Consider the following 288,358-nt stretch of genomic DNA (forward strand, 5'->3'; position numbering starts at 1 on the left):
GCAGACTTGGAAGTCTGGTGTAGAAAAGGGATGGTAGCACTTTGCTGGGTGTAGCACATTTGATGATGCCAATTTAATTTCTTGCTTTGCTTTCAGTCTGGCATTTACTCCAGGACTCCAGGACACAGCTTCATCTCAAGGATTGTTGGCTAAAATCCCTTGTTCTCAAAAAGGGGGATGACTGGGAGATTGTCCTGTTAAATACCCGTATGGACAATAATTCAGGGTCTCAACATGATGGCTTACTACTTTAGCAGCCACAGCATTTAGGAGAAAAGTTGGGTTAGTTGGGTTTTCAGTCCAGTTTAGCAACTGGATATGAAGGCACTGACTAGTTTACTAAAATAAACCAGAATATTTACATCTTTCTCGGACAAATTTCCAAGCTTTGTTGCAAAGGTGTTTGCAGGTGGTAGTCTTAGAGACCCTCCTTCTCTTTTCCTGTCATGAAGCAAAATTGGAGAAACAGTAAGGACAGTTTGAGTAAAAGTGAATTCTAAATGAATTGACCTTTGATGCTTTTAATGGTTAATGAAGATTTCTTAATATCCTGTTGGGCATTAGCTTTCAGTGATGCTTTGTGAGTATTATCAAAGACATGAGCAGTAGATACTGTTTCCTATAAAGCAGAATTTGTAGCATATGTGTATTAACTGCATACTCTATCATAAGGGGTCTTTTGCATTTGAAAATTACTTCAGTCTTCAATATAATGTAAGTTTAAAATAAAATCCTGAGTAAGTCGATGTGGGTCTGGTCAGACTGAAGTACATTTTTTCAGCTTATTCAACTTTCGTACTGGAATTTATTGCCTGTGTTTTGGAGCATTGTTATTTGAAACACAGACACATGTGAAACCTGAAAGACTAATGAAGTTCTGTCTTGGTAGTGGCTCCAAATTGAAGTTCACATGACTAGACAGGTCTTCAGAAAATGCTTAGTGACAGTTTCTATTGATGAGCTTTCATGGTGAATTTCATTTAATCTGAGTTATAGTTAATATTGGTACTGGACGTAGGAAGTGCCTGATTTATCTTCAGCCATGTATTTGCAGGTTACTGTCCTAAGAGAGCAGTTTGCAGGCAGAATTGCTGTATCTGTGAAAGGCAGTGGTAAGGTACTTCTGATTACTCTTGATAAAGATGTTATAAGAAAGAACTTGGAGAAAAACACAAATTTATAAATATTTTTCAAGAAATGATTGATTTTATTTCTTTGGAAAGAAAACCTTTATCCTATTTTTGCTGACACTAAATATTCTCTGTTTGTATTTTAAAACTATGGTCTGTATAATGTATATCTCATCCACAAGAACAAGAATGATTTAAAAAATTGCTGTTTGATTTATAAAGAAAAAAAAATGCAGTGTCATCTTAGAGCTGCTCAGGTAATTACGTTAGGTATCCTGTTTAAAGGACCAAGGCAGGGAAATATAAAACACTAAATACACGTCTCCTGTGTTCACAAACAAGAAATGTTACTGATCTGAATGTTTTTTTTTTCTGTAAATGTGCTCCCTATAGCTTCATTCCTCATGCTCAACTTCTAATTTTCTTCTTTTTTGTTTTGAGGTTAACTTTTATTTTAGAATATCAGATGGTCCATTTCTAACTCAAAGATTTCCCTGACTTTTTCTGAATTGCTTTCACTGCAAGACTAAACCTTGCAGGGCTTTCCTGTGTGCTGGATGGTGGAGTACAACCACTGTTTCAGAATATGACCTTGTATTACCAATTCACATTCTTGGTACTAGAGCCTGAAGCTGATTTCATGGAAAGGGAAATCACCACCACGTTTGTCTCTTGGGGCATGCATGCAACTGAATCTGGGCTCTCAGAGTAATAAATTACCCTTTGGCTACTTCCGCAGTAAACTCAAGAATGCATAAATTAATTAGATTATGGAAAATGAGTTCTCAGGCCTGTTACTTTGTGACAGTTCTTGCATGGCCTCGAAGACAACTTTGACATAAAGTAGGTCCTTTCGTCAGCAGCAGAACTTAAAAACACTTGAATAGAGAACAATTTGTTTTTCAAGTATATTTTCATAGGTCTTATGCTACAGCCTAGGTATGTTTTGTACTGTGATCTCAACAAACATAACTCAGTCACATATGTTCCCATTTGATAGAAAGGCGGGAGGTTTCTTTGGGTGAAGCTTGTGAAACTAGTTCAGTTTAGTAATTTGGTGGTGTAAAATGCATATTATAGCCCATTTATACTGATGATTTCTTTGAGAAGGAAATAGTAAATTTCCACGTGTAGTGGTTTTTGCAAAGCTGTTTTGTTGTTTTACTTCATGCCTTCAGAACAGTACTTCCTCTTTGGGCAGAAATTGCTGGCACAAGATCTACTTCTTTCCCTCGCTGGCCCTTTCTGAAACGGATCATGCTTGAGATGAAATGCAGAGTTTCATCTTCCTTATGATAATACCACAAAAAGAAAGGTCAGACTTTGTTGTTTGGTTTTGTGGGGTTTTTTGTTTGTTTGTTTGTTTTTCTTCGCATGTTTGCTTTTTTAGAATAGTAAGGACTGAAGATCCACATCAGCTGAGCCTTTACTGCCGTCCCTTGGATGCGGGTGCTGTAGCCAACACAATTATATTTAAGCACTCTCCTTATGTGTTAGTTGTCTGATGCAGATCACTGGCACTTGGTATATTGATGTGATGGAGGAGCTGCTGCCAGGACAGCCCTTTGCCTCACTTCTCTCCCACAGCCTGCAGGAGAACCTGTAAAACCAGACCCAGGCTCTCTAGCTGCTTACACTGTCCCACCTTCCTTGATCTGGTGATACAGTGCCTCAGGCAACCCTTAAAGAGGGAAGTGGGTGGATGAAATCTGATATCATGCCTAAAGGAAGAGATTTTTGTTATTGTTTTTAAACTACTTCTGGCTACATGTTTTTTCCCTCTTGGGAGGACAGCAGCACTTGTCCTTTGTACATATGTTATTTTGAGATAAAAATACTCTGTTAGCTTGATTAGGTATTATTCTTTCTCACGGCTCCAGTACTTAACCTTATTTGTGGAGAAATTTAATTAAAGAGTGCAAAAACATAAAAAACAAAACAAAACAAAAACAAACAAAAAAACCCCACAAAAAACCCCCCAAAAACCCCCAAACAAACAACAACAAAAAACCAAAACAAAAAACCCTACTGCCTCAAAGCCAAAACTTTTTAAATGCTTCTGGTGATGCCGTAGAGTAACAGGCAGATGTAGTTTCATCTTCAAGCAGAGTGAATCTATGAACAGGTTTGTGGTGACATGACAAAGTAGACTCTCTGTGAATATGAAATTCTGCCTACGGAGAAGTAAAAGTGTTTTGTTGCACCTGTAAGTGCTTAGAGTGGACAGGGAAGCAGCTTAAAAGAGACTGTAAGTCCAGCCCTGTTTACTCTGAGGTTTTACAGTATGAGAAGCTGGATATCCTCTGTAATTACATAAGAGAGGCTTTAGAGACCTGATGTGGTAAACAGAGTATTCCTGGCAGGGCCAAGTTTTTGGTTTGGTTTTCTTGCTGCATACAAACATATTTATACTATAAAATCAAGGACTTGAAAGGCAATGAGGAGAATGTGTTTGACCATGTAGCCTTGTTTCTGCTTTTATAAGCTTCTGCCTTCCCTGAGTGCAGAAGAAAGTGCTCAGAGAAAGTCACTGTGTCAGTGTTCAGGGTTGAGCAGGCTGCTTCACATCTGGCAGCTTTTCTGAATGCTTTAATTACAGGGTAAGTGGCAGTCTAGTGGGAAATTCCAGATAAAAGCATGTTAGGGACTTTTGACAGGAGAGATTGTGTATATATTAACCTTCAGGTGGGCAAACCAACCCAGCTGGTCACTGCACTAAAACCAGCTCATGTTTCTACTGCTCTCCATACCCAAAGTACTTGGGATACTATACCAAGATTTTGCATGTGCCCTGCTCACAGAGAAAAGCAGTGAGTGAATGTTCTTGTGACCATGGGTAAAACGGCAGCAACATCTTGATGTCTGCCCCCATCATTCCCCCCCCCATCTGTGGATAATGCCTAGAAGGTTCATCATATCCCCTCTCTCTCACACCCCCCCACACCCCCTGTATGTTTTGTTATGTTTCACTTTCCTTTGTATAGGATAGGATCAGTAAAGAAGGAAACTAGTTTGAGTGTTGAAAAGATTGCTGGCTTTGTGTGCTTGGAGATGAAAATGAACAAATTTAAAAGATGATTAAGAGAAGAGGACAGAGCATTTGCCTCTTGGAACTTAAGAGTCACTGGGGGTGGGCAGAGAGGTTTGAAACAGGAACCAGCAGGATGCCAACATTGAGCAGATGGGAGAGGCAAGAGTTGGGGTGAAAGGAGTGGAAATAGTGGGTGAGTTTTGTGGCATGAAACTCTTGAACAGCGACTCTGTGTGTGACAGTGAAGCAACTGAGATGTTGGAAAGGATGTTTGGGCCCATTCGCCAGGTGGGCCCAAAGAAATAGTTATAAGAGCAGTATGTGAAACTCCTAGATGAGGCTGAGGGTTGACTCAGGTAGTGAGACTGCAGCTATTAAAAATTGAGGGATGTTATGGATGGATGCTTGGGGATGTGACTGAAGGTAAGAAGTAGTATGTCTCTGGAAACTTGTCCTGAGAATTTGGAATTAAAAGAAAAAAATTCTCTGTCTAGTTTGGAAGACATTCAGCCTGGGATTACTTATTTATGCTAGGTAATTGCGTGGGGTTTTGATTTTAGGAATTGATTACTTCCATTTCGTTTTAAACTGCAGGGTTAAAAGGGTATATACATACACTCTTCCCAAATGGCAGCTGGAAATTAGTTCAAATACCTGAGATGTCATGCTGATTAACTTGCAACAGCAGACATCTGGGACTCGTGGTACCGGGGCAGAGCTGTTCCTTCTTGGTTGCCTTGCTGCTTCTCTTGTTGGCCCATGACAGAGAATTTGAAAGCTGCTCCAATGCAGCTAGTGCCGTTTGACTCTCCTTTTGTAATTCCCCCTGAGCAAGTGAAGGCATTGCTTGGGTCACAGAGAATGACAGAAAAAACTGGGATGCCAGCTAGCCCTGTAGCTTCACTTCTGTGTGTAGAAGGGAGCCTAGGAGCGAGTAGCTGAGCATCACAGGGCACAGCTGAAGCAGCAGAGATGTGGCAGAGAAGGAAAGGTGTTCCTGCTGACCGCGGGAGCATGCTGGGCAGAGGGATGATGGTTCCTGGGCAGGGGGCTGCCATAGGGAGAGCTGTGTTAGGCAATGCTGACTGTGTAAATACCAGAGAAAAACTGGAGGAGGCTAGGATGTGGTGGCTGGGAGATAGCCAGCGTGGCAATATGGAGTTCATCTCTTGTCAAGCACAACAGCTGCTGTCTTGGACCTCTGGGGCTCTCTGGACTAGTAAAGTTGACCACATGTGGTGTTTTTCTGTTGGTGTGTTAAAATCTCTCTAAACTTTGCATGTCTTCTGTTCTCCCTCTTGCCTGATGATTCAGTGCAGGGGTTATGCCCATGCCTCTAACAACTCTTGAGTCCATGCAGAGGACTGCAGAGTTCACATACCACAGGTTTACTGGGCTTTATTTATGGTTTTGGTGGGTGTTGCTTCACATGGTTAGCCTGCAGGTCTGATCAAGAGTTATGGCAAGAGCAGGTGCATGGAAGGCAAGGGTTAAAAATCATAACTTGAGCCAGCAGCTGCTGGAGAAACAGGCAAAATAATTACATAAGCTGGTTGAAGCATGTGGCAACATAAAATGCAATAAGCATCCGTAGTTCCATATGGTAAGTGTGTGCAATTTAACATTTGGGTTTTTTTCTTTACCTGTAAATAAGAGCATTCAAGGAAGGGTCTTTACGCAAGAGTTTGTGATGCTCATGTTCTTTATCTGTGGAGGTTTTTTAGTTTGGCATAATTTTTAGCATTTAAGTTACACGACTTTGCAGCAACAAGTTAAAAAACCTCAAACAACAAAACCAAACCAAGAGAAAAAGAAACCCACAGAAAAACCCAACAAACAACCAGATGAAAATTTCCTGCTTCTTGAGTCCCAGTTCTGAGTTTAACTTAGTCAGTGAAGATTCAATGTTACCTTACACCAAGACCCACTGTAGTAATATAGAAAAGTTGTTGTAAAAACCAGTAATAAACTATTTTTACATTGAGACTTATAATACTTTTATTTTGCATATAGCTGTCTGTTCTCCAGACACAGACTGCAGGGCTGAGAACAGGGCATTTCATTCAGGGTTGATGGTGCTTGTGTCACTGCTGCTCATGTGACACCACTCCTGGGACTCTGCAGTGTCGCTGCTTCCGAAGGCACAGAGTGGAAAGGTTGCAGAGACACAGAAATCATTGTCATATCCTTCCTCTGCATGGACATGCCAAACATGTGGAAATGAGTGCAGCAGGTCTGCTTGTTACTGCTCTTCAGTAACACATCAGTGCAAAATACTGGGAAGCATGTATATACTTTAGAAAGGAATAGAAATAGGTTTTGATCCAACTATAATTTGTTGATCTGGAACTGAGGGCTTGTTTTCATAGTTGAAGCATTGTTTAGCTGTCCTTCAGATGTGATTGCTGCCAAAGGATGTTTTCCACAGGCAATTTTAAGACCACAGTCTTCCTAAACATTGGTTATTAAATGTGTATGTTCTTTTGTGCTTGTAGTAACTGTTTGCAGATTACTTCACTGAAGTGATAAAAACCCACTTCTTTGCTCATTTCAAACAGAGGCAAATGGTTACCTCTGTCACATCTGTGATTTTTGTTTACAATTTTAAAAAGCAAATTGTCTGATAATTGCTGTGAACAGTTCTCAGTATTTAAAGTAACATCGATACTGTAAGTATAGTATATTTAAAGCACAAAGTCACATGGTTCAGCTGGAAGTAAACTTGTCCACAGACTAACTTGTGTGGTTGTTTGTTGTTTTTCTTTTTTGGGGAAGGCTGTGGGAGGACAGCACAGGGGAAAGTCTGGATGTAATCAAACTGTATCCTAGTTTGAGTTATCTTCCCCTGTCAAAGTGTTCATATGATCCAAGTTGCTAAAGATGCAACTGCTAAAACCACCCTCATTTTTGTTCTGACTATTTATAGCTGTAACTTCTTAATTTCTTTTATCTGTATGAATATTCCTGGGGGGGGGGGGAGGGGGGATTCAACTTGCCAGAAGTTAACTGGAAGCATCACACAGCTGATACACATTTTAGTCCTAAATCCATCTGTAATCAGAGCTAGTAGTGGTAAACACAAGTATAAGTAAGATTATATGAAATTCTCAGAAGCCTGACTGGCTTTTTAGATTATTGTTTCTGCAGTCGGTATATAAGGAGAGCTGGTAATGTCAGTGGAAGTAAATGAACTGTAACTCTTGATTGCCAGTTAAATTTTCTAGATTAAGTTGATCTCTGTTTCTTCTGTGGTTTCTTTTAAGATGTATTAAGGGAATTGCTCTACAGCAAGTTGTGATAATTTTGAAAGTTTGAATCTCCTGCAACTTTGTAGCACTGCTCATGCGGACTCTCTAGAAGGAACACTGGCTCATTAGGGACACTATAAATAAATATGAGGCTCATTTTTCTGTGCCACTAAGTAGGTCCCACTTCAATTCAGAGCAAATACCTTATGTAAGTCTAGTGAGGGGAACTTTCCTCAGCACATACACTGGCATTAACCTATTGATAATGAAATTCAAAGCCTGTTTTCTCTCGTGAAGGGTGAACGGAGCTTTGTGTGACCTGTCAGAGGAAATTAGGAGTTTAGTAACTGATGTAGAAGCAGAAGAAGAGGCCCCTTTGTGTTTCTTTGTCCTTGCGTACTTTTGACAAATACTGTTAACTGCTTAGAATTTGGTTCACTGTACTAACCACCAGTTAAAATGGTGGTTTGGGGAAATAGTAAAAATAAAAGTAATAAATTATTTCCCTCTCTAATCTTATTGTTTCAGTGAGGCCCTACACTAATAGTGCACTCTTACTCATTAGAAATTCACCTCAGGAAAGCAACTGAGCGTGTCTGTTCTCAATGATCAAAATCCTACTTTCTGTTGCTTTAAAGCTATGTGCATCTTCATGTGGATGAATAAATTGGTTTGATTTTTTTGTCTTAATTTTTTTCTGAAACATTCCAGTTCAGCCATTGTGAAATGTTTTTAGTTGTCTTCATTTAAGGCATCTACTTCCTCTGTCAGTGACAAGTGACACTTAACCGTGAGGAATGTTATGATGTCCCCGATGAGAAGGTGTTGGTGTCACTGTGATATATCAAGCACATGGCTTGTGACAGCACCCAGTGTTACATAACTATGGGCTGTAATTACTGGAATGTGATATTTGCAGAGGTACGAACCTGGAAGAGTGCAACATGGCAGTGCTAAAGGCAGTGTCCAGAGAAAATCAAATCTTTCTCTTGCAGTGTCTTTGTTAGCTCTTGAGGCAGCTCTGGTGCCTTGTGGTGTAATATTTACACAGCAGTTAAGGTGTGAAGTTTCCTGCTGTGTGACCTCCTAATCCATTTTGGCAGTGCTGTGACAGGAGTCAAGAGCATGAGCGTGTGCAGATATGTTTGGTGGAACTGAGGGGACCCAAGGGAAAAGATATAGAACTTGAGGAAGAAAGGGGAACTTTCCTTGAACCTTGCTGTTTAAGTTCAGAGTTCAGGATTTGAAGCACTGATGGAGCAAGGGGGAGCTGCAAGTTCCTTTGGAGCCATTTTCAGCGAGCAGTGTGAAAATAGTGCTCTGTTTGTAACGTGGAGGATGACCATCAGCCTCAGTCACAAAAAGATCAAAGCAAAGCTGCAGTCTTCTGAGGGCAGGAAACTTTCCCTCTTTAACTCTTCAGTTTAGCCCTGTGGTCTTTATTGAATTGTGCTGTATCTCGTGTGCTGGGTTAACATCCAAGGCTGCACCTTCAGCCTCCCCGATGCTTCAGCCGTCGGCTGTAGTGAGCTGAAAGTGCTGTCAAAACTGGCAGAGATCTATCAGATGGCTTCTTTGAAGTGCTTGCACAAGGCAAGAAGTATCTGATTAAAAAATTCTATTTTGTAATAGAAGGCAGGGTTAACATTCAAACTGTATAGCGTTGTTTAAGCAGTGTTTCGTTCTGTAGTCATTTCCTTGGCATTGTTACTGTACCTGCCCTTGTTTTGTGCATTAGGCTGTTAATATAGTTTGATTTTACAATTGTACTAGCCCCTTCCTGTCTCTTCATGTAAGTTAGAATTATATCCAATTATTTCCAATCATGCATTGATTACTTTCTGTTGTTCCCATGCATGTGGACCAGAGCATAATCATTCGAAGACTACTGATCTCATATGTGAGAATGCTGTAGTGTTGTTTGTTAGTGTCTTTTAAAGTTTGAGACTTTTGCTCAAGCTGCAGTGAAATAGCCTACTTGTTTCATTTTTTGCCAGAGTTAGATTTTAGCCTTTGTTCAGGGGAGTGCCTTCTCATCACAAAAAGTCTTGAATTTGGGCTCTCCTTGAAGACTTTTGCTCAGAACAAACTAGTCCCGTAGAGCCTCAGTAGTATCAACAATGATATTCTGCAGGTTTAGAAATACCCATTTCATGTTGTTACAAACATACATCGTATCTAGAAACTTTACTGACAATAAAACCTCCCTGCTACTTAATGCAGGTTTTGCACACCTGCTGTGAGCTTGGTGGAGATCCATGATTCGGAAAAATCAGCAGGGCTGTTGAGGTTCTTACAGGGGTTTTTCAGGCAGTGGTTTTGGACTCTCAGAATTCACCAATCTTAACGCAGCTCTCTCTATTTTGGATTATGTTCCTTCTCTACAGGATGTTTTTGGAGCATCTGCAATTACTTCAGACTTGTTCCTTGTTTTGCTTTTCCACTGGTAGGTACGAGTAGACAGTAGTTTTCAGTGCACCTAAATCCTCAGATTTGGCACACTTGGAAATTGGTTAGGATTGCTAGAGAAAAAGCAAAGGAAAACTATAACCTTCTTCTGAGTTTGATGTTAGGGCTGGTAGATAGCCAGTTTGAAAAATGAAAAGCAAGAGCCATGGGCTATGTCAGCAGCTGCTGTGGTGCAGTGAGTTGGGAGCGTGGAGTGAAGCAGCAGGGGCTGAGTGTCCACGCTGAGTACACTTGGCAGGCTTTGCCTTGGCTGGCCCTGGCCTGCTGGTGTGGGCTAACCACTCATTTGGTGTGCTCCAGGAGCACATGTTCCTGTTAAGTGGTATCCATAAGGATGTGGTTTGTGTGCTCTGAAATTCCTTCCCAGTGTAGTGGGAGGTAATGTGCTCCTGGTGGAATGAAATGTGAGTGTGGGAGGTGAGTCTGCACAGAAGTCAGTGACTAAGACCCATCCTCAGTGAAGGTGGTCATATAAGCCATTATTGACAGTAAAACTGGAAAAGGGGGATGGGATAAAGGGGTTAAGGGGGATAGAAAGCCGAAGTTGTGGTTTGTCAATAAATTAGTCAACCAGTTTGTTGTGATGGCATGGTCATGGATGTAGAAGTATTGCAGTATTAAGGCAGATAGAATGTTGATCTCAGCAATTTAGAAATTGGTCATGTAAGCCTAAATAGGAATAACTCATTCAACAGACTGATACTATGCAGGGGGAAAGAATTATGATGTTTGTTAAAATGGTTGAGATAAACATAAAGGCATGCTATCAATTTTAGTTGAATGAAGATTATGCCCTGTACATATGGATTTTTGCAATAACTGAGACATGGAGGAGAAGGTATTTAACCATGAAACACCTGTTTACCTGATCTTTAGCTTAGTCAAGCATAACTGGCCAAGTTATAATTTTGACAGCCAGCTGTTACCATAATTATTCTGAGCTGGCAACCACGTTTTTACTGATGAACAGACACACCAGCTTTCCAGGTAAGTGCACATAGTCGTACTGTGAAGTAAATACATCACACAGCAGAACAGAGAGAAGAGAAGAAAAATGAATATTGTGTTGGTGATATCCACATTCCAAACACATGCGACGGTATTGCATGACCTAGAGTGGATATTTGTGATAACATTTGTCCTTTTTAATACTTTCAACTCCAGGTCTACCCTGAATTGCAAATCACCAATGTTGTTGAAGCCAACCAGCCAGTTACGATCCAGAACTGGTGCAAGAGGGGATGGAAGCAGTGCAATGGCCACCCACATATTGTGGTTCCCTACAGGTGTTTGGGTGAGTGACTCGGTTTCAGTCTGGTTTTCCTGCTCTCATTTTTTCAGTCTCTTCATGAAAAAGATAGAGAATCTACATAAATATCTTCAGAAACTTCAATATTATCATCTTTTCTGAGGTGGATTTTGTCCAGTTGTTCAGTCCTTTGAAACTGAATTAACTAGAGAGGAAATACTCCTGCTCTTCCCAGTGCTGTTTTCATGAGTGACTACAAACCAGTCTTCTGCTTGCTCCGATTGTTGTCATTATCTGCCCTCTCCCCTCTTTTCTTTGTGTATAGACAAGCATATGTACACCCAGTTTACAGGTTTGTTTGCTTATAAGCTATCCATCTTTTCCCTAAGCACTACTTTTTTCCCGCATTATTTTTTTAATATCTAGTACTTGGTCTCTTATGTGAAAGGCAATGAGAATCTGTTTTTATTGAAAAAAAGCAAAAGCTAGATTATGAATCCCCCTATTTCTTTCTGCAGCTTTATTTTTGTAGCAACTTTATTTTTGTAGCAGTTGCTTGGTACTCTCTCCTGTGTCCTTGGTGCTTTGAATCAATTAAAAGGGAGGTTTGGGCCTTCAATTTTTTGTTAAACCTTACTTCTGTCAGCATCTGGAAAATGGAATCATATTAATTTGATGTTTTCATTAACATTCTGGGTGCAGCATTTTCTTGAGGCTATTCAGTGAGCTATTTAAATATGTTGCTTTACCACTGCGATTTGATTTGTGATAAGTGCTGGAATTCAGAGTTGGAACTTGCTTTTCTACTAATCCAGAGCAGCTAGAAGGCACGGAAAGCAACTCAGACCAGTTATTCCCTGAAAAAAATAATGAAAGAAATCCAGAAAATGTACAATGTTTCTAGAATTTTCGTTCATTTGTGAACGAAACACATGGCACACTCCGTCTGATGCCCAGGCAGCGGCTGTGTCATTTTAGCAAAGCTGGGCCTGCAGACTAACAAGAATGTTACCAGTCTGGTAGAAGATGCCAAAACAGCAGGTGTACAAAATCTGTACCAAGTACCAGGGAAGTTTTATTGTCAGTAAGGTTTCTAGATATGATGGATGTTTGTATGGATACAAAATAGGTGTTTCTAATGCTGCAGAATATCATTGTTGATGCTACTGAGGCTCTGCAGGACTAGTTTATTCTGAGCAAAAGTCTTCAAGGAGAGCCCAAATTCAAGACTTTCTGTGATGAGAAGGACCTGCCTATATCAATATGAATTCTGACTGTGAGAAGGAACCTGCTGGTTTTTGTGTGTTTTCCAGACTTCTACATGAGTTGAGTTGGTCAGTTCCACCACATGTTTTAATGTTAAAAGGGACATGCTCTTCTACCCATTTTTTGCTGAGTTTTCTTTGGTAATTGTTAGAGGTAAGGCAGAACTGCAATCTCACCTAGAGTCATCATGATATATTTGATCAGCTTCCATGCAAGTGCATTTACACTAATGAGAGATGTGGCGGAAGAACATCAGACTAGTGGAACTATAAAAACTAATTTTTATTATTTATTGTCTTGTTATCATAAGCAAAGCTCTGAATTAAGATCAGGGAACTGTTATGCTCAGGACTCTGTCTTTATGTAAATTTGGTCAGTGCCCTGGAGAACTTACAACCTAATTTAAGCTAAAAGACAATGTCATTGCAAGAGCAAATGAATATAAATTGGCCATGAATAAATTTAATCTGCAAATTATAAGGAAGTATCTGCAAGCATAAGGAGCTCCAACAGTCTTCTGGTAAAAGGCGTAAGAAGTCTAATCATGTAGAAGGAAGTTCATAAATTTATGAACAGGACTATATGCAGTTCCTTGCAGGAGTGAGAAGCTGGACTTGGACTTTTAAGGTGTCTTTCTTCAGTTGCAGTTTTGAAAGAAAAATTATTGCAGGTTGTATGTCTGTTAGATAGCAAGGTAGGGTTTGGAGGCAAAAAATTTAGACTTTTAAGCACTTCATGCTCATTAGCACTTAGCTCCTGTTTTCTATTTTTCAATCCCTCCATATGTTATTTTTTATCTGATTTCATTGTATTTGAAGTTTATGCAGTCATTTCTGCCAGTGTTTGTGTTTGTCATCCTTCTCCTATGCTGACATGCATCTTTTGACCCTGATTAGAATAAATCTTAGATACTGATGTTTCCAAGGGTTTACTGGGGATAGGTGGCCACATAATTACTTCCTCTGGAGGAGAAATGGTGGCTGTGGCCTTTATCTGTAATTTCTCTGTCAACCAGCACTCTGCTCATTGTGTGTGGTCAATGTTGTACTTTCTTACATGTGGTAAAAGTTCATTAGAGGAGGAGGATGGAGGAGTGGGTCATTTCCCCACACATGAGGCTGAGAGCACAGCCCATTGAGAGAAGTCATTCCCACCCAAAAGTGTTATTTGGGTTTTTTTTAACTGAGTATTCATTTAGTTTTTCTGTTGGACAATTAATTACTCTTTTAAATTACTTTGATTTTTTTTTTTCTGTAATATAAAAGTTGTGGTCAAATACCTTGAATATTCTTGGTGCCTTATATATCAAGGGGTAGACCGGAGGCAGGGAGTTGATTGAATTCAGTGTGTCAGTGTGTCATAGCTTTGGCAGACTATCACTTCTTATAATTTTATCCAGTATCATGTTGGCTTGTTGGGCTCTTTTTCGTAGATAATCTTGTAACCTGGACTAACAGCTCAGTGTTATGAGGATACTGATTTTATAAATTATCACCGTGAGCAGTACTATGTCTGTCTTGAAATACTTTTTCCTAAATCTTATTTTTTTACAGAGCTGAGGAGTCCAGAGAGCTTTTTTATTTCTTTGTCTCCTCCTAGGACTTCTTCAGTGTTAAAAGATAATTTATAAAAGTTGCATCTCGCCTGGCAGCTCTGCATGTGCCTCAGCTGTCCTTGGTATGGTAGCTGTGGGCAATTTCAGAAGTTGGGCATTGGCAGTGCCCATTCCTTGGTAATTTTAGTGCCAAATAGACCCTTGCTGTAGACCACTGTTAAATCCATCTGGTAAGAATTAAGATGCTATAAGTACATTTGGCAGTGGGCAGCTTATTTCAGGGTTGAGCATTAATTTTACTTTGCTGTGAGGATCACCTCAAGTATCTTGAGTCAGCTCAGTAGTTTCTTCCATCGTGACATTTATTTTTCACAGGGTTGAGAAGCAGTGAGTGACAGAAATCTGGCTGCTCTCAGGCCAGAGCATCTTCACAGTCCATTTGCATTGCAGTCGTCAGCCGAAGCTTTCTGAGACGTGTGAAGAACATATCACTACAGCCCTTGGCTGCTCCAGGGGTTTTTCATCTTTGAGACTCATGCAGGACAGCATTTGTTTGTAGCAGTACACTTTAGTAACATCTGTGAGATTGACTAGGTTTCACAGCTTCATATTTTCTTAAGAGAATGCAACTAAACAATAAAAGCCATAATTTAAATAAGGCAAAATGAAAGTCCCTTATTTGGGTCAACCATATGTCTTTGTAGTGACCACAGAAATATGACCCCTAAAAATATTTCTATTTGAATCCAAAGAAGAAGAGCTTTTAATGAAATTTAAGCTATGATTTTTGTGCCTGTGTGCAGGACTTTGCAGTGTTCTTAAATCTGCAAGCTTTCAGAAAATATTCTTGTGCAATAAATCTGATTTACCAGTGTATTCATTGCATGCTCTCAAGGACATGGGATTACTGTACAGTTTCAGTTTGCTGAAGAGGGGAAACTTCTTGTGAAAAGAAAATTGTTGAGTAAATTTTAGTTACGTTTGGGAACACACCGAAGGCATTTACCTTAAAACTGTCTTCCTGCTTTTAGAAAACATCTTCCAATGTGTCCTTATTATGGCTTTCAAGCTCTGTTAGCCACTTTGTGACAAAAATAAGAATCTTGGTGGCTATTTAGATCTCTTGAATGTGGTGTCAGTGCTGCCCACAGGGGAAAAACGTGTGAGATTTGAGGATTAGTTGGGATTTTTTTACTAATACAAATCTTAAAGAGTTAATTTATGCTACTTGAGTGAGGGGTGTGCTGCTGGACATAGAGCCATGGATGTGTCTAGGTGATCAGGCGAAGATGAGCAGCCATGGGATGTGCTGGTGAAAGGGTGGGCACCTGGAGCGCTCCCTTCTCGCGGTGTCGGTGTTTGTGCTGCCATCCATCCTGACACCTGCAGCAGGCACGTGGCATGTGCTTCTAGAACTAAGCCCTCCAAAATGGTGACGGCAGACTTGCTGGGTGGCACAGCTGCAGGGTTGCATCAGACAGTGCCAAGAAGCCCAGGGTTTCTGCTTTGCCTTATGGAAACTGTTACTGGGGAAATAGGATCGCAGCACACCTGGCATGTAAATGTTGGTAGGAGCTCTGCCGCCAACAGCAGGAGGGCAGGATTTCTGCCTCTGTCAGGGCAGTGTGGGCAAAAAGTGATTCTGGTTTGTGCTCTCTCCTCTCTTCACTGCGTGCCTGAGGAAAAGCAGCTGGTGAATTCGTGCAGTGTGGGCTGTGAAATGAGGTAATTCACTCCCTGTTCCTTGCTGGTGGTGGGAGCAGGCATCCTTATCTCTGTGCCATGGATAAATTTGTGGCCATGCTTTTCTGAATAGGTGACCTTTCCTTTTCTGTTGGTGAAATACACACCAGCAGAGCTGCTTATTGTGCACCACAGCCCTGGAGAGGGAGGAGAGGCTCAGTTATGTGAATGTTGGTGGATCAGTCGTGGCCATGGCAGGCAGAACATGGTGAGGTACGGTAAAAGGGAAGTTACCAGGGCACTGATTAACTGTGCTATGTAAAGTGCTTGCTCATGTGTGACTCTGCCTCATTATCCTGTTAATGTATGCTGCTAAGCACTGCACTCAGACAGTGTTTGAAGGATCCAGATGTATTGGAATCTCATTATGTATATACCCTCTGTCAATCCAAACGTGATTACTTGCAGTCATTTGTTCATAAACAAGCGAATTAGGTTATATGACAAGTATGTTTTGCTGTTTGGTTATGAAGTGAAAAGCTGGCTTCTGTTTCTGGTTTTAACAAAAACATCTTTGAAAATACTTATTAACTTGTCATGCTTTATTATTTTAACAGCTTGTGAAGTTATCCACTTGTTGAAGAAGAGGCATGCTCAAGTTTTGATATGCGTGCCTAGCCAATTAAAGTAAAGAAAACACCAAGGTTATGCCTGGAACGAATCATTTAAATAGAGATATATGTCATTGACAGTTCTTCTGGTTCTTCTAGTAGCTTACTTGCAATTTTAACAGTGGAATTTTTTCACACAAGCATGTGAAGTGCCTGTTTACTTCTGCTACATGGCAGAACTTGATATTTTTCCTCCCCTAAGCACACTCTAGTGCACCTATTTCTAATTGCAGTGGCAGAGCTTCTCTTCTGGATACTGTGGAAGTACTTTCCACTGGTTTTTCCATGCAGTGCCTTATCAACAGGATGATATTAAACAATTGTCCTAGAGTTTTCCTGTCTCCATTAGTTTAGCTATCCGCCTCCAGCTTGCCTCAGTCTCTGCTCAGCCATGTGAGTGATGCAGACAAGCCTCACACCACACTCTGCCTAAAATAAAAAAATTCTCTTAGTTTCAGCCTACACAACTACATCATGTCTAGTTTTTCTGACAGTGCTAGCTGACAGGAAGGAGAGGATCTCCAAAAATACTGACAGTCTGAATTGCTTAGTGGGGAGTCCATAGGTATTAGAGCAATCCTAGGCGCAGTGGAAGGTGTAACTGCTCACTGAGGGAAACACTTCGTCTCTGTCTTTGCTCCCTCACAGAATTCCTGCCTACTAGCGGTATTTTTGGTAGAGTGCTGACAGGTGGGTGAGAAGGTTCTGCCTGATGAGATGAGAAAACTAGGCACGTTTTTTTGGTGAAACTGCAGGCACTGCAGGGATAATGAGGTGTCCTAACACACTGGCTTCCTCCCACTGCAGCAGGGCCTTGGCATGTGCTCCCAAACCAGGTCCCTGCCCAGGTCTAGAACTGTGCTTGGCTGAACGTTGACAGCAACTTGGTGTTGTGATGGCAGTGTTGTCTTCTGTTGCTGTGTCCTCACAACTAAACTCGTTGCCACAAGCTTTTAGGGCCTCAGTTCTTACAATGTGTTTTTAAATGTGCTTCTGTGCAGTGGTGTAATTAAGAGCATGCCCTGACATGCTTCAGTGAATAGAAATGGTTTTCTGTTATACCTGAACTCTTCTGGCCTGGATTTTATATTCAGCTTCAGTAATAGAGGAGAAAGAGCTGTTAAGCATCATTGGGTTACTGATCATTCATACAAACAATAACAAGTGTATATTTTTATTATAATTCTAAGTAGCTCTATCACCTCATGGTTTATAACTGTGTCTTTTCAAGTATTTTTCTTCTCAAAGCAGAACTGTATAAACGACTAAAGTGGCCTTTGGCATGTTTCAGGGAACAAAATATCAGCTGGAGGAAAAGGGAGTGGGCAGAGAAATCCTGAATGAGATTGCCTACCCGTAGCACAAAAGCTTGCTCAGGCAGTCACAGCTGTTTCTGGAGGCTTCCACCTCCTCACTTGAGCCAAACATCAGTTCAGCTGTTGGTTTAGCCAAATCCTAGCTGGAGGCGTAAGAAACCCCGAAGTGAAGAGATAAAGCAAAATTAGCATTCTCCCAATGACCAGAATGTACCTTTATGTATGACTAAGAGTAAATACAAAATGTCTTATTTTTGTATAACAAGACCAGAAGAAGAAAGAAATCTGAACTTGTGTATTTCTGTGCATTCTTAAGGTGTACATATGTTTTACTTGTTTGATGAGTAAGGTTTTAGTGAGAAAAGAATTTGTGGAACAGGTCACAACACAAAAACTTTACGAGATCTTGAACATCACAGCTCTGCAGATCTACTCCTAAAGCAGTAAAAAAAATTCTTATAGGTAAGCATTGAAAATGATGTGTTTATTTGTCTCTTTACAATGAACAAAGGAAACCAGAACAGCTAGTGTCCACATTTCAGGAACAGATCACAGGACATGGTCACTGGCATGTGAAAGTTGTCTTCATAACTATTTGCTAAAGACAGCATGGTAGCAATTACTGTTGTTGCTGTTGTTAGTTGCTTGTTTGTTTGTTTGAATGTTTAGGAGCTTAAAAAAGATAAATCAGTTTCCTACTTGAATGATCGATGTTAGTTGGACTAAGTTTTCTGTCACTTGTAACTCTGCCATGCTGAGGTATCAGGGATTAAAAGCAGCACGTTCCTGCTTTTTCTGCAGTACTTTATATAAAAAGAGTTAACCACAAAAAGTAGTGCTGAAAGAGTATTAATAAGGTTAAGAAGAACTCAAAAATTAGAAAAGGGGAAAGCTAAGGTGCCCCCAATCATAGTTTGACCCTTCCTGTGCAGGGGGTGCCAGGGAGGCTGGTTGTGGGGTGCCCTGTCTGCCTGCCCTGTCCCTCTGTGGGCACTTGAACAAGCTATTCCGTGTTTCCTGCTGACCTCCTGGCCTGGCCTCTCCCACACCTGAGTTACTGCTCACCACACAGATCCTGCCTGAAGACAAACCTGATTTTCCTCTGAGAACTTTCTCTACCTTTACCCAAACACTTTGGAGATCATAGGTTTCGTTTCATAAAGATCATTAGGAAGAGGAGTGTCATCCCAAATTTCTAATTGGAAGGCTGGAGAAAAGCTGGAGAGAAGCTTCAAAACCAAAAGTATCTGTTGATAGTTGGGCTCCAAATTGTAAAGTGCTTGAAATAGCCTTTATGTGTATGTGTGAAGCTGCTGCATAAATTTCAAGGCTTATTCATTGTGTGCATCCAGTTTTTGGAACAGACAGACCAGGAACTTTTCATCTGAGCATCTTTGTAGTACCACAGAACTGATTGATCCTTTTTTTTTTTTTTCCCTTCAACACAGAGCACTTAATTTTGGAGTAGGAGAATCCTGCTAATTAAAGCGTGTTGTTGTTTTAGCCTCCTAGGAAGGAAAGATGGGGAGAGGGACAGAAAGGAAGCGTACATTTTACCCACATGGCCACTACATTGGTCTGCATATGTAGCATCTTCCCAAAAATTCTATCGCCTGACTGACAGTGGCACTAAGATCTCATGCTGAATACATTCGGGTCTCGGAGTAGGCCTGAATGTTGCCAGCAGATTTGATGCAGAGGAAGAGTCAGTGATGGGAATCACTGGATATTTTTAAAAAGTGCTAGGGAATATTCTAGAAATACATTTCAGTGAGCCTCTTTGGGATAGGGGATGCTTTTTTGAAGTGCTAAACATCCAGGAATGTTGGACTTGTTAGTGAGTAGGGTACTGAGCAAGAGACTCCGTTTTTTAAAGGAGTGGGTAGGCAAATGGATAGTGTGTCTCCTTTGATTTTTCAAAAGAAATTTAACAAGGTCCATTACCAGAAGCTATTAAAGAATTTAATCTACCATGGAATAGAAGAGAAAACTCTTATGTGGCTACATAAAGAAAAAGATAAAAAGGGCAGGAATTAATGGTCCATCCTCAAGGTAGAGAAAGGTCACCAGTAAAATCTCAAGGAGTCAGTTCTTGTGCCAGTGATGTTCAAAGTATGTGTGAGAGGGTAAATTGTGAGGTGACCCATTTAATGAAGATACTAAGTTATTCAAGGTAGAATTAATAAAGGCAAACTACAAGAAATTTCAGATGGGACTTTGATATTGATTGACTGGATGTCATGGCAAAAAAATGCTCAGGGTAAGGTGAAAACCTTACCTTAAGATATTTTTCCCCTCCACTGTTTCTGTCCCATATTTGGCTTATAACATTGGTTGAATGGAAGATTTCCTTACTGTTGATGCAGGATGGAAGAACTCTGTTGTCTCATTTTTAAGTGCTGATTTTGTTGTGCTTCCTGTGCATTAAGTGCAACATTGAAACTGAATAAATCAGAGAAACTCAGAATAATTCTGTTTCAAGCTCTGAAATCCAAAAGTGAAAAAGCTGTGGTGGTGGGCAGAACTTTGGGAAGGAGCCACTTGGTTATGAGTGGTGCTGTTGAAACTGCATTTTCAAAGTATTGTGGAGCAGTGGATTGGGCCTGTGACCTGCTTCTAAAATATTTGTTCCTTGTATGAAGCTGCACTGTCCCATATCCCACATACACGGGCAATAACCAGCAAGGCAGCAATTCCACTGGACCGTGACTTTTTGTAAAAGCAGATGGGTGAAATCTTCATGAATGCTGGGCACGGTTCCTTGTTTTTATGGTTGTGTATTTCTGTTAGTGGTTCTAGAGTCCCCTTGGGTCTGGGAACAGCTGAACCACCTCTCATTGTGTGAAACACAAATTAGCAATGCTTCCAGGCTAGCTGCAGCGTCTGGACAAACACTGCTACTGTGCACTTGAGTTGTATGTTATGTCTGTGTTGGGTTTTTCATTGTTTTCAACAATATTTGATAATAGTATTACCTGTGTAATTATAGAGGTGGCCTTGCATTTAAGCTCTGTCACTCTGAATTTAAGTTTGTAAGTGGTTTCTAGATTTGATATTTTTTTAATGACACAATACTTTCACCAAAACATCAAAATTACTTTTCTGGAAAAACGTCTCTGTTTTTTAAGTAGCACAGTAAAATGGTTCTTAATTTGTTAACCATAGCAACAAAATTTAAAAATATACATATATATATACTGTAAGCAGCAGTATATGTAGTAGGTTTTCTGTTGTTGCAGTTCTGGCAGGACATAATCTGCACATTTTTCTGGTTGATTTAGGCAGACAAGCCCCTGTGTTTAATGATTTCAGTGGCTTTCTTTGAAAGGTATTTTGTCTTTCATTGAGAGACTTTAGACATTTGTTTATAAGTATGCTCTTACATTCTCATCCTTAGTGGATAGCCTGGTTTTTGGGGAAGGATTGCATCAGAGAGTTTATCTTTAACCTTGGAAAAGTGTTTGCAAAATGACTTTCAGTAAGTGTAGGAAAGAACCTGGTTAATTTTCAGTCAAGTATTTCTCATTTAGGGCACATTGCCCTTCAGGCAAAGATAAAGCTGGTACTTAGGATGTGACAGCACAGCACCTCACCATTTATCTGCCCTAGAAGGATAAATTGTCCATAACTGGAAAGGCAAGGCTGTGCTCCAAGTGCTGGAAGTCACTTAGGTCTAGCACGCTTTCGTTCATCAGATCTCATCACTGACAACCTTGGCATGAAGTCATGACCTCACATTGGCCAGGCTCGGACCCAGCAGCATTCCCAGGAAATGGCAAGATGGGATTCCAGGGCTGCAGGGCTGTGCCCACACAGCTGTGCTGGGACACCACCAGCTGCCTTCCTGGTGGATGGATCACTGCACTCAGAGTGTGTCCCTGGGGAAAGAGTTACAGCACTTCAGGCCCGTGTAAACATCCGAAATCTTCGCAAGATGAACATGCTGACATTTGAAGGTCAGACATGCTTCAACACTTCCAAGCCCTTACCCACAAGCACAGGCATCTTTGGCGTGCAATTTGAAATCCCCTTTGGGTTTCTCTCTCTTTCACATGGAAGTCTTTCCTCGTGCCTAACAATAAGAATGTCTGTGTAGCCAGAGACATTTTGTGCTGAAATGTGGGGTGTTATTTTCTTGCAAAAAGCTTCTGCAAAGGAAAGTATCAGTTGAGAATGGTTATACATGATTTGTAAGAACCAAGCATCCGTTAACCATCCAGGAATTCGGGTTTTGATGAATCCACATAGATACTAGATTCTCTTTGAAATTGGACAAGCGAGGTATTTTTAGTGTGCTCGTCATGGGATGAATGGCAACAGGAACCCAAGAACTTTCTGATGTGATTGGGTTTGATGTTTTGGGTTTTTTTTAACAGAACCATTCCAAATTCTAGCACTTCATACTTTTGATGACTTTTTTTTGGCGGTGGCTTGTTTGAGGTTGGTTTTGTTTGGATTTTTTTGATAGGTTGGGTTTTTTTACATTTGCTTCTCTTGAAGCTCTTCTAAGTTGGACACGTGGTTTGTCAACAGCGCTGAAAACTGAGAGCTGAGTAGACTACAGCTATCAGCCCTCCATCCAAGTCATGTGCCAGAAGAAGCGGAGCTGTAGTGAACTTTTTTTAAGGAATCATTATGACTATGTGTGAGGTTTTTTTGCTTGGAAATCTGTGTGAAGGTCAGGCAGGGACATAAGTGTTTGGGATGGGGAGGGATGGTCTGGGGATCCAGCTTGGCCCCAGGAAGCTGGAGGGCTGCTGATGGATGGATATTCTGTCACCTCCAGAGAGCGCTCTTACTTCCCTCCTACCACCACCATCCACCTGCCAGTCTTGGCCTCTGAGCACAGAAGGTATCACGAGTGTCTGTAGGTTTTAAGAAGGTAAAGGAACTATGGTACCCAGGGAATGCACTGGCATTCACCAAATTGAGCATTTCATGGGAATGTCTGGGTGTTTCTGTTTAATCCTGTGCTTGCATTTACTTATTTATTCTCCATGAGAAGACTTGCATTGGCTTATTTGAAAAGGACTGTACTCTGCTCTACTCCACTTCTGCCTTTTTTTGGGCTAAAAGCGAAGGAAAATGCCTGTATAGGGGAGTCACAGAGTGATGGAAGTGAAAAGTCTGGTTCTGCAGACCAGTTGTGCATGGCCAGTTTGGTTTTAAACTTCCTAGACTTGATCTCTGTATACATAGATCACACCAGCCCTTGAATCTCAGCTTGTCATTTCATGAGAGCGCTGCTGGGTCAGAGCCTGGCGATACCTTAATGATACTCACAGCCTCCTTGTTAACAAAATAAAACTAATAGCTTAAGTACTTTATTAGGTTGAAGAATTGCTGCTGATTTACTGATTGCAGTATAGTCTTCCCTCATGAGCAATTTCATCTGTATTAGTGAATGTGTGAGCAGTTCTGCATTTTGCTTTTGCTGTGGATTTAAACTTAATCCAACATTTTGAAGTTTCTTACTAACCTCCAGGCTGAGAAATAATAGTAGGGTTTTTTTAGTATTTTCAGAATCACATGGAAACTTTCTTAATGATCACTAAGGGAACTTAAAGGGGAATTTGTTCCAGTTAAATGTGTGAACCTGAAGCTAATACAAATCCCTTCAGTTTTCGTAGAACATGTGAATGTGCTTTAAAAAAAAAAATTAGTAATAAACTTTCTTAACTTCCTGAATTTCTGTTGTTGTTTTCCACTGAGGAATTTTTTTGTATGTACCTAAAAAATGCCAAATTGGTAGTTAAGTTTTAGTTCTGTACTCAAGCTGATGTACTTAACCCAGCCATTCAAAATGCTTCCTAATTGTTCAGTTTGAAATACTGAAAGACAGCAAAAAACGGTACTAGGGATAATGAATGAGGATCATGATTATTGAAGTTATTTACTTTCTGCATTACTCTGTTTGATCTTTTAACTCCCAGTGGCTTTGTCAGTGAGTTCTTGATGTGTAAAATATTTAAATTACTCCCTTTTTTTCTATTAGATCATTGCAACTAGGTCAACAGAAAATTGAATCTCAACCACTTGATATCAAAGCTAATTTTGGTAACACAAAATAATTTTGGCTCTGTAGTAATACCGGCTTCTTTTTCCAGGAGGTACTCGGGTGAATACATAAGCAATGTCTGCTTCTTAGGAAGTCTGATCCTCCATGCTTTGAAGGAGACTGGTTTGTATTTTGGTGTTTCCCTTGGCTGTTCTTAATTAAGTTGGTCTTATATATGGTCTTTTATAGTTTTATCTAGGATGCAATTTCTGAATATCTGTTATTTTGTCAAGTAATTCTTTTCCTTGTGAATGATTATTGACTATTCATGATCAACTTCTGTGACTACAGCTGTCTGGAAGCAGTCGACCCAACAGAGATTACAGACCCTTTGGGAAAAGGACTGTCTTACCATTTTTATGTAACTTAACACAGGAGCACTCTGCCCTAGAATCACAGAATATCCTGAGCTGGAAAGGACCCACAAGAATCATCAAGTCCAACTCCTGGCCTTGCATAGCACCATCCCCAAGAGTCACACCCTGTGCCTGAGAGCGTCATCCAAAAGCTTCTGGAACTCTGTCAGGCTTGGTGCTGTGACCACTTCTCTGGGCAGCCTGTTCCAGTGCCCAACCACCCTCTGGATGAAGAACCTTTTCCTAATATACAACCTAAACCTCCCCTGACACAGCTTCTCATGACTGAAAAGCCTGTACTTCACAGTACAAATGAGAAATGATCAGTAGCATGCACAGGAGCCTATGGCTGGAATTGTTTTCTTTTACCTGTTTTCTGGGATTTGTTTATTCAGTCTGCAAAAAATAAGTGATAGGCAAACTCCTTTGCTTTGTATACTATGGACTTCTTCTGTGACACATCTAGTGCCATCTTTTTGGAGAGCAACATTCAAGAATATTTCATTCTTACACTGAAATCCCTTAGAAGGTCTGTAATTGACCTCCAGTTCTGCTCCCTGTGTACCAGGCAATTTTTGTTACTTCTGACTGATCTTGAATTGAATTATGTCCTTTTTCTTTAGTCTGTGAAACAATGAAGTCTTTTAGGCAGGGTTTCCCTCTCTGATGGTGCCTTCACTACCATAGGGAGGCCAGTAGCCATCTTTGCTGGAGCAGAGGTGGAGGATGCATTCAGAGGTTGATGGATTTTGGGGTTGTCTTCTGCTGCCTTGTCCTTCGGCCTTCCTCTTGCAGCTCAGTTTGTCTTGGTTTAGCAAAGGTCAGTTGGGAAGCAGTTTTGGTGAAGTGTGAGCTGAGCTGACAAATAATCCCCAAATTTCGTTTCAGAAGGGGGTGTCTCATCTTGCTGATGGCATGGTCACAGGTGTGGTCATGCTGGCAGGAGAACAGGCTGGGGGTGCCGCTGAGGAAGAGGAGGTCATGGAACAACCTGTTTCTGAGAGAAGCATTGGCCGGGGTTGGCCTAAGCCGATCTAAACCCACATTTACAGTATTCACGATTCATTGAAAATGCAAGCTCCCGTGCTCACCAGTGACCTGTGAAACATTTCTAGCTCTCTTGGGTTTTATACTCTGAAATACTGGCTTGACTTTGAAAATAGCAAGCATAACGTGTAAATCACAATCATTGTTGTATTGTTGTTGTAGAGCACTGAAGGGATAAACCTTTCACAATTCTTTTCCTGTTTTAGATTTTGGCCTAAAGTCAAACTTCCATCTAGTTACAGTGTGAACTGCCCCTCCACATGCCCCCTTTCTCCACTATGTAAATAATAAATGCTGTGATATGTCACTTTGTTGTCAGTTAGTGTGGGAAACAAGGTTTTAGATTAAAATCTGATTGAATCTTAATCTAACATTTTTCTGTAGCCTACCCAGAACCTTTTTAGTACTTTATTTGTTCTCCTTTTTTAACTGACAATGATACCCAAAGTTAATCTGACATATAAAGAAGTAATACTGAAGTCTCATGCACCTTTCCTTTTTGTGAAACTCTGTAAAATGATAGGCAACTGTTAGGTTTTATTTCAATTTTTGATTATGTAACTGCCCTCAATTTACAAATGTCTCCTATGTCAAGGTGTTTCAAGAGCAACTTTTAAATTCTAATAAGAATAGAAGGTGTAATTTCAAGTTAAACTAATACCTTTTTCATAATGTGTGAGCAATTGCCTGTGTGCAATTACTGTTATCTCGTCTGTTACAACAGAACCAATTTACAACAGGATTTTGTACATTATCAGGTGTAAAGCTCTTAAATGTGATCTCAAATAGCATGCACTGTGCTGAGGCCAGCTAGTTTAGTTAAGGACATTGGAGAAGTGGGAGGATGCCTTTCAGAGGCTCCAGAGTGCTTTGAGGTGCCACCTCTCCCTGTTTGTCCTCCTCCCTTCTTCCAGCTGTATGGCTTGTAAGGAATGTGTCTCTGAGATTGTTCATTGGCCAGAAATGCTCTTGTTGTCAACTGCACATCACAAGAGAGAGCCTGAGCAGTGTCTTCACTGTGTTTTGGCCTGTGTGCCACACCAATGTGGGATAATTCACACCCAAACATACCTCCTAGAAGTTGAGTATCAGTAGATGATACCTTCTTGTGACACTGATGCCTAGAACTGTCCTTGTTTTTGATCTGTCTGTCTGCCGTAGAATTTCCCATTATTCTCTCTGGATTTCTGCTTAGCACATGACAGGTGTAGCTGAGGAGGAAATGGGGTAAAATAACATCTTTGGGGAAAACCTGCTGAAGAACTCATTTGGCCTCCCATTTGGCAAAACTGTTTTGGTTTTTTTTTAAGTACTGCTAAAAGGAAAATGTTTGTTTTGCTGAATTGGAACATCAGCTTATTTGACTCTTGTATCTGATGTGGCAGGTTCAGATTTCTTTCTGAGCAGGAAGGGCTGTGCTGCAGTAAGTACTCGAGCACCTTTCCTGCTCCACTGGACCTTTGTGAGAGGGACCCACCTTGAACCTCTTGAGGCAGCTGTGGTTTGAAGCCCTGGTTAGACTGTAGAGTCCAGGCAATATATCTAAGAAAAAGATATATTTTTAACTGTGACAATCTGTACAAAATTCTTACCTGAAAATAATAAATAGGTGACATCTTTCTTGTTGGCAATTTGACTTCAAAAGCAAGCAAAACTCTTGCTGTCCTGTTCTGTCAGTATGTTATGAGTTTATTGATGAGGTATCTCCTCTGCTGGACTTTTAAGAGCATTGAGAGACGGAATTGGCTTCCAGGGCAGTTGAGGTAGAGGTACTTGGGGGAAGAGGCAGCACCACCAGCAGATCTTGCACTGGAGCACTTTTTTGTGTCTATTCTCCATTTCTAGTTGCCAACACATCTAGTGATGCATCTGCAATGCTGCCTTGCTGCCAGCACCAGAGGAACTGCACAGAGTAATGTCAGTTTTCATCTTCTGTTCTGAAAGTTTTTGCTCCTGATCATTTATTAACCTGTCTCCTTCCCAGTGTCTATCCAAATGGAATTTGGGTTTTCCTGAGCAGTGCTAATGAACCACTTTGGGTAACTTACTGTTCTCTCCGTGTGGGAACTCGTAAGATGCATTTCAGCTCGTCTATTTAGATACACATTGTCAAACATGTATATAGAAATACATAATGCACTGACTTGAATTTCTGTAGTATCATTCTTGGGTTGTCTTACACACTTGGGACAGATGCTTTGCCATTAATTTTTTCAGTGATGGTTCAGCTACACACTTTTGACCAGGGGCAGAAATCTGCAAAGGATTTCATTATAAAAATAAGCTTTTATAAACCCTTTAGATACATTAGAAACTGTTCCATTCCAGTGCTTTGTCTTGTTTTATTCAGTCTAATTTGGTCACCTGTGCTGTAGGCCTACAATATGATATAGATACTGTTCTTGTAGAGTTTATTGTCTTCTTACTGTTGCTCACTTTACTTTAAAATCCATTTACTCTCATTTTTTTGTCTGTTGATGTGATACAATGTATTTGGATGAAAAAAATAATCTTCATTCTAATACTGTAGTTAGACTAAGACACTAGGCAGTGTTACTAAGCTTAAAGTCTGTGCAAATAACAAATACTATTTTATTATATACCCCTGAGTATTTGCAAGTAACATACTGTTTATATTAATCCTTAAGGGCAGGATTTAGTTCTCAGTAAAACTTGGTCTTACTTGTTAATCTTGACTTGGTTTTTGTCCATAATGACTTGATGTACAATGAAGAGAAAAAAATAAAATAGGTTGGAATTAAATCACTTGATAAAATATGAACATCTACCAGTTAATTCTTACAATGAGAACTGGAGGGGAGCAGTTTCGTGAAAAAGTAGATGGAGGTTTTATTGTAGGTAAAAATATTTACATTCAATATTTACATGGCATTGGGCATTCACAAAAACTGTTGACTTTCACCAAATGCAGAAAGTGTGTTACACTGACTAGTGGGTTATTGGGTGCCCTCATGGGAGGGTTAGTGACAATACAGAGCTTTTGCCTGTTAGTTACTCAGAGCAATTCAGCCTCATCTTTAGTAGCAGTCACTACTTTCACATCTTAATCTTGAAATGGTTCATGGAGAGTTGTCTTGGTGAACAGGACCCTGCATGCTTTCCTCTGTCAGTGTGTTTCATGATAGAAGCCAGAAATTGTATTTCCATTGGGTTTTTTTTAAAAAAACTATTTTCTCATACCTGGAGTGTGTCCAAAAAATTTGCATACCTAGTGAGGCAGATGATTTGTCTAATCTAATGTGCTGTCTTCCTCATTAGCCAGCTTGTCTTCTCCTCATTGACAGATACGTTAAACAAAGCAAGTGCCAAAACGAAGCCCTGAAGTGCCGTACTTGTTCCTTCCTTCCAGGTAAAGACCATGAGTACAGTACAGCCATGAGTCACCACCCACTGAGCTCGACAGCACAGTCAGTTTTGCACCCAGCTAGGAGTGCATCTATGCAAACCCTAACATCCCAACTTGGATACAAAGATGTTGTGAGAGGGAGATGCTAAAATTAAGGTAGATGGTATCTGTTGCCCCGTTTTTACAATCTTGCCACTTCATCCTAGAAGGCAAGTCAGGTGAATCAAGCACGATTTACCATTGTTAAATTTGTTTTGGCTATTGCTAATCATCATCCTCTCCATGTGCCCAGAAATGGCTTTCAGTAGGACTTGGTTCATGATTTTCCCAGAAAGTGAGGCAGACTGGCCTGTAATTCCCGAATCGTTTTTCTTTCTATGTGGTTGCAGCTTCTGCCTTTCTCCACACATCAAGAAACTCCCTCAGATTCTGTAATCTCTAAAATATGTAAATCAGTCAGGCTTTGCTTTGAACCTTGTATTTGAACCTGGTTTATAAATCAAACAACTTGAAGCTTCTGAACATGAAGATGTTCTTTGGAAAACCAGTATGTTGTAGCTGTAGACAGGTTTCAGGGACTTCTCTATTGCCTTAATACTTAAAAACCTGGCCCGTCAGAATTATCCTCACATGAAGAAATGCCAGCGTTTATCAGTTGTGTTTTACTTGTAAAAAGTGGTGCTTGCTGAATGCAGAACGTGACATTGCATTCAGTCCATCCATCTGCTTCTTTAGCTTCCTTGAGTTGCCATGTGTGAGTCGGCTCTTCTGTTTCTCTCAAGCTGTCCCATCCCAGCTGCCCTCAAGGCTGAGCTGCCAGACCATGCTGCCATCCTTCCTGCCAGATGGGTAAAGGCTCTGCTCTCTATAGAGCAAAATCACATTTTGTCAGGTAATTTTTAATCTGGTTACCTGTAGACTTTGCAAAGCCTCACAGTGGGTCCTTGTTTCCCCATGTCTCTGGTAATACAGTGCAGTCTTTCACCCACAAGTGGTAACAATTTCAGAGTGAGTTTCATCTTGGCAAATAAAACGTTCAGTTCTCAGTGGCATTACAGGAAGTGATTGCTCAGGGTGTTAATAATCAACAATCTGTATTTCTGCAAAGTTGATCTTCAACTGCTGCTTATGGAGTTATTTATTTCAACAGCTGCTTATGGAGTTACTTATTCACTCATCAGAGCCTTTGCACAAGATGGTATTGCAGAAACATTTACTGCTTGAACTTGATTTCATACTGATTTCTGTTCTTTGCCAGAAGAGAGAGAGGGAGATCAACAACTGAATTAAATATCTACTGAAGTAAAAAGAATTCAAATTTTTATGAAGAAGCATGCCCTATGAAGGTGTTTAGGAAGGGGTGACTGGGGTAATAAAACTGAAACCTTGCTGAAGTTAACATTTTCTTGTTTAAAATGTGGTATATTCCCCATTGGAATGCTGGTGTTTGAAATGGCTTTTGATGGCCAAATGTTAAATGTCTGTAGCAGTTTCATTCTTTGCACTGATCGATGGGCTTATGGTCATTACTCCCCCTACACATCAGTGACTAGTGGGGCCTTCTCTAGCTTCACTCCTAATACCAGATGCTTTACTCCAATTACCAAGAATTGCCCATCTCATCATATAATAATGCAAAGCACAGGGATTACTGGTCCAGGTTGTACTGAATTATTTCCAAGCATCTTATCTTTTATGACATCCTTCCGTTTAATCGGTGTCTTTAGTAAGTTACTGGTACAAATACATAGGGTGTAAACGAATTAATTCAATTAGTTCTTACTGGATGTTGTTGCCATTTTAGAGCCCATTTTCCAGGTACATCTTATGTAGTGAAGTGCATTAAGAGCCACTTCAGGGAGGCACGAAATTTTAAACCGCTTGGAGATTTGCGTTTGCAGATCTTGCTGCAAAACATGTCTGTTGTGAGAGAGGGAGCAGGAACACTGACAGCCAGCGTGCAGCTCCTTGTGCAGCTCAGCCAGCGCACAGAACATGATGTTAATAGCTGCAGTGTTCAAATTTCTGCGTTTGGTAGCATTTATGAAGCATAATCTGTTTGGAAATTCAGACATATTGTGAAAACCTGAAGGCAGCTGGGGGAAAAAAAAAGACTCACAATACAAGATTCCTTAAGGCTTGAAATGTATCTGCTCTTTAGAAATACTTGGTATGCTTGGTATTTATATCTAAATATAAGGAAGAACATTAAAATGGGTCCTGCAGTATCAGTCATCTTTATCCAGTCATGGTATGCAATTTTGTTAATTTCTGAAAAGGTTCTTAGAGATGTTTTTATTTTTTAAAAGCGACTGGCTTTTGTTCTCTTTTGACATTTTTGGAAACCAACTTCATAAAAACAGTACAGAGAAGAGTGAATGTTGCCTTGAGTAAGTCTGGGAATGGTTAAGGACTTGCATACTTTACATAACTTTTTAACTTACCAATTGAAAACAGTTCAAACCAAACAAGGGGGATTTCTCTTTATCTGATGTCTCCCTACTGCTGATTGAGTTACTCCATTATGGTGCAGGAGAGAGCCCTGAAGAAGAGGTCCAGCACTCACACCTGAAACTAAAGAGCTCCTGTAAATTAAGAAGTGCTTTGCCTGTGTTGATCTTGTGTCATCAAATGAGATCACACCTCCTCAGCTTTTCCTTACTGTTATTTTTTCCATGTTGTGATTGCCAGATACATACCATGACACACGTGTCTCTAGCTTTTCTCATAAATTTGGAGCATGGGAGATACAGCTTCCCTGGCAGTGTCAGGGACAGTAGTTGGAGGACCAGTTGGTGGGAAACATGATCCAGTGATATCCAGTGCAGCTCTGCTCGTGTCTGTCACCTCCTGTGGGAACCAGGAGCTCTTAACCTGTGCTGGCTTTCCACACACAAGTTCTCTCAGCATTCTTTTTTGGTATTTGTTTAGTGCTTGAGTCATGCCATTCTCTGCTGTTTAGTGTCCTGCCTGGCAGAATGGTGAAGGATGTCATCAGTCATGAAAAAATGTGCAAATGAGAGAGAACTTAAGCTTATGAGTACAGGGAATAAAGGGAATCTCAGAGAAGTCAGAAGACTACATGACAGGAGGCAAAATTAATATTTTGAGATGCATGTGAAAAAAAATCGAAGTGTACTTTATATAAAGGAAGAGCCTGAAAATTATGAAAAGAATGTGTTTCAGCAAAAGAATTCGCTCCACCTGAGGCTTTTTCTGAGTGTCCCTGATTTTTTTTAATAGCAGTATCTCAACACTAGACTTGTGATTCTGGTAAAAAGACTGTTTTAGAGGTGTACAGATGACCGTTCTTTGTCCTGAGGATGAAATAGGTCCTTCCTTGAGGTAATAGGCTGTCCTCTACCAAGAACATGTAGCACCCATATGTATGACATTCGTATTTCCTCCTCTTGAGCCTTTCTGGGTTAGTCAGTCCAGAGGGTGTTTTTGACCTGTGGTGCAGAGGTTCTTGGAAAATGTGCTTCCTTAGAAGAAAACCTGTGTTCCAGCCAGTTCCCCAAATACCATTTGGTGTCCATATTGGTATACTTTGTTTTACCCGCTTGTCTCAGCAGCCAATGACTCTGAGGTCCTTGGGATCTGCCCAATGATGGCTTTTGTTAGCTAAGCACTATGAAAAGTGGAGAACAAAAGGCCTCTGGTGGATTTAAACCCTGGTTGATGGAGAATTGCTCTGTATTTTAGCCCTGTCACGCACAAAAAAAAAAAATGAGGACCAGAAGAATCTTACCTTGGTAAAAGGAGGATTCCCAAATACCTGGATTTTTTTTCTGCTGCGCCATTCTGGTGATGGGAAGTCCTTAGCATATGAGGTGAGGTTCAGAAATATTTTGATTTTCTTTCCCTTTTGTTTCCCATTCCTTGCACTCCTGCTCCCTACATGTAAGTACTTGGCAGGGATGTGTGCACTTGAGCGTGGAAGCAAAAGAATTCGACTGTCAGAAGGAGAAGAAATATTTATGAAGAAAACATCTCAGTTTTTGTTTTTCATGATAGTGAAAAACATGGGGGGCATGGATGGTCAGGTTATGCTTATCTCTTGTGTCCCCTGCACTTCCTTTTTAGGCTGAGGTGGTCAGTGCTTTGAGGAACAACATTTCTGTGTTTCTTTCACTGCACCTTGCTGAACAAAGCTATGCAGGGACAGGATATTTTCCTAAAGGAATGGCAATGGCATGTCATGGCAGGGATATAACTGCATCTTTCAGGCAGTACTGTGTAGGCAAACCCTGAGGGCAAATATTTCCTTTAGAGTGAAAATGCTTTTATCTTTGGAGATACCACTGTCCTATTTTCCTCCTGGATTTTTTTTCTTCTACTGGGTTGTGGCCAGAATTCTGCTTGGAGGGAATCTTGACAAAATCTTATTAAATCTTCACAAAATGGTCTCATTAAGCCTTTCACATTTAGAATTTGTTCCTTAGAGTTTTCTGGTACTGCTTTTTTTCAGGCTTATTCCTTTCTGTGACTTTTACTGACTTTTCTGTAGAACAGACAATTTCCAGTAATTTTTTTGATTATTCTGTCTTCCCATTTGAGGAGCCCAGTAATTCCTTCTGTTATTCTGTATGCTGTCAGTTTAGGATGGGACCTGGAATCTCAATAAAATCAACACCCTGCTCCAAAAACCACCAAAAAACCCTACCCATGACCCTGCAGCAAGCACCCACAGGTGGCATCCTTCACAGTCTTTTTTTCCACTGTAAGCAGCTATGCTTCCATCACCAATGCGTTCACCAGCCCTTTAGAGCAGCTGAGCATGTCCTCTTAACAGATTTGTCAAACAGGACTGCTGCAATAATGGAGTGAAAAGTAAAAAGTGGATCTGAAAAGTCTGCTGGGGCTTCTGAGGAGTCGGGGAAGGAGCAATAAGCAATTAAGCACAGTGTGGGAAGAGGAGAAAAGGGTTTTACTTGGGTAGAATCACATAGAAGCTTTGTAACTGAGGCAGGATGGAGTCATGCTGTCCAGAGTGACATCTCTAGACTTCATTATTCCTGCCATTTTCTAACTTAGGAATTGCAGTAAATTAGGCAGGATCATATGATTAGGAGGGAAGGGGGCTGCGTCTGCAACAAATACTCTCTCATATGTGGGAGAAGCTTTGCAGATGTAACCTGTGCGCTGAGAAATGGGAAGGGAGAGCAACTCAATCCTGAAATTTCTCTTCTTCCCCAAATGAATTTTGCAGGCTGCTTTTGGGCCTGTTTCTTAGTAGACTGAGGCAACATTTTGATTTGTGACGCAGGCCAAGAAAGTTTGCTAGTGTGAGTGGTGCCTAGAGGAAGAAAATCGACATGGAAACACGTCAGATAGCCTTTTTTGTGGGTAACCTTTGCTGCTGGTCACACTGATAACAGCTTCTGGGAGGGTATTTTTTGACTTTGTGGCCTTTCAGGAAGGTGGGACAGGAGTAGGAATCCCACCGTGTGGCATCGCCCGTGATGCTGGGCTAATGGACTTTAGCACAGCTCTTCTGTGTTGCATTAATGAGCAAGAGAGGGACAGAAAAGGTGTCTTAGTGAACTCCCAGCAAAAATTTCCTGTGAAGACTGGGGAGACAAGTAAAAAGCAGAAGAGAAGTAAATGAACTTACTTAATGCTGCAATGAACTGTTGAGGTACTGCGGACTTTAAAAGAATGTTTATATGCTTTGTGTGTAAATATACCAGAGTGTGTGATGATGTATATTTGAATCTTCTTGCATGTAAACAGATGTATCTGTTATTGGTGTAATGTATCAAACCTGACCTTGTGTTCTGTCTGGGAAGGAAGACAATTTTATCAGAATATTCAGTCAGGCAAAAAAATAGCAAAGTGAGCAGAAATTCCACTTATGTCTGTGATGGAAGAGCTGCAGAGGAAGGAGGAAGAAGGTTTGAGAAATAACTCTTTTTAATGTATGGCACCCTATGAAAATGAAGACGTAATAATGTGAATTAATTACATGTATATTTCTTTGTATATAGTTGATTATTTTTATCGGAACAAGTGTACTTTGATGGATTGTACCTAAAGGGTTTTAGCCCTTTGACTCCAGAATTTTGTATGAGGTATTTGGACTTGCCAAAAATCACAGTAGAACATGTGATATATCAAGACTGAAGCTCCTTGTTATCATGCACGTGTGGATATTTAGGTGTCAGTGAGTCCGTTACAGTGGGGTTTTCTTTTACCTTGATCTTGTGTCCCAAGTGTATGTCTTGTGCCATCCCACTGTCATTGAAGAGTATCTTAATTGTCATGATTTCTCAACTGTTGTAGGAGCATCAGGACACTAAAGTATAGTACAGCTAGAATTACCAGTCAGTTTTTAATCTAATAGTAGAGCTTTGCTCATCCCAAATTGTTGCCTTTTGTAGCCTAATAAATGGATAAATGTTGTGAATAGTAAAGGTGTTTTACTTGAGAGATACTGCATCAGAGTGTATTTGTTGCTATGCCTACTAAATAAGAGAAAAATAAACCACTTTTTAGTGGGTGTACTCTTTACCTTTTCAAGTTTGGTTGAAAGCAGGAATGCAGAAGCATTCAAGGACTTTTTTGAAGCAGAAAAGAATAATAAAGCTAGAGACGCTTGCTTTGATGCTGTGAAAATGTCTGTTGGAGAACCACTGGCCTTTCAGATGCTTAAAGCATAGTGGATGGCTTTGCTCAAAAAATAATAAAAAACCTCTATGGGAAATAACTCTTTGGAACTTAAGGATGATACAGAAAAGTGTCTAGGGTCACTGTTGATTTTGGCCGAGCCTCTGGAAGACAGAAGACCTGCAGCTGTTCCCACTTCATGCTCCAGAGGTGGATGTGCAGATCGTGCTGTCATTTCTGCTCCTGCCCTCGAATTTCGGGTCTGCATTGCTGTCTGTCTGCAATGCTGAGGGTCTCTAACCGAAATTCATGTAATAGATTACAGATAAAATGTGGGAGTGGGAACAGTTTTCCTACAGAGCTGTTTTTGGAGGAAGTTTTATGGGCAGGAGTTTACTCAACAGAAAAATATACATGGCTCAGGCTGCTGCGACACAGATGTCTTATATTACCAGTCCCACCTTGCCTTCCTGCTGGCTCATGATTAGTTATTAGGGAGAGGCCTTTAGCTTCCATTTTAAAATTAGATTTGAAATTGAAGAAATCTGCAAATCCCTTGTTTACTATAGACTGTATAGTAGTCTATAGTATCCTTCAAGCTAGACTGAAGACGTTTAATAGTGTGGCTTAACATGTGTTGTACCCAAGTTCAAAGGAAAGCCTCGCCATGGGCCAAGGAAGGCATCCATCCCTGGGGGCTGACACTGCAGCAAACTCTTCTTCAAACCAGGTTTTGACAGACACAGCCTCTCCCTCTTCATCTGAAGGTACAGAGTCTAATATAGCGAATGCACTATGGTTCATTTTATCGCTGGGTAATTGTGCTTACTGAACCATTTTACTGAAAAATTAAACACATTCTTAAAGTATCTAGGTGCTTCCCATCTTCTCTGCTTTTCTGGACTTCTGAAGAAAAGAAAAAGCATGTTCAAGAAAGCATTGCTACTTTGCAGTTGAGACCAGTGTGTTTGGCTTGCAGTCTGATGCAGGTTGTAGCTAACTGTTAATTGCCAAGATAGAAAGCATCACACATAATGACTTTGGTAAGCATCTCAATTAAAGAAAGTACCTAAAGTTACGTGGCTGCTTAAATAGATGCAACAGTGTACGTGTAGCACAATAAGTGGTAAAGAAATGTGGCTGGGCCGGCACAAGGGCTGGCAGAGGTGTTGCACCAGGGGAGCAGGGCAGTGCAAAGCCTCGTGGCAGTAGGACGGGGAAAGATGCAGGGTTGACTGCTCTTTGGTGCTCATATGAAGTGTGTGATGGCTCTGGATAATCAGTGCAAACTCTCAGGGAAATAACACATTTCTCTGAATGTTCTCAAATATGTACTGTGCAGGCACTTGAGCTTGTAAATTTGTGTAAGCGAGGCCCTCGTTCTCATCCGTGACGCTGAAATGAAGCCTTGAGCCCCAGAGCCTCAGCATGTGTGCTGCCTCCTCGTGCTTTGTGTGAAAGTGCTCCTCTGAACGTAATTTGAACATGCTTATTTTTCGGTTTGGAGACATCTGCTAGCAGATGTTTGGTTTTGTCACAGATTTTGTTTTGTTACCTTTATCACCTTGTCTTTGCTTTCTTCCTGTGCAATGTTGGATGGATGCTCATGTCCCATCTACTTTATGCAGTGGCTGGAAAATCTGCTGATCAGGACCATGTCTCATGCAGTATTTTTATTTTTAATTACTTTGCCCTGATATCTTCCATTAACCAGCTAGGGCAGTCATCTTGTTATGAACGTGCCTACTTGCTGAGCTTTCTTCTTCCTAGAGAAGTTTTAGAAGAATGTGTGAATTATTGCCTTCACTATAATCCTAACTCTTTTATTAGAGGTTGATTCTTAATGCTTTTCTTAGTATTTGCTGTGTTGAAAAATGAAATTTCCGGGCCAGAACTTCTGGTCTTACAGCAAAAAAATCTGTTGTTGTTCCAAGAGTATTTTTCAGAGGATAGGATGTCCTTGACTGAAATAAAATTATTAATTTTATTGTTGTTGAATGATGTGTGATACACCAGGGTGGGGCAGTCTGAAGAACTCTGCAAAAAACTTAGTGAAGAAGCAGTATTAAGAGGGGGATTACTGACCTTGTGGGGGTTTCAGTTGGCAAGAAGCAACTTGCTTTGCAGCAGATTCTTGGCCTTCAGCTAAATGAGGGGTAGACACAGGGTGGTGGCTTTTAATGTGGTAACATGACCTCTACTCAGAATTCTCCTTTAGGGCTGTTTTCTCCAGATGGCCAGAAACTCACAAGCCAGCAGGGTCTGGTTTTGTCCAGTCCTTCCCTGCAAGAGTGGGTAAGCAGCTACTGGAACCCAAGTAGCTGTTTTGTTGATGTGTTGGATCACTTGAGGGAGTTTAGTGATTTATGATCAGCAGACAAATGGTGCCATCATGGTTTATTATTAAAGTGCCTCTGCAGAGCACAGATTTCCAGCTGTAATCAAAATACAAGAGGTGCCGAAGAAGGCAGAAAAGTACTGGAAAACAGGGATAAATATGAAGCAGAGCTAGTGCTGGTGGTGGTAATGATTCCAGCCCTCTGTGGTGTGGATTTTGTACAAATTTTGCAAGCCCCACTTTGAGTGATGTGGTCAGGGCTTAGCTATGACTCATTGGGTAGGTGGAGGGGGAGCAGGGACAAGGTGCTGGTGAGAGCAAGGGGACAGCTCGAGCCCAGGGAGGGTTTTAAGGCAGTGCTGCTGCCTGGGGAAATGCTCATGCAACTTTAGTGTTGCAGGCAGGGTGTTGAGGACAGCCTGGTGTGGTACAAATCAGTATGTTGCTGTGCTGGAAATAAAAATAAAGCTGGAGTTGAATTTTGCAATCCCAGCACCTGATAGTAGCAATTACAGCCAGCACTGGGCTGGAATTCTCCATCAGTCAGAACAGTGTACTAATGCACAGCTCTCAGTCATGGTGTGTGCTGGCAAAGAGAAGCAGTATTACAGTTTTTCCTTACTCTTAGAGCCATACACGTTTCCCCTTCTCTTTGGAGGTGCAGGATTGCTCTCCCTTCTCATGTGCTTGTCTCCCCTGTGTATTCTGCAGTTTACTAGTTCAAAAAAAGCAAAGAATCCTCAAAGTCTTATGACTCAGCAGCATTGAAAGTTAAATGTGTACTGGAGTGATACAAGAGGAAGCTTGCCTGCAAGACAAAAGTGTTAGAAGTGCTTCCTTCTGATGAATTTGTGTTTCTATTAGACTAGCCCAGGCAAAATAAATGTTGCAGTTGTCAACTGAATTCAGTTTATTTCATCAAACTGCTACTTGAACATTGATTTATTTAAAAGAACAACAACAAAAATAGGACAAAAGTTCAGAGCTTTACACTTAAAATTCAGTAGTAATTACCATGAAAGGAACATGAGCTTTGTGTACATCTAAATAATGGACAGAGTTCAATTTTGTTTGTAATAAAAAATAGAACTGAAGGCAATAAAAATCACATGTAAAGTTGCAAGTGATTGCTATTGCCCAGATTTTCACAACTCTAATTTAATATAATTCTATTTAATGAGGGAGTGTTACATTGAACAACTGTCCTTCTCCCCATGGATATTAGTGTGCTTTATCTTATTAATTGCACACTTAGGCATACTTGTGATGACACTGCCATGTTTGCCCTGGCTGCAATGCCCAAAACTTTGGACATACAGCTCTCCATCTTTTGTTTGGTGGCTGTAACTCAGGGGTACATTGTATTTGTTTCTTTTCACAGAATCCCAGAATGGGTAAGGTTGGCACAGGATTGCATCCAGATGGCTCTTGAATATCTACAGTGAGGGAGGCTCCACACCCTCTCTGGGTGATCTGTTCCAGTGTCCATCACTGCACAGAAAAGTTCTTTCTCATGTTCAGGTGGAACTTTCTGTGCATCACTTTCTGCCCATTGCCTCTTGTCCTATTGCTCAGCACCACCAAGCAGAGCCTGGGCCATGCCCTGACCTTCAGATACTGACAGACATTGATGAGATCTCCTCTCAGTCATCTCTTCTCGAGGCTGAGCAGGCCCAGCTCCCTCAGCCTCCCCTTGTAAGAGAGATGTTCCAGTCCCCTCATCATCTCTGTGGCCTCCTCTGGACCTGCTCCATGAGCTCCATGTCTCTCTCGTGCTGAGGAGCCCAGAACTGGACACAGCACTCCAGATATGCCTCACCAGGGCTGAGTAGAGGGGCAGGATCACCTCCCTGACCTGTTGGCAATGCCCTTCCTAATCCACCCCAGGATCCCATTGGCCTTCATGGCCACAGGAACATGCTATTGGATCACGGACAGCTTGTTGTCCACCAGGACCTCCAGGTCTTTCTCCACAGAGCTGTTTTCCAGCAGGTGAGCCCTCAGCCTGTGCTGGTGCCTGGGGTTATTATTCCCCAGGTGCAGGACCTGTTACTTTGTTTTACTTCAGACAGTTCTTCTGTGACCCACTCCAACCTGTCAAGGTCCTTCTGAAGGGCCGCACAGCACTCCGGGGTATACCATTAATTGCCTTCTAACTTCATACACACAATATTGTAGTCATATTGCAATCCTGTTAACATCCCCCCTGTTAAGGGAGATGGAGTAGTTTTGTGCAGACGTTATCAGGTGTGTTTGTACTTGGACTCGTGCCCGTGTGTGTCAGAGAACAGATAGCACAAGCTCACACACAAGCACCAGATTGAGTTTGCTGGAGTAAAACCCACTCCAGGATTTTTTTGTTGTTGTTTTATAGAAATGTTTACCCTAAAGACTGCTTTGGATGTTTTTCGTGCTTGAACAGCTGGAAAGGTATAACTGCAGTTCTCCATTAAGTTATCATGTTGTAGGAGAGCAATGTCAACATGCTCTTGAGTCTTCAGCAAAGCAGCCCTGTGCTTGCCTAGTGCTCGGGTACTTTACTAAATTGAAGCATTAACAATTACCAGTTACTTATGGACTGAGTTACTTCGAGTTTGTGACAGGCTGGTCCCCTACAAAGCTGCAAATTTGTTCAAATTTCACTGCAAGATTAGTGTGTGATGCCGCTGGGAGCAGAGACTGTTAACTGAAGGTGCAAATTTTGTATTTTGGGTTACCTGAAAGTGTTCTAAGTCATTCTTTTTGCAAGTTTATTTTATACACCTCTAGGAAGCATTTCTGTTAATAATTTGCAGGCATCAGAGTATGTTATGGAAGGTAAAAATAAGAAAATCTGTTTTTTCCTAGTTAAGTGACTAGCTAAGTCACTAGTTAAGTGACTTAAGTAAACTAGTTACTAGTTCCTGAAAACTGACTGACTTTAAAGGCTTCAGATCAAAAGCACTGAAATACAGCAAGGAATTTAATATGAAATACACATATTGGTGATTAGCAAAGGTATATATTTGTTAAGTTCTGCTTTCTCCCTCAATGCATTCGGTGTTAGTTTTGTAACTGACTTTTTAATTGTAAGCTTTAAAGGCCACTTCATCGGCTCCCTGAGATGACCCTCTGCTGAACAGTAAACTTGTAGTCATCTCATTTTGATTAATTAACCTTTTATTACATCTTTACAGCCATTGAACCACCCCGATACTACAGGCTGTAGTTTTTTGGAGGCTACAGACTACAGGTCTTCAGGGAGCTGATCATTTGTGCCAGCTGAGTGATGTGCTTTTGCAGTCCAGTGCCTGTTCAGTGTAACAAACTTCTTGAAAGAACTCTGTAATTTCTTCCTTAAAAAATATCCTTGGGGGGCTTGGAGGTTATTTAATTATAAAACCAGAATTGTACAGAATTACAGTGATTTTAGTCCAATAAATCATGTTACCTACCATCTGTGTTTCTTCTTATTCGTGAGCGTCCTTCATTTCATGAGCATTTACATTTTTGTTCTACTTTTGAAGACAGAACAATGTCTGGTCAGTTATGTCCTTGGTGAAGAGCCCTTTTTCCCCACTTCAGTCTGACCAGATACTCTGGTGATCATGAATCATATTGTTCCCTGGCTGATGAGCTCTACTTGCTTATCAGCCTTCTGGGCTAACCTGAATTCATCTGGCTGATGAAATGAAGTTGCAATGAAGAGGCTGCATCAACAAAATAACTGAATGTGTTGCTCTTAGTGTTGTGGTTCACGAGAAATACTCTTGAATTGTTTGAAAAAATTTGTTGGTGTCAGATTTGTTTTGTGTGCAAAAAATTAAGTATTTCAGAACACTTCACACTCTCTCCCTACTGCTATTAAGATGAAAAATGTAGTTGTCCTTCCCTGTCCCCTTTAGTCCCCTTCTTGGAGCTTGATCCACCATCCCCTGACTTCATGTTGCATCACACGTCTGCAATGGGTCCTACAAGTTTCACCCAGGCAATATGGAAGTTAGAATATTACACTGAGGTTTTCATAACATAATACCTCTGACATCAAAGACAGGAGCTACTTTCCAATGGCAAGTTGGAAGAAGGTCATAATGGAAGCACCACTTCTCTGCAAACAGACCCTGCCTCTCATTCACAAAAGCTGCTCTATGCCTAGATAGAGGTTTAACAGGATAAGGTACTGGAAGAAAAATTAATATTTTTTGTATTTTTTTTCCTTTTTTTTTTTCCCTTTCAGTGGGCGAGTTTGTGAGTGATGCCCTTCTGGTGCCAGACAAGTGCAAGTTCCTTCACCAGGAAAGGATGGATGTGTGTGAAACTCACCTGCACTGGCATACTGTTGCTAAAGAGGTATATTCATGTCTTAAAATTTCCTGCCTTCCTTCTTTAAAGCTGTGTCGCTCTTCTGAGCATGACTTTAAATATAGCAGCAGCATGGAAAACAAAGAGCAGTATTCCGAAGGTTTGGGTGAATGGCATTTTGTTCTGCTTTGTAAGGGAGGAAATGGGAATCTGAGCACATCAGAGTCCGTGACTGGATACTTACCATTGACCTTTGAACAATGACCCTGTTTTATAGCACTGCTTTTTTCCTCACGTCCACTCCCACACCCACTGTGTTTTCTGCCTCCCCTGGCTTCCTGTGTTAGTGCTGCTTTGGAACTAAATGCCTAGAACTTTGCCTTTAATCATCATCCTGGATGGACATTATCCATTATTTATTGTGGATATTGGTATGCCAGGTGCCCACAGAAATCAAAGAGGCCTCAGAGAGTGCACTGTATGAAATTCAGCAGAGAAGGGTAGGAGAGCTGATAAGAACTAGAACTAGCCAAACACATTTTGCAGTCAGGCACAGAGTTTTTACAATTTACCAGTGCTTTACTGAAAACAGAAATAAACTTAATATTACAATTGCTAATGTGTCTTGGACATCTTTTCCTTATGTAGAGAGGTTTTAGGAGTAAAAGCCAAGATGAGCTTCCAAGAAGATTTCTGGCTGCTATTTTGTTTGGAACCTCTTAGTTTGTATGTTATCCCACCTTCTGGAGATGAAATTTGAAATGTGCTCAGCAACTTCTCAAATTTTCAGTTTTTGCTTGAATCATACTTAAGTGAAACATTTAAGGCACCAACCTTCACACAGGGGAATTCTAGTTCATTTTAACTACTCACAGACTTGGGATGGCAATAGCCTAGAAGAAGAACACTGTGCACCACTGAACTATTTTCCTTTTTTCACCTGTCATACATCACTTTTATCTTTCTGTCCTACATCACTGTATCTTTAGGGTATAATTTTGCATGACTGTTTTCCAGACAAGGCTAGGAGGAAATTTACTAGCAGAGGTATCAGACCAGATACAGTGTGTTTCCAGTATGACAGGTATTTCAAATATTAATCTATCCTGCAGTGAACTCTTCGATAGCACTAGTGAATCAGGGTTGGGATTAATACATCAAATTACTGGTCTGTCTTCAAGTTTGCTGTTTATGAGGCAGAGCCTGTGAGTGTTTTAGACAAGAGGATATGGAGTTGTCATGTATATGAGAGAAGACAAGTTTTTCTGTACTGGGAAAAACTGAAAGGAGAGCTTTTTGCTTACAGTGGTTTTGTGGACAGAGCCAGGGACCTACCTACAGTCAGGCAGGGAATGCAGGCATGACCTTTGAAATTGCATTTCAAAATTCAGAGATTGTGCAGTTCATCAGCTTTAACTTCCTAAGGCAGCCCTTTTATGTTTTCTCAAGGTCTGTGACAAGTTTTTTCTCTCTTCCTCCATGACAATATTGTTGCTTTTCCTTTTTTCTCTTTTCTACAGTCCTGTAGTGAGAAGAGCATGAATCTGCACGACTATGGTATGCTGCTGCCCTGTGGGATAGACAAGTTCCGTGGTGTGGAGTTTGTCTGCTGCCCCTTAGCAGAGGAAAGCGACAATCTCGATTCAGCTGATGCCGAAGATGATGATTCAGATGTCTGGTGGGGAGGTGCAGATGCAGACTATGCAGATGGAAGGTAAGAGTGACTTTGCACCCTTCAACTTGTTATGAGCATCATATTAAAGATGCCAAAAATCTGTTTAAAAGACCTCAGTGTGGAAGAGTCACTGCTCTGTATACGTGAACTTGCGCCTGCGGTGATCGAAAGCATCAGTGTTCTGTTCTACTCAGTTATTTTTTCTTTCTGCAAAAAAGCTTATTGTTAAAATAGTTACTGCACTTTTTGATACCTTCGTAATTTCTTCAGTGAGAAGTATTGCCATATTTATAACAAAAATGCTTAAATACATACTTTTGGACAACTAAATGATAAATAGTGTACCCTTAAGACTCTTCATGTGCACTCTGGGGTCCTGCAGCAGGTAATCAGTCAACATAACCAATGAAAGTTTTGAAATGTTTTCATTTGTAATAGGTGTTAGTACTGTAAGAATACTTTTCTGCTGACAATTAGTTTCTAAAGAGGATCTAAAAGAAAATGTGTTTCAATATCTAGCCTTTGACAGAGTCGTTAACATGCTGCTGTTAAGGTGGAGCATGGAGGTTTCCTTTGCAGGGCAGTTGTAGGTGGGAAGATGCCAAACTTGTCTTTACCCTGCACGTCCCCTGTGCACATAACTCTCCAAAATGGCTTTCTTCGTAAAACTAAGGACTGTGTGCAAATTCTGTTTGTGCTCCCCAGGCTTTCATCACTTAGGACTGTGCTAATGCAGTGTTTCTACTTCTTAGAGCTGATATTGCATCTTGGTACAAATAATACACAAAGTCTAAAACTTGGGGCTGGTTTCAAATGGTTTCAAGGAGAACCCTGAAAATAGATGGGGTCCAAATTACGTGAATAATGCAGAAAGTTGAGAGTTCTGAATTGTGTTATGTTTGGACTTTTTAATAATCTAGATGGAAACAATTTGGGGAACAGTGCAGAGATGAAGGACAGAGGTTGAATTGCCGTAATTTGGTGTGATGAGATGGCATTACAACCTAGAATAATTAGACACCATGTCATGGTGGGCATCTAAGTCTTTTGTGACAAAGCATTAGTAAGTCTTGCAGGGAAGAGTCCTTTGTGAATAAAGGAACAGGTTTAAAATAAATATTTCTCTATGGTAATTTCCAGTTTTCTGTCATAAACAGTAGTGAATGGTCAGGACTGTTTGATACAAGAAGCATCAAACTTTGCAGATTCCATCTTGGTCCAGGATGGATTCCATCTTGAAGCTTTGCATATTCCATCTTGGGCTTTCTCCTGATTTGTACCTCTGACCTCTGTCAGTGTCACTATTTATAACCCTTTCTGCAGTATTTGTAGAGCAGCCTTTGGACTGTTGCTGTTCCATTTTTGTATATTTCATTTAAATCTTGATTGGATGTTTAGATGTTCTCTTAGAATAAGAAGTGAGTATTGACCTTGTTCTAACTGGGACATTTGCTTTTTTCATCATATATATACACATAGAATATAGATACATAGATTTATCTTATATACCTATTTCCTGTGTTATGTAGGTAACTTATATTTATTATCTATACACCTCTATATAAAGGACATAGAAATCTTTTCTTTAATGTGTATGATCAAAGATTCAAAAATTACTTTAAATAAGAGAGCTCACGGGGGTATATATAGAGTACTTCTGTTTGCAAGACAGATATCTCATTTCTTTCTGTCTTTTTTTGTGTTTGTCACTGAACATTTAATTTACTATTCTAGTCCATTTTGTTCCTCATAAAGTAGTTTAATATCTGAAGAGATGAGTTCAAGAATAACTTCATAAATTTTGTATCCTCTAGGAATGGGAGCTGTAATTGCATTTCAGTCCATTTCTGAAGTTCCAAGCAAATAGTGATTTATTTTTCCCCCTCCCACAGAAATGCTTGCAAAGAGGAAAATGAAAGATCATTTTATGGGGCACTTGTACTTCATCTGCAGATGAAGAGCCAAGCAACTGGTAGTTCTTTTAGACTGACTCACTCCATTTCTTGCTGCCTCTTCAGCTTCCCAACTACATTTAAATTGTGTGCATTGGAGCCAGAAATACTCCTGAAATTTAGTCATATAAAAAAAATTTAATTTCTTATGCAGCAGTGGGTGGTAATTCAAATTTTGTATCCGTTGAAGTATTTTCCTCTCTCAGGAACTGTGATAGCTTTTCCTTGGGTCAGGTCAACTGAGCACAGGTTGTTGGTGTCTTCCAGTTGACAGCCTCTAACACACCCAGGGTGTGCTCCAAATCGTGGGATAGGTGCTGTGCCTTCCAAGGGTGGCTCATCCTGGGGGATTTGTGTGTTTGCTCTGCCTGTCGTTTTGGTGGTCACTGCTACAAGTGCTGGAAACGCTTATGTTCATGCAAAGACACAAAAGCAGAAGCTGGTTCTTTAGGAGAAGGATTCCATGCTGTTGCTCTGCCACAAGTTTGAGGCAGGAATTCCACATCATTTGTGTTGCAGCAGTTACTGGGTTGGCTTATTTTACCCGTTTCTTCCCATAAGTCATCATTTATGGCTAAAATTAGTTGCCAGTGCCACATGAATACTCAGCGGTGAGACACCCAAGTCAAAGTGAAGGTGACATGTTTGAGTTAGAGGTGACAAGCTGGAAAGCAGATTATTATATGCTCATTTCTCAAAACTCTGTGACAAAGCAGAATCCAGCAAATGTCGGTGGTATATTTTGAAGTAACTTTATTTCTCAAGCTACTCAGATCTAAATTTTAAAATATTTGCATTTATGATTCTGAATATTTAGAGGAAAGCACATTGCAACCATTCATTTTGTAAATGCCTTTTTTCAGACTGTGTTGTGTTTTCACCCCCAGCAGTTGTCCCTGGGGCACTGTGTTTTCTTTTTTGCTTTGTCGAGGGTGTTTTCTTCTGTGCAGGGAGAAGCAAAGCAGTGCAGTCATAGATGGCGTTCTTCCTCCCCAGAATTTGACCGCCACCTGGGTCTGAATGTAAAAGGATGTGGCTTGTTGGCAGTACTTGGAGGCAGGTGGGAGGGCGTATTTTGGTGACAGGTGATATATATCTATACCCCTATTTTGTTTATGAAGCCAAGAGGCAGAATCCACACATGCTTTTGAATTTGTGTGGTGTCATGCTCGTCCTGAAATAGTCTGTAACTCTTGAGAGGTAAAAGCGTTTGTCAGCAGTGGCGTTCCTTGCAGTTATCCACACCTTTAATTAACATTTACCTTGAAGTCTGCCTGAGGGACAGCCAGATGCAGGTGTTGGCTTTCAATATAGCTGCAGAGCTCTCCCTGCATAGCTACAGCTCAGTCAGGTGACCTGCAAGCTCTGGCTGCCCTTGAGCCTCAGCACAGCCTGGTGGCCCTCTTGCCTGTACCTGGGCACTTGCTGGAAGCTTTGGTGTTCTTGATGTTCAAGGTTAAACATCTTTAGGAGTGATGGCCAAGCTGGAAACTTCCAGGTTTTCTCTGTCTACATCTGCCTCATATTTGCCTCTGCTCGTCTTTCTGTCAGTGTATGTGAGATCTCCCAGGTTTTCCTTCCCGCCGGGAAAACAGTCTGCTGTCATTTTCCTTCTTTCACAGCAAGGCACTTCTTTCAAGCTGAGGCACTATGAGTCTCACTGTTAAAAGTTGTATGGAGAGCTTTTCTTTACATTCTGTAGCTCAGGAGCAGAAGGTAGTGCCTTAACATCAGCCAAGTCTCATTTTTCTAGACCATTTAAATATATTTTCAAGGTCCAAAGTAGGAGATTTAATTTCTCATTCTTTTCTCCTCAGCAGTTTAGGGCAAATTAATTTTGTTTGTTCAGTGTATAAGAAGTGTAAAAGGCTGATGTAATGATGGGGTAGTGTTGTAAATGTTGCATTTGTAGGGAGTGCTGTATTTTATAATGATTTGGTTTACAGTTTCTCATAAACTTCTGCCAAGCTAAGTTTTATGGTTTGTTTGTACTTTCCATTAGCACAGTTAATTCAGTTGTTTTTTTACTACAATAAATAATCCAAAAGGATGCAGTCCACTTTCTGTTGGTAATTAGGCATCTAAAAAAAAATTGTACTATATAGCATAATAATCACGTTGTTCTCTGATTTTGCAACCCTGTACCAGACTGAGCTTAAGGATGAGTGCTCATCTCCCAGATGCTGCAAAAAAGTAGTTAAAGTGATGTATCTTTTTGACTCCCTGAAGAGCTTTTTTGTTGTTTTTTTTTTGTCAGTGGTATCTTTTTTCTTAATTGCCTCTAATCCAAGAAATCCTGTAAGGCATTTGAAACTACTCAGTTTTTTTAATGGTGTGTTTCCATGGGAAAGAGGAGTTACAGGGGCCCAGCAGAATTGGTTTGCTGAGTAAATTGTTAGAAAATCCTCACTTGACATGGAGGAAGTGTATATTTCATTTCTTTTGCTTTCTAGCTCTTTTTACATATTTATCTATGACTTAAATATTAGCCAGTGTCTTCCCTTCAGAAATGGCTGCAAGTTGACCTCAACATCTAATTAGTTACAGTCTGAATTCCCTGGAGTGCTGTCATTAAATCAGGCAGTCACATGGTGTGTTTAAATTGGCCACAACTCACCGACTCCTCATGGTATGTCACGCTGCTGCCTTGACAGAAGGTAGGCAGACAGGCAATTGGGATATCTGCCTTTATGAAGTTTATGAAAAATGCCTAGAAGTCTAAAGAGTGATACATAAGCAAGCAAATTTAATAGTATACAAGAGTTTGTGTAAAAATTTTAAAAGTCAAATTTAATGGGCTTTAGTCATTTATATACTTGGGAAATTGTCTTTTTTTTGCAGGTGTTATTTTTACTAGCTCCTGCTTAATTCCCTTTGTTTGGGTCTTTGCAGGCCAGAGCCTGGAGGATGTTAATGCTGCAATTGTGAATGCAGGTGAAAGCAAGTAAATGCTACAAGCTACATAGTGTTCTCTATGCTCGTGGTGTTCATTGAAAAGGATTGTTCAAAACACAAAACCCTCTTGCCCTGTTTCTCCCCATTACATCTCCCTGTGTTCCTCACACCCTTCTTTTTCCCCTGCTCATCTCTCCATCCACATGCAGAAAAGGTACTTGGAAATACAGCACAAAAGGAGAAGCCTTTGGAGAGGGATCGTTTGACCCAGGTATATTTCTGACCATTGCACAGTAGCTGACCAGGGAGATTAAGAAAAGTAACCAAAATACCCTAATCTACTTTACCTATTGCTTTGGTGGATACTTTATGCTCTTTGGCATTTACTGGAAGAAGCAAACGTGGCTTGAACATGGAGAAGAAAAGGCAAAACTAGGAGGATTAAAGTGATGGTGTCACGGAGGGTTGTGGATGAAGAAATCACGGAGGAGGGCCAGGTCTTTCAGAGACTCTTACTACTAAAATCCTTCAATTTCTGCATGTTTCCTCATGCTTGTATCTAGTATGCAGTGACATTGTGTTTCTTGACCATCCTTCCCTCCTCCTCCTTCACTTCCATTATTCTTAATTGAGTCGAAGAAATGAGCCTTAATTGGAAGTACAGCTCTGAGCCCAAAAGAAAAGAAAAATGTAGAATCACAGAATCGTCAAGACTGTCAGAGACCTTCAAGATCATCCAGTCCAACTGTTAACCCAGCACCACCTTAATCACCACGAAACCATATCCTCAAGTGCCACACCCAGATGTCTCTTGAACACTTCCAGAGACAGTGACTCCACCACCTCCCTGGGCAACTTATTCCAATGCCTGACCACTCTTTCAGTGAAAATTCTTTTCTAGTATCTGATCTGAACCTTTCCTTGTGCAACTTAAGACCATTTCATCTCACCCTTTCACATGGCAGAAGAGACCCACCCCCACCTCACTACAACCTCCTTTGAAGGGAGTTGTAGAGAGTGAGAAGGTCCCTCCTTGAACCTCCTTTTCTCCAGGCTAAAAAATCCCAGTGCCCTCAGCCATTCCTCTTAAGACTTGTGCTCCAGACTCTTCCCCAGCTTTGCTGTCCTTTCTTTTGAAACTTTTGCAGAACTAAATCTAAAAGTGCTGTTGATCAAGAAAAAGAGGTTTTGAGGCTAAATTCTTCACTGGAAACACGTTCACTGGAGGAAAGAGAAAATTAACGTTTTGTCTCTTGAGTGTTCCTCTGCTTTCAAGCCATCTTGTCATTCATGTTAAACAACGAGTTCTTGTTGATATAAGCTTTTTCATTAATTTGGAAAGTCAATCTCTAAAATTTCAGTGAGGAATGCTCCACTGGGAATCTGCTAAATGATTCTTTTAGAAACTATAACATTAAAAAAACCCCACCTCTTACTCCCCTACACTTGAGCTGGTAAAGCTGAACCAGACATGAAGCCATATGAAAGGTCTATACTGCACGTTCTGCCTTAGAAGTAGGAAATTACTTGGATTTGGATGGATAAAAAGATCTCCCTTTTTCCATACTGTGCACGCTGAACTGCAGACTGTTCATACTCCTGAAAATTTAAGTAAAACTTGTGCCAGTAGTGGTTTAGTCTGCATGGTGGGGAACTCGGTTGTCTGTGACACAGGGACACAGCCAGAGGCAGTGTTTTCATCAACTGTCTTAATACAAATTGTTCCTAATTGGGGGTCAGTGCCCTAAAATGAACACCAGGAATTAGAAACTTGCTTCGTTTTTCTTGTCTTGTTTTTCCCCCTCCTCTGAAGTTTGCCATCATTAGAGGTTAACACCAATTATTGAAATAAGTGAATTTTGCACTACAAGAGTTATCCATCACTAAATTGCTGTTTCTGAGAAACTGAATTAATTTAGGGAGATAGTGTAGAAGGTGTTTTACAATATATCAACTAATTGGTCAGAAGTTTACATCATCTTGAGTTTTGTGGTAGAACTGTTAGTAAGCAAAGTAGGAAAAAATGCTTTATACCTGTCCTAAAGCATTATTAACTTATTTTAGAGCTTATCTAAAAACTTCTGTGTTTTTATAAATATTTTAAAGACAAAACCTAATTGCTTGTCTTTATAAATTAAACTAAGGCATCACTAAATTGGAGGCATAATGTTACTGCTTATGTTGAAGAACTTTAGAAGTATTTTGTCCTATTCACATATTTCCTATGCTGTTAGCACAGTGTAGGTCTCCCATTCATACATTAATTGGGTTTGTCACTCATGTTGGCTGTTACTTAATATTCAGCTAACTCATTAAATATATTTTTAATAACAATTTTTTTACTTTTTATCTTGGAGATTGATAAAATAAAATTCAGAAAACATAGGAACACCAGAACAGTAATGACTCTTAACAAGACTGGTAAATTTGGATTTTTTTCTTAGGACAAAACAAGTTAGAATGGAACTGACGAAACAGCACATTGCTTTGAGGGGTAATTACAGCAATGCTGAGCTGGCAAATCCAATCACCATTTGAGTATAAAGCATTAACTGAAGTGATGGATGAGGCTCTGGGTGGAGAAAATTAATCTAATTGAGGAAGTGATGGGTAGAAGATACCCAGGCTTACTTAACCCCTGATGAAAGCACTTCTGTAGCTGGGCAGGCTACCTGTATGATTTAAGTGAATGTTGAGCTTGTTTCGGGAGACTTATGGCATCAAACTTGCATATGTGGTAGAAGATTGTTGTACGGAGAAGGGTTACATTTTTTTGACCTCACGAAACAGAGCCATCACCTTCTGTGTTTTCCTTAAGTAACAGGCAACAATTTTATAAGCAAAAGTTTCAAGTTGTCAATTATAATGACTGAAATGTGGAAGAGAAATGTTGCTGTAAAATCATCTCGAGACACCCTTCTGATATATCTGTGAGAGGTTCTGAGGAGTTCCTGTGACATTGTGTTACATGCTGCCCCATTTAAAGCATTTTACTACTTACAATGCGTGAAAGAAAAGAGAAGTGAGAAGTTTACACCTGGGTTTTTCAACACATGCTGTCACAGCAGCATGACTGTGTGCTGGTGGTTGTATAGCTGGATATGCTTCATAAAGTTATCCAGCAGTTCCTGCTCTGTTTTATCATTCAGTGATACCTGTGGTCTGTGCTAGAAGTAAGAGCTCGGCACTGGGGTGGTTTGTAGGAATTCAGAATTCCACCACTTTTGAGGCTGTGCTTTAATAGCACAGTATAGTAAAGGATTTTCTATACTGAGGACTTTTTTTTCCCTTTGCCTTCTAACAAAGGCTACACACTTTGGGATACTAGGACGAAACAGCTAAGACATACAGCCTGGTTTTTTTCTGGCAGAAGAGGTTTCCAATCTTGCATGCAAACGTTTCAGCTTTGATTATATGATAACAAGACCTTCCTTCACATGAGATCTCTATTTTGATCACTGCTGATGAAAAAAATTGTGGTCTGAGTGAAGAAGAAAAGGCTAAACCAGTAAAATGTTGACCTGGAAAACTGGATCTATGCTTGTTTCTGCCATGAAAGTCTTTTGCCAGGCTTGGCATACTGTGGCCACCATAAAAAATTTAGTAGGAAAGCTGTCTCTTTTTCTTCTGGCTGTGCAAGTAGAGATAATCTGCTCTGACCTCTTGCAGCTGCTGCTGGTGGCAGCTGTATTTAAGAAGTTTAAGATGACATGTTCTTTAAAAAATGTTATTCAGTGTCTTAAATTGAACATCCAGAATTATTGCATGCTTCTGGTATTTTTATTTTTTTTCCCTCAATTGTAAAACAAAGTTATTCTTCCAGTTTTACCCTGTTGTCATCGTGTGAGGGTACCAAGATGATAAATTCCAAAAACAGGGCAAGTACTTGGTTTGGTACAGAGTTTACACTGTCTGCCTCAGACAAGCTGTAGGACAGCAGGTTGAACAAAGAAACACTAAATATTCCGTTCTGAGTACAGCAGAAGTTCTGTGGAAACAAACATGTTGTAACAGATCCAGAGTTTTCTGCTGATTCTCAAGCTGGCTCAAACAGAGCTGTGCAAGTGATCTTCCCTCTACCATCTCACACTTCATGCCTTTTTGCTGTCAGGATTTTGGAGATAGTATTTATTCACTGTCATCAGGCTCACAAAGCCTGATTTTTGTGTGTTTGCAGGTATGTTTAACTTTCTAGTTTTCAAGTTTCTCTTTAGCAAAAATTAAGAAGGAAAGTGTGTGGGTTAAATATATTACTCTGTTCTCTAAAAATTACATACTTCTTGCTGAATCCTTCATCTTCTGAAGAAAACTGTCAGAACAGCAACACCAGCAAAGGCTTCATTTTAGAGAAAAAACTAGGTCAGTTTTGAAAAAGTGTTTTTGCCTGTCAGTCAACAGGTACCTTTTGTAAGATGAAACGTTACATCCTACCTTGTACACATGGCTTTTTAAGCAGGTCAGCTGTGGAAAGAAATTTCTAATGGTATAAAATATGTTTCATTATGGAAGAAAAGGTAAATGTATCTGTCAGAGGCAGTAGGGCAAGGAATGCTTGTTTGTTTCTTATAAGTGTTCTATTTAAATATTGGATTGAAAGGTTTTTAGTGCAACTTCTCTTGTTTTCTGCAAATTTTAAGGAAACAGGCACTTTTTTGTATTGTTTTTATGTAAAAGATTAGCTACAATAATAGGAGAGAGACAGTCTAAAGCACAAAATTCACATAATTCAGTTGTTTGAAAAGGTTTAAGAACTCAGAAGCAACCTTTGAAATAGATTGTTTGGTTTGGTTTTTTTCTATTAGGAAATGTGAAAATAAAGATAACTGTGATCTCTTCAGTAAAGGAAAACAAAAAGGAAAATTATTGGAAGTGACAAAACAAATATCTGAAAAATGCTATGAATATGAATTGCTTTTCCCAACTTGCTGTGCAATGGAAGGTGCACAGTTCTTTAAAATTTCACAACCTCTTAATAGGTGTTTATGTGTCTGAATGTGACATTATTTCTTCTTCTTGTGAGACATCCAATTTACTCACCTAGTATAACCAATTAAAACCAACCCTAATTAAAATAACCAAGGCACTCTTTGAGCAGTTTTTGCTTCTGTATTTACTTAACAGACAGACCAGAAACATTATTGCTGTGTATCAGACTTTCAATGCAGTAAGTCATTGTAATTTTTCAGACTTTGATGCCAATAAGCCATTTAAAAAATCAGTTCCATAGACTGGAGGTCTGGCATAACCCTTTCCTTTCCTTGCTCTGTGTCTAATCTCACAACTGCAGTGCAGTTTAATTCTTGCCTTGCTGTTTCATCCACCTTCCCTGTGCTTCAAAAAAAACCATTTTTTTTGTGTTACAATCCCTTGCTGGTGGACTTTCAAGGTGAATGCTGAAATCTCCATTTCACACTTTGCTTTGACTTCCTTTCCTCTCTTTCCCCCAAGCAAAACTACTGTGGTAGGTCTTGCTTAAATTTCCTACCTGGATCCTCAGTATCATGTAGTTATGATACTCAGCCTTCAAGTCAGCCAGCGTGCCCTGAGTCAAATAACAAAGTATGGGGAGGTCAGTGCTCATGTGCCAAAGCACACTGTTCACTTAGTTTTTTGCTTTAAGTAGTTCCTGTGTTGACTCAAATGTTCAATTAGTGACGCCAGAGGAGTGTCGTGGTGGGATTCAACCTGGTTTCTGAGAAAACTTGTCCTTTGAGATTTCAGTTCAGAAGAACTCTTTCTAGCATGCAAGGTTTGGAAAAACGTTAGGTGGAAAATACCCAGGCCCCAGATGTGTAGCTTTGTTGAGGGAGAATTTGGTTCCTTGCCTGTCAGCTTTCTGGTTTGCTTTTAACCAAAAGCCTGGTAATTAGGCCACCTCCAGTGCACTCATCTTCTTGTTTGGATTCCGAGCGTGTACCTTACTCTTGTAATTTGCTTTGTGGTTTTGTTTTGTGTTTTGTTTTAAGGCACTAACTCTTAAGGCACGTAGATGTTCACTGTTTGGTCTATCCATTTCCTCTCCCACAACTAAAGAACTCTGTGCTGTGGAGCTTTCCTGTGCACAAGGATAAATATGTATCTGTGCTCATCATTATTCATCAATTGGAAGCAAAGCTAAACCTAGGTGAATTACTTGACAGTCCTATCCCATCTTTCCTGAAAGTTCATTTGGAGGAGCTATAGACTGGTGGGGGTTTGCACTTTTGGGAAGCTGAAGCACAAGAGGCTGGAAACTGGGATGATGGCACCTGCAGTGGTAAAGGTTATGGATGCATAAATTGCCATCAGCTCGGCCTGTTAGGCTGAAAGAGCACAGGTTACATGTTCTGTGCAGCAATTGCTTCTTCTGTGTTGGTTCCCACAGCTGACTGGGGCCAGCAGAGATGGCCTTGCTCTCTGTGGCCAGGCAGCAGCTTGTTGCTGTTGGTTCCTCTCCTGGAATTAGCTTTCCCCCAGCTATTTGCTCAGGCTTGGTGGCTGGTAAAAACCCTAGTCCAGATGGTTTATCTGCAATAAGATACAGTTACAAAGTATGCAAAGATGCTAATCTTTCCAGATATTGAAACATCTGTCTTGAACACCTTTGCATTCTTTCTGTCGCTCACTGATGGAGTAAATGTTTTTGTTCAAGTTACTTGGCAAAATCATGGTAGTAAACACATCAGTGGATGAATGTTTATTGCAGACAAACATCAGCCACTTTCCAATATTGATTATTAGTCCACAGTTATTTGTTATCCTAAATTGAAAGCTTTGCCACATTTTTGTCTGTAGGTAATAGTTGCAGACAGGAAACTCTTCTTAAAATTTACTTTATGCTTTATGCCCTATGAATTATGAAACACTGTTAGAAAGAGAACTCATTGTTCTTGCCACCTGTGTTCTGCTTCTGCTGCAGCTTATTGGAATACAGAAAGAAAGAAAGAAAATTTCCATTTACTAGTGTTTCCTTATTTCTTGAACAGCAAGAAGTATCATAGCTCACTTTCCTTCACTCTTGTTTACCTTTCCTTCAGTTTTACCTTCCCAAAGTAATGGAATGATACACGCTTCTCAGTGAAGGGAATAAATAATACATTGGTGCCAGCTCTTGGCAGTGATGGATTGGGAAAAGGAGGTTAGTAGATATACATTTACAGGTCCATGGTTTAAACACTGCTTGTAACTATGTGCTTAGACACATATTAGCAGGGGCTGTATAGTGGTTTATGTTTTAAAACCAGAAATATGCCTGTTTAGTGATCAATATGTTTCTGTTGGAGTCGGGAATGAACTAATTACCTCTTAAGGCTACCTGGAGCCCCAGTATTTCTGTGGCATCAGAAATAGAACTGAAGCCACCAAATTTCAAATACCCTGTTTTACCACACCTCAGGAGTGCATATGATTTGTATTAATGACCCAGTGTGCTACTTGAATGCTTAAGGGGAGCATCATTTCCCTAATGGGGGGAATGGATCTGGATATCCTGTGTGTGAGGAGGTTTAAGCAGAAGGTTCAAAGCCAGCATGACCTCTGTGTCCACTATGAAAGGAAAGTGCTGACCCTCCTTGCTGGAAGGCTCCACAGACAGGAGACTGAGCTGTACTAGTGCTGGGAGGGGGTTGAAAATATATTCATGGCTACATTTAAGCCTAACAATTTGCCTCCGTTGCTCACTGCTGAACTGTTAAATTCAGGTGATGATAATATGGCTTTACAAATCTGTGAACTTGTCAGAGCATCAAGGAATTTTTTTGATAAGCCTTTGAAAAATCCTGTCACAGGCACCACTAAGCTAAGGCAAAATGTCAACAGTTTCTTGTAAACGAGACACTGCAGTCTGTGGTGCTAATAAAACCCTGGCTGGGGTGGTATCAAGGGGATATGCAGAAAAAGCTGTCAAGGTATTGTGGTTCCAGAAGAAACAAGACTGAGTCATACTTGTTTACAGAAGAAGATAAAATGTAATAATAATACCAGGAAGCAAGCACACCTGCTATGTACATTAAATAAAACTCATAGATTTCTGAGAAAACTACAGGTATCTACATTAATTTGCTAGTAAACATTTGCTTGAAAACAGTGGATTTAAACTGATTACTGAGGTGAAAGGTGTGCAGAAGTGAGATGCGCTGTCTGGGAAACAGCACCGTGGTGGTGCTAATTGAGAAATAAAAATGGTACCAGAGCATTTAACATGGTGAGGAGAAACAGCTCTGCAGGCTGTGCAACAGGGAGGGATTTGCCCCCATCTGAAAAGTTCATGCTATATTCCACAGGTTGTAGGTGTTCATTCCCTTCCCTGCAATTCTCTGTGATCCCTCTCACATGCATGCTCTTTGAAGAAGAGCCAGGATGATAACAGTGATTAAATCCAAGGGGAAACATCCAAGTGCATTTTGTCATGTTTCTTACAAGACATATTACCTTTGCTAACACTAAAAATATGCAAAGTCCACCTGCTGTCTTTGTTTGCAACAGAAGCACATCAAGATGGAGCATTGTCAATACTAAACCCCCATCTTCCATCATTAGGCTCAAAGTCCCCTGATTACTGTCAAAGACTGGGAGACACCCTAGTTCCCCAGGGCCCTGGGATGTGGTCATCTCCTGTCAGCACTGCTGGGCATGGTTATTGTGATTGACTCTTAGGAGTGAGTGACTTGGTGGGCAGCCTTGATCCTGAGTGTGAAACTTGCTGTTGTTCCTGCTGGGCGCTGTCCCTGACTGTGGTGTATCAGTGCTCTTCGGGCTGTTGTACTGCCCGGTATAGCTGAGCTGATTAAACCATCAGAATAATGCCAGTCCTGAGAGTTTTTAAAACCTGCTAAATAAATAAAGTTGTAGGAGGCAACATAATATAAAATGAAGTATTACAGGTGTGGTGTCCAAAATGAGGTGGAGGAGAAAAGTTGTTAACTGCACTTAGAAGGCTGCTCAAGCATATGCGATGCTATGAAAAAGATTCGCACCCACTTGTGCATGAAGGTGACAAAAAGTCACTCCATATTTGAGTATTTAAAGATCCTTTATTCATTAGTAGAAAATTTCAATTAGAAGATCAGGTTAACAAACATGAAACCTTGTCACAACTGGGCACTGAGCTTAGGAAGCATTTCAAAGGCAGCAGGAGCAGTAACCAAGTGCACATTTTTTGGCATTTTTCTGTATCATTCAGAACTAGGAGTGATCCCAGAAAATTTTTGGCATATTAAGCCACCAAATGCATTTGATAGCCAATTTCATTGTGTCTTCCTGTTGTCCTGTAGAAGTACCCTTTCCATTCACACACTTGCATCAGCAGAAGAAAAAACTCATCAGCAGAGATAATTTGAGGTCAGTTCAGCACTTGGTAGTTCTCTATGAAAGGCATGAAGGTACTCCACAGGGAGCCTCTGGATAAGCTGTCTCCTGAGTGAGAGAGTCCTGAGGAACTCTTGCTTCTGTGTGCTTATCAAATGAATACATTTTGAGCAAATTTGACCCTGTTTTCAAAATAAAAATTGACTAGTTGACGGCAGCATGGAGTGAGCATTTTTGCAGTGTTATTCGGCTGTGAAAATATGGTGTTGCTGATGGGGATTCTTTTTCCATCCCTGTGGAAAAGGCAGAGCTCCAGTGTGGCATCTTGCTAGTTTCCCCGCTGCATTGCTGATGTTTACTTTTTGTTGTTTGTGGGGGTTTTTAGTTTTTGTTTGTTTCTTTCTTTCTTTGCTGTTTGTTTGGTTTTGGTTTGTTGTTGTTGCTGTTTAGTTTGGGTTTTTTTGGAGGGGAGGGGGTTGGTTAAGCATTTCAGATTTCTAACTATTTGAGACTTTCCAGAGTCCCCGATTCTTTCCTTTCTATTTAAAGGGAAGGGAGGGAAATTGCAGAACAGGTAACTTTTTGTCCTTACAGAGTTTTTGAATAAAATGGTCTTCATGTTATCTTGAAATAATTTTGTTGCTGACACATCATGAGCATTTTTTTCATTTAGTGATGATAAGGCAGCAGAAGAACAAGCAGAGGAAGATGAGGAGCTAACAGTTGTGGAAGATGAAGATGCTGATGACGATGATGATGATGGTGATGAAATCGAAGAAGAGACAGAGGAAGAGTATGAGGAGGCAACTGAAAGAACTACCAGTATTGCAACCACAACCACCACAACTACAGAGTCTGTGGAAGAGGTTGTCAGAGGTAAATTCATGGGCATTGGGCTCGGGGTTGGAAAACTGATCCTGCTGCTTTGCACATTTGCCCTTTACAACAAAACAATGTTCCAAACAGCAAAATATCCAAAGTATTGTTGTGCTTTGACTTTTGTAATTTGCACGTTTAATCTCCTTGCCTTTCCCTTTCCCATGACAAATATTGTTTGGAGTTAGTTCTGCCACTACCCTTCGGGCTTTCTGACCTCCAGCCCTCCTGACGCATGGATGGTGCAGAGCCTCTCTGTCCATGAAGTGTGTTTGTTGTGCATGGTGTGGATGGAGACAGAAGGGTTGGGTTTTTTATTTTAAAGTAACATTAAATAAAATTCAGCTGCCATATGTAGCAAATAACACAGGAAACTGTGTGGGTTATCATGCACATGTGTTGCTGAAGGATAGGGAGTGTCAGTTCCAAGCAGGAAGAAGCACGAGCTGGTTTGGTCTCTCATATTAACAGCAGTGATGAGTCATTTTGTGTGATTTCTGTTAGATACCCGTTTGCAATGTTTCTCCATTAATTAGTAATTCAGTAAAAATAGGAGAATTTAGAAATAACTATGCAGAAGAGTGATCCTAACAAATGAGTTGTATTGGGGAGGGAAAGAGGAAATAGGAATGCATTGCCCAAAAAAGAAGACATGGAGTGAGAAAGAATTCTACATTTTTAAAATTTGTTTTTCAGGATATTTTGTAGTTATTAACATAACTGCATTTTAAACTTTGAATTTTACCCTAGTTCATGGACAACATAGCAACATAGTATTTTTAAATGCTGCATTTCTTTTACAATACATAATTGAATTAATTATTCTTGTATTTCTATTTTAATAAGTAAAGTTCAGTGTGGTATAAATCTTACTAAGATAGATGCCACTTTTTCTGCAGTGCTTATATCTTTACCAATAAGTGCTGGAGATGGTGGCAGGAAATGAGATTAAAGACTACATTTTAAAAGAAAGGAATTGTGACATGCAGGAGGCAGAGGGAAAATGGCAGCTATTGGGGCAGTTGTGAAATGAGGCAGAAAACATCTGCCCTGGCTGCTTTGCTTTCCCACTCCCTGCCTCTGGGGATGCTTTGGACTTCAGTGCCATCAGAGTCTTACCTTTTGCATGTGGCAGTGTCCCTTTCTTTTGAGCCGTGGTGCCAGCGTTTGTCAGAGCAGGTTTGGAGCAGAGCGTGCTGGCTATGATTTATCACACCTGCCAGGTACAGAAGGTGCTTGGGAAAAAGCAGAGACACTTGGTTTAGGCTTTTCTGTTCACTCTACATGGAGATTAACTCACTAATCAAAAGCTTTAAAGCTTTGCTAAAATCACTTGCAAATGTTTCTTTCTAAGGCTGGCAACGCAGTCTGGTGCATTTCTGTCTTATATAACTGTTGAGTGTTTTGCTCAGTTGTTGGAGAGCCATTTCAGTGAGGAAGGGGGTGGGAGGAGTTTATGTTTAAATCTTTAAACCAATTAAATATATTTCCATATGTGAGCTTTTACCACCTGGGGATAAAATGCTGTAGTCTCACTGGTACACGAATATTGAGAGGAAAAAAAAAAGAAAATAAGTACACTTGACTTTAATGGGATTTTGGATGAGTGGAAATAAGGACAAATTAGGTAGAACATGTTTCTTTTCTGAGGGTGACATTTCAAAGAGGTTAAGATGCTTAGCCTTCAAGAAAGTCGTGTATAATCACATGAATGTAAAATATAAAAGAGATGAGGTGAACTATTGAAGCCACCTCTTAGAACTCTTTTAGAAAGGTATGATTAGAAAGGTTCTGATTTTATGATGAGAAAGCTGATCATGAGATGGTAGTGTGCTGTTTTTCCCAAGTCTAAAACTTCCCACCTTGGGTGACTGTGAGGGAAACATGCCTTGGTGCAAGTGAGGTGAGGCCAATCTGTTACCGGTACAAGTTTTCAGTGCAGTTCTGCCACAAACCTTTGGGCTTCCTGACCTCCAGCCCTCCTGGGGCACGGATAGTGTGGGGACTGTCCCTGAGTGTGTGTAAGTGGTATCTGACAGAGCTGCACTATGCAAAGTGCATATTTATAAACATAAAAGTGTCCAAATGACTTACAGCTTATTTGCTTTTATTCCCTTGCTGTACATGAGAGAAAGCTTCCCACAGGGTCCCTGTAGTCCCGATGCAGGCAGCAGATCCAGCATAGGAACTTCTGTGGTGAGCATCTGCTGGTGTCTTGCTGTTGCAAACAGAAAAGTTTGTCACTGTCAGTGTAAATGAAAGAGGCAGAGGGACCTTGTAGACAGCATGCACGTTAAGAGTTTGTCCATACTATAGAGACACTTTGAAAGCCTCTCCAGATGAAGTGTCGGAGCTTTGTTCTTGTGTATGTAGCTCTGCTCCAGGCTGCTTTGCCCAAGCATTTCATAAAACATATCCTAGGATGCTCTTCACAGACCCTTTACAGGCAGTTTTACGTGTGTTTTATGAAGCTGTAACTAATATTACGTCTTTAGCAATAAAGAGCACAGTAGGTTTGTCCAATTCAAGAGGAGTTGCTTTTCATATGTGAAATCAACAAAGAGCAACTGTTCTAAAGCTATGAATTAGTGTCTCATTGTGGGCTGGTTCTGAGCCCTTTCTCCCCCAGATCAGTGGAATGGTTGCCATCAGCCATAAATAATTGAAAAGCATAAATGTAATGTTATACTTTAAAGACACTTGAGCTATTGTAGAATCAATTTTTCAGGCAATTTTATTTCTCTGCATATTTTAATGAATCGTGACCAAAATAGCAATAGTAGAGCCGCTTGAAAACTTATTTTCAGAGAAAAGGAAATTAGTCTTGCCTAGGGAATGAGGGAGATCCATTGGCAGGAGGATAATATTTTTATTCAGTTTCTGCAGCAAACATATTTTTGTGTTTATTAAAAAATATGAACAAACTTTCCATAGCCCAGTATTTACTTTCCTACCTTCTGTGAGAGACCGTTTTTACTCTCAGTTCATATGGAGTATAGCAACAGACCCAGTTTAAACTTTTAGATATGCTCTTGCTGGGCTTCAGATGTTAAATCCAGACGATTGTGGGACTTCCATTGCAGGAATTCAGACAGTGAAATTATTGGCACATCTACATTTTTCACCTTCAGTCACAGAGAGATGTTAGCACTAAATTTGTGCTGAAGAAACTATGGCTCGTTTATGAAGCCTTGCATGAAAACTGTGGCTCTTGATTTTTGTCTCTGTGTGGAGCAAGGGAAGTGACTCTGCAGGCCAGGATTTAGGCAAGGGAGTGGCTTGATCTCTGCTGTCACTGTCACAGTGTCACAGGTGTCCCAGAGCTGCTTCTGAGGCATCCAGGCTCCAGGTGATTCTACCAGCATGTGACAGGCAAGCAGGAGCGCTGCTCCCCCTCACGTGCAGATGTTCGTGATTTCATTTCTGCTCTCCTTCAGCGCAGGATTTGACAAGAAAAATCAGTCCCTCTTGCCATACGACAAAGAATAAGCAATTCTGGCTTAGTGCTTCCTGTCAACATCACAGTCAATCAGATCTCATTGAAGGGGAGCAGTGGGGTCAGCCCGGCACAAAACACTTGGCAGCTTCTGTCTATACCTCTCAGCAGATGTGGGGGATTCCTCTATCCGTGGAATATTGCCCTTTAGCAGTTGGGTTTGTTTTCTCTAATTCAGGTGGATTTCTTTAAACAGTTAGGGAAGAATTTAAGCAGTGCTGCCTGACATGACATTTTAACTATGTTTACAATCTGGAGTTGCAAGTGAGAGACCATATGCTGGTTTCCTGGCAAGAGAGAATTAGCCTGATATTGGTGTGGTACCTCTTCGCATTATTGATCTAGCATGGAGTTTTTTTTCCTGAAGATTTTTATTTGTGAAAGACTTTAAATCTATTCAGTAACACCTACCATCTATTCTAAGGCAAGAGAGGTTAACTGATGGCTAGACCTGCCAGTTGGGAATATTGGGATAATATTAGTAGCATATGCTAGATTAATTGGGCTTTTTTTCCCATGCTCTATAACTTTGCCCCACTTACGTAGAATTGTAGAATCATAGAATGGCTTGGGTTGGAAGGGATCTTAAATATCATCTCATTCCAACACTCTGCCATGGGCAGGGACACCTTCCACTAGACAAGGTTGCTCCAAGGCCCATCCAAGCTGGCCCTGAACACTGCCAGTAATGGAGAGTCCAAAACCTCTCTGGGCAACCTTTCTTCTTTGAAAGGTTATTATCGTTCTATTGAAGTAAAAATTCCTTGTTCTTTCTAGGCTTCGAGACTATGCAATATGCTCTAGTTGGAAAGGGGTAATGTGTGATTGTATTCCCTATCACGAAAACATGATAGATTGCTATATGAATAATACACATTTGGATAACTGTACCAGATTTTGTCACTGTGGAATCTTCATTAAGAATGATCATCTACTCTAACATATGAACAAGAGCTGATAAAATTAACCTAATGGATTTACATTAGACTTAACCGATAGCTTTTAATGACACATTATAATTTAAAGCACAGCTATTCCACCATGATATAATATTTCATTATATTTTGCTTTTTTTTATGATCTCATAGTCTTGTTGACAGAAATGCAATATACTATTACTTTTTTGTGTCAAGGGCAAAAGTACTGAAATACTAAATACAGTGTTGTTTTTTGTAAATCTGGTGGGTGGGGAGTAGTTTCCTTTGAAATATCTCCTGCCGAGGATCTACCAAGAATCTGTTTCCCTAGAGAAAATGTCATTTACTATATTGAAGCAGTAATTAATTGCACATTTTGTTTTGCTGTGTTAAAAGACTGGAATGCACTTTTGTGCTAATCCTCATAGTCACTGTCTTGCCACGTTTAGCAGAATTGTGAAGTTATGTGGAAATAATACCTTTTCTAAAACATGCATAAATTCATGAAACTATATTGACCTACATTTAAACTCAAGATGGATTTTTTGTTTGAGTTCTTACCATCAGTGGTAACTTTATGGCACCTTAGTTCCAAATGTAGTTTTGTTGTGCACAAAAAATAGAAAATGTATTTTCAAATATCTGTTCCGCTTCAGAATTGTAAGGCTTTGTATTCTAGCCAAGTATACAATTACTTTTTTTTTTTTTTAAATTCTAAATATGCCCTTGCAGTAGCTTAGGAATAAACATTGTAGAAAGAAATTCAGTCTTAATTGCACAGGATGGAACTTACAATTTTAGGTTATTTAACAGTTCTTGAAGAGCTGTCCTCAGTATTGCATTGAGGAGTCATCATTTATCTTTTCTCTGGAAAAAGTGTTTTAGCTTGTACACCAACTTTATTCCTAGAGCTTGTGCCAGCTTCACAGCTGTCTTCTCCTAATTCCAAAAACCTCTTCTGAAATGAGCTTTTGTCTCTGAATGCTCACTCTAAAATTTGGCTGCCTCTTCTATCCATATATTCAGAATGAGGAAGTTTTGTTTCAGTGAAATTATCTTTAAATATTCCCTTTTGATTAATTCATTGAGGAAAACAATATTGTGCCTTTTTAGAACACAAAGAGTGTAACTAAAGGACAACAGTGCATTTACTCTTGCCTAATTTTACTCAGCTAGTTAAGAAATGAAGACTAATATAGATACATGCATATTAATATCCTCAAACTATAGCTCTCAGTTCCTGAAGACAGAAGCCAAAACTACTCCAGTTGTAATTTTATATATTTTAGCACATGATGAAGGGGAGCATATACCTCATGATATCTATTTGAGAGGTTTATTCCCTTGGCTTCTCTTGCATTAATCAGTTAATTACTCTGTTCTTTAGTGAGATATAAATGGTAAAATACAAGACTGTGATACCACATACTTAAGCAGCTGCACGTTTTAGGTTCTTGTTCAGAGTTGTTCAGGTCCCGTGTGAGTGTGACACAGTTTGCACGGGCAGCAGACACCTGCCAGTGCTGGTGAGTTGGTTCATACTCCCAGTACGATTTGTATGTACTTGAGGATATCAACTTCAAACTTGAAGGGCTGGTAAGTACAGAAAGGGTCATCAATACAATATATTTTCCATTTCAATGGCTAATTGAAAGAACTTTCAGTACTTACAAGCCAACATGATGGTACCTTTCTACTGTAGCATGAAGGTTGATAGGTTTATCAGAGGTGTAAACTACACACAGGACCCAACTTCCAAGAGAGAGTGGAGTTAGTAGTCTAACTCCTCCTGTTTGTCCTTTTTTTCTTGAATCTCTTAAAATTAAATTTCTGGTTTAAGGTTTGGTGGTGACTGCCAGCATTTAAATGAGCTTAGTTCTCATGATCATGTAAATAAATTCAAATCCTGAAGAAAATATTGAGTAACCTTGACATTTACAGAGACAGAAATATGTAAATACGGCTTTAATTTTTTTCCCTGTTAGAAGTTTACATTTTATTTCAGATTCCTCAGTTGAAAATGTTGGTGTTCAGAGTGTAAGTCCCATGGGGGGGGGAAGCATGGATTTGAGATTTTAAAAGAAAGTAATTATAATTTCACTTTGATTTGAAATCAGTTTTCTTCAAGGAACAGGAAAAAAAATTATACGGTAATGAAAAATTTAAGCTACCATTCAGAACTATATATTTCCCTCTGTAAAAACTGATCATCAAAAGTATCTAAAATGTTTGTACATAAATTCTAATGAGCTCTACTTACAGCATTTTGGTAAATGAGTGCTTATGAAAGTACTTTGTGTAAAGTCACTATAAATCAATGTCCACATACTTGAAGACTGTGTATTTCGTAGGGTGCTCAAATCTGTGCTTTTCAAGGAAAAAATGTTGCTAATGTTTAGTGTAACTGCTTAGTTTTCAGTATATCACTTCAACTATTTAATTTAAAAGCAAATCAACACCTGCTTGGTTAGAAACAACTGATTTTGCCTCAAGAAGCTGAAATGAGGAAAGTTGAATTTTACTTTCCCGGTTACCTCAAAGGTAGTTTGCCATATCTAAGGTTTTGGAGAATGGAGATATTGGTTACTGGGGTCTTCAGTTTAGGACATAGAGAGGATGGGAGAAATTTTGACTGTTGGAGAAGGATGGTTTGAAAACTCTAAGCGGCTGAAAACAAAATTTGGACTGTTTATGAATCTCGGTTGTGGTAAAGGCTTGTCCTCTTCAATTTTACCCAGTTTCCTGAAGCCAAAGGCAAAAATGCGTCTTTGTAGAGGGAAGAGTGAGCAAGTCCCTTAAGCAAAGCAAAGCTCACTGGATACAAATTATTTGTGGTATCAAGTAAAATTACACAGTTGCAGAAAGAATCTCATCTTTTGCATCAGTTTTTGGCAACAGGATTGATATATGAAGCAAAGACAGCTTTTAATTTTTTGATGAGTCATTTAGCAGTGTGTTCTACCTACCTGCTTCTAATATCTGGTAATATAGCTTATGCATTGTAGGCATTAACTGCTGCACTTGGTAGCAGTGAAAGGAAGGGGAAATGGCATTTGGATTAATAGCCCAAGGAAACCCACTGAATTTCCCATCTCAGCACTTCATTTCCCCATCTTCTCAGCTGAGGTGGTGCAGCTGAGGACCAAATGCAGTGGCTTTTTTCTGTAAGGACAAGTGATGGGGGTATGGAGAGGCACATGAGGAACATCTGGCCCACCAGCAGGAGTGGTGGGACCATATCCCAGGCAGTGAAGCTAGATTAAAAATGTATCTTTGCCCCGAAGAAGGGGTGAAGGAGCACTGCTCTGAGCTCTCCACAGAGAATGGTGGACAGAGTTGATGACACTGGGAAAAGGATGACAGGAGAGAGAAGTTTCCTAGGCTGGACCAGCACCAGCTTCCCTCAGAGTAGGCATGAAACAGTGAACAAGAGCATTTCCCCTTCTCTTGTTTATTCTTCATTTAGGTCATAAACTTTAGAACACAGTAGAACATTTCACTCTGTGATGATGTAATTACCATTTAGGTCCCCCCAAGAGCAGTAGAGTTGGCTGTGTGGGCTGGGGGGAAGGATGTCACCACCAGCCTGGTGGGAGGTGACAGGTCAGGCAGGGGGCCTGTCCTCAGCTGCAGTGCTTCAGGCTTACTCTTTTTAATATGTTACTCTGTGGTTTCCTGAACACTCATTCAAGTGCATCTTTGTGTGTATAAATTATTTAAGTTACCAAAGAGCCCATTCCTTGCTACCACTGGTGTCGGTTGTTTGGTAAACAGTCGCCTTCCCTTTTGCATGTTCAAAGAAAATCTTTGCTGCTATTTCTGTCAGAGAGGTACCTATAGGGAAATTTCAGATTAAATCTGTGAACTGTTTCCTTCCTCATAAAATTTAACAGTGCAAAATAAAATAAATCAGACTCCATAGCAGAACTAGCATTTTGAGGGAAACCTAGAAGGCACCTGCTGGTGTGGGTAGAGGTTGGCCTGTAGTCAACATTAACTGTGAAAGACTGAATTGTTGAGACCTTTGTGTTTTTTTGAAATGACATTTCCTGTCAGTAAAAATTCTTTTGATTATACCTGTCTGTTTAATGTCAAGAGTCATTATTCATTTTTAATTGACATGTGGCAGCTCTTCCAAGGCTGTGCAAAGTTAGCTTTGTGTGAAGATTTGACTGTATAATTGGGCAGCATGGCTGGATTTCATTTTAAAATAAATCAGAAGAAACACTTGTATACTAAAAATGGTCTATAATTAATCATATGGTAGTATACAATTAATTGTAATTAATGGGCTGTGCAATTAATTATACTTATTTTGGGGTTTTTTTCTGCTAGTAAGAAACTTAGTATTCCTTTCCCCCTAATTGCTTGATACAGAATTGCAGCATTTGTTGCACATCCTTGATGGTTGCATACACTTGGATCTGTTTCTTTCAGACCAAATACATGCTCCCTAAAATTGATTCTTGACTTTATTTATAGTTAGAATATGTGAATAAGTTAAACACAAGTAGAATTGTTCTTATATTGTATATTTAAGGAAATGTAGGTATACTGCCAGTGATGATAGGACATAAAAATTTATTTATGAATAGCAGTGCTCTCGAGGCTAGTGAATTGATGGATCAGAACAGGCTCTGAAAAATGGGATTCCTTGTAGCCAACATATGAGAGGTGATGAGTGTGCAGGAGAGTTCCAGTGCTGATGCACTGATATTTCTTCCTACCTTTCAACCTTCAGGGATCTGCTTTCCACAAAATTCATATGTATGCAGAGACTTGAGAAGCCTCTAGTTGAATGTGGCAGTTTGTCTGCCGATGAAGTGCGTGGGATGAAAGCAAATGAGGGGTGTATTGGTGTTTAACATTATGTAGATTTGAAATGACTTATGCAACACATTGAAAGATAAAACTGTTTTTGTCTGTTTGGAACATTATTGGTAAAGGGCTATATACATTTACATGTGTAATTGGCTGAACTCCAAATTGCAGGCAGAATTTGCTTTGTTTTCCTTTAATTTGTGTGGTTTGGTTCTTCCCTCAGGTTTTCAGGTGTTGCAGAATGTAGGCAGAGACTGTTGCAGGACACAGTGAAACACAAGCACAAACCATTTTAATTTTTCTTCCTCTATGTATATTCACTGGAGATGAGATTTCCTCCCATGGATGGGTTCAAGCTCTGACAGTAATTTTATATATGTGAGCCCTTGAACTATGAATTAAAAACCCTGTGCTGGGAGGTTTTCAAAAGGGAGTTACTTCAACAGTGACTATATATAAATAGGTGTCTAAAGAGAATTTGTCTTCCACAATAACGTGTAAATGAGTTTTGGGATTTTTTTTGTTTGTATAAGCTAGGAAACCTTCTCAGTTTGGTCAGAGAGGGGATATATAGCTAAAAAACAAAAGGAAAAAATGTGACTCCTCCTAATTTCAGATGTTCCCCTTCCAAATGGGTATGGAGTGGGCTGCATGGGCAGGAATCTGCCCAAGGCTGTCGGCAAACCCCACAGTCAGCAGTGGTTGTACCCTCTGGCCTGGAAACAGATGAAATGTCACACTGGTACCATGGCTACCATGCTGGAGCTTTTTGAGCGCAACACCCCTCAGTGTGTGTGGATGAAGTTGCTAAAACATAAAATCATAAGAGTATGGGCAGGCTTAATGGCAGAAATCTGAGTCAGTTCAAAAATCTACCTTCATTGTCTCTGGGGAAGGGTCTCCTCTTCCCTGAAACACCTCCTGGTGCATCTCCTTCCTCGCTCCCACGCGTGGGCACGGAGAGGCACCTAACGAAGAAACCGAGGCGATCCCGTGTACACGCTAAATGTGGTTCCTCTGGGTCTCTGTGACTAGAGGTGTGCTCTGAGCAAGCCGAGACGGGTCCGTGCCGCGCGATGATCTCCCGCTGGTACTTTGACGTGGCCGAAGGAAAGTGCGCGCCCTTCTTTTACGGCGGCTGCGGCGGGAACCGGAACAACTTTGACTCGGAGGAGTACTGCATGGCGGTCTGTGGCAGCGTCAGTAAGTGCCCTCCACGGGGCCTGGGCTCTCACTAACCTCGGCCGCGGTCTGTCCACACCTCCGCTCACTGCTAGATCCTCCTCAGCCTCTTGCTAACCTGGCGTGGGAGTGGGGGACTTCTTGGTGCTGTAGGTGGGGTCTACAGTTGGTAGCCTAGAGCTTAACACTTCCTTAGACCAGGCCTTCGCACTCACCTTCTCTTAATTTTCTGCCCAAGCGTCCTGATGTTTTGTGTGTCTCTGTGTGTGTGTGCACATACAATGCATGTACAGGAAAAATCACTGGCATTAGGGAAGCCTCAGGTAAGTTTAGAAATAGCTCGTAGCTTTTACAGTGTATTTTCATGTATTTCTGACCTTTTTGTAATCAAAGCTGAAAAAATAACAGAATGTTTATTTCCAGGGGTTTTTTTCTTTTTGTTTGTTTGGGTTTGGTTTGATTGAATACTTCGTGTGTGTTTGCAGTGAAACGGGGGGAAATGACATTTGATTTTTTAGGTTTCCCTGCAGTGCACGTGGATGTGGATCACCTCCCACTTACTTTAATTCAACCATATGTTTTGGTGATCCTTTTCCCTCAAGAAAAGTGTTTGCACTGTTATTTTTGGTTTGAGAAGTACGGCTTTCTCCAGCATAGGGCACTGAAGCTGATGAATTAGACCCTAGATTTATCGGCTGGGTTTTGAGAGCCTGTGGAACACTCCCCTCCCGTCTGCCTTGCAAGCACATACTCTTGGGAGAGTGGTGGCTGCCATTTACATCTGGCACATTGAAGAGTGAGTACATATCTCACTGCCCTGCCTGCTCACAAGGCATGGAGGAGCAGAACAGAAGCAGCATATTAGGGCTTCTTTTAGTGAAATATTTTCCTAAGTGGGCCTAGGAGTGTTTGTAGTAAGCACAAGGCTTAAAAATGCACACAAACAAAAGCAGAGCCCTAGCAAGGGGTGCTTTGTGTGTCATGGAGCAGAGGAGCTGACCTATATTTTACTGGAGCAGAAACAACAGCAGTCCTAGAGGCACAATTGGTGCTCTGGTGCTCCAGCTGCATTTCATCACAGCCTCTTTTAGAGCTGTTCATGGCAAAGCTCCAGGGAGGGACATGGAGAAATCTGCCACAATGTGAGTGAGGAGGATACCTCCTGGACTGTGATCAGCTTCTGCAACAAGACACAAGATGTAGTGAAAAGAGAGATCTGTGCAGTAGGTTGGAGTGAAGTCTAATGTGTTTACTAACAGGACATTTTGAACCATCAAGTTCCTGTGTTAGTTAAGATGTTTCCAGAGATGCAAAGCATGATTTGTCTCTGATTGCATTCTCTGTTTGCAAGGATAAATGATCTTCTCTTCTAAGACTGGCAGTTTTCTTGCAGCATATGAAGTCAAAAGTGAAATGGGAAACAATTTCTAAGTTCGCTATGTATCAAGTTCATTACGATATTCAGATAAGCCCTGGAGATTCTGCTCTGTCTCATAGAAGTTGTTGGGTTGGGTGTTTTCTTCCTCAGATTGATTTCAGTAAAACAATGCCAAAACCACTGCCATTTGTGTTCTTTCCATAGTTCTCTTCATGTATTTTGGGATTCCCAGTTTTTGGTCGAAGTCATTTTCTCTTCAAGGAAAATGAAGCTGGCTTGAGTACTTGAGCTACTTGACTTCCTTTGCACAACTCAAGCTGATTTTGTATCTCCCAGAGGTTTTTTTTCTTGTTATCTTTTTTTCTTCAGTAGTTTCTCACACATTTTAGTCTATAAGGGTACACTTTCCAAGCTATTTTAGTTATATCTTTATTCCTGGTTTTTCATGTTATGTCAGTGTGTTCTATACCCTGATCTATACCGTTGTTGTTTTTGTTCCTAAAGCAACTTTTTCTTCTGATTTCATGTACTGTTTCAGTCTCACTGTGCTGTTTCTCCTTATTCTTCATCATTTTACTGAACAGAAATTGTAATGAAAATAGTTAGCAGTGCTAAATACAATATGTTTCAGGACTGAAGTGACATCTTGTGTTTAGTACTGATATAATGTTGCTGAAAGAGGTATCACGGACACCACCCTCACTCCAATCCCACAGAAGAAAAGAAAAACAGTGGAGAGATTTCCATCTAGGCCACTCCTTTTCTCTCCTATCCTTTTTTTTTCTTTCCTCTGTCACCCCCAAGTTAGTCTTTCTATTTGATCTTTGTGCCTCCTCCTCCCCACTTCATGATTATTTATTTAATTGCTTCTTCATTCCTTTTCTCTCCAATGTTCACATTATTGTTGCTCCCTTGTGTCCTGTTAAACAAAAAAACCCAGCAAGCCTCTCTTAGGCCGGAGCCAGGATGGATGCTAAAGCACAGCTTTCCTTTGTCTAGCTCTAGTTTGCTTTTCAGGATAAAGTAGTTAGATTTTGCTGAGTAACATGCAATAGTGGATAGCATCGAGTTTCTCTTCTGTAGTGAGATGTTCTGTTGTCACAAATACTCATATACTATGAAATCTGAATACTAATATCCTGAACACTTTGTCTTAAAAAAAAAAATAAAATTCATGTTTTATTCTGCTTCTTTGCTGAAGTCTCTTTGACATGAAAAGGTGAGTCTGTCCTGTCATGGAAAGCCTTAGACTCCCTCCACGATCAGCAGATTTGACTGGAGCTCTGAGGTCTGACAAAAATAATTTCTCTGTTGGGTAGGAGCTGCTGCTGTCACATTTTTTCTCCGTTCATCACCCAGCTCCATGGAAATTGATACGTAATTGCCTTAGGAGTAGAAGGCTTGAAGGATCTTGTTACCAATTCCTTCAACTTGCCAGACCACATGCTCGGTCTCTATTGATTTTTAATAAGAATGTTCAGTACTGTCTGGTTTCTGTTCAATACAAGGATTCAAAGTTCTACTGTGTGACTGTCCATAATGGCTCCTTTGAAGTCATTAGGATCTGTCAGGCAGTTAATTCAGATTTAATGACCTCAGAATGGGTGTGTATTGACAAGAATAAGCAAAAATGATATATTACTGCTATCAAAGGAATGATTTCTGTCTTATTATCATACTGAAAAGTAATCTATTGTACTACCTTTCTTTACTCGTCTGTTAATTGTTGCATTTTAAACATCATTAAAGCTACAGGAAATTTTTTTTAATGAGCACTACTTTGAAATTACATTAATGTTCAAGTCTTAATCTGGGGACTTGAGCTGAAAAAATCCATTCTCTGAAATGTGCTTCATTTGTCAGCAGTTCCATAGCAGACAGTTCACCTCAGCTGCAGGAGCTGCTGGGAGCCTTCAGAGTGGAGTGGAATTCATGGCACTGTATTTTCATTTGTTCCTCACCTGAAGTGGGAATGAGCTGTGTTCTGGTAGCACAGTCACTTTTTGAAAACTCTGACATAACATTAAAATGACCTTTTATAGATAGGTGGAGGTTTTTTTATCACTGTACTGAATTGTGTGGATTGCAACAGAGGGAACCAACAGCGCTTGGTGTCATCAGTTCCCTCCTTCCTTAAGTAAACGCTGAAGGCAAGTAGGAGGTTTAAATGTTATCACACATGAGTTTATTTTTGATCGTTTCAGAGCACCATCCCAAGTTTTTGGGTGAGTTTAGGTAGAGTAGCATTTCTTCTTTGGGCTAAATACTGTGAACTTACAAACTTGCTGAATCTCTTGGTGATTTTTTGGTGGCAGATGCATTATTTTGAGTGGAAGATATGAGAAGAAGCACACTGAAAGCTACAATTTAATAGTATACATGGAATTGCACACAGTGTAGATTAAATATGGTACACCAGACTGACTAATATGGGGGATCCACTCTTTCTTTTTTTTTACAACAGTGGCTTACAAGATGATACTCTTGTTGTCCGTCTTTTTTTTTTATTTATTTTTTGCTTCTTTACTGGGCGATTGCTCATTTTATCTATATAAATTTGCTCTTTTATTTCACCTTTGAACCACACATGGAGCCAGTATTGGACTGGGCCTTTTTAATAAGCAAGTGGGTAAAGTTTAGGATTCAAAAAGTTTCATATACAAGAGTTAGACTACTGATAATTTCAAACACTAAGAATTTTATTAGTATAAGGTATTTTTGTGGACACTTTGCTGTAACTTTTTTTGTTGGGTTTGACCACAGAATTTTTTGGTTTGGTTCTTTTTACTCTGTGGAACTTGATAGCTCTTGTTTACAACCTTGGCAGAAGGCATGGTCAGGAGAATACTTCTGTCTGTATTTTTATTTGACGTGACAGGTGAAGAATTTAATGGGGTTTTTTCCCCTCATAAATATTTAAACTTATGATGGCAAGCTGAAAAAGAATGACCTTGCAGCAGAGTGCTGCAAAGATGCTTGAAGAAAATGTGCTTTGAGGACCTCCTCCCAAGCATGAAGGGAATCAAAGAACTTGTAGGAGGGTTATCTGAGCCATTAATGGATGAGATGTGTGTTGATATGAGCAAGGCAAAATTGTGTTTGTCAGAGTTGGTGAACAGGAGGTTGCATTCATGGAGATGCAGTGAAAGCATGATTGCCAAGTTCTAGCTGTGCATGAGTAGGAAATGTATCTTGAAGTTCTTACACAGAAGAATTCTTATATGAGAAAATGGAACTTAAATCTATTTTAGATGGCAGATATCAACTTTAACTAAGAGAATAGATGAGGAATAATAGGAGTATGGTATGTTTTGCTGGGTGTTTTTTTTTTTCCTTCAAGGAATCTCTGTGAGGGATTTTACTAAGCTGTCTTTCAAGCTGCCTATTGTTTGATGCCATACCAACTATTTGAATTATAACATAGTGAAGGAAAATAGAATCAGTCTTTGCAAAGTAAAGTTCAAGGCAGAATGTAACTTTTAAACATGTGATTCCTCTATCTCAAAACACTTAGTTTTAATTATTTTCAGGCACAGGTTGCTACACGGACCTGTAATTATTCTTTGAATACTAATGCAAGCTATGAAATATTGCAGAAAACATATGCTGTCTTTTATGACAAGTAGTTTAGACTTGGTGGGTAATTAAAACAATGAGATAACCTGAATGTTACTAAAGGAGAGGGCATCCCTCTGGAACAGTGCATCCCGTTTCATTTGTTAACTCTCTTCATGTTACCTGTGCCTGAAATCTCTTTCAGTTACACTAGTAGACAGCTTTAAATGACATGCTTTCTTATTCACTTCAGAAACATTCATTTAATCTAACAACAAACTTTCAGAAGCTAAGAAGTGGCTCGAAATTGAAGGTGGAGAAGTCCAGGTCCCAAAACTGGTGACTCTTTTTACTGCTTCAGATGTGATCCCTGAACATAGAACCACTCCTACTACAGGGGGCTTTATTTCATAACTCAGCAGTAACACACATGAATTTTTTCAGAAAGAATGTATTTGTTTTTATGTAGTCTGTTAATCCGTATTTTGTCTTCTCAGAGTCCCCACCATTGTAGTCAGAATTGATCAGTTTTTATGAAGGACACTTTTCTTTCGAAGACTTTTTGGATGTCTTAAAGATAATTGTCAAAACATGAAGACAAAGCAAATGTGTGAAATAAATAAAACCCAGCCGAATGGTAACGTGATCAGGCTGAGTGATAAATATGTAGTTGAAAGAGGTGAGCCTTAATATCAATGAATAACCTGATGGGAGTTTGTGTCATTGAGCATCTTTGCTGAAAGTTGAAAAGTGGGCAGCTGAAATTGAGTGGCCTGAAGGACAGGAGTACCAGGCTCTGACTGTGATCAGCACAGTTCATTGTTCTGCAGGCAGCTTCCAGGCAGGGGCGTGCTGCTGAGTTACAAGAAGAAGATGTGGCTCCCATAAGGTGATTGTTATTTTCCTTCCCTGTTGTTTAGATTCTGTTCACTGGCTTTGCCACGCTACTGTAAGTGGAGTAGCTTGTTCACAGAAGCAGGAGCATCCCGCCTTGTAATCACAGCTCATTTCATGAGGCAGCAGCAGCAATAATAGAAACCCTTCTTGCTGGAGATATTCCTTTGCACTTGTGATTGTCATAAGTGCTGTAATTAGTTGTGATCTTAGTCAACAACTGAAAGCTTTGATCTTAATCCTTCATTAATGATGCAGTTACGTATGTGGAATTCAGAGGCAGTGAATGCATCCACTGAATACCATATTGTAGTTGGGTAATGCTCTCATTTCAAATGGTTCTTATATGCAACAACCAGTGTCATACAGCAAAGGGGCATCTACTGATCCTTTCACTTACATGAGATGGGTGAATGGCTGCTTTTCCTTTCACTGGCAGTGCTGATATGGATTATTTATTTTTATACAGAAGAGTAAAACAGGATCTGGGGGGCACATTCTTGTAGTTTTTTGCCTTTTGTTTTTCTTGATCTTCTGTTAATGTGAGAACTGTTGTTAAATAGCAAAATGTGTAGTGCACAGTTTGGCTGTATTATTGAACCTCTGCTGTGTCTCCAGGAAGGTTAGGATTTTAAAGTCTAATAAATACTTTAAAAATCTGTTTGCGAATTGACAGATAAAATGGGTGCAAATGTGAAGAAAATGTCAGCTGATGCTGCAATTCTTTCACATCTGTCAACGCACACTTTTTGATCAGTCTTCATGCAAGTAGAATGAGTTACCTTATAAAACAAGGCAATGCATCCTTCTAAGAGCAGGTGGGGTCATGAAATGAGATCAGGCTGCAGATTTTTAAGGAATCCTTTCATTTAGCTGATTTCTGACCAAATGTTCCCAATTTACTGTTAGAAAACATGCAGTACATCTCCATAAACAAAGCTCCCAAATGTATTGGATTGCAAAGGATCTGTTTTGTGCCAACAGCCCTGAAGAAATTTTGCAATGTTTCTGCTTTATGCAGAAGGGAAGCTCAGGGTTTTTGTAACTCTGTCTTTTTTTCCTGGGGTGCCAGCAGCTGGGCACTGTTATGATGAAACCCCATTTCTGCCTAGCATCAGTTTCCAACCATCAGGCCTCAGTTGTTTCTTTCCGATAAAACTGTTGTTAGGAATCTTTTCTTAGGAGAGATTTTCTAAATCAGATTAGTAGTACATTCCCTGGTGGGTGACTGTAACTGATTGAGCTTCTTACCAGGAGACAGGTCTCCCAAGCTCCCATGAGTTCTCATGCCTGTTTCCCAGCCCCCTTTTTTTTTTGGGAGCATGCAGTGGAGAGGCCCCATATGGCCTTTTGCTGAAGGTCAGGGGTAGTAGCGCTCCCCTCCTGTGCAGTGCTGCTCTTCATCAGCGTCAGCTTGGGAGAGTGTATTACAGTCAGGTATCGACGTCCTGCCCTCATCCTTTCCCTGCTGCTGGACACAGCCTGGCTGTCTTGGGAATCCAAGCCTGTGGCGTTTAATGCCCAGTCGCTGTTTGGTTTTGCACAGCTTTTGGAAGGGTCTTGGTGCTCTGACATCCCTGGCACCAGGCACCGAAGTCAGATTTTCCACTTCTCAGCACCTGCTGCTCTCACCTGTGCAGAAACACAGCACCAGGCATTTTGGTGGAAAGTAAGGATAGTGTCCGAAAATCCGGCCTGTCAGGGCTCCCTGTGTGAGATAGGAGCTTTTGAAAATCAAACCTTGAATGCAGAGGTGGCTTAACTGAGCTCTAGTGCAAATGCTGGTGACCTTTTTTCCTGTTTAATAAATTAAAGGTTAAATCTGCATAATTTATTGGACAGTTATTTAGATTGTCACTTCTTTCCACTCACATTTGTACAACTTGAATTCAGTTAGAAAAAATAAATCCATAAAACATGGAGAAGGATGGTGAATGTGCTAGAGCTCTCCCCCATTTCATCCTCCCATGCTGAACCCCTCTGTGTGCCACAGAGGCAGAGAGAGGAGGATGAGGGAAAGGGGAATCTCTTCAGAACCTGACTGAAAGGTGGAACTCACTGCCACACCATAGTGTGAATGTTAAATCTCATGCAAGTTTTTTGGGGAAAAAAAATAAAATTAGAACCATGGAAGAAAAATCCAGCAAGGTTAGTTAAACATTGCAAAAGAGTATTCCCTGCTCTTGCCAGAGGGTGTTGGATGAGTCCCTGGAAGGGATGGCCTTTGCTCAGTGGTCTGACACTCTTAAATTCCTTCTTGCTTTGAAATAACATTTTCTCTTCATTTTCTAAATGGAATTAAAATGCATAATACTTAGCTGCAGCTTCAGGAAAGATGAAGATGAAATTGATTTGTTGCTTGAGAGATTAAAAGGCAAAGACATGTAGAACTCGGGAGCATTACAGAAATGTTTTCACTCAGCGTGAGCTTTGGGTGATTTGTTTTTGGAATTTGCTTACACTGGCTGTAGCCTTTCTGGCAGGCAGCACTGCACCCCAGCACAAACTAGGTCGTCCTTGAAGATGGGTTGTCATCATTAAGAGTTTAAAATGAAAGAAAATTTTAATGCTTTTATAACAGCATCGTAGACTTTAAGTGGTCTGAAGTTGTAAGAGTAACCACTGAAAATATTGAGTGGCATCCTGTTCTGTGTGTCTGAAAGCTTATTTGTTCCTGTTTGATTGTTACAGCACTTCAGTAACAAAGTTTGCCATCTTACAAAATGTAAACTTGTAATTAAATATTTATGAAAAAATATAATGATGGTGGGAGGAGTGATGCTTTGCACTGCCTAAGATTTCTCAATTAGATTTTTTTTATTTGCTTGTAGATTATTATATTTTTGTTTTGAGACAAGCAAGGCCTTTCCTTTGATCCACTGAGTAACTTGGAATATCCACTGTGCAGTTTATACCAACAACACCCAAAACCATTCATGCCTATTGCAGAGAACATACAGAGATACCTCAAATGCAGCCAAAATGCATTTTTGATGCTTTTGGGGTTATACATCTAAGGATAAAAAGTTTGGATTTGGAGTTAAGTTTTTCTTTAAATTTGAGGATATATTTCATTGGATATATTTCATTTCACATTGTACTTCTAACTGATGATTTTAATTTTTTTTTAAATAATTTAACATAGATGTGCTTATATTTGAACTCGTTTGGGGGGAAGTGGTCATAAATAAATATCAGTTGCTATTACTCATTCTGATCTTCAGATTCAAGTTTGCTTTTGTTGAAGACATTGAGAAACATTTGGGATGTGGGAGTATCCTGATTTTTCCTGCCTGTATTAGTCTATCTACTAAAATGAATTACCTCTGTAAGTGAAGTTCACTGTAGTACATGTAGTCAAACTCATTTAAAAAAAAATCCTGCACAGGTACGTGTTTGTTCTGTGTTTCTTTGGCAAAATTTTTAAACTAACTTTGCAGTAGTTGAACTAAATGTGACCAGGGAGATGAAATTAATTATATAATAAAATATTTAGGCACAATATAGTTGAAATAGTTGATCATCATTGGAAAGTTTTTTAATTGCTGTTATGGCCTAGCACAGAAATTGCTCTAATTAGTGCAGGGGTTGTTGGATGTCAGTGTATAGTGAGGGAACTGTTGCTCACTTTGCTTGAATTGTCCCAAATGCAAATCTTTCCACTACCACTGTCACAGGTATCACCCAGTTACCTGACAGGAACGTTCAGCAATTAGTGCAAGCTGGCTGGTTATTTCCAGCATCCGTGAGGGGGTTTCTTAATCAAAGTTGTTAGAAATAAAGTAAATATCTGTGAGGCCAAACTGTCGCTAACGAAGGATTTGAGATACTTCATTAGCTACTGTGGAGTCCACAAGTGCTTTAAAATGTATTTGCATTCACACTTATGAGTTACAATTTACCTTTTAAAAATATACTAATGTACAAAGCATGTAACTTTGCAAAGGACTTTCTGCTGGCTCATGGACTTTAGTCATTGCTAGGCTTTTTTCCTTACTTGGAATTTTTCCTTTGATAGCATTTTCTAACCTGTTTGAAGAACATTGCTTTGTTCACTTTGAAGAGTTTCTCCTGGTTTATAAAATGGGGCAGGAGGGGAAACCCTAGTATATTTATATATATTTGGTGTAACATGCTCACCTAAACCACATTTTTGTATCTTCCTCTGACGCTAAATAAATGGCTTTATTCCAATGGAAACTAGAGCAGGTGCTTCTTGCTTGGTCCAACTAAATCTTCCCTGTACCTAAGTAGAAATTCTGCTTTTCTTCCCCCTCTCCTTCCTCACCCCAGTCCCTACCACAGCTGCTAGCACTCCTGATGCTGTTGACAAATACTTGGAGACACCTGGAGATGAGAATGAACATGCCCATTTCCAGAAAGCCAAGGAGAGACTTGAAGCTAAGCATCGTGAAAGGATGTCTCAGGTAAGGGGAGATCTCTTTATTCCTGAATGGGGGAGTTTTGTCTGTCAAGTCATAAGATGCTTGTGATCCTTCATCTTTGTCTTTCACAAGGCTTCATCCAGGTGCTCTGCCCATTTGCAATGCTGTAAACACACCATTTTCTGCCTTTCTGACTCTATCTAAGAATTCAGCTGCCTGACACACATTTGTGGTTGGGTCACCACCAATCATAAGTCACTACAGTTACTTGTGCTGGTTAAAAGGAAAAAAAAAAATCTGTTAAAAATTGTTCTCATCTTTGTGGAAGAGTGTTTGTTTCGTGAGATTATTCTTGCTTTTAAGTAAAGAACTTGGCCACTATATTAGTTGTCCTTCCCTTGTGGCAGCAGAAGGACGTGGCTTGTGATGAGCTTTGTTCTCTGTGTGTGTAGAAGCAGGGCTGTGCCCTGGGGTAGTGTAGAATCACATATGTTCATCCAATGGTCTTGAGCCTCAAGGTAACGTGAAATGCGTCTGAAGCCAAAGAAAACAGGAAAAATTGATGCTTTTGAACTGAAAATCCAAACTGAATCAACCCTTTTCTTTCCTTTTAACCAAACAGATTTGTGTAGCCTGAAACTCTACACTGGTTTTAATCCTATTGGACACTGTAAGAGATAAGTTATCCACTCTCTCAGAAATAGGGCTTATAAATGCCAATAAAAAGTGGTCACAGTTCTGCTCTAATAGCAACAAAGAAAAAATATAAGAGATTTAAAGGAAGGCCTGTGGTGCATATTTTCTTAGGATGGAACAACCAGAAAAATTTAATGTAGTGTGATTCAGATGCACTGCATATATCCTTGTAGCCAATTTACTATAATTTTTCATTGTAACTTTGTTCCCATGATGCATTTGCAGTGTTTCTCTCTGTTACTGATACATTAACCTTTAGCTCTGTGGTGTTATTCTAAAAATGAAAATTTGTATTAATTAAAATGAAATTAAGCTCTTAGTATAAGTCCCTGCTTACTGGCACTGTAGCTGTGCCTGGCACTTTTCTGGTAAATAGGGCAGGATATCTTACCTGATACTCTCACCTGATCTGTGCAAGACACATACTGAGAATATGACACTTAATAGATAGGAAGGTAGGTGCTCCTCATCTTCCTGGGAAGTGCTGTAGCACGAATAAGCCATCTTCTCTTTAACTAGAGAAAATAGTGCCAATTTAATGAGCAGGGAATCTGGAGGATAAAAGAGGCACACAGCCTGCCTGGCAGAGGAGAGAAATCCTGCCCTGGCTGGGCATGTGGAGGGTTGGTGTGTAATGCAGTCACCACCCTTCTCCTTGAAATATCATTTCTGTAAAAAGCACTGTAGGGGTGGGTGTCCTGAAAGCAAAGGACAGTCAGTGCAAAAGGCGTAGCCTTCAGGTCCCCACTGTGGTTGCAGGTTTGCTTCCAAAATCCCAATATATAAAGCTGAGTAATGAAGGGCAGTGTCTGGGTGAACTGTGTATTTTCTGTTTTCTACAAAACTGTGGAAAAATGCTGCTCAAATGCACAGACACCCAGAAAACATCACAGAGACCATGCGGCATCAGCGCTCGAGGCCAGCAGAATTACCCGCGCAAAGCACTGAGCTGCAGCACCAGGAGACTCGAGGGTAAATGCGCTGCACATTTCATGTGTGCTTTTGGGCACCCTCACATCTGAAGGCTGTGGTTCAAGGGTTTGGCTGGAGCTCACCCCGGTGCCCTCGTTAGCACAGGCCCAGCCATCCTTCCTGTCAGCACTAACGAGCGGCGGGTGAGGCAGGTCAGCTCCCTGTCTCGCTGCAGTGTCACTCCTCCAAAAACAGCTCAAATAACCAGCTCTGGCCAGTTCAGCAGGCGAAATCAGACCTGGGAAACAGCACCACGATAGGTACATTAAAAATATAAAAAAATCAGTCATTAACTTGCTTAAGCTGCTTATGAAATCACTGAAGGAGGTATGTCTTGAAGCACACAGACCCCCTGCAGAGTTTTGAAGATGAGAGTTAATTTAAGTTTCTAAAAGTTAGTTTTCCCTTCTATGAGCAACATTTTGTTACAGCATTGAATTCTCCCTGTTAACTTTTCAAATGTTTAAATAGTAGCAGATTTTATAGCTAGCTTACCATTCTGTGTTTTTGTATGTGAACATCTGTGTCCAGTACCAGTGGTTCTCTTTTCTGGCAATTTATTTTAACATGGCTTTTTACATTTTCTGTATAATCAGGTATGTTCCTAATATATATTTAATTAGGTGTTTAAATATATATTTAGCTAAAAGGTAATCTGAAACTGTTATTTATGTTAAAAACAATGCTGAATACATTAACTCAGTAAGCCTTTGCTAACAATGTTTTTCTCTTTAAGAAGAAAAGGAAACAAGTACCTAACTAAGTCTTCCAGCTGCACCAAAATTCTTTTTTTTTTTAACTCAAAGTCCAGGTTTTTTTCAAAGCTGAGAAATGGAGGCTTATAAAGCAGCAGAAATGCCCATTTTTCTTCCACTAAAAAGAGAGGAAATGATCACTAGTTTTAGGGAAATGATCAAATCAGTCTTTAATCTTGATAAATGTGATAATCTGAAATAGATTGGTTTGCTCACAAAATACAGATATTTCTTTTATTTAATAAAGCAGTGAGTTTTAAAATAGTATTTGATTTGATGCACACTTTGCAACAGCCAGTTAAGTAATAAAAAAATCAAATGCATTTTATTTCACATACAAAATGTAATCATCTAAAGAGTAGCAAGGTTTATCACTAAAAAATTATATTGAAATAATCAGGGCAAATGCAAATATTCTGCATGTCCTCTTTCTGGGATTTCCCTTTGTTTACCATGAAATTCTGACAACTCTTATTTCTTTTTTTCTTGTATGAAGATGTTCTCACAAGCAGAGACCCAGCTTCAGTCAGTGATTGTGTCACCTCATAGTTCACAGCTCGTAAAAAACTCTTTTACTGGGGGAGTCTGTCTCTGTGCTCCTGGTACATCTCTGGTTCAGACTCTTTTAATCCCTTCTGCTCTCAGGTGCCCATCCCTTTAAACTGTGGATCATGAAAGTTTTTTGCACCACACCTGAAGCAATAAGGCTTCTAAACCAGTACTGTAAAGAGACTTACATTAACCTACAATTTTAAGCTTTTCCCAAGAATTATTAATGCAACCCCCATACCAGGAAAGCTCCATTCCCATGCAGACAGGATACTCATTCAGTGATCCAGGCGTAACCTTTAAATGCTTGCTATTCCCTGACGTATAACTGGGAGAGGTCATGCTGATTGCAAAGTACCATGGTTCTTGTTTCATCTTCTGGTACAATTCCCCTTTTCCTCTTTCTCTTTTTAGTTTGTTACCTCCTGCACTGCTCCCTTACTTAATTAGCTGCCACTAAATAGTCTGATGAACCAGATACTGAACCTTACTCAGGGGAACAGTATATTTATACATTTCTCTCCTCAGACATCTTGTGACGTCCTTGTGTCTTAAATTTACTCTTCCTCTGGCTGCTTACAGTATTTTTGGAATCATAGCATGTAGAGTCCTTATGATAGGAACTCAATGATACCTTGTGTCCTAGAATAATCTTGCATCTTGGAGGTTTATTTCCAAAGCAAATATCTGAAAATACTGCAGTCTTCAACCAACCTGAATAGAGCTGGTGTTATGTTCAGGATTTTTTTTGGTTCACTGCATGCCACTTGTTCCAACATCCTGGAGAGGTTTTCAGCTGATTTTTAGTCCCGGGGCTCTATGGAATCATAGAATGGTTTGTATTGGAAGGGACCTTAAAGATAATTTAGTTACAACTCCCCTACCATGGGCAGGCACACCTTTCCACTAGACCAGATTGCTCAGGACCCCTTCCAACCTGGCCTTGAACACTTTCAGGGATGAGGCATCCTCAGCTACTCTGAGCAACTTGTGCCAGTGCCTCACCACCCTCACAGTGAGGAATTTCTTCCTAATATCTAACCTAAGCATACTCTCTGTCAGTTTAGAGCCATTCCTTCTTATCACATCACTACTTTTTTGCACTACATGAAAAAAGTCCCTCTCCTGCCTTCTTGGAGGCCCCCTTTCAGACACTGAAAGCTTGCTGTAAGGTCTCCCTGGAGCCTTCTCTTCTCCAGGCTGAACAACCCCAGCTCTCTCACCCTGGCCTCACAGAGGAGGTGCTCCAGTCGTCTGATCATCTTCATGATCTCCTCTGGACCCACTCAAGCAGGTCCACATCCTTTTTAAGTTGGGCCCCAGAGCTGAATGTGGCACTACAGGTGAAGTAAGGGACAGAATCCCCTCCCTTCTCCCTGCTGCCCATGGTCCTTTTGATGCAGCCAGGGATACATTTGACTTCCTGGGCTGTGAGTGCACATGGCTGGCTCTTATTTGTTTTTTCATCCACCAGGACTCTGAAGTCCTTCTCTGCAGAGCTTCTCTCAGAGCACTCATTGCCCATCCCGTATCAATGCTTGGCATTGCCCCAATCCAAGTGCAGCACCCACACTTGGCCCTGTTGAACTTGAACCTGAGGTTTGCACGGGCCTGCCTCTCAAGCCTGCCCAGGTCCATCTGGATGCCATCCCTTCCTCTAGAGTATCAACCACATCACTGAGCTTCATGTCACTTTGCTGAGAGTGCACTCAATCCTACTGTTCATGTCCCCAACAAAGATGTTAAATAATACCAGTTCATGTATTCCCTAAATTCCACCATCTCTATTACTGTGTGTGGGAAGGCTGTTTCCTTCCTTAAAACTGTCAGGCTAGTAGGATTACCCCTTCATTTACAGTCAGAGCTCTTTGGAGAGGTTTAATGATGTTATTACCAGAAAAAGTGTCAAGACTTAACATGGAACAAAAGCCCCTGACAAAGGTAGATGCCTTATTGGTGTGACTTTTACCTTCTCGGTAAGCCAACCTTCAGGTAATCACCTCTGCTCATCTGATTGCTGTAACCCAAATGTCTGCCATAAATTCTTCTCTTGCAGATATGCTTCTGTGCTCCCGTGTAAAAAATGGGAGTGAATTCTGCTGCTTTCAATGTAATGAGGTTTTTGTACTCTTGATAATGAATGACATTTTCCATACTGCCTCTTTCCCTCTTGCTGACCCCTACAGCCCTATTTCAAAAGGAGTCTGCCAGGCACTAAGTCCTGAGTTCTGAAGAAGTTTGACTTTGAAATGGCTTACTGCTTAAATCTCAATCAGAAGTTGTCATTTTCCCTCCTCAAAGCCACCAAAATGCTTGAAGAGCCATAAATCTGTGTCTCTTTCATAGATCCGTGCTGTCAGCGAGGGAGAATAGGTTTATTTACTATGACTGCTTTGTTGCTGTCTTGAGATACACTCCAGGGCTTGGGGTGAAAAGGAGGATGAAAACTTGACAACAAAATCCCATATATGGAGTCAGTGTAGAGTGCAGGTGTCAGCGTGCTGGGCAATCAGTAAGGCCTACAACTCTGTACAGAACTGAGAAGGATTACTTTTCAAGATCTGGGGCTTCTAAAAGTCTCCTTTGAGCCCACGTTTGTGGAAGGGTTTTTAAGGTCACAGGCTCAACCAGGTACCCTGGGGCACCGCCAGTGCTGTCCATCAAAGAGCTTGATTAGCAATTTCCAGTGTGTCGGAAAACTGGGAAGACTAAGACAGGAACTAAGTGGTGGAGGCTCAACTTGCAAACATGAGGCACAGCAGGTCTTACTTTTCCTGCCTTTGGTATTGGTCTTGGTAAAATTTCAGTCATGCATGTGAATTTTGAGCTTTTTTTAAAATCCTCTTTGACTATTTCTATTAAATGGTTTGAAAGTGTGTGTTTTATTGAGAAAGGAAGTAAAGGAAATGCATGTTGGGAGTAATTGCTTCTAGGTTGCTTCTGTCATCTTCAGACATGGTGCTAATCCTGCCCATAAACAGGTCACCTATTTGTGTGCACTGCATTCAGTGAGAACAGTTGTTCCTGTATAAAATGTGTTACCTGAGGAGATTGCTGTCTAGGTGTGAAATGAGTAAAGGCCCTAGGTAAGACCACAGGAACGTTTCAGATGTCGTGGACAGCAAGTAACCCATTCCCTGAGTATTGAAATACTGCTCTTTGTTACAGGGCAAGGTGGCTTCTCACATTGCTCAAAAAAATGGTACTGAAAGTTCTCCTGCATTATTTTTCTGTCAGTGTTGTACTTGAGATATATATTCAATTCTCGGAGTGTTGCTAAACCCCCTATTTCTGGACAAGTAGGTGGATTAGCACAAGTTATGTGTAATTTTTGATCTGTCCTACTCAAAAGCCAGCGATGCAGCCCAAATAAACCTAAAAAATTTTGTGGCGACAATTAGAATGGGTTGAAATTCACTCATTTTGTCCAAGGGTGTACATAAGTGGAAGCAATTTTCTTTCTGTCTGAGATGAAAAAGGATCAGGGTGTATTTCAGCCATGGAGACCTTCACTTCCCTTGCTCGAGGGCTGGTTAACGTCTGTGTTGCTTCACAGTGGAGTTGCGAAGGAGGGCTTGGCACGGTGTTCAGGCACAGAAGTACCATCTTTGTTTAATTTAATAACAGGATCTTACCTTCGTTAAATGTTGCAACCACTTTTTTTATGGAGATAAAAGGAGGAGAGGAATGTAAAAAGATGACTGTTGGAGCTGCAGTGTTTGGCTGTTGCTAAGCCCTGAGACGAGAGGAGAATAGGAAAGTCACGCTCCTTGTTTTGTTCACTAGGTCATGAGAGAGTGGGAAGAGGCAGAACGCCAAGCAAAGAACTTGCCAAAGGCCGACAAGAAAGCCGTTATCCAGGTAAAGGAAAACTCAACCACAACCTTGCCAGCTGGGGCCCCAGTTAAAATGTAAGGGGTGCTGGGTGTGATGTAATTTTAAAACCTACTTTCATGGAGATTCAGTGTTATTCTCTGCTCTTGTTGCTATTTTTGTTTCCAGCTGTTAGTGGCTGCTGAGTGTCTCTATACTTTGCAGCCAGTCCCTGGACAGCAGTGCAGGACTTGTGACTGCTCAAAGAATTTCACTTGAGTTTAGATATGTCTTCAGTGAGAACTGAAAACTTGTTTCCTACGGGCTCCTATCAGAATTTAGGCTGTGATAAACTAATACGAGCTGCAGGACCTAAACTCAAAGCAGAGATGGAAAATGTGATTTAAGGAAGGGATCACCATCAGTTTTATCTGAAAGAAACCCTCAACCAAAAATTATTTTATCCAAAATTATACTATAATTCAAAAATTCTAACAGGCCAGACACTGCTTGAATCCCACTGTCAGATATTATTCAGTACTGCTGGAATGATTTCAGGGCACAACTATAAAAAGGAAACATTCAGAACCAGATTGGTTTGCACATTAGATCCCACAGCTTTGCTCTCTGTACGTATTACCCAGTCAGTCTTTTCCTCTGTTGGAGTAAGTTTGGGCTCAGTTTTTCTTCCTGGTGGCCAGTTTATAAGGAAATTATAGTGACTGTGTTCAGGTTGGACATTTTTCTCTCCCCATATAGGTTTACTCATGTAGTCATGATGGCAGGGGTGTACACTTGTCAGATTCCTTCCTGCTCTGGACACAGCTCTCTAGTGCTGAACTTTTGTCTTGAGGCAAACAAAGGATTCCTGAACATGTCAGTAATATTTTATTTTATTATTAGATTAATAAAATATGACCAGATGTTCTTGAATACAGGGCACTGCAGTTCCCACTGAAATCAGTAAAAGGTGCATTCAGGGCAGAGTTCCTGGGAGCCAGACCAGATTGACAGGGGGAAAGATTTTGGTGGTTTGCAGACAGAGGTGCTCACGTCTGCTGGTCTCTGCTGATGTCTTCACTGTTTCTGTTGTGACTGATGTTTTTTTCAGCATTTCCAGGAGAAAGTGGAATCTCTGGAACAAGAAGCAGCAAATGAAAGACAGCAGCTGGTGGAGACTCACATGGCCCGGGTGGAAGCGATGCTGAATGACCGTCGCCGCATTGCTCTGGAGAATTACATCACAGCCCTGCAGACTGTGCCACCCAGGGTAAGTGTGATGCCACAGCCTCTGCAGCTATTCAAAATCACTGTGGTTGTCCTGGGGGAAAAAGAGGTGTGCCCAGTGCAGTCCAGCTATGGAACAGGGAGTATGTGTCCCTGTGCAAGAGCTACTACAGCAGTCAGTTTGCATAAATGCAGACACAAGCACCTCCCGTAAGTTGCTACAGATGGATAGATACATACATAAAGGTACTTAAGCAAATGATGTGGAAGTGATTTGGCTCTCAGAAATTGCAGCTGTTCACAGATCCTGCAGGAGGATGATGAAGTGTCCCTCCAAGTGATGCACAGTAAGATGTCAACATGGAGCTTAAAGATGAGGGTGGTTGTGATTTTCTGTTTTGTTTGTTGAACTGTTAAAGTGTTTGGTGAAGGATCTTCTGAGAATTGTTGGCATGAAGACACACACTAGCAATTCAAAGTTGTCTGGTTTGGATGTGATGGCTTTTGGTGGGTGTAAACATTTAGGTTCAGAATGAGGATTTAATGGAATTTTTAATGACTTCATATCTCATATTGTGTTCGATACCACAGTAACTGGTCAGTGAACTCCAGAAGAAGAGAATCTGCACAGTGGAAAAGCTGTAAAAAGTTTTATATACCTCTCACCTTGAACACTTCCTAGATGGAAAACACATTGTTACACTGCTGAGTATTTTAGTGAGTTTGGCCTCACAGGGAATTACATCAGTGTGACTAACCTGCTTAAATTGTGTATTTTAAGTGAATTTCCTTCTGCAGAGAAACCTGCATATTTGGTGAGCATGGAAAAGTGATCATCATCTTAGTTCTTTATCATTATCATCCTTGAACTTTTTTTTCCACCCCATGGTGCAAAACTCTCTTGTTTTTACCATGTCTGCCAAGTCAAAGGAAAATCTTTTACTCAAGTAAAAGTGTCATGGGGAGACTTCACGGTAGTTGTGTGAAGAATTAATGTCTATTTTGCAGTACAGTAATTTGTAGAAGATGAAGCCATTCTGCGTGAATTTGGAAGGGGATGTTATTTGGCCTGAGTGCGATTTGCTTATTATAATGTCTGACCACAGAGAGGGTAGTGAAGGGCTTGGGCTGATTAGGGGACAGATTAGCAAGTTAAAGCTGGGATGCAGATTCCTTTAGGAAACTGGAGTCTGCAGCTCAGAACTGGGTGAGGTGAGAGCATGGACTGGCTGCAGGTCATGTTTGCTTTCTTGCAGTTGGTTTTGGGCTATTCACTGGAGGTGGGGTTTCACATTTGGCTTTAGAGCTAAACTTTCCTGCTGTTAAGTTGAGCATTGTGCAAATATAATTCTGTCTGAAAAGTAGCCCAGTAAAATGATTTGGTTTCAGACTATGTGTGGATCAGGCTGACAGCTTGGTTCTGCAGGTATCTGGGGTTGTGGAAGAGGATGATGGGGACCACACATAAGAGCAGAGTGGTCTCTAGAGCTGCCAAAATGTGCTACTTTATTCCTAGCACTAGGGAACTCAACCTTTCATGTTTATGGAATGCACATGACACAAAGTGAACTTCAGCTGCAGAAATCTAAGGGACAAAAATGTTAACAATGACTTTGGGACCAGAAGAACTTGCATTTTGTGCTTGTGCTGCTTGTAGTCAGCTCCCAGGACATGAAAATTAATGATACATTTCCTGTGTCAGAGGAAGAGCATCAGGCCTGAAAGGCTGTGTCAAAGAACATGGCTTGATACATGACTCCAGTAGAAGTTTTGAAGGTACTGTTGGAAAGACCGAGGTGCATCCTATATTGAGTATATATCCTCTATATATATCCTACAAAAGCTAATAATTCTGAAAGGAGCAGGCAGCAAGCACAGAGGTAACATGAGCTGAAGGTGCTACCAAATGGGGACTCATGTCAAAATTGACAGGGGTGAACAGTTTAGAAAACAGTATCTTTAAACAAGTCCTTAGTCAGTCGTGCTGATGGTCCTGTCCTTACCTTGGCATTTTTTGGTTGTGTGCTCTGTAGCTGCTGACAATTGACATGTGTGCCCCTGAACTGCTGGTCAGGTGTGGGCCAAAGCCCATGACAACACTGACCTTGAATTCAGCAGGAGGATTTGTCTGGCTGTAGTGTGAGGATGAAACCTGGAGAGTGATTGATGGTGGCTGAACGACCTAATGAGTTAATCCAGTCCACTTACTGCTTTGCAGATATGGAGCCAGAAATCTGAATACACTCTGAATCCAAACTTTGGCTGCATTGCCAAAGAGAAAATGGGATTAATGGAAAATTCAGCTCTGATAGCCTAGCTATATTTTGCTCTTGCAGTTCAAACCCCCTTTCACAGCCTTCAAGTTACATGGTTTGCTATTGCTGCAAGCAATGTGCCTCTAGTTTTTTAAAAAGTTGGAAATTTTCCCCTTCATTTTGCAAGTTAAATGGGGGAATTCAAATCCATCAAATCCATGTAGTATGTTTACTACAAAAGTAGATTCTGAATATTTAAAGTGATAGAGTCTCTTTCTCTAGACTTGTAAGGGCAGAGTCTAGGTTTAAATTAAAAAGTAAGTTAGGCTTTTTTATTGAAGTGTTGCACACAGCCAAGAGGGTTACCCTAAGTCTGGTGTGTATGAATATATATACATAGATGTGTACATGTGTGTGTAGAAAGAAGTATTTCCCATGTGCTGTTTAATAACTTGGACCTATTGCCTTTTACTGAATTTGAACATTTCCCAAGATTTATTGGACTTCTGGCAGACCACTTGAAGCAGCAGGATTTCATTTTATTCTTGGATGTCTAGAAAGCCATGACCACTCCTTGCCTGCAGATCGGTTTCCATATGTGTACAGTGAGTCTGGCACTCCTGGTGTCATCAGACTGATCATGGATGTGATACATGATTCTCCATGAATGATGAAATCCTTGACCTACTGAGACCTCTTGTTTTCTGTATGTGCACAGATCATCTGTTGCTTGTGTTCAAGGGGTAGTAGGCTCTTCAGGGGAGCTGAAGAGAAAATTCTGTCTGGGAAAGTCCCTGAGCTACAGACAGAGGGAACCTGGAAGACTGTGTGAGGAGAAGTGTCATCATTTACTTGCTCCTTTGGAAGAGGCTTTCCTTGTAGGATAGCAGGATATGGGACTAGGGGGATCTTTGTTCTTGGACAATAGGATAGTCAGTACATTCTTGCCTAGAAAATCAGCTCTTTTCAGTGCTGTTCTGCCTAAAATACATAAGGCTGTGAATCCTTTATGAATAGCTTCTGTACCAGGTCAAAAACTGTAACTGCAGGGTTTTTTCGTGTGTTACATGGATGATTGCCCAGTGTCAGAGGTGTGCCTCAGAGTACCAGTCTGGGCAGCAAGGGAGGCAGGGAGCACACAGAGAGGAAATTGCATAGCTTCAAGGTCTATGAGAAAATAAATTTGAGCAAAACCAAATATTTGTACTCCTGTTCTCAGAAGCACTGTCATGCAGGCTGCCCAGAAACTTAAAATTTGATCCTCATTCTTGATTCCTGATCCAGCTTAGCTGTGCTGCTCTACTTTGTTGCCTTTGAAAATGGGGTGCAGCTGTTCAGTATCCAGTGTCAAAATACTGTATTGTTTCATCCTGCTTGATGGGCTTACTACAGAAAAGGAGGATTAGTGGCAGCTGGAAGCAATGTGCCTCTAGTTTTTTAAACAGTTGGAAATTTTCCCCTTCATTTTGCAAGTTAAATGGGGGAATTCAAATCCATCATTCTCTGTGAGGAGATTGATTCTGTAATTTGCTTGTATTCCCTCTTTCGCGTGCATGTCAAATTTTGGTGGATTTATGTCTCCCTTTTTAATCTTTGTTGGTAAGAGAGGCACATTCTCCATGGGAAGCTGGTGGTGGGGGACAAAGAGAAGCAAAAAAGAAATCCAGCTCCTAGTGATGAAATAAAGGGTTTCAGAGAAAGAAAACATACAGGAAAACTTTGAAAGGTAATTCATTAACCTCCTTACTTTGCGCATAGATTAAAGCGAGCGTATAATCATTAAAATCACCTTTAAATGCTTCTCTTCTAATTCAGCAGTATTTTACTGAAATGTAAATTCTTGCTGAACAGAGCAGGATCATTAAGATCAACCCTAGCATTTACATTAATACATTAGAATTTTTTCCATGTGTTTGGTTTTGGTTTTTTTTCTTCAGAATTTTGCCTTCAGAATTCGTTCTGGTACCTTTGTGCTGTGGGAGCAGTTTCTGTTCACAAGGGAGCACAGCACGGGTTGAAACTAGTCAAGTTTGGCTATTTGGTTAGGGAAGAGGAATCTGCAGAGGGGCCCATGCTCAGTGCCTCAGTGTTTGGGAAGATCAAACCCCTTCCTGAGTCCAACAAGGTTGCTGTGGAAATATGCAGTTGGAAGGAGGCCAAAGCACTGCTGCTGATCCAGTGATAAAAATCCTCCTGTGCAGCAGGAAAGAACAGTCCAGCTCCAATACTCTACCCTTTAGCTCTGCTCCTCCAAGTCCATAAACTTCCAGCTGTGGAATTTCTCACATACTCTTAACTTTGTAGGATTTTTGTGAAATAGCATGGATTTCAGCTCATTTTAAACCAAGTCAGATTTCAACAAACATGGTCACCTAACTCTATTTTCCAGCACCTTCTGAAGCTTCTGTGTGACTAAATCCAGTGTTGTGTTTTAAACCCTGCGAGGTTCGTTATATCTGGAATTAAGTATGTTAAAAGGGTGAGCAGAAACAAAATTTGTCTTAATTTGTCAAAGTTCAGTAAGTTCAAATACTGAAAAAACAAATAATATATTGAATCAAATACTGTTTTCATTTTATTTGGCCACAGGAAAAGTCCTTGGGAGAGGAGGCAAATGGAAGTTTTAGGTACCACTGTAGCCATGTGTTTGTGATGTGTGAGGTGACAGGTTTTGTTATAAATTAGCAGAAATCATGAGAAGGCATCTTTAACTCCATGGGACAGGTAGCTGGATAGGGGTTTAGTTGTCTTGCCCATGAGTAAAAGTCTTGCATTCATCCCGTCCAGCCTTTCTTTAATGTTTCTAGAGTTACTCCTCTTGTGTGAAACATGACCTGCTAGTTAATAATGTAGCAGGTAAAATATACTGAATGTGGTACACAAGGTATTCCTAATAGTGAATGAAAAGAAGCAATTGTTGCATATTGCAGGAGCAGTAATCAGAAAGGACTGCTGATTGATTTTTCTCTCAAGGCAAGATTAGCACAGTGCAGCATTGTGAAACTTTCCTCTCTGATTTAGAGCGAATTTTGATCAAAAATGACAAACCAGCTCCAAATTTCCCATGGAAGTTCCGTGGCACAGAGCCAGCAAGTTGTATTTTCAAGACACAGAAGTGCTTTAATTTTTGTGTGGTTTCTCTGTAGTATTTTGTATTTCCACAAGGAGAGTCTAATTCAGATTTTAGCAATGCAAACTGTATTTGATGTTTCCATTTTCCAAGCTCAGTGAAACTGTGCTGTTTCATCACTCCCTTAAAACCTGAACTAGCAGACTAGGAGCAGTGTAGAGATCATTGTGGGGGAAAGCATCTGCATGGTTGTATATTCATAAGTGTGTGTAAATATGTAACTTGCTAGAAACTAGGTTTGGGACATTTCAGATCTCCTGTGTGATTCCTTTATGAGAGTGACCTTATCTCAATGCTGATGCCACTTGAGATAAAGACATTGGATTACAGAGTCAGTGGGTCTGGAACTTGCCACCAGGAGCCATGAGTGTTTTCTGTTTCATTTGGCTTGTGCCCTGTGCAGCTGGAAACCTGATAATCAGCTTCAGGACTGCCTGGTTTAGCTTTCAAAGCAGGGGGTTGCAGTACAGGTACCTATGCCCTGGTGCATATATACATATATATATATATGTAAAATCACAGAAAGAACTGTCTTCCAAAAAAGAGACAAGGCATATTCTCTACAGTTTTATGTAGAAAATCAGTTTTTAGTGGTGCATTGTCAGCCTAATTAGTCTGTATAGCCCACATACATAGCCTGTGAACCTGTCCACTTTGTACCAAATGTATTGAATGCATGCAAGTCCCAACATACTCATGAAAACTATATGAAATAATATTTTGACAACATTCTCTAGCATAAAACAGGATTTTAAACTGACAACTAAAATACCTGCAGACACAAGTACATCTGCAAGGACTGTCACGATAGCTCGTAAAAGGGCTATGATCGATCTGTGCTGTTTTAGATAAAAAGCAAGTGTTTGAAACTGCTGAGAAAGGGGAGCTTTGAAATGAGTTTCATGGGAGCAAATGGCGTGACAGTGTGTGCTTAAAATAGTTGGAAGCACATGATGGTAGCATTCACACTGCTTCATCCTGGATCGGCCACCGCACACCTGCGCGCACACGTTTGTGTCTCTTTTTTCTGCTTTTGCCTGAATAGCGAGTGTGTGCCATGACACTGGATTTAAGCTTCTTACCAGCCAGTGCAGTGTTTTGGAGTACTCAGTAGCCAGTATTATTCCTCAGTGAACAACATTGCTAATGAAATAAAATGCATTCTGATGTGGCGCTGGATCCTGTTGCTTAGGAAGTCGCTGGCCATTCCTGTCACTGCCTAAATCACAGTCATCAACATCATCAGTAGTATCCTGGCTGTTTTCAGAGGAAGACTGGAAAAAAAAAGAAAAGGAAACAACCAAAAAAACAAGCACAAACCACTGAAAATAGTGGAATTACTTCATGAGGCTTAGGTAGCCCCCCTAACTAACTTGGTGGCTGATCCAAGTTAGTTTATCTGTGAGATGATTTTTTATTAAACGCGCACAGTTTTCCCTGGCAAAAAATGCGGCACCGTTTCACATGCTAGACCCAGAATTTTTTAATGAAGTTTGGTGGTCAGTACATTATTTATGAGGAGCAAGAGGTGCCAGGCTGGCCCAGGGATGTGTCAGCCATTTGTTCTTCTGCCATAGACAATGTCAGAGCTGAGGCCTTGGGAACTTAATTTAGCTGAGAATAGCATAGCTTTCATTTATAATTTAGTCTGAAGGTTCTGGCCCAGGGTCGAAGTAATAGATGGCTGTGAATATAATGGCTTCAGACATGGGGTCTGACTGCATCTCCTCAGCCTGTGGTGCCTTTCCCCACCTCTGTGCTTGACCTTGGCTGTTCCTTGTGGTCCCTCTGTTCCACCATCACTGGAATTTACATCTCTGCTTGGTGTATTAGATTTTGGGGCAGATCTTGCTGAAAGTATCTCTGCAAAAAGTGTCTGCGTGGGTGGGATTTTAAAGCAGAAGCAGTTCACTCAGTAGTGACATTTAAAGGAAAATATGTATGAAGTACAATCCAGAGGCAGGACTTGAGGTGAGGTACTTTTGCTGATCCAGGAATTAGTTAAAACTTTGCGAGCAGCAGTAGGTCTTACAGTTTTCAGCACTGAGAAGAAAACAATCAATTAATTTTTTTAATATTTTTTTGCTTTCTAAGTTACATTCAGCTGTAGAATGTGGTCCTTGTTTGTGGTAGCTTCCACACTGGGGTATGCAAAGCAATGAACAATGTCACAAACTTTTAGGCCATGTGAGAACACTAGATCAGCATTTAAAACATGCATTTGGACAGTTTTAAAAACAAAGCACAAACTCTCTATGTTTATATTCCTACACACAGCAAGTTTCTATTGTTTTGGGTTGTTTTTTTTTTGCTTGAGAAAAAGCAGTCTCTGCTCCTGTAAGTAAACACCTTGCATTTAATATTCTTTCTGCATTGTTCTAAATTTGAATTATGGATTTCTGCTGCCATCACAGGAAGATTTCTTGGCCAGACATGCTAGAGGCATGCATTCATTTCTCCTTTATAATGATAATTTTGGGATACTTCTCAGTGTTATTAAGACACTTAAGGTGGGCTGCTTGGGCTGGTACCCAAGTGACTACTGCTGTTAGTGGTATTTGACAGGTATTTTCAAGATTGTTATCCTACTAACAAGCTACTTGTAAAGTTTCCTGTAGATATTGCAGTGAATGCAAACACACTCTAGGAAAACAAAAGCTATTCTCTTCTGGTTTTAAACACTATACTTAATTTGGAATATCTCTTAAAAAAATAGAAATTAATAATTTTCTCTCTAGTCTGCCCTAACCTGTTACCTTGATGTGTCTTGAGGGCAGGGAAAGCTGAATTATCAGGAAAAGTAACAAAAACCTCTGTGTTCAGAATTTACTTCTTGTTATTAAACTTTCTGGTCTTCTAGCCTTCATTTCTATAAAGCTTTATAGTTGGCATTTCAGTGGTTTGGCCATTACCACAACATTGTGAGGATTACTCGCTTTCCAGCATTTGTCCACAGTTTCTTGCAGCATCATCCAAGGGTACTTGGCTCTGGGGGCTTGGAGTTACTTTCCTCATGAGTGAATTTTCTGTCATGGAGCCACTAAATTTAGTTCTGTGGCAGGAAATGGCTTCACATCTCTATTTCTGTCTGACAGATCTTCTCCAAATAACCTTTGGTTTACTTTCCTCAGACATATTTAAATCCGTTGCTTCTCTTAAACTTGAAGAGATTTTTAAATCTTTGAGCTCCATAGCTTAGTATTCTTCTCTCATGCAGATGTTAAATTAGTTTAGGCTCTATATTTTTCCGTGGATCTAAGTCTTAAAACTTCAACTTCGCCCACAGTTATTCCTGCTTTGGAAAGCTGGGCACAGAGCCTCTGATACTCATTTTGTCACTTCCACACCCTCTTCCCTGTGTCACTGCCAGTGCCCAGACCAACTGTTCACCACTTCTGCTCATTCTTTATTCTACTGCACAGTCAGGTCACCTTTCCCTGTCTTCTCACTGCTTGGCACCTTCAGGTAGGATGCACAAGCACAGCACCACAAGTGGGAATGGAGAGAGAGGGAACCGGTTTCCAGAATCCATCATAAACTCTGAGTTAAAAATGAATGTCTTAGCTGGATGCTGGAGAATGCTTCCTGTGTTGGCACTCTACTATTGTGCAGAGCAGGAAAGTACACAGGAATACACATCTTAACCTTCACTGTTCTGTCATCAGTCTATGTATATTTTCAAGTTCCCTTCAGCTACACACCTTGTCTTTGTATTCAATTGTATGCCTTAAGGCATATATTTAATAGCTTTTACTAATTAAAATCACTTGCAATATAAACATAGATTTAATATTTTTACAAACTCTGGCACCTAAGCTGAGAAACTTCAGGAGATCAAGAGGGTCTTTTCTTAGGCTTTTCAGTCAGTTGAGTGTTCTGGATGTGTATGTTCTGTACCTCAGGTCAGTGGTTCCTTTCCTCTTTGTTTTCTCCCTGGGGGGAGTAGCAATAGTGACAGAGCAGGAGCGTCTTGATTATTTTTTTTTCCCTTCTTAAAAGTTTTGCAATCGAGTCTTGTGATTATTCATGGAATCACAGAATATCCTGAGTTGGAAGGGACCCACAAGAATCATCCAGTCCAACTCCTGGCCCTGCACAGGACCATCTCCAAGAGTCACACCATGTGCCTGAGAGCATTGTCCAAACACTTCTTGAACTCTGTCAGGCTTGGTGCTGTGACCACTTCTCTGGGAAACCTGTTCCAGTGCCCAACCATCCTCTGCGAGAAGAAACTTTTCCTGATATCCAACATAAACCTCTCCTGACTCAGCTTCAAGTCATTCCCTTGGATCCTGTCACTGGTCACCACACAGAAGAGGTCAGTGTCTGCTGCTCCACTTCCCCTCACAAGGAAGCCGTAGCCTGCAATGAGCTCTGCCCTCAATCTCCTCTTCTCCAGGCTGAACATACCAAGTGACCTCAGCTGCTCCTCATACGACCCTTCAGCATCCTCATGGCCCTCCTTTGGATATTCTCTAATAGCTTAATGTCTTTCTTATAATGTGATGCCCAAAACTGCACACAGGACTTGAGGTGAGGCTGCACCACTTTAGAGTAGAGCAGAAAATTCCTTGGCTTAGTAGTGCTTTCACATGGTCTTCCATGCCAGCTGTTGGGCAGGTTACTTTCTGGTTTGAATCTGAAAATGCGCGTTCTGTTTACTGTTTATAAAAGTTACCAGCTGTAATTTTTTTGTTGCTGAAGTTTAACTGTAGTTGACAGATGTTGATACTGGTTGAGTATCCAGCATAATAGACCACATGTGGAGGGTCCTTGAAATGCTTCCAATAGAGTCCAGGTTTCAGCAGATCTTCTGAGAGGACTTTGCCTGGTGGTGGTGAAGGTTGCAAAACTGGGAGCTTGGATCATGTGGGCTTCCTGAGGTGGGAGAGAGGAGAAATAAAATCTTATGGAGAGAACGGAAGCAAAGCCCAAAAGAAATGGATGTTGGGTATCCATTAACTATCACAGCAGTTGCTGTTTTGTTGGGCCAGTAGTATAGCAGTCAGACAAGAAAATGCAATAGCTAAACTTCCACTAATGGTTATGGAACAAACCTGAACACCCTCCCCAGAAACCTTACCTGCTGCCTACAACTGCTGTTATAACGGTGCCTCCTGACTAATGGGTTCAGTGAGTGGATGTTCCTTACAGCAGTCAGACCTGCTGCAGGCACAAGGGGCTTGGGATGGCTTGGGATACATCTCCAGTGCAAAGAAATAAAATATGTGCTGTTCTAAACTGATGTTTTTTTCCCTGTTTCTTTCCTGTAGCCTCGCCACGTGTTCAACATGCTGAAGAAGTACGTGCGTGCTGAGCAGAAGGACAGACAGCACACCCTCAAACACTTCGAACACGTCCGCATGGTAGACCCAAAGAAAGCTGCCCAAATCAGATCTCAGGTAATCCCCACTGAGGGTTAGTGTTTGTTTGTAACCATTGTGAAATTTCTGTCCACCTACTTTTTATAAACTACCTGACTCCTTTCTGTGGACAACTCTATATGCAATCAAAAATAATCTTCTCTCCATCAGATTAGGGCAAAGAGATGTAGTAGTGTGGGTATGATTTTTCTTCTGAGAAGAACCAGAAAACAGGTTTTCTGTCTATCCAGACAGCGAGTCAGTCATGGGCATTTCCTGAGGAGCCTTTCAGAGCATTAATGCTGAGAGCCTTAATTAATGCTTTGGTAAATAATACCTCTGGGAAAACGTCAGTAGTAGATTTAGCAACCACACATGGTTGTGCTTCCCTCAGCTGAAGTGGCAGAACAAGAAGTCCTATAGCCACCTGACTGCAACCAACCTTTCTATAGTCATTGCAGAGGTACTTGCAATGTCTATAAATGTGATTGCTGTGATGCACTTGAGTTTAATGTGTTCTTTTAAAATAGACACTGTAGTTCATGACATTTTAACTGCTGAATGTTACTGCAGTCCTCAATGTGTATGTTTTGGAACAGCTTTTATGTTGTCTTCATAAATCATGGAGGGTAAGAAAGCAAGAAAACAAAAACCCCAAGACTGAAGATGAAGCTGGCTTTCAAAACCACAATTAAAATTGAAGGCACAATGGATAAGCTGTTAAAACAGTATGCTGTAATCTGTGGAGTTTGATGCTGTTCCCTCTGCAGGATTCAATGGCAGGCAGTGTTCCAGCCACAGTTTTTGAACTGACTGGTATTGCTAAAAGCCAAATCAAAACCATGTACATTCCTGAATGGCAGATTAGATTTCTCAAATATCTGTTTCAGCCAGATGTGTACTTTCAGATCGTGCTGTCTTGAAATGGCTGGAGTTAGAAATGCACCCTTCTAACCATCTTCTGCTGTGACCGTTGCCTTTGTCTTGTTTTAAGCATCTAACATGACTTAGTTTCTAAGTTACTGGATTGTTTAATAACAAAAACCAATGCAGGTTGTGTGGCAGCACAGGTGAATGGAAACTGATACTTAAAAACAAGAAGTGAAGCTTAGTATGCTGTTATAGGAATGAGTATTGATACAGAATCTTTGTTTCTTGAATTGGTCAGAAGGTTGGGAAATACAGCCTGGAGGATCTGTTTGTGAATTTTTTTTTCAGTGGAAAATAAAAACCAAAATATTTTATTCAAAACCGTAAATACTCTATTTGGATTTGAAGAAATCATACTGTTCTTTCATTAAAACTGCTTTCTGCAACACATTTTCCTTTTTAGGCCTAATTACCCTGTCAGTCTTATAAGTCTTTTAAAATGCACCTCAAGTTCTCTTTCTACTGAAGACAGGTGATACTTAGAAGAGTACCCTGGGCGAGCATTTATCATGTGATGTCGTGACTCAACCCGTAGCAGTGTGAGGGCACCTGAGGCAATGGAGATGTAATCACATGAGGCGATGCAGTAATGCTTCTGGGTAGAAATATTTTTGTTTTCAGCTGAAAATGCTGGCAGATGTTTTTACAAAGCTTTTTTTTTTCTTCTTCTCAGAGAGCTGTTTCTTTTTGCAGTATTGGGATTTAATAAATAAGTAAATAAAACCAAACAACTGAAACACTTTGATGCAGCAGTCATTGCACCTCACTTGGTTTGCGTGTTCTGTGAAAAGTTAAGGGTATGGGCAAATGTAAATGGTGTTGAAAGATGAATGAGGCTGTGGATTTCTGCCACAATAGCTGCTTGTGTACATGCTCTGCCCCACAGCAAATGTAAATCCCTGCTTTAAATAACTGCATTCCCATGGGATTTTAGGTAGTTGCTGTGGAAGAGCATCTAGAAGTTATTTTTGTAGCAGCTGTAGGAGAGAGGTGAATTTTGTAATGGATTTGACAGTTTCAGTACATAGAGCATACTGAGATCATATACCTAGTGAAAAAAATCTTGCTTTCTATAACCTATAAAATTTACGATAATGTCAAATTATCCGTAGTATTCCTCTCCTTAAAATACTGTTGTTTCCGTAGGTTATGACACATCTACGTGTGATATATGAACGTATGAACCAGTCTCTCTCCTTCCTCTACAACGTGCCTGCTGTGGCTGAGGAGATCCAGGATGAAGTCGGTATGCAAACTATTAATGTAGAATCAGGAATATGTTTCTGTGATGAGAAATTACCACCAAAAGCTAAAATACATCATCTCATTTTTCCTACTGATACACTGTCCCAGCTGAAAAATAGAGTAAACTTACCAGTGTTCTCAAATTTTAAATTAAATTATAATGAACATTTGGAATACAAATCCTGTATAACACATGCAGTGGCGTCATCACATTGTTGTAAATGCCTTTCCTGAAATATGTTCATTGCCATTTGGAGCCTCCATGCTATAGGGATATAGCTCTTGACAATGAGATTTAGCAAATCCTTCCTGGGTTTGGATACTTAATTTACATGATAAGTGTTTACATCATTTGATGTAGATGTTTTGGAAATCCTACATCTAAAAAATTAGTTGCAGACCCAAGCACCCAAGAAAAGTGTACGTATCAACTTGACAGTAGCCTAATGGTCATGCATTTAGTTCTTGGTTAGTTGGGCAAATGGATATCTCATTTCCTCTCACATGTCCAGCACATGAGCTGGGCTGTGGATGAATCAAGTAGCAACAGTCCCATGCTTGCATCTTCCCTGAGTGCTGTCACAGCAGATAGCTGTGAGGGAGAGTGGCCCTTCCTTCCATCCAGGTCCACATTGCTAATGTGACTCTTTAGGAAAAATAACAGATGGTTAAATGTAAAGGCCGGAGGTGGGACAGCCATTGTCTTTGGAACAGCTTTTTTCACAAGATGTGAATGGCAGTTAATGGATTAGTTTCACAAATAGCCAGCCTCAGCTGACTAAATAAATTATTGATTTCTTTAAAACACAAGAGAGGGAGGCATGCCTCTGCAGTAAGGATTAGGATGCATTTAGGACACAGGGAGGGGATGGACAGGGAGTAGCATTTGCCCAAAGCATAAGTTAGGAAGGAGATGTGCTTCTACTTGTGAGGTAGCTTGAGAGGGCTGGGGGTGAGATCAGGAAGTTGTGGAAGGGATTGGGAGGAAACAAAAAGATAACTGGTTAGAAATTATCCTTCCCCATGTGTTTCCATGCTCCACAATTATAAGGCACAATCAGCAGTCTTAGTCTGCGGGTGTAGAGTCATTTGGGGAGGAACAACATCTTATTGATCATTTGAAAGCATATTATTTCTGTAGCAAAGAAGATGTCAATACTATTAGGTCTTTGAGATGCTCAGTTTGTTTTCCTTTTGCACTGCTATCATTCCCTTCAGGTTTTTGCTTCAAATTTCAATTTATTCTGTTCTTGGTAGTGTTAATACTTGTTGGTGAGGGTATTCTTCTAAATTTTCTTCTCCTTTCTAAATAAGGAAATAGGATGGGAATTTCAGAGTCTTTGAAGTGACATGAGAGCAAAAGTCTATTAACTGCTGAGTGGTTTACAAAAATCTGACTCCTAATCGCAAATGTGATACTAATTTTTTGGGGAAAAAAAGAGCCTAAAATTAGTAGGATATTATTTCCTAATAAGATGAGAGCAGCTAAGAAGTCTCAAAGAAAACATCTGTTACAGTCTCTTGAGTAGTTTTTCCCTAGCTTGATTTTTTTTTATGGTTTAGACTGTGCTAAAAACTATTCAAAGCATTGCAAAGGTTAAAGCAATGAAAATGAAGTTCTCACACTGGGAGTTACTAAGCAGCGCAAATTAAAGCACTATCAGATCTGGGTAAAATATCAGATCTAGATAAAACAGTTCTCAGTTATGAGAAAAAAAACCCAATGTCTTTTAGTATCAGCATTCTTCTCATAGGTAACATTGTCTGTATGGTTGGTTTTACATGTTGATTTTAATGGAAGTTTGTGGAGGTCATTCCCATCTGTTAAAGGAGATACGATACTATTCTTCTGCTTTTGAGCACTAATTAGCCTGACTGAAATTCTTTTCTGAAATTATTGAGTTTCTGAGTCTCTGTACTCTTTCTAAACCCATGGAAAAGGACATCTATTACAACTGAAGAATCTGTGGAGAAGTAAAATTCTAATACGATTGCACTTTGTAGCATTCCCAAGAAATATTGCAACTCTCATCAAAAAGACAAATGTTTCACTAAATACCTTTTGTTAGAACCATTGACTTAGAAATTCTGAGTCAGCAGAAAAGTTGAAAAATACCCTAGGTAAAAACATCTCACACAAAGTGAATAATAAATTACATGTAAGGAGACATGGTTGAAAATAGTTTTAGTTTATTTTTTTTGTGCATTATAGTTTCAGTTTCTAGTTCCACTCTTTACTGCAGAGTTCTTCATGAACAGTTTTCACCTTCAGGAATGAACTATCTTTGCTTTAGAAGGCAGAGCTCTGACAAGGGTAGTTTTATCCTAAATTGAACAAGTAGCTCTATGAGCAGGAAAATAAATGAGATCTAATTTGCTGTGAATTTATACCATGGGTTTAATTCCTCTTACATCTAATAAGGTGCTGGTTTTGACTAGATTTTTCTCATTGCCAGAGATAGTATGACCTGTTTTGCACAGTTTCTCTATAGCAGTCATTGACAAATTTGAATCTCAGGTCTTGGAATTTATTTTTTTCTTTTTTTTAGAAACTAAACTAGGAATACATGAAAATTTCCCTTATGTCTTACTGGTAGTCCGTTGCCAAAGGTTCATCCATGAGTAGTAGGTGGTGTTCTGTCACTGAAAGATAAATGTGCTTGAAGATGCACACTTTTAACTCCTGTCTGCTCTATTTGAAGTCTTTCTGCTGAGCAATGAATTTGAATTGTATGAGGTAGGTTCTGGAGTTATTCCTGGGGCATAGAAGCTGTGTAGAGAATGTTTTCTTCAACAATCTGAAGATTTTTTTTTTGATTAATGCTTAGTGATCAGATGAATCACAGTCTAGCAGTTGGACATTTGAAGTTCCCTTTAGAAATACAGGCTATGTTTGAAGTTCCTGCCTCAAAAGACAGGTTTACAGCCATAGTTTTAAGGTGTAGAATCCAAAACATGAAATTCAGCTTCTGTGCTTGTACTGGTTTAAGAGTTAACCAGCAGGGGAAATGAACTCAACTCAAAGGAGAGATTATAAGTCAGAATAACAATTTACTAAAATAATACAGTAAGTACAATCATACAAACAAACAATTGGTCTTAACCCACAAAACCCAAATGTATAACCCAGTACCCTGGGGCATGAACAACGTGGTGTTCCTTGGGCCCCGCTTGAGTCCAAAGTAAAGGGAGAGGGGAAGAACCTGCTGGTGGGAGAGCGGTTGCAGTCTGGTCAAAAGTGGTGATTGCAGTGAGATGCTGGGGGAAGAGCTGTTGCAGTCTGGTCAAAAGTGGTGATTGCAGTGAGATGCTGGGGGGAGAGCTGTTGCAGTCTGGTCAAAAGTGGTGATTGGAGTCCAGTATAGGGTGGTGATCCAAGTCTGTTTGAGAGCGATGAGCCACAGTCCTTCTCTGGATCCCACAGAGTGGTTCCAAATGTTCCAAGACTCCAAGATTATATATCCTGCAGTTCAGGCTGGAATGCTCAGCACTTCCCTCAGGGCGGGGAGTTCCACAAAGGGTGTGAGGACAGGAGCATCCTCCTATCTCACAGGCCTCTTAACACCTAGTTTATAGCCTGAGGAGTCAGGCTCTATGGGCAGAGGGTGTAAATGGTTCATTGATAACAGTTTCTGGGAAATGGCATGGAAGGCTATAGAATACACAGTTTTGGGCTACACCCATACCCTGATGAACTGGTCTCAGTTGTCCTAACTAGGACAGTGCTAAAAGCAGGCTTTTATGCCTTTTAAAACAGCCTTTTCTTGTTATTTCATAAATCCAGCAGAGATGGTGGCAGGAAGTCAGGGTAAAATTTAAGAGTTGTAGTCCTTATCTGCAGGTTTTCATCACCGGCTCATGTCCACTGGCTTTAACAGTGAGTGTTGTGGTAGGAGTACATGGATACGTGGAAAGACCCACAGCACTCCAAAGGGTAGAAAGAAGCACTTAAAGTGAGGATTTTCCTGCTAGGCATTTGACCAGTATGTAGTGTGCAAATGCCCCATTAGGGTGACAGGCTGGTATTGTAGCAGCAAATTCCAGATGTGTGAGGAAGGATACTGCTGGCTGTGTTTTGTTCATGTTGGGGCAGGTCAAAAAGGGCCAGTATGAGAATTGCAGAAGGAATTCTGTCTACCATGACTGTTCTGACAAAACCTGGAAAGCATAAGCAGGTCACTTGGGTAGGAGGCCATTTGGCATTCTGGCTGCAAGTGATTTCTCAAGGGACAGTGATGCAAATGTGCTAAAAACCAGGTCACTCAGCAACGATGTAGTTCTTGGCGTTAAGTGGGGCTTCTCACGAGCAGGAGTATGCCCCAGGAATAGGAGAGCGGCACAGAAAATCTGAGAATATACATTTATTTGCACGCTGTAGGTATTTGCCTACCTAGGTATTTGTATTCACCTTTTCCATCTGGTAAATCTCATATACTGTTTAATATGTATAGAAGCCCAGAGAGAGCAATATCAGGCTTTAAGAGAAATCAGCAGGTCCTTTGAACACATCCTGCTTTAAATCCTTATTTGATTAGACTGCTTATCCATGTATGTAAAAGGCAATTTATTGCTGGGAGTGGCACAGCAGGCACAGCTTCTGAATCAGAAGCTACATCAGAGCTTTGTGCATCAGCCACATGGGCAGGCAGTGAACTGAATTTTTAATTCTGTCTTTGCTGCTCATTTCCAAACTGATGTCCTCGGCTCCATCTTTTCTAGCCCACCACTGATAAAATATTCAGCACTGTATTATACCACAGCAGTATTTTACCTAAGATCAGAAATACTCAGTTATGAGCAATAAGTAAAAGAATATGATTTCTTCTGTCTCTTGGCAAATAAAATCAAGCTATTGTTATTTTATTATTCTGTTCCACTCTGCCTGTCTTATTCTTCTGCAGCATGTTCTGGATGTCACGCTAACATTACATAGCTAGAAGAGAAGACAAACCCAGGTAGACCCCAGATCACTGCTTGCTTTCAGATTCATACAGTGTGCTATGGGTCAGTTATTTGTGTGCTCCAGCCTAGCATGACAAAATTTGAACAATACATTTGAACAATACCTTCCTCTTGACATTTGCTTTACAACTTCCTATGAAGATTTTTGTAAGTATTTTTAGAAAAAGGACAAGCTACAGGCTAAAGATGTCTGAAGACTTGCTTTCTTTTAACCCTTCCTCTTTAACCATCAGACCCCAATACCTGTCAGTGGAGGACCAAGTTAGCGCCGCTTCAGCTGGCTCTGGTCCTTCAGCATTTATTGGACTAATTAGCTGCTGATTCTGACCTGTAGTCCCTCCACAACCTTTTTGCATTTCTTGCCATGAGTTGAATGAGGATGCTGTTCTCCATTCATTCTCCTCCTTAAGGATTTTGAGGGCATTAGTTGCTTGCTGCAGGCTAACAGTCCAAAACAACCACCACTGTGGCTTGAGGACTGATATTGCAAAACAGAAACAGGCCCTTGGGGGCTTTGCAAAAAGTAGTTCTGTGTCTGTCCTATTTGGTGCCATTTCTTTTGTGATTTGTTTTCTTCATCCTCTTCCTTAAAAACTACATTTTGAATATTTAATTAGTAATGTCTTTCAGACTGCAGTGGGACTTCTCAGTGCCTCGTTTTTCTGTAACTCAATTCCTTGTACTTTCTGTCTTGAGATTTAGCTGAAGGGAAGAATTCTACCTTAAAAACTATATAAGATCTTGAAGCAATGCTTAGGATTTCTGAACCTTTATTTGAAGTTGAGTTGCCATACCAAGATATCAGAATAATAAAGGGAAGTTGACATACATTTAATGTGTCAATAGCTTGTTAAAAGGCTGTTGAAAGGTTTCCAAGGGGTATTCAAATGAGATTGTACAGAATGGTATAGTTCATACCAAGTAAGAACAGTAATTACCTTATGATTCAATTAGACTAGAAAATTTTTGAAATTTCTTTTTGCTTGTGGAGTTCTAGCAGTTCTTCAGGCTACTTCATGGGACCCAGTTCTAGTGTTCCTCTTAGAGTAGAGGCAAAAGTCCTGGTAGCAGTTGATCGATGCAATAATGTCATGCATCAGTGTGGTTATAATGCCTTTTTTTTTTTCCAGTGAAGTAAAACAGTGTTGTTGAAGCATGGGTAGATGAATTAGCACTCTAGGATTTATGTGTAGTGGGACAAACCAAGTTCAGTGAACTGGCATAGAGAAAGATAAGGAATTGTCATCAGTGGTGTTCTTCCTCAGAACAGTTGAGTTTTGCACCAGTTGACAAATATGCTTAATCCAGCCAAGGTAAATCCAGTGTGCAGCTGCAGGAGTTACAGAAATCCATAACTGAGACAGGTTGGACAATTCCTTTTAAGTTTTATACTTTCTGTCATTCTGGAGTTCAATGGAATTGTCATTTGTAAATTACCCCAGGCACTCAGCTAATACTGAGTAGGGGTGTTCAGTTTGGGGCACAAGGAGATGTCATCTTTGCCAAACTATAAGTATCGAATTTCCACCCTCATCTCTTTAAAACCGGCACATTTTTCCATGGCAGCAAGTCTTCCATTGAGATTTGTTGGGCACGTCTACACCACAAAGAAATTTCTCAATAAACAGTTTCTAGAAGCAGCACAGTTATGTGTAAGTCTTGCCAAAGGTTCTGTAAAACCTGCCTGCTAGTTCTCAAGAGGCCGTTTGGTGTGTCTGTGCTGTCATACAGGCTTCCCATTCCTGACATTCTGCTCTGCCCTCTGGGCCCATAAGGATAATGCAACTGGAATAAGCAGTCAAAAGCAGCCTTCAGAGAATGTGTATTTGCACAGGTACCCTGGAGTGACTTCAGCACTAACTATGCCTGTGCTTTCTCCCCGTAATTGGTTTGACATGTTTGTATGTATCCAGTAACCTTAGCTTTTCGAAGAAAAATTCAAATTTTCTGTGAAGTGGATATTTACCTTTAGTCTTTTCCCTTGAAGACCTATAGCATTCAGCTGAATAGATGGTTTTTTAGGACTCTAGCAAAAAATATATTGCTGAGTCAGTGGTTAAAGATAGCAGAGTTCTCCCATATAAGCAAATGAAATAGATTTTTATATGCTTGAATACTGACATATTGCTCAGGTAGATTGCTTGATGAGCAATTAAGACCTTCTCCACCCAAGGACGTTGGTTTTTAAAGCATTTGACTCATTCATATACGTGTGTGTGTGTGTGTGTGGCTTTGTAAATTCTGTGCACTGTTCAGGAGCTTGGAAATGCTGAAGAATCTCAGTTACTTCTCTGGGTTGCAGACTCAGCTCTGTATGCTATTAAAATATGTCCTTTGCTGCAGCTTAGGAGAAAAGGAAAAAAAATCCGGGAAATGAAGCCAACATTTTCCTCTTTTAAGCATCTCTTATTTTCTATCCAGAATATTTAACTGTCATAGAAAATTAGGGAGAGAATTGTAGATGATTAAAATAGATATAAACGCACTTCACTGACACTGATGTTCTGAAATGCTTTCATTAGCAATGTACTATATCCTCCCCATCTTTTGTAGCTAAATGGTCTATTGTGTCCTGTCATGGGTGCTAATGTTCTTCAGAAAAGATTTGAATCCTGATTTTTGTGTGCACAAGCCCTCTTTCCATCTCATAAATATTGTGAACATGACTTCAGCCAGTAAAAGAGCCAGCTTCCTCCAGGGCTCACAGATACTGGGATAAGGATAAATGGCTTCAGATGGCTTTGGTTTGGGGTGACTTTTTCATCAGGGAAAGATGTGGGACATCTTGTTTTCTAATTCAGAAATTTAATTGGAATAAAAAGATCTTACAAAGTTTATTAAGAGAATATTTTCCTCTGGTTTGAATAACACTGTTCTGTTTCACTTGCATCTCTAAGAAATCTGATCTCATGATCCAAGTGTTAGAACTGAAAACCAGGAACTTCTGATAATAATTGTGGACTTGTAGTTTATAAATAAAGTAATTTTTTAATTTTCCAAGCATCTACTATTTCACTGAATATTTAAATCTTTCATTCATCCTTTAGCAGGGGAGGTTTAAAGATGTTGCCTTGATTTTCTTTGGGAGCTGATGGACAGAGCACTCTGTCCTTCTTGTCCTTATTCTGTGTCCTTTCCATTACTCCAGCCTGAAGTATTTTTTCATAGACACTTCTCTTCAAATAGCAAGTTGTCATCCCCACTCCAGGTCACACAAGGAATTTATGACCATGAGACCACTCTGGGGACACAGTGGCAACTGGCTGAGACCGTGTCCATTTAAAAACTTGTTTTAATACCCCTCTGTGCAACCCATTTGTGCTGTTGAGTGATGGATTTTCTTTTCCCGGTTAACTTGTTTTGGAAGCACAGTTGTGTCATTCTGTGTGATTCACTCTCAGATACTAGCAGGAAGTGTTAGATTGTTAAAGAAGCAAAGTAATAATTTCATTATTACATTATTTACATTATTTACATTATTACATGCCAGCAAATTGCAAGTGGTCCAGTGAGAACCAGTTACAAACTGCAGAACATAGGTGTTATAGCCTTATATATGATATATTACAGGGCTAATATGTCAGTCATCATCCCCAGAGAAGTCTCTGGAATTGTTACCTAGGGAAATTCAAACACTAAAGTCTGAACTGCATCTCTGTGGGCAGGTATACTGAGGGGAATGGCTAAATATGCCCCTGATACCAACGATGTACAAAGTTCTGCTTTATTCAAGCATAACTTTCTTTTCAGATGTGCAGAGTGGAAATTCTTGGGTGCTTATTATGGTCAGGAGTATCTGTGGTGTTCCTGCTAGGCAAACTCTCACTATTGGGATACAAAGGGAAAAGAATTACTGAGGATATGTGATTTTATAGAATGGCTGGATTGATGGAGATGGTGCAGTAATGTCCTGCCAGTCCCTGTGCACATAGGGTTACAAATGATGCAATCTTTCATCAGTGCAGCTTTCTCCTGCCATGAGATTCTCATATACCCAGTTCAACTGAAAAATGCATTTTCCTGAATAATGCTGCCTAGGTCGGATTCCAGTTCTTGCTCTGTTCTGCTTCTTTGTTTTAGATCGTGCTTATGAAAACTGGCATAAAAGCCATCAGAATAAGTCACATCCCACTTCATAGATATATTTGTTAAATTTAATAAATGCATCTCTTTAGAATACTCGGATAACCCAGGATACATTTGGCCTATAAAATGCTAAAACTGAGTTAATAAATAAACAAAATACATGTTATCTGGAGCAATTCGGTTTTGGTGAATTCTGATTCAAACTATTATAAATGAGTCAAATAAAAAAATGTTGTCTTTTGACCAAGGGTATCGGGGCAACAAATTAAGGTTCAAATTTTTATATTTTTATGGATTATTTAGTGATTCCTAAGCTGCCTCTGAGTTCAGTACACATCAATAGTTGCTGTGGCATTCATACACTCTGACCCTTGTTTATGGAAAATGATGGCTAACTGACTTTTTTCAGGTGTTAGGAAGTGGTGGAGTTTTAGGTTCAACTGCAGTTTTGAGTTTTATACTCAAAAGAAATATAGTAGTAATATTACTGTGTATTATAAGGTTGGCAAATAAATCTGATTATTTTATCAGTAAGACCAATAAATAATTTATAAGTAAATTAAGTAAATAATTATTTTCAGAAAATAAGGCAATAAAATTCTGTAGCAGTGTTTCATATAAATGGTCTTTTGCAGAGCAGTTTCACTTATAAGCCTTATAAGCTACTTAAGATGGAAATGTAGTTGGCTTTTTCTACTTCACACAAGTCTGAGGAAGAATAATGATTGCTGATTCATCTGGCAGAAATATCAATGACGATTGGTAGGGCTGTTTATTTGTTTTAATTTAGAATCTTCAACCTATTTTGAAGCACTTAATGATATGTTAATTTGGAATTAAATGTGGAGTTAAATTTAACTTGGAGAATTTGTCACAGTGCCTTATGTGGATCAGGGTGATGACATACAATATATATTCTTGATTATGGTATAGTTTCAATTCAATTTTTTCCCCAAGTATTTTTTAATTTTTCCTTGTCTGCCTTGATACTGGGTCGTTGCCATGGCTTACTTGGAGGGGAGCTTTTTGCATACTAGAACTGAGAGATCCCAATGTTAAAAACATTGGGCTCAGTGTACAAAATGTTTCATTCAGAATTTTTACACAGAAGAGTGCTATAACATGAAAGTAGGATTTCTCTACATTTAAATCAAGAGCTTTTAAGGATGTGGATTATTTTTCTGAGACAATATTATTAATTTAACCAAATTGAATGAGAGGACCACAGAAATGGATAAAAAGGCATGAATTTTTAAAGGAAAGAGCAAGGTCTTTAATTTCTGTTTAATAACTCTCAAAGATGACTCAAGCTTCTGGTTTTGGACTTATTTTATCCCACAAGCTTCCTTTAATACCCTCTGCTTTGAGCTGAGGGGGAAATGCAATCATTAATCAGGTGACTGTCTGTGAAATAGTAAAAAAATTATAAATGTGCACAGAGCTATAGCCATATATTGATATTAATTTGAGTTAATAAGTAATTCATGTAGCTGTTAGGTAGCTACGGGTCTGTAGTAATTACAGTGTTCTGTCACTGGAGGTAAAGAGTGTCATAGCAGCTGTCTTAGAAAATTAGACAAAATTTCATACCTTGAGTTTCACAGCAGGCTGTAAAAAGGGGGGAGGATGATTCTGGTTCTTCCTTGAAGAAGTGGTGTGGAAATTCTCATGAACCTCTGCTCAGAGGTCTCAATAATTGCATAGCCATGTACAAAACTAAATTTGCATTGAAGTCCATCTCTAATGAAAAAGGCATCTAGGTCGTATTGAAATTAATCGTTACATGGTAATAGGTGTTTTTCTGAATTAGATCATCCAAGCTTTGGACACTGTTCACTGCCAGAAAACCTGTGATCAACCTGCAAAAGGATAATTGCTCAGTATATAAGTTAAACATCTTTGAGGGTCTTTCTGTGATTTAAGACAAAAAGTGCGCAAGGCAAATTGAACTGAAACATTAATCCATGTACCTGCTGACAGGGCAAGACTCAGTTGGGTTGTTTTAATTGATGTGATTTGGGAAACAGTGAAATCCACATATGCCAAAAGAGGAGAAGCAGCAAGAAATGGGAAAGAAATGGAAGTGTTCAAGTTGTGATTTTTTTGAAATATATTAGAAGCGTGTTCTTTTTAGTATGGTTTTAATTATTGCATCTATTCTAAAGTTGAGATGTGTGTTTTCTAAAGTTAGGTTCTTAGCGAACAAGGTATTGTCTAAAGCTATGGGATGGCTATTCCCTTACTGATTTCTAGGAAAAATGTCAGGTCAGCTGTTTCATGATATCTTAAATGTTCCCTTTCTGAGAACTTGAAAAAGTCAAAGACTTTTCACCTTACTGAGAAAGATTTTCACACACGTTAGGAATTTCTGAAACGTGGAGGGCTGCTGCTGCTACTTGGTCTTGCCCTAGTGGTGATGTCACTAAAGGAGGGAAAATGAAAGCCATGAAATGCTGTTTCCCATGGTTCTTGATCTTTCTGTCTCCCTTTAACCTTGAGAGAGAGACACGTTGCGCTGTAAAAGTTTACAGATAAGAAAACCTATGGCATAATTTCACAAGCTGGCCAGGAGGCAAAGCTTAAATCTGATAGAGTGGTCATTGTGGATCTGAGCGTTGCAGGTTGGGCCCATTTCCAATATTTCACAGTAATGTTGCAGCATATCGCTCCTCTATCACATCTTCAAAGTGTGCAGGCAACAAAGCCCCTCTCACACCCTCCAGTAGGAAGGTCACTTTCGATGAAGTTCTCATCAGAGTTGCTCTCTAAATGATATTTGTACTATACAAATGAATTAGTTCAACGCTGAATACCACATAATTGTGTTTTGTGGCTTGGTAATGTTATAATTATGACACCTAGCAGTATGTAACATTAAGATCTTACCGTGCTTGATGTAGCAAGACATCTTAGAATAACAATATGCTTGAAATTCAGCAGAGCTTCACTCTGCAATAAGGCACAGAGGTCTTGTTTTCTTTTTTACCAGTTCTGAAGGAGTTCTGATTCATACAGCTGACAAGATGCAGACACTCAAAGTTAGTAAAAACCTGATAGCATTATCTCAGTGCAACTCCTTTAGAAGACAGCGTGGCATACTGAATTAGCCTGTAAAGTAGGCACACAACTGAAAGCTGCAGCTAAACATGTTACCTCTTACCACACACACTGTAATAAACATCTGTGTCAGTGTTCTTAGTGAATCCTAATTGTGACATACAGCATGTGCACAATTTCAGAGCCTTCAGGCTGGTGTCAGGCAACATGTGGGCCCGTGCAAATGAAACCATCACTAGGACTCAGACTTTCCAATTTCTGCTGTTAGGAAGAACAGGGAGGCCGCTGACACTTTTTTATTTTGTCATTTTGAAAGGACATGCTCAAAAACAACTAACTTTGGGAAAACACATGATCAGCTCAGACTGAAGGGTCACTGATGATAAATATGAGACAATAAAACTCTGCATTTGTACCAGTTTATTTGAGCTGGTTTCCAAGCCCATCTTTGTTGCATCAGTATATGTTCTATCATGTAGATGGCATTTTACAAAAGGGGTTTTGTGTTGGGTCAAAACTATGGCATGTAATTTGATGGTGTCCTAATTAGTCTTAATTAGAGGTGTTTTGGGTGCACTTTATTTCTAATCTGGTTTAAGACCTTAAATGGCTTTACAGAACTTCCAAAATTATAAGTGCTAATTTTAAAGCTGCTTTTCAAGTAAATTCAAAAGCCTTGCACATAATAGTGATTGCAGAGCTTTTCATCTAGTAGATGAGCTCCTTCAAAACACAACAAACAAATATTATAATTATTTTTGGAAATTTTAAATAATAAACTAGGAGCTAAATTAAAATTATGGTTTGAAAGTTAGTTGATGATTTGCTGGTGTTCCAGGGAAGCAAGAGTCACTGTTCCATGTGAACTATCTATCATTATAGCTGTGCCAATGAAGGGCTGGGAAGTAGCCCCCGAGTCCAACATCGGAAACAACGTTGTGTGCCAGTAAAAAGTAGGCAAGATCAGAGCATAACATGTTTTTTGCCACTCCAAGACTCCATCACCTCTCTTGGGATTTGTCGTGGTATCTTTTCTAGCACAGTGCTCTTTGCAAAGCTTTACAGATAGAAGTGTGGTCTTGGGCTGTTGTGGACAAATGGCTTCTAACAATCCAGCATCCACCAGAAGACTTTGTAATAAGTTTTATTTCTTTTCTTCAGCTCCTTCTTTGCTTTTGTGGGATTACACAATAGTCTTGATAAGGCTTGAAGGCAGTTGTAGTGGTATTATGTTTTATCCAGTTCCCCAAACATATTACACTTCAATTTTTCTAAATGCTGTTGTTGAGTAGTATTGACCCATGGGGAAATGCCTGCAGTGAGCCCAAGAATGAGTGAAACTTGCTTACAGATCATGAGAAGTCCAAGAAGCGTTTTATTAAAGTACCAGAAATAAAGCCTGTCTCTCATCCTGAGAAAGAAAAGGTTTAGGTGCCTGAAGGAGAATTTGAGGTGTCTGGAGGAGAAGCAGCAATTGTGGATCCTCACACCAAATTCAAAGCTGGTGGGAGGTTTGAGGTCCCAGCTGAGCATGGGTTTTTCCCAAGGTCATGGATGCTTTTGAGCACATGCTCTCAGGGTCCAAAAAATTTGGACATCCTCTTTATTCTTCTCAGTGGCAAGGCTTAGCAGAGCACTACAAGGAGATAATGAGGCAAGCAAGAAAACATTTCTCATAGGAAGATTGTCATAGAATTTTTGTCCCATTAGTTTGATGGGAGATGAAATTTTGAGGAGCATCCTAGAATCTCTCTATTTCCAGCAACTAATAATAAAATATTCTCCATACAAATAAAACCCCTGAAACAGTCTTGAACGCACATCCTAGCCTCCAGCTGTGACTGTACTCCCTGCTTATTTAGAGAATTGTCTTTTGCAGGGTGGGGGAATTGAGTTGGTAGCTGTGAAGGAGGGAGGGAGAACTGTGCTGATGGGTAGCAGTGGCGTTCCATGGCTTTCCTTTAGAGTAGCCGATGATTCAAGTAGCCATCAATACTCAGAACAAAATCAACACTGAAAAATTGATCTGGGGCTTTGCCAGCTAGTGTCAATAACTGGAAATCCTAAGGCAAACTTTTTTAGCAGTTCAGAGATTGAAGCAATTGTTTGCAAATCATTTACTCAATGCAGACACAGCTGCCTCAGTGTGATGGACTCCAGCACAGTGTCTATGCCAGGCACTTCCAATTTCTCACTGTCATTCAGTGTCTGATTCATCCTGTCAGATGGGCTTGATTCATTTTGGCCATTGTTTCCCTGCTTGTAAAATGAATGTGATCATAATCTGCTGGTTGTAGTATCTGTCTGCCTCACTTGAGCTATTGTGCAGGTCAGTTCCTGTCCGTGCTCTGCGCCACAGCTGAGTGGGAAACAACGGAGCCTGCGAGCGCCGGGCAAGGACGTGCTCCCGCTTCAGAGCATTGAGAGAGACTTTGTGTGCAATCCCTCCCAGCCCCCAGGGGTTTGGATATAATCATGGGAGTTGGGTGCCCCTCTCTGTCAGCCTGGCAGGCCCAGCTGTGCCTGCACTGTGGCCTCCCTCGAGTGCTGTGCTAGCCCTGGTGCTGCTCCTCCGCTCCAGACCTCAGGTTCTTCCTTCCCCTCCATGTACCATTTGTCCCTGATGACACAGAATGCATCAGCAGCAGGGAATGGACAGAAATTGTGCAGGATTGGCACTGCCCAGGGCAAAGGGGTGATTGGGTTACAGCTCCCCCAGCATCACTCCCTGCCACTGCTGGGTGGGCTGCAGCTCTCTGCAGTGCCTCTTACCATCCTCTGGGAACAGGGAGGATGGTGGGAATGAGGGGAGCTGCACCCCAAAACTCTTCAGTTCCTGTTTTTTGTAAGGCTTGCAGGCAGTAAGATATAATACTGTGATAGTCTCTCCCGTGGTCCATGATGATATGGTATTACAGTGTGCTCACTGTGATCATCTGTGGCTCCCTGCAAGGCTCGTGGACACCAGACTTCTTCCTCAGGGCACTAACATCCAGCTCCTTTTTGTAGTCTCTTCATCCCTGTCTAATGAAAATTCACACCTGTCATGTGATACCGTGTCTGCTCAGAATATCAAGGTGCTTCACATGTCTCTCCTCTGATACAAGGAGATGGTTTAATTTGAAAAAGGATTACTGTAAGTGCAGTGGGGAGACAAAAATCAGATTTGCCTTCCATGCCGAAGATTAAGTAGGTATCTTATAAATTAACACTGTTTTCAGTAAAATTAACATGAAGATAAAAACGATTCAGTATGATGTAGGCTTTCTATACTGTCTTAGTAAGTCATTCGAATGGACAAATTAAATCACAGAATTAAATTTTGTGTACACATCAGGCTTACCTTGTGCTCAAGTAATTGCTGTTTAAACAGGAAATTTTGTTATCAAACATAATATTACAGTATTCAGAACATATTTGCCCCAGGGCTGAGGTTACAACTTTTTGTTTATTTTTGATGTTTTGAACTTAGTGTTGTAGAAATTGTGTGTCAGAGAGTTGCATCAGCTTTCTCAAGGTGGTCTTTAAGAGACACTGCAGAGCAGAGCCCCGTTACATCATTGTTGATAAAGGCACTGAAGCAGTGCCAGCTCTATTGCTCATGCCTTGGTGAGGGCCCTTACTGAGGGCTGCTGCATGGTTACATTGTGCTTCTAAGGTGCTATGGCTTGGTGTAAAGTTAGGAGGAAAATAACATTCAAAAGATTTTACTGAGGGGTCTGAAGCTAGAATGTGTATAGAAATTTACATTATCTTCATCACTGATGCTGCTGGGAAATAAGTGAGCCCCTATAAGTGATGTTAAGGGCCCAGCAGTAGAAGTGATGATTCCTGTCCCTGGATTTCTACCTGGTTGAGATGTGGACATGAAGCAGTGACAGCTGGGGTCCTTAATGAAGCGCAGGCAAACCAGTCTTAATAAAAGCTGTTGTATCATCCATCAGCTGCTATGTGTGTGCTCATGTGCATAACCACTTGTTCTCTAGTAATGCAACCTTTACGGTCTCCTGTTATGAACTATTTAGCTCTGTGACACCTGCTTACTAATTACATTGGTGCCTTATTAGCAGTTACTTACCTCCTTTGCTGCAGTTGTTCACTTGAATGGGTTCTTGTGCACCAAGTTCCCTCAAAGTACTTAAAAATAGTGTGTTTCTCCTGCAAAAACAAATGACAGTGAAGGAGGGGATGGAGAAGAGAACTATAGAATGGTTTGGGTTGGAGGAGACTTTTGAAGGTCCTCTAGTCCAGCCCCCTCTGCAGTGAGCAGGGACATACATCTTCAACTAGGTCAGGCTGCTCAGACTCCATCCAGCCTGACCTTGAATATTTCCAGGAATGGGGCATCTACTACCACCCTCATTGCAAAAAACTTCCTTATATCTTGCCTAAATGGACCCTCCTTCAGTTTAAAACCACTACCCTTTGTCTTGTCACAAAAGTCCTGCTAAAAGGTTTGGCCCATCTTTCTTATATTTAACAAATTTAATATTTAAGTATTGAAAGGCCACAGTGAGTTCTCCTTGGAACTTTCTCTTCTTCCGTCTGAACAACCCCAGCTCTCTCAGCCTGTCTTCATAAGAAAGATGCTCCATCCCTCTGATCAACTTTGGGGCCTCCTCTGGACTTGCTCCAACAGGTCCATGTCTTTCCTGTACTGAGAGTAGATGAACTTTGATGTGAGAAGAGATTGAAATAATGAAGCACACACAACCTCCAAACTTATATTTAATGCTGAGTTGTCCTGTGCACCAGATGGAGCTGAAAAGTGTTTTGATTGTTCTCACCCTGCTTCAAGGAAATAAAAACCCTCATAACACAGACAATACTGCACAGCTTTAGGTCCTGGTTGCTTGTAAAATCATTTGCCTGCAGATGTCTATTACTGCTTTTTAACAAATAACTACTTCAGTGTTTTGGTGAAGTTATATATGTTAAAAAATCAAATGTTTCTTCAGATTTGATGTGTTACAGTAAACCCAATTTAATACAGTAATTGATGTGGTGATTTAGGATTTAAAAGCTGTAATGAGCTTTGGCGGTGAGTATTTAAGATGAAGGGGAAATTACAAAGACATTCCTTCCTGTTAACCTCTCACCAGTTGACTTATGGCAACATGTTGAGTTAAAGGAAGTTGTTTAGTGCTTTCTTTAAAAGTGGTGAGGAAGAGTCAAAGAACTTGTATAGCACAGATCTGTGAACTGGTATGTGGTGGAAATGCGGGTAGGAAACAGTATTGGACAATTCTGGTTGATGTTTCAAAAAAGTGCCTTACTTAGCTGCAGTGCTTATCACGGGGTTTTGACTATTCCAAGCCTTTATATTTTTCTTTATCATAAGAAAACAGAATCTCTCAACAGTGAATTATTACTTCAGTAGCATTGCAAATAGGTCCTGTGAAATGCAGGCTCTTTCAGATAATTTCTGCATTGAAATTTCCTTGCAGATGAATTACTTCAGAAAGAGCAGAACTACTCTGATGATGTTTTGGCCAATATGATCAGCGAACCCAGAATCAGCTATGGAAATGATGCTCTCATGCCTTCATTGACGGAAACCAAGACTACAGTTGAACTTCTTCCAGTGGATGGAGACTTCAGCCTAGATGATCTTCAGCCATGGCATCCCTTTGGAGTTGATTCTGTTCCAGCCAATACTGAAAATGAAGGTATGTACAACAGAGGGAGAAACCACAGAATATTCTGAGCTGAGCTTTATGTTTTCTTTTCATATTCTTCCCTGAAAATTGACATTTTTCTGATGTAAGCAGGATAGAGGTTCTGAAATATAAGTTTAGAGCTCATCTGCCGTGTCAGTTGTGTCTTTTTGATGGAACAGAAAGCCCTGACTAAAATTTGGAATTTAGACACACAGTACATTTCAGTATTGAGCTTACTTTCCTTTAGAAACAAACCATAATCAATCTAGGAGATTATGAGTGACAGTCTTTATAAGATACATGACAATGAGCCAAGGGAGATAGATAAGTTCTTAGATTTGTGCCACAATGAAATGAGTGTTTTAGTTAAGGTAGAGCTTTTTATTTGCTGGCATGAAAATGATTACAGCAATCGTAGCATGACAGATGATTTTATTTCCCACCCTACACTGTTTGTCTGGAATGTACTGCAGAAATGTTCTACATACTCAGCAATGCAACTGGCTAGTGAAAAGTTTTTTCCTGAGGAGTATTTTATGTTGCTTATGGACTAACCTGTTGAAGTTACTGCATTCTACTTCAATAATTTATGTATAATCTGGAATTGGTAGTTCACTTAGGCACTGGAGCCAATTAATCAGGAACCTGGGGGACTTCATTCATGTTATTAAAGTTCTTCCTATTGTGTTTATTTTCCTCTGTCAGTTCAACTGCAGAGTTACTGATGCCAAGTTAATCACATCAGTGAAAGTTTGTTACTGCAAAACCACAAGAGAGCCTGGAACTACAGAAGTCTTTTCAGGCAAATTTGTGATTTGTAGCTGAATTGCACAGACATTAATATCCTCCCAGTCTTTTGAAGCCACTGACTTAGGCCATACTTGCCCTCAGAATGAATATTGAGACCAACCTTACGCAGTTAGTGTCATTCCAGCACAGTGCGTGAGTGACTGTGGGCAACTGGCTGTGGGAGATGAAGCATGAGACATGGACACAGAGCAGTGAGGCAGAGGTATACAGATCTGAGGGGAAGAGGAGAAGCTGCTCAGGAGTGGGGCTAAAATCAGAGTGCCAGGGAGGGACCCAGTAAATGAGCAGAGCCAGAGCAGACCCAATGGACAGGCCAGCCACAGGGACCAGGAGGCAGGAGGTGGTGACAAGGGCTCCAGACGTGTGTGAAGGGCACTTGCAGGCGGGTGACGGCGAGAGCAGCTGGCTGGAATGCATCAGGCGAGGGTGCAGACGGCTGGCCAGGCTGGCAGGATGAACCTCATTTTCCTGAGGAATGAGCTGCAGCCTGCTACAGTGCACGTGTCAGGGCTGTCTGCCAGGAGCAGGTCACAGTCTGGCTACTGGTGTCTGTCCTGCAGGAATTTTCCAGTTCAGCTCTCGCTGCAGTTTTTCCTGTAGCTGAGGCATCCAGGGCATCAGTTTCTATACCCACTGCCTGCTTTTATGAAACTTGGGGGGCATTAATTACTTTTGATGTCTGTCCTCCCAGCTTTCAAAATGTACTGATTTCAGTCACCAGATTCAGAAGTTATCAGGTAGACAGGTGCACCCAGACATACCCACAGTTTAATCATACAAGCGTATTTTTCCTTCAGAAACCTGGCTAAGCTCAGAATTTAATAATGAAGGGTACATCAATGTGACACTGAATTCCCACAGGCAAGTATATTGAGCATGGTTCTCCTTTTAAAATGTATGACAGCAAATAAGAAACAAAAACTCTCCTGCCTGGAATCACATAGTGTTTAATTATGAATCCTGTGTGTTTTAATGCAGCATGTGCTTTACTGCAGCACTGCTTAGTGTTTACTATGGAAATCCCTTTAAACTTTCATGCCTTCGAGTTGTTGGGGTTTAGTTTTGGTTTTTTACATCAGAATTGTATTTGTCATGAAGTTACTGCAGCAAACAAGTCTGTTAGGCCAACCATTATTATTGTTCAAGTCTGAACAGTTAGAAGTGGAAATTATTTGGTGACTTAAACCTCTTCAAGTCCTTCTTGCTTCCTATTATATTTCTCTGTCATCTACCCAAACTACAGTGTTGTTAATGTGATCATGTCTGTAATACCTTCTTTCTTTCTTTAAACACTCGTTCTATACCTTTACCTATAGCATCAAAGGGGAATTTCACAGCTTCGTTTTTTGCCATTGTGTTTGTCTCCCAGCTCTTTGTTCCAGAATCCCAGGACTCACCGTGCCGTTTGTCTTCACTTCCCATGCCCATTTTCTTCTGTGACCATGGTCTTATTTCAGGCTTTGTCTATATTGCTTCCAAAGACATGTTTTCTGTCTTGTTATAGTATGCTTTGGAAGTAGCAAGAAGTATATAACAATTTACATGATTTTCTCCTTCTCCTTTTTTCCTTTCCCTGTCCACTGAAGATATTTTTGCATAGCCTGTTTTTCACACAATAAGCTTCCCTTATGGAGGGAGGTTTTTGTATTTTATGCAGAACTGAGCAAGTCATTACTGCTTTACAGTGAATAAACATTGATCAAGAAAGGTTTCAGCTTAAAAATCGTGTGTTAGAGAAACCTCAGATACCGTGGAGTGACTGAGCATTGCAGTGTTAGTGATGGTCAGCATCTCCTGCTGCTGGGAGATGCTGAGCATCTCAGCTTCTGTTTGCTTGGGTGGGAGCTGAGTGTGCTCAGCATCACCCAGAAAATCACAGCGTGTTCCCTGTGAATGGCCTGGTGCCTGAGGAATGTGCCAAGCAGGTGACCCAGCAGATTGAACAGAGACTACCAGAGGAGTTTCAAATGGCAGGCAAGTTGCAAGGTCAGTTGTTGATTCTGTTTTGGTCTAGTTTGAAATCTGAAGTCAACTCGTTTAAAACTCTGCTGAACACAAACCCAACATGCTGCCAGCTCGACGTGTGCAGGTGGGTTTCTAGGTAGAGTGAGGGTCCCAACTTCCTCACTGCAAAGAGCTGTTGCACTGTGTAAGCAGTGGTTTTCTTCAGTCCTGAGCAGGCACACCAGGTAAATCATTTACATAATTGCAAATTTGCCTTTAAATCAATTTGCATTTACATCATTGCAAATTAAAACAAATTTCTGATGGGACTGTCAGTGTCTGAGAAGCAACAGAACAGATCCTGGAGCAGGCTGGGTTAGGACCTGGGATCTCACCCCCTCCAACAGACATTGCAATGAGACTTGTTTTTAATGAACCATTTCGGGAATGCTTGAACCAAAACATGACTGTGGCAGAAGTGGAAGGAAATGCAGCCATTAAATCTTGGCTTCAAAGTATTCAGTATTCTGTGTAGAAGTGATGAAATTATATTAGAAAAGAATACCTTAAATTTGTCATTAATTCCCATGCCTGTTTCCTTCCATGGCCCAGATCTAATCCCAGGTCTCACCAGGAGATATTAATAATGTGTTGGATTGTTATGTTGTCATGTAATCTTAGGGTTTCATGACTCCATTTGAAATTTTCTCAATCTAAACTGCACGTTTAGGTGAAAGGGTGGGTTTTATGTAAATAGTTTATTTTTCTAAAATTGCTTTTACTGATGAATAAGTGAAAACAGTCTGAAAATAGATAGACCTTGAAAGTCTAGCCTAGCCCAGTATTTTCAGCAAGTACTTCCTTCCTTTTTTACCCCTGAGGTAGTTTCCCCATAAATGTCCATGGAAGTTAATCCAAAGCAGCAGGCAATTCACTACACCACTTACATGGCTGAATGGATGTCAAATGTATTGCAACACAAATTAGGTTGGCCAGAACCACTCTCTGAGGACCCTGCAGTAGGCACCACCAAACTGTCAGGAAATTGTGTTTTAACGATGAAAAACACACCTTCAGAGGTGGAGGCAAACCCCCAAGAGTTGTGAAGCTGTGACACTGCCAAGCCCCCTGGGCATTTTGCCAGTGACTAACTGGGTTTGGTGGTTTACTCTCTATAATTTAGCCTGCAGTTACAGGTAGCCTTAGTGACAAAGTATTTATCTAAAGTGAGATTCCTGTAAATGTACTGTGTTATCCTTATGACTTGTCCAGTTACTCCCTTCAACACTGCTCCTGGTAGGTGAGCATCTCATAGCACTCCTCATCTGCTGGTTTGTACCTGCTCTTTGGTGCACCTTTCTTTCATTTTCAAAAAGAGAAGCAAACACGTTCTGTCTTGCTCTTCTGAGATGTACTGGTGTTAGATAAAGGTGGGATGTGTAGCCTGGATGAAGCCTGAGTAGTCAGTGTAAGCAGATACCTACCAATTTAGTTTGATGAGTCTTTTTGGAAAATGAATTTTCAGTGTTACTTCAATGTATGTCTGTGCACATAGAAGTTCAAGGCAAATATGATTCTAGAGCGTCAAAATGAATGTTTTTATAGTAACACACAGTGTATCTTTGAGTTTTGATTATTGATAAATGCTGTAATAGGTTTAAATTTCTCCCCTCTTCATTATCTGTTCTGAGGTGATGTGATCCACTGGAACAGGCTGTGAGAAAACCCACAGACAAGATTTTCAGAGTTAACTTCGGTTTGTGCATACATTAATACTGGGGCAGAGCAAGCAGACTTTAAAATGCAACTGAAATTCAAAAGGTGGTAGCTCAGGGCTCTCCAGAAATTAGACTTTCTTTGTATCGTGCTGCCTGGAATCATGATCTGCTTTGGAAGACCCTTGGCACTTAGCTTTTACCTCCAGTTTTTGCCCTGCAACTGGTTTGTGACCTTGAGCAGGTCATTTCACTTCTGTGTCAGTTATGAACTGTGCCAGTGATGTTGCCTTTTCCCCTGTAAAGTACTTCCAAAATTATAGGTGACAAGAAGAATTATTCATTATTAATACTTTCACCTCACCACAAATACTGCATTACCCTGAGGTCAGGTCCACGCTACTGTACAACCAAAACTTCCTCCTCCATCTTTTTGTCCCTTCACCTGCTCCCATTTTGGTTGCTACCCACAAGCTGCTCCCTCAGTTCTCCATAGCTGTGGGCGTGTAGGGAGGGAGGGAAATAAAACCACCTCAGCCTTCTAGGGAGAAGGCAGGAACCAGGATGACAGAGGAGCAGTCTGCAGGAGCAGTTTAGGTCATGTTGTTCCTTGGTTGTTCCTTCCTTTCAGTCCTTGCCACTGAAAATCACTGCTGACCTGCCTGAGGGTTGGTGCCACCAATATTGAAAACCGGGCAGAAGACATTAATAGGAAAATACTCAAAATTGTAGTTTTTAGTTAAGGGTGGAAATTGGGTTTTGTACAGAGCTATGCAAGGAAACAATTACATGGTCTGCTAGTGCCACTCTGAACTGCTGTGAGAGGAAGTGCCTCGGTGGCTTGTCTCTGCAGCACCAGACCACCAAGCTCTGTGAAAAGTTTGCCCTTCTGGAAACACAAGCAAGTCAGATGTGCCAATGCTCTTTTATTCTGCAGCTACTCTAAAGCTGACTTACTGCTTTTTTCCCAGAGGCAGGAGCTATTGCAGTCTCCTGTGTGCAAAGGACATGAGAGCCACTTACAGGCTCTCACATAAAAGCGTGGTGGGTTGGTTGTCAAACCCACAGGAACAGTGGCACAGTCTCCCTGAGAAGATGGGCATTTCTGTTGCTTAAGTCAGCAGTCTCCTCAGGTTTGTGTGATTTTCTGGTACCAAATAAGATGAGCAAATCTTTGCGATTGAAAACTGAGGTTTTGTCAGGTTTCCTATGTTATTGTTGCTCACTTACTGCTTCTGAAGGCTCATACCTGAATCCAGAAATTCAAATGATTGAGAATACCATATGTTAAAAATTCTGAATTCTTAAGGAACAATGTAACACTTTATTTCTGAATTGAAGTTCTTTCTGACACTGTCACTTGGGTAGATAAGGAAGGCAACAGGATTGGAGTAAAAGAGAGAAGAAGAGGGGTAAAAACCTGAATGTTTGGACTTAACTGAAGCAGTAGGCACTGATTCAAACAGCTCTGAGTTTTACAAATCCTGTTTTTCTGTTAATGCCAGTGAGGTCCATCAACCTTAGATTTTAGCTGATAAAGCCTTTGTAGGGTAATACAAGAGTTTTGTAAAACTGCAGGGCACACAGTTGGATAGAAAGTGGTATTTCTTCTGTGGTTCCCTTTCAAAAACTGGAAGACAAATATGCTGTCTACAAATCAGAACATATAGGAATGAAGTATTGATTGCATTTTCAAAATGCACTTTATTTTTTTCAAACCTTATAGTTAGTGCTGTAAAGAATCCCTGTTGAAAGGAAAAAGGATGGATTCAGTAGGTTTATAAGTCAGTATTGATCAGAAGCGGCTGCAGAATCTCATGATGTCTGTTCTGGCTGCCAGTTCTGATCAGACAATGGGAAAAAGTTTGCATATAACAAGTATAGGTTCATTCTATTGACAGAAATTCTTTGGTCTTAATTGTTTCTCACTTGAAGCAGTAACCAGAATATGAAGTAAAATTGATGCATCAGCTGTGAAGCTTTCCTTATGAAGTCATGCCCTTCCCTTCCTTTTACTTCCAGGAGTGACTGAAGGCAGATCTTTTTTAGCTGTTGCTTTGGTAACTCTGTTTATGCACTGTGTCTCCTACACTGTCCCAACGGAAGAGCACTTGACTTTATGATTTTGGGGGATTTTGTTTATTTCTGTTTGCTTTTTTGTTTCTTTCCTGCCCATGCCCAGTTGAGCCAGTGGATGCCCGCCCAGCTGCAGACAGAGGACTCACCACACGACCAGGTACATGACTTGCATGGCTTTTACCTAACCTGTATTTCTTGGCATGCATGTGGTCTGCTCCAGCTGAAATGATTAACCTTTGTTTTCGTGTACCCCTCTTATAAAATGTGATGCTACTCCGTGACCCAAGGGAGTGTTTCCACACAAATTCCCCTGTGTGAGTGCCCTCCGTGTCCAGAGTGTTCAGGATGTGTGCTTGCAGAGGGAGTGGGACCATAGACCCAGCACTGATTCATATCAGGTTCTCATCCCTTCCAGCCATAATGTGTTGGCAGGTGTAGGAGGGGGTAGAGTTGATACCCCTTAGTGCAGACACTGCTTTTAATTTGGGAATGTTATGATAAAAATGTTGAATCCTCTATGTAGAGTGTACAGAGTCAAGAAGATTTGGGTTAATAATTAATTTCAGAATTTGCATACAATTTCAGAATTTCAGGGGACATTAATATTTTTTGCTGTGCTACTTAGTTAACTCCAGATATCTAAAAATTCGTATGCATTATCCCTCTGGATTCCCTGAGGAAACCTTTATGCACATGTTCTTTCCATTCTAGGACAGAGAAGGGTGATTGTTTCTCCTCTGTAGGTACCTGTGTCTTTTTTTTTTATTTCAGAGTAATAGCAGATGACTAGCTTGGGTCAGGCTGCAGATGTTTGGAAAAGTTAAATGGGACAATTCAGGTTTTCAAAAGGAAGAGATTTTAGCTTTTCATGCTAACTTGTTTTGCATTTTGGGTTGTTGATTAGGCTTATCTGGAAATGGCTGATTCCATTGAGACAAACTGCCTTTTATTTCAGAAGTTACTCTCCAACACACAGTGAGATGAGATTGGTATATTTTAGGGTCAGAATTATTTCAGTGTCACATCATAATTGTGGGGTTTTTTTTCAGATCAGATTAAACTGATCAATCTGTATTCTTTCCCCCTTCATCTTGTCCTCCAAACATCTTCTAGCATTATGGACAACACCTTCCTAGTGTTTAAATCTTTCTGATCACTCACCTATGTTCACTGGCTATAGAAATTGTGACAGTGGGAGGTAAAATCAGCTCACATGTTGCAGCAATTGTGATACGTGTCAGAGCTGGACGGGTTGTGTGTTCCTAGCACTGCTCCAGGAGTCTGACATCTTAACTTATGTTTAAAGTCTCAGTTCATTCCATGAAGAGAGTCTGGAAACAGGTACAGAGCAACATTGCCAAAAGTCATGGGATCAGGGGACATCCCCCCAGTAATGCATTATCTGCCTTCTGTATTACATTTCTTCCCCAAGAACAGTAGAAATATCATCACAAATGAAACATTAATATGTTTAATCTGAACTTTGCAATATTAGTTCAATCTAGAAATTTTCTTCTAATATTAAAATTTGTGATTGTTAACAACTTTCATTTCAGTCATCTTGAAAAATCTCCTGTTACGAGGCCCATATTTATTACTAAGGATTGTTCCTTCCTCCTTTCTGTTCCCTCACGCATGCACACACGTGACAGAAATCCTTGGTGTCTCTCCTCTGGAGAAAAGATTTTCTCACACTGCTGCATTCTGGTTTCAGAGGGAAATTATATGTTTTAGTCAACTATATCAGAGCACTTTGTTGGTTGGGGTGATGCAAGTAGTGCTAAAAGTAGAGGTAACAGAGGTCATTAGTGATCTTTGTGAATGTGTATGATGGACTACTGAGGACAGGTAAAAAACATTTCAGCATGTGACCATTATGTCTTGAAATTTCCAGTAGCTGCAGTAACTTTTGCACTGTGAAAATCACATGGGATATTTCCTCAGTGTCCTGCTCAGGTGCAAACATGGTGCTGTCCAGGGGCCTGGGCCACTTTCCTTGTTTTTAGCATGGAGTTTAAGTGCTGCAAAGGCCCATCCTCTGTGTTTGGCACAGGGAGTGAACCCCTCCAGCCTGCCAAGGATGCACTGCACTCATCCCTGCTTGTGTCCCTGGAGAGACTGAAATCTCTAACTGCTGTGCTTGCATTCCCAATTTCACAGCATGAAGTGTCTTATGTGTACATCTGAAATAGGAATTCTGACACATTCAAGTAGTGCTAAATGTACCATATACATATCATAAACATGTTCTCTTCGCTGTTCATGGTAGACCTTAAGTTCTTTATGTCTTTCATCACCATTCCCAGACTTAGGCAGACTTCTTCTTCCTGATACAAATTCTGTCAATAACTGTCCACATGATTTTTCATCATCCTTCAAAAGTGATTTATCTGTGACAAAATTTCAATTCAACAAAAATATGTACCAGTCTGAGTATCTTCATAAACTAGGAATAGAGGAAATCAAATGGATGCATTTTGGGAAATAGAAAAGAGATTCTGTTGGTTTAAAAATGTGTGTTTTAAAACTGTTTTACTTGCTAGTTACAAATAAAATTACTATCTTAAAGGTTCAAAAAGGAAAAGAGATACTTTTTGTGCAGTCACTGTCCTTTTGGGATAATCTGATTTTACAGTTTGGGGCTATTTTTTATTGAAAAAGAAAGATTTGAGAAAATAGTAGATTATTCTGCAGTGAAAAAATATAAACAAGGGAACTGGAGGCAGATTAATATATGCAGCTGCTTGTAATTTTTTGTTTTAATTGCCCAGCTTCTTACTGGTTTCCTGAAAGATTTGCCCTTTTCACAGTCCTGACTTTCCAGCTGATGCCTCTGCTTGCTTGGCTCAGGTGAACGAGGTGGAACCCTAACCTGCTACTTCAGGGTGAAAATACAGGTGTCATGTCAATCTGCAATAGTCTAAGCCTGGAAATAAGATCAAGTGAATGTTTTGTAGCTGCTCAAAATTCTTGAAGAAAATGAGCTCTGAAAGAACTGAGAAAACATACAAACACATGCTCTTTTTTCTCTTTTCCATTTTCTTTTTACCACTTTCTGCCCACACAGCATTCTTTGAATGATCACTATGTTTTTCTTAAAGGTAGATCAAAATCATGTCAATCATCTTTGTCACTTTCCCACAAGAGAGGTAATTTGGTCACAGTACAGAAAAGAGTCAGAAAATCATAGAATACCAAGTTGGAAGGGGACTTCAAGGACCATCTGGTCCAACAAGTATTTAGTTGATAATAATATTTTTCATACCTAGAATCTTTTTAATTCATCACATTGTTCTCTCTTTCAAAAAATAAAATCTATGAGTGAAGTCAGAAAAAGCAAAGAGTTGTCCAGTCCATATAGCAGAAAAACTTATGAATAAAGACCAAGTTTAAAGCATTACTGAAACTTATGCCAGTTGTTTAAACCTCCACCTCTGTTGCACTCCACCTGGGCTGTCTGCAGTGGAAGCTTGAATTGGAATATGATCTACATCAATCCCAAGAGGAGAATAATGTCAGGAGGAACCCCATTTCCTAGTATAGATAAAACATCAATGTAATTCACAAGAGTGTTTGAAAAGGAGCCTAGTGCTTCAGTTTACTGTCCTTCCCCTTCTTAATTCACAAATGGGCGAGCAAAAACAAGAATTATGCCTCAAACCCTTTCTTATCATCTCTTTCCTGGAAAGAAAGTAAACAAGACAATAAAAGGTCTAACGGAAGGAAAATATCTAGATGTACTAAGCAGTCATCAGCACAACTATTTGTAACATTTTTCTTCTTATTTAGAAAAAAAAAGGAGACATTACAAGGCTCCAGTCCAGCCTGAGAAATTCCATAGGGAGAGCTTCAGATAGAACAAGGATGGACCTCTTTTGTGATAGTCTCACCGTAACAGCTTTTTTGGTAGTGTTTCCTTCTCACCTGTGCCCCAGTGGTCACTTTTTCATGATGAACACTTAATTTCTTGCAGCTGAATTTTGAGTATCTGATTATTAGTAACTTCTTCTGTCTGTGTGTGTGTGTGTGTGTGTGTGTGTATATATAGAGACAAATACACACATAAAAATACATAAAAATATCTTTAGATTGTCATTTTTACTCATGTTAATTCAGCAGGTCTGATCTGTGGAAATGGAGTGAAAATTGGAAAACAGGCCAACAGAAGAAATGTTGCTTAGTATTGGCAGATTTTCTGTAATTCAAGGTGATAAAGAAAACCAGTGCTCTTTTCAGGGCAGATCATATTTTCATCTGTTGCAGAGTTGCAGCTATAATTATACCACTAACAACTGTAATTGCATCACTCACAGGATGCCTATAATTCACAATGCAAGGATTTTATTATATTAACTGTATTACTTTCTTCCATGAAGTATGGTTTAGATTTATTGGGTTTTTTAATGTGTTATCCCAGCTCATTGTCAGTTGATTGTTTTTGCAAATATTTAATTATTTTGAGGAAATATTGGACATAAAGCTTCTGCTTTGTCCCTGGCCCTTCTGCTATTAAGTCAGGACATGGTGTCTTTATTGCATTATATAAAAAGCTAAGGGTTTTAACTCATGCTTGCAGAGGGTCAGTAAGCCTAATGGCTGTTCTCTAGAATCATTAGCACATATGCTGCATCTGTGTGAGGTGAGGGCATAGAACAGCTTAGTGAATTATTTATGATTTTCTTGCCAGAAATTGCCAGGGTGGTTTTTTTTCCCTGTCTTAGTGATGCTAGTTCAATACAGCTGCCTTAAACCAACTGTCTGCAGCTACCAAAAAAAAAAAATCATTAATGGATTTTTTTCCTTTAGATCCTTTTGGTTTGTTTTATAAGTCAGATAGTTACTAACTGTGAATGCAATTATAGGTGCATATGCACAGCATCTGCATTGACATGCCAGAAATATTACTGAACCAGATTTTACTTGGTTTGATTATTTGTTTTTACACACATATATTCTGAGAAAGAATTATTTTACATTCAAATCCAATGAGTATCTTTTTTAAAAAAGATAACATTCTTTTTTGCACTTATTTTCTGCTTTCTCTAATTTGAGAGCTCTATAGTCATCTATGAAATAAAAGTGAATTACCATTAACTTCCAAGGAGAGACCAGAAAGTTTTAGTTCCATGCAGTCTTAAAAATGCATAGTCCTCAAAGATACTTGACTTGTCCTTACAAAACTGAGTATATAGTCTTTATTTTCATCTTTATGAGTGTACAATTTTCATTCTTCTTTCATTTCAAAATGAAGTGACCTGCACAAAGTCACAGGGTCATATGGAAGTAGTAGCTGAACTTCTAATTGGAACACACACCTGTCTGCCTGAGTGGTTGTTCAAAGACTGCATTCCTTGCCATCCACCCTCTTTATTTTAGATGAAGCTTTACCCAAATAAAGCTGTTTACTACTCTTTTAACAGGCCTTGACTCAACAGATCTTTTCTTGTTCTTGCCGTGACTCAAACAGAGCTCATGGACATGGAGCTGAATGTTTTCCTGAATGCAGTCATTGCGTCCCTTGCTCCCAACTGCTACTTTGGTTTTCTCTGTGTAGAGACCACCCACATCCACCTATTTCAGCTGTGCTTCACTTGGACGTTTAATTTTTAACTCTAGACCACAGGCACAGCTAATACTGTTTCAGACTGGTGCGAAACAAAATAGAAAACTTTTCTATGTGTTTATGTAACCAGTAGATGAAGCGATTACAAGCAGTGTAGTAGATAATGTACACCTGATTGCATCCTTGGTGGAATTTGCTGTATCCTCTTTTTTTTTATTCTTCTGAGAGCCTAACTATATGTTTACAGAAACACAGAAGCTTATCTATGTGAGTACAGTGTTCCTCAAAGCAGCTACTTGGTTTTTTTCATATGAGTAGTTTTTCACTCCATATGGTTTGTTTTTTTCCTTTAGGGCAAGGAGCAATAAGGCTTTTATACGCTGCTTTTTTGATATTTGACTATGTATCTGTGCACACGTGCATGTGTACACATGTATGTATAAAAGCAGTTAATATTACTTATTAACATCAATATAATTAAAAGCCTGTCATAGGTAGCTCATTTTGTTGAATTTCACTAGATGCTTTTAAGCCCGTGGTTTTGATAACAAAATAGTTTTGTCAGTTTTCCTAAGGAACTGCAAGTTAATATATTTGCCAGCTGAGTTGAAGTATTTTTAAATTGAAATTTAAATTGAATTAGAACTGCTACTCCCTAAAGATAGTTTCAGAAGAAAAAGTGCTAATAATTATTGTTATTGGTGAATTTGCACTGAGGCTGTTGCTCTCTCTTCTCATCTTGTGCATCGGTTTTTGTGTTTGTATTGTGGATTTTAGAATTGGTAGTGAAAAAACATCACTCTCTGTCAGGATTAAAGTTCTTATTAGAGGAAGAACTTTTCTTTGTATGCTTGTCTTCAGTGCAAGGGTAGAGGGGTACTAGGAAGCCCTTGCATCTTACATCTAATCAAAGTTTTGAAAAGATCCTGAAGTTTTTCCTTCTTCAGTTGCTACCTTTGAAAAATATATCTTTGATTTTAGCATGTAAGTCTAAATATGTAGTGTCCAGGACAGGAAAGTGAATGAACTGGAAATAAAGACAACCTGTTAAATAAAAAGTCTCAATTCTACAATTTAACATTGTGAAAAGGCATATATAATCCTATATATATACATATATATATTTGTCTGATAGCAGGTATTTAATTGATTGCAGTGCAATGTCATGCTTCTCCATACTATATAATCAGTTATTTGCAGAAGACCACCAGTTTACCTTAACTCTCCTTTTAGAAGTTGTTTTCCTCACTTCTAAGGGAGGTAGGAAGGGAAAAAATTTCTGTCAGGTTTGTTCATGCAACAGAAGATTTTTCTGTTTCTGACCTTTTTCCTGTGCCAGCTGCCAAAAACAAGTTTCAGTAAGTCTAACATCATTCACTTCCTAATACCAGGTTCTACTTTTTGTTCAGATCCCGTGGCATTTTTGTGGGTCGGTAAGGCCAGGTGTAGACCACCAGACCTTGGTCACCTGCCTCAAAACAAAAAAATTTTGTCTGATCTCAAGGCAAAAAAGATGGTTTAACCTGCTACGTGCTGGAAGTATGGCTCCCATGCTATGGAAGTACGGCTCCCATGCCACTGTTTAATGGGAATGGGAGGACTGAAGGGAAGCCTCAGAGAAATGTGGCTTTAAGGAAGCCTGAGCCTGCATTTTTCCAGCAACTGAGACTACTGGTGAACTTGTCACCCCCTTTTGCTCATTGATGTGACCTGTCCCGCCCTCTGAAATGCTGCTGTAACTCCTGCCTGCAGCGTTTGGCTGTTTAACTGAAGCTGACAAAGACCCACAGTCTGAGCTGTCACAGCTTGCTTTCAGTAAAAGTGGTCAGAGCCCAAGAGCAGAAGTGTCCAAGTCCATTTTCCTGCTCTTAGCAGTGGCGCAAACAGGGTATGTACAGATTTCACCTCTGCCTTATACCCCTGGCACATCCACTGAGCTTTTGGCAGCCAGCATTTGACAGGTTCCAGGACTGGAAATTGTATTTTCTCCATTGTGTTTCTCAACCCTGGAGAAGCATTTCTTCTTCACATTTGTTCATTTATATTTTGAACATCCTCATGATTTGTGCCAGTGAGTTCCACGGTCCAATTGTGCATTGTACGAAATTATGTATATATATGTATGTATATATACACACGCTTTCTTGTGTTAGTTTTCAATCTTGTGTCATAGCCCTATTGGTGTCCTGTATTTCTTAGGAGAAATGATGAATGACCATTCCCTGTAGACTTTCACCTTGTCATTCACACATAGGCCTCTGTCATGTTTCCCCTCGGTTGCCGCTTCCAGTCTGAAGACTCCCGATCTTAGTTCTGCCTGTACAGAAGCCGTTCCATACCCATGATCATCTGTGTCTCCCTGCCTTGTATCTTTTGTAGTTCTTCTGCCTCTGTGTGAGGTGGGGTGACCAGAATGAATAGCTAGATTTAAAATGAAGATGCAGAATTTAACCAGTGGTGTAACAATGTTTTCTGTTTTCTCTATTTTCTCATAAGTGCTCCCAGCTTTCTCTTTGCCTTTTTGACTGCACAGGGACTGCAAGGTCTCTGTCTCTGGGTGGAACAGAGCTATACTAGAACCTTTATTGTGTATGTATAGTTAGGGCTGTATATCCCCACAAGCACCACTTTACATTGTATCAACACTGAGTATAATTTCCCTTTTATTTTGCACTCGGAATATGTAATATCCTTCTGCAGTTCTTTGCAACTGGTTTTACTTTGACTATCCTCGTTTTTACTTTTAGGTTTTGTTAATAAACTCTCATGTCACTATTCACTCCCTTATCTAGATCAGTTTGCAAATAGCACAGCACAGATCCTCATGGGATCTTTATGGTTCTTGGATTTAGAAATGGTCTCTCCTATGTAAATGCCATAATATGTCTGTGTCAGTACTGTGATGTAGCATCAAAAACCAGAGAAATTTGAGAGGTTTAAGTGCTTTATTTCTTACAAAAAAAAAAAAAGACAGTAAGATAGAATTTATGGGGCAGTCAGACTGTTCAAGAAAATAACCATAAATACTTTATGGCATGAAGATGAATTCTTGTTCTCTCCTTTGCATGGTTTCCTATGAAAAGAAAAATCAGAACCTTAGAATTGGATTGCCTGTACAGTCCAGAGAAGTTCTTGGGAAGGTCTGTTCTTGCTGACTCATAATTCAAAAATAAACCAGGACTTGATGAAATAAAGAAATTGCACATTCAAAGGCAATCAAAGGGCAGTAATTCTTGCATTGAGTACTGTGGAGTTTATTGGCACATGGAATTCTTCAGGAATTTGTTTAGAGCCCAGAGAGACAGTGGAACAGATGAGCAGTCAGTAGTGTTGAGAATTTTAAAAGAGGTTCTTCCTCTGCATGAGAACTTAAGGTCAGCCCAAGATAATAATAATGAAGCCTTGAAGAGAAGAGCTGGGGGTGAGAAAATGCTAAAATAAATACAGACAAGGAATATGAACCAGTTTGTTCTTATTATATTCAATAGGGAGAGGAAATAATATCTCATAAATATCTCATTCTTCTGCAGTGTTTGTACCTCCAAGAAATACAAATGTCAGTGCATTGATACTGAGAAGGAAAATAACCAGCTCCATGAATATCCATATGTTCTCTATAAGCAGGAGCCAGCTCTTCAGGATTCATAGATACACGTACAGGATACACTGTTCTGCTGCAATCAAGTCTGGCTCATTCTCCTAAGGCTGTTTTCCAGGAGGAAATCCTCACCTTCTTTCCAGTTAGACAAATCCAGCATCTCCCTTGCACACCCATAAGGGGAGAACAGGGTTGCTGCAAGCTGTGCTCACTTGCTTTACTGGATGTTTTTAATAAAGAGGGACAGTTATCACCTCTCAGAGAGGAGACAAGCCATGAATCATTAGTTCTGAGTGGTGTGAAATCTGAAAACAAATAAGAACTGTGTAAACCTCACGGACATTTTAGTAACTTACTTGTGCATGTTTGTGCAAAAGGTACAGACTCACAGGAAACAAGAAAATACAATATCTGGGGTTCCCATCCTCACACCACGGGTATTGTTTTTTCCTCACAGCAGCCTGAGCTTAGGGAGGAGGATGATTTTGGCCTAAACAACAAACTTTCTTGACATTGCTAAAGAGGCTGTCAGAGCAGATCTATCTGCAGTCTGTGAGCCAATTCAGGAGGCCTCTGAAAGCCTTTGATGCTCCTACCAATATGGCTGCAGTGGATTAAGGATCGTTTAACCGAGGAATTTTGCCAGCTCGTTCTGTGTCACCTCAGTGGGACTGAAACATCAGATGTACCTCCCTTTTCTCCCCGTTCCCTTTTACGTTGCTTCCCTCCTCTGTGCGAACGATACCGATGCCGCCTTCTGTGGTGAGGGTGGGGTTGAGCAGAACCTTACTGGGTCTGAATCGCTGACTTCATTTAATGCCTTATCTTTGCGCTGCAGGTTCTGGGCTGACCAATGTTAAAACGGAAGAGATCTCTGAAGTGAAGATGGATGCAGAGTTCCGGCATGACTCAGGGTATGAAGTTCATCATCAAAAGCTGGTGAGTGAACAAATTGTGCTTTCCACACCTGCATTTTGAGTTGCTGATTCAGTCTCGAGCTAGTGAGTCACTTATGACCATGTTTCCCCTCAGTGATGTGGATGCTGAAAGTGCCAACAAAAAGTTATCACATGAACAGATTATGATTTTTCTGGTTCTCTCTTTGATGAGAGTAAACCTGGAATAATGTCAGCAGAGAGGGTGGAAAGTCATCAAGTCTGACATGAAAGGAAATTCTGACAGTTCCAGGCCTTGCACTGCTGTGTCACTGGATGTGGTCATATGGACAGTATTTGTCCCACAGTCCATCTGTCATGGTCTCATAACTAAAGAGAAGGGATACAGAGGAAGGAAAATGCTAAGTTTAAAAAAAGAAAATAAAAAAGACACACAGCACGGTGCAGCAAGAAATAGAGTGACACCATTTCAGGAATAGATTCCTTTCCTGTCAAAACAGATGGTGGTGGTGCATGAAGGAAGCTGAACACCGTGGAGCATAACCTTTCCCAAGATTGCCTGCTTGGGATAAGAGGAGATTCTCCACTGGCCTTAATTTTACTTTGGCTCTGTCTGTGTGTTTTGTTCCTTAAGGTATATTAAATGATTGTTAACAGGTGAAGGGGCACGTAGGAGCAAAATATTGTTCCCCATTTGAACTGTACTTCTTATGAACATAAAAAGTACAACCAAAAGCAATGTAGGTAAGAGCAAGCATCTTCTAAAAGCTTTTTTCAGTCCCTTAATAAGCAATGAAGAACCCATACAGCAGTGTTGACTATAAACCTTTTCTGCTTCCAGTTCCATGGCTTTCAATATCCTGATATTAAGCTTGAAAGCTTTTTTTCTTAATATATTCTTAAAGCTAAGTAGTGCTGAAAATTAAAATTAACATGGGGCTCAAATTTGCATTTGAACTAGGCAATCACTACGTGAAAAGATATTCTGCCATCTCTTTGATGCCGAGAACTGAGAATTCCCAGTTTGACGAGCTAATCCAAAATGCATTAGCACTAATTTGGGAAAGTCTGACATGCTTAGCTCAGATGAGTTAAATATCCAGATGAAGCAAACCTGTACTGAAGGGAAGGAACTTGCAGGAATGTGTTCTGGACACAGTAGATACTGGTTTGTCATAGGCATTTCCCAGCAGCCCCATTCAGTGTCTAAGTGGTTTGATACCAACTCACACAGTTTGGTGCTGGGAACTTCCCTTACGGTGGTGGCTGATGGGGAGTGCATTGCTTAAAATGGGACCTTCCTAGCCTCTTACAGCATTTTTTTCCATCCTTCTTACTGATAGGTACAACCACTATTGAAAAATTAGTGAGCTGTCTTCCAGGTTATCTTTTCAATTAAGACTGAGCAAGGAGTCTGGTCTTGCTGAGAAGTATTGGACTGATGCTTACAGGGCATTGCTTCCTTACCACACTCCATGTCCTGTCCAAGGCCCTTCTCCATTAGCTTTAATTCGAAAGCAGGGAGCAGAAAACACTTTCATCTGTGCTTTCCTTCTGTGTCCTGGTAGGATTTACTGAAACAGTCTCTTAAGGATATTGCTTTGAATTGAATTCCACATTGTATTTTACACTCAAACCTCTGAATTGAGCTGAAATTGCAGTTATTTTCTGCTTTATGGATGGTCGTGTTTGAACTGTACATTAAGTTGATTTTCATGGCTCAGAGTGCTTAAGGCCTTCCTCTCTTGCATATTAGCTGGGGTATTCCACAGTGCTCAAAGATAGCGTGGTAACAGAATTTCAGTCCTGGGTAGGTAAAATTGACAGGAGAAATTATTACTTCACATCAGCTCATGCCAACACTGTCCATTGTGTGTGCTTTCTAGTGAATTCTTAACTTTGTTTAAACATATTTCTTGCTTGTGCCTAGGAACAATATAAATATTTATACTGCATGCTTTAATACCTCTCTGAGGAAGATTGTGTTTCTTAAAGAGTGCAAATGTTATACAGCTCATTATAATTCTCAGCTGGTTTCCTGCTTCACTCTGCATTTTTGTTAAATACTTGTCAAAGTATTTAGTCTTTCAGCTTGAGGTAGTGTTACAATTCTGTGAATGTAATTTATTCTCTAATCCTTTTTGCCCATTTTGGCTAAAAATAATAATAAAAGCTTGCTGTTGACAAGCGGACAAAAGGGTTGTAGGATATGCATAGATGTAAAATAATCCAATGTATTCCTTGAATACAAAACAGGACAGGGAAAACAATCACCCACTTTTCATACCTGCTCCTAAAAGCCAGTCTTATTAAATGCAGAATAAAGCATCTTGCTGTCCTCTGTTTCACCTTATCAGTGCATATAATTCAAGTGGATTTTCTCTGGTTTTCTCACCCCTGGTACCTGTTAGGTCATGAATGGGTATTGACAACATCCAGGCACAGCTCATTCTCCCTTTGCCCTGCAAAATCATGAAGCACCCCTTGGTGGTCACTTAAATCAGTGTGTTAATTTTTGTTGACTCTTGTCTCCTCGGTGTGAGAGTTCTCTCACGTTGTGTGCAGGTTTCACTGTTGTCCTACAGGTCTCTCACTATTCCTTTATTGAAAAAATGTGTTGTAGTCCAAACAAGCCACACAGAGGTAAATTTATTTATATGATTAGTATTCTAAAACTAAGAAAATGTGTGTGCTCCTCGGTTCCTCTGCTAAAGCTCATCAGTCTTTGTGCAATGAGCTGGACTTGCTTCCTCAGGGAAAAAAGGCAGCTACTGTCCAAGACCTGTGTGAAGCTGAGCCTGGAGCTGAGTCCCCTACTAAGCCACAGCACAGACAATATAGGTTTCCCAAATTGCTCTTCTCCACCTTTGAGCACTTTGTGGCACAGCAATCCAGGTTTGAGTAATTAGGAGGACTTGCAGTGCTGTTTAATTACTGATGCTTTAATAGGCTTCATATTGCTGTGGCAGCCGGGCAGGTTAGTCAAATGTACGGTGAGCTTTTTTATTAGCCACCTTCCTTTGTTCTTCTTTTCTAGGTGTTCTTTGCTGAAGATGTGGGTTCAAATAAAGGTGCCATCATTGGACTAATGGTGGGAGGTGTTGTCATAGCAACAGTGATTGTCATTACTTTGGTGATGCTGAAGAAGAAGCAGTACACATCTATTCACCATGGGGTTGTGGAGGTAAGAAAAGGCTTCCAAGCACAACTGGTGTCACCTGTACAGCACAGTCAACACACTACTCTATAAATATTAATTTTCAAAGGAAGAAACGGTGGTTTTGGCTACATTCAGAATTGTCATGGTTGAATTCTGCAGTGTGGAGTCAAATTGCTTTATTTAGTAAATGCAGACACAATGCGAATCATGTTACATTGGGTATAAAACCACAGAAATCTCTTCTGGACTTATCCCAGGCCAATCACCTCATAATGTGAAAGTTCATTTTATTGGAAATAGGACAGTAGCCAATGAGCAGATACTGGGCAAAATGAAAAATCTGGTTTTGGGAATTCACACACACTGATTTCTTTATTTAGTTTTAACACTTGAGGCTGGTCTTCCATGGCTTGTGCTGTGCATTGCAAGGATTTTCCCTATACAGATATTTTATTATTCTCTGTTCCCTAAACAAGATTTTCTGTTGCTACCAACTTTTTTGATCTGTGGCTAATCTGAAACTCATAGATTTGAGAAAAAAATAGTATATAAGACTCTTAGGTAGAATTTTCAAGGTGAAAATCCTTCTCAGCCTGCCAAGGAAATTTGTGGTCAATTTACAGTAAATTAAAATACTTCATCTGTTACACGACTTTAAGACAAGATCTCTTAAAGAAGTAGAAAAACTTAATTATGAGAACTGGAACGAGGTTAATGTAACTTTTTTCCCCTACTTAGTTTGCTGTGTGTCTGATTTTTAGATAGTACTTGTATTAGCAAGCACTCAAGACACTTGTATATTTTTGCCCTCCAGATTTGGTATTTTACATTTTTGATTGAAACTTAAATCTTGATCAAGTCATAGTTTATGTTGGTTTCACCTGGAGTCAAGTGAACCTTGGTTTAGTCTTGCTGGAGACACACACTTGCTTCAGGATGCATTTATTCCCCTGTCTGGGTCATTGAAGGGTCTTAAAAGTATTTGGGTAAGACTTTGTGTTAAGCCCATGCTTGTGCATCCCTCTCTCCATGCTGTGGTTGTCCATGTAGTTTGAAACCTTCCAAAGAGACATGGTCAGAAAAGCACCAACCATGTAGGGTGAGATTTGCACAGATACCAAGGTGTGCAGAATTTTCAACCAAGAGACAGAAAATGGCAAGCAGGACCCTTAAGCTTTAACTTTCTGTATAATACCATTCAGTCTGTTTTGTAGAGAATTGAAGCAGGTTTTAGTTTCAAACCACTGTCCTGATAACTGCTGCCAGTGGTTGTGCCACTAGAAACTCTCTCTTGGCCGAGTTAAGTGACAACAGAAAGGCCAGGAGGCTTGCTGGGCCAAAGCCCCAAATCAGACACTGAATGTGGACATACCAGTGCTGCAGTATGACCTTAGAATTCCAGATGGGCTTTGCCTGATAGAGTGATATGACAAAGGTAATCCTGGATTTCCACGGGCTGTCTTCAGTGACAGTGAACTTGGAAACATTGGGCTAGAAATAACATGCACGAGCTGAATAAGTAACTCACGTCAAAATGACAGCATCACTTGGGGAATAAAAAATTTTACTGATAAAACCATAAAGCTCCAGCATGCAGATGTACTGAGAATATTGGTTGGTCTGTAGTATCACCCTGGAGATGGTGTCACCTTGTGGATTTGCTGCATTGTGTCTGGCATTGGCAGCCAGGATTCCTCCTTCTGCCAGACTTGCTCTGTGGTCTTGGCAGACTGCATGGCCTCACTGTCTGAGCTTCTCGCCTGCAAGAAAGGCATAACATCTATTTTTGTCCTTAGTTGGTGAAAATTTTGTAGCTCTTGCATTGGGGACAGAAAAACCCCCACTCAAAGTTCCGTATGTAGTTGATGTTTAATATCAAAATGTCTTCAAAATTAAGCTGTTCCATTCTAAAGAGGATTAATTCATTTAGCCACAGTGCACCTCTAATGTGCTGTGCATAAAAAGCACGAAAGAGCAGAATCACTCAGTGTAAAAATAACTGTACATCAGCTCTAGGTTGGCTGAGTATATTTTAACAAATCTTGCAACCTCTTTTTTGCGTGTCAGAAGTTGCAGTGAGAATTTAACACTGTGATAATGGATGCAAGATTACAAAACAGGTCCTGTTCCACATGTGTTCTTTACTTCCAAAAAGTCAACTCTGTTATACTTTTTCTCATTTCACTCTGATTTTTTTAACAAAATAAGTTATTAAAAATCCTGTTAACCTTTTTTGAAACCCTGAGGAGGGATATACTTGTCCTATTTAGAAGTGTCATAACAATTTTTTCCCTAGTCTGAGAATAAAAATGTTCCAAAGTGGTTCAGACTCCTCAGGAAAAGAACTTAAGAACTTTGAGTACTCTTTAAATTAAGTAAATAAATGACTGAGAGACTGAAAGTGCACACAGGGGCTCCAACAAATGTTTTGTGTTTTTTGCTGGTGCACCCACCCCAGCTATCTGCAGGAGGTTATTTTCTCATGAAAGCAGGTGGCAAAAGAGAGATTCTCACCTCTCCTGTGCACTGGGCAACAGCTGATTGTGTCAGCTTGTCCTCTTTGAGGATATTCTGTTCAAAGAATATCCTGATGGAGGTGGCACCTCCAGCAGGAGAATGTGGGGAGAGGTGACAACAGGAGGGCTCACAGCAGGAGCAGAGATGACACTACAATTGCAGATGGGGATAGGTGGGCAAACAGCCTCAAAAGAGTTTATCTCCCTGACTGAGCGGTTTCCTCAAGAGACATCACATCATAGAAAAGAGAAGTGTGCCCACACCTCTTACATACTGTGTTCAGCTTCTGCCACCTCCATAATGGGTGCAAAATGCTTCTTGAAATGGTAAGGGGCTTTAGGGATTTACTGACAAGGAGATAATTGGGTTCAAAGCATGTTGTTTGGCAGAGCAATACCTAGGACAGAGGTTGTAAGGAATGAGAGGAGTTTGGCAGCCTCAGAATGGGTAAAAGGGAGTAGAAGAGAAGACATTCAGGGTGAGTGACAGCACAGGTAGGTTGGCAGTGAGATGGATTGCCCTGCAGCAAACAGCTGCAGGAAAGAGAGGACGTACCAGCACTGGTCATTTTAAAGGGGAAATCTAAAAGAAAAATTGACTAAGACTGCAAGTAAGAGCTTCAGTAAATCCCTTTCATCTATAAATGCCAAATGCCCTATTTCAGAGGTTATTGAATTTTCGCTAAAAACTGGTTTTATCAAAGTGAGACTTTTTAATACGGAATATTGTGCAAAGGTGGTAAAAATTCAGTCTTTTCCTACTGCTCTCATATTTTTTTCCTAATCTTTTTCTCCTCTTTGATTTTCTTCCAAGTTTCTCATCAGTTCTTTAGTGTCTTTTACCTTTAATTTATGTTGTTGTCTCACCCCATTTCCTACAAGCGGGTTATGCTGTGTACTTTTCACATTTTCTAGTCCTGAATAAGAAGTGCTGAGTGGGAGGCTCAAACTAAAACAGGTGGCAGAGTTAAATACGGTGTTGTTTGGAGCTTAAAGATGAGGAAGTCCAGCACAGGTCCTGGCATCCCTGTCTTTTGCATCCCAACCTAGTGAGGGAGCCTCCGAGGAAGGAAGATGATCTCGGACATCCTGTTGATGCCCAGGGATTCCTGGTCCATCAATCCCAAAGCTTCATATTGAGCTTTAATTTCATGCTGGAAAAGAATCTGTTGGTGGGTTTAGTTGTGAGTTGTGAGACTCTCACTCTTTGATTTGGAGCAGCACTACGTACTCCAGTAGTGTGGTGATACAGTGCACAGGAACCAGGGCTGACTTGGTGCTGCAGCGGCCCCTTCAAGAATGAAAGGAAGGGTGACTTTTCCTCTGCACCTGCTTTTATTCTTATTTTCTCTAAGTGCTGAAAAGGCTCCAGGGACATTTGCCATTTTCCCTGCTTTGTCCTTGCCTTTGCAGCCGTGGTAGTGACAACTTCAGCAGCAGATGGCACACGGCAACATTGTCACAACAGAAATAGTTAATGCTGTTAGATTTGCATGGTGCTCAAGGCGGGGTTAGGCCTTTTGCAAGTTTGTACAAAATGTATAAGGAATGGGTTTGTTAGGCCCTACTGCTGTTTCACTGCTGGCATACACAGAAGACAAGTGCTCTGCTGGACATCAGTAGCATCGAGGGACTGCCAGACGCTGGTCCACTGCATATGGATCTAGATGGTGTATTTTTGTGCAGGGAGAAGTTAGTAACCCCTGAAAGAAGGACAGGTGAAACAGCTCAGCCCCTGGGGTGGCTGCAGAGGTGGGTGCTGTGAGGTGTGGTAGGTCTCACCATGCCTCACTCAGTCCCACCACTGGCAAAGGGTACACGGGAGCAGCAGGCACGGACCAGTGCAAGTGCACAGCTGTACCCTGGCTGTGAGCTGTTCTGGGATGTCTGGGGGATTTGGGAGCAGGCGGGTTAAGAGGAGACTGGCTGTGAAATTCCCAGTTCTCCTGTCCTTGATGGATCAAAGGTGACTGTTGACAGCAGAGCTGAGCACTCCGCACTCAGGTGGGCTGGCCATGGGAAGTCTGCATCCTTCAGGTGGAACAGTTTGTTACTTTTGGAGAGGGAGGGGGGCAGGGAAAGACAGACACTATTCCCTCTCCACCCTGGTTTCTCAAACAAGAAAAATAAAGCAAGAGTGATCTCTAAACTTGCTGCCTAAAAGCATATCACAGGAATTGAAGAAGTAGATGGATTTGTGGGTTGTTGCATAACAGAATTACTGCATGCAAATGCAACTCAAAAAATAGAGAAAGCCTGTGAATGGCAGTATTAAAAATCCAAGTTATATTGCAGAATTGGAAACACAGGGAGCACAGTGTCAGCCTAGCCCAGTGATCTTTCTGCCTGGCATCCTATACTCTGCCCTCAGGAGTCAACAGCTTGCTGGAAGGCTCAGGGCTCCAAAAGTAATATATAACCCTTGAAGTTGGGTATTTCACAAAAATTTCACAAAAATGTGTAATTGTTGTTTAAAAAAGGTACTTGATGGAAGATACAGTGTTGATTGAAAATGCAGTTTTGAGAGTTGGGACATGGACAAGGAGATTTAGAAGGGGCACAGATATGAAAGTGGATCAGATTTGGGGTTAGCAATTCATCTGAACAATCCGATGCATGTGCCACACAGAGAACCATTTCTTCTCTTAAACAGCAAGTAAAAGATGATATAAAGAGGAGATAGCTCTGAAAGGAACCATTTTCTGGTGGTTCTATGGGAAAGGTACTGTTACAACCTGCCACAATGGAAGAACAGCTGCAAAAGTAAGCTGAGCAGCCTATGTTTGTCCCAATCAAGGAAGAACATACCTTTAATCTTTCTCAAGAGTATCGGGGAACAACTTACCAAAGGTCATAGTCTGTCCTCATTAAGATGAGATATTCCCAGTATTGCAGAGTAGGTTTAGAATGAGTATCAGACATCAGTACTTCTCCTTTGCTTTTTTATTAAAAGCTTAGATAGAGTAAGTTAGGGTTTCTTGAGAGAATACACTTTTCATTATCCTAAAATCTTTTTTGATGCTAAAAGTGAATTGCTGTTTTTCCTGGAGGTCACTATTCACAGGAACCCACAGGAAAATGTTCATGCCTAATATTTAAGGGTAGAGTTTTAGGCACCTTCTGATTTTAAATTTTTGACAATGTAAAATTCGCTTTTGCTTTTAAGACCTGTCAAACAAGATAGCCAGGATACAGTAGGTTTTGAATACACAAACATGTATGGAGCTCATACAGACAGCAGAGGTAAAATACCTAATTACAATTTAGAGCCTGTTTTCAGGCACTCTGATTTTATGGAGTTTTGTATTACTGTAATGTCCAGAGAAGCAAGAAAATAATTTGTGAAGTCGTAGGTATTCAGTGGAGAAATCCTGACTGAGCTCTCTTTGTGCCTGTCTTCCAAGAAATCAAGAAAGGTCAAATTTTATTAGATAGAAATAAAACCAGTGCAGCTTTTTAGTGAGCTTTTTTCTTTTCTTTTGAGATCCAGTTGATATTGATGTGTATTCTGAAGGGGGAGGGGGGAATCCTGATAACGAGGGACTAGTGGAGAGATGCAAACTACATCCCCTTTTTTGTTTGTGGAGTTGCATGCTTCCCAACCAGACAACAAAAACCAAAGCTCGTACTGCTGAGTTTGGTCAGCTGATTTTGAAGTCCTGCAGCAAAAAGATCAGTTGCAGAGTTGTTCTTGGTGCTTTATCTTCTGCATATTACTCTGTTCAAAAAGTGAACCAGAGGATGCTTTCTACCTGAACACACAGGGAAGGGTTACAAAGTACACTGGATGACCCTAAGGTGAGGGGGAAACATGGGTTGTGCTGTGAATTAAGCAGGAATCTGACCCTGGTTGTTCCCTCCTGTGACAGGTGGATGCTGCAGTGACACCAGAGGAACGCCACCTTTCCAAGATGCAGCAAAATGGCTACGAAAATCCCACCTACAAGTTCTTTGAACAGATGCAGAACTAGGACACCACAGCAGCCTCATGAGTTGGACAGCAGAATGATTGCTTCACTGCCCATCGGTGTTCAGTTATAGAGTAATGTGGAAAGAAAGAAAAACACTCTGTTTTATTATTTACTCATTCTCGCCTTTTGACAGCTGTGCTGTAACACAAGTAGATGCCTGAACTTGAATTAATAAAATCAGTAATGTATTTTCTCTCTCTTTCTCTTTACATTTCAGTCTTTACACTACATTATTAATGAATGTTTTTTGTGTACTGTAAAGAGGTTAGCTGTATTTAACTAGTGCATGGATAGATTCTCTTTCCCAATTATTTATCATGTAGCTCCTTAGCCAGTTGTATATTATTCTTGTGATTTGTGACAAAAATTAAGTCCTAATTGAAATATGCTTTAAGAATTGATGGGGGATGCTTTCTGTGTCTGTGGGGTTTAGCTGCTTCTCTTTGCTGAGCATTTTTTTCTGATCACTATGCATTTTAAAGTAAAACAACATTTTTTAAAAAGTATTCCAGATGAGTTATTGAAATTCTTTTCTTCTGCAGCTGCATTTTATTGTACAGATTGTTGCTCCTGCTGTATTAGTGATGTAGAAATCATGGGAATACACATTCGTTTCTTTGTGCCTGTTTTATGTGCACACTTTAGGCATTGAAAGGTAAACTTTATTTTCTTTTCCATGTATCTTTTTGATCTTAAAAAAAAAAAAATTAAAAAGAGTCCCTGTTAATTGTGAGCACTTCTGGGGGGAGAAGTGCCTGCTGGCCGAAAATTAACAGGGGTCCTCTGCAGGATGATTGTACAGAGCCATTGCTTATGAATTGACAGCTTTCTACACTGTGTTACATAAATAAATTAAGAAAAGAACGTGTGGGCAAGAGTTTTCTTTGGAGGAAGAAAACAAAGATCTCTGAAAGCCATTTAAACAGAATACATGGATGTTCACACTGAGAGGGGGTTGGGAAGGGATTTTCCCACAAGGATCGCGGCACTCACAGTCAGACCAGAGCAGAAGGCAGGCGGCAGCAAGACAGGGTGGGAAGGGGGGGTGCTGACTTTGGCACAGCTTCTCCTCTAGGATGTTGTCTCTTTTATTTTTTTCCCTTTTCCTTTCTTTCAGTTTGTATAATAGTGTTTTAATGTAAATAAATACATTCCTGGAGGAGCCCTGTTGTAGTGGTGTGTTTCTGCGCCAACCAGCCACCCTCGCTCTCACAGGGGAGCGTGGCACAGATGACTAACCAGCCTCCCGCCTCCCCATCCACCCCTAGGAGGCGTTTGCCAGCAAGCCCTCCCTCACCACTGCTGCTCCGATGGCTTTCTGGCAAGATCCATGCCCTGCAATGTGCTCCATTGGTGATGGCCAGCGGGAACCTCCCAGGCTGCGAGACCATCCAGCCTGGTGCTGCTGCCTCCCAGCAGGTGCCCAGGAAGGGTCAAACAGCATCAGGAGTAATTTTCTCCCAAAAGCTGCAGGGAGAGGGCAAAGCCATGGGGGAGCTGTGGTGCGTAAACCCCAGCCCAGCACCTTCTGCCCACTGTCCAGCTGAGAGCTTCCTTCAGCTCCTGGCCCTCCGGGAGCACACCTGCAGCACAGGGAGAACACATAACCCGCTCCACAGGGCTCATCTACCCAGAGAGGTGAGACCACAGGAGGCCAGTGGGTCTGATCCTCAGGGTGGCCTCTGGACCCAGCTCACAGAAAGGACTCCTCAGACTGAGCTTGGAGATCAGTTGTTGGAGCTACAAGCTGAGTTGTGGAATAAAACTTGAGGTGCGTGTTGTATGAAAAAGGAAGCAAATTACTGTTTCTCTACAGCAAATAGGTTATATTTGAGGGAATAGGTTACATTTGAAGGAAGAGCAAGGAGTAGAAGAGACAGTATGATCTCTCCAGGGAAAGCCTCTTAATTTGGTTTTTCTGCAGGCCATGGCAGCCTCTTCTCCAGCATCACCTGCAGCTTTTGTCCCTGCAGTGAGGTGAGGTGTGGCTGCAGTGGAGCTGCACAGCTCAGTTGAGTGGCTGAGCTGCTCCAGACCTCAGCTAGGAGAAAACAGAGAGTTTCAAGCGCTGTTGAACTCACTAGCCCTTCCCCATCCATGATCTTCCACAAAACCTTACCTGTTCAGCCAGTTCACCTGCTGGCCTGGGACACAGCTGTGCTGGCCAACTGGCCAGGAGGGGTGTTCAGTCACTGAGGGGACAGCCAGGGCAGGGAGTTTCACAAGCCATCTGCAAAGATTCAGGATGATGAGGAGGCGCCTGTTACTATGAACCAGTAGTGGGAAAAACTGCAGAGCTTCCTATTGCCTGTTACCAACTAGACGTTTATTCCCTTTGCTCTTCCATCCCTGCGGCATCAAAGGAATTCATCTCAAAGGATCAGAGCCCTGGAAACAGTTAGTTTTATTTGCAGGCCCTGGAGTATCCGTGCATTATGAAGAACTTACAAAATATCCACAGAGGACTTAGCATCTCCGTTTTTAAAACTGAACTGTTGGGTCAGAATGAAGTGTGATGGTGAGCAGAGGCCTTCAGGCTCCAAATTGCTCAAAAAAACTAATTAAACATTTTTTTTACTGATATTTAGGGTTAGATTTGTGTCTGTTTGTGTAGGTGTTGTTATATAGGTCATGTATATCCCCTAGAAAGGAATACATAAGACTTTCTTCTGTGTACATGTTCAGTATCATAGAATAAGATCCCACTTCGGAGGGAAGGCAGGATGTAATTCAATTTAGCTCTGTCTCATTAAAGAAGCATTATCAAAATTCCTTTTAGGAGAAGCTGGAGTAATCCATAAGATACAGAGGGCCACTGGCCTTTAGAGCAAATCCATTTATAATACCATAATCCCATGCAATCCCAGTTATAGAAAAATGCAATTGCTCTGAGCAGTAATTCCCAGACAGTCAAGCCTCCCGGTGTGGGTTTATGTGTCCAGCGAAACCCTGTCTTGCCTCTTGTGGATGTACTGTTAATAAATCACTCAGTTTTATGCACTGATTAAGTGATCAGGTTTTGCGATTCCCTCCACACAGATACTCTCCTGAAAGAAAGGCAATAAATGCACACCGTGACGTGCTTGGAAAGCACAAGGCATGAACAAAGTTCCTGAAACTTCAGGAGGAACACTCCCACAGCTGCTGCAATCCTGAAAGCTGACGAGCAATTCATCACAGTTCCCAGGTAATAGCGACAGGGTCCTGCCCGTCTCCAGCCATGCAAGCTCCTTATTGTGGAAAGATTATATTAGGCATGAATAAAAACAGTTTGATGGGCTCATAAAGTAGAAAAGCTGACAGAGGACAGTAGCTCAGTGCCTCACTTCCAACTGTGGGATTGATTGGGCATCACCCACTTCAGCAATAAACTGAGCAGAGCCACTGCACGCATCTATGGGCTGGAAACAAAATTCCACTCCCCAGCCATGAGGAAATTACTCTTGGAGGGGTGGGGGAATAAATAAAAATATCTCTGGCTGTTGAGTTGATACATTTAATGGGAAAAGTCTTCGATGCTATGCCATTTAAACAGAATGGGGTTAGAGAGTGTTTACACTGCAGGTCCATCAGCAGAGCTGGTGGGGGCAGTGCTGGGCAGGGATGGGGGCCAGCCCCAGCCTTTTTAGCCTCTCACACACCTGCTGGGATTTGATGATGCTGGTGGTGCAGCTCTTGGTTGGTTTGCACTGGCTTGCTCAGATTAGTGGGTACCAGATGCAAGGTGAAACTTCAGAACATTGTCAGACGTAAACTGGTGAAGCCACTGTAAAAAACACGTGTGTGCATGCCATGCTCTGTTTTCAGCACCTGCCTCTTGTTAAATTTGGCTCTCCAAATCAAAATGAAGAGCCAAAATGTCGGGATATGGTTTTAGGTATGATTATGGTGGCGCTGGGGTGATGGTTGGACTAGATGATCTTGAAGGTGTCTTCCAGCTTTGATGCTGTGATTCTCCATCCACCCTTGGTCTAGGAAAAGCAAACCGAGGCCTGGTGTTGCCCTTGCAGAGAACAGCTCACAGCAGCTGTATTTTCCATTAGATCTGTCATGATCCTTGCACAGCTCCAAAGTCTCCGTCCTCATTATATCTGCACTTACCAAAGCAATTTTGGGGCCTTCAGTGTGCAGCCAAATGGCTCATTTTTATTGTTTAAGCCTAATGGATTTTGTGGGTGGTGGGTAAGCTGCTGTTAAAATGCCTCCAGGCAATGAGATTGAAAATATCCTAATGACATATGAGAACAGGTTACAAATAACACTGTGTGCAGTGTCCTGGTTGTGTTTCTCTGCAATTTTTCCACCACTTGGAAAAAAGGGGCTCGATTAGGTCAGGCCAGGATGGCTCTTCTTTCTCATTGCTTCCCGGTAATTCTCTCTTCCACCCCCTTCCTAGAAAAAGCAAGCATTAAATCTTCCCTGCAACTTTCTGCAGTCCTGGGAAATTTATTTGGCTGACTATACAGGAAAATCTTTTAAGGTTCCAAGTAGAAGTATTGGACATTATATAGAGGTAATGAAATATTCTGGGCTTAATGAGGTTCTTAGTTAAAGCTGAATTTGGACACTGAATTAGAGAGTGAGTCTCCCTAACCAGTGCCTTCCATGTGGGGTCTAGACCATCTCTTCTATGAGGAGGGACTGTAGGAGCTGGGCCTGTTGAGTCTGGAGAAGAGAAGACTGGGAGGGGATCATAAAAATGTCTCCAAGGTGGATGCCAAGAGGGCGGTGCCAGACTTTTCAGTGGTGCCCAGCAACAGGACGAGGAGCAACAGCCATAGACTAAAACCAAAGAAGTTTCATCTCAACATGAGGAAGAATTTCTTTGCACTGAGGGTGGCAGAGCACTGGAACAGGCTGCCCAGGGAGATCGTGGATCCTCTCTCTGGAGACATTCCAAACCCACCTGGATGTGTTCCTGTGTCACCTGTGTCAGCTCTAGCTGACACTGTCTGGGCAGAGGGCTTGGACTGGATGATCTCCAGAGGTCCCTTCCAACCCTAACTATTTTATGATTCCATGTTTGTTACCCAGTTTCTCTAAGGCAGATCACTGGAGAAAAGCATCCATATCAGTTTCAGATAGGGTATGACCTGGATCAAAAGGTAGGCATTGGTCTTTTTGAGTGCTGCTAATTAATAAATAAGTGAAAGAGAGAGAGAGGAAAAAAACTAGCTGGCACCTGGCAGACACTCCTCAGCAGGGGCTGACCGGCACCTGCAGGAAGCAGATCCTTGAAATATCTGTGACACTGCTGCTGGTCCAAAACAGGATGTGGTAATTATGGCTATTTTGAGTCCCTGAGCACCACACCAAGTCCATTTAGCTATGCCCAAGCCCTACTTCGGGCTACAGCTCTGAGTGCATTTCAAGCACAGGATCATTTTTGCATTTAATTAGACTGGGGAAAAAAACAGAAAAAAATCCCATTTACCCCATATGCTGCTCCTGGAAAAAGGATTTATGGAAAAAGCTGTGCACCCCTCCAGCCCCTGCACCCAGATGGGAGCAAACCCAAGCTATGGCCAGCAGCAGCCCCTGCCAGGCTGGCAGGAGGGAACTGAGCTCTGGCATCTTAATTTGACTTTTTAGAGCCCCTTGGGAAGGAAAAAAGCAAATCTAGAACAAATAAACACTGCGGAAGTGGGTTTTATTTTCCTTTTAACAGCCTTATCTCTCAACCTGCTTTGTAAGAAAAAGAGCACGGTCTATTTTCACAATGTTTTTGTGTGAAGCAGCTGGTTGGCATGTGGGGAGGGTTGGAGGCCATGCCCCCATGGACTGTGCTGGCCAGCAGGCCATGGACACTTGTCACTGCATTACAGTGACACCTAGCTGGGATAAAATTGCAGGCCCAGGACACTCATCTGGGGCTGCCTGGAGGGAGCATTCCAAGCCCTGCATCTGGCCCTGCTGTGTGGCTGTGCCTGCCCATGCCTACCATGCTGAAGTCGATGCTCCTTCACTGAGCATTGGCCCGAGCATCTGGAATGTTCAGGCTACTAAGGGATGCACCAACATTTTATGTTTATTTAGGATCCAGCCCAATCCTGACTAGTTTGATGCTACAGAATCACGTCAGCATCAGTGAGGACTGGAATCCTACTCCACGCCTCACACACATGCTGCCCAGTGATCACATGGGGGTTCTGGGCTTATTGACACTGTAAGGGCTGGATCTGGGGAGCTGAACCACAGCCAGACTGGATTTAGCACCTGGGCAGTCAGGATGAAGCCCCTGGTCTGCTGCCAGGACAGTCTTGACACAGTGCTACAAAAGATGATCGTCACCTGCCTCGCAGGTACAATCATTAGAAATGCCTTATTTGCAGCAGCATAAAGTCTCCCCAGAGGTGACATAAACAACGAGCTACAAAAGACTGAACTGCAATTAGCCCAGTATTTTTTTAAAATATCATTTGTACCCATTACCTATACTGAGTGTTGTAGTCCAGTTTGCCTTTTGTTTCTCTGGCACAGAAAATCTGCATTGCCGAGGCACTTAGCTGGTTCTGACAATAGGATTGCTAGAAAATCTGCTGTGAAAGTCTGTGGACTGCCAAAATTCAGTAGCTGCAAGAGTGTCATAGTCAACAGCCTGCATTTTGCAAAGCCTAAGTTTTACATGGTTGATATAAAAAAACTAATATAAAAACTAGATATAGAGAATAAAATTCCCTATTCAATGCCCCAGGATAGGTGTTATCCTTAAAAGCCCCCATAAATGAAGGGGAAGTCAGTAGGAGCAAGCCAGTGACAGCAAAGAAAAGCTGCTTTCCCTCAAGACGGGCTGGCCAATCCTTTCTCTGCTGCTTGCCCAGGACAGCTCTAACATCACAGTTCTGGCCTGGTGCAGAGAAGGTGTCAGGACATCCTCTATCAAAGGTGTTGACACATACTGAGTTGTCATGTGCCCACATAGAGTTGAGCAACTCAGCCTATTCTAAGAGAAGGAAACGCCTGGAGCCACAGAAGGGTTTTATCCATGATTCAAATCCCATTTATGATCAGTATTTTACCCAGAAACAACCACATCCCTGCTGTAACCCTTTCCAATGCATAGTCAGCACTCTAAGCTGGGACCAGAGGACACCTTCCAAAGGGTGTAGTACACACCAATGGAGGCTCAAAGGAGAGAGAGAAAATTCTGATTGGCACAGCATAGTACTGGCATGACCAAAGCTCTCCTAAACCAATCCAGAGAATAAGAAATACAGAGTAGGAGAAACACATAAATGGGTATATAGTGTCAGAGCAAAAGTCCACCTAAGCCCAGCATCCTGCTTCCCATGGTGACCAAAAAGGGAAGGCTGGGGAAGGGTACAGGAGATTCCTAGATATCCACTGTGTTCCACCACAGATATCTCACTTTGTCCAGATGCCTCACTTCAGGAAGGACATTGAGGTGCTGGAGCGTGTCCAGAGAAGGGCAACAGACCTGGGGAAGGGTCTGGAGCACAAGTCCTACAAGGAGCAGCTGAGGGAACTGGGGGTGTTTAGTCTGGAGTAAAGAAGGCTTGAGGGGAGACCTTATCACACTCTACAACTACTTGAAAGGAGGTTGTAGAGAGGTGGGGTTGGCGTCTTCTCCCAAGCAAGAAGAGACAGGACAACAGGAATTTGCCTCAAGTTGTGCCACAGGACATTTAGGAAAAATTTCTTCACTGGAAAGGTTGTCAAGCCCTGGCACAGGCTGCCCATGGCAGTGGTGGAGTCACCATCCCTGGAGGGATTTAAAAGACGTAGATGTGGCACTCGGGGACCTGGTTGGCCTTGGCAGTGCTGGAGAAACAGTTGGACTCAATGATCTTAGAGGTCTTTTCCAACCTAAACAATTCTATGATGCTGTGATTCTGTGACTGAGTGTGTGGTAGATGGTACAAACCTTGGAGAACATTGAACATCCACCACCCCTGGTCCAGATAGGCCCATCTAGAGCGTGGCAGTGCAAGGTGAGGCTTTGATGGGATGCAGGCATTTAGGCCCTCTACATAATAAAAATGCCACAGCAGAGTTTGTCTAGCCAAGATAACTGCTACTGCCTTTGGCCTGTATTGACATTTTAATGCAGAATCACTTCTGTGACAGAGAATCATTACAGTAAAACCCAATGCTTTTAGGGGAGTGACATGTCTGAGAATCAACTCTAAATTGTCTGAAAGTATATCAGTCCCACCAAAGGACTGAATCATCATTCTGAGCATGACTTTGATCAAATAATATAATGCTTAAACATAATGATTAAACAACATAATGCAAATAAGAATGATAATTTTGCAGATTCCTCCCACCTTGTCTAGGCTTCTGGCAATATTAAAGAATCAGGATTTGGCACGATTCTACTTGAATTTGCTACTGACCTTGTGGTTAAGCTAAACAATATAAATGCAGATTGAAAGTGGCTTCAGCTTTCAAATCTGAACTACAGACAGAAAAGTAATTTCAGTACGGTGACAGTAAGTGGTATTTTGGACTTCTCTCTGTAAAACCACGTTAAAAAAGCAGCACTTAGAAAGCTATGGGATGGCTGACTGTCACAGTTACAATAGACCAGCTTCTATGCACCTCAGATCCTGGTCGAGGGAACGGGCTCAAGTTCAGTGAGTTTCCACACCCCACTCACCCATATTGCCACCCCAAGGTAAACTCCATCAGATTGTAAGTCCCTCCTGCCTTTGCACCAAAACCACATGAATCCCATCCTGGGAAGATGCCTGTGATTTCACACGACTGCTCCTGGGACAGAAGGAGTACAATGGCGTAATGAGACCAGGTGGTGCCCACCCTTCCTACCACTCTTCATGGAGATGTGCCAAGGAAGCCAGTTTTCCTTCCTGTCTTTCCTGAATTGTGGGCTTAGCACCATGCCAAGCTACCAACTTGGGTCCATTCAGTGTGCCATAACAAAGAGATACAGCTCTTCATGACTTCAGAGTAAGGAGAGTTAGTTAATCTCATCACAGTTTCTATTCTCCAATGACAAGCCCAGTGACAGGAACCTTCCTCAGCATACAGGGCACAAGAAGGCTCAAGGCCTCAGCTGCAGAGGTGACAAACCTGCTTTTCCCATTTATTGCAGCACAGCAGCCTGCCTGCACAGAGGGATGGCAGTTCAGCATTTGGAGGGGGGGGTCTTCTGCTCAGCTTGTGCCATCTCATATCATAAAGTAAACTGAGCTTTGGAGGAAAAAAGAGCTTAATAAGGTTTCCGTAATGTAGTCATGAGAGTTCGGGGGTTTTTCATCCAGATGGGGGAAGTTGTGGAATTCTGTCTTAAAAATCAGTTTAATATAAAATAAACGAGGAGCAAAAACCTCAGCTGTATTTTATGAGCAGAAAAGTAAACCTTGCACAGTTTCTGGAAGGAGGAGACATACAAACCTACTTTCTGGGAAGGATTTATTGCCCTACTTTAAGAGGAAGCAAAGACAGAGCTCTGAAGCCCTGAGGATACGGAATAAACACCCACATCCTCTGTTTTTCTTACTGGTTTGCTCTAAAGGGCTTTCCAATCATTAGCCTGACTGTAAGAACTCATCTGAGGCTTGGGAACCAAAGACATTAAAAAAAACCCCAAACCCACAGCTTTTATGTACAGCAGTCTTGTATTGATCTGCCTAAAGTCATGAGCCCTGGCATATGGCTTTGTGTGAGAGCTGTAACAAGGTTAGCTGAAAGAAGAAGCATTCTGCAGCATTCACAGTCCTGTGCATTCGAAACATGTGCTTGAGCAATGCAAGATCCTGAGACTTTAATATATTATGCATTCTTATCTGCCTTTCCATTTCAGGACCTTGAAGGTCTACTCACATCTCACTTCCAAGCACTCGGCTGCAGTCACATGGATACAGCTGCTTGTGATTCCGTGGTCAAAGCACCAGGGTGAGATTATCCAGTCCATCATCAGCCCAGATGAAATCCCTGAAGCTGCTGAGGCTGACACGGAGCAAAAGATCATATTGCCCTTTTCTCATTGTAAAATGGCCCTTAAAAAAACCCAAACCACTTCCAGAGCATGCTTGTGAAAGAAAGAAATTCTGTGTCAGAAATCTTATCAAGTTAGCATACCTAAAATACATACTTGTTCAAAATGCAATGCTATGTGCAGGCAAGACACTAAGAGTCAGGGTTTTAGACTCAGAAATGATCATAAAGATTCACTTTCCCCCCAGAAAACTCCCTTTCTTAATCTGACATTAAGCAAAAACACAAACACAGCTAATACCTAATCAAACAATTTCATGTGTTGGTTGGGAAGGAAGATAAAAAATGCTACTCTTATTTCTATTTTGAAATGCTTGGGAGTCCTTTAAGATCTGCAGCTCTACAGAGCTTTATAAAATACACAAGATTCTCATTAACATAGGCTTTTATATCAAAAGTTCAAATTTAACTACACCACTCAGGAAATGGTGCAAGTCAAAGGCCATAATAAAAGTAAGCCTCTATCTCACAGTCAGCCACGTTAAGAGTACACACTTGCAGATGCATCTCTCTCTAAAATGGTAGTAAACACCAAATACGTGCACAGTGTAGGTAAGTCAGTGTTTGCTGAATGGCATTTTAAATGGCTCCATATGCTTTTGACTAAACTACTTCATAATGTACACAATAAAGTCTTCAACATTTTGCTAGTGCGTAATGTTTCTTTCAGTTTTATGGTGCAGCAGACTATTACACAACTCAAAAATAAACCCTGGCTCCATTAACACGAACCCATGGATTTGTTTATAAGTCTGCTCTGATTATTTTCTTCCAACCTGGCTACAGACCACATCAACTGTAAACTCTTTGAAAGTGATATTTTTTAATCTGTTTTGATGGCACTTAGGAAGGAAACTCTGGTCAAAAATCAGAGCTTCTTCAACAGTAAATAATTAGATGTCAATCAGCACAGATAGCCTTTTCTTATCTGAGTGCAAAGGTCTTCTCTAATTTAAAATCAGGCAAGGTGTTGTCTCTGTAAACATATAACATTTTTCATTTTGTTTTGCTTCCATCTTAGGAGCGTCCAGCTCAGGACTTCATGAAAGTGGGGAGTGCACAGGTCTCAATATTGAAAAAAGAAAAGCAAGTTCTTTCAGGGGTGAATTAGACAGAGCTGTTCAGGCAACTGGAAAAGAGAGCAGGGGAACCATGAAATATAAAAGCTGTTCTGCAGGGAATGAGGGCTGAGATGCATTGGAAACATCATTCTGCTGCTGCTTTTGGTGAAGAGAAAGCTGGTGTGACATCTGGCTCAGCCTACCTTAGCAATTAATGCAGAGTAATAAGTGTGGATCTGCTGATCAAAGCAATTGGTCCTGAGGCATCTCACGTCCCCATTACGACCTAAATTCAAGGTGTTTATTTCAGAGTATCTATAATCCAGCCTTCAGGGCTAAACAATTCAACTGCACGTACAGTCTGGCACTTTCACGAGCCAAGTGACCCCATCAAACCCTGTTTCACTTACACACCACCCCTTCTAGAAAGTACTGCAGTGTCCTTTCGTCTGTTTTCTGTCACTGTGTCACTGCCCACTTCAGTTTGTACGCACATCATCTCCATTTTAAGGCTTCATGCCAGAAAAATCTCTACTTCTGTCTTTCCTGCTGCTGCTCCTGAGTGGCACCACAAAGCCAGCTTCTCCATCCACCTCCCTGCTCCTCTTTGGAGAGTGAGATCTCCAAGGGGCTGTGGGCCAAGGGAGGGAGATTAATCCTGAATGCAGTACCTGATGTCTGTTGTCCTGGGCTGTTTTTTCCCAAAGCATGAGGATGGCATGATTTCCTCCTGAGTGGCCACCATGCCTTGCCTGAGTGTGACCACGGCCCTGGGGACACAAGCAGCTACACCACCCTGGCAAAACCTCTGGATGTGAGTGGCCACAGCCCTGGTCATCAGCTGTGAGTAGACTCTGGTGTTCCATGTCACCTTTTAGGAGCTTATCCCTGGGATCAGTAGTAAAGCTACTGCCCTGAGGCAACTCACCATGCCAGTCCTGCCAGTCAACCATCACCCAGTTTAGGGTGGGCCAGACTGCCAGGGAAAGGTAGTGCCCAGAGTTTGTCAGACAATTCTCCAGGCTCTCTTTTGTGGGAGCTGCTGGCAGTGCTCACCTTCCCATCCTGAGCTTAGCTCAGGGAGACTCTGACTGCACTGACCACCAAGACCTCCTGGTCATATACGGGCCGTCATGGACCCTCAAAATTATAGTCATGGACATCCCTGCAGAAGGACTCCTGTCACCCATGGCGTCCGCTCCCAGCCTTGGATTCCATAGCTCTGTTAGTATCGTTCTTTCCAAGCCCTCACCATGTTTGTGGTGGAAGTCAAATGGATGTTTCCAGCTGGAAGGGGAGCCCTGTGTCACTGACGGAGTGCCAGTCCTCCCATGGAGTCCAGCCCAGGGAGCTCATGGCTGTCACCAACGAGGGCCACAAACACACTGATCACCTGGAGGGGATTGCATCGTTAATCACTGATGCTTTTGTCACTGTAGTAAATATACTGTCAGTACAAAAGCATCAGAATGCTTGTCTGTGTCATCTTCCTCCACTCTGTTTCCTCGGAGGAGGACTTTCTACACTCTCCTCTAAGATTTGCCTGCTCCACTCTCTCACTCCTGAGTAACACTCAATCTACAAGCATGGAGCAACAAGGGTTACTTGGATCACACCTTCCTTGGCCCTTGGTGGTTTAGGCTCTTACATCTATGTCAGGCACTGGTGCACTTTTGAAACAGACCTGACAGGTTCGTGTCCTCTGAAAGGGATCTATCTTACACCAAAATCCCTCTGAGAAACAAACATGCCAGCAGGGGACAGGGAGGCTCTCAGGTGGGTTGTTTCAAACCCCCATACAGCAGTTCCTAACCAAACCATTAGAGTCACTCTTTTACAGGTGTGAGACACAGTCAGTCTTTCCTGTCTTCCTCTCCTCTCCCTTTCCACCCCTAATGCCCACTCAGTAAGAAATGTTAACACAACCCTCAAAATGCCAAGTGATTTTTCAGTTGTTCCCTTCTTGAATCTGGAACAAGCTAAAAGTGGTTGAACCTAAGTCAGCTCATCAGGAACACAGGTCTGCTTTTGTGTTACAAACAATTACAGGTTTGTTTTTTACCCTTTGGGCTGCCCTGAGTTTGCTCATGGCAACTATTTTCCCCATGTAACAAGCGTACAGGACCAGCCTTTGAATTAAGGAGACATAACACCAAAAAGCAGAAGCTGCATTAGGTCTTATCACTATCCTGGTTATCTGAATCCAGGACATGCAGTTTGTCAATGCTTTTATGCTTTTACACTATGCATTACAGTCATCTCAAATGAATCATCTCAACCCCAAATTTATTCATTTGGTCACAGGACTTGCATTGCTACATGATAGAGATTTAAAATGAGGCAAGTTGCAGTGGAGCAACAAAGGATGCAGTTGAAAGGATCACCAGCTCTACAACAAGGACTCTGGTTCAAAACTGGGAGCCAGAGTACCAAACTAGAGCACATAGCTAGCAAATATTGGAGACTTTGTAAGTTAGAAGAGTCAAGTTCAAGGGTAAAAAAAAGCAGAAATTTATACAGGCACCAGTTTAAAACTTGCTCAAGATACTTGGACAGTGAGGACATTTTTAAAGCTTTTGATGGCTGCCTCAGAAAGCTTCTTCAATAAACAATTAACATTTATTGGTGCAAAGCTGCAGTGTTTGCCTCTTTTCTATTCTGACTGTAAGACAACATCTTCACCTCTATGCCTACAAGTGATTAATTAGACAGCTGGTGTGTGGATGCTGCTTAGCACACCGGAGGAAAACTGGCAGCACACAAGGTTTGGGTGTGAGTTAGGACACCAACCATCCTACACTCTCTCTGTGGGCAAGGAGACAGAGCTTCTGGGCTGAGTCGGGGAGGGCAGACTCAGATGTGTGTGTCCCTCAGTCATGGCTGCGTGCCACAGAGGAGAGTAGATCCAAGCCTTCCCCAGGCAGACACAGTCTCTGTGCTACCCATCTGCAGGCACAGTGCACCACAGGCTCTGGGTCACTCTGAGTAACTCCATTGTAACTAAATAGGAGCTGAATTTTAGAAATGTAGTACTGACAGGATAGGTGCAAGGTGGTGTAAAGGCATAAAACATTAAGACCAGAGGAAGGGGCAATCAAAATAAAAACTAAGGGTTCAAGCTGACTGTCAGTGTACTGCTGGAAGTGCCAGGAAAGGTCTTTCTCCTTCCCAGGGAACCCTGATTGTAGCTTTGTAGAGAGAGACAGAAGGAGAAAAGAACACATTGATGTTGACTTGCAGTTCCCAAGACGTCCCAGCTAACTGATGCTCCACAACAATTTTGCCTTGTACTACAAGGCAAAAAGAGATTTTGCCTGCTGGTACCTACCTCAAATGAGCCACAAGTGAGCCCTTCACCCAGCAGTGTGATGCACAGCTGGGGAGAGAGAGGGATGGGGAGAAATTCTTGTTTTGTTTGAGCAGATCAAAACACAGCAGGAAAATAAAGTCTGTCTAAAAATCCACATTCTGCTGCCCCATTCATTAGAGGAAGGGTTTCAGACTAATGCTCTGTAACTCAACATTAATATGGAACTGAACCAGAAATAGTCACACATGTCAACTTATGGAAACCTCAGTAACGAGACAGACAAAAAATAAATGTAATATGCACAGCTTAAGATATCAGCATTTCAGGATCCTATTTTTAACCTCCTACAAATGCACTTACACATCCCACACATTACCTACATATTCTCTTTCCTAACGCTAATAGGTCAACAATTTTCCCCATCGTATGGAATATAAAGAACCCATCAACCACTTGGAAAAAAGCAAAAAGAGCATCATTTGGAGAGGCCTCGGGGGGGGGAGGGGTTGTGACCCCAGGTTTACAAAATCGTGATGCTGAATGCAGAACAGTTATCCAGCACTTTGTGCACAGCCAGAGTTTGAGGGCACCTGCTGAACCTCCCAGGCCATCAGTCCCTGGGAAAAGTAAGTGCATCTGTACACAGCAGGTGGTCAGTGCACTCACTGCCTCAGGAGCCTGGGGGACAGGCGGGACCATCAGGTCCAAAAAGGGACTAGAAGAATTCATCAACAGGTCCATAAATAAATAGCAAAGGGACTAGGCAAGGATGTACCCTCAAACAGCCCAAATACAGCACTAGGGAACATGGGGAGGACAAGGAGGAAGGACTGCTGCTGGTAGCTGGGCTCATGTGCTCATCCTAAATGGCATCTCCCGCTGGCACCATCAGAGTTGAGATTCTGGGTGGCAGAGATGGCCCATTAATCTGATTCAGGAGGGCATTTGTAATGTTACAAACAACCTTAGGGTGGGGGAGGGGAAGGAAAAAAAAACCCCACCGATCTCTGTGACTGCAGAAAGTGAGAAAGGCAAAGAGAGCACTTACACTCCTTGGAGCTTGGCAATGCTGGCCACCCCAGGAGCTGCCTAATTACAGCATTAAGCCCATTCCCCCTGGAGCACTCTGCAGTCAGCCAGCACTGGGAAGCACTGGGGAGGTATATTCATATGGGCTGGCAGCAGAGGTCATTGGTGTGGTCATTTTGCTGCTCTTGTGTCCTGCTCTATGTGCATTAGAAAATTAATATGAAAATTTAAATTATGGCAGTTCTGGAGCAGGAACGGGTACTGAAAGAGAGGAGTAACACAACAGTGCTGACATGGAATAAACTCTGAGCAGGGGAAGGTTAAGAGTGTGTGTGGTTGATGTTCCCTTCACTGATCAGATTTAAATGCAGTAGTGTGGGAGCCATGGAAGAACAGGAGCAGCCATACCTAACACTGCCACAGGAGTGCTGTGCCTCAGATATGGCTGAGCCAATGGTTTGCTTCTCCCCCAGGTGCAGATCCAAGTCCAGGACGAGTGAGCTGCCGTGACCTGGGTCATCTGGCCACCACACAGTGGCAAAGAGAGATGATCTGTCTCTGCTGAGGTGGATGGATGCCAGGTAGTGAAATCTGGGGACCAGCTGCTGAACACCGCTGTTGCAGATGGCTTTTGTGATGCTACAGTTTAGACTAGAGGTTAAACCTGTTCCAAGTAGCCACTAGGAATGTGACAGGGCAGACCTTGTTTCTTTGCTTGCATCCCTCGTGTTGACCACTCAGTTGTATGATGAGACCGCCTATGCTGTCACTTTTGATTCACACTTGTGTTTGCATGTGTAGTTGCTCTCTCCCTACCAACAAGGGCCTTCTGACACTAAAAACCTTTGAATGTGGGGTTACCTTTTTTACACAGTCTTTAAGGTACTGTGGCATTCAAATCCCAGCCAGAACCCCATGCTCTAATAAGATTTGTAGTCAGCAGGACCAAGGCAACTTTACAAATAGAACATGAGAAAATACCTTGGTCTTTTTAATAATAGGTCTCTCTGCTGGTGCTACCTAAAGGCAGAGAGATGCTACATCTGCAGTTACCAGGCAACTGCCAGGAGTTAAATTCTCCTTTGGGCTTTACCCCATGGACTTGTCAGGGAAGGCTTCCTGGCCCTGCGAGGAGATGAGGAGGCTGGAAGGCTTAGGGAAGGAAGAGCAGGCTCAGGAAGCCTGAAGATGATGAATTCCTGACTAGACTCTCAGATTTCTTCCCCTTTCTTGTCTCCACAAGAAGACATTAGCTGGTCCACTGTTAAAGATGCTGGAGCTGTGGGCTCATTCATCACTGTGGTAGTCAGAGGTGGGCATTGAAACACGCAGCAGGGGTTTTTTTCACCCCTACTGAAGTACATTATGACCAAGGTCACAATGCCTTAATGCCTCAACAAGGCCAAGTGTACAGTCCTGCATCTGGGGAAGAATAACCCCAAGTACCAGTACAGGCTGGGGGCTGACTTGCTAGAGAGCAGATCTGTGGAGAAGGACCTGGGAGTCCTGGTGGATGACAAGTTGCCCATAAGCCAGCAGTGTGCCCTTGCAGCCAGGAGGGCCAATGGTATCCTGGGATACATTGGGAAGAGTGTGGCCAGCAGGTCCAGAGGTGAACCTCCCCCTCTACTTGGCCCTAGTGAGGCACATGTGGAATGCTGTGTCCTCTTCTGGGCTCCTCTGTACAAGAAAGACGAGGAGCTATTGGAGAGGGTCCAGCAGAGGCCACAAAGATGATGAGGGGTCTGGAGCATCTCTCTCATGAGGAGGGACTGTGTGAACTGGGCCTGTTTAGTCTGGAGAAGACTGAGAGGGGATCTCATCAGGTCATGCAAATGTCTCAAATGTGGGTACCAAGAGGATGGTGCCAGACTCTTTTTGGCGGTTCCCAGTGATAGGACAAGAAGCAATGGCCATAAACTGGAGGACAAGAAATTCCGTCTCAACATAAGGAAGAACTCCTGAGGGTGTCAGATGACTGAAACAGGCTGCCCAGGGAGGTCATGGATTCTCCTTCTCTGGAAATATTCCAAACCCACCAGGACACGTTCCTGTGTCATCTGCTCCAGGCGACCCTGCCTTGGCAGAGGGGTTGGACTGAATGATCTCCAGAGGTCCCTTCCAACCCTAACAATTCTGTGATTCTGTGAGGTGCTACCACTGTTACTGATGGGCTCAGCCTTGGCCAGCAGTGAATCCATCTTGGAGCTGCCTGGCATTGTCTCTCTTGGACATTGGGGAAGCTTCTGACACCCTTTCAGAGAAACCACACCTGTAGCACCCCCGTTACCAAAACCTTGCCATGCAAACCCAATATAACCTGTCGTCTGTAGGGGGGCTACCACAGTACCCTGAAGAAAATAGACCCCCTTTACGTGGTTTAGTTTCATTTTTTTCAAAAAAGGAAATGGGTAGCAACAAGATCAGGCTGTTGCCCCAGGAGCAACGGGTAATTCTCTGACTAAAGCAAGGCAGCAGGTCAATGAAAATATGTTGGCTCAGTGCATGAGAGTTTTCACTGATCTCAGCGGTGGGATGACTCACAGTGAGATGGGGTTGGGACAGAGCTACAGAGTAAATAAATCTATTAGCCAAGCAGGGGGCACCTGAGAGTGGAGTTTTCACTCAACAGCTTAGGAGAGACAGTGTACTTTCAGGGATTGCATCAAAAAACAGAGACACCATAGGGAGACTGTCCCTGGCAGCTGCTATAACCAGAAGCCATGTGCCCTCTCCAGCAGGGAATTGTAGTTTATGGGCGGGGTGAAAAGGAACAGTGACCTTCCTGTCACTTAAAGGCCAGTCACGCTCTTTCCTGGCAAGTGACCGTCAGAAGCACTGCCAAAATTATTGGCTCTCTAAAGAGCTGATATCTCCACAAAAAATCTGAAGGGAAGGGGAATGTAGTGGGTCGACCTTGGCTGGCTACCAGGCATCCAACCAGGATGCTCTCCTTCCTCAACAGGGCAGGGGGAGAAAACAAGATGACAAATCGCATGGGAAAAGATAAGGACGGGGGGATAGTTACCAGTTACTGTCATGGACAAGCAGTAATTTAATTTGTGGACAATTAAAATACAGTTGGATGGTGAGAAAGACAATAAGAAAAATACCCTCCCCTTTCCCCCTTTTCTTCCCAGGACCAACTTTATTCCTTTACCCCCAACTCCTGTGCCTCCTCCTTGCTCCCCACCCCAAGTGTTGCAGGGAAATAGGGAATGTGGGGCTGTGGTCAGACCTAATGGCTCCTCTCTGCCACTCCTTCCTCTGCACACTCTTCCCTTCTCCAGCATGGGCTCTCCATGGACTGTAGTCCTTCAGGAAATACCCATCTGCTCCACCTTGGGATCCTCCATGGCTGCAGGGGATCCCTGCTTGGGTACGTGGAGCACAGCAGAGGCACACCCTCCCCAAGGGATGCACCCTGGGTTTACCATATTTACCTGTGTCTCAGAGTGCTCCAGGGAGGTGGAAAAAGCCACTGAGAAGTCTGGATCAAGGTTCTTCAGGCAAAATGTTTCCATTTTTGGAAAACAAAAAAGAGATATCAGCGGGAAAGACAAGAATCCCAAATCCATGTTTTCTCCTCAGAAAATAAAATTTCTATTAGCAAAAACCTAAGTCTGACCAAAGGCTCTGCCAGCATTGATGCTGACATGGAAAAGTTCCTTCTTTGCTTTTCAGTCATGTCCTTTTATCCTCTAACTCAGAAAAATGAAGTATAAGATGTCACTTGCTCTGTAAAGGCCTGAATAAATTCTGCCAGACAGATGTATAATGAGGTTTATTTAACAGATCCTTTTGCACTTCAGATGTTTCCACAGCCAAGTGTGGATGTGGAATCCATCCATTTCACAGGAAGCCCATAATACCCACTTGAATTTAAAACACACACTTAGGTAAAAATTGCACTGTATCTTAATAACTTCAGGGGACTTTGGAGGTCAGGAACACGGGTAGACAAGTGGCTGTGTTAGCATCAGGCAATAATTCCCTTTTGTAAGGTCTAGCAGCACATGTGGTCCTTGACCTGCTGCAGCACAGTGTTGATTTTCCAATCTTGAGTGGGCCTTTCCTGACCAGAAATGAGCAGTTGTAACAAACTGTACTGCAATTTAGTTAATCAAACAAACATCCCATCCACTTGACACTGCTATTTTCACTAGTGACTCGTTAATACCTTTGGTCAAATCCTGTGCATAGTGCCAGCAGGGGACAGATTAAATGGTAATTCAGAGTTCAAGCCGAGGCTCATTTGTGTAACTCATTTATGTACCATCAAGGTTACCCATGTAGCTGCCAAGCTTCACATCAGAGTGAAGAGAGAAAAGGAATAGTCAGCACAGTCCAAGTCATCTGTGAACCACTTCAGTCGAGAGATTTCTGACGGCATCCCTTTATTTACAAAACTACTGATTTTCTTTCCTCAATGCTCACAATGAAAGATAGATATGGAAAAGCATTCCTGACATCTTCCGTATGTCCACGTGCCTTCCAGTGGGGCTGGGAGATATGTGTGAACAATTCCTTCTGGCAGGACACAGCTTTCACAGAGGTCCTGGTCACGAAAGCAGCCCCAGGGTGTCTGCATCTCCCAGATGTAGGGTCACTCCTGAGGCTGAGAGTCACTTCATCCCTTAGTCTTGGCACTGCCTGAAAATCTACTCTGTTTGCAGACCGCAGGAATGTTCCCCAGCCATACATTCCCAGGCTGCTGCCTGAGATCAGGTGGAGAACACTCTTTTAGAAGTTCATTTCTCTGGCAACCTGTATTTATTGTCCTGTTTTCAGATGATTTACACAATCTTTTCAGCATTATTCAGTCAAATGCTTGATTAATCTTGGTTACAAACCTTTATATCTAAATAATTTGTATCTTTCTTTTCCCTAATATAAACAAACTTCAAAGCAGGTATCACAGCATAATAATTATTATTACATGGGCAGCTCACGTGTGTAGGAGAATATTTCATTATTCCTTCAGCTTCCTTTTACTCTCAAGACAAAAGATGAAGGGATCAGGCTATCCCAGAGGTGTCAGGAGCAAAGATTTTGTTAAGCAGCCCCTATTCAGGCATAAGACAGTAGGTTGGTAAGACAAAATATTTGGGTTTCTCTTTTTAGCATATGCAGGTGATGGGCATGGAAGCCTCAGAAGGCTTTGAGGTGCTTGTTGACTTTCATCTCTGCATCAAACTTGTCAGAAATAACAGACTCGTAGGAAACCAGGGTAACCTTGACTGCATATTGCCTTCTCTTTTAGGGTTGAGTAGGTCAGTGATTTACACCTGCACATTGTGGCAGGCAGAATGGGAACTTTAGACAAAGTTTATCAGGGAGACCCTCCTGTTGAGTCACAAGGTGCAGAAAGGATTCCCTTGCTTTCTAAACTCCTCAGAGAGGAGCCTGGCTGTGGCTGGATCCAGTTCTAATCCCAGTCCCAGATCTGGCCAACCATTTATGTCTAAAGGATTATTTAGGTGTACTTGAGCCTTTATATGACTTTGTCACACAGGATTAAGGATGGCAAACCAAATATATTTATAGAAATAAAATAAATTATTTATTTAAATTGATCATGATAACGATTATTATTAGCCTAAAATATCTTAATCAGAATTATTTACTACACAGTATGGGTAGCTATAACTATTACTGTGGTGCACTATTTTCTAAGCAATACTGAAGCAGTTGTATTAAAGGTAGCAAAACAAATTATTAAGTAGAGGTTGATGGGCAAAACAAACAAACACCCCCCACGCACACCCTCTACATGCACACATGTACACGTTATCAGTAGTATCACCTGCTGGTTCCTTTATCAGGTACTTCGGCTGTTACATCCTCACCTGTGCCAGTTTCCATCAATCAGGAGACATTGTTCTTCCTCAGGATGTTTAACTTTGGGGCTGATGAGTCGGGCTGATTTTAGCATTCTTTAACACCAAAAGCAGAGTGACCCTCCCCTTCTCTGTTACCGCTGACAGCTTTGCAAATAGGGTATTGTTTGAGCTCCTTTATCCCCCCCTCCCGGCAGAGCATCCCGCCACACACATCACTGCATGCAAAAGCCTGCCAGAATCCAGAAGGATCTGTTAGATCCATGTGAGAAGGAGGCCAGTGTTTCCCACTACTCTGCTGCCATCGTGGCTTAGTGACTGCCTCTGCCCAGTCTGAGCTGAAAGGAAATAAGCTTCGCCTCAGCACCAGCAGCTTGAACCTGCAGATGCTGTGGGAACTCATCTGAGTATCAGTTTTTCCGCGCCGTGGCCTCGATCTGTCGGTGTTGTTTGACATCGGAGCCTGGAGCAGGTCGCTGACACCAGCCAAACAGTGTAAGTAATGTACACAGTCATCCCTTTGGGTTTGCTTGTCTCGAGAGACAGGATTCTTGAAAATCTGTGATGTGCTGTCTTGAGGTTCAGTGTGATTGTGGATACTGGTAGGAAGCCTCAAAAAAGGAAAAATATCATAGTTTTAACAGAATAGGAGACTGATATGGTGGTTGAAGAAAGGGGGGGACTTTCTGTCTCGTTAAAGCATAATGGTTACAAAATGTGAGATTCCTGTGTCTCTAAATTACTGCTTACTGAGGCACTTCAGTGAATCAATCTCTGCAAATAGCTATCCCATTTTAACTTCTCTCTAGGCATCCACTAACCCGGCCTCCTGCTCTGACTCTGAATGCAGGAATTGGCTGCCGCTGGCTACTGAATTATAGGCTCCAGCATCATCACAGTGACATTTCATAACAACAAAAATTAGCCTGGGTTTAAAATGGGAAAAAGAAAAAAAGGAGAAATCATCTGAGGGGAGAAGGATGATTTTCCTTCCAGTTTCCCTACATGTGACAGCATGGCACCTTCTAAGGCAGCGTGAGCAGGACTCGGTGCCAACACACTGAGACGAGCCGCCTACCACTTCTCACGAAACTGGAGGCGAGAGGGCTCCCCTCCAATTGTCCAAGTGTAATTTTACCAGCTGCTGGCATTCGGGAGATGTGCAGTGGTGTACTGCACATGCTAAGGACACACAGTGGTGTTGGCTGATCCTTCATGTCTCTTTACAAATCACATTCCAGTAAACTGAGAAAGGAAAGTTTTAGGGATCAGGGAAATGCTGTGAGCACCTCACAGACCAGCCCTGAGCCACCTCTCAGGCACTGGTGCCAGAGTCATTGCTGCCAGTGGCAAACCCAAGCTGAGAAGGGTTTGTCACATGCAGGTACATGTTTCTGTCTCCCTGCAGTCTTCTCCTCTGAGTCCATACAACAGCTCATGGGGACACAGCTTTGAGAGGATTGCAGAACTGATCCAGCTGGAAAGTAAACCAAGCAAAACATACTGTGAGGATTTTTAAAAAATAATTCATCTATTCTATGCAAATACTAGATATATGAAATGATATATTATGTCATATATCATTACTATGTATGTTTTCATACATGGAAGTCTACATTTTTTACTATACCTGCCCAAACATCAAAACTTGCCATTTTTAACCTAGTTGAGGTTAGTGCCATGGCTTAATGTCCTGTGAAGCATAGTGTTTTTAACACACTCATATTTCAACTCATATTTCACAAAGCCTCTGCCATGCACTGTTGCAAGGTTATTTTGGTCTCTGTCACTGCTTTCCAGCTGGGAGTCCAGGTCAGATTCTGCCACCTGACAAACACACAGCCCAATAGCCAGGACACATCCTCTCCAGCAAGCACAAAATCCGGGCAGTGACAGTGATGGCCACCCAAAAGGTTACCCATTTGAACAAGTACTCTTGGCTGGTCTGTGACCTCAGGGAGACACAAGGTACGGGGGGGTTCCCTGTGAAACCTGGAGGTGCCTGTGCTCCTGCTCAGCTCCGTGGCTGCAGGAGCAGGGGCAGAGCAGGAGGTCGGTGGTGGTTCCCTCTCAGCCTCCTCCCAAAACAGAGCTGCTGAAGGTTGAAGGTCTGTGCCCATGCCCTTCCAGGGGCCTGGCCTCGCTCAGGAGAAAGCCAGGGTGTCTCTGCTACTGTGGGAGCTGCAGCCCCAGAGTGGTCCCCCCACTCCTCCCACATCTCCCATTCACTAAAACATCAAGTTATACCATAGTGTAACAGCAATGATTTTAAAATTAAAACAGCCCTGCTTTTGAAGCCAGAGCTAAAGAGATTATGAGTCTTTAGAAACAGCTCATTAGGATGCTGGAATTATGCACAAGTGAGTAGGAATCTTAAAGATGATGTTCTTTTTTTTTCTTTCAAATTATTGATACTGCAATCTTCTATTAATTTCCCTGTAATTTGTATATGCACTTAAGAGAACATATACTCTCCATCCATCTTGTCAGGCACATGCACCCATTATTTTGCCAGGAAGAGACTGAGAGCACAACCCAAGGTTAGTAGAGGAAGCTGCAGCAACACCCATGGTCACAGGGAAATCTGATTCCTCTCCAGCAAACACATCAGAGTTCTGTGACACAAGGAGGCACACGGACCTTGTAGCTTCACAGCTTTTTTTCACCTCCTGCATTACTTCAGTGGAAGTGCTTCAAGCACGCCACTGAAAATGTCAGAGAACAAATCAATATCATGGAGAGGGGAGTGCTGTTGATGCACTGCTGTATCACACGTGAAGGGAGGGACTCCTGTCTGCTGTGGCTTTGCTGCTGCAAATGCTACAGCCTGACACTTTTCCCCTAGGGAAGAGAGAAGCGTTGGGATTTCAGTCTTACTGTAGCTAACCATCCTGACTCTAATTCAGCTCAAAGCTCAGAAACCATGACAAACCGTCTCCAGAGTGTGCCATAGCAGGCAACCAAAGTGCTTGTTTAGGAAGGACAGGAGCGACGTTCATATACTTGGAAAAAGCCTGGGTTGAAAATAACAGTTTTCAGTGGATTCATGGAGTTCACTACTTGCTGCCCCAGAAGACACATCTTGCCTGCAGGAAGGAAGGTCAAAGCTCTGTGCCCACGGCAGCAGCTGGGGAGGAGGAGGGACATTCATCCGCCCAGGAAGATGGAACCCAAATGGGCAGCTTCAGAAGGGTAAAGATGCAGCAGCAGCAAGTGGGAAGCTCTGCTGGGCTTTGGGACAAAATGGTGTGAAGCAGCATTAGAAAAAATCCAGTAAAACAAGTCAGTGGTTCATACTTCTCAGCACAGTTGTGCCAGACTCCTGCAAATTCAGATCAGGGGCTGAGTGCTTTGTCACTGTGTCCCCCAGCTCTTTGTTGCTCTGTAAGTACCCAGTTAAGTCTTTCTCACAGGAAAAAAACAAAGGAAAGGGTCTGTCTTCAACGGAAAACTTTGCCACGTGGTATTGTGTTATTCTGGTAACATAAAAGGGAATTCTGACAACAAACAGTTATGGAAAATGAAGAGGTTTTTTTCCCATTCTTTTAACATCCTGCTACTTGCCATTACTTGGCAATTTTCTGTTATGCTTCCCTCATGTGCTAAGCCTACCCATTTTATACTATCTATATATTTACATACTGCATAAATACATATACGCATTTTATACCACCAGCTATTTCTTTGCTTTTGATCTTATAAATATTTTTCACTTGCTTTCCAGAGTTTTTATGCTTCTTTGTGCTCTTGCACATTATCTTCTTAGATTTTTCCGGGCTTTGTTCTGATGTGGAACACGACCAAGCTACACACAAAGCCTTGGAGCACGTTCACCGTTACCTCTCTTCTGGATTTAATTTCCCCCACACCCTTGACAGCATTCTTCATGTGTTTCTTGGCTGGCAGTAATATACTTAGGATGCAAATGCTTGATGACTCTGCTGAGAGGTGGACAAGAAGAAACTTCCCCTACTGAGCTGCCGTGGCGCTCCCAGGCGGCCCCTCCCGTTTCTCGAAGGAAGGACGTGGGCTGTCAGGCTGCTGGGAGGTGTCCTCCACCCACCCCCAGCTCCGCAGGCTGCAGCAGAGGCATCGGCGAGGGCCGAGCCTGGGGCTGGCAGATGGCCACGGTCGGGGTCCCATGCCCTGGGAAATGCTCCACACCATTTCTGCCCCCACACCACGGGCTTGGCTGCCCACTGCTGCCCACACGGAGCCTTCAGCTCCACCACGTGTGTCAGTGCATCTCCCTCCCACACCCCTGGCACACGTGTGTCTCTGCTCAGGAGCATCACTGGATGCCATAAAGAGTGCTGGTGTTCTCTCTGGTGTGTTTGAATCCATTGTCAGAGTGACATCAGCTGGGAAAGGCTGGTACTGGAGCAGGACTTTCTTTTAAAGAAGTTTCTTTCCACCCAAAACTAAGTTCCCCGTACGGTGCATAAAAAGACACCTCAGCTCTTCTGAAATCCAAAAATATTGGGCAAATTATTACTTTCCATAGTCTGAAAGCAACCAATGACCTCCCTCTTCAAGAGCATTACCTAGATTAATACCAAATGAAGTTGTACTTTAATTATTCATCATCACTGTAAATTCTTCATAGATGAAATGAGCAAGAGCAAAGTGGAGCACAGCAGTGCAGCTGAGGGACAGAGCTGGGCACAGGGGGGTTTCCTCTTTGAGTCACACGGGAATGAAGATTCAGAATCAGCTCTTGTGAGGGCTGGAGGTGACAATTGTCTTACAGAAGGGCTGGCTGCCCGGTATGGTTTTTTTTCTCTGGTCCTTCTAGAGATAGTAACTGTATTTTAATGTTATATTAAGTCTACAAGCTTCTCATTACAAGGCAAGGCAGTTGCAACACAATACTAAGTGATTAACACATGTTTATAATAATTTTTGCTTTTGGCTACCAACACATTATTATGGAAAAATCTAATGTGTTTCATATAATCTGGGCATAAATCAGGATTATATCTCTTTCTAGAAGATATCAACAATTGCTGTAAAGTGCCATGGACAATTCTGGCATATACAGATGAGCAGGAAATACAGCAAGATTTCTTCTTTGGCAAGAAAGCATGAATATTATATTTCTGAGTATTTGATAGATGTGGGTGGAGAAATCCTTCTCAAAGAGGAAGATAGGTAAAGAAATTCTTGGAGGTTCAGATCAGCATTGAAAAAAGTTTTTTTTGGGGCAGCAGGCTAATGTTTATGAAATTTTTCAGCCAAAAATCTCCGTAGGTGCAGCTGAGCTCATCTTTTGGGAAAAGAAGGTTTATGAGCTCTTACTATGACATTTGCTGCTCTTACATCTATTATTAATTTGCTGAACCACCACTACCAGGGCTTTGGATTAGGATTTTGTTTAATTTTAATTGATAAATTTTAATTAATTTTAAAGTTTTCAGTTCCAGCAAGTGACAACATATTTTCTCTGTCTAAGATAAGCCTTGCAAAGGGAAATTGCCCCTTTCCCATACAGAAAACTGATTGCCCTGAAGGTCACAGGGAAAAAATGCATTTTCTAGATAGAATCTATTTTAAGAGATGATGGAATTGTCCCCTGAAAACCATTCTGCATGCAGTATGTCTTCTGGAAGAAGGGAAAAAGCTGAACTTTCCAGGAGAACATCACTCCTGGACTTGTTTTGGCACCAATGCCCTTTGGCAAAAAGGCAGGTGCTGAGCCAGCACACTCCCTGGGACCACTGACAGGAAAGGGGAGTACTTTTGCCTTCAGTTCTTCCATTTCATTGAAGACTTTCCAAGGTGATATAAGTAAAGGGAAGGGGCAAAGTGCTTACTGGAGTAAATAGCTTCAGTAATTCCCAAACTATTTGTGAATGTCTGATTGAGTTGGTATGAAGTTTGTGAGTTTCTCTGCAGTGAACAAACTTTAATGTTGCTCCTGTTTGAAATAAAATTGTCAGTTGTAGCTCAAGCAATGGAAAATTGCAGCAAAAATGTAGAGCATTAAAATATGCTTCTCTCTAGTGAAAGCTCCTCTACAATCACAAGGGCAAATACAGTTAAAAAACCCCAAAACACAAGATCCTCCAGTAGGCAGAAGCTTCAGGATCACAGTCTTTAAATGGATCACTTAAAATACTTCTCTAGATAAGAGTGTACTATAACTGTGTTGGAAGCTGTCTACTCCCTGGCATCACTGCTTCCCAGACATATCTGTTAGCTGATATTGAAAATAATTCTGCATAGGATGCCCAAAGTTTAATCATGGCAGGTTTGCAGAACCCTTCACTGAAACCCAGATAACAAGAGATGACATGGTTCTAGGTGTGCACTGTTGAAAATGATAGAGGGAATACTCATTTAACTGTTTACTTTCTGGCCCAAGGGAATAATCAAGGGCAAGTTCCTTTGGTCAGCAGCCAGTGAGGATAAAATCAAGAACTACCTTGACACCACCTGGTTTAGTTAGAGGCTTTGTGGGAGAGGGAGCCAACAGGACACAGTCCCTTGGCAGCACCAGGCTGCTCCCAGCCAGTAGCTACAGCTCTTACTGCACTTTTCTCAGAGCTGTTTTAGCTGAGTCAGGATTTCTTTGCTTCCCTACATTTTTATTTTTCAGTGGATGGCTCTATTTCTATCCCCTCTGGCTTGCCTTGCACCTTCAGCCAACATCAGTGTTCTACCTGCATTTATATTCAGTCTATCTAATAACTCCTCCAGCCCGATAGTTGACATTTCTGAGCAGCTTTACACCTCTAAGGAAGAGGTTTTTATTTCTTCCCTCAATTTGTTCTCTTTAGCCAGATCTGACTTAACAGTAATTAAAAAAAATTAAAGCATTCCCTGTTTTCAGCTCTCTCTACTGCACAGTGAAGTCCCAAGGATGCAATTCTATCTGACCAAGCAAAGCCTGGGGGGACACACCTTCCCCTATGTATGTATGTAATTTATTCATATATTTATATATTTATTTTAATATATTTATTTATATATTTATATCTATATGTATGTATATTTATAAACTTGTACAGCACTTTTCTATCGGGAAATGTTCAGTCCCTCAACTCAAGCCATTTTACTTCAGCCCTGGGCAAAGCCCCTTGATTACTCTGGCAGAGCATCCAGGCAAAGCTCCTCTATCCTCTTTGTACCTACCAGCATGGTCTAGTTCACCTTCCGGTCCAGGGCAAAAGTCTATTGCCACCTGTCTGTTTTTATCAGCTTTTTACAAAATTAATTCCTATTGCTATTTTCAGTTTAGTGTCCTAAACCAGCTATGGGCAGGGTACTGTGCTCTGGCTCGTTACTGCCCCTCCTTGAAGAACTATCCTTTTGACAAAGTATTTCAGCGAAACTAACTGTTGAAACCTGTTTTCCAAAACAATTGAGGCCTTTCCATTCTGACATATGCAGGCCCATGAATCACAGCTGTCTGGTTTTTTTTCTGCTTCTCCAGCTGCGCAAAATTCACCAAGTGGCCACAACAGCATACTGTTGACTGCAAAAAGGCTGAATTAGGCTTTATTTTCCTACCTGGGCACACTAATTTGGGCATGATCACACTGACCCAGCTCTTTAGTTTCACAGAACTTGTTTTTCTTGCTCTTAACCCTTTAGAAGTAACTGGCCCATGGGTGGAAAAGCTAGTAGAGCAAGAAAGACAGACACCAATCTTCTCCATAAAAACTCCTCCACTCTGAACTATCCCCCAGGTGATTTTTTTCTTCTCATTCTTACAAAGCTCACTTTAGATCTGGTGAATTATTCCTGAGGACAAGTTCAAGCTCCTGTTACAGCTTCTAGTTCCTTGTTGGGTACAGTTCAGGTCATCTTATTAATTTATGGTTCTTAGCCAAGCTGCTTCCCATCAGTTCTGCCTCCCTCAGCTCTCTTTATGGGACAAGAGCCAGGAAAGACTCAAGTTTCACAGTGAGTTTCACATCCTCTCTGACTGTCCCTGACCTCCCTTTGCTGCTCTCAATGGGGACATCAAAGTCCCGAGGTGGGTATTACGGATTCCCATATGGAGCACTTTCTGTGGAGCCAAACGGGCTGGACGCCACAGGATGTGGGAGTAACATGGCTTTGAGTTTCTGGAATAAAATGTTGCATTGATGGAGGAAAAAAATTAATATCTTTTCTATCCTAACCCTGAAGTTTGAAGAACTGCACCCTGCAGGTGTCTAATTAATGTCTGGTTAATCTCATTAAATCTCAGCTCTCACATTCTCACTCTTCCAAATTAACTTTTGTTTGCAGCTTTCACCCTGACAAGATCTGTATAAAACACGCTGATTTCTCATTGCCTTTCTGCAGCTGAAGGTTTATGCAAACCCGGTTCCTGTGAAGCAGCTCCTGCAGAGCCCTGGAAAATGAGAATACTGAAAAACTGAAGCTTAGCAGGATGAAGGGGGAAACAGCTAAGTCACATATTTTCATCCCAAATTACCTTTCCCTAACTGGGAGGAATTTCTAGAAAACAACAGATCTAATTCCTAAGAAACACTTTTAATGCCATCCATGTTTGCTTCCATTATAATCAATAATTGATATATTACATATTCTTACATATAATTTACATAATTTGCTTTTTGTCTTCTGAGATGGGGGTATTCTACCTTGAGCAGTGAATTCTGATAGGCTGGTCCCATAGACTAGAAATACAGGTCTTAAATGCTAATTTCTTACATTTAGGTTACAAGGCAGGTTGCAAAGGTAAGAAATAAAAAAAGATGTCTTAAGATTTCAGATCTATTATGGGCAACGTGGGTTTTTTTACTACCAAACACTCCCAGCTCATATAATTAGTAGCAAATACTTGAAGCAACTCAATAGACAAAATTAAATGTTTCCACAAGTTTTCTCACTCCCAAAAGCTGTGCTGAACTAAACAAGCATTTTTCCTGATGTTTCTAAACAATTGTTTCAAGTTCTGCAACCTGAAAATGACTGTATACTAAATTTTTATTACTATCTGGTGTCTAGCAGACACTGTTTTATGAGTAAAGAACAGTTGGACAGAGAAAAACTAATGCTCTGCAGGGAGTTTCAGCTTTTCTGGTAACAGACAACCATTTTCATGAAGATTCCAACTGTTTCTGATACAGAGTTATCTCCTCTTCTAAACTGACTTAATTTTTATTAAGTAACTCCACGAGTAAGTTGCTTAAAACTATGATCAATCATTAATTCTTTGGATTCCTTCTTTCCCATCACAGCCGGTTACGGCAACACCTCCTACAAAAAGAACTTACGTGGATGCTGTGTGCCACGAACCACAAACCCAACAGCTGATACCTATTTTTCAAAGTAAATGAGAACTGGTTTGTGGCTCACAGATCTATCTTCTGGTACAACTGCCATTAGCACCATTTAATTCTGGTTTCCAGAAGACCAGCTCCACAAGTAAAAGACAATTTCAACTACAGGCAGACCCTCAATACTTCTTTCTCCCTCCTCAGCACTTTTTAACTTTAGTTTCAAATCATTAATGGCTGAGATGTCAATAAAATTATAAGATGATAAAATTTCAGTTTGGTGCCTGATTAGATTCTGTGGACTCCAATTCTGAAATAATGATGCAAAATGTCATAATATGTCTAATGCATGGGGTTCTGCATTACAACCCTCAAACCCAACCAACCATTAATTCCTCTCCTTTAATTATCTTTTATTTAGCATCATTCATTTAATTAAGAATTACCTCCAAAAAAAAATTTACAGTATCAACCCAAATACATTGTAGCAGTCTTGATATAGATATATTAAACCCACAACCCTTAAGAATATGTATGATCTTGAAAGATGAAACACTGTAGTCTAGTCAGTAAAAATATTGCCCTTAAATCTTTGTGAATGGACCTTGTAACGCTCTTCTTTATCAGGCAACAGAGTTCCATGTCAGCTGATTTCACTTGCAAGCTGTCTGTTGTAATTCCCTACATTGCTCCAGTAACAATTTCTGTATGAGAATAGGAATTGCAAAACAAGCTCACACTGGCATAAAGATATTAACAGCTATAAACACAAATAAAAGGTCCTTGATTAATACAATACCAAACATTTGTTAAGCGCACTTTAAAATCATGGAATCATTTAGGTTGGAAAAGGCCTCCAAGACCATGAAGTCCAACAAGTTACTGAAATGTTCTAAACCCAGTATTTTCAGTCCATTACATGTTGTTGGTGCTAAGCTAAACACAAACATTTTGAAATCAAGTGATGTGGCAGGTTTAAAGGTGACAAAATATTTCTGTCTTGAATTTGGCAGTCCAGATGGAGGACTTCAGAGGTATAATGAGCAAGTTTCTACTGAGACACAATTTTAAAATAAAGTAATAGCAGCACAACCAGAATTTTGTCTTCTTTTTAACAAGGACAGTACTAACAGTTGAGTTAGCAGGGCCACATGAAACGAGTGGGGCCACCTGCAGGAATGAAAAAGTCCAAAGTTTACAGATCAACATGAATCTTTCTGATTTAAATACCACTAAAAGCATAAAATGAACCATTTCATAGAGCTCCGCTTAGTCCGACTATTAAGTTTTCATAGTTTTTTTTTAATCAAAGCATCATTCTGAGATTTACAATGAAGATGTTAAAGAAAGCTGCTTAAGAAAGAAAGGACACCAAGTTCCAGTTTAAAAGTAGAAACACACAGCCAAATATTGAGTCAAAGAACATGCACCTTCAGAATATAAAGTGAGTACCTTCTTCCTGTTCTGAGCTTCTGACCTTAAAAGAGAAAAAACAGCAGGTGAACTGCTTGCACCTGAATGACATTACAAATGGCTTTCTGAAAAATTAAGAAGTCAACAGGCATTAGCTGTATAACATTTTTATTTTACTATATTGACATTTTATGCACAAATATTTTATCAGAGTAAAAATAGAAAATAATTGTTTCATGTAAAATTACCAAAAAAAATGCAAAACACAAAAGAAATACGTAATTATTAGCAGAGTATAAGTGTCTTTATTTAAAGAGTAAAAAGTATGCAAAAAACATTCTGTTTTACAAAAATTGGGAATATTCTTTCTGTGTTTTCCTTCTGGCAGCAACAGAACAACCTTTGACAATATATTCTACATCTTTTGTTTCATTGAAGACATCAAGTTAGTCACAGACTTCTCCCTCAACTACAGAGAATGTGATGATGATTTTATATCATTTGAAAGATTCTTTCTTTACTAATTAGAACTTGGTGGAAAAGCAGATGGAGGCACAACAAAGAACCCAAAGGACCATCACACCTACTAAAAGCTGCAAAACAATAATGGGATGTATTTACAGACAAAGGGTGGGAGCAGGAGTTTCCCTCACTGGACTCATCATGTAACAAGAACATGCAGGGGAATAAAGTTTTGATTAAATTTCAATTTTGCTGTTTATCTTCCCACAGCCCAGTTTGATATAGAAAGCTGGTATTTTAAGCTTCTCTTATTATACTGTATTTTAACTAAAAAGGCTTCCCAACAACTCTGCTAAATAGAACCAGTGACTTGTACTGGACTTATGTTTAGTAATTAAAGCTGCTGCCACCAAACTACCACCCTCACATCATTCTTGGTAAGCAAACCCTCATCCCTCTGCACAAGCCACCTTGAACACCTGCCAACTGGTGGCATCAGACTGCTCTAATATCAATAAAGGGACTCATGTTGACCTCTCACGAACAGATGCACTTTTATTTTTTCCTCAGGGTTTATGACTTTTTTTAAAAGCCAAGTGAAGCCAGCATGCTCAGCAGATGGAGTGCTTTGAGAGCTCCAGAGCGAAAACAATAGTGAGAGGTACCAAAAGAATCTGGCAAAAAAATGTTAATTTTATATTCCTGGTGATGATGACAAAAGTAAGCTAGAACTACATGCAAAATTTCTAGTTAAGCAAAAACTATCATCTTGTAGGTGAGCATCCACCTACAAACAAAAAGCTTTGTCCTCAAACACATCTTTAAAATACATGAGTCTTGACGTTTTCTCCCTTCTGCCTCCAAGTGTGACCATTCCTGCTCTCCCTACTCAGCACAAACACACTTTATGTTCAGAACCTCACTGTACAGGGACTTTGGGTTTAACAGTAGCTGGATCCCTCAAAGAATTAAAGGTCTTCCCTTTTAATTGTTAAGTGTTACCAGAGGGACTTTCACTTACAAAAAGTTGGTAAATACCAGTGGTGACATAATAATTATACTGTTTAGCAACAGGAAGGGGAAAAAGCAACCCCCAAATCGCACCATTTTCAGCCATCAAAAGCAGCACTCATAGGCACCAGTACAGAAACTAAAAAGCTGCAACCTGCTTTTTACTGCATGTGTAAGTTTGCACGAAGCATAGCTCAGAATTCAGGATACGTTCCAACTATTTCTAATTATCATCCCCTCTTCAAATTGCACCCAGCTCTGGGTCATGCATTTGGCTTAAGAAGCTTTGAAAATACCACTTGAAGTTCAGAGAGAAATAAATTTTAAATAAAAAATGCCTCTTTGTATTTTAATATATACCAGACTGTACAATGATTGGGAAATCAAACTTCAGCTCTCTGTAAACTACTTTCAAATTGCTTTTTGTTCCTAACCAGGGACTACTGACTGTGATTAACTTAAGTCTTAGCATACTAAGGTTGACGGCTGTGCTGGTTTCAGCACCTTGCAGAACACAGCATTAACCCCCTCCCCCCCAGAAAAAACAAACTGCTCTTTGGGTGAGGGCTGTTTTTTTAAGTTTTTGTATGACCTGATGGGGGGTGGTAGTGGGGGAGGAAGTTTATCTTTGCTTTTTGCTAAATGGCAATTGTCAACGACATATTTCAAAACAGGTATTTGCCCTCATATATGTATATTATCTACATATTACAATGAAATACTCATAATTGGCTTTTCACCTAAGCCAGATCTAAACCTGGATCTCCTTCTTCAGCACTGATCTCCAGTTAAGCCTAGTCTTAAGTTTCCTTTGCTACTCCAGAAGCTATTTTAAGAACCTGATGCTTTGTAACATTGAGTGTGTCTTTCGGCTCTGCTTGATTAACTGAGAATAATGAACATATTTTAACTTTGAAAGCATCAAATGCCATTTGGTAGTTCAGCAGAGAACAAAAGACTGGGAAGGGCTGTGTTCAGACAACTGGTCAGCCTTTTTGCTGCGAGGACTTATTTTTGTTAGAAGTGCTGCAGAAATGACTTTGCACAGCCATGGTCACAGAACCTGGAGCGGTTCCAGCTCTCACCAGCTGCACACCATGGAGGCCCTGACTCACAGCTGCAGAAGTTGAGGGGATCCCTTAACTTACATTGAAATACATGCTGTTAAAAGATCCAAATTTATGCGAGTCCCAGTTCTTTATAGAAAATCATGCCCTACATTGTACAGTCAAGAAACAAAGGAAGTTTCCAATTCTGATAAAGATGGGAGCAGCAACTGCTCTGGTTATAGAGGAAAGGCCTCAGGTTGCCACTTTGAGGTCCCAGTGCTTAGTTATCTTTCTCTGCTTGCAGGGATGCTGTAGCCAGTGCCACTGCTGTCACTGGCTGTGCGATGCCGTGGAGCTGCATCTTGGCCAGTTTCTTCTGCTCGCACTCCGTGACGAGCCGGTTCAGCTCTGCCGCGCTGTACCCGATCAGCGTCTTCAGGTCACACACAAACTTGTACACAAACCTCTTCCCCTGCACTTTGCAGATCATGTCTCCGTCATAGTAATACCTGCAAAAGGGAAATGAAACCATCAAGGCAAATTTCCAGCATCTGTGATTTCCATATACATCAGTTGTTTATTTAAGGTCACTCAGAGATCAAAATTTTCTCATCGGGATTCTCATAATTTCATATACCAAGATAGTACTTACGCATTTTCTTACATGAGAAAAGGGAAGAGGGTTGAAAATTGTCCCTGCACCTTGATATGTTAAGGAGAAATAAAACATAGTAATTATTTTATAGGCAGTCAGAAGCACCAGTTCAGAAATAAAATTCTTAGAGCAGTTTAAAAACAGCTTGAGGGGGAAGAAGTTATATATATAGTTTATATGTCAAACTTTATAGCTTTGCCTTAGTAAGAAAATACTGTCTCCCCATTCATTATTCTCCTTTGCTTTACTCTTGTCTCTGCTTTTCTGAAGAAAAAAAAATCGTGTTGGAAACAGGTTGCAAATTAGCATTGTGGTTTTTATGATAGGAAAGCAGCCATTCTCCCCCTACTGTTTTCAAAGGTGGTAAGAAAACTATAAAAGCATGGGTTGGATTTGGGGGGGGGGTTGTGCTGTTTGTTTGTTTTGGTTTGGTTTTTTTGTTCCTTTTTTTTGCCCTTTTTTTTTTTGTCTTGTATTTTGTTGTTCGTACTTTTGTTATAGTTCATATGCTGGCAAAGCTAGATCTTTGCCTTCATTTACAACTACAAGTGACTTCTCTAATTACAAATACTTTTTATATCGTGTGACAAAAGAATTATCAGACTGGGCAGAAATGCAGTAAGATAAAGTCTACATGACCCACTGCACCCCAGAGATGTTATAAAACTTTAGGTCGCACTAATAAAACAGAAGCTAGAATTGTGCAGTTTTGTTGCTGTCCTTGTTTCACTGGAGGCATTAACAGAATGCCTGTCACATTTCTCATTAACCAAAACTAAGTGGCTGGGATGTAACTTGGATTTGATGCGTTTAAGAAGCTTGTGATAAATTTGGAAAAAAAACCCCAAAATCCAGCCCAACCAACCAACACAAATCGCACAATTTAACTGCCTCGAAACCATCACCCAAATGTGGCACAAATTAACCCAGATTTCTTGACTGTCTAAGACTCAATCCTCTGAGTGACATGTTTATAAAGGAAAGATGATCCTCGTTCACTGGAAAAACTGAGTCAATTACACGGGCAAGTCTGTAAAATGTGGCCACGGCATGTCAAGTGCCAGTGTCCATAATTGTTTTAAAGTCAGCATTTACATTTATTGTACAATCCTGTACAATAATGCCTGTCTCAAAATAACGTAGAAAAATGCTTTACAGAGCTGAATATACTTCAAATTATTTAGTCTGCATTACTGATATTATCAGAAAGGAAAAGGACCCCAAGAAATCAGATGACATTTATGTGAAGGCCCAGAACAATGCAAGATTCCCATATCTCAGGCTAGAAACACTCAAGTTGAAATCAAGGCAATGTGGCAAGAGGATATTTTCAATATTATGCTGAAGGTGTTTCTGATTACAGCATTTGCTTATTCAAAAATATAGAAAGCTAAAAATAAATACCCATGCAAGTTTACAAAGCCTTAGTTACTGGAACGTTCCAAGACACATGAAAATGTTGTTTCAGAAGAATACAGAGGACGAATTACTTTCCTTGAGTCTCACTTCCCTACTGGATAACTAAGTAGATGCTGATTTTTAGAAAATTTACCAAGGTACATGTAACAAAAAAAGCTGCTCTTCCCCTTCTCCCCCTGCCCTAATTTCTATATTGGCTGCTTTCCCTACAGCTGGGCAGAAGAGCCAGCACGTTTCTCAATAATAGCAACATCATTTTCTGTATTAACCAACAACTGACACAGTGATTTCAGTACATTAGCAAACAAAACACATCACTGCTTAATACAACATTAGCTTGGCAACAATGTTTATCATGGGAGTAGCAAGAGCCATTAAATATCCTTTCAGACATTTAGGTGTTAGAAAACACGTCAATATTGATGCAGCTGCCAAAATGGCAACACTTTGAGGAATGTGATTTCTGTAATTTTGTGACTAAAATATAAACACAAAACTTCTCTAATAGTGATTTATGCAAATGATTGTGCAGACATCCCTTTAATATCCCAGGGATAAGAACATTATTCTGAAGTTCTTCATCTGCCTTCGAGATCTTCTGCAGAGTTTGCTGACAGAACCCAAAAAACATTAGCACAGTTTAAATGATTTTTATGTTCCAGAATGTTTTCATACATGCCTTCAGTACACAAACTCATAGATACACAAAACCAGGTTGAAAACACGGGAATGGTACTGCAACAATACAGGCTGGGCAGCAGCTGTACTGGGAAGGTTCTGCTTTGGGCAGGAGGTTGGTCCAGGGACCTCCTGAGGCCCTTCCAACCCAAGGGATTCTTGAAAAAATTAACATTCTAATTTAATATATAAATAATGCAAGAACAGCCACACAGGGCCAGACTAAAGATCCATCTAGAACAGGAATAGACTCCAAACAGACCAAAACATGACACCTAAGGAAAACCAAGAGAGTAAATATATATCAATGTTCTTCCTTGCTTTCAATGAGCTGAGGCTCAGGAATTCTTAGAAGTTGCATCTTTCCACACCTAACATCCTCCAAAATATTTCCTTTTCATTAATTTTTCCCCTTGCCTCTCAAACACATAAAATAATTTTGGCATCCACAATATTGTGCCCAAGGAAATTCCAAGACAAAAGAAAGGGTATAGGTAAGCTGTGTATCTGGTGCCTGCCAGATGTTAATTAAATCCTCCCTACAAGACTAAGAAAGGCAGAATATGGTAACTTTACCATCATTTCTTACAGAGGTTATTTTTTAAGTAGAAATTGATTTTTTTTAAACAATGCTAGAGGCGTTTACTTAAAAAAATACCCTCAAAACCCAATGACAAAAAGCAGTCAAAAGTGAAAACGCTGAAGAGCAAATCACAGATCTCAGACTTCAGTCAACATGCAACTTCACTCATATAAAAAGAATTCCTAAAACTGCTTAAATAATTTGCAGGATTAGGCAATAAACACCTTTCTTGAAAACAAATCAGGAGAAATATATTTAACCATATCACAACAAGAAATCAGAAGTTCACTCTTAATGATTTCAGGGAATTTGGATGAAGTTTCAAATGCTTCCAGAGACCAAAATAATCAGGGAAAAGAAGTCTAAAATTCAGGTACTTGCACTATTCCCCCTCCTGGAGTACATCCCCTACAGTGATTCAGTAATACAGGTCCCTTTTACCAATGTCAAACTACAAAATCACACTGGAATGAAGACACTGAAACCTTTCCATTTCTTCAGATGAGGAAAGTTCACTGTGATGCTGAATCGCAGCTTTTGAAACTTACCTGTCACCTGCACTTTTCAGTTTAACACCCTCACAATAAGAACAATGAAAGGGATCAATGAATATGTGAAGTCAGAAAAGGCTGTTATGTACTAACAATTACATAATTACAGGAAAGTATCTGCTTTATTCCGTAACAAGAGCAAGAGGAACGAGAACAGTAAAACATAAAAAATAATAATGCCCACATTTCTCTTTCTTTCACCAATAATCAATATTGTTTGGCATGCTACTAAGAGCATAAATGCTGAAGATAGAGAAAAAAACCAACATATTTCTGAAAGTGAGCCACCCAAATTAGCAATCTTGAAGCAAGTCTATTTTCTTTTAATCTGATGGGAAGAACTAGCTTCAGAAGATTTATTTATTCCTTTATTAAAAACGCTGCAAGTCTTGCACTATGACAGTCAAAGATGAAGCAGCCAAATGAAAGCAAATCATATCTGAGTCCCTGAAGTTTCTTACCTCAAGGCCCGACTAAGCTTCTCGTAGTTCATCGTGGGCTTGTTTTTGCGCTGTCCCCACTTTTGTGCAACCAGCTCAGGTTGATTCAATTTAAACTCTCCTTCGTCCCCAACCCAAGAGATACAGTCCCGAGCGTCTTTGTCAGTGAGAAGTTCTAACAAAAACTGCCACAGCTGGATCTGCCCATTGTTCCCTGTTGAAATAGGAGCAACAAGATCCATTTCAACTTGTCTTTTTTTTATGTTCCCCTCACAGATAAAAATTTTCAACCAACATATTTAAGCAGAACAACACAGAATATAGGACGGAAGGAAAACCTGCACTTAATTAATCTCTTCTAATGATTCTTTTGCAAACATTTTCCTGGAAAGTCACCAGTATCCATCTATTAAAAAACTGATGAATTCAGGAAAAAGTTAATAAAAATTTTTCATAAATCTGTCCCTAGAATTTAAAAGAAAATCCCAAAAAAACCTCCACTGAACAAAATCACACAACAAAAACCTCCACAAAACAAAATTTAGACACATATTTATCTCTAAAATAGAACAGATTTAGCAAGAGCTGCTTATTCTTCTTCACACATTCCTCTTCTATAATAGAAGCTGTTTTTTTAAAAAGTAATTTGGTCTCCAATTTTCAACATGAAATATTAAAAATACAAAAGAAACTCCCAAACTTAGCTTCCATCAACATCTTTCACATCCAATCATTAAGATTTCTTTCTAACTCAAGGACCTGTAGTAAAATTCCTAAATTCTCAATGAGATAAGGAGAGCAGACCTGATGACTAAGGAGAGAAATACAAAGTATTCCCTGCTAATGTCAGCCAATAAAATCTTGGCCTAAGAATTCTGAATGACATAATTATAGACTTTTATGGAAAATCTGAAACAAACAAAAACTAAAGGAGAGGAAAGGATTTAACAGAAAAGTTCAGAACAGTGGAGAGAAACAAAACAAAAATGACAGCAAGAAAAAATAAGGTAAAGAAATTAAGATCTGTTAGTAATAATGAAAAATTATGGAACAAGTAACAGTAATTCCAAAAATAAACTGCAGATTTAGTGTGCAGTTTTCCAGATGTGCATTCTTTTAATTAAACAAGAAATATGAAACTTGCTAAATTTTGAAGCCACCAAACTGGGGGGGAACAGAGGAGAAGGGGAACAAGTAGAGCAAGTACCAGTTAGGCCGGGTTTCTACAACATACAGTTTATTTTTGTCCCCTTTCTGCAAATGGAAAGAAGTTAAAAGCTTGAAGAAAAGCTATGCAGCGGTTTCAGAGGACAGACTGTTAAAGGATGGGGAAAAGAAACCATTTCATGCATTTTATTTACTGCAGCACTGAAAAACTGCAGCACCACATTAACATGGTGCTTGTGTGAGCTGACCAACCTGCCAGGGCTGCACGTGCTTACCACGCATTTTGTTCCTCTCCTACCACACGGACTCCTACAAACCTTACATTTGGTGCAACAAAGATGTGTTCCACCAAACTGTAGTTCAAATTAATGAGTTAGTGTTCGCTGCATTTGCATGTAAAAATAATAGAGACGGTACCTGTTCTGTTCCCAGGGGAACTCCTGTCTTCCCCAGAGATCCTTGGAGCTCTCTGCACTTTGGCTGCCTTTGCACTGCTGTTTATCACTTTAATGGTGGTCGGGGTAGCAGGTTGTACAGACGCTGGAATAATCTGCACAGCTGTGGAGCAGAGAACGTTGCAGAACATCAATTATAAATCGCACAGAAGCACATATATTTTATTTATTACCTGTATTATCAAAACATCTAGAAGCTTGGGTTTTTTTTCCTTTGCTAAAAAGGCACACCGCATAAGTCACAGTGCTAAGCATAATTTAAAGAGTTTTTATCTCTTACAGTGAAAACTGTAGTTTTAGATTCGTTGTAGAAGTGTCACATTACAGATAAAACATCAGCTTTATTTTACTATCATGTGTATTAATGTTTCCATAAAAAAACCTCGAACTCCCTCATGTCTTTGTTTTCATCTTTATGCTGTTCCCACATGATCTGCCCTAATGCCCGTTTCTCTACAGTCACTGTACCACCCTCCAAACCTGGTATTCAAACAGTAAACACCCTTCTATTGCCATGGAGGAGGATCCAAATGCCCTACTCGAGCTGGCTTCAACCAGACACAACCCCAGGACGTAACACACAGTCTGTCTATTTAATTTAAGCTGCTTACAAGTCTTCTGAAAATTGATTCATTTTAATAATTGACGGCACTTTTTCAGTTGAAAGAATGAGCTTCAAATAACAAATAACTTCAAATACATTAAAGTTTCTTTAATGTATTATTTCTAGTACTGGTTTATAAGTAAGTTTTCCCTTCCACACGCTCCTTCAGATTTTGGAAATCCCTTTTTTTTTTTTAAATTAATACTTTGATATATCTGTTCATTAATGCAATATATAACCTAAAACCCCAGAATAACTAAAAACCTCAAATATGTATCCTAGACAGCTTATTTCAAGTGGATGGAAAATCTACCATCCCAAAAGAAAGTTATAATCTTCCACAGTTCAGGTTATACACCACCTTTCAGTCACTAACAAAACATAGAGAAACTCAACATTATGTTTGGAAGTTTAAAATATGTCCTTCTCCCCTTGGAAAACTACTCTCTAAAGTGATTATCTAAATGCTGTACTATCACAGAGCTGAACCCAAGTACAGTGCAAAACCTGCAAACGGTGAGAATTAATGCTGATAGAAGCACTTACGCTGATCAATAGTAACAGTTGCTATTTCTCCAGTGTGTTCTTGACTAGCCAACACATCTGCAAGTTAGAAACAAAACCAGTACGTTTTTATTTAACCTACAAATTTCAAGTCACTGAAGATCAAAAGCCTTCATCTTTCATAGAGGAAAAAAGTCAAAATTTGGTATCCATCTACATGGATAGCTCATGGTCTTATGAGTAGAGGCATTTAACATCTGTCACTCAGTTTTTAGAAATAAGGATGTACATGGCAAATTTCAAGGTATTTCATGCATTTTCCATCCCTTAAAACCTTTAGCTATATCATGTAAATGAAGATGGAAATGGCTTTTAGTCTGCCAAATTACATCCAAGCATGGTAAATCTGAAATGCACAGATACATTAATGTATTATACCCATACAATGCATCACTCACCAGTTGTGTTGTGTACCATATAAGGATTTCATTGCCTCTGCTTAATAATCTTCTATATGACACAGAAATGTTCACTTAATAACTCATAATCGGTATTTAATTACAGATCAAACTCAGCAGATGCACAAACTACAAATCTCTATTAAAAACAAAGGAGGAATCATCAGTCACTACCTTCTACTAATGATGAAGTTTGATAAAAGACAGGCAGTGTTTAGTATGCAGACATCTTCTATGGCAGTAGACATTCTCTCTAATACCTCCTGTAACCTCATTTTTACTCATGATATTAAGTAAAGGAAAAATAACTGCTCACAATTGGTTTCGTCTTTAAAGAAAGAAAGGGAAACAGAGAAGTGGGGAGGGGGAATAAGTAAAACCAGTTACAGAAAATTCTGCCATACACTTTCGGAGAAGCTCCAGGTGGCTCCAGAGGATTTCTCCCCGTGGGACGCGGTGGAAGAAGTCTTCCTGGCTGAGGCTGCAGAGCTCCCTCCCAGGAATGCTGAGTGTGCAGAGGTCGATGTCGGTCATGCTGAACTCCTTCATCACCCACACCACCCAGTGCAGCACATGGTCTGTCGACCACTGCACGGGGTCTGCAGAAAGAGGGATGAAACTGCAAATCACCTCATTATGTACTGCAAGGTCCCTCCTCAATTATATAACTTCCATAAAAGTAAATGTGTAACATCAAGAAGTAGAGTTACCATCCAGAAGCAGAGTTACTGTGACCAAATCTGACTGGAAATTTGACAGCTCTTAAAATGCAGAGGGAATGGTGTGGGGTGGTGGAGAGATGGAAAGGGCAAAAAGGGGATATTCTTTAGTAAACATTTTTACATCAGAACAGAGCCTCACATATCTCAAACACAGAAAATAATTATTTTTCTTTTTCCATGCATCTTTAGTTTCAAGAAAAGAGTAGTCTCTCTCACACAACGATACTCTCCTCAAACATGCTGATCAGTATGCAATTCTGACAAAATACTACATTATCCCAGTTTCTACAATAACAAGTCACCACTGCACTGTGTTTGGCTGGGACGGATTAATTTTTCTCCTCATCATGCTGTGTTTTAGGCTGGTGACCAAACCAGCGTGTCATAGGTTTCCTTGTTCTAAAAACCAAGCAGGGAAGTTTTCTTTCCCCTGCCTCACTGCAAAAGAAAGATGTTGAATGGGGGAAGGTGGTTTGCCTTGGGTGATTGATCCGCACAAAAGAACTAAGTGGTAGGCCTGAATTCCAAGCTGACTGTGGGGAGGGGTGATGAGTTTTTTTTACTTCTCTCCTGGGAAACGGGGGCACTTCACTTTTGCCTTAACTCGGGCAAGGTGTGTGTTGGGGGGACTCCGAGATCGTTTTGTTCTCGGCCTGGTCATCTGGCTGTTTTCTGACCCTGGCTTGCCTGCGCCCTGCTCTGCCCCTAGCCCGGATCTGCTCGGATTTCATCGGGAAGGCTTGACCTATCTTCAGGGGAATTTTCTGGGGAGGAGGTTGCCCTTTTCCCTCCTCCGCTCCCGCGTTTGGCAGCGCTTTGTGCCCATCGATGAAAAGGGGGAGGGGGAAATCCCGGCCACAGCCAGCTGCCGGCAGCGTTTGAGTATTTGTGGGAAAAACCTGCCTTCTTTCCCCTTTCCCCCTTCCCCTTCCCGGTGGGGGGGCGGGATCTCCATTTTCGGCTTCTCCCGTGAACCGGAGCCTCCTGTGGGCACCGCCAGAGCCCAACAGCGCCCCCTGCCGGCCAACGCCGAGCACCGCAGGCTCTGCTCCCCCAGAGATCCAACAGCGCCCCCTGCCCATCCTGATTGGAATTGCGCCAAAGGACGGGAAGTACCGAACTGCTTCCCTTTTGAAGGGGATTTCTGGGTACAGGATTATTGTTTAGTTGCTTTTGTGTTCTTTTGTTGTTCTGCCAACACACGTATATCCTTTAGTAAAGTGTTATTTTTCCTGTCTCCATAATTCCTCAATTGGAGCCTCTTAATTTCGGATTTACAATTTGTTTAGAGGGAGGAGTTTGGTCTTCCTCATAACTCAAGTCCTCCTTAGCAAAATGCTTCTATCTCATTAAAGTGAGACAGGGGATCTTCTTTAGTAAACGTTTTTACATCAGACCAGACCCTCACGTATCTCAAACACAGAAAATAATTATTTTTCTTTTTCCATGTGTCTTTAGTTTCAAGAAAAGAGTAGTCCCTCTCACACAAGGATACTCTCCTCAAACATGCTGATCAGTATGCAATTCTGACAAAATACTACATTTTAAACTCATTCACATTAATCCAGTTTCTACAATAACAAGTCACCACTGCACTGTGTTTGGCTGGGATGGATTAATTTTCTCCTCATCATGCTGTGTTTTGGGCTGGTGATCAAATCACTGTTACCAACACTGAGATGTTCTGGCTACTGCTTAATAAAGGGCAGTTACACAGCCTCATTTTTCACTGATGTAATCCTTTGGCAAAAGACACACCACAAAGGGTTTGGTCTTCAAAACATTATCAGCAGTGAATTTTTGCTAATTTGTTCTCATTGACAGAACACAACCTGCAAGGAAACATAAATCATTACTTTTCCCTAACCACTTTTGTGGTTTCCAAGCTTCTGTTGCTCCCTTTTCTGGCTTTATTTCTCTTAACAATTAATACTTTCCTTCTTCCTAGGGACCTTTGCAATGGCACCAAATATTTGGATTCTAATGGCAGAAATTCTTGTAACAGATAAAAAATTGTAATCTCTAATAAAACCCACCAAAACATGACACAAAGAGAAAGCCACATTTTAAAGACCTGCTATAAGCTCATTCTCCATTTGCAGCAAAGCTGAGAAGCCTGTAAGGATGAAAACACTGAACAACTACCTTTCCAGATGATTATTTACTGACCGGACTTGACTTTTAATATCAACACCCTGTACTCTGAAAAGATTCAAGGAATAGTTTCAGATTATACTGTAGAACCTAGGGGTACCTGATTTCAGCCCAAGTCCCTGCAATATCTACTCAGAAAACATTTAAAATTTTATTCTTTCCAGGAAGGCAGTTTAACATATTTTTCAGATGTCAAGGGAACACAATTATTCATAATAGAGAGACCTCTGTCATAATGACCTAGCATGATTTTCCTGAAAAATCTGCACTCCTATGACCCAAAATACATTAAACTTTTAAAGCCACAGCTGTGGGTTATAGGGTTTTCTTAAAGCATCAACATTATGAAAGTTTATTAAAAACATTATTCAACATAACATCAGTTTAAGTAATTTTCTTCTGATATTAATGTGAGAGCATGCTGAAAAGTATTAGTCTGCTCCTGATAATCCCTCACTTTTTTTTTTCCAACATTTTGCGTCAAATCCCTGATTATCAACAGACACAATATGATGAAAATTATTTTTGAAGTGCTTGCCAATAAGAACAACAAAAAGCCATGAAAAAGCCATTGCTTTAGTTATCAAAAATGCATTCAAAATATCGGCAAGCTACGTGTCCTGCAAAGACCTGTGACTTGACTGGAATCCTTAAACACTTCCAAATATCCCACTTGCCAAATATATTCCAGTTTTACGGGTCTGCTCAGATACTACAGCTTCCTGTGCTGAATATGCCTTGACAGTACATTTCTGACAGCCACAAGAAGCAACTGAGCTAAATAATCTCCTGAACACGATATAGGTCTAAACCCCACAGTTTACGCTCAATTTTAAGCAGGCATTCAGAGATGTTTGTTTCTAAGCTACCGTTAAAAGAGGAGCCTGCTAAGTAACAACATTAATTCAAAGGAGATGATCATCTACCAGAATATGCACTGTCAGTTCTGAATCATCTTCCTCCAGTATGCTGAAGCCCAGTATGGCTTTCCATGCAAAATCTGATTTAACACCAAATTCAGCATCCTCCCGTCCATGAACAATTTGTTTCGCTATTTTAAGAGCAACCCCCACCAAGTACTGAGTCCAGCTCAATTTCACACACATGTTAGGAACTTTATCATTAACATACACCTTTTTAAGGAGGGTAGGAAAAAGAAAAGGGCTTTCTAAAAACTGCATTGACAAAAAGGTTATGGAGCAAAAAATTCTGATTTAATAAAACTCTTACAAGCATTCACTGTACTTCTCTTTAGTCTTCAGATTAGGTATTGCAAAAAAATTATTTCCTGTGAGGGTGGTGAGGCCTTGGAACACGTTGCCCAGAGAAGTTGTGGCTGCCCCATCCCTGGAAGTGTTCAAGGACAGGTTGGATGGGGCTTGGAGCAACTCAGTCTAGTGGGAGGTATCCCTGCCCATGGCAGGGGGGTTGGAACGAGATGATCTTTAAGGTCCCTTCCAACCCAAACTATTCCATGATTCTACAATTCCCTTATGCAGATACTTGCACTGTACTTACCCACACCCTAAGGTGCCTTCTCTGAGGGCCTGAGCACCAACCCCTCAAACACAAGAACTCAGACCCTGCCCAAAACACACACCACGCTGTGTGTTATTACCGTAAGGAATTCCAAGGCGCTCCTGCTCCTTCCGGTAGCCTTCCAGTGCTGCAGCCCATCGTGTCACTTGCTCAGAGGTTTCATCTGAAATTGTTGCAATATGTTTTGTTCCATCCAAGGTTATCACTTGAGCTTCCTCAACAAGGTGAGCTTCAGCCTCTCCAGCATGAGCATCTGGATCAATCACCACCTCCACCGTCTCCACAGGCTTCACAATTTCAAGGATGTTCAACTTGGGCTCTATCCCTAGTTATGGGAAGAACAAACAAACACAAAACAAAGCTGGTAATGCCAATATCACAAAAACATTGTTTTAAAGCTTTCTGATTAGTAGGGTTAGCATACTCAGGGAAGAAGCAGGACACAAAAACAGCATTAAATTTCTGTGAGAGTCCTAAATTAGAATGACAGATATCTTATTATACAGCATATACTTCAGCAAGGTGAATACAAAGCTGTCCCTCTTTCCTCCCCCAGTATTACAGTTTCCTTTTCTATTTAGGTGATCCATTTCACAGATCTTGAACAGAATGTTCAGCATATGGGGATAAAGTGTAAGTATTTTGGGCTATAAGAAATATACCAAATAATAAAAAAAAAACAAAACACCAAAACCAGCAACCCCCAAGAAGACCCAGAACAAGCATCCAGCCCTTTTCTCCAACCATGAGGCATTATTTTCAGCCTTTACAATACTCTCCTGGTATCTCTGGGGTATACACACAGCAGACAACGTTTTTTTTCAGTACTCTGTGGCAGGCAGTATGTTTAACAGCAAGTTAAAAGAAAACAAGAAAATTCTTTGTATTTCAAGCTTCATCAGCTATTCATGTTTTGGCTTTATGTCTGTCATTTCAGATATTAGATTGCGGAGCTGGAAGATATGTCTGTAATTATTCTGCAGCAATAAAGAACACATTCACTAATGCTTTGTATCACCACCTTCTCTGCTGTCTTCTGAGAAGGTATTTTGTCCAACTGGTGCCTTCACCAAATTTCTGACATTGTAATGAAGATTTTTCAAAATAATTTCAATTTTTTTGACATATAATTTCCATTACAACGGGATTTATATTTCCATTGTAATGACAGCTAACTTCTTTAAAGATATTCTTATCAAAAATATTTGCACAGAAAAAAAACCAAACCTTTAAAATTCCCTCTTTTTATCACTTGGAAAACCTTGACTAGGTTAGGCAGATGAAAGTAGGATTCACAGAACATCATATGGCCAGAATAACTTCAGTATCTTGAGCCATAAAGTCTTACTTTTTGTCCCTCCTGTGTAATCTGTATTAAAGCTCGATGTGAGATGGTAAGTTCTGCAGGTAACAGCCTTAGCAGCTGAAGCCACAATGCAGTCATAGCTTAGAAGGGAAAATAAATGGAGTATATACCAGTACTACAAGTAAGAACAAACCGAGTCTTTTTCAGACAAGTATTCCTCTAGATTTTAAAAGGAATTCAGCTTGAGGAAAATATGAGAAAGGGAACACCACAAACACCTAAGTACAACATGCAGCGATGTGAAATTAAGGCAGTGAAAATAGATGCAGACAACCAATAAGTGGTTCATTAGATGAAGAAGCAAAAATGAAGGAAAAGCAAACAAGTACCTTACTTAGGAGAGTATTTTATCTAGGGCATCTAAAATTAACATGCAGAGCACAGGCTTCTTTCAAAATCAGATAAAAATGGGTAAGGGAAAATACTAAGGGTTAAGATTCTATTTTTGATCTTCAAAAAAGAAAGTAAAGAGAAAGTTTTCTAGAGAGGAACAGTTCACCATTGCTCAACAAAATAATTCACTGTCTGTCAAATAATTACATGTCAGAAGAACTTTGTGCTTTATCCACAATACAAACATGGAGATCATAGCGATGAGTCTCTGTAGAGTAATCAGCTTACAACTAAAAATGTTGTGAATTAAGTCTGATACCTAACTGACTGCAACACTAGAGCAACATTAATTCCCTGGGTTTGTCAGCATCTCTCCTCACACCTCTTCTCCCTCCACCTACTGCATACAAGAATGGATGCCCAGTTTCCCTCGGACACACCTAAGCTGTGGAACAAAATGACACACACCTCAGAAGCATAAACTGGTACAAGGAGTATAAAGCTTCAAGAACATGAGCTACCAAGACATGTGCAGATGTTGCCAGGACATGTCCCTTCACTGCCAATTGTCTGAAGGTAGAGAACATACTCAGGTAAAGACTGACCTACAGGCAGCCTGAAATGTCTAGTATTAACCACAGCCAGACACAGGACATCAGTCAAGCTGCACTGTTAATCTAGATCAGCACCATTACATTTATTTTTCCCTTTACATACTAAAAATAGTAAAAGCAGAAATTGTTATAGGAAAATACTCCAGAATATTTTGCTATGGAGGTGTCAGAGACTGAAATGGTTAATGATTTATGCATTCTAGGAGACTTTTGCAGGCTTTTGACTTGCATGATACCTCTGATGAGCAATCAGGCCCCTCCCTCCCTCCAGTGCTGAAGGTGTGAAGTCCTGAAAAGATAAGAGTTGAGCTTGCAGGCTTTTGACTGTTGATACAAAAGACACAGCACAGGCCTAGAAGATGCCTCAGGTGGACTAAGCCCTAAAAAGGCAAGAAGTTGCCTCAGAGGGGCTAAGCCCTAAAAGGCAAGAAGATGCCTCAGGTGGCCAATCGGGCCCATCTCTAAGCCCTAAAAGGCAAACAACTCCTCATGCCAGGGAGGTGCAAGAGCATGCTGAGGGTATATAAACTGACTGGTGACTTTGAGAATTTGGGTTCTCCTTCTCCCCCACCGCCTGCGAATCAAGACCATCGCTCTCAAGCATCACTGGAAACCATCGCTCTCAAGCATCGCTGGATCCAGTGGGCGGTGACTATATACATCTGTCCACTCTCAGCTTTTCTTTCTCTTACTCTCCCTTGCTCTTATCCTGCCTTTCTCTCCCCTATGCATTTTTCTCCTCCCCAGACAGGTTATGACAGCACCCAAAAATGTTAACTTACCTATTGATTCAAAATTGTTAAAATAAACCTTGCCAGTATATGTTTTATGACACCGGTTATTTAGTGTCGTTTCACTTTAATCCACCCCAAGGGAATTATTGATAAAAACCTGAGTTACCCCCCTCTCCCCTTTTCCTGGGGCAGGTCGTAACAGGAGGTCTTCAAAATTAAAGATTTTTTCAAATTCTTTGACATACAATGGAATACAGTTACTCAGATCTCCACAGACTTTCAAGAAGCCCAGCTCAGAGCAGTACAGAACTGGGCTGCACTCAAAGCTGCTGTTCTCACAGTGGCAGGAGAACCACACACACCTCCGTTCCTCCAACCAGGAGAAAGGAGATAAGGCAAGGTGGAGTGCCAGGACAGTCCTTCTAGGAAAAAGAATAATCAGGAATGATATTTTATCTGCTGTAGTACAAAATGTTATAAAAGAACTACACTGGACTATATTTCAGCTGGTGTTTATTCCTTTGAATTTACAGATGGCTAATGAAAATTTGATAGAATACTTGAACTGATGCAGCAGTTTTGCTTTCAAAAAATAAGAGAGTCCAATCTACCACAAGGATGAGCACCACTGACTACTACTAGCCAAATTCTATACATTACACAAGTTGGGGAAAAATAAAAAGAATTAAATTGAGAATCTTTCAAAACCTCATCCATGCAAGTAAAATACGCTGCTGGTGTAAGAAGCTGTTTTTTCTGTCTGGCTCAAAGGGACACTGCAGTCAAGGGTAACAAGTCCAATTTCCTGTTAGTGATCCAAATATCTTCCTTTCATTCATATCCATGTTATTGGTTTTCTGACATTCTGTCCTGCCATATTTTATGTGCCTTACACATGCAGATTTCTTATGAGTTATTTAAGTGTGAAGGCCTGAAAAACAACACTGAGGATTGTCCCAAAGGTACACAGAAGTACTTAATACTCAAATATTCCTTTTAAGGGGGGAGAGAAAAGAAAGAGAGTGAGAGACAGAGAGAGAAGGTGCCATGGGGTCGGGAGGCAAGAAGCTCCTTGAACTATATGGTCAGTTTTACATTAAAGACAAAGAATACCACCAAACACAGGAAGAATATGGAATATAACAGTCTGAATACTGTAAGTTACTAGTATGAATTAAGAGCAGTTTTTCTAGTTCCCTGAAGGACATTTCTACTTTATTTTTAAAAGCAGAAAGGTAGTTCAAACCCCATTACAAATGGGGAACTGAGGATTCAACCCAGCACTACTCACCTGACTCTCAGCATTAAACGCAAATTGTATCTTACTGAAGACTGTTAATATAAGGCAGAAAGGTTTACTTCAGTGTCTAACCTACACTGAAGCCACAAGAAAACAAAGTGTACTCCCCAAAATTTGCTGATGTAACTCAAAGGAGATAACCAATCTACTCGAGTAGGAACTTGTCACTGCCTGAAAATATGTAAACTAACACCTGTAGCTGTTCCCAAAGCCCAACATGAACATTGTCTTCAGTGAGTGGTAGCAGTCCTTCCACTCAAGATAAATGGAAGGAGCAAAGCAGAAGAATAGGACAAAAAGCAAAATGAGGAAGCTGCTAATTCCTGAAGATTTGACAAGGGGAAATCCTGTCATACTGGATAATACAAATAAAAACTATGCACCAACAAAACCCTATCCACCTGCTTAATATCCACCTCTGTCACAATGGTTTACTCTGACTTCTCATCCAAAGAAAACAGACAATAGATAGTGATCCTGGACTTTGATAAGAATTTCCAATTAGCTACATATACTTTCATAGTCTATTTGTTCCTGAAGCACACAAGTTTGCTCACCTCACAGAGATGAAACTGTCACCTACCTACACAAACTTCTTTTGCCTGCTTTGATATTTGGTCTGATATAAGTAACTACTCAACCTTGAAGAAGTCCTCATACTGTAACTGTGACTATTCGACTCAGATTTGTTTGGGATTTGGGTTTATGCTTGGTTTTTTTACTTATAAAAGGATATAAAGTTCCTATAAAAAACCATTTCAAATAGCATTAGTCCGTGATATTTATTTTAATTTTACTACTTATAACCACAGTACACAATGAAAGAGATTCTGAAGCTCCATGAGCATTCAGTGATTTTCTCAGTTTTACAGCTAGGAATAGGAAGAGACTAGGTTTGCTCACAAGTATTCCTACAATATTAGTTTGTCTGTACAACACACAAACATAACTGCTTACCTTGCCTAGATATCACTTGCACACTGAGTTGCACTGTTCCATCTGTTTTCACTCCTTGATCAAAAAGGCTTCGATTTGGGTCCAGCTTGATAAAAGCATAAAAAAAATTTAAAAATATGTATTAGCCTCACAGTTACAAGAAACTTATTCTCCTTCAAACTTTAGAAACGCTTGGTGCCTGCAGCAAATCTGCTGAAGTGTGCAAACATTTTTAGTGCTATGTAGACACAGTACATGACAGAAGGAATTTGACCTGTATTTGATACTTGCCACTCTCTTCTGTTTAAGGCAGTTTCACTTAGAGGGACATTTTTTCACCTAAAAGAAGCAAAGCAATATTGGGCAGTACCTTCACTACCTGAAAACTATCTACAGTTCCTTTTCTGAGTTTTAAACACCTTCATAAAAATTCTTCTCTTTACAACAGTATTCTCCTGTTGTTTCTGGAAAAGCCACAGATGTCTGATTAGAACAACAAATAAAACACGCAGCTATAGAGAATGCAAAACAGTTATACTGTCTAAAACGTGGTGGGAGGGATTTCTTGAGTAATGCTATGCTATCTCTACACCTGAGTAATATAAAAACCTTCTCACTTCACTTAGATTCAAGACAAGATTAGACTCACAGAAGTTCAGGCAGCAATGAATGATGTGGGCTACATCAAGGGAAAGAAGTATTGTTGTTGCCCTCATTCTTCATTCACTGGCAAGGTGCTTTCTTACCCTTACACCAGGAACAAAATAAAAATATTTTTATTTTATTCACACTGAACTTGTGTGTATATATTAAATGGTCTAATGATAATGAACCTGGTGTAAAGATAAACTCTTACTTGTAATTAGTATTCGACATGAAGCATGAATTCCACAGAAGAGAAGAAAGGGACAAAGTATTTAAAATGCTTCTCCATTAAAAGGTTAAGTCTTTCTTAGCCTTTCAATTTACCTGGATATCTTGCAGACAAATTTCATGTGCATCCAAGGAACATTGCAGTCTGGGTTCCAGCAACTTCTTAAGATTCCCAACGGGTTCATTGATGTCAATAGCCTGACTCACAAATTCTGCTGTGGTGTAGGTTTGCTCGACGATGCTTAAATACCAAATTAATAAAAGAAATCATTACCTACATGTCACTGAAGCAGGTATAGGAAAGCTTGATAAAAGTTAGAAGTAAACTAGATAAAAGTTAATACTGACTCTGAAATCTTAATACCATGCAAATAAACTCTTAGCTTGGGTAGAGAGTGAATTAGTAAATTTGGTCTCATTGATTTTACAGTTGGGTAATTCTTCTTTCACCCTGTCACAGCTGAAAACTTGGGTTAAATACCAAGATTCTGACCACCTTTTTCAAGGGACTGAGTCATGATTAACATATTGTACAATTTTAACCTGCATCTAGAGTAAACTAATTCTGCTTGTCTTGTCTGGACTGTATTTAAAAGATATTCAAGTTAAAAGCAAACACAGAAACTTAACAGACAGAGAAAAAACGAAGGAAAAAAATACTCGTTGTCATACAGAGTAACTGTCCTTGTCTCTTCACCAGTCAGCACAAGGATAAGCTTAACACATACAAGAGACAACCAGAATGAAACTACAGCAACATGGAGGCTTGAAGGAACCAATAGCCATGTGTCATGGTTGTCCTGCACTACAGCAATGACAGTATTACCACAGGCATTCAGAAATATCAATATTATGGGACTACTGTCATAGCAATGACTTTAGACAGTTGGCCTCTCTTCATTTACAAAGAAGGAAATCAGAAAGTGTACAGTCATAGTTTGTAAGCACTAAAAATATACAAGGAGCTCAGAATAAGAAGAAACTAGTAAGTGCTTTTAAATCAGTTCTCTAAAACAGGTTCCTAAAGAGCAGCTTACCTAACCAGACTCAGCTATTTCTATCCAATGCATTAACTGAGCTCTGGGCTTTCAAACACACTTATAAAATTAGGAGGGAAGCATTAGGAACTAAAAAAAACAGGTTGAGGTAATAAAGTCAGAGGATATCAGACTTCAGTATCTACGGCTTCAATGGCCCTAACAACAATTATAGTCGATACAGAACATCATTTCTGCTCTGTTAGAAACAAATGACCCTGTAGAAATCCAGTATAGCAGTAAAGCAATGGACTGGAGAAACTGGAAGGTTCATCTCTGTTACAGAAGAACACACTGAAAGGTTTGTAGCACATAAACACTGACATGCTCCTACAGATATGACGGTAGGAAAAGAAGTACCAATAATGTAGCAAGAAATAACAGTCTGGATTTTAAATAATTAAGATCGAGGGACATGACAGCACTATACTGATTTCCTCTAGTGGCTACAGTTCAACTTTAAGAAAAACCCAACTGAATTAGATAACAAACAGAAAAATAAATTAATTACTTAATTAAGTGCTGATTAAGGATTCCAAAAAGCAGTACATACCTTTCTTCAGTGCATTCCTGTTTCTCAGTTCCATCAATTTCTATTTCTATCAGCTCCTCTGCCTCTCTCTTAGTCATGGCTGAAATGCCTTAAGAACAGAGCTAGGAACAGAAAAGAAATTTTTTTGTAAGTCACATACCAACAAGACTAGATAATGTTTTTTGTCCTATTTTTAAACCAAATACCAGAATACCCTTTTAAAGCCAAGAATTCATCCAAAAAATAAATCCGAGCTTACACAGATTTCACAAAACAGATGACAATACCTGTTCTTCAAACAAACGTTCTAGGGACAAACCCAGGACTATAAATGGACATAAGCATGGAGCCCAAAGCATGATTCTCTTGGAGATACCCAAATTTATTGACTTTTGTTTTGTTTTGTTATGGGCCACCTACAGCAAAGAACATCTGAAAATTCATACTACCTTCCTAGCAAGGTTGAAAGTTGCTGCTTATAAATTTAAGCAGCATTTTACATGAAAAGCAGCAGCAGGAAGTTAGAGAGAAGATCAATGATTTCTTCACAGATAAATAAACTGAACAACACAGTGTTTGTTGACTGTCCTATCTTTCCACCCATCCGTCCCACGGGCAATGAGTTGACGATGTGCACAATGAATGCATCTTGTTAAGTCCCAAACTAATGCAGGACAGTAGCAATGAAAGGGAAAGCTACTCTGTGATATTATTACTGAGACTGCAGATTTTCATGCCTTGTAGAACACTGGAGTCTGTTGGGAGCATAAGAGGGAAAGAAAGAATTACTTTGCATTTGATGAGTAAAGACATAGCTTGCCTGGTATTACTGTGTTTCACTAACCAGCCCATACATCATAACTATGAAATACAAATGATAGAGAACCAGGCCCAATTATATTAACAGTTTACAATAAATAACATCTTCAACTCATAACAAAGAGAGCAGGAATTAAGACCACAGAAGAAGAAAAATCACAGCAGAAAATGCAAACCATGCTACTATTTAAATATCCACAATAGAAGAGATTATCAAGGTTTCCATCCTGGAATCATTCTTTCCCAGAGACTACTCTATCCCAAACCTGACTGTTAGCATAAGAATCTTACTAGACAAGTTAATAAGGGAACTTATTAAACTTTAAAACTTCTCTAAAGGAATTAATAGCCAACTACATTCAACAGCTGCTACACGAACTGTCTAAAGAAATTCAAACTACTCATCATCTCCTTCAAAACCTATTTTGGAAGATCAGTTGCAAAGAAATCAAAGGCTGTATGTGGTACCATTCTGTAAGAAGCTGCCAAAGCCAGGCAAGAAGTAAAAATTCACTGTATCAGTATCTCACAAGAAGGAAACCCAGAACCTGTTCTGTTCACAGATCTGGCACTGTGAAAACCTCCAAAGTGTCAGGTAGTGTCCACTGAACAAGGCCCTGGGAGTCCAATTCCTATATCCCTTAATCTTGTGTATCATCTTCATGATAAGACTTCCAAAAAATGCAGACAGGTTTAAATATCTAAAAATAAAGACACCCACATGGTTGCAGGTGACCTGTCTGACTGTTAAAAAATATTTCAAAACCAAGGTTTGAGCAATGTCCCTTACTGAAAACTCCCAAAAAAGCAAAGTGGTATGATTAAAAAAGGATGAATGTCTTTTCTGCATTAGTAATCAGATTCAAAACCCCAAACAAGAGTAAATTATCTTTTTTTTTTGTGATGAAGGGAGTTTACCAGTAAGGTCACAAAAGGGGTTAGGCTGGAATTTCTATTCGCTGACATATTCATAAGTTATTTATGGAGAAAACTGCAGACTTGCAGAAGGAACTCACCATCTTGAATGATTTCTGGCAGAAAATATTCAATATTGCTAAAGGGAGAGCAAATATTACTGCACATAGTAACTGTTGAGAATTAGGCAAGGCATTTTGAAGCCCCCATGGATTGGATGCCAAAAGGGCAGCTGGACTAGTAACTGTTCACTCACTCTTCAAAAGCAGTTTGTGTTTGTATCTCTCCAGCTCTGGTGTATTTTTGGATCCCTGGGGAGGTGGGAGAAGGGAGCACAGGCACAGAGAGTAGGTACACAAGGAGGAAGAAAGATGCTTCCACAGACACGAGAAAGGGAGATGATGGGTGGAAAGCAGAACAACATCATGATGGAAAGATGTAAAGTCATTAAATTTCAGAGAAGCCTAAGGGGAAAATTATTCAGCCTTTCCTATGGTAGAATAAAGAGACTTCTCATGATATAAACATTTCACATGAAGTCTAGCAAAGTTTGCTGCTACAGGATGATGCAGAGTTTGGAAGTGAACACGAGTTCACACAGGACTGAGCTGCCTGAGCCTCCTGAGCCTTTCCTGAAGGCTCCTGAGAGACAAGAAGGCTCAAAGAGCCTGGCTTGCCTGGAGGGTCACGTGGTAGGAACACTGCAACAGCAGCATTTGTTTGGAGGAACATATAAAACTGTGCTGGATTTGTGGAAGAGATATGGGCACAAACTCTGCTAGCAGAATTAATGTTTGCTATTGCACCAGGTTATTGTGAAGTGGGGATCAGTCCTGGACTCAGATGCATTATCAGCCGATACTGAAGTCAGGTACTGGAGTTATCTGTGCTCCCGAGAAGCTTCAGTGTGTGCAGCGCATATGTACCATATGCTCCTATCCGTCCCTATTATTATCCAAACTGTAAATACCAGCACAAAGTAGGTAACAAAGCAGACAGCCTGTCCTTTAGAGGTCAGCTTTTACAACTCAGCCACTTCGGATTTACAACAAAGATAGCAGACAAGTGAACGGGGTGGGGAGAAGTCACACCAGATTTCACGTGTTTACCTTCCTTATCCACAGCCCGAGGTGAGAAAATAGACGGGAACTGGGAGCTGTGGCTGTGCAGAACATACCTGGCAGAGCACCAGAAAGCAAACTATGCGAGATCACAGAATCACAGAATCAATTAGGCTGGAAAAGACCTCTGAGATCATCGAGTCCAACCTATGCCCAAACACCACCTTGTCAATGAAACCAGAGCACTGAGTGCCATATCCAGTCGTTTTCTGAACACTTCCAGGGATGGTGACTCCACCATCTCTCTGGGTAGCCCATTCCAATATCTAATCCTCTTTTCTGTGAAGAAATTCTTCCTGATATCCAATGTAAGCCTATCCTGGCATAGCTGGAGCCCAATGTCCTCCTGTCCTGTCGCTGGTTGTCTGGGAAAAGAGACCGACCCCCACCTGGCTACACCCTCCTTTCAGGTAGTTGTAGAGAGTGATAAGGTCCCCCCCAGCCTCCTCTGCTCCAGGCCGAGCCTCCCAAGCTCCCTCAGCCGCTCCTCACAGGACTTGTGCTCCAGACCCTTCCCCAGCTCCGTTCCCTTCTCTGGACACGCTCCAGCCCCTCAATGTCCTTCCTGCAGTGAGGGGCCCAGAAATGGACACCACACTGGAGGTGCCTGCCCAGCGCCGAGTACCGGGGGAGAACCACCAGACGCCACATGCCCGTAGATTTCCATCCAGCACAGGGCTTTACACGCGGGACAAGCTGTCCCGCCCCGGGGAGGCCTCGCGGAGCTCGGTCCGCGCTGCCCGAGTCCCGCGCCGGGAGCTCCCGCTCCTTCATCCCGGGGCCCCTTCCCCGCGCCCGCCCAGGCTCCATGTCCCCGCAGGCCCCGCTTCCCGCGGCGCCTCCGTGTCGTTGTTTGAACCCGAAACGGAAATGGGATCGCGGAGCCGCCGGGGGAGAAACGGAAACAAAACACGGGCCGGGCCGCGCTCACCCGCCGCCGCCGCCACCGTCCGTCTGCCCGCCCGCCGCGCCGACGCGTCCTGCCGGGCGTCCGCGTCCGGCAGCTCCCGCGGCTCCGGCTCCGGCTGCGGTGCGGCTCCAGGAGCGGGTCCAGGAGCGGGTCCCGCCGGGATCGGGGCGGCGCGCGGGCCCAGCGCGGGGAAGGCGCGCGACTCCGCCGCGCCCCCGCGGGAACTACAGCTCCCGGCAGCCCCCGCGCGAGGACTACCGCTCCCGGCGGCCCTCGCGCGCTCCCGCGGCTCCGGAGGGCTCCGGGCGCTTCCCCTCCTCCGGGAGCGGCTCCGTGCGGGCGCTGTGCGTGCCAGGCTCTCCCGGGCTGCTCCTCCGCGCTCCCGGAGGGCGCCGAGCGGGGCCGTGCAGTGTGTGGGAGGGGGGGGAGCGGCGCCGGGGGTGCGCGGAGGGGGCGAGTCCCGGCGTGCACCGCGCGGGGGCGGGACTGGGTCCGGGCTTAGGCGGTGGCGGCTGCGGCGGCTCGGCCAAGGTGACTCCGGGGGAACCTGGGTTGGGTTAAAATAGTAGCTTTTTTTGCTTAAACGAGATGAAATCTGAAATTCCTGGTTTGTCTGGGTGGTTCCATCGTGGTGCGGCACCGAGCGGGCCACGGAGAAGCGCCCGCGGTGTCACGGTGCCCTCGGGTTCGGTGGCGGCTGGAGTTTCTACCCCAGCCTCCATGTTGCTTTAAATACCCTTTAAAATACCCTTTAGGTACCTTGAAATACTTTTAAGTACCTTTCTGGTTTAAAGTTCAGGCCGAACCTACGTTGTTGTTTTTTTTTTTGTTTCGTAATGCATTTACATGGTGGTAGCTTAATTCCGTATTCCTATTTCATTGGGTTTTTTAAAGCCTGAAGTACCAGTGTCATTATGATCCTGCAGCTTTCCTCCCTTTAAATATCCCGAAATACTATTAAAATACTTTTTGATACCTTTCTGTTTTAAAGTTCAGCTCCAAACTACTTTTGTTTGTTTCTTTGGGCATTTGCATCGCAGTGAGTAATTCCGTGTTCCTGTTTTGTTGGGTGTTTTTAGAGGCTGAAGCACCGGTGCGATCATGATCCTGCGGCAGATTCTGCGTCTCTCCTCCCTGTTCCGCTCCGCTGTTTCCGTGCAGCTCCGCAGGAACATCGGTCTCTCTGCCATCGTCTTCAACAAGACCAAAGAGCTCGACCCGGTTCAGAAGCTCTTCTTGGACAAGATCAGAGAGTACAACACGAAGAGCAAGTGAGTAAAGGAAATTATTTTAAGGGGGGGAAGCTGGTGCCAAAAGGGGGAAAACTATTGATTTTGACGTAAGAACGTGAAACGTGAACTGTTTGATTTTTGACTGCACTTTGGTAGCTTTGTAGGCTGGCCTCTAAATACTTAAGGTGTTAAGGCTTTCCTGCAACACTTACTGATGGTGTCACCAGTGAGAAGGTTTGTTTTTGCACACCCAACGGAAAATGTCACATTTTTTCCCTTAAAAAAGAAAAAAGTTGGGGGGTTAAGGCACCCAGTTAAGGCCTCTTGCACACTATGTGCACGTACCAGTATGTTGATTTTTACCCACCTATATGCTCTGTGAATGGGGGAAACCAAAACCAAGCGTTTCTTTATTTCTTTTGTCTGGGGTAAACCATTATTCTCCACAGTCTTGTTTCCAAAAACAATCAAGAACTAATGGAATTATCAGGATAATTCATTTTACATCTCCAGTTAATAAGCTCATTCAGATGGAATCTTAGATTCTTGTAATGTTTAAATGAACTGCTGAACAGGAGACTAAAACTATAGTAATACTCTGTTGGGAATTATTCTTGGGAAGGGAATAAGTCACTTCTTAGCTCTACTGATAGAAGTTGTGCGTTTCCACACCTACTACCAGTCTGTGTAGGGAGGCAGATTTTTGGTGGTTTTATTCATCCTAAGTTACCTGTGCTGGTGCTACTGAGCATTGGTAATCTACAGTTACTATTTTAGTTGTTTTATATTATATTTGTATCCCAGGAAGTTCCTGCTGTGGATTTTTTTTTTGGCTTCTCTTTGCAAGAACAGTTAAGCTTTACTAACCAAGGTGACTAATTCAGAGACAGCAGAGGTGCAAATCAGTTTTTGTTAGGAATTTGCATGTGGAACAAGAGAAACTAAAAGCCCTGAGAGCCTGGATACTCAGTGTAGTTTTATGTCTCAAAAGGCCACGTCTGTAGCTTCAATTTTCATCACTAATAGCAGAAAGCCTATACTTTTCTCTGAGAACCTTGTTAATGTATAAGGTAAGGAGGCCCTAAGGTGTGTCATGTCTTGAGTTTCAGAAATACTTTAAATGATTTCCTTTGGTTGGTATCAAAAAGATTTTTAATTCATACATGGGCGTAAAAATGTAGAACTTCCACATGCAATGTTAGAACTGAGTTGTTAATCACAACTTCTAATGCTTTTTTAGGCAAGCAGGAGGGCCTGTTGATGCAGGACCCGAATTTCAGAAAGAAATGAATGAATCCCTTGCAAGACTCCAACGGGCGTATGGTGAGGGAGACCTAACCAAGTTCCCAGAATTTAAATTTGAGGGTGAGTTAACAATCTTATTGAATTCCAGTTGCAAGTAAGGACGTACTCACGGGTTTTCTTAATTTCCATTTTGTCTTTATTTGGACCATTAATTTAATGTAAGATGCCCTCTGGGAATCTCACCGCTTTCACACAATTCACATCTGATTCCACTTGACTCCTTTTTTTAATTATTTGCCTTTTCCAGTAGAGATCTGGACTTCCTTACACTGATGCTTAACAAAACTTACTGTAAGATCAGGGTATCTTAATTGCCCTTCATAGACCCTAAAAAAAGAGCCCAAATAGAAATAGCCCAGGGCCTGTATTTTTCTTCTCATCCTGCCAAAGAGATCAGCAGATTAGAATTTGTAAATCAGTTGTCTTATGTCATGCAGACTGTGATTTTCAGATTTTGTGAGTTCCTCTGGAAAGCCACTGATTTCAGAAAATGAACAAAGAACTTAACTTTCTTAATTATGAATACTTTGTGGCTAAATTGTATTAAACCTTTTTCTTCAGCTATTTGGATCTGACCTCTGTTTAACTGCTCTAAGTTTGTTTTAGCGTGGAAGGGAAAGAGCAGAGAGCATGAGGCTTGGTGAGCATCTGGCTGCCAGCCAAGGCCAAGCCACCATTGTAATTCTGACCAGACTAACTGGTAATTCTAATTTAGAGTAGGAACACACCTAAAAATATTTTGGATTTCAGTAACATTTCACTTGGGTAGAGTTGCTGTCAGGTTGTTACTGGTGCAAGTAAAACAGAGTATCTGTAAAGTAGGATCTATGTTTTTTTCTTTTTTTCCCCCCAGTTTTAGGGATGTGGTTTCTTTATATTCATATATTCTTTATCTTATTTTATTTCTGTGTCATATGGGAAACAGTGCATATTAAAATTTCAGATTTGTTTTTGTAAGGAAACAAAATTTGTGAAGGTGGAAACAGAACGAAGTGGGTACACACGCACACACAACTGTTCTTTTATCACTGTTGCCTGTCCTTAATTTAATTTCAACAAGGTTTCAAAACTGAGTGGTTAAATGGATAGGAACTTCAATTTTTTTTGTCTTAGGGACAATTACTATAAGCCAAGCCTTACCTCTCAGACTCAGTTTTAAGAACAGGCATTAGTAGCCCACCTGTCCAAAGCCCTAACTCTTCTGAGTTTGTACCTTTGACATCAAGAACTCCTTCCTCAGTGTTTGCATGTGGAGACTGGATTTGAAATTTTCCATTCCTTTCTGTTAATATACAGTAATAACACTAATCAAGAGGAGTGAAGAGCTTGGTTTCTTGTTCTTGTATCAGAATTGAGTTGGAAATATTTTGTCATGGTCAATAATGTTCTTGTTGACTCCTCCAGTTTCCCTGCTGCCTTCCCCACCACCCCATGTTTTGCTAAAAGCTGTTTTGGCAAATGTTACTAAGTCTTAGCCTTTATGGGTAACTCCTGCAAGGTGGAAAAGACCTGTCTCCAGCGTAGTTTTTGATTTTAGTGCTGCCCACGTTCAATCAGACCTTGATGCAAAGTAAGGGGGGTGTAAACTGCAATGTAGAAGAGTTTGCTTTAGCTTGCCAACTTAATGGTTAGTTTTCTTTGAATTACAGATTAATCATGGTGTTTGAGGATCAAATAAAGAGAGACTAATATAACTTTTCTCTTTCTCCCTCTAGAGCCCAAATTTGAGGAGGCTCCAAAGTGATCTCTGCAGCCGTGTACAGCCATGGAGTTGCTGAACACGGCACCTGTTGTATCTTAATAAATGTGGTGTTTCAGTTTGATTCCAGTGGTGTGAAGAAGTTCTTGACTGTATGGTGAGTGTAGTTAGCTGTGGTCATCAACTCTGAGTGGCTGAGGCAGCTGAGTAGTGTTTCTCAGTGTTAACTGCAAAACTCCTTTGCTGAGCTGCATTTCAGTGGTGAGACATTATAACACCGGTAATGATACACAGAGAAGAAACTCCCTGTTATCCTGAGCTTTTCACATCCGAAAAGCTTCTGCACGAAAAAACCTCCATGACCCCTTAATCTGTAGCAGAGCCCCTATGTTAGTGATGAAGCTGCACAGCCAAAAGCATAGGCACAAATACCCTAATTCTGCTCTGCATCAGTGAACACACAGGTGATGAAGTGTTAATCTTACAGAAGAAACTGAAAGCTGTTAATGAGATTGTGAGATTTAAATTTCTGTAACTGAACTATTGACATGAACACTTCAGCTTCTGAGGAACTATTTATTTATATATAATAATATAACTATATAAACAAACACTTCAGTTAGGGTGTAGATACTACAGCTTGAGTTGTACTGGCACGATTTTTCTTCAGAATGAAATTACATGTGCAGCCTGCAGCAAGAGAGAGGGAGAGACCTCCACATTAGACAAAAAACACTGCTTGAGCCTTAATTAGAGGAAGGTTTATTCTGTCAGGATAGTGAGTTTAATTCTGCACAGCTACAGACTTATAGATGGATTTGGCAAATCTAATACAATTTCAAGGTCCTAGTAAATCAGAATTGCAGGAGTTTGAGCCCTTGACAATGGTGGAGATGTAAGTAGTAGAAGTACTGGTAAGGTCATCTGTGGAAGTTACTTGAGTAGGTTGTTCCAAGCTGCAAGAGTGAATCTTGTATTGCTGCATGTATATGTGAACAAAATGAGAAGTCGTCACACAGATTCAATATACAAGTTAATTTATAGTTTTTTTGGTGGTTTTTTTTTTTAAATGCCATCACAGACAGTTAGGTTGACTAGATCTGAACACTGGCAGTTTCTATTTTCAGTTTGTAAGATGTGGAAACAATATTTACAGCAAAGAGGTCAAAAGATCCCTTTGTGTTGTGGTTTAACCCCAGCTGGTAACTAAGCACCCCACAGCTCCTGGCTCGCTCCCTGTCCCCTTCCCGCTGCCCTGGGGAGGGGAATTGGAAACGAAACTAGTGGGTTGAGATAAGAACAGGTAAATTGAAACAAAGTAATAATAATTGTAATGGAGAGAGAGGGAGAGAGAGAGATAAAACATGAGAAACACAAGTGATGCACAGCACAGGTGCTCATCACCATCCCTCAGCAGCAACTGGCCCCTCCTAGCCACTTTCCCCAGTTTATTTACTGGGCACAACAGTCTGGTGTGGAATATCCTTTTGGCCAGTTCAGGTCAGGTGTCCTAGCCCTGTTCCTCATGGCTTGTACACCTGCCTGGTGGCAGAGCATCAGTCACTGAAAAGTGTTTGACTCTGGGAAGTACTACTGAGCAACAACTAAACATCAGTGTGTTGTTATGCTGAATCCACAGCTCTGTACCAGCTACTAGGAAGAAAACTAACTCCCAGCTGAAACCAGGATAGTATCTACTGCTTATTCCATACCATTTATATCATGCCAGGTCCTGCACTTTCCAATACATCACCACCTTTCCTGTCTTTTGATAGATACACAGATATCATTTCCTTGGTCTATAGACGATCCCTGTAGAAGTCCATTGAGTTCACTTAGTCCATGACTTTTGGCTCCATCTGTCATAACAGTGTCTCAGGGCAGGAAAGATGGTGCGTGGTGTTGGATTGTTGCATGTTGAAGCCAATTCTGATTCCATCACTGCTGTGCTTGTCTGGTTTCATCCAAGTTCATTCTTAATGTCACGACTGAAGGGGACTTGGGTTTGGATCCCGAAATCTGGAGTGGTGGAAGCAGGCACTATGAGGTGCCCAGGCAATGGTGGGCACACAGTTGATACAGAAGTGATAATACACAGTGTTATATAGCAATTAACATCACACAATTAAATTCATTGGGCTGTTCTCACCCAAAATCAAACCCAGACTTCCCCATCCTTCTGCCTTAACAAGCGTGCCCAGGCCCTTGAGCAAAAGCAATCTCATGGATGGGTTTGCCTTTGCCCAAGGCAGCAATAACCCAGACTGCCTTGCCCAGCATACTGTTTTATGGGCATTACAGGAACTTTATTCCCTTCCATAGTACATAGAAGCTTTGGTCAGGCAGGGCCAGCCCAACTGGCAGACTCTCTGGTGCTGACTCACCAGGTGGCCTTTACCAATGCATATCCCAATGTTTGAAGGTCCCCCACCCATTGTTCTCGGGTAGTCTTTAGCAGTCCATTGTATTATTTGATCTTCCCAGAGGTTGGTGCACAATAGGGGATACAATCTACCCACTCAATGCCATGTTCTTTGGCCCACCTGTCTACGAGTGTTTTCCAAGTATTTCTTGTTTAATTTGTTCAAAGGCTTGGTGTTGCTCAGGGACCCATGTGAAACAATTTCTCTGAGTCATCTGACAGAAAGGGCTTACAATCAGACTGTAGTTTGGAACCTGCATTTTCTGAAAACCCACAATGCCTAAGAAAGCTTAGTTCTTGAAGAAGCAGATTAGAATTTCTTTCCATAGGATCAAGAGTAAGTTCAGCCCTTCCACTCTGCCTGGAAAACTGTCCACTGGAGACTGAAGCAGCAACTTTCCTGGAAGAACTCCCATTTGGGATTGTTTTCTCTTTCAATTCATGTCTCTAGAGTTGAGGTAGGTCTTTCATCTCAATTCCTCATGTACTCTCTGTGGGCCCTCAGCTAAAACCACAGGGTATCCCATGGTGTGTACCTTCCATATCCTCCCTCTTGAGCCAGTGGATGCTTACTGTTACTAGTTGAGATGCAGGTCTGTGCAGGTGGAGAATAGAACATAACTTCTCTGAACTGCTGGAACTCCTGGGACAGTTTATCTGACAGTCTTTCCACAGATGAGATGAGAGAGGAAGAGAGGTTGTCTTTGCATTCCTGGAGAAGTGGAGCCACTGCATCCACTGTTGGTAGTGTGGTACCTCTCCAGATGAACATTGCCAGTGGGTTGGTGTGCCACATGGGTTGTATGCATAGGAGTCGGTCTGGATCTGTGGGGAACTCTGCGTTGTTCAGGCCAAAATAAATCATCTCAGCACGGCTAATTTCCTCAGGCACGGGATACCTTTCTCTACTGCTGTCCACTTGCCTGAGCAACAGAGAACATCTTCCTTGTAGGGGTACTTTTCTTTCATGCTTGACAGGAGTCATCTCCAGAGGCCGAGGACTTGTGTCCCTCTTCCAATCACCTCAACAATGCCTGCTTCCCTAGAAAGTGATCCCAGCTGCTTGGCTTCCCTACCCTCTAACTCCAAACTGTTAGCCCAATTATCCCAGCACTGGAACAGCCAGGTGGGACAATGCACTCACTGGGACAATGGCTGAAATCTTTTTGTATATCCCACAGCTCACTCAGGGATAAGGACTGAGTGGTTGCCTCTTGGTCTTGTTGGCCTGTCACTGGAGTCTGTGAAGGCACAGTACATGTTGCTGGATTTTAAGTAGCCGCAACACTTCTGGCTGGGGTTTGAGTAGCCACAGATTGTTGCTTAACCCTAAAGACGACCTGGACCACATGCAACTATGTTGGTTGCCAGTGAAAGGACCAGGCTGGTTTCAAGGGTGATAAAAGGATACTGAAAGTCTTCAGATTTCTCAAACACTACTGTAATCATCCTGGAGGGGAAAGAAGGTGTTTTATCCCGCAGACTGGCTCTCCGAGGGAAAAAGGCAATAAATGTAATTGTGGATAATTTCCTCCAGATGGCTCCCGAGGGGCGGATAGGACACGCACCAGGCGAGGCTCACGGCCAGCCATTCATTCATATCACAATGACAACCTAGCCCATGCCCAGAGCAAACAAATCAACACGGTGACCAGCAACTATTAAACCAACGCAATGAATACGTATAACAAATTTGTTTTAACACGTTCTGATCAGATCTGTCATTATCTCAACCCTTTTGAGTCACATGCTGGGTGTCAAAAAGGACTGTTGTGGGTTAAGCCCAGCCAGCAACTCAGCCCCACGCAGCCACTCGGTCACTGCTCCCCACCCCAGCCCTGGTGGGGAGGAGAACTGGGAAAAAAAAAAGTAAAAATTGTGGGTTGAGGTAACAGCAGTTTAATAATTGAAACAAAGTAAAATTTAATTATACTAATAATACTAATGATAATCATAAAAACAATAATAATTGTAATGAAAAGGAGAGAGAGGAGTAAAGCCCAAGAAAGATAAGTGATGTACAACACAGTTTCTCACCGCCCACTGACTGATGCCCAGCTTGTCCCCCAGCAGCGATTGGCCCCTCCCAGCCAACTTCCCCAGTTTACAGACTGGGTATGATGATGTACAGTGTGGAATATCCCTTTGGCCAACTCAGGTCAGGTGTCGCAGCCGTGCTCCCTCCCGACTTTTTGAGCACCTCCTCACTGGCCAAGCATGAGACATGGAGAAGTCCTTGATTTTGTGTAAGCACTACTTAGCAACAACAAAAACATCAGCGTGTTATCAACATTATTCTCACATTAAATCCAAAACACAGCACTGTACCAGCTACTAGGAAGAAAATTATCCCAGTCGAAACCAGGAGACTTTGATATTTTTGTATAACAAGTATTCTTTTGATGTCCCTCACAGAGGCTGAAATCTTCTAAATAACAAAGGACTTGGTATGCTTGAAATCCTAAACAAAGCAAATAAGGCTATATAAGTAATAGTTCAAATATTTTAAACAGGTGAACAGAATACATTTCAGAAGAAATTAAGGCATTGAGATTGACAAGAAGTGTGTCTGAGGCACTGTTAATGTTTACTCTTTTCTGGAATGGAAAGTCTAAGGATGCACTGCTACACAGAACAGAAGTAATAACGTATTCATAAATGCAAGTATTAAACAGCTCTGTTGAGCATCTGATTTGTAAGTGCATTAACACAGATAAGCAGATACCACAGCTCTTCAAAACTTGCTCCTTCCCACTCAGAGCAACCAGGTAGTTGGCCTCAGTAAGTTCCTTATAGACATACTAGGCTAAGGAACAGGCTTATGCAATTTAGTATGTTCTGCTTTGATTAAGAACCGGGGTGGAGTTCAGGGAGCTTTTAAGCCTACATTAGTACTACTAATGCTACTTAATAGCCTTAAAGTATGTACTGTGAAATAAAGTTGCTCTTAGTTTAAGTTTTATTTGGAGCACCATTCATTTCGCACCAATCTGAAAAGCTGGAGCAACTGACAAACAGTTAAAGCCTCTCAACCTCTCTAAAAGAGGGGAAAAAAGGTAGTATGTTCAGTTTCCATATTTGGCCAAGTCTTTTGACACCCATTATTCTTAGAGGAATTAAGGCCCAATCTTTTTCTCACACTCACTACTGCCCTGGACTGTGTCGAGTTAGTTTCCTTCGTTAATTGATATGTAGGAGAAGATGGCAAAGTACTGAGCAAGGTGCCGTAGTTGTGTGGCACTTGAAACTATGTGATAGGAAGCTGTAAATGCATCTAAAACTTTTTAAACATAGTACTGAACACAAAAGACTTGCCTTTTCACTTGTAGATTGATAGTTCGTCTTCTTTCTGTTAACAGAGCACAAAAGGAATACAGGTTAAATAGTGACTTTTCTGGTATTTGTCTTAGCCATTTGGGAACCTCATGTATGAAAGCATTTTTCCAGATTTCCAGTGACCCTTAGGGTTTTTCTCCTCCCTTCTTAAAAAAAAGTTGCAATAACAAAATCCATTGAATGCTTTTAGATACCTGTCATTATCTCATAAACCACTGCAAATCACATTCTCTACCTTGTCTTTTCAAGTCTTTCACTTACACTTTTTATCCAGTTCATGGCCAGTATAAATCACATCATCTTTCTGTTTAGTATATTACCCCTTTTTTTTTTTAATGCTATTACCTAGAAGTGCTAGGATAAACTTCTGAAAGCAAAAACAATAAAAAAATACTGGAGGCCTCCTCCAATGAAGCACACAATTTTAGCCTCCTGTGGGAGCACTAAAATAGCTTGAGGAATTCTGACTTGCTACTAAGAAATTTAAGCAAATGAAATTAATCCATATCAAAGCAGCAGACTAAGCACTGTCAGAAAGTTTCCACCAGTCATATTTTTACAAAACACTTCCTGAAATAACCTGTGGACATGGACATGAAGGCAGTTCAATTTGGTTCTGATTGTCTTTTGTCTAGCTTGTAGAGGAGACACATGAACGCCTGTAAGGTGAATTAGGGCTGTAAACTATAACTATAAAAGACACATCTCTGCACACTGATCACAGCAATGTAATGATTCACTGTCTCACCAGCACGCTGGTTCTAGTACGAGAACCAGCTGGTGTGTAGGATCGGGTTTATTTTGGTGTCAAGAATCATGTAAAAAAGGCCATAAAAATCATTACAGTTACTAAATCACCAGAAATATAAGTGAAATTTGCAGTGATTTGTGTACTACATGCATCAAGATACTTACTGGGAAGAGCTTTCCTCTGAAAAAGAAAAAAAAAAGAAAGAATTAGCACCAGAACAGTTTCCTTCACTGATTTAGAGTCCTTTGAAATAATTATTTCTAGCTTATTCAGCTCTCCAGTTTCTAGAAGGAGTTTCTGAACCACCAAAAATATCTCTTTTTGGTGTAATGAGTTTAAACAGGAAAAAAAAAGATTAGGCTGCTTTTAAGGCTACATAAAGCTCCAAGTGAATTCTAACAGCAGCTCTGTAGCCTCTGTTACTGAGACAGGTGAACTTTTCAGATCCTGACATTTGTCATCCCTTTTTGCTGTGCTCAACTGCAGGCACCAATGTAAATGCTATAGAGGGTTGCTGGGTGTCAAGCCTTTTGCAGCAACCCCTAAAAGCAAATTTTCTCCATCACCCAGAGGAAGGGGACAGTTAATTTAGTTTCATTCTCACCAGAACTCAGCCGGTCAGACCTTGTGTACTAAAACTGGCTTGTTTTTATGTTCCCTTTCTTTGTTATTCCCTCTCAAAACTAGAGTGGAAAGGCTCCAGGAACCAGGGTTTGGCTTGTTGCTTTTCCCTAAATTGCTGTTTGGTAGCTGTAAGCAACTGCACAAATGTCTCCATGTCATTCTTGATGTATCTTTTGGAGTAGAAGTTGGCAAAATAAAAATGCACAAAAAATGCTTTAGTAATGCTCTCCAGCTTTAGTACCATGGAGTTAGAGCCTTCATGAAAAGAAGGACATGATACAGTCGGCAGAATCATAAAATTATAGAATTAGTTTGGGTTGGAAGGGACCCTAAAGCTCATCTCATTCCAGTCCCTGCCATGGTCACTAGATGAGGTTGCTCCAGGTTGGTCTAATCTGGCCTTGAACTTTTCCATGGATGGGGCAGCCACAGCTTCTCTGGGTAACAGAGATCTTTTGCGAAACTCTGCTATGTACAGACATTTTTTTGACACAAGGAAGGAGTGATTTTATTTTACTTACTTGCAAAGTAGCCTTTTTTTTGGGCATAAAATACTCCAAGGCCACACAGTGCCATTACCAGAGCCACAAATACTACAGCAGCAATGATACCCCTTACATTCAGGTCATCTGTAATTATAAAACACAAGGCCAGTGTTGTAAATTGTAAACATTTCCATTGGCTGGATTTTTCCCTAATTGCTACAGGCACCTGTTTTATCCATAGGTGGTCTTTGGCCCAAGCTGGATAAACTGATTAGTAACACTCAGACATGGATAAGAAGTCTAAAAGCACTACTGTATCACAGCCACGTGAAGAGAAGTGCTTGATGCACTTCAACTGCTTAAGCTGGGTGAAAAGTAAGGAAAGAGTAAGACAGGCCACAGGACACATACTCCTCATCATACCTATCCCAAATAAGTCTTATCCAAGTCATGTGTCTCTAAGGGAAAACACCTTGAAATCTTTGTAAGTATTAAATCAAGTCTTTTCATACAGTTAATTTGCCTAAAACATCTGAAACAGCTGATGGCTCCAGTTCTGAAGAACCCTTCAAATGGGTTATTTACAATTCAATGCTTTTTTAATTTTTAAAGAGCAAGGTTTTTAAAATGGAACACAATAAAGCCAAGCTGTCTGAAGTTAAACTCTTCATCAGGTCATACATACACCTAGCCATTTTTATTTTGAAGATGGTGGCTTGGGTTACATCATGACATGGGCCATGCCCATTTCCTGATATAATCACTAAGAGCTTCAGACAATCATCCATTTTATGAAAAACAAAAGCATCAACAAGCAGAAACATTTTCACAGGTTTTTGTGATGTGTCCAATTACCTATTTGGATCCTTACTTTAAGCATACATTAACATATGATTGCAAATTTTACTCACAAACCCATAAATTTTTGTGTACTGGTTGACAGCAAATTAGGACTCTATGTGAGTATTTCCACAACAGAGGGATTCTATCTCAGTAGCTTGAGGAACACTTGCTCACAATCCACTAGGAGTGCATTAAAAGCCATGACACAGTGATTTTCAGCTAAGTTCTAAAAAAGCACCACTCAATCACTTTATGAAACACTTGGATGGGATCTCCTCTGCAGTAGTTATTGGAATTTGTTACCATTTGCTTTCCTATCACATCTACAAGAGGTAGTTGTATATTTTGCAAAAACTTCCATGCATTTTGGGTAATTATAGACTCTTGACCCTTCCAGCCTTTGTTAATTCCTTATCAGCTAACCAGTGTTACACTTCACCCATGCTGTACAAGTAGAAAAGATACAGGCAGCAGGCTTTATTTATCTATTTGTTTATTTTTAAGATACACTGACTTCTTCAGTGTTCCTCTGTCAGGTATAAATGAATCACTCAGTTAACCTTCTATTCTGTTACATTCAGATCTCACATAAATATATCCTAAAAGGGAGGCTTTGCATGAAGAAAATACCCCAGTGGACTGGCACGTTATCCTGTAAGCCTTCCACAAAAGCATTTGGAAACATTAAGGCTCTCATATGGCTGCTGCTCTTCTGTGAAGTTGTGTTTAGCAACCTAAGGGTTGGCTACTGCAATAATTTTATGGTACTAAACTACCTGCTTTTCTCTGACATACAGTGAGATATGTTTGTGCTGTAAGAAAGGAAAGCTTTAAGTGGCCACAGCAACTACATATAAGGAAGTCATAGTATTATTATTCCTCCCCCCAAATGCCATAACCAAAATAAAAAGATTTAATTCAATCTGGTCTTAGCTTCTCAGTTGCACCGTGCCATTAAATAAATCCTATTGCAAGACTGTTTTCCACCCTTATTTTCTTTGACACATACCGACTTGCATTCGCTTCACTGAGCATCTCTGAGATAATCCAATCCCATTGGAGGCTTCACAGAAATACTCTCCAGTGTCATTCTTTGTAACTGTGTTAAATAGCTGTTAAGAAAGAGTTCAAAACGAGTGTTAGAATGGAAAAAAGATCGGCATTTCCCATGGGATAGAAATTTTGACATGTCAATGGGTGCAGGAGGGGGAGTGTTTGCTTTAAACAAATAAAACCAAAAAAAAACCCCGAAGGAAAGGGTGAAATTTCAGAATACCTGAAATATACCCGAAAAATACCTGAAATCAGAGCAGTTTGTTCATTTTATCAAAACAACCCCATTTGCTGATTCGTCAAAAACACCTGACACATACTACTTACAGTGCCTTGTCAACTGAAATTTTTTTGAAGTTTAAGCCTTATTTGGGGGGTCCCCACCCCTCCAAAAATGGCATTTTGTCTCTTCTTCCAGCAGAAAAATGCTAAACCATACTATTTATCAAATACTATTACTGTAAAAATGAAAATGAGGAAGCAAGAGGTGGACAGAGACTGACCTCATGTCAATTCCAGTGCTTCCCTGTATTCTTTTTCAGACTTGTTAACTGTTTTCCCTTTACTATATGCCATACTTTGAGATTTTAGAAGTGATTAATAAGTTTGAGCAGACCAGCTGATTTCCACAGTGTGATGAAAGATCCCCAGCACCTCTGAATGCTGAGTCACAGCATTCAGAGAACAACTCTTTACTTCTGAAAAACCTCAGCTGACAATGCACCCTAAGCAGTATCAAGATTTTTTTGAAAGATCAGCTAATGGGAGAGGGATGAGGAAGAGACAGCCAGTTCTGAGGGAAAAGAACCCAACAACACAACCCACAAAACAAACTACAACTAAACAAAGAACCTACTAACCTTATTCACAGGCCCAGTTCATTCCCACCGACTTCACGGGCCCTGGATGGGAGCTTGTAAGTGTCACTGGATCGCAGAGATTCTGTGATCTGAGTGCTTGCAGTCCCCCCAAAGCTGCTATTTCAGATTTTAAGTTCTACCAAATATAGCTCTGTTGCCATACCGAGCACTCATTCTCACCTGGCATTAGTTTTCTAACTGACAAGGTGAAATCTGTCAAGTATTTTCTCGATCCTGCTCAGTTCTCATGGCTGCAGACTCGCACTTCACCCGGTTTGTCTGCATCACTCAATGTCTACAGCTTGGCACTGGTTTGAGGCAGAAACTACTTTCTACATTTGTTAACACATATTTCAGCATGACATTGATCTCCGACAAAGACCTTGTGCATTTTTGGATTAAGACCCCTGTGCATCATTGTACTAAACAGTAATTTTGGTCTCCTTGATAGCTGGCTATCACAGAGCTGGTTATTACACTTACCAAAGTGCCAGACTTCTTATTCATGGTGTAAGTTATATTTGGTGTTCTAGCACTGCCTGTTCCTGTCTTTTCCAGCAAGGCAACACCGTTCTTGTACCACTGGTACTCAGATGGAGGAGAGCCCTCAGTCTCCTTGCAGCTCAGCTGCACCACTGTTCCTGTCATCGCGGAGCTTGGCACATCACACACTGGAGTAGCTGGAGCAACTGGACAATGGAATTGCACTTGTTACACACTTCTAAGTATTGTCTGCATGACAACAGATTGACAGTTATGGTGAATAGGTGAGTACTTGTGTACATGCTCAGCACTGATGTACCACATCAATGAAATGAGGCACAGGAGAAGGGGTTGAAGGCAGAGTCCTGCTACTGAGAGCAGAGTAAAATTTATGAGTTGCTAAAAATGAGAGAGCCAGCCTCCCCCACCACATGCTGTGTCATTCTGCCTCCAATCTGTGCACTCTCGCTCAACCCCACAGAGTTTGTTTCATTTTTGTTTCTTGTTCACAGAACAGAGATGGGATAACTCAGGGAATCTGCAGCCCAGCAACTGCCCCCTTCCCCGCCCTACTATTTAAAAACAGAAGTGAGGAAGAGGAAAAAGACTTTTTCATATTAAAAGAAGTCAACTGGTTTTTGAAAAGTGACTGTCAGAAAGAATCATAAAGACTGGCAATCATTGCAGCCATTGTATAAATCCCAGGTTGAGGACCAAAACCAATTTGTTACTACATTTCAGTTTAAATTAAAAGCAAACATTCCCACGTAAAGATGTGGGAGAACTGTTTGTTCCTTCTCCCATGCAGATGAACACCTCTTTTCTGATTTTTAATACATGAACAGGAAAGGAACTTAATTTTTTATTTTTTGGTACTTGATGCTATGTAGAAGAAAACTAAGGGTGAAAATGCATGCATGGAACATTAAAAGCACATGTCACACCTTAACAAGTACTGATAGTTTTTTCTTGGCTGATTTTAAGATAAAAAGCAAAAATAAAACAAAGTGAAATACTAACTAATTCACATTAACTTTCAAAAAAGTTGTAAGCAACAACGACACTCTTCCTCCTTTTGGGCTGGAAGAAAGAATGAATAAGTGGAGTTATCTCACTGTTGTAGCTAATCAGAGGTTCGTGAATTTATCATCCTTTATGAAGAACTTTGAGACTTTATTTATAATTGTAAAAGATCAATTTTTTTTTATGGAAAAGAATACAAAAACTACAAAAGCAAATATTTTCTTTTCTCCCTATACAGGAAAAAGAAGAAAACTATCAACCTCTACGAGTCATCTGCTGGGAAAAATACCAGAAACAACATGGGAAGAATGTGCTCAGTATTCACGTTTCCCTCCTTTACCCAACTGGGGAAGAAAACAAACAAAACCCCACAAAGAGCAACCCCCCCCAGCAGCCAACACTATCTCTCCTGTAAATAAAGTCCACAAAATGCCAGCTCACTGGTTGTCATTGCACAGACACTGCAGCAGTTTCTCCTTCCAAAACCAGGAGGAGACTGTAGCATATTGGAATGAACTTCTGCTTATGAATATTTAATAAGTGTTGACAGATGCTGACTTTCCAGTGCCAAACACCATGATTGTCTTATCCAGGTTCTCAGCCACTGAGCGACTTCAGCCTTAGCAGAAATGGAAGTTTCACCACTGTGTAGATCAGCATACTTGCTAAGTTTTGAGAACTGAAACTCACTTTTATATCAACAAAACCTTAACTATGTTCCTTTCTAATGTAAGTGTGACTTTTGCAAAGCTGTTTTGTGAAGTATGCTGTAGAACGTGCATGTGCACATGTATTTATAATCCCAGCCCAAAGAAGACCCAAAACCCAGCAGCCACATGCCATGTGGACAACACCACCTTCAACACCCCAACACACAGTCATTCAGTTTGTTTACAAAAGCCCAGGTAATAAAGTTTGTACCCAACACTGTGAGGGTAATTATAGCCTCTTGCAGGCGTGGATGCCCTTCACTCTTGTCACTGATTTCGCAGCGGTAGGTCCCAGAGTCCCTTCTAGTCACATTCCTAATTCGGATTCCTGGGTTCAGCATCTCTGCTCGGCCTCGAAGATCACCTTTAAGGGAGAATAGAGAGGTTTCTGCTCTTTGCTTATAGAATCTCAGAATCACAGAATGGTTTGGGTTGGAAGGGACCTTAAAGACCACCCAGTTCCAACGCCCTGCTGTGGGCAGGGACACCTCCCACTAGACCAGGTTTCTCAGAGCTCCATCCAACCTGGTCTTGAACACTTCCAGAGATGGTGTATCCACAGCTTCTCTGGGCAACCTGTGCCAGTTTAATGACCCTCACAGTAAGGATCTTCCTCTGTATATCTAACCTAAATTTCCACTCTGTCAGTTTGAAAGCAAATGTCTACAGCTCATTTGCTTATTCTGAAATCGCATACAATTCATTGATACTTTATCTGATATTGTACACGAAACCATTGCTCGTTTGTTCAGTGTTAGTTATCTATCACCAACATGTAATGTTTAATCCCCTTCCCAAGACAGTAAGAACCTTCTACAACTTGTCCATTTAGCCCAAACACTCCCCTTGCCCCAGTTAAAAAACCTACGTCTGCTGAACGTTCTCCAGTTGGAAGACTGAATGCTTTTTTCTGCAGATATTTCAAGAAAATATTTATAGCAGTAGTCAGGAGGCAAAAAAGAAATCTCTTTCCACTAGAGAAATGGCAATCACTAACTTAATTACCTTACAGAAAGAACTGTGAGTGAAACCATAGCAAAGGATTTGATATTTTAACTTGGCAAGAAAAATTTGATGGATATAGCAAAGATATTGCCATCGGATCTCTTACAATGAGTTTGGGTTCTTTTAATTCTACAGCTTGTTATGAAATTAAAGTTACATTCACACACTGAACCACAAGTTCCAGTGTTTCTCTAAATTAAATATATGCAAAAAAAAAAAGTTCATCAACAAGGTCAGCACATCTGCAAGCTCTACAAAGTAACAAAATTGCTGTGCTTTTATTTTACTTCTCAACCTTCGTTTATTGTGTACAAGGTAACAAGAGACCCATATTTTCTCCAACACACAAAGCCGAGGTAAGTCCTTTTCAGAACATACAAACAGAATTTCTACTTTTGAAAAGAATACAAATAATTTAAAATATACAGCTGAGTTTATATTTTATGTATATAAAAATTCCTGCATTATTCATTTCCAAGCCTCCAGCTCTACAAGAGGCTTCAGAAACCTCTTTTTAGGATAGGAGTGCAGAGCCTGCAGTAGTTTTGGGGAGTTCATATCTGCATATAATTTCACTGTTGGAAAATGCCAAGGATCTGCAGTGCCATTTTTCTTAGTCTTGAGTTTTATGATATTTAAATTCATTAAAAAGGTAACAACTCACAGTTTTATAAAGAAATGTCTTTTTCCCCCGGGAAAGAATTCTTTACCTTGAAAGGACAGCTGTTCCATATTGACAGTCAAGAGCCTTCTCCTTCAGTCATTTTCCTAGTGTTATTCCCCAAGAGACAGCCAATATCTATGCTAGAGAATGACATGTTAAGCATCAGTCTGTTTGTAGTACTGTACCTGTAAATTCACCATTGTAGTAGACAAATGAGACTCCTTGAGGCTGGATTTTCTTCCATTCTATTCTTAAGCTCATCCCTTTTGAAGATTTGTGTTTGCAACTAAGAATCGCCTCTAGAGGGAAAAAAAAAAAAAAGAGAGAACACAAATGGGAAAGTTAGAGACTTTACTTGTTTGGTACACATTCAGGCTCCATGAAATTAATATTCCCCCTTCAAAAGAAACTGAGCAGTAAGCAAGGGCCAGATCTACTTCTCAAAGTTATGCCTCTCCGGATTTACACAAACACAGTGGGAAAACAGAAACTAGTAATTTTCCCATACTTCAGTGGCTTTTGGATCAAACTTCAGATATTGGGGACTAGATATTCCCACATTGGATGGGCAGAGATTCTGTATTACTATCCTTATTTTAGTTACTTTAGTTAACTTTCTTCAGTTAGCAGACCACGGTTAAAAAAGGACTTTTACCATGTTATTAACAATATTTTTTAAATTACCATTCTGAATTCAGTATTAATAGTTTAACTGTTTAAATATGTAACTTAATGCAGATAGAAAACATTCACTAAGATGGTTAAACATTCTTCTAAGTATCTTATGTTTATGTATTTAGTTACAATTCCACTTTGGTTATTGTGAGGGTATATGGAAGGTGAGAGCGTGCTTCATTAAGGTTCCCCATCAAGGACATTTTCACTTCAAAAGTGGTCATAAGTAAAGGGGTAGCAACAAACAAAACCACAGAGACACAAACAGGGACACAAACAGAGAGAATGACAACGACCATCAGTCTCCAAACAGTCTTAAACCCCAGTCTTAAAGTGCCTGGAGCGAGTGAGGGTCTCTACATCAGTAGCTGGAGGGGCCACAGATACTGGGAGTGTGTATGGGTCAATCTCCAAGCCCATAGTGCAGGGTTGTCTTTTTACATGAAAGGTGGCTTGAATAAATTTAGGTCCATCAGCTGGGGTCACACTGGGGCAATGTGGGCACCCCTGGACTTGCAGTGCTGGCTTCTGGAAGTGGGGGTGTGCAGGGTATGCAGTGTTTGTACTTTCCCAAAGCTGGTGTGCCCGGAGGTGTGCGTGTAATTCACCAGCAAACCTCCAGCTGGGTGAGCTGCTGAGCAGGGCAGGGGTAGGGGATGAGCAGAGGGGCTGTGCTGGGACTCAGAGGATCCAAGAACACACGTGTGCTTGTGAATCTGGAACACTGTGTGAGGGTTTTTGCCAGAGAATTCAATCTCCACCAGGTAGAGAAGAGGAAGGAGGCTCTGCTGTCTGTGCCTGATGCACTGTGTGAGCCTGGGCAGCAGTGAGTGCTGCTGAGGGCAGTGCCTTGTCCATGGTGGTCAGTGTAGCTGTGCCAGTGTCACCAATGCACACACAGCCACCCCTGGGACACACACACAGCCTTGCCACTGGCTGAACATGCAAACGGGAAAGCAGCAGCTGTGCCCATCAGCCTGGGACAAAGACCCCCAGGTCTCCAGGCTGAGCTCCAGTGGTTGAGTTCGAGGAATCCCCAGGCCCCTGGAGTTTCTGGCAGCAGAGGCTGCTCATAACATCTCATGGGAGTTACCTCTAAGTTTTCTTGAGTTCTTGTGAAAAGAAGATTCATAAAATTGTTCACCTTTCTGTCTGACCACTCAAGTTTCCCTGACTCCTGTATAATAGGCATGACCAATCAAATTTCACAGAGAAGCTGAGACTTCAAGAGTTACTGATTATTGGATTATTGCTAAAGTTGCCATAAATGGGTAGGAAAAAAACCAAAACAAAACACCAAAATTAGTGCTCCTAATGAAGAACAGGAAATCCTGTGAGTCCAACTGTCCTCCCAGCAGGGTATTCCAGTAGTTCCATTCTCCATGTAAAAGCATGCTGAAATATACATATATATATATATATACACACACACATATATATATACACACACATATATATATCTCCCCAGTAAATAATTCTAAAGTCAAGGTATTAATAAGAATTATTTGGAAACAACATCAGAGGAAAGAATTCAGCTATACATCTGACTGGCTCCAAATCTATTAATAAAGTAAAATCTAGTATCTTCCAGAAACTTCTGTAGAAGAAACAAACATAACATAGATCTTCCCACCTTTAGGCCGCTCATCTTCTAATACAGGCCAGAGTATCAAGGATCAAAAGCCTTTATAGTTTTGGCAATGCCTGTCGAGCTTTCATGAGACAAACATGCACTGCTCAAACGTAGTCAACCTGCATTAACCATCATCCTCTCCAGTCTCAGCAAATGAGGCTGGAGGGCAATTAAGAGCTACTGACAGTTCACCCTCTCACCCTTCAGAGTCTGATTTCCTAGGTCTGCTCTGCAAAGAAACAAAAAGCCAGACTGGTAGCCTTGGTGATAACTCACAGGGGAAAAAATGTCCAGACTTGAAAGAAAAATTGAGGCAGGAGGGCATTCCTTGCCAGAAACATGTTACACATGCACCAGCCGCTTCGAAAAACATACTGTGCACTCAGGAAGCCCAAGGTTCCTGACTTCAGGTTGAGTGGATGGGTGGAGACTTCCTGAATCTTAAGATTTGCTAAAGTTTCCTTTCCATTTTGTTTTTGTATCCTTCTTACAAAGAAAAACCATCATTCAAGCTCAGCTTGCTTTTGCTGCTGACCTTGTGACAGTTGGCCGGTTTCATGAGCTGGTCTCTATTAGCTGACACAGAGACAGCTCAGCTGAAGTGTTCTCAGCAGAACAAGTCACCTCTGTCTCGAATGAGCTGCCCCTTTCTTATATGTCACATGTTTTTGTTTCAGAAAAAAATAGCGGTGATGCCCATTCACTAATCTTATTCAGAAAAAAGGAATGGGTAGAAGAAAGGGAGCATGCACAGAACAAAGACAACATAATAAAACCCTCCTTAGTTATAGTTCCCCTCTCCCACTTTCCCCCACAGTAACAGAGTCAGTGAGAGGTATTTTCCACAGTAGGTCTACTTTACTTGCATTAAGGTAGACCCACAGGATGCTGTGCATCACTACTGGCACTGCCAAGCCTGGAAAAACCTTCTGGGATCTTCAAGAGGTCTGGACAATGTTTAATTTGGATTTACATCTGGTCTGGAGGCTATAATTTGGTTACTGAATTATAGAATATCTCAAGCTGAAAGGGACTCTAAGGATCATTGAACGTAACTCCCTGCTCCTCACAGAACTACCTAAAACTAAACTGTAGTCATGAGTTTTGTCCAGATGCTTCTTGAACTCTAATAGGCTTGGTGCTATTAAAAAAAAGCCATTAAATTATAGTTACTTATAATTAGCTAAATTATAGCTGTTCTCTCTAGTCTCTTACTTCTCTTTTATATTTAATGCTTCTCCTTTTCAGCAGCTCCCATCATTTTGGGTGGAAGGAGACCAGGCCGAAGTTACAGAGTGAACTACCTGGACTGACAAGTCATAGAATCACAGGACAGGTGAGGTTTAAAAGGACTCTGGGGAACACCAAGTCCAACCCCACACTGACAGAAAATGGGGACAAGAACACGATAACACAAAGTCAATGGACAGAGTAGGAGTAGGACTCCTCAGGAAAGAGGAAGACAACCTTAACAGCTGCATAGCTTCCGTATACATAGTTTTCATGTATTGTGTATACATTAAAAGGTATCACAGCAATGCCCATACTGTACCCTTAAACTCCTCTGCTTTTACGTTTTCGTTATCTGTTAAAATGGAAATTCCGGACACTTCAGGATCTGCCAGGGGAAAGAAAAAAACAAAGACAAATCAGCAACAGACACTAGTAATTTCTTATGTGCATCAGCAGCTACAAGCAATATTTTTGAGACCTCCTTGCTCTGGATAGGTTAGACATTGTCTACTAGGGAGACCACAGGACTAAGAGCTAGACCAGGGCTGGCCTTGAACAATTCATCTTTTCCTCTCCATGCTCTTGAACCTGCAAAAAATAGTAGTATTTCTTTTTTACAACAGCATGATAATATTTACATGTGAGAAGTTCTCTATAAACAGTAGATGTTGTTTTTACTGGGGTAACGTCTCAGTCTGTTTCTAACTGGGGACACTTCTATTAATCCGTAAGTGTATTTTCCATTGCGTTCCTACTACAAGGCAGGCGTGTTTGCTGAAGAATACCACATACAGCTTCTACAGGGTAAAAAAATACGTGCAGTAATTGGCAACTACCTCAAAATCTTGTTGAAATGGGAAGGAAAACATTAGACAACATTTCTGTAGTTTTAAATCAAAGAGAGAATAAAAACGCCTTATGTTCTTGGATATCTCATATATTTGGAATACTGAAATTCCAGAGAGAACAAGTGAAATAACCACTAGTCCTACACCAACCCCCACCGAGCTATCTTTTATCCCACTGGATCTAACTATGTATCCTCTCTTAAAAGCTGTTCTCCTCCCAGGAAAGTATTCCACTGTGTTCCCTCACAATTCAGAAGTGTTCCTGCAAGGCCTAAGTTACAGTTACTACAATTACTTCACAGCAGGCTACCAAGTGCTTAACAGCAGCTAAGTACAGTTCTTTACAGAGGTGTACTCCCCCCCCCCCCCAAACCATCTCAAGTTCCCTTGGGTTTTAGGGCTAGTTTTGAAGACAGCATGGACACTCCTAATGCAGTCCCTTTCCTCCATCTGCATCAGCCAACTGAACAATTGCTACAGAGAGTATGAACAAGAACTGAGCCCCTCTCCCCATCAACAGTGTTTAGAAACATGGCTTGTTTAAAAGCATAATCTTTTGACTGACAGGTAAATAGCAAGATTAAACTAGTTTCTTTCTCGTGCACGCAGACCTCCTTAAGGCATCCATCCCTAAAGAATTAATTTCCCTTTCCTGATGGGGGAAGAGTTGCACGCAACCTAACAGATGGATATCCAGTCTTGATCTGAAGACACAAACAAATTAAGAATCTTTTGCTTCTTATGGTTTTCTTTTGACAGCTGATTGCTCCTGTTGAAGTGGATGCCTCACTTCTCCCTTGCGTGAGTCCATTTGGGCTTTCAGCTGTGGGTCCTCACAGCTCAGAGTTAACATGCTCTTCTCTTTGTTTGAAGGTACCATCATAGAATCTTAGAATGGTTTGGATTGGAAGGGATCTTTAAAGGTCATCTAGTCCAAGTCTCCTGCAATGTACTCCTTGATCGCGTTGCTCAGAGCCCCATCCAGCCTGGCCTTGAATGTCCCCAGAGCTGGGGCACCTACCACCACTCTGGGTAACCTGTGTTAGTGTTTCACAACCCTCATTATAAAAGCTTTCTTCCTTATAACAAGTCTGAACCTACCTTCTTCTAGTTTAAAACATTAACACACAACAGCCCCTATCAAAAGGTTTGTCCTCATCTTTCTTACAAATCCCCTTCACTTTCACAGGATGAACAACCCCAACTCTCTCAGACTATTTTCACGGGAGAAGTGCTCCAGTCTTGGGATCATTTTTGTGGCCCTCCTCTGGACTCGCTCCAACAGGTCCATGTCCTTCCTGTGCTGGGGACCCCAGAGCTGGAGGCAGCACTGCAGGTGGGGTCTCACCAGAGCAGAGCAGAGGGGCAGAATCCCCTCCCTCCCCTACTGCCCACACTGCTTTGGATGCAGCCCAGGACACGGGGGGTTTCTGGGCTCCCAGGGCACACGGCTGGGTCATGTCCAGCCTCTCACCCACCAGCACCCCCAAGTCCTTCTCCACAGGGCTGCTTTCAATCTGTTCATCCCCCAGGATTGATACTGGGGGTTGCTCCGACCCAGGTGCAGCACCAGCACTTGGTCTTGTTAAACCTCATGAGATTCTCATGGTGCCATTTCTCAAGCTTGTCCAGGTTCCTCTGGATGGCCCCATCCTTCAGGTGTGTCACTGCACCACTCAGCTTGGTGTCACCCACAATCTTGCTGAGGGTGCACTCAATCCCTTTGTCTGTCACTGATGTACATATTAAGCAGCACTGGTCCCATACAGCACACCATCAGTTTTCTTCTCCAAGATCATTCCTTATTGTTTAAGTCTGGCACAACAGAGGAAATTCTCCATCCAAACTGTTCCTATGGTCCTTTCCATTTATAATTTTTTTCTAGTTTTTTTTTTTTTCCAGCATCCTTTAAAAACACAAACTGCAGTTCTATTGATATCTATTACCTCTGTGAGTCAAGGAGCAATGGTCAGAATAGGTACTTGAGCCCCTGGCACTGTAGCAAGAGTTCAGTTCCTTATTTACTCTGTCTTGCACTGGGTTGACCTTGGATGGCTGTCGGACACCCACAGAGCTGCTCTCTCACTCCTCCTCCTCAACATGGCAGGGGAGAAAATAAGATTAAAAAACTCATGGGTCACGAGAAAGACAGGGAGATTACTTAGTGGTTACCATCACAGGCAAAACAGGCTCAACTTAGGAAAAGTTAACTAAATTTATTTCCAATTAAAAATAGAGTAAGTGTAGTGGTTGTGGGAATGAGGGTTGTGGTCAGTCCATAAAAGCTCCTCTCTGCTGCTCCTTCCTCCACACACTTTCCCCTGCTTCAGTGTGGGCTCTCTCCATGGGTCACAGTTACTGCCAGGAGCCTGCTCCAACACAGATTCTCCATGCTGCTTTCTAGATATCTCACATCCCCTTCCCTCCTTCCAAATACCTGTCCAACATTTCTTGTTTCTAAGAGAACACAGCCTCACACCCAGCAATGCAAAGTGAATTTTTGTATGTGCACCTCACCAAAAGATCCAAATTTGTGTGCAACCATCCTGACATTAATATGTTTTACTTTTATTGTCCAAAATAATTACGTGGGAGAAGTTTATAATATGAAAATAAATAAGACAAGAAGAAGATAATTCTAGCAATGCCATTTATGTACCCTTAGAATACTGAAAGAGCAAAAAAATGTTTGCATTACAAATAACGCTTGGAATTTTTTTCCACCCCACTAAGAAAGGAAATTTTCCTGCTGAACTTTGAAGTTAGAAATAAAAAAAAAAACTAAATGAGCCCCCTCACGGCCTGTTGAAACCATGACAGAATCATTTCTCCAGCCCTTCCAAAGCAACCATTCCTCCTGCATGTCCACACACAGCCCAGCTCCTTGGTATTGTCCAGGCTTGGTCTAGAGTAAAGCCTGAAGTCATTAAGTAATTTTCTTTTAAATCTATTAGGTCCTATTTAGATTTATGGAAAGAAAATTAGCTTTTGACTTTTACCCAAACCATGTTTCTAGAACAACACCCCTGCTTTCCCCTCCCTCCCATATCCTATATACTAATACATAAAAATCATGTTTATGTATTGAAATAACACCTTCCTTCATGTGATCATGATGGGGAGGAACATTTTGTTCTGAGGCTCTGACAGCAGCTAGTACTTGCTGACACTTAGGTAGGAAGCCTTTCTAGGACTCCAAAGTGTGGATAAAGCCATTTATAAGTTATTGGCACATCAACCCTCTCTGTCTGGACACAAAACAGCTAAAATACATGCAATTCACCACTGTATTACCTTCACTGTTTCATGGACCTGGAAATTTCTCTCCTCCTCTTTAATACAGATGTCATGCAGCTCACTGTCACCATCTACACATTCATAAGCTAGAAGCCACCACAGGAAAACATGTTTTATGACTTCCGGGGTTGGACCATGGTGGTTACTTTTCACTATGGAAGTCAATACAAAATTACTTTGCATGCTTTGTATTGGGAACTTGCAATTGCACAAAGTCTCCATGTTTCCTGTTACATGAGGGGATTTATAGAATACATAAAGATTCTATTATGCATTGCAGTAAGTATAAAACATGCCAAAACAAAGAAACAAGTTCTACATACACAGAGCCCTCCTCCTCCCACACACAAACCACACATATACATGACTCTCTTCAAGAAGCTGTAGAGTCCAAACAGTAACTTAAGGTGGTGCAGAGACAGCTGATCAAATTAAAACCATTATAATCAAGCAGAAAGACAGGAGAGGTCCTTAAGCCTGGAACATCTCTTCCTTTAGTTGCCCTTCCAGAAATACCTCTGCCAATTATTTGGAGTCCAGCACTTCAGCTTTGGAGTTTAATTCACCATATAAGGAGCAGGAGTGAAAAGATGACATATTACTGTACCAGGAAACCTTTTATTCAGCAAATGCTTTTATACAGACCAGAAAAAAAAAACAAAAAAAAAAGCTACTTTTATGTGTCACTAATTCTATTTGTTTGGAAATAAACTCCAAAAATACACACTTTCCATTTGATAAACGCTCACACAACTGTAAACTGAAACTACTAGCCGGAGAAATCATAAAGGAAAAGCGTATTAGTCAAATCAAATCAAAGGAAACAGTGTGCCTGGAGGAAATTACATGAGAACAGAATCAAAACAAAGTTTAAGTACATGAGAAAAAGCAGTCTGTATTTCTTTTGCCAAGTTCTAAATAGCAGGTGGTCTACAGCAAAGCTTAACAAAGGGCTTCCGATGACACTGTAAGTTTAGGAAGTCTCACGTCCCAAGAATAAAGCAACAACGAAGCCAGTTCTCTTACTGAAATCTCTGAAAGAGAATAGGAAACCAGACATCTGTTTTGTGTTAGCATCTTTCAGACATGTGACCACCCCAGGATAAAGCCTCAGTGACATGACTAGATGCTGATGCAGAACTTCTCAGCCATGGAACTACCTACCATGAGGCACTCCAACAATACCTTGTGTTTTGTCACTGTCACATCTGTTTTGGCTCACTTGTTGCCACACTTCTTCCTAAGAAAAGCAGTCCATAGACTACACAGTCCATAAATGGAGAAGGGGGAGGAGAAGTTACCTACCTTTGGACACAATTAGCTGTGAATCACCTAAAGAAACCCCAAAACTACTAACTCTCATTCTTCTTAGTAGTCTAAGACGTCATTGCATCTTAGGAGTGCTCAGGGTGGATCAGCAGGCTGGACTATGTTCACTGACAGTTATTGATAGGCAGCCAGGGCTCAGTCCCACCACCCTTCCCAGCCACGCTCCTGTCAGGGGTCAGTTTTCTGCCAGCAGCCTTCACCTTCCATCACTGCCTGTTGGTGAATGCCAACCTCCAGCAAGCGTGCTGGAGAGACTGGGACAGTCTCTCAGGAGTCTCTCACAGCCTCTGCAGGAGTCTCCTAAGTTGGGCAGAGCCCTTAACCCACCTCTGAAACTGGCGATTTAGGCACCAAAACAGCCTGGAGTAAACCCAGCCTCACTGTGTGAAGTCAATCACACGTCAGTGTGGTCAGTCATGTCCTGGGCTGCATCCAAAGCAGTGTGGGCAGCAGGGCAAGGGAGGGGATTCTACCCCTCTAATCTACTTTGATGAGACCCCACCTGCAGTGCTGCCTCCAGCTCTGGGGTCCCCAGCACAGGAAGGACATGGACCTGTTGGAGCGAGTCCAGAGGAGGCCATGAGGATGATCAGAGGGTCAGAACACTTCTGCTGTGAAGACAGGTTGAGAGAGTTGGGGTTGTTCATCCTGGAGAAGAGCCTTATTGTGGCCTTTCTGTACCTAAAGGAGCTACAAGAGACCTGGAGAAGGACTTTTTACATGTAGTGACAGGACAGTGGGGAATGTCTCTAAATGGAGAGAGGGCAGGTGTAGATCAGATATTAGGAATAAATTCTTTAGTATGAGAGTGGTGAGACACTGGCACAGACTGCCCAGAGAAGCTGTGGATGTCCCATCCCTGGAAGTGTTCAAGGCCAGGTTGAATAGACCTTTAAGCAATCTGGTCTAGTGGAAGGTGTCCCGGCCCATGGCAGGGGGGTTGGAATGAGATGATCTTTAAGGTCCCTCCAACCCAAACCATTCTGTGACTCTGTGATTAAGTAAACATAACATAACATAAACATCAAGACCTCAAATTTTGGACACGAGCTATAAGAAGTTATCCCGCATCATAAGGGGGAAAAACAGGCAAAAGAAACTCAATTTCAGTCTTTCAGTTATCTTAAGTTACAACATTTCTCGAATCTTAAAGAATAATAATAGAACAGGATTTACTTTTGGCAGTTTATCCAATTCACAAAAAACAACCTTGCATATCTTCAGCCACAGAAGGCAAATAAAGGAGTAGTCTGAATGCAGGGTCCGCAGGGTGGGAATAATAAGCCCATCTAAACTCAGATGTGTGGAGTGAGTTTGTCTCTTAATAGGTTTGGTGAGGCTGCATAAAGCATTGCAGCCTAAGAGAGAAGGCACATTTTCTGGCTGGACAGCTAATGGGGTCTAAAACACAAAAGGAACTTGAACAGCTTCTCAGCCATGCCATCACTTAGGTGCTAACTGTCAGCACCACTTCAGTCAGGTTTTGGAAACTGCTAGATGAAACACAGCAAGTTACAGTCATTCAGACTCCAGAGCTGTTGCAGCTCCCTGAGACCTGGTGATAAAACACAGAGCTTTTGAGAGGAGCTTAACATGTGGTGCAATATGCAGCAAGATCTTCAACACTCTTACTGGCTAACTAGGACAGAGACCTTGCAGATGATTTTACTCAAGGAAGAAAAGGAGGGACCCTACACTATGTACACATGTGCTATTCCTACATCAGTGGCAAATGAGGAACATTTTTCCAGCAGCTTGAAGAAACTGCTTTTCACAAAGAAGTTTTTAGTCCTTACAACTATAAGGAAAACTTCCTTGATACAAGCAGATGGAGTGCTGGTTTCCTGGCACTACAAAGAAGCTGTGATGTATCACACTAGTAGTGACTCAAGCACTAGAAAAAAAATAGGGCTAGTTATTGTCACTCCTTAGACTGCACTAGAAATGTCTTGGTCTTGACTCTTGGGAATGACAGAAATACAGGAGAAGCTTTTAGATACTCAGTAGACTCAAAACACAGGGGGACACAAGAAATAAAAGCTCACTGTCAGAGTATCACAGTTAAACTTCTATGTTGTAAGCAGTGCCTTTTCCATAAGGACAGTTATTAGTAACCTCATAAAAATCCCTGTCATGCACCACAATTTGTATGCATAGACACCTGACAGCTTTCCCTCTCCTCATTTTATACAAGCCCTCTCCCAACTCCCGACAGACTCTTTTATTCACGGAGAAATGGACTAGGTTTTTAGAACAAGGGAAGAGCAGGGGCAGTGGGAAGCAAACAATTAAATCCAATATTTGGGTTGGCTCCTCTTTTGGAAGATCAGCTATTACAAAATTAAAATCCCATCTCTATAGTTGAGTATCTAACAAAAACTAACCTTCCCCCCACCACAAGCAAAACCAAAAAAAACCTCCCTCAAACCCAAAAGCATTTTCCCTACTTCCAGCCCAGGCTCAGAACCATGCAGAATTGAATTACAGAATAGTTGGGCCTGGAAGGGACTTCTAGGGATCATCTAGTCCAACCCCCCTTCTGATGCAGTTACTTAGAGCAGGTTGCACAGGTTTGGAATATCTCCAGTGAGAAAGACCCCACACCCTCTCTGGGTGATCTGTTCCAGTGTCCACCACTGCACAGGAAAGAAGTTCTTCCTCAACTTCAGGTGGAACTTCCTGGGCATCAGTTCCTGCTCGTTGCCTCTTGTCCTATTGCTCAGCACCACTGAGCAGAGCCAGGTCCATGCCCTGACACCTCCCTGCAGATACTGACAGACATTGATGAGGTCCCCTCTGTTGGCTCTTCTCCAGGCTGAACAGGCCCAGCTTCCTCAGCTTTTCCTTGTCAGAGAGATGCTCAAGTCCCCTCATCATCTTGATGGCCTCCTCTGGACCTGCTCCATGAGCTCCATGTCTCTCTTGTGCTGAGGAGCCCAGAACTGGACACAGCATTCCAGATGTGCCTCACCAGGGATGAGAAAAGGGGCAGGATCACCTCCCTGACCTGTTGGCAATGCCCTTCCTAATGCACCCCAGGATCCCATTGGCCTTCTTGGCAACAAGGGCACTGCTGATATCAAGGCCAGAATTCAGATGGTAGGTTGGTTAGATATACAACACACACATTAGATGTCTTGCTGGGAAGTCAACACATACTCTCTTCACCTTTTTTTTTTTAATAAAAGATCTCAATTAAGAGCAAGAGCAGTCAAATTAAAAAAAAAAATAAATCCATAGACAGTTAAGTAAGGCAAAACAGTAAAGTTTTAAGATACTCTGCCTGCAGGACTTCTCTTGCAACAAAGCAAGGTGTCACCCTAAAATGTACTTTGTCAGGGTCATTCCTCCCCTGACAAGCAAGTTGTTTCAGAGGTGAAAAAAAAAAAAAGAAAACAACAACCCAACCCCAAACAACCAAAACTTAAGCTGAAGTGACAGAGTTTAATGGCCAAGCTGCTCAAGTTCAAATACCTTTTCTCTACTGCAACATGATGCAGCAAATAATTTTTCCTGTTTTCTGGTGATTAGTCCCATCCTAAAACTGAAGGTGTTTAAGTTACTAACATATCTATACTGGACATACTATTTTAAATAGTGTGGCTGGAAATAGAGTTAACTCAGGAAACATGTTCTGTACATACAAGAACTAGCCATCCCCTCCTGTTCACAGAGCTTCTCTGTTCACAGAGCTTTCAAAAGCTTTGAATAAACTTTAAATATGTTTAAATGCTTATAGAGACATAATTTCTTTCTTTTCCCACAAAAATCAGTGCATTCTCCCAACAGCTGTTTGTTAGAAAACCACTGCACTCTTTGACAACTGGGCAAAGCCTTTGTATCACTGTTTTCCTTCCCTTCTCTTCCTTAAAAACGGCATCTAAGAATTTGAACACAACTGGGAAACCAGCAGTAACTACATGTGGATTTATTAATTACATATCCAGAGTTTCAGAGCTTAATTTAAGAAGTACCATTTTACTCAGATGTAGCATAAACCCAAAAACAATCCTTCATGCTTGTGTTACAGAAAGTAGGTTTTAAGCAGTTTCAGTAACTTTGTCCCTGTAATGGAAATCACATGACAAGCAGAACACAAAACTGCGTTCTCACTTAGCCAGGAGTTATCTAAACAGGGTAGAGAAGCTTTTCCAGAAAGTGACTAAGAGCAGGATTTCTACCTGTATTAAAAGCTGGTGTTGGACGATCGGAGGAGCTCCCGTTCTCACAGGGAAAAGAAGTTCCTGTGTTAAATGCCTCAAACAGAGATCGGGCCAGCAAAGAGGTTTTCATTTATAAAGAAATAACCAAAGAATGAATTAATCCTCTGCTTTTTTGGGGCACTGTTCAGTGCAATCTGGAAAGCCAACATAGCAGTCATGGTGCCTTTATCCTTAACTTTCAAGTTAAGCAAAAAAATACCTTGGAACTAAAAGTAATAAAAGATTGAAGCTTTCAGAACCTATTATCTAAAGTTATCAGTAGGATAACTTTAAAATCATGTTAATGATTCAATTCGGAGCAAAGCCCCAAGGACAGTTGGCCCTGACAAAAAGTGAAGTGCTTGTAGAGGAGAAACTGGAAAGGAAAAAAAAAAACAAAACACACGGCAGGGAAAAAGAAAGGAAGAGATTATTTAGGTCAGCCTTTCTGAAGAAAATGAACGCTAAAGTACAAGAATTTCAGGTAAACTGAACACTGTCTTAAGTGCTTTCAGTAGTCCCCAACACTGAAAGATTACTGCGTGAGCAGGGGAAATGCTGGGGGAAAAAACTACTATTAAATGTTTTATAAATAATAATCAAAATGTAAAATTCAATTCCCTCCAAAGTTTATTTTCTCTCCTTTTTTTCTACTCACATAGAAGAGAGGAAGGGTTTGAATGCACAGCTTGAAAATGTTCAGTGTAGCACAGAGTTTATTCCAACAGAGAGATTGCAGAAAACACGTTATTAACCAAATAAATATTTATAGTTCGCACTTTTACAAGACTGAAAACTTCACTACTCCTCTTGTCTCCATAGCAATTCAGAGGGAGCTTCTGCAAACGGGGAATGGGGGTGTAAACTAGTCAGGCTCTCACAAGAAAAGCCTATTTTCCAGCCATCTCCCAGTCCTGCTCAGCACTGGTTTCCACAGCAACTCATCTGCGGCTCAAAGGCAGCTCGTAAATGCAGAGCGAGCCTAAAGCTGCTTCAGCTGTTGCTTATTTTAAGATGCATCGGGACACTGAGGACAAGCGTCTAGTGCCTCATGTTTCAAAAGACCATGAGAATGGTCTATGGGGGTAGAAGCCCCTTGCCACTGCTGTCCTGCCCACCTCGTATCACACTACAGAGCTGAACAAACAAATTTCCCTTGGCATTTCTAGGGGTAACGATTTAGCAGAACACTTGCCTGTGCAAATACCCAGAAGTATTGCAGAATGGTTATTAAACTGACAAAATAAAGCTAGATACTTAGCGCAAACCAGCGTGTTCCTCTGAAGTCAATGGTACCACGACTGATTTACATCAGCCGTAAAATCAGCTTTGAAACACAAGAGAGTTGGGAAACTAGAAGGAAACAAACAACATCCCACCACTCCCCAAATGAACGCAACCATCCTGGCCCACAGTTCGAGATAAAGATCTCTGAAATCTACAGCCCTTAAGTGACTTCTGCTGCAATTGCTAAGTGATTTGGAAAAGATAAACAGTTTCATGAAGTCGCCTGATTTATAAACCTACAAGTACACCCATTACTTATCTTAAAAACTCTGAAATTAGATTTAGTTTACTTTCCAATTTTATGAATCAACATTAGTTACAATTCCAGTAAACATCATATGAAACTGGAGTCCCTGCTCATTCAGAACCAGTGAAGTCAGACAAGCTGCCTTACCAGAGGAGCATGTTCCCAGATGTTAGGAAGAACATCTGGATGCTACAATTTTAAATTTGTTGTAAATAAATACATTGGTAAAGTGAAGAGATGTTTCATCCTACAGTTACTCTTTTTCATTTAAGCTGCAACCAAATTTCCTGTGCCTCACAGAATCACAAAATGGTTTGGTTTGGAAGGGACTTTAAAGATTATCTACCTCCAACCCCTCTGCCATTCTCAGTCCCTTCTCAAGTTCATAGCAGTTTTTCCCTAGTGGATCTTCTCAACACCTTTTAGATTAATCTCAGCATTTCTACAAAGCATTTTCACAGCAGACCAGGAGTATGTACAAGTATGTACTAACGTCCAGCCTCTCAAGGTATAGGACTATATATATATATATATATATCACTAATCAGAATTGTGTGTTGCAAACACATCCTAAGTAGCAGGCAGGAGAGCTACTTGGACCAACTATAGCTAAATCCCTATGAAGCAAATATTGATCTAAAATATACTTTTATATGCAATGGATACATGAGTAACTCCTTGTGGTGAGTTTTTAAAAAGGGCTTGACACAGGCTTTCTCTCATTCAAATTTTGCTGACTTTGGGACACACTACCATGACTTCATTCTAGCTAGCATGCCAATTAAAAAAAAAACCAAAAACCTCAGAGTCCTTCCAAAAACAGTAGGATGCTCTTTAAATACAAATACTCAGCGAGAGCCTTGTGCAATGCTTTGTGAATTTGGGATTTCTGAGAAGATGTTTCCAGTAACTGGGGGTAGGGCTGGTGGTTTCACTTGAGTAAATGCCACTCGAACCTTGTATTTCAGGACAGCATCCTATTAAGTGATAGACAGCACTGAACTAGTTTTTTAGCTATTTTCCCTCCAGACTACAGACCAGATTCTTTGCTAACATGAGCAGGGAACATGATGACCACTTAGCTCATCCCATTTCCATTCACACATGATCTTTTACACTGCCAAGGTTGCTCAATAGTGTCTTCCTGCCAGAAGAAACTAACAATCATGTTTGATGACTAGTATTTTCAATTGTAGTTTACAGTATGAATGTGCATATTTAATTCTACAGGCCTTTAATAGATAATTTAGTTCTTTAGTACCAAATTTTATAGAATCATCTTCTGGCCCATGTGAACAAGACTGAAGCCACTCCTTTAATTCCATTAAGGCTGATAAGTACCAAGAGGAGCTAGAATAAACAGAAGATGTTTTTCATGCTTAAAGGAGGAGGCTGATTAGAAGAAATCCTCCGGAAGGTAACAGCTAGGAACAATAGGTCACAGTATAAGAGGTGCCAAGTTTTCCTTTACAGGGATGAAGAGTTAAAAAACCAAAACAAACCAAAACCACTACAGTCTTCATCACATTAAAAGCTATACAAGCAAAACAACATCTGGATATTCAGATTAGAAAACATTAGAACAACACTGGAAAGTTACACAGGAAACAGGAATAAACAAACTCTGTGCCTCCATTTTTAAATCAAGCATAAATTTTAACTTGGTGATCATCATAGCTTTTCAACAGGAGAGATGTGTTAGGAGTCACATCCTCAAGAGTATTTCCCTGATGAAACACTCTGGTGCTTTGCGTCAGAAGAAGAGAAAGCTCAGTATATGAGCCAATATTCACAATTCAGTGGTTTGCTGCTTCCTGTAATGGGATTTGATGGTCTTGTCTGCAGGTACTTACACTAAGACAGTACCAGCTCTTTCACTGTCACAAAAACAAAACAAAAAAAGATGTCAGCAATCCCGTGATGCTGTAAAAATGCAACAAAAAAAAATTTTGAAGCCATTATTTTATTTTTTTAGAATAAACCATATGTAATTAAGGATTCAGCCCCCTGGGTCACCACCTTCTCCAGCACAACTTAAGTGCTTGAAAGTCTGGTGGTTAAAATGGATGCCTGCATTATTCTACAGCACACATATCATCAAAACCCATGTGTTACATTACTAGAATACTTGCGAGAGTCAATAGAACAACACATTTCATGAAGCCGTGTCTGCCAGCAAGGCATCTCTTACTGCTTTAAACTACTGTTTTACCATCTGCTTTGCCTACTTTTGTCCATATTCCCTTTATAATCAACTGCTCATGGGATACCAGAGATGTTCTAGAAACCTGCGTGACACTATTATTGCTTAAAATGAAGTTTCCTTTAGAAATCATAGAATTACAGAAAAAATTATGTTGGAAAAGACCTCCAAGATCATCAAGTCCAACCTTTGACTGATCACCACCTTGTCAACTAGACCAGAGCACTCAGTGCCACATCCAGTCATTTCTTGAACACCTCTAGGAATGATGATTCCATCACCTTCCTGGGAAGCCCATAGCAATGCTTGACCAACCCTTCCATGAAGAATTTCTTCCCCATGTCCAACCTGAACCTCCCCAGCACATCTTGATGCCATGTTCTTTCATTAATTGTCTGGGAGAAGAACCTGACCCTCACCTCACTACACCCTCCTTTCAGGTAGTTGTAGAAAGTGAAAAGGTCCCTTCTGAGCCTCCTTTGCTCCAGGTTGAGCCCCCCCCAGCTCCCTCAGCTGCTCAGTCTTGTGCTCCAGACCCTTCCCCAGCTCTGTTGCCCTTCTCTGGACATGCTCCAGCCCCTCAGCATCCTTCCTGAATTGAGTGTCCCAGAACCAGACACAGCATTGGACTCATCAGTGCTGAGTACTGGGGGACCATCACTGCCCTGGTCCTGATTGTCTGATTGTAATAAGACTAAATAATACCACTTGGACTGAAGAACGGTCCAAGGACTATGATGGCAAAGATATTATACCAGCAAATGCACATCAGCATAAACACTGTGATCACAAGGAACCCAAATACAAAATAAGGTCTTTGGAGTTGAGCTCTAAATTCACAGAAGAAATTTATTTTATCAAGAATCACAAAATATGCTGAGTTGGAAGGGACCCACAATGATCATCAAGTCCAACTCTTAGAGAATCTGGGCACATTTACATATTTATTCCCAGTGCTGTTGCAGGGCTGAGCTTCTTGCAATGAGCCTGGATGGTACAGAACATCAGCAGAGCTACAAGTGGCCAAGAAATCAAGAAAGGGAACAAGATGGCTTTTTCAATAATACATTGCTACCAGCATTTCTCTTCTTGAAGAGGAACTCATCAGTCAAAGTGCGACAGTTCTGCTGAAAGCAACTCTGGAAAATAAGCCCATAAGATTTTATGGTTTATGAGTGTCAGGTGTTGTTTTAGGGCAGAAAAGGAATAGGCTCCTTACAGGACAAAATTATTACTCTTACTGAGGAAAGATTATCCACTTCAGAGCTTACAGATATATAATGCAACTCTTCATAGCCAAGTCTACATATATCTTCTACTTAACAAGACTAATTTCATAACAAAGCCTCTTGCCCCGTTTAGCCAGAGAAGCTTCCTTGGAAAAAGACAGCCAAGAATTTGGACACAACTAAAAAGCAGACAGTAACTCTGTGTGGACTGTTTACAGGCCCAGGGACTCAGGCAGAAATACAATTGGAACACAAATGAAATAAGAAGCAGAGGACAGTGGACAGAGGACAGAAGCAGTGACAGAGGGAAAGCTGAGGTGAAAAAAAAAACTTAGTTAAGTCTCTCTACATCTCCTGTTGACAAGCTTCCCCAGATGACTTTTGTCCCCTAAAATAGCACTAGCTGATGTCCAGGATATAGGTCTTATTCAGAAAAGGAAAAAAAAATAAAGCAATTGACTTACAAATGGAATTATGTGAAGGCCTCTTAGACTGTCTAGCAAGTAACAAACCCACACATCACACAGCCCAAAGGGTTGCTTCTTGATATCTAAGCATAATTCCACTATGGATGTATCTGCTCACTTTTCTCTATCTCCTCTCCCAGGTGCCAACTTTGATGTTACCAGTGGCTTTGGAGTATCTAAATGCATTTGCTTTACTAGTCACTCCAATACTACAACAGCATTGTCTTAAAAATCTTACAAGCCCTTACTACCACCTGTCTGCCCCAACCCTCCCTCTCTTAGTACATTCTCAGATGTTGTTTTGCCCTATTCCAATACTGAAATATTGACTCTCCTTCCAGGAGCCTCTCAAATGATTATGACCTCTGTGTGATTTGCTGAGTCACATTACACCAGGGAGGACCATTATGCTGCTGAACAGAAGGCAACAGCAGCATTCATTGCAAGATACAAAGAATACTCAAATACTGACTAAAAACAAAGCATTTATCATTCGCATAAAAATATTTACTGACATTTAAATGGAAAGCTACTAAGGCTTCTTGGAGGATAAAGACCTTTTCTGCACAAACTCTTCCAACATCTAAGCATTGCTATTAATGAACTTTTATTTGGGCTTTATGTGGACACTAGAAAAAAGAAAAAGGAAAAACACAAGACATGTTCCCCACTTTCCACGGGGAACCCTGTGATACATATTTGTTCTTTTAAAAAAAAAAAAAAAGGCAGGAGGTGTGGACAGATACAAAGAAAAACCCAGCAAACCAATAACACACAATAAAAGAACTCAAACCAGCAACATTTATCACAATTTTTGGTTTCTGAACAGCACTAAGCAGATACCAGTGATGTATCCCTTTGATACTCTAATACTTCAGTTTTAGAGATAATCCTCCTCTATTTAATCAGTCCAACAGTTAGGTGTTGGACATCTGAAACAAGCTGGAGTTGTTTATGTGCAGTATAATTTCCTGATCACTTATAATCTTCTAAGTTTCAAGCAATGAAATATATGCATTTACCTGTTAGAAGTTATTAATATTTATACCTTTTCCCAAATCTTGCCATATAACATCTTAATTGGCAAGAGGTCACACTACAGTTCAGCAGCAGCATTTGAAGAGTCTTCAGGCATATCACAGTTATTACAAAAAGCATATATTTCTATTTAGAATTAACATAGGTAAGTTAAGAGTTAATTAATGCACACCCCTTTCCTATAGCATGGGTCAGCTAAGGGCTTTATTCTTGGCAATTCCTGACTTACCCCAAGCTCAATACCATAACACCAGTCCATCAGACCCAGCAAACCCCTGTGACAAGAAAACAGTTGCTCAGAGTGCCCCAGCCAAGGCCATTACAGTGCCTCAATCCAGAATTATGGAATGGTTTGGGTTGGAAGGGACCTTAAAGTCCATTCACTTCCAACACCCTGCCATGGGCAGGGACACCTTCCACTAGACCAGGATGCTCAAAGTCCCATCCAACCTGGCCTTGAATGTTTCCAGGGCTGGGACATCCACAGCCTTTCTGGGCAACCTGTGCCAGTGCCTCACCACCCTCACATGAAAGAACTGCAGGGGCTCCTGGCCAAGAGCACTTGAGGGTCCTGGCACACAAAAGCCATTGCTTCTCATCCCCATTCATCTTTCCCTCTCAGATTTTTCTCTATTTAGGTGGGGAAGCAGACTTCCCAAATACAGAAATATAGCCCTCTGTTATTAAATACCTGGGACATCCGAATCCCAGTTTTGGGAAGTGCTCAGCAACACCAGTTTGAACAGTGTCAAAGCTTTATCAAAGCCCTGTCATGCTCCCTGAAATCCCAGTCAATCTGGCACAAGGGTACATAAAACAAGAGCCACAAAACAAAAAGCCAAGAGTTCAAGAGAGAATTTCTCACCTTTGTGGCTGACCTACTCAAGGACTGGAGTAGGGGTAGGAAATCAGTTTAGGTGGCACAATAGTTAACGTGCAAAGAACCAATATTTACTTTTAAGATAATTTTATGGAAACAGTAAGAGTACTAGAGCTCAAAAGGTGCACAACATGCACCTAAACACATCTATGCATCCTACAGATATCATTCCAGATGATGCATTTTATTCATTTTGCCATTATAGCTACTAGAAGGCTTTGGTTATGAGCCAGGCCCTCCAGAGATAAGTACTGTCTATACATTCTAATGGCAAACTGCTGTCTAACTCACATAATATGCATTCAAATGCTGCCTTTCTGCATATCATTTCATCTTATGTTTACAAGTATGCCAAGCACAAACACTTCTCCAGCTCTAAGCCAGATCTAGCCAATATACACAAGTTCTTAGCATAACACCCCCCAGACTGTCTCCCAGTTTGTACTGGGCACTTTCTGCAAGCTGAGATACAATAAAGAAACCAAAATGATTATGTATTGTATTCATTTGAGCAAAAGTCACTTATCAGGAATGTTCCATCATTACCTCCAAGTACTATGCTAGCAGTTTGTGAACAACAAATGTAGCCTGTATTGTTAACATTATCTGGTATCAAAACAACCCTATAATACATCATTTTTCCATCCAGACAATAATATGTTTTGTTTCCCTTTGAGTCTGATCCAGTGGTTTGAACGGGGTCAAAAACATGTTCAACACGTAAGAAGTTAATCCACCCAAGACCTATGTAAATATATTCATTGAAACTTCATACCTGTAGGGTCTGTTCTTTCCAGCTCAAGTCAGACCATTTCTTACCTCTTTAAACAGCCAAAATCAAGTTGTAGCTATTTCAATTCAAGTTTAATCTTCCCATCTCTTACTAAAGCTGTGAAGTTTTGAACTGGTATAAAGCAAGCATTCAGAAAGGTTTACTACCAATTTTTTCTATCACGTTTTCACCTGCAAATAATCTTTGAGTGAAACTGGATGCTTGGTTTAATTCCTATTAACAGACTTAGTTCCTATTAACAGACTTTAATTCCTATTTACAGACTTAACTAGTGGTTCAACAACTACCACTGTTAAGTTTATTTGCTGTTGTTCAGAAATGGCCATTTTCTCTTTTTCCTTCTCCAAAAGCTCCTTCACCACCCAGCGTGTGTTAGAAACCGACAAGTGAACAGGACCAGATGTTCAGCTGCCAAGCTCGCCTTCTGCCTGCTTTAAGAAATTTTATGTAAGCACTTGAATGCTTGATGATATATTGTGAGCACAGAGGTGACATAACACACTGGAGTCCTCCAGACAAAAAAGTGACTTTAGAAATACAGGTGAACACAATCTGCTGTCTCATTCTTCGAAATACATATTCATTTCCCTAAAAAAACTCAGTATTTAGATGAAGGAAACAAAACATTTGCCTTGATTACAAGACATCATAATATTTGCTTTAAGCTTCCTGAGGTGGAATTACAGCACAGTCACTTACAGTGCTTTGAGGAAGACACAACAGGCTTTTCTGCAAAAATGTTTTGCAAAAACTGATTTTTTCCAAAGTACTGGGAATGATAGAAGACATGCCAGAAAATGAAACTGTAACAAAGTTAGCTTCAAAAAATTGAAGGTAGGAGTGTGTGAGCTAACACGACTAGAATTAATTACTTGAAAATAAGTTGCCCTTCACCTTTCACATAAGGTTTCTCTCAGTTTCCATTGAAGGGCTCACCCCACGGTACTGAACTAGAATTGAACTAGCCACTGAACTAGAGAGTAAAAACTTGTAAACCATCTCTTTTCCCATATGTATGTAACAAAGTTTTCATGGTGGAGAAAAAAACCACCAACCAGCCAAAGAAGAAAAACCAGCAATGAGACAGCTCATTGTATACATCCACAGAGACACTATTTTATGCCTTTTCTTTTTTTTTTTTTTTGCTTGATATCGTTGTATAACTTCAAGGGAACCTTAATTTAGCCATTCCATATGGCCCTGGCAAGCAGTCTGCAAGGGCAAATACAAATGTCTAACTTGTGCTTCAATTGCTTTAATATACAAGATATTTATATTGCGATTTGGATGTTTCTGGCTGTGTCCACATTTCTTAGTAACTTTCCTTTACATAAGCATTTGCACTGGAGTTACCTCTAGCACTGCAAAGGGAAAGTAAGACACTAAGCCTTACTTTTAGAAAAGTGTTCGTAAAAGGGATTGCCAGGTGCAGGAAGCCAGTATAGACTGTGTAAACAGAACTGCTCCAACAGAAGGATGACATTTTGAGTGTTGATGGACTCTAAGAAGATCATACCAGATGTAAACTTTTATTACTAAAAAGTTGTTCCTGACCCTCCAAAAGCATCATCAACCCAAATTTACTCCCCTCCAAACAAGGGAAGCTTGCTTACTGCAGAAGGTTCACATGCATGTCACTATCTCCAGTGAAGAACTATCACTATTATTTAGTTGTGAATTTATGAAGAAACTGAATTTTCTTAATATCAGAAGATATTAAGAATTATACAAGAAGATTCTCCCACACTTCACAAGAGGAGTCCTCTCTAGCAACCAGCAGCACCTGGGGCAGCCTTTGAAGAAGGGTAAACACCTCCTCTAACTTTTTTAGCTCACTTCTTTAAAAACAGGTCTGCACATACCCCAAATAACATTTGGGGTTAGTCAGTGGGTGTGGACAAGTTTGGTAGCTCTAGGTCATGAAAGGTGAACCCCGATGTTTTGTTAAATCAGTCAGCTGAACAGAAAATGTGATGTCAAAGTTCAATTACTTCTGCTTTCTTACCTAATCATTTGCACTGGCATCAGCCAGTTTCTGCAGCAGAACCTGGCAGCTACCAAAACAGGCTGCAGTAGGAATTATAGGTATAATACAGGAAATAATCACAAAAACATCATTGTGTAATTCAGCTAAATGACCAATAGGAAGACCTCATCCAGGCTCAATTAGATCTGCTAATCACAGTGGTAGTTTTAAGTCTCATTATTAATGCCAGATGCCCTATGATATTCACAGTTCCCAGAAACAGATATCCTACAACATGAACAAAGAATTGTTGCAACTTTAAAGCTGAGAAAACGGGCTCTCAGAGGCCAAGCAACAACAAAAGCAAGTCCTCCCGTTGCATATATCCACCTTAAACAGGGGAAACGAAAAAATGTGACTGTCTTGACACGACATTTCCAGGTATATTTCCTGTCTCCTGTTTGCAATGAGGGAAGACAATCACACTTATTTTCTCTTTTGCACATCCAATAGCAGACTATGGGGCCAGGAACCTAAAATAAGGATACCATGGGACCATCAGTGACCAGCTCTCTCTGCTGGAAAGAGACAGAGCCCCTGCCACAGAACAGCAGTGCTTCTGGCTGAGTCCTCTTAGGAATTCAGAGCCACTTCCAAGCAGCATGCCTAGGTTTAAGGAAAACAGCATGACTTGCTGAAATGCAGCAAAGGCCATGATTTCTGGAAGACATGCCAGTAACTCACAGCCAGTTTCTTCTGAGCCCTGAGGATCTAACCCAGAGGGCAAAATTTTGAAGGTTATAAAATGAGCTAGAGGGAAACATGTCTCCCTTTCAAAGACAGGAAAGTCTTCCCATCAGCTCCCAAGAAGCATTTGGGTGTCTCGTGCAGTGTGACCACAGTCATTAAAGAAAAGTATTAGGCTGAAGACAGAAACACACATTGCTTTTCTGTAGTTAGCTTTCATTTGTTTGTCTATATTTAGGTAGCTTACTCTCCTCTCACATTTTATGTTGAGGGTGTCTAAGAGTGTGCAGTTTTACAGACTGTGAGCAGCCCATAGCAAAGAAAAACTGCTTCTCACCTAAAACAGCAAGAGAAGGAACCTTCCTTTGATGCCTCTTTCCCTCATTGCCCCCTCAAAACCAGGTAATGCTTTACAGCATTACAGTGAACAGGTATTGCTAGAGAAGTATGAAGTCTTACAAATTCAAGAAATCCCATCTCACCTGATTATGGTCTGATTTAGAAATGAGTTCCTTCCAATCTAATCCAGCAAAGAGGGTTCAGCTGAAGACTGGGGGTTGGCAGTATTCTCAAATTTGAGTATATCAGTTGTACAACACATACAGTCAAGACAGCATAAAGACTTCCACTATTAATGCCTACAGTTAATGCAGTCATTGCTTGTTGGGCATGAAGGACAAAGATACAGAGTTTCTAGAACAAAAAAGCCTTTTGTATCTGACTGAAAGATTCCTGAGGAATAAGGAATAGGGCTTTTAAAGCCAAAATAAACAAACAAACAAAATATCACCTTATTTATTGCTCAATCAACTAACCCGGTGAGCACCATCAAATATTTATGCAAGAATACTATTTATTGCCTCTGCACTGTCCTCACACAGACACATCTGCTGGATTAGCCTCCAGAATCACCAACTTAAGTTTAAGTTTAATGTACACTAATGCAAGAAAAATCACACTTAGAAGCTTGACAGAAAAGCCAGTTCATCGGCACGTATCTCCTCCAGAGTAGCCATCATGGTTAATAACAATAATTTCTGTACAATTTCTGTCCTGCCAACAGAGCTCCCAAGTGCTCTGTGGCACCTTTTAAAATTTTCCCAATACTATCAGTTCCAGAAGCTTGAGAGATAACATGATTAAAGACCCCCAACTCCTTTTCTTTCCCCTAAATTAAAGGTGAAAAGCAAGGCTTAGCTCAGAGAAGGAACTAGTTCTGCAGGTCACGAATATTTCTTAGAAGGTTCTCACTGAAAATGTCCTGTGACCAATTTATACAGCTTTTAATTTCTGCAGCTTAGCTACCAAGAAAGTTCTCTACACCTGCCCCACAATATAATCATATAATCACATAATCATTTAGGTTGGAAAAGGTCATCGAGTCCAACCCTTGACCAATCACGACCTTATCAACTGGACCAGAACACCGAGTGCCATGTCTAGTTGTTCCTTGAATATTTCCAGGGATGGCGACTCCACTACCTCCCTGGGCAGTCCATTCCAATGCTTTACAATCCTTTCTGAGAAGAAATTCCTCCTGATGTCCAACCTGAACCTCCCCTGGCACAGCTTGAGGCTGTGCCCTCTTGTCCTGTCACTGGTTGCCTGGGAGAAGAGACCAACCCCCACCCACCCTGCTTGTCAGGTATCAATCACTCCTTTTTTTCCCCTCACTAGTTTCTGCCCACTCCCCACCCTCTCCAGAGCATGTGGGTCCCACATAAGAGACTGCTCAGCCCATATGCCTGACTTGGATGCCACAATTACTCAGCCTTATTGTTCATGTGAAGGCGCTCCAGCCACAGAAGCAGCAGCAGCAGGCTCCAGGCTGCTGCTGAATTTCTGCCTAGATTTCCTCTGGCTCACAAACAATCAGCATCTGCACAGCCACACACCTACAGTCACTTTCTTCATGTAAAGACTTCTTATCAGCACCTTGCTGGTAAACCTGCTTCCCACCTGGTGTTTTTTTGGGAACTGGGACAGGAAGAGGAAAAAATCCCCAAACAAGTAAGTCTTAGAACAATGTAGGCACCAGACTTCAATGCACTGTACTGCTTCCAAACCACGCTCTATCATTTCCTCACTAGTCAAAGCCAGCACTGCTAACAGACACAGCTAACCAGAAAGTTGAGTAGCCTGAACAACAAAAATCTGTCAACAAAAAAAACCCCACAGCTCACTGGCTCAGATGTACCCATGCAATTAAGAACAAATGAAGGAAAAAATACAAAGAAAATACTATTTATTATTATTTACTATATGAAAGAGAAAGTCTGTGCTAGCTGTTCATCTAACAGTCTAACATTTCCCTAAGGTCTTGCAGAAACAAAAAGAGAAGAAAAGAGAAACCACCATGAAGCCAAAGACCTATCACACAGACATCACTTCAAGCCTCTCCTAAACACGACTCATCTGCAAAAAGAGGAGTTTCCACACTTAAGTTTCTGTTAGGTGAGGAGGAGTGAAAGGTAAACCTCAAAACATACCCAGCATGAGCACCTTGGATGTGCCATATCCGTAATGCACTGAGAACCCACCCCAGACTGATCATTTCATTGCACAACTGTGCTACGTAAGTCTTCTCAAAACACTATTTCCACGTGTACCTCTTTCCCTAAAACACCAGCAAGACACGAGAAGCATAGAACAGGAGCACTGTAAGACGTGATCTTAAAGTGACAGCATTAACACGACTGGCACTGTAGCACTGTGTGTTAATTCACTGCTTCTCCTCAGGTATCTGGCCCCGTGATCTGTGTTTCTCTTACAAGCTTTCTGGGTGGGGAACCTTTTCCCAATTTAGTCTAATATTCCCTATTCCCCTCCAGTTTTTAAGGAGTTAAGACAATAGGACCATAAAAGTATTGGACACAGAACTCTGTCCTGGAACAGCAGCATTCAGCGCCGTCAACAGAAAACACACTCGCGGTCCCTCACTCATTCACCTTGTAAAGGCCATCAGAAACGCAAACTACGCAGCCCGCATCCTAAAGTTTGCACGGCGGCAAAGAACCGCTGGCTTGCGCTCAAACAGGCCGGGCTTAAACAGGTTACATCTGCGTGAAAACAAGAGACACATGGAAATAATCAGCGCGCACCGCCCCGGCTGCGGCGTTCGCTCGCGTTTCGCTGCTGGAGATGCGAGTTGGCTCCTCTGGCTCCGGGACGAGGGAGGGGAAGCGACACCCCCCTTCCCCCCCGTCCCGGGGTTGCGGGCACACACACAGACACGGATACACAACCGCACCTCGGGGGGAGCGTCCCCCCGCAGCCCAGCGCCGTGCGGGGCGGGAGCCGGGGCGCTCCCGGAGGCAGCGGAACGCGACAGCCCCGCGGGGAGGGGACGCGGCACTTACAGCTCAGGACCCCCAAGTAACCGAGGAGCAGTAGGCGGAGGCCGGGGCTCGCCATCTTCCCGGCGGCGGAGCAGGGCCGGGGGCGCGGAGCGGGGCGGTGCCGGGGGCGCGGTGCCCGCGGAGCAGGTGCGGCAGCGGGGGCGCAGCGCCCGCGCCGCCCGGGCTCTGCCTCCTCCGCGCCGCCGGGGCCGCCCCAAACTTTCAACGTGTTCGAGGAGGCGCCTCCCCGCCCCGACCGCGGGAGCCGGGGCTGGACGCGGGGATGTGCCCTGGCTGAGCGCCCGCCCGCCCGCCCTGGAGCGCAGAGCAGCGGCGGGCACCGGCTCTGGGAGCATCCCTCTCCTCCCCCGCGCATCCCGGGGGCTGTGCTGTCTTGTATCCAGCAGCCCTTCCCTCCGTTATGTTCGTTTATTTGTTTGTTTTGAAACTGGGAGATCATCATTAGCTCAAGGACATTTGTTGCAACAGAATAAACTTTTCTTTAAGAAAAGCTTAAACTTCTCAAAGGAGAGCGTTGTCCCTGTTAGTACGTTTCCCGAAGGCAAAGCCACCCGGGGTTTAAGTAGGAATAACGAGGTGGAACCACGGCCCAAACACTTGAATGTTCCGGCTAGCAAAAAAGCGATGTGAGGGTGAGGCGCTGTTTTAAACCGAAGGAAGTCACAGTGACTCCTTGTGCCTGTCTGTGCAGCTGAGCTGGACAGAATCCCACCTACAGCAGGACGTGGACCACACGGTGACCTTCAAAGCCTTTTATATTATTAGTTTATACCAGTCCGGGAGATTTTTGATTAAATATACAGGAGGTGTAATGGCCCTTTAAATTTATGAATCAAGGAGAATTACTCATCGTGACAGTTAATAGTGCATCTGAGTAGTTTCCAATGACATCTTAAAAATACATTACCACTGATGTAAAACCGTTCTATAACAAGAAAGGTATCACAAGTATTTCTTTGGTAATCTGAACAGCAAGATTGGCTATATTTTGTTAGACTGCAGCAAAACATGGAAAGATTATTTATAAATAAATTCTCTAAGAGACATTTTAATGGAGACCAGGGAAGTAGGATGCCGTGATGCTCTTTGTGTCAAAATCTTCTTAGCTTATTTTTCAGGTGGAAAAAATGTATGTGGCACACAAGTAATATTTCTGAAAAAAATCTGCAAATATAAAAATATAAGTATATATATATATGTATATGTGTGTGTCCAGTATATATTACCAGTGCAATTACATACATTTAATAAAATCAAAACTGTCCTATTGAAAACAGAAAAGTTCTTTATTTTGTGTGTCCCAGCACATCATAACTTTGAGCACAGACAATGATTCATAGATTTCAGTAGGACTACTTTACTATTTGAAGTCAGATAGTGATAGAAATACTGTCTTGATATAACATTTAAATATATGGGAGCAGACTGGTGGGAAAAATATAGAGGTGGTGAATGTTAAGAAATGGCAGTATGGAATTAAGCTAAAGGATAGGTCAGAGGATGGCTGCTAAAGCTGATGTTGATGAACAACTTAATATGCCCCGGCCATTTGCGCTGGCAGCTCGGAAAGCCAACTGTGTCCTGGGCTGCATCCAAAGCAGTGTGGGCAGCAGGGGAGGGAGGGGATTCTGCCCCTCTGCTCTGGTGAGACCCCACCTGCAGTGCTGCCTCCAGCTCTGGGGTCCCCAGCACAGGAAGGACACGGACCTGTTGGAGTGAGTCCAGAGGAGGCCATGAGGATGATCACAGGGATGGAGCACCTCTCCTATGAAGTCAGGCTGAGAGAGTTGGGGCTGTTCAACCTGGAGAGGAAAAGGTTGTGTGAAGACCTCAGAGCACCTTCCAGTATCTGCAGGGGGCTACCAGGGAGTCACAGAGGGACTCTTCTTCAGGAACTGTAGGGACAGGACAAGGGGTAGTGGGTTCAAACTGAAAGTAGGTTTAGATTAGATATTTGGAAGAAATTCTTTACTGTGAGGGTGGTGAGACACTGACAAAGGTTGCCCAGAGAAGCTGTGGCTGCCCCATCCCTGGAAGTGTTCAAGGCCAGGCTGGATGGGGCTTGGAGCAACCTGGGATAGTGGAAGGTGTCCCTGCCCATGGCAGGGGAGGCTGGAACAAGATGATTTTTAAGGTCCCTTCCAGCCAGGCCATTCTATCATTCTATGTAATGGCAACGAATCAATGAAGGGGAATGATGAGATTAATTGGAAGGAGAAGGTATCCCATTAGATGACGGGATGAAGTTTAGACCTGTACCATAACCTTTCCACCACAGTAAACATTCAGTTCTAATTGGCCAAACTCATAGATTTACATATAAGCTTTAATTTGTATTTTGTAAACATGATTCTTATACCACAGTAAATTCACTTAAATCCATAGGGTTTATGTAAGCATGAGGTCAGGTTCCTTTTTTCTTTTCACTGTTTCGTTTGTCTTGCAAGCGAAGCAAATGCCTAGTGCAAAGGATTGTCTCCCTCACATTTCTCTGACTTTTTGTAGTACACTTCATATTTGCTTTCCATTCTCCTCTTTTATTTCAGTATCTAGATCATGGTTTCTCTGCTTGCTTGATACAACTGCAGGAAACACCAGAAATTAAATGTCAGTATTCTGAATGCATTCACAGAATTACTGGAAAAGTGGTTGTAATGCATACAGTTCACTTAATATATACACTTTTTCTGTATGTAGATTGCTGAACAATGAGATTCTTAAAAGTACTGTTAAGTACCTTGTTAGAAGAGCACAAGACTGCTCTCCATATTTTTAATCTTTTAAAGTTGAATGTAGCAAAAATATTTTCATTAAAGAGCACATAGAGGCTCACATAGAAGAATTTGTTTGAGATGCTCAGTTTAGCAGTTATTCTTGGAGAACTTTCCATAGAACTTTCCACAGAGACTCTTTTTTAGAATAATAAAAACAATCTATGATTAACATCTGCACACAAAACGCTGGTCAAGAATAGTTATCTTATTTTGTAATAGCTGTTCTAGTCAAGTTCTTTGTATAGAAGAGCCTTTAAGAATGGAGTGGAATTACAACACAATTTCAAGATTTGAATGTTTCTTATTGATTTCAGGAATTCATTAAACAAAGGATTGCCCTCATTTTATTAGATGATATTTTAGATAAATCTACGTTCTTACATTGCAGTGGAATTCTTTCTCCTTTTATTGAAACTTTCTATTGCAAATGTGAAATGCTGATGATAATCTGTTCTAATAGTTAGAGTTTACATCTTCTGTTATGGTACCATCACTCTGTCAAAGAGTTCTGTGAAAAAAAAGTTTTGAAAAATAATTTGCAAAAATTCCGTGAAAAGATATAAGCCAAAATTCTGACTCTTCACTTTAGGAACATTTAATTTTTCTTAGCTATAGGATGATAAAAATTAATAAAGAGAGGGCTTACTGTTATTGGAATTTACGTTGTTTAGGTTTTGATCAAGAAGACACCTTTGAATATTTTTCCATATTTAAAGAAGAAGAAGAAACAGATTTTTCCATATTTCTAAAAAGAGAAATAATATGCTTGAGGTGGTCAGAGATGCCATTTGGGATTCGGTGCCATAGCCTGTGCATTAAATCTCTGTACACACCTTTTTTCCAAGCACACGAAATTGTGGTCACACATATTTGCTCTAGTAAGTGCTGAAGACAGGAGCACAGAGTTGTAGAGTGACTGCTCTGATGTGATTCTGGTCACAGCAATGGGACAAATTGAGGGAAAACTATTTTGTAAAACTGCTAAAACAGATTCCATTTAATAACTAGCTTAATCACCATATGCATATTTTATGATCTGTGTTTTTCCTGAAACTCATTGGTCGATGTGCTATGTATTTTTTGTGGTGCTGAGACTGCCAGCCTGCAGTACATTGAATCTATCATCTTGAAAGCCTTGCTCTTTAGTGTGAAGAATTATCAGCAGCCACAGGCCAATATATACAACTTAAGAGATATTTTTTTCATTGGCAATTTTAGTTATCACCACACCTAGTTTTTTATAATGTTCTGAGATATTGCTTTAACAGCTGTCCACTCCCCTAGTTACAGAAGGTCTCATCTCCTTTCGACTTCTGTGGAATCTTGTTAAGTTTTTTTAGTTACTCCATGTTAATTGTTTTAACTCCTGTCTGGGGAAAAAAAATAAATCTGAATTAGTTGACAGATTATCTGCTTGTTTTGTACTTTGAAACTGAAAACTCTGAGCAAGTACAGCTTTAAGAAAAAAGTAAAATAAAATTCAGATATTCTTTTTTTTCCACCAAGCTATCGTGGATGGCTGTTTAAAGCCAGAGCGTGCCATAGATTAGTTGCCTGGCTGTAATGGACTAGAGTGCTGTGAAAGAACACTGTATCTCTAGACTGTTAAAATATTTCATCTCTAATGTGTCTGCCAAACCTGAACCAAGGCCACAAAATGTGAGGGTAGAACAAGATAACAGTAATACAAATTAATTGTTTCCAGTAGCTTTTTCCAGTGAAACCCCCCACCCTCCGCCTCCATTTTCTGGAATGTCTTGTATGATTTTATCTTTGACTTACAAAGCACAGAATCAATGCCTTTTTCTTTATTTCAACTGAATTTGCAAGATTACAGCAACTGAGTAGGCAGCTCAGTAGCAATCAAAGGTACATTTCTAAAAACATCCATCAAATAGGATGGCATTGTAGGACACTTCCCAATTCAACCTAAGCAACAGTGGACAATGCATTAGCCACAATGCTGATGGTGGTGAATTCAGAATTATTTTGCCACAGTGTTTATAATGCTTTACTGCTCACTGGGTAAAAAACTGGCTGGATGGCTGAACCCAGAGAATTCTGGTGAGTGGTGTTAAATCTGGCTGGTCACCAGTGATGTTCCCCAGGGCTCAGTGATGGGGCTAAGTCTGGAGAGCAGGAAGGCTCTGCAGAGGGATCTGGACAGGCTGGATCGATGGGCTGAGGGCAGTGGGCTGAGGTTCAACAAGGCCAAGTGCTGGGTCCTGCACTTGGGGCACAACAACTCCCTGCAGCGCTACAGGCTGGGGGCAGAGTGGCTGGAGAGCAGCCAGGCAGAGAGGGACCTGGGAGTGCTGGTCAACGGTGGCTGAACATGAGCCAGTGTGTGCCCAGTGGCCAACAGGGCCAATGGCATCCTGGCCTGTGTCAGCAATAGTGTGGCCAGCAGGACCAGGGCAGTGATTGTCCCCCTGTGCTGGGCACTGGTGAGGCCACACCTGGAATCCTGTGTCCAGTTTTGGGCCTGTCACAACAAGAAAGACATTGAGGTTCTGAAGCACATCCAGAGAAGGGCAATGGAGCTGGGGAAGGGTCTGGAGTGTGAGTCTGATGAGGATCAGCTGAGGGCACTGGGATTGTTCAGCCTGGGAAAAGGAGGCTCAGGGGGGATCTTGTCACTCTGTACAACTCCCTGAAAGAAGGTTGTATCCAGGTGGGGGTTAGCCTCTGCTCCCAAGTAACAAGCGACAGGACAAGGGGAAACAGCCCCAAATTGTGCCAAGGGAGGTTCAGGTTGGATATTAGGACAAATTTCTTCACAGAAAGGGTTTTAAAGCATTGGAACAGGCTGCCCAGGGAAGTGGTGGAGTCAGCAGCCCTAGAAGTGCTCAAAAAATGAGTAGACATGACATTTCACCATATAATTTAGTGGGCATGATGGTATTCAGTCAAAGGTTGGACTTTGATAATCTTGGAGGTCTTTTCCAATCTAAATGATTCCATGATTCTGTGGTGTTATGAAGAATACTTCTCAAGATGTAGTTATACTTCATATTGTTTTCCAAGGCCATTGCTGCTTCTGGCCATGGATTACTGCTGTCACTTCGCTTGTGCACAGAAATGAGTATATAAAATAATGTGAATGATGTGAACAAAACAATCTTTCAACAATACTGATTCTGCAATTTGTATCTCTTCAGTGACCTTGTGTTCAGGGCCTTGTACAGCGCTGCTACTCTTGTCTACCTAGAGGGTAAGAAGTGAGAAACAGCCCAGAATGGCAAAGGAGGAACAAGAATTTTTAAGCCAGTCTTACTTTTGAAGCAATTTGAAGTGAGGTCAGAGCTGGCCTTGGGACCATGAGGGTGATAAACCATCACAGTTTGTCGCTTATGCACTCCTTCTGAGCCACATACCATGGCATAAGAGGAATTACAGGGTTCCTGTTGCCTCAGAGGGCAACCTCTCATAATCTGACCATTATAAAATAACAGCCACAGTTTTCCTGAAAGCCAAAGGGCTTTATGAAGATGGATACCTTACAATTATTCTTGGACAGTTCTGTTACCCATCTCTTCTCTGTACCACAAATGTGCTCAGTGTTGTGACATGCCAAAAGCCACCGGACTTCAGTGAAACCCTTCCCAGAGTACTTGTCAGTTGGAAGGCATTTGTCTTTGGGCACTGAGGGATCAATAGCTGGGAACTGCAGCAGGTCTGTACATCCCAGGCAGCTGAGAGTAACCCCCATCTGCTCTCAGCTCAGACCACGGGGTTTGAGTGCACCCAGGATTTTTTAGCCTCTCACTGTCGTCTTCAGTGTTACAAGTCCCAGATGATTTTTTTTAATCTGCATTGTGCTTCCAGAGCAACATCAAACGAGTAAAAGGAGGGAGCAGATATTCTACCATAATTTTTCCGATGATCCATCTGAATAAAAAGTTTCAAATACTTGTACAAAATAAGGTTTAGAGATTAGAAAGTCGCAATTTAAAACAGAGAAACATATAATAAAGTGTGCAGTATCAAATAGGATTTTATTCCTGTCATTCAAGGCTCCCTCAGAGTGACAGAACAAGGTTTGTTTCTGTCTTCCATTCTCTGAACATTTTGCATATATTTCCTCATAGAATAAAAGTGTTCTTTTTATACCCTACATTGTTAACCTTGTTTTGCTTGTAGTTTTTTTAAAATGATTATGTGATGTTATCATTGACCACATATGATTCCTCGAGCCACAGAATAAAAAGTTAATAGAAGAAACGGTGTAGTTGAGCTGTAATGACACAAATAGCAACAGCATTGTTATGTTTTAAATAACTTGTATTTAACTCGTTTTAACAAATGAGGAAGCAGGATGATTGACTTGCTGAAATTCTTAACCTATCAAATAATGTAATGAAGGGCACAAATAGCTACTGTACTTGCACACCTGGTTTTCAGGATGAGAGCCCAGGTGAACTGGGAAGCCAAACCAGGGGGAGCCAGCTGTCCCACTTCTCCATGGATGTGTTTCCCCAGTGGAAAATTATCTGGGTTTTTTTTGTTGTTTTTTTAGTGCTGAGTTTAATTACGTGGTTTAGCTCTTAATGGCACTAATTCAGTGTAACTGTTTGACACTGGCTTCCCGATGGCCATTGTTTTGTTGTTGCCAGCTGAGGATCGGGATGAAGATCACCATCGGCTAAATTGTTAAGCATCAAAGCAAATTCTTTTATTTCACAGATTTTAATAAGTTTTAATCCAAACCATGGTTCTCCTACATGGGCAGCAGCTAGTTTCCACTTGGGTTCAATCTTTTGGGGAGGAAGGACAGCTGGGAGGTGTGGGAGGTTGACCCTGGCTGGATGCCAGGTGCCCATAAAGCCGTTCTATCCCTCCCCTGCTCAACTGGCCAGCAGAGAGAAAGTACAATAAAAGGCTTGTGGGTTGAAAGATTACTCACCAATTACCATCACAGGCAAACCAGACTCAGCTCAGGAAAATTCATTTAATTTATGGACAATCAAATCCAAGTAGAGTAGTGATAAACAAACCCAAATCTTAAAAACACCTTCCCCCCACCCCTTGCTTCTTCCTGGGCTCAACTTCACTCCTGAATTCTCTAATTCCTCCTCCCTCCCAGCAGCACAGGGAGATGGAGAATGTGGGCTGTGGTCAGTTCATCACACCTTGTCTCTGCCGCTGCTTCCCCCTTGCAGAGAGGACTTCTCACTCCCTGCTCCAGTGTGGGCAGGGGAGCCTCTGCTCCAGCATCTGGAGCACCTCCTCCCTCTCCATCTGCACTGACCTTGGTGCCTGCAGGGCTGTTCCTCTCACACATTCTCATTCCTCTCTTACCTCCCTGTAGTTGCTGCCACACAGTAACTTTTTTCCCTCTGAGGTCCTGCCACCATCATTGATGGCTCAGCCTTGGCTAGCAGCGGGTATGCCTTGGATCCAGCTGGCATTGGCTCTGTCGGACACAGGGGAAGCTTCTGGCAGCTTCTCACACAAAAATACCGAAGGGGGTCTCCACTGTAACCCCCTGCTGCCAAAGCCTGGCCATGCAAGCCCAGCGCAGGTGGTCAGTGTTGGCAAAGGGGGGCTGGCATTGGGGGGCTGAAGTTATATGGTTTTGGGATGACATTCCTGCGCAGGGTAATCCACAGAACTGCTCCCCAGGGCAGTGGCCACAGCGCTCATGTGAGCACTCACAGAGCTCATGGAGTGTTTAGACAACACTCTCAGAATCCCAGAATGAGTCAGGTTGGAAGGGACCCCAGTGGGTCATTTGGTCCAACCTCTCTGCTCAAGAAGGGTCATCCCAGAGCACATGGCACAGGATTACATCCAGATGGTTCTGGAATATCTCCAGTGAGGGAGACTCCACACCCTCTCTGAGCAATCATGGTGTGATTCCACAACCTTTCTCTCAGGCACATGATGGGATTCTTGGGGCTGTCCTGTGCAGGGCCAGGACTTGGACTCTGATAACAGAATCATAGAATCATAGAATGGCCTGGGTTGGAAAGGACCTTAAAGATCATCTTTTTCCAACCCCTTGCCGTGGACAGAGACACCTCTCACTGGACCAGGTTACTCAGAGCCTCATCCAACCTGACTTTGAACACTGCCAGGGATGGGACAGCCACAGCTTCCCTGAGCAACCTGTTCCAGTACCTCACCACCCTCACAGGGAAAAATTTCTTCCTAATAGCAAATCTAAATCCACTCAGTTTGAACTCATTCCCCCTTGTCCTGTCACTACAGGCTCTTGTAAAAAGTCTTGCCCCCTCTTTCCTGTTCCCTTCAGATACTGGAAGGGCATAATTTGGTCACCCCAAAGCCTTCTCTTTTCCAGGATGAGCAATCCCAACTCTCAGCCTGTCCTTATAGAAGTGCTCCATCCCTCTAATCAACTTGGTGGCCTCCTCTGGATTCACTCCAACAGCTCCATGTTTTCCTGTGCTGGGGACCCCAGAGCTGGAGGCAGCACTGCAGGTGGGGTCTCACCAGAGCAGAGCAGAGGGGCAGAATCCCCTCCCTCCCCTGCTGCCCACACTGCTTTGGATGCAGCCCAGGACACGGGGGGTTTCTGGGCTCCCAGTGCACACGGCTGGGTCATGTCCAGCCTCTCACCCACCAGGATGAGAGAATCATCCTGCGATGATCCCTGTGGGTCCCTTCCAAACCAGGATGTATTCCACGACTGTTTTATCCCGGGCCCTCCGGAGGGAGCGGTGACAGCGCCATCGGCAGCTCCCGCCGCCTGCCGGCCGCGGGCGGAGCGCCGGCGGAACCACGCGAGAGCGGCCGCTGTTTCCGGCCGAGCCCGGGGGAAGAGGCACCGCGGCGGCGACAACATGGCGGGGCCCTGGGCTGGCCGCGGGCTGCGGGCCGGGAGCCGGAACGGGAGCCGTGAGTGCGGGAGGGAGCCGGGGGGGAACCGGGAGTGCAGGGAGGAGCTGGGATGGGAGCCTGGAGTGCAGGGCTGGGGCGAGCTCGGGCTCAGGCTCGTCCTGCGGGGGTGTCTTGAGGGGCTGAGGTGCCCTGGAGAGGCCGCAGGGGAGTCGGGCTGTCTGAGGGAAGGCCCTTTGCAGCCAGGGAGCGACATTAACCTTTTTACAGAATCACAGAATGTTGGAGATCATCCAGTCCAACCCTTCCCAAGGCAGGGTCATTTAGAGCAGGTGACACAGGAACGCGTCCAGGTGGGCTTGGAATGTCTCCAGAGAGGGAGACACCCTGCCCTCCCTCGGCAGTTCCAGTGCTCTGCCACCCTCAGTATAAAGAAGTTCTTCCTCGTGTTGAGGTGGAACTTCTTGTGTTTTAGTTTATGGCCATTGCTCCTTGTCCTGTTGCTGGGCACCCCTGAAAAGAGTCTGGTAGCATCCTCTTGGCACCAGCCTTTGAGATACTTATATACATTAATGAGATCCTCTCTCAGTTTTCTCCAGACTAAAGAGGCCCAGCTCCCACAGTCTCTTGTCATGAGAGAGATACTTGAGACATCATCTTTTGCTCCTCAGAGTCCTGTGTTGTAGCTTTGTGCAGGGACTGCAGGGACCGAGCGTGGTCACTCGCTGGAGCTGCTGAAGTGCTCACCCTGTGCAGATTGAGACAGACATGTGGGTGATTGGCAGCACAGTCTTCCTTTTTCCCTTTTTTAGAAGACAACAGCTTATAAAGAGGCTCTGAAAACTCAGAATGGGTCACACAGAATAGATTGTGTTGGAAGGGACCACAGTAGATATCTGGTCCAACCTTCCTGCTCAAGCAGGATCCATTGCTCAGGATTCTGTCCAGACAGTTCTGGAATATCTCTAGTGAGGGGGACTCCACACTGTCTTTGGGTGATCTGTTCCAGTGCTCGGTCACTGCATAGCAAAGAAGTTCTTCCTCATGTTCAGGTGGAACTTCCTGAGCATCAGTTTCTGCTCATTGTCTCTTGTCCCATTGCTCAGCACCACCGAGCAGAGCCTGGGCCATGCCCTGACACCTCCCTGCAGACACTGACAGACACTGATGAGGTCCCCTCTCAGTCGTTTCTTCTCCAGGCTGAACAGGCCTGATTCTTTCAGCCTTTCCTCATAAGAGAGATGTTCCAGTCTCCGAGTTGTCCTTGTTGCCCTCCACTGGGCCTACTCCAGGATTGCTTACTCCAGGATTGTTGCTCACGCTGGGTCTCTCCTTCTCCCAGGGTTCCTCTCCACGCCGGCCGTGTCTCGGCTGGTGCCCGAGGAGGTGGTTCAGATGCGTAATGAGCTCTTCACCAAAGAGAAGGAAAGACAGTTGTCTCTCCACCCACGGATTGAGAAAATCGAGGTGAAGTACACTGGGAAGTCACACCCTGGCACCGTGTTTGTCATGAACAAGGCTCTGTCTACACCCTACAACTGTGCCATGCGTAAGTGGGTGGGCTCCTGAGCTAACACTGTGCCCCTCATGCTGAATGTTGTGCTGCCAAGTGAACTAGGAACTGAGTTAATTTTTGGAGGATCTGTTAACAGCTGATCTTCCCAAGTCATTTACAGAAGTGAAACTTGCAGTTTGTAGTTACAAATGTGGGGGTCTGAACTGATCCTGAGAAATATGGTTAAAACTGTGTAATACTTTTGGGTTTTTTTACTTTCTTTAGATTTAAGTGAATGGCATTGCAAGAAATCAGTTTTGGCTCTTGTGGATGGAGAAGTCTGGGATATGTACAGACCCTTGACCAAATCATGTGAAATTCAGTTCCTTACCTTCAAAGATGAAGATCCAGAGGAAGTAAACAAGGTAAGTCAGTATGTTATTCCATTATAGGTGACCCTGGTTGTCTGTCTCTTATCTCATTGCAGGTGTCCCTGATTATGACCACTTGATTCTGCGTGCCCCCTTCAGTTCCATGTCTGTCTGCTTTCTTGAACTTTGTTGTCATGAAAGTTCAGATATTTTTAATGGCTAGTTGGTGCATTATTAGGTTGTCATTAGACCAGTGTGTGGGCTATGTGATGTGCTGGCATCCCTTTCAACCTATATTGTTGCATTATTCTGTGATTTCAGACTTATCTCCAGGGAAACATCTGGATTGCTTTCTATGTGCACTTTTGTTTTGATTTGATTCTGTCTGGAGCATCATCTCTAAACAGAAGTTTAAATACTAAAGAAAGTAATCATAGAATCATAGAATGGTTTGGGTTGGAAGGGACCTTAAAGATCATCCAGTTCCAACCTCCTGCCGTGGAAGGAGAGGAGGTCTTTCATTAGACCAGGTTGCTCCAAGCCCCATCCAACCTTGGACGCTTCCAGGGATGGAACGCTTGGGTAGACAGCTAAGTTTGTGCATCATTCAGTTAAATTATGGTATTCTTTTGGAATAATTAGCTGATATTCACCTGCTGTGGCTTGTTAGCTTCTAGGTAATGAATGCATGTTTTGAAATTCCCTTTGCAGGCGTATTGGCGTTCCTGTGCCATGATCATGGCGTGCGTGCTGAAGCGGGCATTCAAGGACGAGTACTCCGTGAGCCTCGTTAAAGCTCCAGAAGTGCCAGGTGATAGAAGTGTTCTATGTTCATTGTCTTTTGCTGCTTCTTAAGTGAATGTTTAATAAGCAAAGTTATCAATAAATCAGAGGCTCCTTTCCCAATGATTGATGGTGCTTCTCATTGCTGTGTGTATTACATGGTGTTGCTGTTGCCTTTAATTTATAGTAATCACACTAAAAACAATTTCATTATTAATGTACAGAAAATTGGTCCACGTTTCAGACCACTTAGGATTTCATAGCTGAAGTGAGTACCTCAACCTCTGTTTTGTGAAGTGACATGAGTAGGGTTTCTAGATGTGATGTGTTTCTGTGAAATTTGCTCTAATAACTGCATAACCTTGTGAGCACTTGAGTTACTAAAAATGACAATCTCTACACCAAATTGGAAGATTATTGAAGTACAAACAGGGTTAGCAACAACATCTACTCATCTGTGACCTGATTTAAGATTTAGGAAAGTGAGAAAATGCACAACGCTTTGTTTCAATAGCAAAGCCTGCATGGTTATGCATTTGATATATAAGAAGGTTGGCTGCTGGTCCTTACAGGTGGAATCCTGTAACTGATTCTCTTTTTAACAATTCCAGCATTTGTCTTGATTGGTAAGTACAGATGGATATTTCAGTTCTGCCAGAATTTGGAATAATCTTGGCTATACTGAGAGCTATATTGTAATACTGTATGTGTAGAAATAGTGTGAGATTACTGGGTTCAAAGATTTAATTTCTAAATGGCAGTAACTGAATAAATATAAATAAAGAGTGTTGTAACAACTACCACAGAAATTTGTGTTGCCTTTATCAGAAATTTGTGTCATGCTTGTGTCATGGTAAAACATTTTACTTCAGCTCTAATAATGTCTGATTTCTCTATGCAGTAAATTTGTCTTCATAATTTAGTTGTTCAAATTTAGTATATGATGCTTGCAAAGGAAAAATGTGAAGTATTTTCAAAGTGTGTGTTTTTGTGTTTTTTTTTCCCCAGTGTTAGATGCAGTTTTGTTAAGCAGTATATTTTTCCCCCTCTTTAACGGGGTGCTATTTTACTGACCCATTTCAAATTACTTTGTCATTCAGTGAAATTAAAATTATAGAGGTTTATTCTGCCTTCTTATTGTATAATCACAGCTGAAAATTTTATTTTATGATGAATTTCTTGAGATAACTCTATTTTTCTTCTCAGTCATTTTGCTATAAGACTATAATGTGACAGTGAAATACACACTTTATTACAAACATTAATATTTTTGGGTTGGAATTGCAGTGATCTCTGGAGCTTTCTGTTATGATGTACTTTTGGACAGCAGACTGAATGAATGGAAACCAACAAATGTAAGCACTTTTCTTTCCTGAAAAGTTGTATAGCTTGTGTCCTTGTCCAGTGGTTGTTTTTTAATGGGGGAGAGGGCATAGAGGTTTTTTCTTCTTTTTGATGGGTGTATCTACACATCAGGAGTTCCCTTTGGGAGCTGATCTGTGCATTTACAATGCACTGGCTGTGTTGCAGGGTGCTCTCAGAGTTCCTTTCAGATGAAACTAAACCTTAAGCTGTCCTCCAGATGCTTACAGGTTTTAGGTCTCTGGGGCTAGAGTAGGTTCTAGTCTGAAATAAATTTCAGAAACAGTTGATGTAGCTGTTGGGACCTCTGTGCCATCTCTGTTACTGTGCAGACCTGGTCCTCCTCAGCCTCTCCTGCCTGGTAATGTAGATGCAACCACAGTCTTTGTGTGAGTAGAACCCTCCAAAAGTGAAAATGTGTGTAAGATGTGTATTTTCAGCTGGTGGTTTTACAGCAGAATCAGTTTGTTGTTAAACAAGAGCTATGAGCACATTGAGCTGAAGCTCCCATTGATAACTTGCTTATATTTCATGCTCTGCAGTAAATCTAATAATCTAACCTTCGAAATCTCAGACCTATTTGGAATGACAAGTGTTTTACTCGTCTGGTGCCTATTCTTGTTCTTGTGCCCAAATACCAACAGAAGTGTGTGTGGCTAATAAAGCAATATTGGTAAAATGGAGAATTTCTCTTCAACATGATCTTGTAGCTGAAGTAACTTACCTAAAAATATTTTCTACATTACATTATAAATGTAATTTCTCCTCATAACAATCTATTTATTTATCAGTAAATCTGAGTTCTGCAGAACTTCAGATTCTGGACCAAGGTGACCAATTTCTATCAAATATTCAGTATCTTTTTTTTTTCCCTTTGATTCAATCCAAGTAGAGGACATTTACAAGTGACGTCACCACTCTGGGAAACAAGATATACAGATGAATATTTAGCAGTAGCAAGACTGTATGTGTATATATCATGTAGGGAAAACCTGAGAAGTTTAATTACTGTGTGTTGTTTCCAGTGGACAAATGCCTATTGGTTTGATTGGACATTGAATCAGTCCATTTAAACAGTGATGATCTATAGAAATATGTATTTAGGATTTATAGTAGATGATCTTTGTTGTTTTGACTAAAATTTAGTGTTTGCTGTGCTTTATCCATTCACTACAGCTGAGAAACAGTGGTTACAGTTTTATATGCCCTGTTTTTAGGAAAACTTCCGTTCTCTTACAAGAGATGCCAAAAAGCTAATCTATCAAGACCTGCCCTTTGAAACACTGCTTGTCGAAGCAAAAGTAGCACGAGAAATGTTTCAGCATAACAGGCAAGTATCTGAAGTTGCCTTTGGTTCAAAAAGGCAATTAGAAATCAATTCAAATCTCTGCTTGGTTTTGTAAATCTGAAATAAGGTGTGACAGGTGAAGTGAGAAGGTACTTTTCCCACTGCTCCAAATCAGCCTGTCTCCGTTTTTGTCACGCTAACTTATTTAATTTTTAATGTTCTCTCCAGAGGTCAACACCTGGCCCCTTTACTGGATGTAGTTTTGTGACAAACTGAAAGACTGTAAGACTGCTTTTGTTCACTAGTGAGCTTCAAGGTTTCTCTGCTATTAAACTGAAGCTCTGGTGGTTAACCTTGACGTGGTAGTTTCTCAGCCTTTACTGAAAGGCTTTCATATTTAAAGAGAAGGAGGTTTCTTGTGTCTCGGTATCTTCAAATGAAGATTTGGTGAAATGCAGATTTTGAGCTCTGCAGAGGAGATATGGCTAAAATACTCTGGTCTGTGCTACAAAAACAGTCTTGTTCAAAACACTCCATTCTATGCTGAAAAAAAACCACTTTAGCAATGTTTTGGGAAAAAGAAATCTTTGGTCCACAGCTTTTGGCTGGAGGAGTTGGAGAGATGTGGGGGGAGGAATGATAAATAATTTATAATTTTGTGGACCAAAATAAAACTGTGCCAAAGCTAAAGTCGCAAAAATAGCAAGTTTTTTAGCTTAATGCTGAAGTTGATATTAATGTGACATATAGACCAGCATCTCTTCACTATGTTGGCATTGGCAGCAGGTGGGTGGTGACTTTTGATAGTAGCTTTAGGCATTGTGTGTAGAAAGCACAGACAACACCTTGCTGTATTGAAGGTGACCAGCTGTTGAGGGCCACACATTGCATAAAATCAGTGTAGGTGATCTGATGGTGTCTTCTAGTTTTGCATGTGACTTGAAAAACTCTTATTTTTCTTTGAAGCAGTAGATTCATTTGGTCTTCCCGAATTTGATCTCCCTCTGTTGAGGGAGCACCGCCCTCCTATACCATATGTGTGGAATAGACGAATGGACTGTTTCAGTAGCAAGGGACCTACAACAATACATGTTGTCATTAGGAATTTAAACCTATCTCAAAGCTCACATAAATACAAACATTTTTCAGGGTGCTCCTTAAATTGGTTTCTGAAGTATTCTCAAAAGAACTGGGTGCTAAAAATGAGGATTTTTTAAATATTTTTTTTGTCTTGTTCAGATACAAAATGGAGGTGATAGAACAAAAAGCTTCCCAGAATATGGAAGGAATTGTAACGTTACACAGGTGAGCAAAACTGAACTCTCATTCTGTAATGATTCACTGAAAGATTTGATCATATTGCAAGTACTCTCTGCAAGTGAGAAGAGTAAGTTACTTACGATGGTTTTAAATTTAAGAATCACTTGTATTCATCGCTGTTCTGTGGTCTGTCTAGGGTTGTTTGGTGTGGTTGGTTTGTTTCTTTTTGATAACCATTATTTTGTGATACTATGTGATACTACATTTCTATTTCTTGTTATGTTAAAGGTAGTAATTGCCAGAGCAGTCTCACTGCTTTCAATGCTTTTACATGAAATCTAAATAAACCTCTAGAGCTTGGCAGGTTAAATAACATGCAAGCCAAATACTTGTTTGTAAACAAGAGTTAGCATTGTATGGTGGATTTTTCTTCTAAAGTTGTCAAGGTCTTCCTAACTGGCAAGCTACTGCCTTGTAATGGTGGAGGTGAGAATAAAACAGCCTCCTGGGATACAGAAAGTTCTTAAGCTGGAGGCAGGAAGCTTGTATTGTATCTCAGGCAATTAAAAGAATTTCTCTCTAGCTCAGGCTAGTGTAGGATATTCCATTTTCTAGATGTCTAAATTGTTGTACCTTTGATTTTGGAGTCCAAATCTCTCTGAAGGAACAAATGTCTTTGCAGTGATGGTTCTTGAAATTTTAGAACAATTTTGTGTCTGTTGTTCTCTCCTTTCTCCCACTCTCGTTTGCTCAATAATAGGGAAAATGGGCTTACCTTTTGATTTCTGGGAGAGGTTTGTTCTGAGTATTTGTATGCTGTACATCTTTCTGTATCTCACTTTTCTTAATTGATTTGCAGTTTTTCAGGACCTTTCAGGTCTTGAAAAAAACCCAACTGTGCAGGTTGTAAACACTGTACTGTGGAAAATGAGTGATCTTGCAGACAAATCTTTTTCTGGTGAATGACAGAGTTATCCCAGTTTTAGGGCCAACATGGCATCAAAGATTTGCTAAACCAAGGATCCTTCCCTAGACTTGAGGTTTAAATTTCCTAAGTTCATTTAAGGAAATAGTGTGACCTGTACTTTTTATTCAGGAAACCTATAAATGCTGAATGGGTATTTGTTTAGACTTGGTTTGGTAATTGTGTGGATTTTCTTTTTGTTGATTGGAATTGGCTAATCAAAAATAAAACCTAATCTGCTTGTACTTTTCTCTGAATATATTTGACATAGGTTGTTGGTTTTTTCTCCCATCAGGTTTGGTGACTTTGTAGATGTTACTGAAGGCCCCCATATTCCAAGGACAAGTTTCTGTTTCCAGTATGAGATAACAGCAGCCCATAATCTTCAGACTGACCAATCTGAATTGATAAGGAGGTTCCAGGGTGTGTCCCTGCCAATCCATTTGAAGGTAATTAATTTGTGCAGGTTTTCCTTCTTTAAATTAGGGCATTCTGCTTACTTTCTGATCTTTTATTATGTGCTGTGCTGGCAGCTGAACATAATTCAGAGGTGAGAACAGGAGAAAAGGAAGGCCCATGATGAGGACCATGTTGGATATTTGGGGGTTGTTTTCCTGGAATTATTGTGGTTGTGGAATCAGAACTAGAAAAGTTTGCATCAGAGGACCCTTGATGTTATTTTTCAGTGCTGAAAGCGTTGTTTTGGTTGTGCAGTTTCTGCCTGGATAGTTCATTCACCTTCATGAAAGAGCAGAACTTGGAAATTGTACTCATGATGCAGGATATAATTCAAAATCTTCCAAGACACCAAAGTAAAACTTAACAACAATAGCAGAAGACGTCCTAGTGCTAAAAACAAAGTCTTTGCAAAACTGTAGGTGGAGGAAGAAGTCTTTCTTCCCATTCCTGTTGACTTACAAGATTTTGACCTGTGGTGTAGCACATGTGCTATTGTCTCAGTTGGGGAAGTTTTCAAGGGTTCCTCAGCTCATCTCTGTGTTCCCTTCCTTACTGTAATTCTCATTTTTGCCCATTAACCCCTCAAGGATTCCAAACAGTCAATGAATTGTGGAAGCTTGGAGTGGTTTGGGTTGGAAGGGACTTTAAAGATCATCTCGTTCCACCCCCTCTGACTGGGGCAGGGACACCTTCCACTAGATCAGATTGCTCAGAGCCCATCCAGCCTGGCCTTGAACACTTCCAGGAATGGGGCATGTGATGGTGTAGTGGGTTGACCCTGGCCGGATACCAGGTACCCATTAAAGCTGCTCTCTCACTCCCCCTCTGCAACTGGGCAGAGGAGAGAGAAAAAAAAAAACAGCTAAGAATTCATGAATAAGAGCTAGGAGAGGCCAGTGACTGATTACCTTCATGGGCAAAACAAGACTCAAAGTGGGGATAATACTTATATTTATTACTAACAGGATAAAAGCTAAAGAGTGAGAAATAAAACAGTCTTAAAAAACACCTTCCCCCCACCTCTTTTTCCTTCCATGTCCCCCCTCCTCCCTCCCAGCAGTGCAGGGCAGGGGGAATGGAGGTTGTGGTAAGTTGTTGTTTCTGCTGCTGCTCAGGTAGAGGAGTCCCTCCCACGGGAGACAGTCCTTGATGGACCTCTTCGGTGTGAGTCCATCCTTCGGGCAGCAGCTCTTCCCAAAATGCTGTCCCGTGGGTCACTCCTCCATGAGGCGCAGTCCTTCATGACTGAGTGGTACCAACATGGGTCCCTCACAGGCGCTGCAAGTCCTACCTGGGAAAAACCTGCTCCAGCGTGGGCTTCCCTCTCCACAGGCCGCAGATCTCCGACAGGACCCTGCTCCATCCTGGGCCTCCCACGGTGTCACAGCCTCCTTCGTGCATCCCCCTGCTCCAGCATGGGCTCCTCCATGGGCTGCAGGGGGGTCTCTGCACCCTGATGGTCCTCCATGGGCTGCAGGGGCACAGCTGCCCCTCCATGGTCTGCACCACGGGCTGCAGGGCCTCAGCTCCGGCACCTGGAGCACCTCCTGCCCCTCCTCCACTGACCTTGGGGTCTACTTTGTTGTTCCCATGTTCTCACTCCACTCTTCCCTGGCTGGAATTTCTTCTACACAACAACCTTCTGTTCTTAAATATGTTATCACAGAGGTGTTACTATTACTTCTAATTGGCTCGGCCTTGGCCAGCAACAGGAAGTCCATCCTGGAGCCAGCTGGCATTGGCTCCACTGGACAGGAGAAGCTTCTAGCAACTTCTAACAGAAGCCACCCCTGTAGCCCCTCCCCGCTGCCAAAACCCAGCCACAGAAACCCACTACAGATGGGCAGACATTTATTCAAGTCCCCCGAAGGAATATGGGCAAATCAGACACTGAAATTGTTGTCTGTAGCATCTGAGATAGGCATTATTATGGCTTTGTGCCATCATTTCTATACATTTTTCAGAGTCTATTCTATCATAAGATTATTTTTTATCTCACTAACATCATTTAATGACATGTCACACAGGCTCACCACACCGTGTGGCCCAGACTGCTGGAAAGATCAAAGAGGCTGGTAAGTCTCATTAGTGATTAAGTGCAGCTTAGCAAATATCAAGGTATGTTGGGGTAGAGAATTTGAATGATTAGAGGTGGGTATTATATTCAAGAATGTATTTTTTGTAATTGAAATATTCACAGGTGAAGAAAAATCAGAAATCTAACTGCTTGTGTTGTAGAGGACCTGCTAATATTGTTTCTGGAGTCTGGTTATTAAAATACATTGTGCCATTTAAAATAAACCCCATACACTATTCAATTGATATAATTAGTAGAATTAAAGAAAAATGGAGCAAACTGTATCAGACTTTACATCCATGGCGCGGAAGCTGTCTGCTTCTAAGAATCCCACATATTTTTTATAGAAATATTTTAATTAATAAATAATTTAATATGTTAATTATCACCTTATATTTCAAATTCATCTCTAGAATTAATGTTGGTATCATGTATGTGTAAAATTTAAAATTAATTTTTCCTATTTCAGTCATGAACATGGGAATATTTACACTTATCTAGATTTTAGCTAACAAGTTTTCTGCCACAGGTTTGAGAGAACAGATGTCAACATGTTTCTTATGAATAAATACAGGGATAAAATCTAATACTACTGTTTGAATCACAGAATGGCCTGGGTTGGAAGGGATCTTAAAGATCATCTAGTTCCAACCCCCTGCCATGGGCATAGGCACCTTCCACTACACCAGGTTGCTCAGAGCTCCATCCAACCTGGCCTTGAACCTAGGTGGAAGTTAGCAGAGATAGAAGGGAATGCTATTTCAATAAACTGCATAAATACACCAGTGTAGGCATTTTTTTCCTGTTTAACACCTACATGGCAAATGAGTTTCTTGCAAACACTCTTCTGTTAAAGAACCAATGTTTCAAAGTTGAAATGTACTTACCCATGAGAAGCTTTACAATGTTTCAATAAATTCAAAAGGCAAATTTGTAAGATAAATGAAACTAAAATACCATAAGCTACATATAACCAGAGACTCACTATCAAGGCATGTTTAAACATAGGAAATCTTTGTAAGAATTAAACAGCAGATGCCTTGGAGCCTTCAGATCAAACATTTTACTTATTTATGTGGTGGGAGAGAAAAAGAAGTGCTGTATGTCTGCTAAAACTTGTTAGCCAAAGATGTTTTCTGAGCCTACCCCACAGTATTTTCTATGAAATTAGTTTGAATATTCTTGTCCTTCAAACTGTTTAATTTTGGAGAAAATAATTGTCTTTTTAAGCTATCCTGTCTTGTTACAGTGACAGTATGAGGGGATTTTCAGTATCAAGGAGAATTAAATAACTTTTAAAAATATAACAAAATTTATGTTTCTGCAGGTCACTGAAGAAAAATACACGGAAGCAGCAGCTGAACATCTTGAGGCAAAAGATGGAACTGAAGAAGGAAAAACTGTATCATTAAATTAACTTGAACCTCTCAATGTACATAATAAAATGTGTATTTTTACATGACTCATATAAAATTGTCTTGGGTAATTAATTTGAATTCTGTGGACCTAAATCATGGATAGGTGTAAAGAGACAGGAATTTATGAGACTTTTCAGTCCATTTCAAAGACTTCACTTAAAAAAAAAAGGGTAGAGGGGAGAGAAGGTAGTGTTCTATCTGCAATAATTCATCTTGCAAGTTGCCCCTCTCCTTACCTTGATGACAGCAGTTGTGTGTATCTGTATGTTGTTGCCTACTGAAACAGAAAATTGAGACAAACGGTCTCTTAAAAAGATACCCTTAAAAGGTTCCAAAATAGTATTATTTTACTAATTTTGGTTTCCTGTCAGAATTGAATTAGATACTCTGTTGTGTTTCTGGTTGCAAAGTCTCCATTCAGTAGAGAACTGTGTAATTGCCACTGCTTGAGTTTAGTTATTTCTTTCTGCTGCACAAGTGCAGTTAAATCATTTTCCAGAACAGTGCCAGGAATGTAGTTCATTACCTTCATCCCCAGTGTAGTAAGATTTATTATGCCTTTTCTTCCTTTGATATTTAAATATGGTGACTTCAATTAAATATCACAAGGATGTTTTGTTAGATGATGTTTTCTGACATTTTATATTTTTGTCCCCAACTCATTAGAACTGTTCTCATTATACCAGAGGAGATTTTTATAACTTTTTGAAGTGCAAATATTTTCTCTGAATTTTATCCCAATTACCGTTTTTACCATTGACTGCATCACTTGCTTTCCAATTGAATTGAAACTACAGTTTTGTGAGAGCAGGGTAGCAATTCAGTAAAATACATGTAGGTAAGGAAGTCTGACCTACCGTAATCAAACTAAATAACCACTAAATGCAGAATGTTTCAGAGCATGGAAGAAATGCAAGGGGAAATAGTAGCTTTTGCTGAAATTGAGAAATCTTCTTAAGGTATGTGTTAAAATGGGTTTGCTCCTACAAGTTAAATTCAACACTTCTTTGCTCCTTTCAAGTATAGCCCATGTGTTCTCAGAGTACTTGAAAAAACTGGGAGTTTTTTTCCCCTCCTGATTAATGTTGCAGAGGACTTTCTATAATGGTATCAGATGTTAATTTTTTTAAATGAGATTCTCGATTCAAGGTTTACCTTAAAAGTACATACATACATTTACACATTCTATATATTTTCATTAAATCTAACTTCCCAGAGTATGCTTTGGCTTTGAAAGTGTTGCTCTGGTGCTGCCGAAAAAGCAGGCCTTGATTCTTGTCTTGAGAAACACAAACACGTGCCGTTTGTGTTGTTTTCTTTTTAATGCAGTACCGGCTGTCTCTGATTAACCCAAGACTGTAGTGAAGTTTTGCCAGTGGCATCCGACTCAGGAGGTCTGTTTTGAATCCTAAGCCAGTTATATTACAACCCACACAGTCTTCTGATGTCTACTCTCAGTTCAGAATTCCTCCTGGATTCCACCGCCTGCACAGAAGGGTGAGAATGCTGCTTCCCCTTAGGAAATTTTGTAACCTTTGCTGAAATTTCAGAGCTTTTCTGTTTTTTCCTTTTTCTTTTGAGGGGGAGGAAACTCGGCCTTTTTAGGGTTTTAAGTTTTAAAAGGCATACAGCGGGGCTGAGAAGTCTGGAGGGGGAATTTCCCTTTCCTGACCTTTACTGGGTTAGGACAAGTGGGTGTGGGACTGGCAGGAAGGGGAATTTGCAGCAGAGCCTGGGGAACCTGCCGAGCTTTGGCCACTGGGTGGGAGCATCAGCTTGGGAAGGAGCAGGAGAGGCGCTACACAGGTGAATCCCAATGGAAGGGGCTTTTATGAGTACAGAACTGCAGTACTGAAAATGCTGTTGAGGTCTGCCAGCTGATGAGGTCTGAAGCAGACCCTTTCCCAGAGATCTGTGCATAAACAGGTGGAAGCTCAAACTTCTGCAGAACTTGGTGCTAGCTCGCATCTAGGCTTCTGTTGACTCCAGAAGGCAGGTCTTCCTTAAAGAGAGATGTAGGTGGAGGATGCCTTTGAGAAGCACCAGGATTCTCACAGAGGACAGTAGCAGTTAGGAGAACTGGGCAATAGAAGGTGGTGTCCACTTCTTTCTCACCACAGCACTTTTTGAAGTAGGAATGTAGATTCAAGTCCCTGTTCTGTCAGACAGGGATTCAGAGCCACATGTGCAGGGGGAAACATCTGTGTTTTTTGGGGGGGATGGATCATAAAGTACTTTGAGTACTCTCTACCTGATCTGTATGAAGTGATGGCACTGCTAGGAAAGAGTCCTGAACATTTCTTGGATGAGTGTGAGAGCAAATGGGTTAGGATTTAGGGTTAGAGTTAGGGTTAGGGCAGCCACAGAGCAGCAGGGAGATCCCAACCCCAAGTTTAGGGCCATTTCTCTATTTTGCCATTGATTGTTGGTGTGTAAAATGCTCATATTGTCTGCCAAGGGGACTGTTGCAGCAGCTGGGTTAGAGTAATGCTTCCTTTCTCTTTGCCTTCAAGTTTTCTGAACTTCAGCTGAAGTGTGGGGTGGTACCAGCCTGGCTGTTTGGGGCTGTGCTCCAACATACACCTGGAACTATCCCTACATACCAAAGTTAAAGCTGTGGGGTTATATAAAATACCAAAATGGGTATGGCAAAGCTCTGGCTGGGTGTGGATTCTATATGTGTGTGCACTGTCCTGCCCATCCTGGGGCCTGGTCCAATCTTCTCCATCGGAAGAGACCACGATTGGTCAGTTCAAAAAGAGACAAGAAAGTAGATGCTGTTCTTTTCTATACTGAACACTAGGAAACTGCAGGGATTAGGGTTTAGTAGATGGACAGAAGAGACTTCAGGATTAAGTCAAGTCCCCTCCCTGAGTATTTCTCTTTATTAAATTTCATTTTGGGTGTAAAGAGGCAATTTTACTTTACCTGTTCAGCAAAAGAACTGCAAGAACCAGGTAAAGGTAAGGAAGAATCTAGGAAGGCACCATCCTGCAAAGAGGAGAAAGGGAAGGGCAGGGTCACTTAGGCCAAAATACATGAGCAGAAGACAACAGTGGCTAAATTCTGATAAGGAATAAATAAGGAAGAATTTTTTTGGGGTGAAAGTAGTGAGATACTGGAACATGTTGTTCAGAGAAGTTGTGAATACTTCAACCTTGGAAATGTTCAAGATGAGGTTGGACAGGGCTTGGAACAAACAGATCTAGTGGAAGATGTCCCTGTCCATGGCATTGTAACTAGATGATCTTTAAGGCCCCTTCAAATCCAAACCTTTCCAGGATTCTATGATGACAGGGGAAAAGGCAAGAACTGAGGCTTTCTTCCTTGTTGCACATCCCTTCAAGTTGTTCCTCCTGCCTCTTATTTGAAAGAGAATCAGAAATTTTGAGCCTTCCCTTTTATTTACCAGTTTTATCCAAAAAGGAAACTCTGTACTAAGGGTGAAGCTACGTGGTGCATTGATCCTAAGAGGTGGCAGTAGGAAGGTTGAGCTGAGTCAATTCCAGCTGACAGGTATGACCAACTGAGATTTTTTTTTCTAAAGGAGAGTATTCTGTATTTCATGTTATCATGGGTTTTGTAGATAGAAAAGGCAATTGGAATATAGTCTAACTTATTTTGTAAGAGAAGGAATTAAACGTCAAGAGAGTTATTTTTTTCTTACCAAGGAAGTAAAGCCCTTCCCTGGGAAATTGAACACATGCAGGTGATGAAAACGCTCAATCATCAGTAGACATCAAGTCCTTTTATGACAGCAACCAGAATGAGCTTCCCTTTCTATTTTAACTTCTCACAACAAATATTCTCTCTCTGCTCTTTGGTAACTTATCTAGAGCTAGACCGCTCAGTTTAGTGCAGTTCTTTGTTATATCTGAAGCCAGTGAACTCGCTGCATTTATTTTATTACTTTCTTAAGGAATCCAAACACAGGAACTTGGCAGCATAGAAGTGTTCGATGGGAAGAGTTGGCAGTGGATATTTCTTGAAGAACACCGACCATCTGAAAATGGTAATGCTCTCATGCTGTGGTCTTTCACAACATTTGACCCCAGTCATGGATAGCATTAACATTTGTTCAGAGTAAAAAGAAAACCTATTTTTTTAATATCTGCTAATATAATATCCACAACCTAATATCCCCACTTTTCTGGGGAATCAGCTATGCAGAAAGAACACATATAATTGGTCTAATGACCATATTTATGTTTGCTATCTATTTCTTAAGTTTGCAGGTTACTCAACTTACATTTTAAAGAGAGAACATGTAAGGGAACAAAACATTTGATTTTTATAGCATGACTATGAATCAGGATGGTGAGTGGCAAGACCTGTTTTCTTCCTTAAGATATTGGCATGTGACTATACAGGATAGAAATGGGAAGTCCAAGTGGGGAGTGGGAAGGTGGGTTGAAGTAAGGAAGTCACAGCTGGTCATTGTTTCAGTACCGGGTCATTCACAAGCACTAGGACAATGCTGTACTCCAGGTCCACTGCTCTGATGTTAATCAAAGCCTTTGAAGAAGAGAAAAACATCTCTTACTGTTTGCAGGCTTGGGGTGATGTGCAATAAATGAGACTTCTTTGAATGCAATGAACCAAGGAAAATACCATGTAAAATCTTTTTGTGAGCACAGTTGACATAATAAATATAATCACTCGATTAATATTTCTTTAATTTATACATCCCATGGGGGAATTTAAATTGTGGAGACAAGCTCAGGGGCGTCACCAGATCTCTGTGTTTCACAGAAATCTTAGCTGTAAAATTATTTTTAAAAGTCAGTCACGCAGCAACTCTAAGTTCTGCAACCACTTCAAGGCAGCACCAAACTTGCTGCTGGTTCTCTAGTAAGTGCACTGTGGAAGACAGGCAGCAGTGACCTGTGAGTCCTCCTGTTGCTGGGGGACTCGGGGACCATCTTGGCTTCAGCTGGAGAACTAATACTGGCAACATTGCCTCAAATGGACAGGGAAATCAAACCGCTTGAGTTTCACCTTGTCCCATGAAATGAGAGATTCTGTCAACTCACCTCTCTTTTGCCACAATTCTCTTTCTGCTTTCAAAGCCATTTCCCTCCAAAGCTAATAGGAGTTTGCTTTTCTTCACCAAACTGTGCTTCACCACCTTGAGAATTCCCTCTCAGAGCTATAGCTCTGATGTTGGAAGGGCTGAAACTTTTGCTTTTTGGTGATCATGGACCCCCTGGCTGTGTGCATCCCCAGGGGAGCCATTGAACTTACAGCCTGATTTGGAAAACATTTATTGCCTGCAGCAGTTCTGTCTGAGTGGAAAAATCACTCTTTTTGTGTGAGACTGTTTTGTATGTGAGACCATTGATTCAGAGGTGTCTGTGGTCTCGGGTGCTCTGTGATCTTACCTCATGCTGGGGGCTCACAGGCAGAACGCTGATAACAGAAAAAGATGTTTGTATTGGTACAGTACAAACATTAACCTGATTCCTTAATTAATGGTGAGTACTTTGAGGTTTTTGGTTTCCCCTTCTGCTCCTTCATCAAAGTAGTATTTCATAGCTAAACTCTTCACTAAGCAATTAAGTAGAGTATAAGAGGGAGAGTTTTAAAGACTGACTCTGTCTCTCAGGTTTTGTGGCTGTGAATACTCAGTAACTCTTTTGACCTTCCACAAAATAAATATGGCAATACTTTCCTATTTCTCTGCAATTTTCTAAGACTTCTTCTAAAAGTTGGAATGCACTGGTAGTCCTAAAGTAAACTAAAGATATTTTCATTTTCTGCTAGTAACCCATTGACCCATTTCTCCCGACAACGAAATTGCAGAGAAATATTTTCTGTCGTTTTTTTTCTTACATGTAATAAAATGCTATAGAAATGAGTAGAATGCACAGTTATACATGCCACAAGTTTAATTCATCATTTTTCTTTCCTAAATAAAAATGAAGAAATGAAATATTTGTGTGGGAAGTAAGGCCAGAAGAGCTAAAAAGCCATAAGACAGAGTAAAAAGCAGGTTGTTGTGCTCAAAATGTTACTTTTGACACCTAGTATGGGTTTGCTGATACACCAAGCTGCTTTTCCCCCTGCTTTTCCAGACTCTAAACCTAGCAAGCATTCTAGCAAGTGTGTCTGTCTGCAGAACAACTCATGTTTTTGCACACAGAGTGGAGGTTTTCCCAGCGCAGCACTGACTGATTCACGATTTCTGTTCTCCTCCCACAGCAGCAGTTTGCTCCGTGTGAATTCTGGTAAGAGGCTTGGTACAGTGTTAATGCTAACATGTAGGAGTCAGTCAGAGGTAAAAACCCCTATCACGATTAGCATTAACAACATACAGCCTACAGAAGAACTCTAGAGGCTGGAGTACGAGACATAAAGAACTGGTTTTTTCCCCTCGATATACCTAAAAAAAACAAAAAAGGAAAAAAGACAAAAAAAAAGACATGCATATTAAAAAATTATGTCAGAGGAAGTACAGGCATCAGAGAGAAAATTACTGTAGTTGGTTAAATATACAGGAACTGTCTGCTGTGCATTTTAAATGAGACAAACTTGCAATTGTTTTAGTTACTTTTATAAGAGAACCAGAATGCATTGAGCAGTGAGAGCATTGTGCTTGCTTGGAGCAGAAGGAATAGAGGTGACTGCATGGTCTTGCCTAATTTTGTATCCCTTTATATATCAGTTAATGAAGACTGCTAATATCAGCCTAGTTCCTCAAAATGTTTAAGAACCCAAAGTAAACAAAAGCAAAAATTACTTGGATTGATTTTTACTTAAGATGAAATGCCTCTCAGGAGAGCTGACTCTTTAACAGGAGGTGAGAAACAGAGCTAAAAAATCAGTTTCATCAGTATTCGGGGTTTATGATTAAGCAATTTACTTCCTTTAGATTCTGGAATAAATGATCACTGAGAGGAGAGAAAACCTGTTGAACAGATTTACTTGCTGGTCTAGAATCCATACACAGAGCTCCTACATCCTCATTCCAGTAGGTTAGAATGAGATTAATGACTATAATTGTCTGTGTTGAACAATATACTGTTTGCTAATCGCTTCATAATATTAACCAGTCCATTAACTGATGCTTTGACCATAAAATTAATGTGCTGAATTTTTTTACCAAAGTTGAACATTTTTTTTTTACTTTTTTTTCAGCCTGCTGTGAGCTCTTCCCTAGAAACTAACAAGGAGACATAGTTTTAGAAATCATTAATTCTTAAAAATATTTTCAAAATGTGCAAAGAAATCACACAATGAAATAGAAATACACTCAGTAGAAGAAAAGTTAGAGAATCCTCATTATACATCAAATTATCTGATTTATTTTTACAATTTTTAGTTACTTACATCAGTAATAAGGGTGGAATAGTTGAGACAGTCATTCCAAGCAGTTTTAAAAAGGCCTAAGTGATGCCCAGTTAGTTCTCTGCTAAGTATGTCTTGATTGAAATATGTTTTCTTTCTCCATCCTTCTAAAATAAAATATCAGCTCCTGGGCAGAATTCATAAATAGTTGAATCTTGTTTGTTTTCTGTTTAGTCTCCCAGTAACTACTTAAAAAAAGCAAAAACCACCTTTCTGTTGTTTAATCAAAAAGTGACAAAAAAACCCATATGGGAAATGAGACATTATATATGAGGCAGTTTTGGAGATCTTCTTTGTATGTAAATTTAAAGAAACTTATGTACTTTTATAACTTCCCTACTGTTACTAGCACATGTTTTAAGAGGAAGTTAAAATGTCATAGTAAGACTGTGATCTAATTTAGAGATTTTAGGGAAATTACCTTTCACTTTGTGCCACTCTAAATGAAACCATGGCTGTGATGTGCAAGTAGCAAACAAAAATTCCAAGGTGAATATAAAATTTTGGTAGACAGAAAAAAAGCAGTTTAGAAATTTCCAAACCTCAAATTTAAGATAATGATTCAGAGCTCTGGTGAGTGTTCAGACTTAACTCCTACTGAAGTCAGGCACTGGGACCTGTGGTGTAAGATTTGCATTTGTGGGCAATGGAGTGAACAGTTTCTAAACCTGTGATAAAATGTGTGTGTGTGGAGGGTGAGGGGTGCAGGTCAGGGGAGGAGGATGAGAGACACAAGTTAAGGCATTAATGTACCTTTATTTTTTTGTTTTAGGAAGAAAGCAAACAATTCCTGTCAATAAAAGGCTCCTGTCTTATCTAAATTTGTTCTGGATTGAACTTGCTTTCAGCAGGGATTTGAATTTGATGACCTTCAGAGATCCCTTCCAACCTAAATTATTCTTTAATTCAATTATTATGCTTTTAATGTCTGTAAGTCCCTAAACACTTATTGGCTTGCTGTCACCAAATGGGCATACATATTTATGAAGGGCTTGATACTAAACATCCGTTCCTCTTGTGGGAACACTAGATTTGGCTTCATTAAGCTTTGGATAAGGATCACACTAGGCAGTAGGACAAGAGCTTTCCTACCAGAAGCTCCTGTCACCTCCAAGCCTACTACCCCGAGAATATCTATAGAATATATAAATTTGGGCTCTCTTAAGCGTACTCCAGGTTGCCACTCTTTACACCATGCTTCCCAAACCCTAATTCTTTCATATCTTTTATGGGTTTTGCTAAAAGAGCAAATATTTTTATCTGTGGTTTGCAGCAGCCATTTGTGGTTGACAGCACTTTCCTCTTCAGTCTGCTTGTGCTCAGACTTGGAGAAGGGATGTTTTTGAAATTCATCTACTTGAGTAGATCTAATAATTGTTTCTCTAAAGAAGCTGAATGAGTTCTGTACTTGCCTATGCCTACTTTCAGCAGTGAGGGAAGTGAGAGACTTCAGGCAGCACTTGGTCTCTGCAGATTTGCTCCAAAAAAGTAGGTAAGCATGTAACCATAACCACAGACAAGACCTCACTTTGGGGCTTTTCTAATCCCATAATCTTGGGTTTATGTAACGGATTAGTTTTCCCTAGGCTGCTACACTAGCATTTCAGTTTTGGGTTTAAAAGCTGCATAGCATCTCCAACACTGTTTTGCTTCTGTGTGCTAAAGGCAAAAATAAGAATCATGCTTTATCAGGAAGTGGTGAGGAATGACACGTGTTTCCTCTTGGTAACCTTTGTAACAGCCTTTTGTACAGCTGTCAGGTTTCCATTATATGAACAAATACCTGTATTGCTGCCTGCTGTCTTCTCACACAGCTTGAAAAACGTGGCCTTGCCGTCAGTGGAAACAATGACCATCTACTCATGCTTAAATATATTAAAATAAAATTCCCCTTGCAACATTAATAAAGAAAAAACATAAGATCTGGTGTGATTTCCCTCTTCCCCTTTCCAGCACTCTCTTCCTTCAGTCAGTAACATCAGAATAACACATGTATCCTTCCTATCTTATCTGCTGATCTCGGGTCATTAGTACCATCCACTCATCTGCTTTTCTGTTCCTTCATCTGTTGCAGTGACCTCAGACAGGTTTGTGTTTTATTTTCCTTTTCAAACTTGTTATCTGCTTTCATTGCTATTGCCTCCACAGAAGGTGTCCACTTAAAAGGTCAGATTCCTTTCAGGTGGATCACCACAATAGTAGTTCACAGTACTTAGTTTCATTGTGAAAAGTGCCCCTTTCCCCACCTGTACATTTGTGTTTCATTGTACCTCAAGGGTCTGAGTGGAATGACACTGGTCCACTGAGGAACTAGAAGCATCCAGCTCATTAGTCTTATTATATGATTCTTAGCCAGTCCAAATGACCAAATTCTGATTTACTTATTGGTCAACTAGAGGGCATCCTTTGTCATGTATCTGGAATAAAACTCAACCTTTTGTCTTTGTTTTGCTAGCACGAGGACATGCTTGCTTTGATAGTATTTCCCAATATAATTTTTTTTTATGAAAAGCATATGCCGGTTAGGAAAGTAATTTCAACTCTGGAGAACAACCTTTTTGTCTTATAAACTGGCTACCAAGTTTTGCAAACAGCAAAAAGAATTTAGAACTTGCCTTTTGGGAAGCCTTGTCTGATGGTGCTTAGGGTTGTGCTATCACCTCTGCTACAAAGTCCTTTTCTGGTGGAAGAAAAGGCAATTACCAAGGCCAGAAACCTGCAGCGCTCATGCGCGTGAGTTTGTAAACTCACAGTCATGTTGGAGGAATCAAAATGTGATAGACCCCAGGCCTGAGGCTTTGATGTTAAAGAATAGAGACCCACTCTGACCACAACAGGCTTTGAACAGGCCTAGTGAGCCCTGCATTCACCTGCACTTAAATGAGATACAGCTCACAAGTGCAATGTCGAATTACCTGCTGAAAATAAACCAAAGGCCTGATTCTGGGAGAAAAACCTGAAGGAACTCCGGGGTCTTGTACCAGCCAGCAGACTGTGTGAATAGATTTGTAGGGGATGTGAAGTGGGACCCACATCACACAACTGCATCTATAGCAGAATTAAGTCTTCTGTCTATGCTGTCTCTGTGTGTCCTTCCTTAACATTCACCAGAGAGAGAGAGAAGTGGGCACTGGCCAAAGGGTAACATGCCTCATCTATTTTATATCTTTCTTAGAACATTGCAAAATGCCCTCTGGAAAAGACTATTTCCATTTATTTGTAAAAAATAAATTTGGTATAGTATGTGAGAGTGGCTTTTGAATCCGTCTTCTTCTGCAGTCATGAAAAAACGCGTTTTTTTGTTAAAAAATAAGACAAAAATTAAATGTACCAGTTTCAGAAATGTTTTTACCTTTGAATAGCAGAAATCTAATTTTCACTGAAAGAGAATTAGAGCTAATATAATTAGCACATTCTGTGAATCTTTTTATCACCTACAAAAGGCTATTATATGTAACCAATACACCAGACATCCATTTTCAGATACCCTGTTTACATTTTCAGAAGGATTTTAAGTCCTCTGTCTCCTTTAATTTCTCAGAAAGTAAAGCTTTTTAAAACACTTAGAAAATTATTGAATTCAGGTCTCTTACTTAAGACACTGGAAGAGCTCCAAAGGTGTGTACGTGGACAGAAGAGGTTTTCCTCTGCTGAAAACTTCCCTCTAAAATAAAACGTGCCTCCACTTTGTGGCTCAAGTAGCTGAATAATTTTTTTAATACTAAATTTCAGCTACTTTGCTTGTTCCTTTGTAAATTAAAAATTGACATATTGAAAATCTAATAAAAGAAATTACTAATCTTATTTATTGACTGCCAAAATTTGATTCCAGAGCAAATTTTTATCACTAAATTAAACCTTGGAGTTTTCACTAGACAGGTATTAATGTTGAGCATGGAGCTCTTGTTTTGTTGGTTATGGTTATGCATTTCAAGAAAGTTATGTAGAGTTCTTATATGGGCATTTTAAACACATTCATTTTAAAAAGAATTGAAACAAACCATAGATAAATGATGGAAGTCTAATGGATATATTGTAACGAAGGCATTTCTCTGCTGCTTAATTGTGAAATGAGGATCAGAACTTGTCCATAGCCAAAACTACTTATATGGCCAAAATTAAATTAGTCAAACTTGTCTATGCAGTTACTTTTTCCCACCTCAAAATGTGTCTGGCAAGCTGTAGGCAAGAGAATAACCGCAAATTAAACATAATACTCTTCCAAATAGGTAACTGAACCACTGTAGACGTTCTATTCCATGTTTTATGGTCTTCTAAATTATTCATCTCAAAACAAAAGGAGGGGTGCAGGAGCTGAAAAGCAGCACACAGACACCTTTCCTGTGTATGCTGGCCCACCAGCTATGTGAGGTCACCCACAAAAGTGAATTCAGTGACAGTGAGGGAACTGGTTTGTTTGACTGTGAGATCCTGGATGTCTGAAGACATATTCCCATAAGGATGCCTGCCTCAGTATTTCTGCAAGGGTGACAAAGTTTGAAGCCCAGCCTCTCTGACTCTTGAGGCTTCTAAACCCTGCCCTGGGGCCCCCTCCCTTGGCCTGATCCCATCTCCCGTAGAGGATGAACTTCTCATTTAAAAAAAAAAGAGCACATGCAAAAATAAACAAAAAAGCCAAAGAACCAAACTGAAAAACCTACCTGCTACGAGGCACTTTCTTTACACAGAGATGCAAGAAAAACCAATGCAGCAAAAAGGCCACAGACTTCCTTTGTTCCATCTCGCAGGTTAACCATGATCACTCAGCTTGGCTTCTGTTTTGTCTTTTTTTTTTCTCTTTTAAAGAGAGAGAGGGAGAGTGAGAGAGAGAAGGAGAGAGAGAGAAAGAAGGCAAACAGAAAATGAGGCAGGAGCAGTTGTCACAGAGGTCTGTTGGTCTGGCTGGTCGCCTGATATCCCTGCAGCACAAGTTAGGTGAAGAAAGCCCGCTCCAAACAACTTGAGACCCTTTATAAGTCGTGGAGGTGACTCATAACTAACCGACTTGCCTTGCCTTTAGTAAATCCCCTGCTTTCCTTTTCTTAGAACACAGCTTAAAAAAAAAAAAAAAAAAAAAAAAAAAGAAGAAGAAAGAAGAAAAAAGAAAAGAGAAAACCCAAGGAAAACAGAAAACTCCAACCAAATAACCAAATTGAGGATTTTTTAAAAATGCACTGTGTACTTTCCTTCTCTCAGACAGCTTGACATCAGCTCTTGAATTGAGTAATAATAATAAATGCAAATGATTGTTTAGGAGTGCCACTACACTTAAACAAGTTACGGGTATGTCGTGCGAGAGAGAGTTCATGGCAGTATCTTCAGAGATCTGACTGGGGAGGGAGTTCACTGTGGTGAGCTGTCTGCTATTTTTCTCTGTATTACTTTTTTATCCAGATCTGTCCTGCACAGACTTTTTGTGCGACAATTGACCTTGGCAGATCCAGGCAGAAAAAAGAAAACCTCGAGAAATGTTCAGAGACACCCGACAGCTGTAGCTGGAACAGCTGCAAACCTCTAAAACCAGGGACAGATTCTAGCCAAATTAGGGGTTACATGGAAGACTGTAAACCAGTGGATTGTGGAAGCCTGTTGCTAAAATTATATGGCATTTTTAACACCATTGGAAGACCACTGCAAATTACTGGAAAGACAGATTGGTCTAAATGGACGGGAGATACAAATTTATACAGTCCTTATGTTCTGAACATATTCCCACCAAAATCCAGTTTGTGTGAATTTCCAGCAATGAAAGGTGTGGCTGCTACCTCCTGATTTTCCTCAGACACTGAGGGTTGTATCCTTTCAAAATACTACATTTTCTTTATGAATAACAGAATTTCTTTTGCCTCGAGCTTTGGCAGTTCTGTGATTTTTAGTTTTTTTTTTTTAAATTTTCATTTCAGAACTCTAAGGTGTCTGTAATAAGATAGTTCTGTGTGCCAACCACTGAAATATAAGGAAAAAACTCTGTCAAATTCCACTTTACACACATTAATCTTTTCTCTGTTTTAGGTGTATAATTATAAATGTCTTCATTTTCCCTTTTGAGCCCAAATAAGTTTTGGGTTCTTGTCCTCAGATCTGCACTTGCATGGTTCCATCAGACCCTCATGCCTCGTTAACAATGTGATGGATTTTGGCTCCCATGGTTACAGAGAAGAGTTTGAAGCTGTGGCTGGAGCAGTGATGACACATCCCAGGGGAAGCAGCTCTGAGAAACACAAACAATTTTGTCTCCAAGGTCCCCTGCTCTGGGACATTGTCATTGCCTGCGCTGCTGGAGGAAGGCAGGGCAGTAACTTGGGCTGTGCTCTACTGCTCATGTATCTGGATGAGTGGGGAGGTTATGGCAGACACCTCTCTGTGGATGGAAAGGAGGCTGGATTTCTCTTGGGCACTTAGGGGGGAAAAACAAAAATACTGAGCTCCTCGATTCTCTCCCCCAAATGTCTTCTCTTACTTGGTACTTGGTGTAGGGCCAAAACTTGGGGCCAGCTTTTATGAGAACAAAGACAGAGCCTCCATTTCAGTGCAATTAGACCCTGAGATTGTCTCCAGCAACATGACAATTTCTTATTTTTTTACCTCAAATTCTTTTTTTAACTTGCATTTTTACTTGTTTTCAGTATAAATTGGTAACCTATATTCCTAAAGAGATGAGACTTACAGAATGACTTGGCATGTGTGCATATATCTGTGTGCATATCTGTTGATCTCCTCTCTAATAACTAGAAATCATGGATTAATTTGAAACCAGATGATAAATGACATCTTGAGGATATGAAACTCCTATAATTTTTGTGAAAACCAGTGTGCAGATTAGGAAATACCTTATTAAAATTCCCCCTTGTGGAAAGGACAATAACTGGAGTTCAACTCTTATTAAATATCACAGAGTCTGCATGGGAACTCAATTACAAATCTATAGGCAATGAGATTTTGTTCTTTTGACCACTCACAAAATGACCTGCTTTGTAAGGGATTATGTTAAATGCATGAAAACACCAGTTCATACATTGATCAATAGACAATTTTGGGTTAAAGAGCAAATAAAATCTTAGTGTTGCTAAGAGCAATATATGTGGGTAATGTAGCAGGAGAGCTGTCAATTAGACATTGATGCCTAATTAGGGGTAGCCTAATTAGGGTTCTGTGTGTGCATTTATTTGAAGGCAGGCAGGAAAGCAGCTTCAAATGCCCAGATCAATGGATGCTGTAAAGTGGTCTGGTAGCATTCCTGTGGCCCAGGGCCTTGCTGAGGCTCTCCCAAACTCTATTCCTGCTCCTCTGGGTTTCACTCCCTACCTAAACTCTTTTTTACACCTTACAGCAATTGTCACTGTGGTTCTGCACTGGAGCACACTCCCATAATTTGCTAAGAGAGTATAAACACTCTTTGTATTTTCAGGCATAAAAATATGTTTCCAGTGGTTGCTCTGAGATGCAAAGCAATAATGCCTTACAAGAATGCAAGAAAAAAGCCTTTTAGGGTAATTTAAAAAAAAAAAAAAAGGTCCCTGCAAGTATGCCATGTATTTTTAAATTCCTAAAGTGTTTCTAGTTGTCCAGTTGACATAGAAACATAAATCTCCTGGCTGACAAAGTAAAGATCGTTGGGTTTCCTGTCTTCTGTGATGCTCTGTGAGATACACCTGACCAACAGAGGGCAATGCATCCATACAAGGAATAGACTACAGTCCAAAACTTATGGAAGTCAGGAAAGTTTGAGCTGAGTATGGCATTGGTCAGACCCATAACACTCAATACTAACTTCACTTGAGATAGTGGTTAAGGCTCATAATGAAATCTATCAGACACAGAAGCAGATCACAATTTGAGCTCTATTAGAAAATAAACAATGAAAAAGGTGAAAATGCTAGACTTAATTAAAGCTGTTTAATGACAGAAGTACCATCTTTAGATAGAGTTTGTTCATGAGTAACTTCAGAGGCTTAAAATATGGGTCACTGGAAGAGTAATAAAAATCCAGATGTAGCAAACTTCTCCTTTAATTAACTGCAATTTTCTTCAGAGTGTTCAGACTCATCTGCTTCTCCTTTCTGAAATAAATTGTTTTATTCCTCTAATGAGGTTTTTTTGCATTGAAAATTCCAAAATTGCTAAAATTGGTCTTTGCAATAAAAGGTGACTATAAATTTTTATTTTCAGTACACTTTTAATACTTTCATGGACATTTCGACATTGAATAGGCAAGGTATTTTTTTGAACGTAAGTTCCCTAAAAGTTAACATTTCAGTTAGCCAAAAATTATTTCATATGGTTTAATTGGTTTTTGTCACATTGCCTAGATAACACATCATTTGAGATGGATTTTTGAAGCTTTTTCAAACCATCTCTCCCCATTCTCCTCTGTTCCTGCCCAACAGCAGCAAATTGTGCAGTACTGGGTCTTAATGAAAACCGAATTGCTTTTACAGGAGAGCAGTTCTTTTCTTGTGGTCACCAAAATTCTGCACAAGTTACTCTTTAAATGTCTATCACCTTTTCTGTGATACTGAAATTGTGCTGATGAGCCACAGAAGAGCCTGAATGTGATTGCTCAGATCTATCTTCCTTTTCTGATGCAAAGGTCCTAAGTCCTAGGTACAACTTTAAACACTGATGAACAGTGCCTTCCCTTTCTTGTCCATCTTCTTGTCCATGCAATGGAGATGTTCCTTTCTAAAGCTGCTACAAAAGCAAGATGTTCTTGGAGATATACTTCCAGTGGAACTTGCGGTCTTTTCTGATGAACTAGAGCTAGAGCCAGGGTCCCAGGAGCTGTGGAGGCTCAGGAAAACCTTGTGGTCCTCCTCCACTTGTGTCAAAATGGACAGTGAGAAACCCAGCACATGCCAGAGCAATAAAAAGGCTGCACGGATGCTGGAACGCAGCTTGGAGGGTGCTCCAGTGAAAAAAATGGAAATCAGGATTTGAACATGAACTTCAGAGCCCCTGTGCTCAAGGCCCTGGAAGGACATGGCGCTGATGGAGAGAGCTGTTTTAGAAGCTGCATCCTAGGGGAAACTTCCTCCTACTTCTTAAAGGGAAAGACTCAGTCCTGGAAAGCAATGAAAGCTGGAAGTAGGAGGGAGGACTCTAATACAAAAGGGGAATGAGCAGTTCACAGTTATTGTGAACTGCCTCTGAGATTATATTTATACGGTAGAATAGTCTTATGCTCATAAAGCACACTTTTTAATGCATCCTGGATAAGTCTAAGTGTGACTGAATAGAACTCAGGTATAATTAAAAATACATTTAATAATGCCTAAATACTGAGTGTAATTTCTAAGTGCTTTGACTTGTATTGAGCCATCAAAGAATAATGTTTGAATATGTATCCTAGTGTCATTTTCAGCTTTCTCAACTTACAACTGGAGCTTGCATATTTTCTGGATATTATCTATATTACAGCCTTTTACTCTTGAGGGAGAACCAGGTTTTCAGTACTTTTAATTGCTAACAGACTGTGAGATAGTCCTTTATTTTTCATTATGTTTAGCATCCCTGCTTTGTCCACCTCATTTCTAGGAAGGAAGGCAATAAAACATGAATTGGTACTCAGTCATCACTTGATGGAGAGCAGCCCTGGCTGTGCACAGGTGCTTTACAGAGCAGCCTTGGTGGTGCTTCGGGGCCTTTCCAGGGGCAGGGACAAGGGCAGAGGAAGAAGCAGGGGCCAGGAGCTGATGAGGAGCACAGGGCCATGGCTGGCTCCTGGCAGTGCTCCCTGTCAGTGCAGCTTCTGTAATCCTCTTCAGCCTCTCTCCCTTCAGAGATACCAGTTAGGGGACAATATATGACAGCTGGAAGAGAATTCTTTGCTAGGTTTGGCAGGAGGAAAAAGGAGCAGGGGGACGGGAGTACTCTCTAAGTAATGAAATGACAAAAGGTGCTTTTGTAGCAGAGTTGAGAAAAATTGAATTTGCATGTGTCTCCTCATGGCTCCTTAGGAACTTCTTGGAACTTTCCTGTTCAGCTATCTAATATAGTCTACAATTACATTAGGAAATGAAATATGACTGAGGAAGTTAATCACCACAGAAGTGTGTTTAGTCAATGTTTAAGCTTACAGAAAGACATATGTAACTTTAAGCAGGGAAGTTTTATATTTCTTCTTTTTTTTTTTTTTTTTTACCCTCAGCCTTGATAGGCTCAGGCTGAAGGGACAACACAGCTCCAGCTTGGAGAAACGACCTTCACAAACCCCTTAGGTCCCTCACTAAGCTAAAACATCCTGTAGGGGTCTTAGTTGGGATAACAGATAAACTTAGACCCAAAATTAAAAGAGAAATTTTTCTCTCATCCTAACCCAACCGTTGCACTTGCACTTTCACAGAGAAGGGGGAAACAGAAAACTCTGACTGCCTTCAGTGTTGTGGAACTTCCTTGTGTGCTACCTGACTTTCTTGCGTGGCATTTGAGAATAAGTACCCTGAATAGTCAGGGCAGTACTTACATGGTTTTAATATAAGATACGCAGAAAAATGTGTACATCACACATAAGTGCCCCCAAGCACAGATATGATATCAAATCCTTCAGTTCTTATTTCCTCCTGAAAATCAGAATTACATTTTTGGGAATCAGAAGAACATTTTTACAGATTATTGAGATCACTTAGGCTGAAGAAAACTGTCAGTCTGTGGAATTTATTATTTCAGAAGTTTGTATTTCTGAGAGTTGTAAACATGGAGAGGTTTTTTGCATAAGCCAGGTTGACGCTGTGAAAGAAATTATATATTCTCTCATTTGTACCTTTCCCCACATAAGTGGGTTTAAATGTGACACTGGACTAAGGGGCAGCTGAGTCCAACAATAAATATTAACTGTTTGAATTTACTAAAAAAATTATAATTATATTCCAAAAGTACATGGTGGTGTATCATCAGCAAGAGAGTGGGAAGTAGAACAGGAAGAAGTTGTAGTTCAGAATTTGTGAAGAATATAAGACTGAGTACAAAGCAAAAGAAAGGCTAGGCAAGCCTCTTGTTTCCACAAAAGAGAAGAGTTGGCAATAATTTATCTCTATTAGGGGTTATCTGTAGCTTTTTTTGAGTGCCACTGGAAGGTCAAAAATCCTTTCCCTGAAATATGACCCATTTTGCTTTTGAAGATGGTTCTCATGTTGTTCCTTTCTGACCTGCATCTGTGTGTCTCTTCAGTGGTTTTGTTTACTCTCTTTGCAGTATGGTCAGATGCAGTGAGATAAGGTGATCTTGTAATTGAAGTTCTTTTCAACCTAGTATTATTCAGTGGTTCCAACAGCAGAGTTCCGGTAGAATATACCACAGATAAAGGATTTTTTGGAGAAGAATGCAAAATTCGTAGGTAGATGACAAAAAATTCTGATAGATGAAGTTACTGCTACAGGTTTTGGGGTTTGAATCTTGAGTTTATGATCCCTGCTCACCTCTTATTATGGTTTAAGCTGAGGACCTCTGTGCTGTCTTCTCCCATTTGTACTGCAAATTTTACAGGATACTTCTAGGAGAATGTGTTTTTTGATAAACCATTATCTGCAGAACATTAAGAATTATTAAGAATTCCACAGTGCAAGATATCCTTGTTAGAGCTCCAGACTTTCTCTTTGTCTGGATATCCAGGGAAATTTAGATAAGGATTATGAACTTGCATTGCCTTATTCACAACTCCTAATCTCTTGCAGTCTCCACATCTTTAACAATCCAGCAAGAGACTTGGCAAGAACTAAATCAGAAACACTTTGAGAATTTAGAGCTGAGTCTGAGTTCATGGCACAGCTCTGCTTCAGCAACATACTGGGCTGCCAAATCAAGAAGAAAAATAGATGTTAATTTTCTAGGCTGAAAGAGTATATTCATATGAAAATAATTATTTTGCAGCTGCTAGAAACAGCAATGTTATAAAGAAGGGCCACTTATGCAAACACCCACACATACCTTTTGTGGATAAATAAATTACCCAATGAGTCGATAAAAATGTTCATAAAGGAAAAAAACCCTCCCCACAACCACTGCTGTTTCCCACTGAGACTGTTTTTCTTTGGTCTAAGGCATGCAAAGTTACAAGTGTGTAAATGTATCATGTATTGAATGGGTTAATGCATTTTATCTACTTCTTTTATACTCACAGGAAAACTACTTAGGTCGATTTCCTGTAACACAGAGAGCTGTATCACAACATGAAACACTCAGCTGACAGTTTTATGGCAAGAAATGGAAGGAGCAGCTCTGTGAGAGTGTGCTTCAAAGAGAATAACGTGGGTGGGGAATTTTTACAGGCTACACACAAGTTCAG

At 41.1% G+C, this 288,358-nt stretch overlaps 5 protein-coding genes across 12 annotated transcripts; 3 read left to right on the forward strand and 2 right to left on the reverse strand.

Moving 5' to 3' along the window:
• Positions 1 to 4,311: 4,311 nt before the first annotated feature.
• LOC114000141 (amyloid beta precursor protein) lies at positions 4,312 to 144,805 on the forward strand. The gene is made up of 16 exons (XM_039383864.1): positions 4,312 to 4,449; positions 11,043 to 11,172; positions 41,610 to 41,722; positions 43,195 to 43,388; positions 58,155 to 58,357; positions 68,627 to 68,794; positions 78,894 to 79,027; positions 85,744 to 85,818; positions 86,882 to 87,040; positions 97,656 to 97,784; positions 99,822 to 99,921; positions 117,473 to 117,694; positions 124,337 to 124,390; positions 134,233 to 134,333; positions 137,328 to 137,474; positions 143,836 to 144,805. The coding sequence occupies exons 1-16, from the start codon at positions 4,312 to 4,314 to the stop codon at positions 143,935 to 143,937; spliced, it is 2,169 nt and encodes a 722-aa protein (XP_039239798.1). The 3' UTR covers positions 143,938 to 144,805.
• Positions 144,806 to 175,969: 31,164 nt separating this feature from the next.
• Positions 175,970 to 201,931, reverse strand: GABPA (GA binding protein transcription factor subunit alpha). Of its 5 annotated transcripts, none has more exons than XM_027744138.2 (10): positions 201,773 to 201,931; positions 198,008 to 198,108; positions 196,514 to 196,658; positions 195,566 to 195,650; positions 190,341 to 190,586; positions 186,251 to 186,445; positions 185,431 to 185,487; positions 184,243 to 184,383; positions 182,680 to 182,872; positions 175,970 to 178,841 (listed from the first exon to the last, which is right to left on the reverse strand). In XM_027744138.2, exons 2-10 carry the CDS (start codon positions 198,082 to 198,084, stop codon positions 178,613 to 178,615), a joined length of 1,368 nt encoding a protein of 455 aa, XP_027599939.1. In that variant the 5' UTR covers positions 198,085 to 198,108; positions 201,773 to 201,931; the 3' UTR covers positions 175,970 to 178,612. The 5 variants fall into 5 exon arrangements, with proteins under 5 accessions (XP_027599939.1, XP_039239793.1, XP_027599938.1 ...); XM_039383859.1 differs by lacking the exon at positions 201,773 to 201,931 and adding an exon at positions 201,495 to 201,649; XM_027744137.2 differs by lacking the exon at positions 201,773 to 201,931 and adding an exon at positions 201,467 to 201,649.
• An 82-nt stretch (positions 201,932 to 202,013) lies between these two features.
• On the forward strand, positions 202,014 to 206,111 carry ATP5PF (ATP synthase peripheral stalk subunit F6). Of its 2 annotated transcripts, none has more exons than XM_039383861.1 (4): positions 202,014 to 202,095; positions 202,831 to 203,022; positions 204,224 to 204,348; positions 206,004 to 206,111. In XM_039383861.1, exons 2-4 carry the CDS (start codon positions 202,853 to 202,855, stop codon positions 206,030 to 206,032), a joined length of 324 nt encoding a protein of 107 aa, XP_039239795.1. In that variant the 5' UTR covers positions 202,014 to 202,095; positions 202,831 to 202,852; the 3' UTR covers positions 206,033 to 206,111. The 2 variants fall into 2 exon arrangements, with proteins under 2 accessions (XP_039239795.1, XP_039239794.1); XM_039383860.1 differs by lacking the exon at positions 202,014 to 202,095 and adding an exon at positions 202,196 to 202,282.
• Positions 206,112 to 207,273: 1,162 nt separating this feature from the next.
• Positions 207,274 to 247,815, reverse strand: JAM2 (junctional adhesion molecule 2). Of its 3 annotated transcripts, XM_039383862.1 has the most exons (11): positions 247,680 to 247,748; positions 247,269 to 247,379; positions 224,107 to 224,172; positions 220,432 to 220,545; positions 218,789 to 218,941; positions 216,845 to 217,050; positions 215,458 to 215,560; positions 213,642 to 213,749; positions 212,661 to 212,676; positions 211,725 to 211,758; positions 207,274 to 210,870 (listed from the first exon to the last, which is right to left on the reverse strand). In XM_039383862.1, exons 4-11 carry the CDS (start codon positions 220,505 to 220,507, stop codon positions 210,838 to 210,840), a joined length of 729 nt encoding a protein of 242 aa, XP_039239796.1. In that variant the 5' UTR covers positions 220,508 to 220,545; positions 224,107 to 224,172; positions 247,269 to 247,379; positions 247,680 to 247,748; the 3' UTR covers positions 207,274 to 210,837. The 3 variants fall into 3 exon arrangements, with proteins under 3 accessions (XP_039239796.1, XP_027599941.1, XP_039239797.1); XM_027744140.2 differs by lacking the exon at positions 247,269 to 247,379 and having other exon boundaries at positions 247,680 to 247,815; XM_039383863.1 differs by lacking the exons at positions 224,107 to 224,172; positions 247,269 to 247,379; positions 247,680 to 247,748 and adding an exon at positions 222,555 to 222,664.
• A 9,444-nt stretch (positions 247,816 to 257,259) lies between these two features.
• On the forward strand, positions 257,260 to 268,786 carry MRPL39 (mitochondrial ribosomal protein L39). Its single transcript, XM_027744262.2, has 10 exons — positions 257,260 to 257,314; positions 258,597 to 258,803; positions 259,035 to 259,174; positions 259,832 to 259,931; positions 261,191 to 261,258; positions 262,483 to 262,595; positions 263,793 to 263,858; positions 265,073 to 265,226; positions 267,264 to 267,311; positions 268,641 to 268,786. The coding sequence occupies exons 1-10, from the start codon at positions 257,260 to 257,262 to the stop codon at positions 268,728 to 268,730; spliced, it is 1,041 nt and encodes a 346-aa protein (XP_027600063.1). The 3' UTR covers positions 268,731 to 268,786.
• The last annotated feature ends 19,572 nt before the right edge of the window (positions 268,787 to 288,358 follow it).

Source organism: Pipra filicauda, unplaced genomic scaffold (assembly GCF_003945595.2).
Source record: "Pipra filicauda isolate LSUMZ 115617 unplaced genomic scaffold, ASM394559v2 scaffold328_size813605_pilon, whole genome shotgun sequence".
Lineage (NCBI taxonomy): Eukaryota > Metazoa > Chordata > Aves > Passeriformes > Pipridae > Pipra > Pipra filicauda.

Excerpts from the sequence above, each read along its gene's own strand:
- LOC114000141 (XM_039383864.1), top strand. The coding sequence starts at position 4,312 with ATGGGAGAGGCAAGAGTTGGGGTGAAAGGAGTGGAAATAGTGGGTGAG. Across the intron at positions 58,358-68,626 it reads TGTGGAAGAGGTTGTCAGAG|AGGTGTGCTCTGAGCAAGCC; the intron begins GTAAATTCATGG and ends CTCTGTGACTAG. Across the intron at positions 134,334-137,327 it reads AAGTTCATCATCAAAAGCTG|GTGTTCTTTGCTGAAGATGT; the intron begins GTGAGTGAACAA and ends CTTCTTTTCTAG.
- GABPA (XM_027744138.2), bottom strand. The coding sequence starts at position 198,084 with ATGACTAAGAGAGAGGCAGAGGAGCTGATAGAAATAGAAATTGATGGA. Across the intron at positions 195,651-196,513 it reads TTTGTCTGCAAGATATCCAG|CTGGACCCAAATCGAAGCCT; the intron begins GTAAATTGAAAG and ends GCTTTTATCAAG. Across the intron at positions 178,842-182,679 it reads AAGCTTAGTCGGGCCTTGAG|GTATTACTATGACGGAGACA; the intron begins GTAAGAAACTTC and ends TCCCTTTTGCAG.
- ATP5PF (XM_039383861.1), top strand. The coding sequence starts at position 202,853 with ATGATCCTGCGGCAGATTCTGCGTCTCTCCTCCCTGTTCCGCTCCGCT. Across the intron at positions 203,023-204,223 it reads GAGTACAACACGAAGAGCAA|GCAAGCAGGAGGGCCTGTTG; the intron begins GTGAGTAAAGGA and ends ATGCTTTTTTAG. Across the intron at positions 204,349-206,003 it reads CCCAGAATTTAAATTTGAGG|AGCCCAAATTTGAGGAGGCT; the intron begins GTGAGTTAACAA and ends TTCTCCCTCTAG.
- JAM2 (XM_027744140.2), bottom strand. The coding sequence starts at position 247,734 with ATGGCGAGCCCCGGCCTCCGCCTACTGCTCCTCGGTTACTTGGGGGTC. Across the intron at positions 224,173-247,679 it reads TTACTTGGGGGTCCTGAGCT|ATCCTGAAGTGTCCGGAATT; the intron begins GTAAGTGCCGCG and ends TTCCCCTGGCAG. Across the intron at positions 215,561-216,844 it reads ATAAGAAGTCTGGCACTTTG|CTATTTAACACAGTTACAAA; the intron begins GTAAGTGTAATA and ends CTTTCTTAACAG.
- MRPL39 (XM_027744262.2), top strand. The coding sequence starts at position 257,260 with ATGGCGGGGCCCTGGGCTGGCCGCGGGCTGCGGGCCGGGAGCCGGAAC. Across the intron at positions 262,596-263,792 it reads GAAATGTTTCAGCATAACAG|ATACAAAATGGAGGTGATAG; the intron begins GCAAGTATCTGA and ends TGTCTTGTTCAG. Across the intron at positions 267,312-268,640 it reads TGGAAAGATCAAAGAGGCTG|GTCACTGAAGAAAAATACAC; the intron begins GTAAGTCTCATT and ends ATGTTTCTGCAG.